The sequence below is a fragment of the Delphinus delphis genome, chromosome 2 (assembly GCF_949987515.2).
Source record: "Delphinus delphis chromosome 2, mDelDel1.2, whole genome shotgun sequence".
Classification (NCBI taxonomy): domain Eukaryota; kingdom Metazoa; phylum Chordata; class Mammalia; order Artiodactyla; family Delphinidae; genus Delphinus; species Delphinus delphis.
The window spans coordinates 104,653,978-104,863,697 of NC_082684.1; the positions used below are offsets into that span (position 1 = coordinate 104,653,978).

Sequence of the window (209,720 nt, forward strand, 5' to 3'; positions counted from 1 at the left end):
CAAGCAGGAGAAATGAGATTTGAACTGACTCTCCTTTCTATAGAAGAGACACCAAAGAACCTGAAGAACAACATATTTGAGCTGGACTTTTGAGAAAAACCTGTATGACAGGCTAGTCAAGATTACCCTCTGTGGTGAGAGAGTAGAATGCAAATGTTCCGTGGCATTGATTGAAGCAAGATCCATTTGCTTTCATATCAGACACTGCTGGAACCAGAACTTGGAGTCTGTCAGGGTTGAAGTGACAGCTGAGACTCAGCTCACAGTTACTTTTACTTTGGCTTATTCCTGAAGCAGAGAAACAGTGCAAGCAATATAAATGAGGCAGCAGGCTCCCTGATGCCTTCCTCTTTTGTATCCAGTGGAGGTGTACCCAAAGTCTGGTGTATCTTGAGAGCCCACACAAAGTGAGATGTCCCCAGGTCCAAAGCATAAAAAACTCTGGGTGTAGTGCTTAGCACCCAGAAACAACTGTGCCTCCATCTGAAGCAATCATTCTGCTACTCAAGAGAAGGCAACGTCATCATAGGCCTTGAAATTCCTGTTGTGTGTGCCAGCATTCGGAGCAGTCTCCCTTTCCCTACACCTATACTGCAAGGCCTAAGAACTTTCCATTTATGTCCACTTGGGTACTTTCCATAGGCAGGCCTGGCCATGGCCTACTACAGACACACAGCACAAAATTATATTCTATTGTAAAAACTGAAGAACGCAATTGGTATCCTTACCCAGAGGGCCACCCTGCTTTCAAGTAGAGGTGTAAGAGTTCATGGATGGTTATGGCCAAAATTTTGTTCGGAAAAGAAGCTGAAATAGAGACAGAAAACAGATAAGTGATTGCCTGAGGTTTGGAGTGGGAAAGGGATTGACAACAAATGAGCATGAAGGATCATTTGGGGGTTATGGAAATACTGTAAAATTGGATTGTGGTGATGGTTGCTCGATAAATTTGCTAAAAATCATGAATTGCACACTCACAATAGGTGAATTTTATGGTATGTAAATTATGTGAGAGAAGGAGGGAAAAAAAAAAAGCAGCTCTGAACCTGCTTGAATATATGGCTAGAATTTCCATGAAGCCCCAGGGTAACTGGCCATAGAGCACAGATGAGAAGATTTTGGCCTAGGAAATGTTAAAGGCAGTAGTTAATAATTAAAATCTCTGTGTCCAAACATCTAACTTTGAGTATCTGCCTTCCTGATGTACCCCTTGGAAAGGTGACCATCGTAATATTAATAATGGCTGTGCAGAAACATCTGGTTCTCTCTCACCCTCATATCTGTTCTCTTTTTCTTCCACGGTAGAGAGAGGGTTTTGAGGCACTGGTCCAGAGTGGGACTGACTTTAGCAGAGTCAAAGTTTAATAGCAAGAGCCTTAATTTTTTCCTTCCAGGAATTCTTTAAAATCTATTTGAATTTTAAAGTAAATTCCCCACAGTAAGTTGTTGCATTTAAAATGTCAGGTTAAGGCTGGCTAGCCACGCAGCCACTGGCTAGGGGCTCTCAGTGCCAGAAATAGTAAAATTTGTTTGAAAATGGTGTCAAAGTAAGAAATGGTACCCTTAGTGGCTCTGCCTTCCCAACAGCCTCTATCCATTTCGGGGGGTGTGTGTGTGTGTGTGTGTGTGTGTGTGTGTGTGTGTGTGTGTGTGTGTGTGTGTGTGTGTGTGTGTGTGTGTGTGTGTGTGTGTGTGTGTGTGTGTGTGTGTGTGTGTGTGTGTGTGTGTGTGTGTGTGTGTGTGTGTGTGTGTGTGTGTGTGTGTGTGTGTGTGTGTGTGTGTGTGTGTGTGTGTGTGTGTGTGTGTGTGTGTGTGTGTGTGTGTGTGTGTGTGTGTGTGTGTGTCTGCCACTTTCTCTCCACCACCACCACCCCCTCCCTTTCCCTCCTGCTTTGACCATCACTTCTTCCCTCACCTATTCAGAATTCTTAAGAGAGGAGGGACAGGAGTCACCAGCTTTAGAAACAAGAACTATGCCCTAGTGCCCTGTGGGGAGTTGGAACAGTAGGAAGGAGCACTTAAGCTTCCTCTACCCTCCCAGAATGATTTTAATTACCTGCAGCTGCGGCATGATCCGGCACCCAGGCCTCAGCTGAAAAATCCAGAAATCAGAGTTGCTCATTATCAAGGATTGGCTATGCTAACCAAGCTTATTTAACTAAGCTACCATACTGGTTTCTCACTAAATCAGATACCAGTTTATTCATTTACGATGAGAAATACACCTTCCCTTTGCATGGGCTACTTCCTTCCCATCAGTGATTCAGGGTGCCCCTTTCCTGGTGTCTGGGTATCCGGGTGCTACTTGGGGCCATGGACTATGGCTTTCCGCCCCTGCATCCCTGGAACACAGTTGGTGCTTGATAAATATTTGCCAAACTGAATTGAATTTTGCCAGGGATTAGATGTGTGTATCTTCAGCCATTTTTAGTCAAACAAAACCTGAAGATATTTTTACCCCACATATTAGCTTAGTCAAATGCTGTTTCTGAGCCACAAGGATCCATGCAAACACTGCATGGCAAGATTTATGAAGTAGCCATTTGTTCAATTTTTTTTTTTCCCCACAGAAATGACTTCATCATAAAGAAAATTCATCTCAGGGGATTTACCTAGCAAGATATCACTCTACTTCATTTTGTGTTTTCTCTTTTCCTTTACATTTGAAATGAATGCTATAAAAGATCCCACTGTGCCACTGATAATAATAGCACACACAACTATAGACTGTCCACTGTGTGTCCCTGAAATAGATTCTTCAGTAGAAAGAACAACAGTGCTGTCATTTACCAAGTTCTATGGGAAGCAAGCATCAGAGCTGAAGACATAAAAAGACTTATGAGTCGGTGGAGTCCAATTTAGCCTTGATGGTAGTGTGAGGCACATTATTAGGTCAATTTTCAGGGAAAATTATATTGTTAGGGAAAGAAGAGTCCTGTCCATTTGTCAGAACCCTGGTTCTATGGTCCTTGGGGAGAGGGACCTCTTCTCAGGCCCCCAAACAGGCTTCCCCTTCTCTTGGGCCCTCTCAAATCCTCTGCTGATGTAGATTCTCCTAAAGGTTCCCAGACCCTCCTGACAGCCCTGTTTTCCCCTTGCCTCAGGCGGGAAGAGTTTCTGGTTTGAGATTGAGGAGGTCTTGCTCAAAACTCTTAGCTGCCACGACATTACTCTCTCTGAGGTCAGTGTGCCCAGGACTCAACCCTTGACCTCTTCTCATTCTCCATGCTTTTCATGTGAATTGTATTTATTCCTATGACTTCCACTGCCACTTATGTGCTGGAGCCTTTGACCCTCAGTTATGGTGTATGGCCCTGACTGTGTTTAGGCATCAGTGTATTCTGTGCATGAGTCCTCTTGCATCCCCCATTGGACTTCCCAGATTCCTTTTCATCAGGCTGCCTGTTCAGTTCAATTCAACAAATATTCATTGCATATGTTTGGCAGGGATCTTCTGTAGTTGTCGAAGATACTGAGGTTCCATTTTATTTAAGTGAAAGTTTCCTCTATTTAATTTGCAGTGTTCTTTTTTTTTTATTATTTTTAAAATTTCATTTATTTTTTGGCTGTGTTGGGTCTTCACTGCTGAGCACGGGCTTTCTCTAGTTGCAGCAAGTGGGGCTACTCTTTGTTGCAGAGTGCATGCTTCTCATTGCAGTGGCTTCTCTTGTTGCAGAGCACGGGCTCTAGACACACGGGCTTCAATAGTTGTGGCTCGCGGGCTCCAGAGCACAGGCTCAGTAGTTGTGGCGCATGGGCTTAGTTGCTCCGCGGCATGTGGGATCTTCCCGGACCAGGGATCGAACCCATGTCCCCTGCATTGGCAGGCGGATTCTTAACCACTGCGCCACCAGGGAAGTCCTGCAGTGTTCTTTATTTTTATTTTTACTATCCAGTAATTGTAGGGATCCCTGAAGTCTGAACTATCAGCTACTGTTCTTCTCTTTCTCTCCCTGCATCCTCCCTAAGATTATTCATTAGTACAGTTTCAACTTCTCAGAGATAATTTTCAAATATGCATATCTGATTCTAAATATCTTACCTGTCTCATTTAGTGCATGCACTTAGATGTCCTTTTGTTTCCTTAAAATAAACATCTGTTGTGGCTTTGGTTCCTGGATATCTAAAGTGCAGAAGTGAATGGAGAGATAATTTAGTAAGTTATGGTGTATCAATTCAATGCAGCTTTAAGCAGCTATTAAAAATGCTTACAAATAACTATGGATAATTTCTGCTTCTCTATGTACTTTCTAACTTCCCCCAATGAGAATCCCTTTCTTTTCCTACAGGAAAGAAGTAAGAGAGGAAACAAGTGAGATGATCAATTATGTCTTACAGGGGAAGGTGGAAGGGCGACAGCAATTTGCTGTCACCTTTGCAGCCACACCTAGCTAATCCCCAAAGATTTCTCAGAACCCCTCAGTTTGGGTTTCTCCTTTCCCTTCCAAGCGCCTGGCTGTGAAAATAGCTGAGGTGATCATCAGCCTTGAACCTCGACCCTTAGTTTGCCTTTCCCCACTTCTGAAAACAAAGTACTTTTTAGACTGAGCTGCCTGAGAAAAGGACATATTTTATTCATATCTGTAACCCTAAAGCACTTACCACAGTGTATGAAGCAGTTTGAAATAGTGGAATACTATACAGCTGTAGAAAGAAGGAGGGACATCTTTTTATTATGTTATAGGACAAAGAAAAGGCCAACTGCAAATCAGCGTGTATAGAATACTGTCATTTGGGTAGAGAAGGGGGGAAAGGAAGTTTTACTCTCTAGAAGGATGTATAAGAAACTGAATGCCTCTGAAAAGGTAACTGTGTGCTGAGGGAAGAAAGGTAGGAGGGAAACTTTTTGCTGCAAACCCTTTTGTACCTTTTGAATTTTAACCCTGTTGAATGTTTTAGTGATAAAAATAAATAAATAAAATTTAAATGAAAAAATATGTTGAATTTATTTGAAATATCCAGAATAGGCAAATCTGCAGAGACTGAAAGCAGATTAGTGGCAGCCAGGGGCTGGGAGGAAGAGGGAATGGGGAGTGACTGCTTAGTTGGGTATGGGCTTTCCTTTTGGAATAATAAAAAATACTCTGGAAGTGAATAGTGGTCCTGGTTGCACAACATTATGAATGTACAAAATGCCCCTGAACTGTACACTTGAAATGGTTAAAATGGTGAATTTTATGTTACAGGAATTTTACCATAATTATATTTATATATATTTTTTAAATGAGTGAATGAATGAATAAAATGCCTATTATATTTATAGATTTATATTAGATGGCCCCTCTGTGCAATGAGATACCTCTGCTTTGTGAAGTTTTTAATGGAAAATTCCAAACTTATACAAAAGTAGAACAGTGTAATGAACCCCACTTACCTACCACTCAGCTTCAACAATTAGCAACTCATGGCAAATCTAACTCCATTTATACCTGAGCGCTTGCCCTCTACACCTACTGGATTATTTTGAAGCAATCTGTAGATATTTCAGTATGCATCTCTAAAAGCTAATGATTTTTTTAACTTACTTACAATCCATTATCAACCTAAAAAATTAAGTTATTCCTTAATATCATCAAAGAGCAGTGTTCACATTTCCCAGATTGCCTCACAAATGTCCTCTTTAGAGCTGACTTTTTGCTTTGTTGTTTTAAAAAGACCAATCTCCTTTTCCCAGAACTGACCTGGTAAGTTCATTCTTAGCCATAATGAGATCTGGAAGAAGTTAGTTTCTTATCTGAAGATGACTGAAGTTGGACTAGATGCTATTAAAGTTCCATTCATAATCAAACATTTTCTAAAGAGTTTCTGACGAAGTCCTTTGCCTGCTGTGGCCCACAGTGCTGTGTGGCAGTAGATGTCAGTCATGAAATGCCAGTGAGATGACTGAAATCCTAATTTGAGAGGCCCCAGTTTAGCACTGGAACTCACCGGCAGGAACCTTTTCATTCTCCCTCTTGGTTATTAGTATCTTAACAATTCCCATCTTTATTTACTAGAGTTCTGCATGACCCTCCTCCCTCTGGAGACTCCTTAGTAAATTTAACTTTTCTACATTGTCCAAACTAGGATCAGAGAGTCAGGGAGTGATGGGGTACTCTAGGGTATCATAGGTTACAGCTAACACTGTCTTAAAAGAAATTGTGAGGTTTGACTCTTTTCTTTCTCCTCCTCCACTTTCTCCTCTTTTTTTGTGTTTATAATGCATTGATTGACCCACACAAGTACATATTTCTATATAACCTGTTTCAAGGTTGATTTGATTTCTTTAAAAATTTTTGTTGGAGTATGGTTGATTTACAATGTTGTGTTAGTTTCAGGTGTACAGCAAAGTGAATCAGTTATACATATACATATATCTACTCTTTTTTAGAATTTTTTCCGATATAGGCCACTACAGAGTATTGAGTAGAGTTCCCTGTGCTATACAGTGGTCCTTATTAGTTATCTATTTTATATATAGTGCTGTGTATATGTCAATCGCAATCTCCCAATTTATCCCTCCCTCCCCTTACCAACTTACCACCATGTTTGTTTTCTATGTAACTCTATTTCTGTTTTGTAGATAAGTGATAAGTGATTTGATTTTTTAATTTGTAAATTAAATTTAATTTAATTTAATAATTTTAATTTTTAAATTTTCCTTTCCCCTTACATTTTACTGAACCCTCCCATTCATCCTGGGCCCATCACCCTGGCCTGTTCCTCCATATTGCCTCCCAGTTGCTCTGAGTTTTAACATAACATCTCTCTTCAGTTTATTCTTATCCGTTCATTCGGCCCTCAGTTCTCCTGTACTCCTAATGCCATGTGTGCCGTACCCTCTAAAGTGACCGCTAGTTTACCTGCTGGAAAATGGAGCCCAGAAGTGGGTTGGAGGACCCACCCTCCTTTGGGAGACAATGCCTCTATTGTTTAACAAAGCACCTCAATGTGGGCCTTTATCTAATCCTCACCAATACCTTCAAAAGGAGGTACCGATCTCACCCATTTTACAGTTGGGGAAACTTGAGGCACAGGGAAGTTAGGCAACATGTCTCAGGTTAATAAGTGGGGGAGCCCAGGTAAAACTCCAGACAGCCTGCTTACTTAACCGCTATGCTCTACCGCTTAACACTAAGAAGTGATTTTTGTGGTTACACAGACCAGTACCTCAGAGGGAGGAGAGATTCACCTGAGATCAAGCAAAGTAGCAACTGCTTCTTTCTTTTTTTTTTTTAATTAATTAATTTATTCTTTGGCTGTGTTGGGTCTTCACTGCTGTGCGCGGGCTTTAGTTGCGGCAAGTGGGGGCTACTCTTCTTTGCAGTGCGTGGGCTTCTCATTGCGGTGGCTTCTCTTGTTGCGGAGCGGGCTTCAGTAGTTGTGGCGCACGGGCTCAGTAGTTTGTGGCTCGAGGGCTCTAGAGTGCAAACTCAGTAGTTGTGGCGCACAGGATCAGTTGCTCCACGGCATGTGGGATCTTTCCAGACCAGGGCTCAAACCCACGTTCCCTACATTGGCAGGAGGATTCTTAACCACTGCACCACCAGGGAAGTCCCAACTGCTTATTTCTTATAGGTCAAGTTGGCTCTGGGTAACAGTACCCTTTATTATTTTTTCTTTTTTTCATTTTTGCGGTACACGGGCCTCCGTGGCATGTGGGATCTTCCCAGAACGGGACACGAACCCGTGACCCCTGCATCGGCAGGCGAACTCCCAACCACTGCGCCACAAGGGAAGCCCTATTATTTTTTCTTAAAAAAATTTTTTTTCTAAATTTTTTTTATTGAAGTATAGTTGTGTTAATTTCAAGTGTATAGCACAGTGATTCAGTTATACATATACATTTTTTTTTCAGATTATTTTCCCTACAGCTTATTACAAAATATTGAGTGTAGTTCCCTCTGCTATACAGTAGGTCCTTGTCGCTTATCTATTTTATATATAGTAGTGTGTATATGTTACTCCCAAACTCCTAATTTATCCCTCCCCACCTCTTTTCCCCTTTAGTAACCATTTCTATATCTGTGGGTCTATTTCTAACAATATCCTTTACTTTAGCATTTCTCAAAAATGTGTCCTTTGGAAAACTACTTAAGGTTTCATTGTTAAATTCATTTAATTTAGGAAATACAGTGCACTGTATTCACTTAGTAGAGTTTCCTGAATCTACATTGACATATTAAAAGTTCTTTAAAAAAAAAAAGAAAGCCACACTCCACAACTAAGGAGTCTGCATACTGCAACTCAAAATCCTGCATGCTGCAACGAAGATCCCACATGCTGCAACTAAGACCCGGCTCAGCCAAATAAATAAATAAATGAATAAATAAATATAAAAAAAAAATCCAAACCAGCAAAGAAACCTATTTCAATTTGTTTAGCCCAGTATTTCCCAAACCTGTGAAATATGGAACCTTTCCCTGCTGCATAACACCTGTTGATATTCCATGGAAACACTGCTTTATGTAACTTTCTGGAGTGACGATAACAAGGAGCTGTTTCAGAAATTGCGTTTTAATTCAAGCCTTACCAGCTTTATTAAGAGGAAGACACTTCTGAGTTTCTAGCCTGTTTTGCCGTAACCCTCTCTGACTCATTGTACGGTGGGGTAGTTGTTGAGAGTGGGGAGGATGTCACATTACAGTTGCACTGTACGTAGGGGGGGCCCACTGGAGCAACCAGAACGTGAATGAGCCTCCCAGGCTTGTATCAGAAGGGCCTCAAGGTGAAATTTCAGCTCAGACGGTGTAGCTGGTATCCAGTGTCTCTGTCTGTAAAAACCGACCTTGGATTTGGTAGATATAAACTTCCCGACTTATTTCCATACAATGACCCAGCTGGGTCTAAAGGTAGGATATGATGTCACCAGCTATCTATAGTCACTCCCTAATTAATACGTGGCCAATGAATACCTGACTCTTTGTTCTAAATTGGGACTACATCTCATTGTCATCCCTCAACTGTGGGGAACCAAGCCAGGGGACAGGGACAGGGCTGCCAGAACTTGGGATCAGCCGAGGTCTTCAGCAGTAGTGATAGAAGTAAGAGGCAGCACGTGGACCTTGCTTGGAGGATGTCGGGGGAGGAAGGGCCAAGTCTGCAGGGGCAGCAGGCCCACGGGAGTCTTGGGGCCCACTGGACCTGCAAGAGTTTGGGAAAGTAGTCTGAGTAGCTTCCGGAAGCAGGAAGTAAGTCTGGCTGGGAGCCTTTACCTACACAGCCCCAGGCAGCTAGGTTGGACCCCCTTTGCTGATGGAACACTCTAGTTCATTCTTTCCCAAATTTGCCTTTCATAAGAATCACTCCAGGGCTTCCCTGGTGGCACAGTGGTTAAGAATCCGCCTGCCAATGCAGGAGTCACGGGTTCGAGCCCTGGTCCGGGAAGATCCCACATGCCGCAGATCAACTAAGCACGTGTGCCACAACTACTGAGCCCGCGTGCTGCAACTACTGAAGCCCACGCGCCTAGAGCCCGTGCTCCGCAACAAGAGGAGCCACTGCAAGAGAAGCCCGCGCACCGCAACGAAAGAGTAGCCCCCGCTCGCCGCAACTAGAGAAAGCCTGCACACAGCAACAAAGACCCAACACAGCCAAAAATAAATAAATTAATAAATAAAATTTATTTAAAAAAATAAAGAATAACTCCAGGCACTTATTAAATATGCAGATTTCCATACCCCACCCCAGAAATACTAAATTGGTCTGTTTAATAAATGCTCTGAGTGATCTATGTGATGAGTTTGGGAAACACTGCTGTAGTTGTTCAAGGGATCTTGCTCAGTAGTAATGGACTCAGTCCATTCCTCAAAGTGCTTTTTTTTTTTTCCTGTTGAGGAGGAACAGAATATGCCACCCCAAAATATGCCACTTTGGCATGAGAATTATTATTATTATTTTTAAATAAATAAATTAATTTATTTTTGCTGTGTTGGGTCTTCGTTTCTGTGCGAGGGCTTTCTCTAGTTGTGGCAAGCGGGGGCCACTCTTCATTGCAGTGCGCGGGCCTCTCACTGTCGCGGCCTTTCTCGTTGCGGAGCACAGGCTCCAAACGTGCAGGCTCAGTAGTTGTGGCTCACAGGCCCAGTTGCTCTGTGGCATGTGGGATCTTCCCAGACCAGGGCTCGAACCCGTATCCCCTGCATTGGCAGGCAGATTCTCAACCACTGCGCCACTAGGGAAGCCCCTTATTTTGAACTGAAGACAATCAAGACCCAACAGACTCAGAAAAAGCTGTTTACCTTCCCTTACCTGACTAAAAGAATTTAAATAGAGGGCATGTACCAGGAAGATAGCTAATACCAAAGTTAACTTTTTATATCAGGAAGACTTATCTGCAAGGCACAGCAAACATCTGCTTACTGAACATCTGCCCCTCTCATCTTCCTGTGATTTGTCTTCCCTTTGAAGCCCCACCCGCTTCTCCTTAGCTCAGGATGGCATGGAAGCCTCAACGGCCTGACTGTCTTTGGGTCTTATATCTTTGGGGCTCCCATACATATGATTGTTTTTCTCCTGTTCATCTGTTGTACGTCAATTTAAATATTAGACCAGCCAAAGAACCTAGAAGGGAAGAAGGGAAAGGCTTTCTGCCCCTACACTGTCAATTAATTTTTTGGCCTGACTTGGGATTCCACAAGGGTCTTGTGTTCTCTCAGAAGAGATGACAAGGATCTTATCCTTCTCATTCTCATCTTCTTCAGGGACTTTGGACTTCTAGCCCCTCTGGCTGAGGCCAGGTCATAAGCCTGTTGTTGGGCCCCAGCTAGAATAAGTTTATATGTTTTCTCCCTTTTCTTGGGTTATCATTCCCCCTCTTGTTTTAATAAGAATTAATTTTAGAAGAGGTGGTTTGGTGGGCTATTGGTGCCCATTTGGTGCCTTTTATATTAAACCTCCTCTTTTATATTATCTCTAATTAGCCAAGAGTATTTTTGGGACACATACTATGTGCAGAACTAGGAATAAAAAGTAAATTAAACATGTCTCTACTTTCTGGGACATGTTTGGATTTGGGATAAAGAAAAAGTGCTGGAGATGGATGGTGGTGATATTTGCACAACAATGTGAATGTACATAATTCCACTGAACTGTACACTTAAAAATTATGGAAATGCTACAATGAGGTATCACCTAACACTGGTCAGAATGGCTATCACCAAAAAGTCTACAAATAATAAATTCCGGAAAGGGTGTGGAGAAAAGGGGACCCTCCTACACTGCTGGTGGGAATGTAAATTGGTGTAGCCACTATGGAAAACAGTATGCACATTCCTTAAAAAACCATAAAAATAGAATTACCATATGATCCAGCAATCCCACTTCTGGGCATATATCCAGAGAAGATGAAAACTCTAATTTGAAAAGATACATGCTCCCCAGTGTTCATAGCAGTACTATTTACAATAGCCAAGACATGGAAGCAACCTAAGTGTTCATTGACAGAGGAATGGATAAAGAAGATGTGGTATATATATATATAATACAATGGAATATTACTCAGCCATAAAAAGAGTGAAATAATGCCATTTGCAGCAGAATGGATGAACCTAGAGATTATCATACTAAGTGATGTAAGTCAGACAAAGACAAATATCATATGATATTGCATATATATGGAATCTAAAAAATAGTACAAATGAACTTATTTACAAAACAAACAGACTCATAGACATAGAAAACAAACTTATGGTTACCAAAGGGGGGGGATAAATCAGGAGTATGGGATTAACAGATACACATTACCATATGTAAAATAGGTAAACAACAAGGATTTACTGTGTAGCACAGGGAGCTATATTCAATATCTTGTAATAACCTATAATGGAAAACAATTTAAAAAAGAATATATATGTGTGTGTGTGTGTGTGTGTGTGTGTGTGTGTGTGTGTGTATCTCACCGAATCACTTTGCTGTACACCTGAAACTAACATAATATTGTAAATCAACTGTACTTCAATAAAAAATTATGAAAATGGTAAATTTTATGTTATGTATGTTTTACCACAATTGAGGGAAAAAACTTTTCAGGCAACAATACACCTTAAAACCAACTGAGGAAGACATTTACAAAGTGATAAACCAGCAAATGTAATGGAGCGCATGAATTTAAAGGGATACTTGAGTAAAGTAGACCAAACACTGAAACAGCCTTTGTGCTAGTTTTGAAGGAGGTAAAGAACCGGTAGATTGGAGAATTATAACAATGAAAGAGATGGCGTGTGCAAGGAGAACAATAGATCAGATCCAATACAAAGCAAGTTTCTAAAGGGGAGGGTCTGTCAGAAAGGCAGCCCTCACACTACTGACCAACCTGGGCTTGGGAAGTGTTTGCTGGAGGAATGAGGTGATAAGGAATCGCAGGGAAAATGGTGAAAGGAGAAGTCTCTGCAGGTGGCTGGTGACTATGAGGGATCAATCAGCCCCTTGCTTTGAGTGAGTAGAGAGGTATTGTCTTGATTCAAAGTGACTTTCTGCTAAGTATTCTGGTATTATTACTGTGAAGTTACTGAAAGGAAACTCCTGGAGACCCCTGAGGGGTGAGCTGTTGGAGAGACGGTTAGAAAGGGCCAGAAAAGGTGTACTCATTTCTGGGCCCACTGCCCGACCATGTATCTCTGCCTGTGCAGGAGCTGGGAAAGAGCTGGAGGTGGGTTTGGGAGCAGAAGCCGGCTCTTACTGGGGAGCCCAGCATGGTCAAGGGATTTGTGGAACAGAGCCAAAAACCTGCTGGGAAGCTGATATGAAAGAGGTGGCTTTCCTAAAAGGTGTTATTTATGAGGAGGACCCCAGATTTGTAGGGGGACCTCACTTAGAACAACTGGCGGATGAGCTGAGCTTTATTGGAGGCAAAGATGCTATGAACCGGAGCCACTGTGGCCTCCCAGATGGGGCTGGGGAAGAGGGTGGGAGTGGGGCTGTGTCTGATAATCTCAGCATGCCATTCGAGGCATCAGGGGCAGGTCTGGCACATAGTAGGCGTTCAGTAAATATTTGCTACATTGAAATGAATTGAAAACCCACTTGTTTCTATTCCGTATTTGCTTTTTGTTTGTCTTCGTTTTGCTCTTAGTTTTCTGGTGAAGAGTTATGACATTTTTTAAAAGAGAAGATATTTGATTCAGCTAAATCCAGCTAAAAGGGGGTGGATCCACATCTAGAACAGAATGGCGCCCCCCGCCCCCTCCGGGGGCGCTGCTAATGGCCACTCTTTCACCCTCACAGGCTCCCTTTCCTCCCCTATGCCTTCCTGCATCCCACCTCTGCTCCCATGACACGCTCTCCCTGTGTTCAGATATTGTCTTGCTAATGGCTCCCAAGTCTCCCATCCCAGCTCTATGCCTGCCGTATCTAACTGCCTACTGGACATCTCCGCTTGCTTGTTCCTCAGTATCCTGCATCTCAGCATGTCCCAAATTGCACTCGTCATCTCTCCTCTCTGATTTGCTGCTGCCCCTCTCCCTCCAGGATTCCATGTATCCTTGAGACATGTCATTATGTGGACAACATCTCGAGTTGGAAACCTCAGTGCCACACATGACTCCACCATTTTCTTCACTCATCCTCAGTCTTGTGTCTACCTCAGACATGACTCTGGAATCTCACCTCACCTGTCCAAGCCTGCCCCATCCCAGCTATTCCAGATACAAACAGGTACCTCTCTGTTCTGCTGCTGGTGTCAATCAGAGGCAATTCATCCATACAGCTCCAGCCCCTCTCAGAGAGATCTAGCAAGCTTTAGAATTGATTCCTTCTGCCCTGTGCTCAAAGGAGGTACAGAACTTCCTTGGCTCCACAGATTGCTTGGGTTTCTTAGTTCCCCTCCGGAGCCCTAAGTCTCAAGAAAGCCTAGCCAACAAGCTAGGGAGAGTGTGTTCCTTTTTGTTCCTACCAGTTCCCGAGCTCCTGGGGCTCTGGGTCTCACATCCACTTCTTTTGGGGGCACTGTGAGGCTTAGAGCAGTGGCTGGCAACCTTGGCTGCACATTGGAACCACCTGGGGAAGATTACTGATGCATGGGTACCCACCAAACCAATTAAATCATTCTCTCTGGAGGTGGGGCCCTGCCACTGGCATTCTGTCACGGCTCTCTAGGTGATTTTAATCCTCAGCCAAGGCTGTGAATGACCGATTTAAAACATCTATTTCCACTCTCTCTGCCTTGGGGTCTCAGAATTACGCCCCCTCTCCAGCTTTGCAGCCTGGCCCTTTCAAGCTTTTCTCCAGGAATAGCAGCTTAACTTGGAATGACTGCTACATCCTTGACTATTTTTCATCCAACAATTCATCCATCTATTCTGTACCTGGCACTGGGAAACAAATATAACCTCATGCTTAGAGTGGGCATCTATTATTTGGGGGCACCATCCTGTGTCCATTTACTTTGATTTTCCCAACCCTTGGTCTTCCTTTGGCTGTCTGTTTCGGTCCTACTCCAGTCCATGGCCTTCTGTGAGAAGCTCACTCCAGGGCTACATACATGTGGCCCAGACTAAGCCAATAAGGGTGTTTCATCCTCTGGCCACAGCGATTGGCTCAGGGATGGGCCCGTGCCCCAAGTCAGGCCAGTCAGGCATAGTGCAACTCAATTCTGGGACTTTGGTTTGGGGATTTGCTCATTTCTTGCTACATATGAATGTGAGACCAGAGCCAAGAAGAGAGCTTGTCTGAGGATGAGCCCAAACAGAGCAAGGAAAACCCAGGGAGGCACCCTGCCCTCGACCGTCTAGTGGAGGAGACTCACCTGTTGACACATCCCAAAGGAGCAGTAAAGGGATAATCAGTGAGTTACCTCAGGGCAGTAGAGCAGCATGACCTGGATGTCCCTGGGGGGCACTAGACTGCCCATAGGGTCATTTCTATTTTTGCCTCTTGTAGTTAAATTCTGTGGGGAGGCAGCCAGTGAGGCCCAGCCTCTCCTCAAAGCCGTTGGGTTGTTTGATGATTGACCCCTCTGCCCAGGAGCTGCAGCTTCCCAGGGCCCTGCGTCGCAGGAGGTCGCTGGTTCCTCCCTCCTCATTCAGGCTCCCATCCCTTATGGGAGGCTGATCAAGACACTTCCTCTTCTTCTGTGGTGACCTAAATCAGAAGGAAATCCAAAAAAGAGGGGATGTATGTATATGTGTGGCTGATTCACTTTGCTGTACAGTAGAAACTAACACAACATTGTAAAGCGATTATACTCCAATAAAAGTTAATTATAAAAAAAAAGACACTTCCTCTCCTTTTCTGGCCTTGGCTGAAACCTCACTTAGATCCTCCTAAAAAATTTCTCTTACCTCCAGCCTTTGCCTCTCTGGACCATTCTCCCTACTGCTGCTAGAGAATATAAGATGCTAATCTGATCACACCAGCCTCCTACTTCAGAATTTTCACTCGCTTCCTGTGGCCCTCAGCATCAAGTCCAAACTCCTTAACATGCCCCTGAGGTCTTTCACAATGTGGTACCAACTTACCTCTCATGCCTGGTCACTTCCTACCACACACTATTGAGCTAAACACGTGGATATTCCCTATCATTCCCTGTATGAATCATACCCTTTAATGCCCCCATACCTTAGCTTATTGGCCTTCTCTCCCATACATCCTTTAAGATCCCGCTGAGATGTCCCCTTTCTGAAGCCTTCCCCAGATGAAGTCAATATCTCATGGGACTTTATTCATACCTTGGTTACATTATATTTTGCTTATTAGGTTGATTGAGGACATAGATTGGTCCTCAATCTATGTCAGAATTGGCGCTAAGTTAAGGTTGAATGAATGAATGAATGCTTTCAGAATCCTCAGAGGCATCTAGGACTGACAGACTTAGGAGAGCCCTGGATGAAAAGAGTAGAGGACAGTTGGGATGTTGGAAGCCATTTAGAGCTCATCTCTCCAACAGCAGGCCCTCAGTCAGATTGGAAACAGAGGGGCTGGGGCTGGCATCTTAATGAGATGGTCCATAGTCTTCTCTGACCCTCAGGTGCCCTTCAGAGAAATCCTGAAGCTATGAAGAGCTTTGGACACAGGTTGGCAAAATGTTACCAGGCAGGAAGTGCATGAGCTGTTTCCATACAGTTTCAGAATCCTCAAACAAATTTAGTTTATTAATTTTCAGTCTTTTTTTTTTTCTTTTCTTTTTGGCCGCACCAAGCAGCATACAGGACTTCCCCGATCAGGGATCAGACCCGCACTCCCTGCAGTGGAAGCACGGAGTCTTAACCACTGGACCACCAGGGAAGTCCCCGCCGCCGACCACCATTGTTAACATCTTACATTACCACGGAACATGTGTCATAAGGAAGGAACCAACACTGGTACATTACTATTAACTAAACTCTAGACTTTATTTGGATTTCACAGATTTTTCTTCTCTCTCTTCCAGGATCTAATACAGTATTTAGTAAATCATCATGTCACCTTAGTCTCCTCTGGTCTGTGACAGTTTCTCAGTCTTTCCTTGCTTATCATGACCTTGACAGTTTGGAGGAGTACTGATCAGGTAGTTTGTAGAATGTCCCTTGATGTGGATTTGTCTGGTGTGTTTATCATGATTAGACTGGGTTATGGGCTTAGGGAGAAAATAACATACAGGTGAAGTATACTTCTCATCACATCCTATCACAGGGTATGTGATACCAACATGGTTTCTCACTGGTGATGTTAACCTCGATCACTTGGTTAAGGTAGTGCCTGCCAGGTTTCTCCACTGTAAAGTTACTGTTTTTCCCTTTCCATTCTCTATTCTTTAGAAGCAAAACATTAGGACATTAAGGCCAGCCTACTCTCAAGGAGGTGGAGGAGGGGAGTGTTAAACGTTACCTCCTGGAGGGACGAGTATCTACACGTATTATTTGAGATTCTTCTGTAGGGAAGATGTGTCTCTTCCCCACTTATTTAATGATTTACATTAGTATGGACTCATATGTATTTATTTTATATTTTGCATTATAATCCTGTACAACGTTATTGATTTTTTTTTTTTACATCTTTATTGGAGTATAATTGCTTTACAGTGGTGTGTTAGTTTCTGCTTTATAACAAAGTGAATCAGTTATACATATACATATGTTCCCATATCTCTTCCCTCTTGAGTCTCCCTCCCTCCCACCCTCCCTATCCCACCCCTCCGGGTGGTCACAAAGCAGCGAGCTGATCTCCCTGTGCTATGCGGCTGCTTCCCACTAGCTATCTACCTTACGTTTGGTAGTGTATATATGTCCATGCCACTCTCTCGCTTTGTCACAGCTTACCCTTCCCCCTCCCCATATCCTCAAGTCCATTCTCTAGTAGGTCTGTGTCTTTATTCCCGTCTTACCCCTAGGTTCTTCATGACATTTTTTTTTCTTAAATTCCATATATATGTGTTAGCATACGGTATTTGTCTTTCTCTTTCTGACTTACTTCACTCATTGATTGTGTTGCTCAAATTGTTCCAGCTTTGGCCATTGGGAGCTCTTTCAGTTAGCTCCTGTATCCCTTCCATGTACCGCCATCCCTTAGCTAGTGGGGAGCAGCCGCATAGCACAGGGAGATCAGCTCGCTGCTTTGTGACCACCCAGAGGGGTGGGATAGGGAGGGTGGGAGGGAGGGAGACGCAAGAGGGAAGAGATATGGGAACATATGTACATGTATAGCTGATTCACTTTGTTATAAAGCAGAAACTAACACACCATTGTAAAGCAATTATACCCCAATAAAGATGTTAAAAAAACCCAAAAACATACTGCCATCCCTTCGGTTTTTTGAGTACCTCCTTACTTTCTGGTACTACAAGATGCTTTATATTGGTCTTGTATTTTCCCTGCCCCAGACTACACTCAGCCATTTCTCCAGGTGCTAACTTTTGAGATACAAGAAGCAGAGATGTGGAATGTTACCCTCCTAGGCACAGAGGGTACACAGTGCTTATCTGCCCGGGGTGCTTGGGAGATTTGCTGGCAATACAGAGGAACGGTACAGGTGGAGCCGCTCCCTGTTTCCGTAGTTTCACAGGTTTGTATAGCTCTCTGGTGAGCCATCCACGGTTATTCCATTGCCCCGGTTAGAGCGCAGAATGTCCCTCAGACCGGCTATTCATGCCGGGCGATCAGATTCTGGAGCCTCTGCTGCCCACACAGAGTGGCAGGAACTCCAGGTCCCTGAGGTTGTGCTGGTCAAGGTCTGGCCTCTCAGACTTCTGGGGACATCTCTGCCCTGCTCATTCCCAACTCTGGGGCTATCCAAATGCCAGTTTTTATTTTCCCAAGGCTGTTGTTTCAAAGTTGGCTTCTACCCCACCTCCTCTCTCTCATGCACGTTCAGTAGGTGTCCTTGCTTCCGTTAGAAAAAGGAGCCCACCAGGCAAGTGTTCCCTCCACCTCTCTCACCTTCCCCTGTGGACCCTTCTCCCCCCTCCAAGGCCAACGCCTCCACCTGGGCCTGGACCCCATCCTCTCCCGGTTTCCCCAGGACCTCCCCTTCCTTCTCACATCTTCAGTCTTGTCCCCGCTCACTGGCTCTTCTTTGCTCAACCTAAAAGGATCCTCAAATCTCTTGCCCTAAAAAGAGTCTCCTCGGCCTCGCCTCAGCCTCCAGCCAGCATGGAATCCCCTTGACTGCAGGCCTCTTGATAGGAGAGACTTCACCACTCATTTCCCTTGACAACTGGGGCCACGAAGACCACGTTGATGGGAGATTTTCCACAGAAAAAGGGTGACTGTATTGGCTTCAATGGAGGGAGGAGGTAGTGATAGGGAAATTAAGTGGCCTCTCTATAGGGAAGATTCCAAGATAGTGGAACACTACTGACAAGAACCGGAAGCTTAGACAAGGCTCTGGGTGTCTGGGAAAGCTCCTGAGAGGCAGGACCCGTCCTAGGCCTGGAGTTGGGGTTGAAGGAGAGGAGGCCACTCCCTACGGGAACAGCAGCCCGAGATTGGAGGAAAAGAGGGGCATCCACTTCCAAATCTTGTCTGATCCACCCTTTTCTCTGCCCGTAGGGAAGCCTTTGCCCAGAGTGACAGCCACTTTAATCATGGAGGATTTAACCTCACCTGGGCTCACACCTCTAGCATTGCCCTGCTTTCCGCTGACTGTGTGAAGCAGCCCAAGTGATTCACCAGCCCCACCTGTTTCACCTCACTACATCTTCCCAAGGTAACTTGGGTGTGCCCTTTCCATCAGTGGAGAGAAAGGAAACTCCCATTCAAGGTTTGGGATACTACTTGGCCCAATGCACTGTGAATCTATCTTCTGGTACTTCTATTCCAGCCGATCCTGCTTCTGCCATTCATCCCCCTTCTGCCGACTTCTCCCTTTGACACTGCCAGAAACCCGTACCCCTAACCAGCTTCACCTGGCCTTTGGAATTCAGCTTGTGATAAGTTTCCTCCAGGACCAAATGCTTATCTAGTCCTGGCTCTAAACAGACTTACCTGTGCTTACAGACCCTGGCCAATTCTGTGTATCTGTGGCCCAACCTATTTGCTAATTCATTCATTCAACAAATATATATATATATATTTGTGTGTGTGTGTGTGTGTGTGTGTGTGTGTGTGTGTGTGTGTGGTACGCGGGCCTCTCACTGTTGTGGCCTCTCCTGTTGTGGAGCACAGGCTCCGGACGCACAGGTTCAGCGGCCATGGCTCACGGGCCTAGCCGCTCCGCGGCATGTGGGATCTTCCCGGACCGGGGCACGAACCCGTGTCCCCTGCATCTGCAGGCGGACTCTCAACCACTGCGCCACCAGGGAAGCCCTCAACAAATATTTATAGAGGACTTTCAGGTACAGTTCGAGGCACTGGAGAGACAATGATGGGCAAAAAGATATGGCTTCATAGAGTGTGCAGATGTGCCTGGGAGACATACTAAATAATTTCACAAATATAAATTACAAACAATAATTTCAATGAAGAAAAAGTACAGGAGTTCACAGTCTTGTCTGGGGCATTAGGTAAAGTGTTCCACAAGGAAGTGACAGTTTAACTGAGATCTGAAAATGAGTAGGAATGGACTAGGCAAAGGGGCTGGGGTGTCAGAGACAAGAGAGGACAAAATCTTCCCAGACTGACAGAATGGCATGGGCTGAAGGGAGGATGGCCAGTTGGCTGGAGTGCAGAAAGCAAGGGGAGAAAATAAGAGGAGAAAAAGCTGGAGAGGGCAATGGGGTTACAATGCGGCAGGGCCTTACAGCCATGTTCAGTATCTTGTCTTCATCCCAAGGACAGTGGGAAGGAAACCACTGGAGCATTTTAAGAAGAGTGGTATGATCTGATTTGTAATTGAGAAAATTACTCACAGGGAGTCGCTAGCCACATGAGAAGACCCTGAGGGTTAGCAGGTAAAGTTGTGGTCCCAGGAGACATGAGGGTAGGGTTGGGGTGTTGGCCCTCCTCTATATGCTTGTTCCTTGACTTTTTTACTGTCCTGAGTAAAAAAATCCTGCCCAGGCTCATGTGGGCAGTATGTTCTCAGCAGAAAATGATCCTGCGAAAGGCCCAGAGGGGGGATGAAGATTAGGTTAGTCCCAGTGTCGGCCTTTAGTAGGGGATCCGGACCTGATACGTGGAAAGGAGATTAAGACTGCACTTCTTTAAGCTCCACTTTTGCCATCTCCATTTCCCTTGCTCTAAGCCAAGTTGATTAAGCCCCCATCCCATCTTTACCCAGGGAAGAGCCCAGAACACTGCTGCGGGTGTAGGATCCTCCTTGCCCTGCTGGCTTCCAGAATTTCATGGTGGGGGTACCCTGAGCCACCCACCTGGCGGTGGGCGGCAAGATAAAAGGGGGCTATAAGGAGGGACATAGCCGTGCCCATCACAGATTCTGAAGACCTTGAGCTCAGATCTGAATGTGTGACCTTGGGCAAATCACTTCCTCTCCTGGGGCCTCGTTCCAGCATCTGCACACTAAGGGTCGCCCCAAGTCCCCTCCAGCTGCGAGCGGGCCTCTGAATCCCCGCCGGCTGGATGCTTGCTCGCGGCACTGCGCCGAGCCCCCGGGTGGGCGTGGGGCGGGGGCGAGCCAATGCCGAATCTCAAAGGTAAGGGGGTGTGCTCAGGAGGGGGGTGGAGACCGCGGGGCGGCGCCGGGAGGACGCAGCACACACGGCCGCGCTCCCAGCCCCTCGGCTGGGCGCCGGCCCCGGGGGCCAAGAGGTTACGTAAGGAGCCGGGCGGCGGGAGCGGGGCGGGGCGGATACCGCCCGAGCACAGCAGCCCAGCCCCCGGCGACCAAGACCCCGCCCGCCCGCCCGCGCCTGGTGTCGGCGGCGGCGGCGGCGGCGGCGGCGGCGGCGGCGGCGGCGGCGGCGGCGGCAGGCGCGCAGCCCCGCGGAATGGAGCGGCGCCGGGGCTGAGCCGGGCGCGCACGGGCTGCCGCATGTGCCGCGCGGGGAGCGGCTGCAGAGCGGGCGGAGAGCGAACACGAGAGGCCCCGTCGGAGCGGCAGCCGGAGCAGCGCCGGAGATGGGGTGAGTGAGACCGCGCCGCGCGCAACCCCAGAGGGGCTGCGGGGCCGCGGCTCGCGTCTCCCGGGCTCGGAGCCCCGAGAGCGAGCGCGCCCCTACACCCCGCGCCGGGACCCTGGAGCCAGCGAGCAGTCGGCTCCTGAGAGCCTGAGGCCGCCTGACTCCGCGCCCTCCGGCCCGGCGCGCGGACACCGGCCAGGGGCACCCCGGCCTGGGCGCGGACTTTCAGCTCCGCGCCCGTGGCCTTTCCCCTCCCAGGCAGCCCGGGCACGGGCGCGGGGGCACCGGGCGGGGACAGGCACCCTGGCCGGCCTCCGTGCTTCGGCCATTCCGTGGTCCCCTCGCTCCGGGCGCGATCAACTCCAGGGCCTGTGTTCTGGAGTCTTAAGAAGCAGTTAGTCTTTCTGCACGATTGGGTTTATTACAAACAAAATGAAAATCGAAGTTTTCCTGGAAAGGGAACACACCAGATAATAATAATCCCCAGTGTAGTAATAGTGGACTTTGAGTCTGCTTTGAGATGACTGAGGATGTGTAGATAAGGCTTCAGTCTTTGAAACAACTGAGTCGATGCTCAGGAGAGAAGTTGAAGTACTCTGTCGAAGTGACTAATGCTTCTGAGTATATAAAGTAATTTAAAAAGCAGAATTGATTTCTCCTTGGCATCTCTCTGAGCAGTAGGCGCTGTGAGTCAGGCAGCCGCTGTGCTAATCACAAAATTAACTCCTTACATCTGCTTACCCGATGTGAGCCCATATTGATGATGTGCTGTGCACACTCAGGGAACGGTTGCTATTCCCATTGTACAGATAAGGAAACTGAGGCCTGAAGTGGTGGGGTGATTTCTCCCAGGTTGGGCAGGCAGCTGATGAGTGTTTGTAGAAGGACGCTGAGCGCATCGGCAGAGGGGAAGCCACAGCCTGACTGTGGGCTTGGGAGTGGGGGGTGGGTAAGTGAGCCAGAGTTCCTGAGTCTCTGTGTCCCCTGCTGCTAAGTTTAGCGGCCTTCAAACAGCTTCTCAAGACCCAAAGACTGCTGCTGGGTGGGTCTAGAGAGCTTGCTCTCCTGTATGGGATTGGTGAGGAGTGGAAAGGGGAAGGATTGTCCTGGTGGCCTGACCCAGCTCTCATGGGTCAGTGGCTTTGTTGCACCTTACTCCTTACTTTACTCCAGGTAAGTTTCTGGAGTAATTCTACCGAGTGAATTTTATCTGTGTGGTCTGTAAAGTGTTTGGAGGAAACAGAGGGAGGTCAAGAGGAATTTTGAGAAGGGCAGTGTGAGAACTCCAGACCAACATGGGCAGGTCAGGGGGGACAGAGAGGGGCCAGGAGATTTGCTTAAGACATTGGTGCGGATCCAGACTTCACACATGCAGAAGGTGTGAGTGATTCTACCAGAGGCAGCCTGGCTGGGAAGCAGTTTTTCTGTAACATTGCCAGTGACCTCTTGGTCAGCGATGAAAGGGCTGCTCTTTGTGCAGTGGGAAGCTTTGAGGCTCTCAGATTTCATACTTTAAAAAAAAAAAGTATGGGAAGAAGGAGTTCGCAGATGTAGGTCTCAAGATGGAAGATAAAAGGGATCTGGGTAATTTTAACACTCTCTCTCCCCCCTCCCCCCAGCCAACACAAAACCAACCCAACACACTTGCATGATCAAAAACAAATATTTAAGTTCTGTGGTTGAGAACAAATAGTTCTGTGGAAATGAAAACGTTTACTCATAAAAGCTTAAAGAAAATGTCAGAAAATAATTTTTGTTTGTAGAGAAGCAGGGAGGAGTAGCTTGGAGATTTTGTTTAAACATTGAATATGCCTTTCATGTAATTTTAACATCATCTGATAAATATCTATTACTCACTTCTTGTAGGTAACGGTTGGTTTGTAACTCCTACCTACTTCTGCCATTTTAATATATCCACCTCTTCTATAATTTATTTGAACGTACAAACCATGGCTGTAAGTTGAGATGGAGCTAAGGGCTGGGTAAGCAGTACAGACAGAGGAGGGTGGAGGGAGCCATTTTAACCGAAAATAGAACCAATGTCATCCTTTCCGAGAGTTGAGTAGGATGGAGGGGGATGAACCAAGAAGGGGCAGCCAGTAGAAAGTCTTGCTGTGATCCTACAGCTTTGCCATGGCTCTACTGTCTAGACATGACCAAGATTTAAGGGAAAAAAACAAAAAAACCCTGAGTTTATCTCTTCCCCACTTAAGATGCTTTTCCTCATTCAGATGTTCACTGCTATTTCCCGCTTCTCTTCTGAGAAGTATTTTGCATTAAGTGTGTGGTTTCCCCAGTAAGTTTGTGTTCTCACTTCCCAAGGAAGCTGCTTCATACCTTCTCCCCTTCTCAGACCTCTCTCTCCTCCGCATGCACACCTTGCATCCCTTTTCATTGACAAAATAGAGCCACAGTCCAAGGAAAAGCCTCATCTTCCTGCCATGCCTACAGTCCCGTGTGCAGCTGCTCCTGTGTTTTCCTTCCCACCTGTTGTTCTACCAGAGGCTCACCCCTCCTGGCGGACCATTCATCCCATCCCCTTTCACCTTGTCAGGGAACATTTCTTGTTCTCTCACCTTCCTCTCTCTCCAGGGTCTTTCCCATCAGTGCACAAACATGTTTTAGTTCAGTGCTGTCCAGTAGAACTTTCCACACTGATGGAAACATTCTGTATCTGCATGGTCCAGTACCGCTGCCACCAGCCACATGTGGCTCTGGGGCACTTGAAATGTGGCTAGTGCGACCGAGGACCTGAATTTTTAATTCAAGTTTAAATAGCCACAAGCGGCTAGTGGCCGCCATATCGGACAGCACAGCTTTAGCATCTCTCGTTTTACATCCCTGTCCTTCTTCTGTTCCGCCTCTTTGCTCCCCTTCACCTGAAAACATCTCAAAAGAGATGTCCAAACCCACTGTCTCCATTCATTTCCTTCACCTACCATTTGTTAGCCCTTCACAGTCTACAGTCTGGCTTCTGTCCCCACCTCTTCACCAGAACTGTTCGGTCACTGATGACCTTGTCATTGTCTTCCTGCCCTTCTCAGCAGCCTTCCTCCACCATGGCCACTCCCTCCTCCTTCCCACCACGCTCTCCTGGGTTTCCCCTTCCCTTCCTGACAGCTCCTCTTCAGTCTCGCTGCTGGTTGCTCCTCTGTCTGACCTCAGTGTGATGGGGTGGGTTGTTTAGGAACTTGTCCTGCTTCCTTCTTGCTGTCAACACTCTCTTCCTAGGTAATGTTATCCTATCCCACCCCCACCCCCCATGGCTTTTTAAAATTTTTTAAGTTTTTAAATTTTTATTTATTTATTTTGCGGTACGCAGGCCTCTCACTGTTGTGGCCTCTCCCGTTGCGGAGCACAGGCTCCGGACGCGCAGGCTCAGCGGCCATGGCCCACGGGCCCAGCCGCTCCGCGGCACGTGAGATCCTTCCGGACCGGGGCGCGAACCCGTGTCCCCTGCATTGGCAGGTGGATTCTTAACCACTGTGCCACCAGAGAAGTCCCCCCATGGCTTTAAATACTCTCTATATGCTGGTGACTCCCATGTTTGTATTTCTAACACAGCCCTTTCTCAGGGCTTCCTGCTCTTGTCCACGCATGGAGCTCTTGATATTCCTTCCAGATCTCTCCTACCCTCTTTCTTCCCCATCCCAGTCCATGGCCCCACCGTCCACCCATTTGCAAGAGTCGTCCTTGATTCTTCTCTCCCTTACCCCTAACATCCAGGCTGTCAGTGGGTCCCAGGGGTTCTACTTCTGGGATATTATCTGGGGTGCATTCTCCTTTCCCTAGAATCATAGCTCCTACTCTAGTCCTGGCCACTGTAGCCTCCTTCCTGGACTAACTTCCTAACAGTCCCCCCAGCTTCCACTCTGGGGTGTCTCCAGTCCATTCTCCACATGGGAGCCCGAGTGATCGGCTTTTCAATCAGGTCACATCACTCTTTTCCTTAAGCATCCTCCAGCCGACAGGCAGCTGGCTTGTGCCCCGCCATCCCAGTCACTCTGGGCATCCCTCACTGCCTTCTGCTAACACTGGCCTCCTTTCTTTTCTTGCCCTGCCTGGGAGGTCTTTGAACTTGCTCTTCCCTCTTCCTGGAATGTTCTTGCCCTGACTCTGCAAATACCTTCCTCCTTCTCATCCTTGGCATTTTGACATCAGGAGCTCCTGCTCAGGGAACTTTCCTGACCACCCCTGTTAAATGCTGACAGTAGCCACACTTTGTTCCCACAATTGCTCACCACAGCACACCTGCTGTCGTTTGAGTTCTACCTCCTTGTTTATCATCTGCCTTCCCCAGTAGCATCCCTAGAGGACAGGGTCTTCTGTTTTTCACCAGTGAATCCCAACAGCTAGCCCAGTGTCTAGCACCTAATAGGTCCCCAATAAATTTTTTGATTGAGTTAATGCTTGAATGTGGTGGGCAGCCTTGCTTGGATTACGGCCTGGAAGCTGTGGATTACCTTTTATATAGCACACTAAATTGAGAGTTGCAAGGGCCAAGAGAGAAAGAAATCACATTTGGATGCAGTTTTCTTTTAATGCTAGAGCAAGCCATTTAGCTTTCATTGTGACTTGGGTTCATTTTCAGGCTGTCGGCTCTCACCCGATCACTGGGGTTGTAAATTACCTTTTTACCCGCCTGCAGAAGGCTAACAGAAAAGCCAGCTTGTCTGCTGTCGTGGCTTGTGGATGATTTTGTCAGTGTTTACAAACAAGATCTACTGTATTTCTGTTTGGCTTCAGTTTACACTCATTTGTTTTGTTCAGCCAAGATTACGTTGCGATGTAACCATCTTGGTTATCTAACACCGTGGGCCTTCTTTTGGTAATCTATACCGATTAGCTTTCTTCTGATGACCATTCCTTCTCCTTTCATTTTCCACTCCCTCTGAATCACACCTAATTACATAGTTCCTACAAATTACAGACTTTTCTTTGGGGTTTGTGTTGACTAAAATAGATAACAGTCTCTCAGATATATTGAGGAAACTTGTCTTCTCTTGGTCCTGTTGTGGGGTGTTTTGTTTTGTTTTGTTTTTTAATTTATTTTGGCTGCGCGGTGCGGCTTTGGGATCTTAGTTCCCCGACCAGGCCCACGACAGTGGAATGCAGAGTCCTAACCCCTGGACCACCAGGGAAGTCCCCTGTTGTGGGTTTTTTAAGCTTTCTGAGGTTCACTCAGTCTCTTCGTCTGTAAGGCAGTTGGAGAGTCTACTGGGGATCCGGGATGAGCAAACCTACTAGTTAGTTCCTGCCCTTGTGGAGTTTTGAGGAAGAGGAGATAAACCACATATACAAGTACCAGCTTTATGTGTGAGTTTCAACAAACTATTGTAATCCATAGGGTGTCAGAGGAACTATCTGGGGAACTTAGGAAAGATGCCCCAGTACACTATGGGGAGATGCTTAGGGAGACCATTAGCATGTAGGATCACCCTCATCATTTAGAAGCCCTTAGCGTCACCCTGAGTGTCAGAGATGGAAAAATACACAGTACTTGGCATGGGGTAGACACTAAGTAAATATGTACTGAACGAATGAGTGAATAGGAATAAATGAAAACTCACTTTGGGTTGACTCTCACTTTGGGAAGATGCCATCATTCTTGTTGGAAACAGTCCTGAAACAACTGGCCTTGAAGGTTTTAGAATGGAATTGAGGGCACGTTTGCTGCCTGTGCACAGTCTCCTGAAGGAGGACCCAGAGCAGAGCAGGTGGTTTGTTTTTGTCTGCTGGACTCAATGATTTGTGTAAATTACTAGGTTTCTTTTCTGTAATGGCTTCTGGGGAACTTAAGAGACAGATGTGCGGTCCCCCTTAGCAAATTTATCAGACCTCATCCTTTACCTTTATTCCTCATTCAGTTGTATGGCCCTGCCCTTGTTTTACCTTCACCCTTTTTCATCTACCGCTTTTTTTTTTTAACAAAATGTAAATAGCTTTGCTTTTTTCTAATTATAAAAATGTTACATGTCCCTACTAAAAAATAACAGCATAAAGGAGGAAGTGAAAATTACTTGTCATCCCACATTGCAGGGATAACCTCCATCAGCAATCGTATGTCTGTCTTTGCAGACTTTTCCATGTATTGGAATATATATGTCTCCGTGTCTAGATCTATGTCTACATAAAACAAGTATATTTTTATCCAGATGGAATCATATCATACATCTGTTTTGTAACATAAGTTTTTCAACTTAAAATACCTTGAATGGACATCTTTCCACACTAATCACTATAAATATACATCATCATTTAAATCCAAAACTACTTCTGATTTGTCATTTTGCTGAATTTTATACATCCTTGCAAACCTGCTTAAGTCCTTTCTAGAACAAGGCAGGGTATAATTTAAAAAATAAAAACGACATTTTGATAATCTTTTAAAGCAGTTGTTTGCTTTAAGTGAATTGCTGAAGGAAAGAAATGGTAGAGGAAACCAGGATCACAATTAACGTTGGGTAATTTGCAGTGACTGTGTAATTTTGAGTGAGTCACTGCTCCTTAGTGAACCTTGGTAAGAACACCAAGGATTCGTCGTTGTTGCTAAGGGTGTTGGTGGACCAGGACCCAGCTGCTCAAACTGTTTCTGCTTGTTTGGAAATATCAGGGCAGAGTAATTCTGCTTTAAGACCTGGAGGAGAAGGCGCTCTACAAGCAGAAAGCACCCGTGCCCACCCCTGAGCACCCCTTCTGCTGCAAAGCCCTTTGTCTGGTGGGCATCAGGCCCCTCCTGCAGAGAGGCTTCCCTTGGCGAGGGGATTGGCAGGGACATACATACAGGAGGGACGGGTACAGTCCCTGCTTCAGTTGTCAGGCAATTAAAGAAAAACACCTGGGTAAATCCTGTGACATGTTACTCAGCCAGCATTGGCGTCTAAAACCTTTGGAGAAAGACTTCCTTTTGGCATATGGAGTGGGGCTCGGAGCTCCTTTTCCCTTTGAAAAGAAAAACTTCCTTCACCTTTGTCAGACGAAAGTGAACAGCAGCCCCCAAACAGATTTACAATGGAGAAAAAGCATTTTTCAGAGTATTTGAACTCTCAGGTGTAACAGGTCCTGACCTTGTGGTCTTGAGGGTTAGACTTTGGTTTTTTTCTAGCATGAAGATACATTAAGCAAAAAGCAGCCTCGAGAGGAATTGAGGCAAAGAGCTTCTTTCTAAATTCGCATGGGTTTGGAGACGCTGGTCCCCAAGCCCCGTGTGTTCTGTGTCTGCACTTCCAGGTATTGCTCACGCAGGCTGCCCCCAAGTCGTATTTATAGGCTTGGAGGCACGCGCTGGCAGCAGGAGCCGGTGTCCTATAGCGGGTGTGCGTTGTGTGGGAACAGTGTCAGGTTGGAAACCTCTGCTGAATGTACGATGAAGCCTCCAGAAGTTCTGCCGCCGGGTGCTGTTAGTCATATGGTATCATTCTGGTAGAATTTATTTAAATTATATTTCAAATTAGCTTGTTAGAATAAAAATACGCGTGTGGGGAACACATTTAGACATTTGTCAACGACTAGAGATTTTTTTTTTCTTTTTAAACAGTTTTATTCACAAGCCTGGTTGATTGTCTTCTTCTTCTTCTTCTTCTTCTGAGGAATTGGGGACCGTGGCGCCCCCTCACCCCATGCAGAAAAGCTTAGGATAAGGCATCGCCACCAGCCAAAGCAGTTAGCTTGAGAGCTGTGCAGTAAGAGACCCTTTGGTACCCAGGTGCCTCCCAGCCGAGTTGAGGCTGAGACCCAGCTACCAGGGGGGCTCTGACGGTCCCTTTTTTGTTGCCTTGTCCTGGGGAGATCTTGGTCCAGATCACCAGTGAGGGGCAGATCTGCCCAGCCAGCCCTTTGTCCTCCTTCCTCCCTTTGTGCTCTGGGGGAAATCTTGTCTGTGGGTTTTGGGGTAGGGGTTGTCCACAGGGATCCAATTAATGAGGAATATTGTAGACCCTGCTGCCCAGGCATTGGATCCCTTTTGGGATTTTTAATTGGGAAAGCTTTTAATTGGGGTTGTTGAGATAAATGGAGAACAGGAGAGTTGTTTGTCCTGGGGGGGCGTGGGGTGATGGAGAAAAGGTCCTCCTGGGGAAGAGGAATGGAGCCTGTTTCGGGAGGCTCCAAAGGGCAGGAAAAGGAGGTCTCGGTGGAGGCGGCATCAAGGCTGATTTCAGGCCATGGGCCTGAGGATGAGCTCTCTAAGCCCTCCGAGCGGACCGAAGATGAAACTGGCTGTCTCGGGCTTCCCTGGTGGTGCAGTGGTTGAGAGTCCGCCTGCCGATGCAGGGGACACGGGTTCGTGCCCCGGTCCGGGAGGATCCCACATGCCGCAGAGCGGCTGGGCCCGTGAGCCATGGCCGCTGAGCCTGCGCGTCCGGAGCCTGTGCTGCCAACGGGAGAGGCCACAACAGTGAGAGGCCCGCGTACCGCAAAAAAACAAGAAAAGAAAAAAACTGGCTGTCTCAGCAAGATGAGTCCATTGTCATGGAAGGCCACCTGTCAGGGGGGCTCAGGGGGGCTCAGTACAGACCCCAGCCCCCCTGGTTGGCTGTGTGAGCTTGGACAAGTCATTTTATCTCTCTAAGCTTCACTGTCTTCAGCTGTTAAAGGACTGAGACGATTAATGAGAAAAATGTGTGTAAAGCACTTAGCACAACGTCTCACACATAAATATTTCATCAGTGGTGGCCAAATTCACCGTGATCATCATGATCATTTCCGTTTTGGGTAGGAGGTTGGCAGGTGTACTCCTCAAGGTACTCCTGAGGTACCTTATGGAGTACATGGTTGGGAATGGTCCATTCTTCATCTTTAATCCTCTTGGGCGCTCCCCTGAGTCCTCAGCTGCTGGCCAGTCCTGAGTACTGCCAAGGTTGGTTCCCTGTCACTGGGTGACCCGGAGAATACGCGGTTTGCCTTCTGAAGCTCTCGTTCGTATCACTGAAGCCTCTCCAGTCGTGCGGGTGGAGGAATGTTACCAGCCAGTGGACACGGAAGGTTAGGAAGCTGACCCACCCATCCCAACAAGAAAGCCAGTCTACCAACCAGTTGCTTTCATGGGGAGGTGCAAGTGTGGACAAAAAACCCAAGGAGCTCTCCCCGTTGTGGGCATCAGACTAGGGATTTGTGTTGCTGGTTAGGGAACCCTTCATTGTATATTCATTCTCTTATTCTTTCAAGGAATCGTGGCCATCTACCTTGTGTCAGGCACTGTTGTAGGTGCTGGGAACAAACACAATGATGACCATTCATGGTCCCATGATGCTTGCAGTCTAGTGGGGAGGTGGACATCAACCAAACATTACCTAGTGGACTAACGTGGGAGGGATATGGGACCAGGGGCCATGTGGACTAGACAGTAGTTGGTTTCAGAGGCTCATATCTCTGATTCCCACCCACTTATATGGATCTGAACTCCTTTGTCATCACCCTTCATCTGTTCATCAGCTCCTGTAGCTTTCTTTTTTATAATTAAAAATTTTTTTTAAATTAATTAATTTTATTTTTGGCTGCATTGGGTCTTTGTAGCTGTGAGTGGGCTTTCTATAGTTGCAGCGAGTGGGGGCTACTCTTCGTTGCAGTGCATGAGCTTCTCATTGCAGTGGCTTCTCTTGTTGCCGAGCACGGGCTCTAGGCACACGGGCTTCAGTAGTTGTGGCTTGCGGGCTCTAGAGCACAGGCTCAGTAGTTGTGGCACACAGGCTTAGTTGCTCTGCGGCGTGTGGGATCTTCCCGACCAGGGCTCGAACCTGTGTCCCCTGCATTTGCAGGCAGATTCTTAACCACTGTGCCACCAGGGAAGCCCATTCTGTAGCTTTCTTGACTCTTTGACCAATGGCCATCCCCTAGCTCTTGAGCACCTTCTCTGGGCCAGGCTCTAGGAGGACAGAGGTTGTTAGAACAGGGTCCCTGCCCTCCTGAGGCAGATGGATGGTGGGCAGCTAATTAGGGCAGTGAGATTAGCCCTTGTATTGAAATATGAACAAGGATGAAATGCTTAACTCTGCAAGAAGTTAGAGAAGGCTTCTTGAAGGAGATGACCTTGGAACTGAGTCTTGAAGGACGAGTAGGAGTTTCCCAGGCAGACAGAAAGGCAGGACAAGGCGAAGCATTTAGATGGAGAGAGCTTCCCATAGGAGGCAGTGGAGTATGGAGATCAAGAACAGAAACCTTGTACTCAGGCCTGGCTTGGCCATTCGCTGGCTGTGTGACTTGGAGCAAGATACTGACCTTCTTTGACCTTCAGTTTCCTCATCTGTGAAATGGAAATGATAATAGTACCAACGTCATAGTGTGGTTGTGAGGATTAAATGAAATACACATTGTGATGTGCGTTAGCTGTTAGTGGTGGGCAGGGAGGTGAGAAAGAATGTGAAGTACATGGTGAGTGTGGAGAAGGGGTCAGGAAGGTATAGACATGAAGGAAAGGCCTTTGCGCCAAGTGGTTGGGACTTCATCCTGTGGGTGGCAGGGAGCCAGTCATGGGTGAGGCTGGAGGTGGGGGGAGCAGTTAGTCTTGGTACCAGAGAATGAGGCCTGACCCCCAGGGCAGTGGCAGGCAGTGGGCTCAGAGCGGAAGAGGTGACTTGGGGTAGGAGGCAGAAGCATGCTGTATCCCATGGAATTGGACTTCAGTCTATACATAATGAGGGAACACTTTCAGTTCTGAAGAGAAGAATGTTACTTGCGTTGGGAAAATTATTCCAGAGATGGTAATGAAGGGTTGCATAGAAAGTTAAGAGATTAGAGGAAAGAGACCTCATAGGAACTAGCCACAGTCAGGCAAGAAATGTTGAGAGCAGAAAGAAGATATGGCACAGACTTATGTAACATAAACCTTGCCCTGTTCTGTTCCAGATCTGAGACGGCTTCTAGGAATGAACATAACACAATAAAACAGAAAAATGTATGTAAGACACCTTGCTGGAGGTGAGAGGTAGAAAGCTTGAACGTCTTTCCTATAGAGTCGCTAAGTTAGGACACAAATTAAACTATTATTTAATGAGAACTTAGTGGGTTGGAGTTACCATGCAGAGTGTGTCTATATAATATCTCATTTAATTCTCACAACAACCCTCACTTTCATAGTTGGAGACACTGGACTTGAGAAATCAGTAATCTGTTCAAGCTCCTAGCCAGGAAGTGGCAGAGTTGGAAACCAAGTTCAAGCCTGTTTGAGAAGCAGAATCCGTGTTCTTGAGATGCACTTTCTGGAGGTCAGAGACGCCCTGAGAGTCAGGTGGGAGGTGGACACACGGCTCTTGATTGTTGGAATGAGAGAAAGGGAGAGGCAGAGCTGCCAGCAGTTCGGATATTTCTAGACGGTATGGCTGAGTGGATGGTGGTGCCATTAACCAAGGTTGGGAACACAAGAGGAGGTGCAGTTTTGGGGAGGGAATTGATGAGGGTTTAGTCTGGGGTGATTATGGTAAATTTCCACTTGTGGTGTGTCATATGGAGTGGCCTCTGTCAGTAGAAATTCAGCCCTAGCACTTAGCAATGCACTTAGCAATTAGGATAGAATCAGAGGTACAGATTTGAGAGCCATCACCTCTGAGATGGATTTGATCAGCCAAGGAGAGAGTGGGTCAAGAAGGTGAAGATGGAACTCTGGGAAAGGATGACAGTTGAAGAGAAGGAAAAGAAGCCAGTGGGTGAGTCTTAGAGGTGATGACATTGGAGGAAGGCTGGAGGAGAGAGGTGTCGCAGAAGCCAGGGAAGAGGAGGCTGAAAAGGGAGGTGTACTCAACAGGAGTGAAGACCTCAGAAAGCTGGGTGGGGACCCAAGGTGCATGCTGCTGAATGCACTGTGAGGGTGGGAGTGTTAGGGCACTGATGGATTTTAAGAGCAGCTTCCGCCAAGTGTGAAGGCAGAAATCCATCTGCAGTGATTTAAGGAGTGAGCATGTGGTAGGGGAATAGAGAAGTCTGGCTGAAGGTGAAGGTGAGTTTGAGGATGAGTCAGGGTAGAAGGAAGGCTGATTTTTATTTCATAATTGAGCATGTTGCAAGTCTGAGGGGGAAGGGAAAGGAGGAGGTTGAAGGCATTAGAGAAAGATGAGAGGCAGTGAGGTTGGAGGCAGGCCGGAACTAGAACAAGAGCTTTCGGCTGGGAGGGTCATCCTTAGAGACCAGGCAAGGTACAGGTATGGAGGCATTTTGAGGCTGTGGTGGAAAGGGGAATGAGGGAGCTGGGTCGACTGGCTTTTTTTTTTTTTTTTTTTAATTTAATTTATTTTGGGCTGTGCTGGGTCTTCGTTGCTGCGCGTGGGCTTTCTCTAGTTGCGGCGAATAGGGGCTACTCTTCGTTGCAGTGCACGGGCTTCTCATTGCGGTGGCTTCTCTTGTTGCAGAGCACGGGCTCTAGGCACGCGGGCTTCAGTAGTGGTGGCATGTGGGCTCAGTAGTTGCTGCACACAGGCCCTAGAGCGTGCGGGCCTCAGTAGTTGCGGCACATGGGCTCAGTAGCTGTGGCGCACGGGCTTAGTTGCTCTGCGGCATGTGGGATCTTACTGGACCAGGGCTCAAACCCATGTCCCCTGCCTTGGCAGGCAGATTCTTAACCACTGTGCCACCAGGGAAGTCCCAACTGGCTTTTCCTTCTCAGTGTGAGCTAAGGAATTGATCTGAGAACCAGGCGGTAGTTTGGGAACAGAGGAAATGGTTTGGTACAGCTGGTTGTTGGGGGTGGGGCAGGGAGTTAGCTGGGGCAAATACAGATTTGTGAGCAACCTGAGGGACTGGTTGGAGATTCAGGAATGTGAGTTTGCAAAGGTGCCAGTTGCCACAGCTAGACTACTTGCCAACATCCAAGCGACCTGGGGGCAGGAGCAGAGGCAAGCAGTCCCAGACCCAGATGATGGGCAGTCAGAGACGGCCACCCTGGTTGGATTCCAGGTGCTTTGCTCTCCGCAGCTGTCGGGGATGCTGCGTAGGAGGAGGGGAGAGCCTGCTTCATCCCCATCAGTCCCCTTTTTGCTTTCGCTTCTCTGAGTAGCCAGTCACTGCTCTGTTGTTAGTAATTCTTCCAGACCATTTCTAAAAAATGCATTAAAGTTCTTGCCAGCATGACCTCTTTGAGTAATGAGATCTGTAAGTTTATTAACCTCTGTGAGAAGTGGATTTCCTTGCTCCAGGGGAGCAGATAATCTCTTGGAGGGAATGAACATTAATGTGGTGACCCACAGGGTCAGCTCGACACCTGAGGGCAGAGGCAGGGTGGGGATGGCTTATCTGTGCCCTCTCCCCCACCATCTGATGTAGGGTGTGTCCCATGGAAGATGGACTGAGTGCTTCTGCACAGCGCTGTCTCCTTGACCTCACTCTGAGTCTTGGAGTGGCCCAAAGCTGAGATGGTAAGAAAAACCAGACCGTAACAAAACCTCATTTCTTTTGATGAGTCTGATTCTCTAAGTATGAGAAGGGGAAGGGAGGGCATGGGAGCACTGAGTCTTACGCAGACAAGAATATCTAGACTGTGGGTCAATTCACAGGGCGCCCAGCTAAGTAGCAATGATTCATGACTTCATCTTCTTTAGTTTGGCGTTTGCAGCCTGCTCTAACCTAGCCTGACCTACCCGTCTTCTGTGTACCTGAATACTTGGCCCATGCCCCTCTATATTGTTTATCACATAAAACATTTGATTATAAGACAATGGGTTTTTTTGTTTGTTTGTGGCATGTTTTGTTTTGTTTTGTTTTGTTTTGTGGCATGCGGGATCTTAGTTCCCTGACCAGGGAATCGCACCTGCGCCCCCTGCATTGGAAGCACAGAGTCTTAACTACTGGACCGCCAGGGAAGTCCCTATAATACAATGTTATATCAACATAATATCATAATCTGCTTCCCCCCAATCCTTGCGAACCAGACCAGCACAGTCCAATAGAAATATGAAGGCCACATATGTAATTTTGCACGTTCTATTGTCCATTTTAAAAAAAGCAAAAGAAACAGGTGAAATAAATTTTAATGTATTTTAAACAAATACATCCAAAATAGTATCATTTTAACACTTAATGATTTAAATCAGACATGGTTCCTCTTATTCCCATGGAATTTACATTCTAGTGAGGGAGACAGATTCCGCCTGTCTCTGCCCCCTCCCAGCCCTCGCCTCCCCCCAACAACACCAACAAAACCTCTTAAAAGCATCCGCAAATAAAGTAACTGCAAGTCATGCTCAGTGCCATGAGAGAGAAGCAAGGGCTGAGACGGACTTTAGAATGTATGTTTATGAGCTGCCTCTGAAGAGGTGACATTTAAGCTGCTACATCACGTGAAGAACAGGAGCAGACCATTCTAGGTGGAGGAGCAGGTGTAAAGACCCAGCGTGGGAAGGAGCTGCCCAGAATGTTTGAGAAATTGAAATCAGACCTGTGGGGCTGGCTGGCAGCAGTGAGGGGAGGGTGCCCAGTCTGAGGCTGGAGAGAAGTAGGAAGGAATGAAGGTGGACGGGACCTCATAGGCTGTGGCATGGACTATGGTGTTTTTTTGTTTGTTTGTTTGTTTTTGCTGTACGCGGGCCTCTCACTGTTGTGGCCTCTCCTGTTGCGGAGCACAGGCTCCCGACGCGCAGGCTCAGCGGCCATGGCTCACGGGCCCGCCCCCCCCGCGGCATGTGGGATCTTCCCGGACCAGGTCACGAACCCGCATCCCCTGCATCGGCAGGCGGACTCTCAACCACTGCGCCACCAGGGAAGCCCTGGACTATGGTTTTTATTTGAGATGTCGTGAGATTGGATAAGACTGAAGGTTTTTTTAAAAATTTATTTTTGGCCGCGCTGCATGGTGTGTGGGATCTTAGTTCCCTGATCAGGGATCGAATCTGCACCCCCTGTATTGGAAGCACGGAATCACAACCACCTTACCGCCAGGGAAGTCCGAGACTGAAGGGTTTTAATAGACCTGCGACACGGCCCTTCCTAATTTTTAAGAAGACTTTTCTGGTGCTCTGTGGAGAATGGAATGAAGAGGATGAGCCCTGAGCCAGAAGAAGTGATCGGGTTCCTGGGTTCCAGTTCAAAGAGGATGCTGGCTGAGCCTAAGGTTGCAGAGGGGAGGGAGTGAAGTGGGCGGATTCCACAGATGGTTTGGAGAACTTTCAGAGGGATTGGATATGGGCTAAGGTTAAGGGAGAGGGAGAACATAAAGAGGACCCATTTGGTTTGGGGGTTAAGCAAACAGTAGGTGTAGGGAGGCCTACAGGAGGAGCAGGTTAGGTGTGGAGTGGGTGAGGCAAGGTCAAGTAACTGCATCATGTTGAGCCAGAGGTTGTGAGTGGAGCTGGGCAGAAGGCAGTGGATTGTACGCAGCTTGGGCTCAGCGGAGGTCACACTGGAGGTAGATTGCGTGAGGCCACGATGGATCGGGAGGGTAGCCAGAGGGGGAGAGGGCTCAGGAACACCCACTGTCGAGGAGCCAGTAGAAGAGGAGGAGCCAGCAAGGAAGACAGAGGAGGAACGCCCGGGGAGGGAGGAGGAACTGGGGCCGTATCTCCAGGAGGAGGGCTTGGGCATCAGTGTCAAGCGCTGCTGAGAAGTGGCCTGGGACTGGGTGCCATGGTGGCCGCTGGTGGCCCTGACCTCAAACCAGTCAGTGACGAGGTGGGGCCGGACACCAGGTGGGCTGGAAGTTGAATGGGAGGCTGGAACAGGGGTTGCGTAGGGGATGCGTGGACCACTTGTTCAAGAAGTTGACTGTTTAGGGAGGAGAGGAATGAGACAACATGAGAGGCTGTGGGTAAAGGGGGAAGGTATTTAAGATAGGAAACTCCAGCATGCACGGATGCTGGCAGGAATGCTGCCCAAGAGAAGCGAGGTGACGGAGGAGCCCAGGCCTTGAGAAGATGACAGGCATGGGGCTCAGGGCATCAGGGGAAGAACTGTCCCTTGGAGTGGGGAGAGGGAGGCACCCTCTCCTGGAAAGGAGGGAAGGAGGCCACAGTGGGAGCTGAAAGAGGCAGGTCTGGGTGGGGTTGAAGATGCATGAGTTCCAGTCCAAGCCTCCTGTTTTCTCCATGATGTTTGAGACAAGGTCATCAGCTCACAGAAAGGGTGGAGGGGCTTCCCTGGTGGCGCAGTGGCTAAGAATCCGCCTGCCAATGCAAGGGATGTGGGTTCGAGCCCTGGTCTGGGAAGATCCCACCTGCCACGGAACAACTAAGCCCGTGCGCCACAGCTACTGAGCCTGCACTCTAGAGCCCACGCCACAACTACTGAAGCCCGCGCGCCTAGAGCCCGTGCTCTGCAACAAGAGAAGCCACTGCAATGAGTAGCCCCTGCTCGCCACAACTAGAGAAAGCCCGTGCGCAGCAACGAAGACCCAACGCAGCCAAAAATAAATAAATAAATAAACAAATTAATTAATTAATTGAAAAAAAAGGGTGGAGGACTGGGTGTGGGAAGTTTGAGAAGAAGAAAAAGGTGTGAAATTGGGAGCAGGTGGTAAGCCTCCCAGAGAAACCCAGGCTTTGTGGGCCATTGCAGAGTGACAGTTTGAGGTCCGAGAACATGCCTTTAAAGTGAAACATGTCCACCCAATTTTGTGATGTTGCCCGGTTGCTTGGATGTGGGCATGGGAAGTGGATGGCAGGACGCATCAGGCTGAGGGGCAGGGTATTCCCATGGGGTTGGGAACAGTGATAGCCTGTGGGAAGGGTATGGGCCATTCAGGGAAGGAAGGGAAGTCACTGAAGGGCATGGGGAAGAAGGCATTGGACTGGCGGAGGTCAAGGGGCTGAGTCCAGGGTGCTGGGGGCTATCCGTGTGGATGGTGGTGGTGACAGGAGGTGGCTGGAAGAAGCAGCTGGGCTTGGAGCTGAAGCCCCCGATCAATGACCGGAAACACCTGGAGGCTGGTGAGGGTGGGGAGGGGAGGCAGGTGGCTGGAATGGTCTCGCCTTCAAGCACTCAGAGAGAGCCACGTGCTGGGGGGGCCACAAGGACACCAGTCGCCCGTCTCCCCTTGTGTTCTGCTTTTGTAGGAGGCGAGAGGAGCAGACTGGCTGTGCGTGGTGTGCGGAGTGCTATCCTCAGGGACCAGCCTAGGGTCAGTTAAGGCATGAAGGTGAAGGGAATATTCTGGCTGGACAGCTGGTGCCCGCTGATTTCAAGGACTTCAGTGAGGCCACAGAGGATTTGAGAGTGTGGGGGGGAGCGAAGGACTGGCTCCGATTTGGGGATGAACAGAGCAGGGAGGACCGAGAGCCTGGATGATGCTGGGTGACTCAGAGGGTGTGGCCTCCTGGCTCTCCCCGAGGTAAAGGGGTGGGAAGTGGGGCACATCTTCCCGAGCATGTGAAAGACTTGGGGATTTTGAGTTGATGGTGAGTTCCACGTGAGTCCGCTCAGGTGGTGTGGTTGTCTCGAAGGCTGGCTAAAACTTTGAAGACCTCAGTCGAAGTATGAAAATAGCTATAATAGAGGCGATGGGTGTGCTTCACTCTGCATCTAGGATGTTGTAGTTGGTTCTGGGTGTCAGAGTTCATCCAATTTAGAAGGGAGAGCAGAGCAGGAGGGGTCTGGACACATGTTTCCTGAGGATGATTTGAAGGAAGTTTTCTTAAAATGAAGTCCCTGTATGCAGTGCAGGGGTCTGTGAACACCCCTCCCCACAAACTGTATGAGCATTGTATATGTGCATGTGCTTTTCTAGGGAGGATGGCCATAGTTTTTTGTGGTCTTTTGCCATAGTTTTTTTTTTTTTTTTGGTACACAGGCCTCTCACTGTTGCGGCCTCTCCTGTTATAGAGCACAGGCTCCGGACGCGCAGGCTCAGCGGCCATGGCTCACGGGCCCAGCCGCTCCGCGGCATGTGGGATCTTCCCGGACCGGGGCACGAACCCGTGTCCCCTGCATCGACAGGCGGACTCTCAACCACTGCGCCACCAGGGAAGCCCTGCCGTAGTTATTTTATCAGATATTCAAAGGGGTCCTTGACTCAAAAAGAGATTAGAACCACTTGTTTAAAGGATTTGGGCATGTTCAGCTTAGAGAGGGGAGAACGTGGGCCAAGAGGTAGGGGGAGGAGAGAGCTGTTTCCATGTAGGTGAGCACTGCCATTTGGAGGAGGGGGATTTGCTCTTGTGGACACGTCTGGGGGAACTCCGGCCAGTGGGAGGGAGACACAGGCAGCCGGGTGGGTGTCTGAGGGAGCCTGAGGGCACCTGTTACAGGTTGGGTATATACACAGGGCAGGGACAGAAGGAGGTGGCCTGCGATGGCTGCAAAAGCTTTGTCCAAACCTTCCTGTTCTGAGGAGCACACAGCTCTGGGCATTGCCAGGTTTTCCTGTCCTCAGGAAGACCGTGTTGTGGGCTGAGCTTCGCTGGGAGAGATGAACCCCCTGCACATGCTCAGGTGTGCGGCTCTGGGGTGCAGAGGCCCCCTGGAAACGTGCCTGCCTTTTTGGAGACAGTGCATTAACTGTCCTTTTAGGGAGTGGGCCCTCCACCCATCCTGGGGCCTCAGGTGACCCCTCTGAGGTGTGGGGACGTGTTCCTTGGGCATTGCCATGGGGTGTGCCTAGCCCCTCCCCATGTCTTATCCGGGGCTGTGAGCCCACCTTTGTGGGCCCTCAGATGCCCACCTAGATGGCCTGTGGCATCTCTTCCAGGATGTGGAGTTGAGTGAGACGAGCACTGAGTTGGACCTGGGGTTGAGCAGCGCTTCCTGTCTTAGGGGGGCCCTGTACCTCCCTGCAACCAGCGTGTTCCCAAGCAATAGTTGGGCTCCTACCTGACTTTGGCACCAACAGAATCTGATCCGCTAAATTTGAAAGTGACTCCCATGGGACAAAACTGATGATTAATCGAGTTTGGCCTTTGTCAGGGCTTCCTCCCTGTTTTTTCTTCTCTGGTTTTTTTTTTTTTTTTTTTTTTTTTTTTTTTTTTGCTGTACGCAGGCCTCTCACTGTTGTGGCCTCTCCCATTGCGGAGCACAGGCTCCGGACGCGCAGGCTCAGCGGCCATGGCTCACGGGCCTAGCCGCTCTGCGGCATGTGGGATCTTCCCGGACCGGGGCACGAACCCGTATCCCCTGCATCAGCAGGCGGACTCTCAATCACTGCGCCACCAGGGAATCCCTGTTTTTTTTTTTTAAAGCAGGCATGTTTCACCAAGGATGGAATATTCTGGAAAATTGGAATTGGAATCCCACAACCTGATTGAAAGCCATATCCCTTACTTCAAGGGAGGGAGCTAAAAAAAAACCCACTCCTTGGCTTCTCCCGTGAATTTTAAATATTCTGAAAGCTTTGCCCACAAAGGAAACAATGCCTCATTCCTTACATAATTAAGTAGAGTACACCAAGCATGGCTGTGTGGCCCAGGCCTGGTCATACTGTACCTCTGGGAGCCTCCCAGGGGGAGAGCTTGGCTGGGTGCCCAAGGAGGTTCTCCTCATAGAGAAAGGGATGCAGCTTCAAACAGCTGCCTTGCAAGCACCCGGCAAAATTGGCACAGCCCTGGAAATGTCACGAAAGCGGTTGAAGGTGTCATGTGATATAATGCAAGTTTTCCCCTGAGAGGCTGCATCCATCAGCTGTTTGTATCAGCCCCGTGAATTCTTAGTTGGTCTTATTTGTCCCTTCACTGCCACGTGACTGCACACGTGAGATGACCGTGTCCTCGGGCCACATCTGCATCCTCCCAACCACTGTAGTATTGGCACTGGTTTCTATATGTACTTGGTGGAGATTTCTGGAGACTCTGCAGGGAAGAGAAGGCTACTTTATCTTCTGGAGGATGACCCTCCCCTCAGGAGCCATGGTGGCATCTCAGAACTGGCCGATTATTTCCCAGCTTTCTTCCTGTTCTGTAATTACACAGGTTCTTTATCTGTGAGGCCACAGAATGGTCTGCTGGACAGACATAGGTCATGCCAGACGGTCATTGTGGTGTCTTACTTGGATTCTGTAGAAGATTGAGTTCTGCCAGGAGGAAGGGAAGTAATATTTGTTGATTATCTATAGGCATTATTTCATTTAAGCTTCATGTTTTATGGATAAGGAAATGAGTTCAGAGAGGTTAAGTTACTTGTTTAACGTCACACAGCCAGGACTCTGAGTGGGCTGGTGGTTATATACGTTGTATTACTCTGAGACTTTTACAGTTCCATGACAAAAACAATCTTTGTTTCAAAAGTACCACTTGAGGTTTAAAAGAAAAGAGATGTGTTTAAGGAAGCTCTTTAGCACACCTTCCAAAGGGCAGGGGTAATAAACAGGTATTTAGTCTGATGTGAACCCATGGCTGTTCATGCAGCTGAGTTTTCTTTTTCTTTCTTTCCTTTTTTTTTTTTAATCCAAAATGTGTTTATTGGGGTGGTTTCCCGTTCATCTTGATTCAGGGTGCTTTTAGTGCTGCCTCTGTCTGAAGGAGCATCCTCCTGTAAGCCTTGCTTTTCCTCCTGTAGGCTGGCAGAGGACAGTAGAGCAGCCAACACACAAAACTGTGCACGGCTAAAGACGGTGGTGATTTTATAGCGTCCTGGGCATTTCACATCCATGAAATAGGAAATGGGGCTCTGCACCAGGCGCTTCTTCTTGTGTTTCCTCTTCTCCTCCTCTGGAGAGGGATGAAGGAGATCCTTTGCAAGAGGTGTGTTCTCGTGGGGAAGTCATCACCACCGGAATGCAGCTGAGTTTTTTACAGATTTTGCCCTGAATCTACCGAACCCATTCCTTTTCTCATCCTTCTCTCTTCCAGTTTCTCTCTGGTCCTTTTTCTCAGATTTCAGTCGAGGTTCTCAGAATGACTTAATTCTTCAGTCTTCTTGAGTTGTAGGTTGCAATCACATCTATTAAGACAATGTTCAGATCACGTAGTAGGCATCTGAGTCCCCAGTAAGTAAACCTGTTAGGCTGGGTCTATGTCGGATGAGTTATGTCGACATTAATCTTGACACAGGGCAGGGTGGTAAGCTCGCCAAAGCCCACGTTGCTCTCACCTGCTTTCTGGCTGTGAATCAGGATCTCGCCCACACTTGCCAGGGGTTCAAGCTTTAGCTGATTGCCTGCATTGTTTGTCTGAAAGATGCACGAGAACTTTTTTCCCCCCAAGTGTCCTGGCAGCTTTGCTGTAGCTGGGCCTCTCCTGGCTGTAATAGAAGGAGCTGCCTGTCAGGAACCGGAGCTGGAAGGTGCTTGAGGGATGTGATTTTCAGGACTGGTTTCCCTGTCAGCACTTTATCTCCACAAATGGGAGTGCTTTTCAAGCCCCTTCATCCTAGGGGAGAGGTCAGACTAAGTCTGAAGTAGTGACATTTGGTTCTGTTTGAGCATCTTACAAAAATTGTGTGGTTTCTTTGTATGTTTTTTTCCTAGAGCAAATCCCTTACCCACGAATGGCTAAACTAACCTAGTGAGTCATGAGTGCAGCTTGAAGGGGAAGTCACAGACTGAAATTATGATCTGAAACCTAGATAGGATCTCGTTAAGTGTCTTTTGCTGGGAGGAAGTTCATGGTTGAGCGTCTTCTAGGTAATCTGTTTTTAGAATGAACTTTTTCAGGTAGCCTCTGAAACTCTTCTTGGTAACAGGTAAAATGAACTTCCCCCACATCCATGGGAGCAAATATTTGCATGGCAGCAGCAGGAAGCACTGTTTATGCTCAGATCTCCGTGCCTATGGGCTTCTGATGCTTCATGCTTGGGTTTATCAGAATCAACAGCTTTATCTAGGTCACCTGTATCCAGGTGGCCGCCAGTGGGAACAGAGCTGCGTCCAAGCAGTCTGGGTGGAAGTTACCCTTGCGAGCAGCGGGTTTAGCCCAGCAATGCAGTTCTTGAATATGAACTTTGCTCCTCCGTTCCCTCAGTTACGTAGTATTTACTGAGTACTTCCAGGGGTGACCTAGACGGATTTGACCTCTGTCCTTGTAGAGCTTACAGTATAGCAGGGGAGATGGAGGTTGAATAATTACAAAAGTAAAAGTCATTCATTCAACAAGTGTTTGTTGAGTATCTCGTCTACCAGGTGCTGCACGTGGTGAACCAGACAAGAATCCCTGCCTTTGTGACACTTACATTTGAACGAGACACACAATAAATCAAACTGTAACAAAGAAGTAAATTTTATGGCATATTAGAGGTGACAAATGCCATGAGCAATAGAGCAGGTAAAGGTGACTGGGAGTAGGAACCGGGCACGGTGGGTGACTGGGTGCCAGTTGCAGAGGGTGGGACGCATGGAATGAAGATTATAGACGGGTTTGGAGATATTGATAAATGACAGGTTTTGACAGGGAGTTGGAGAGGCTGAGGGGGGTTCAAGCAGTTAGGAGGCCAGTTGGAAGGATCATGTATGTGTGGGTCGAAATGACTGAGAATCGGGAGAGAGAGGGCCTGTGATCCTGAAATCATCCAGAAACGAGGGGGAGTGACACGGGGTTGGTGGTTGACAGCAGCAGTGAGGGGTAGAGGATGACAGAGTCTGATGACAAGAGATTGAAGACCTGGGACTTTGAGGGAGGAAAGAAGACGTAGAGAGGAGCCTGGTCATCCAGCTGTGCTCTGCAGGAGAGGTACAGGGTGTCGCGAGGGCAGATGGTAGGGGTGTCTGGCCTGGAAGGGAGAGGCTGGGGAAGGCTTCTGTGATAATTTATAATAAATATATATTTGATCTTCGTCTTGTTCCTGGCACAGAGCTCCTCAAACCCTTGGAATTTCCTGTGAAGAGAGCCTTACAGGTGTCTTGTTATGTTAATGAGGTGACTGGGAAAGCACCTGAGGATGGGGGACCCAACCACATGATTAGAGGGTTGGAACTTTCAGCCACGCTCCCCCACCTCTGGGGAGGGGAGAGGGACTGGAGGTTGAGTCGATCGCCAATGATGTCATCAGTCACGCCTCTGTAACAAAACCTCCATAGAAACCCGAAAGGGCAGGGTTCAGGGAGCTTCCAGGTTCGTGAACACGTGGGCATTTGGGGCGAGTGGCGCTCAGAGAGAGCAGGGACGTTCTGAGTCCTTTTTCTATACCTTGCTCTATGTGTCTCTTCCATCTGGCTGTTCCCGAGTTATATCCTTTCAGAATAAACCAGTGATCTAGTGAGTAAAATGTTTCTCTGAATTCTGTGAACTGCTCTAGCAAATGAATCAAACTGTTGAGACCTTGAATCTGTCGCCAGCTGGTGAGAAGTACAGGTGGTAACTGGACTTGTGATTGACATACGAAGTGGGGGCGGGCAGGGGTCTTGTGGGACTGAACCTGTAACCTGTGGGATCTGACCCTCTCTGCGGGTGGATGGTGTCAGAGACACCCAGCTGGTGTCTCAGACAGTTGCTTGGTGGTGTGGGGGGAAACCCACACATTGAAATTGGGTGTCGGGACTTCCCTGGAGTGGTTAAGACTTCGCCTTGCAGTGCCGAGAATGTGGGTTCCATCCCTGGTTGGGGAGCTAAGATCCCACATGCTGCGTGGCCAAAAAACCAAAACATAAAAAAAAAAAAGAAGAAGTGTTGTAACAAATTCAATAAGGACTTTAAAAAGGGTCCACATAAAAAAAAAAAGAAAGAAATTGAGTGCAGAATCTTAGCTTCCCAGGGGAAGTGCTGTTTGAGAGGGCGGTGGGTGGGTAGATGTGGTCCAGAAGGGTCAATAGGGAGCACGAACTCTGGAATGGTCAGGAGGAGGCCTGCCTCACAGATCAGGGGTGAGTGTGGACAGGAGCTGGAGAGACAAGGGGGTTTCCTGAGTTAGTTGTTTAGGGCTGCAGTGGGAAGAGGCCTGTTTGGGTGACTGGTGGCTGCATAGAGACCCAGGTGGGCCAGATGGACATTGTCTGTGGCCACCCAGGAGGCCAGCTGTTGAAGCACCCGGTGGGCCAGCTGCTGCCTGCTGCCCCATCTTACTGCCTGGTGGGTGGTTCATCAACATGGTCCAGACAGGCCCCAGGGGCACCTCTAGGAGTTGTGAGCCTTTGGCCAGGAACCTGAAGGTTTGGGGGACTCAGGAGGTATTTTCTGGGTTTTCTCCTGACTGTGGAGACTTTGGGAAGGACTGTGCGGTTGCTGCTGGTGAGCAGGATTTGGATTTCTGGATCATTCCTTAAGGCCTGGGATGACAGCCTTGGTAAGAGATGGATAAGGATGAACCTGTTTGCCCAGAGACCCGCTGAGGTCCTCAGGAGGGCTTCTGCCTGAACATGGTGGCAGGGGAGGCAGCCTGGGGAGGAGGGTCAGGGAACACAGGTGTGGGGCCTCCTGGGACAAGTGGGAAGGGAGCCTGAGGGGTGTGTTGGGTTTAGGTGACCCAGGTGACTCCCGCCTGACAACTTTGTGTGCCCTTGGGTGCATTACTTAATCTTTTCCCCCTGTTTTCCTCTGTAAAATGAAGACACAGACACTGATTCTCAAGGTTGTTGGGAAAATGAGGTGAGCTATGTATGTCAGTGCCCAGCACGACGCCAGACACCGACAGGTGATCAATACATGCCAGGACCTCTAGGAAATACCTTTTCCGAGGTACTGCCGAGATCTGGTGAGTGGATCTCAGCATTGCTCTAGGACATGGAAAGGCATTTCCTATTTAAAAACCAGATGCCTTGGGAGAGGCACACGAATTGCGCTGCAAATGTGAGCGTGCGTGGAAACCCGTGAATCTGAGGATGGAAGCTTGATGCAGAGCGCTTGGAGGAGATAAAAAGGAAGTGGGGAGAAGTCTACACACAGGCCATCTGGGCCTTCGGAGGGGACAGGCAGTGTGTCCTTGGTATATGGGAAGGATCACGGGCTGTTCTGGGCACACGTAGGCCCCAACTGTCTGGACACCTGCTAGCTGCCTGGGTCTGCTAAAAGTCGAGTGTCAGACCTTTTCCAAAAGGGAGAAAAACCTGTAGAAGATCCAGTATGATAAATAGCCCCCATCTGATTCATCATAACCAGAGCACAGTGGGATAGGAAAACATGTCATTCTTCTAATAGTCACTTATTTCTGTCTGCTGAAGACCTACCAATGCTGTGTACATTTCCTTCCAAACCTAACGAAGTATAAATGGAACTTGACTGCCTGTTTGCTCGGACCCTTTTGTTCTCTCTCTGCACCCTTCCGTCTCACCCCCTTGTTTTTTTTGTTTTGTTTTTGGGCTGCGCCAGGCGGCCTACAGGATCTTAGCTCCCCGACCAGGATGGACCCTGGGCCACGGCAGTGGGAGTGCCGAATATTAACCCCTGGACTGCCAGGGAATTCTCTCACCACTTTGTTAAGACATGTCTTCTGGGTGCCAGGCTCTGGCTGTGACATGGCACATAAAACGTAGTCCTGGCCCTTAAGCTCACCCCAGTAGAGCTGTGCTTTCAGGCCAGGCAGAGTGCATCGGGAAAGGTCATTTGTGCAGCACCTGGGGTAAAGGGAGGAGTTGCTGGTGGAAGCCGTAAGCTGGGCCTCCAGCTATCCTGTTGCAGCCTGGAGCTGAGAGGGTCAGTATATCTCTGCATGCCTCTGTGTGTGTCTGTGTGCATGCACGTGTGTATGTGTGCTCGTGTGTATGTGTGCCTGGAAGGAAAACATTACCTAGCAGTTCTGCTGTAGAGAGGGGTTCCCACTGCTTCCAAACAAAGGTCTGCTTGTTTGCCCTGTGGAATTTCACAGGGGTCACACCAGCCAGCGACTAGTCCCTCTGGGCCCTCTGTGACTTGGGTTCACTCAAAGCTCTGGCCACAACTTCAAACACTTCCTCTATCAAGGTGCTGCAGGGGCTCTGTAAATGAAGACCTGATTCCTGCCCAAGGGGGCTTACAGTCCAATTTGGGGGGTACAGCACACCTATAGCTACCCAAAGACAAGTCAGAATAATATGAGGGCCACAGAGGAGACACAGAAAGCTGGGCTCCAGAGAGAGAATCCAGTCTGGTGGTGGACCCAGGTGCCCCTGATGGAAGAGGTGACCAAATTGCACTTTGTCTTGAAAGATGGTAGGATCCTGACCAGTGGGGGTGGGCTAAGCGGGGGGTGGCCGTGAGCAAGGGGGTATTCCAGGGGGAAGGCACAGCTCCTCTGAAGGCACAGGTATGGGTGAGAGGAACTTTTGTTTTGTTAATCCTGTGCGTTGGTGCAGGGGTTGATAGGGAAGAGGAGACAAAGGCTGGGTGAGGTCTTGGATTTGGGCTCCGGGGCTGGGGCTGGGGGCTGCCTTCACAGCCCTTGTATGAATAGCTAGACAGAGCAGACGCCCGTGGTTGGTCTGAATGGGGTGCAGTTGACGCTCTGTAGTACAAGGGAATCCAGCACAAAAAGGCTCCCTTTACTCGTGTATCGCTCGTTTGAGGTCCACAAGGGCTGACTTTCTATTGAACGTGGCCTGTCTCAGCTCCTGCGGGGTCAGCATGCACCTGGTGCCATGCGGTTCTGTGGAGCCTCGGGCACGAATTATTTTTGTGCTCCTTCAAATGTCCGTGTTTATTTTTAAACTTGAGCCTTGGTGAGGCAGGGATGTGTCATGCAGGCTTCGCTTTTGAGTGAAAAGGTTCTCTTGGGCTGATGGAACCTGCAAAAGATGTTCCCCATTTAACGCTGTCCCTTCTCTTCATTTCATGTCCCAGTGCCTGTATTCCGGCCTTATAGGGAAGGCCACAGAAGTAGTTTGCTTTTTAAAAAAAAATCCTGGAAAGAGGAAACCTGCATGCAGTCTGCCAGTCTCATAACTCGCACTGGCAGATCTGTGTCAGGAGGGGCAGTGCTCAGACAAGGAGGGTCTGTGTGCGTCGGAGGTGGGTGGGAGGTGACAAGCTGGGATGTGAACCCGAAACCTGCCGTCCCCACTCCCACTTCCCACCAATGGGAGCCCACGGACAAGGGGCTTAGAATAGAACGTCTGTTATCTTTGCGGCATATGCAAGTTATAACTGAAAAGGTAATGAGATTAACTTAGAGTCCAAGATGAAGGATTCAGCGCATGTGCCTCTGTCTACCCTTCCTCCCCAGAACCCATTAAAATGATAATAAAGAGATTATTAAAAGTATAATCCTATGACAGCAAAGTGAATGGGAAGGGATTAGCAGCAGCTGAGAGATTGCAACAAATTTCTGGACGATAGAAAGCAGGTGGAGGCATGGCCACATCAGAAATGTAGCAGAGAAGCCCCAGAGCCCAGTGGGCCCGAGTGGAGCGGGCCAGTCTGCCCTGCCCAAGAACCCCAGAGAGCCTCTCGACTAAGCCTGCAGGTCCATCCCAGGGCAGAAATGAGACGTGGTGCTGAAAGCTGGGACTTTAATGGAAGGTCTCAGGGGAAAATGAGGACAGGTGAACTTCGTTGGCAGAGGCAAGCCTGGGGGTGTGGGTGCTGGCCTTCTAGAACAAAGCCTTCCTTCGTCCGGCGTGGATCTGGGGTCAATGGATGGTGTTTGAAGCCATGGTACCTACTCAGTTAGATTAGCTGGGGAGGGAACGAGGAGTGCTCTCACGCTGAGGAATCAGAGAGAGGAAGAGGCAGCAAAATAAACGTCTAATCAGATAACATGGATGAAAGACAATCAGTAGTAAAGCCAGGCCTTCAAGACACTGAGGGAAAATAATTTTGTAACCATTGGAAAAAATTTTTATATACTGCAGAGTAGACTGAAAAATGTCCCCTATAAATATCAGGCCCTAATCTCTGGAACCTGTAAGTGTTACCTTATAAGGTAAAAAAAAGGGTCTGTGGATGTGATTAAGGGGAGGATCTTGAGATGAGGAGATTATGGCGGATTATCCTGGTGGGCCCTGATGCAATCACACGTGTCCTTATGAGGGAGAGACCTAAGGAGATTTTACTATACACAGATACAGAAGAGAGATGGGGACATGAAGACCTCAGCAGAGAGAGATTTGAAGATGGAGGGAGAGGTCAAGGAATGCAACCCTAGAAGCTAGAAAAGGCCAGGAGTCGGATTCTCCCCTCAAGCCTTTGGAGGGAGCTTGACCTTCCTGACACCTTGGTTTTAGCCCAGTGAAACTGATTTCGGACTTCTGGCCTCCACACTGTGAGAGAATAATCCTGTTGTTTTAAGCCACCCAGCTGGTGGTCATTTGTAGCCCTGGGAAGCAAATACACCCAGCCCAATTCATCCAGTGTCGGGGGGGGGGGGGGGGGAGAGTGGAGGCAGTTACAGGTATGCAAGGACTTAAACGTTTACTTCCCACTCATTCTGAGGGTCTACACCAGCCAAACAAGGGTGAAGCCTATGAAGGAGGCAGTTGGGGGCAGAAAGAGAATTGGTAGCTTCTGGGAGCCTGAAGAAAAGAACTTCCAGACAGACGGCTGTGAGTGGGCCTCAGAAGCACCCAGTCCAAATTAGAACTGGAAGTCGTCAGCTCCAAGAATAATATCTCCAGGACAGAGACTGGAATGGATTCCAGGAAATGCTCAGAATGAACAAGAAGCTGGAAGACCACAAGCGTTATAGGAAGATGGGCTGTGTTTCTTTTCTCAATAGGAAAAAGAAGGCAATAGAAAAATGCCACAGAAAAGAAAAATGACCGCAAGCCTGTTGTGATCCAAATGTGAAACACACTAAGATACCACCCCCACCACCTGCTTTGAACAGTGGGGAGACAGCTGGAGAGGAGAAGCTTCTCTTTGACCTGGATGCTGGGAACTTTTCCCTTTGAGGAGCACTTGGCTCTTGACATTGGAACTGTACAGAAGGAACTAGAATTCCTGGCACATTTCTTGGCTCTGCAGGGAACAATATTTATATAGTCATAATAATGTTCTCTTTTTAAATGGTGATATAGTGCTCTACTGTGGTAATGTATTAACTGAACTCTTCCTGGACATTCCATTTAATTCCTGGTTGACTCTTTGACTTTTTTTTTTGTTGTTGTAACTAAAGCTGGAGTCTGAGGTCAGTTTGACCCATGACACCTCTTAGTGGGGAGAGTTGAAGAACTGAATTGTTAGACTAGTAATGTGTAACCATGCACCTGAGGCGCCCCAGGTGGAAGAGTGGCGGGATTCTGGACAGAGGTGGTTTCGTGGCCCACCTAGACCGTCCCCATTACTGGGCCTTGGTCCTCCTGGATCCTTTCCTGGTGAGCAGCCTGGTGCTGCTTCCCGGAGCAGTGGCCTGTGGGCAGAAGGGGGTGTGGGGTGGGGCAGGCACGCGGCCTTACAGGTGGTGCAAACGGGAGAAACCTGAGCTTGTTTAGATGCCAACAGAAAGGATCCAGAAACAGAGAGAGGCTGTGGTTGTAAGCGAGGCCAGAGTTGCCCAATCTTCTTAACGTCATGGACACACGGAAAATATTTGTACAGCTCATGGGTAAACGGACGAGACTGCTCATGGTCAGAAGTGACCAGCCCGGGCACTCCAGTCGTCCCCGGCTCTGCCGTGCACCCGAGGGTTGAGGAGATCCCCTTGTCAACAAGCTCCTTCCTCCCAACGCCATGACATCTTTGTACAAATGAGAAAAAAGTCACTTCTTTCTCAAGACACCTTCCAGACGCCTGCTTTCTGCCAGGCAGTTGACAGAGTCAGTGTGCAGAGCTTTTATGAGCCACACCGCCATGGATGGATGCCCTCCGAGTTCTGTGCCGTGCAGACTCATGGCTCAGCACACCTGTGGCCCATTTGAGGACGCTGCTAGGAAGAAGGTTAAGGGCCTGAGCTGCAGGGGAGCGGACAGAGGCCAGAGATGTTCCTGCCGTGTGCTGGCATGAGACTCCTCAGGATTCTGCCGTGCTGACAGAGCCGAAGGTGGGAGCACCTGAAATAGGGCTGCAGGGAGGTGAGGTGTGGGCGCCACGTTCAGGAGAGACACCTGGGCTGTAGGCAGACATCTCGGCATCATCACGAGGAGATGGTTCTTGAAGCTGTGGAAGTGAGCGTTTGGAAAAGCTCCATGGAGAAGAACTTGGGAACAAGCAAGTAAGCCCCTGTGGATCACCCAGCACCCCTGCTAAGGTGGGGCCTGATATTCAAGTAGAACATGGAAATGAGCCCCCAGTGGGAGGGGAATCTGAGCACTGTGATGTCCTGTCCCATGGCTTTTGGGCACTGTCCCAACCAGATCGAGGATCCCTGGCAAAGACCTCTGACTGCCATACCTGAGCCCTCAGGTCTGCACCCTTAGGTGCTGGCTTTCTTCACCCAGTACTCACTCGGTGTCACTGCCAGTATGTGCTGTCTGGGACAGCATCTCATTCATCTCTCTGTCCCTAGGGCCAAGTGTTAGATTTTTGAAGGGCTTTTAGGAGTGTAGATAGAGGTCTGGGCCGGGATGCTTGGAGGATGCAGGGCTCCAGCAGCCCTGCCTGCTCTTGGCCCCGGGTGTCCTTGGGAATCCACTGCCCGGGTGTTCTCCACAACTCTTGACTCTGAGCCGCTCCATGGAGTGTAGGGTTCAGTCCTGTAGAGCTCTGGCCTCGCCAGCTGTCCCAGGGACGCTCTCCGGAACTGAAGGAGGCCTGCTTTGGGGCCCCCACACCTGAACTCTTGGGCCAGATGAGCTGTTTACACATTTGCCCTTGACATTGTGGGTAATAATAGAAAGGAATTTTTGCTTCTTTGGGCACATCCGATATAATTTCCACATTACATCGAAGACAAATCATTTGGTTCAGCAAATAGTTTGGACCAACTGTGTGCATGGGACTGCAGCAAATAAAAGGCTGGAGAGAGGTGCATTGTTTCCGCATGTCAGAGTAAACTCACGGTGGCTCTAGAACAAGGGATTTATTTTTATTTACTAGGCTTCCTTCTCTTAAGACATACAGTGTTTCAGCCTCATAATGTTAACCGCTAAACATGTCACTTCTGCCTTACGTGGTGCTGGGACTTGTTGCTGTCCCCACGGGGGCAGGTCCTCTCTGCTTGCGCCTTCCCGTGTGTCTTTGGCGTCATGTGCCATGTCCTTGGGTGCAAAGGAAATGGCTGTCCAGCAGTTCCCACCCAGGGGCCTGGGAGGGTAGGAACCAGCGTCCAGGCTATTTTATTATTTCCCCAAGACAAAGGGCAGTTGTTCTGCTTTAGGCTGCTTGGGCAGGTAACTAACGTACCTTCCTTTTTGGCTGGAATCCTATCAGTTCTTGAGGCCACCTTGGTGAAATCCTGCTGATTAGAAAGCTATTTGGGAGTTATACATGACTTCAGTCATAAAGAAGTGAGAAAAATTATTCTTTCATAAATACTGCCTGGAAGGTCAACATCTTTCAATCAGTGGGGTCCACAGGGAAGATACGAATAATGAATGGCCACTTCTCGGTCAGTAGGTTGGAAACCAGTGGATTAACTGTGAGTCAGAAACAAGCCCAAACAACCACTGAAAACGAGGGTTCTGGCTCTTTCCAGGGCAGTCCGTGGCTTGGAGATATCCAGCCCAGCTCCTGGGCACTTAGAAGGCACCTTGGGTCTCAGTTCTGTTGGTGCCAAGTCCCCATCCAGCTTCTGTCATTTCTGTTCCCTTGCTAGCTAAACTTTTTAAGAAAAAACAGTTTACTGAGGTATAAATGGCATACAAAAAGCTGTACATATTTGATGTACACAACTTAATGAGTTTGGAGATAAGAACACACCTGCGAAACTATCACCACAGTCTATGCCGTAAACAAATCCATTCCCTCCAAAAGCTTCCTCCTGCCCTTCTTGCTTATTATATGTGTGTGTGACATAAGAACACTTAACAGAAGATCTTTGCAAAATGGTAAATATACAGTATAATGTTAACTCTTGGCACCGTGCTTTTTTTTTTTTTCTTTTTTGTTTTTTTTTTTTTTTGGCTGCGTGGCATGGGGGATCTCAGTGTCCTGACCAGGGACTGAACCCGTGGTGGAAGCATGGAGTCTTAACCACTGGACCGCCCGGGAAGTCCCTGTATAAATTTCTTCAGAGCACCTACCCCTCTCCCTCTGTCAACCGTGGTGTTTGGGGTCCTCTCACACCTGTCTTATTTGGTCCAGGTGGTTCTACACTTGACCTCTCGGATGGGAAGCGAGCGACACCGGCCTCTCTCTTGCCCAGACACAATTTCAGGTTGTAGCAAGGCTCACTGTCTTCACCTCACGTGCATTCAATAACCCTCATTTCTCCCTTTGCCAGAGAAAACCCCAGCTCTGTCGTCACCGTTCCCCGGTCTTCCTCATGCACACACAGGTAGCTCCAGAGCTCCCTGGATTCTGAGGCAGAGGCCGTGGTGGTCTTGTTCTGGGGTATTCCCAACGGTCAGCATAGCTCTCCTATGGAGCTGTGGAGTAGATATTTGCTAAGTTAATATATATTTTTATTAGTATGCATATTTATAAGAATGAGATCTTAGTAGGATGCTTTTTTGTAAGCTCTTTTCATTTTAATACTATACGTCCTTAGTAACATCTATAGTCCTAGTATTGGCGAGCTTTTGTTGGAACTCTGGAACCTATGAGTTCTTGTTTGTTTGTTTGTTTTGTTTTCTTCGAAGAAGAGATTTTGAGTGACACTGAAGCCCTTCAAGTCCTAGCTGGTTCTGTTCAGAAGGAAAGGGGACACAGACTGTACTCAGCAACACCTGTTGGCCTCCTTATTCAGTAACTTCTGGATGTAAATCATTGAATGATAATTTAATGAAGTCAAGAATAAATCATGATGGGTAAAGGAAAAAAGAACATCTTTCCATGTTAGTAAGCACTACAAGTTTTAAAGGCTGAGGGGTATGTCTTGCATGGGTATATTACACTTGATTTAAACAATCCCTCACTTTGGGGCATTTAGGTTATTTACAAGGATTGTGTGTGTGTCAGGGGAGGTGTGTGTAATAAACAGCTCTTCAGTGACTGTCCTTTTGCCCTCATACCTTTGCACGTCCTCATTTATTGCCCTTGAATAGGTTCCTAGAAGTGGAGTTGTTCGAAATTGAGTTATTTGTAGGGAGGTGGATGGACCTAGAGTCTGTCATACAGAGTGAAGTAAGTCAGAAAGAGAAGAACAAATACTGTATGCTAACACACATATATGGAATCTAAAAAAAAATGGTTCTGAAGAACCTAGGGGCAGGACAGGAATAAAGATGCAGACGTAGAGAATGGACTTGAGGACCCGGGGAGGGGGGGAGGGTAAGCTGGGACGAAGTGAGAGAGTGGCATGGACATACATACACTACCAAATGTAAAATAGATAGCTAGTGGGAAGCAGCCGCATAGCACAGGGAGATCAGCTCGCTGCTTTGTGACCACCTGGAGGGGTGGGATAGGGAGGGTGGGAGGGAGACACAAGAGGGAGGGGATATGGGGATGTATGTATATGTATAGCTGATTCACTTTGTTATAAAGCAGAAACTAACACACCATTGTAAAACAATTATACTCCAATAAAGAAGTTAAAAAAAAAAAGTGGAGTTGTTGGCTTCAGGAGAACACATTTCTTTTTGGCCGCATGCAGCATGTGGCATCTTAGTTCTCCAACCAGGGATTGAACCCATGCTGCCTGCAGTGGAAGCGCGGAGTCCCAATCACTGGACCTCCAGGGAAGTCCCAGGAGAATGCAGTTTTAATCAATTTATTACTGATTCAATAAATTGCCTCCCAGAGAGCTCTCCTGGTCATACCCAATTAGTAGTGTAAAAGAGACAGATGCGTTCCACTCTAGCAGGCTGGATTTTTTTTTAATCTTTTTTTTTTTTATTGCGGTAAAATGTACACAACATATGATGTACCATCTTTTTTTAAATTTTATTTTTTTTTATTTTGGTTTTTTGGCTATGAGGCGTGTGGGATCTTAGCTCCCCGACCAGGGATTGAACCTGCACGCCCCCGCATTGGAAGGTGAAGTCTTAACCACTGGACCACCAGGGAAGTCCCTGACCATTTTTAAGTGTGCACTTCCCTGGCATTAAGTGCTTTCACATTGTTGTACAATCGTCACTGCCATCCATCTCCAGAGCTTTTTCAGCAGGCAAGTGGTTTTTGTTTTTGTTTTTTTAGTCTTTGCGGTTTGATGCTGAAAAACCTCTCACCGTTTTAGCTCACAGTTCTTTTTTACTGAGAAGGTGCAACTTGCTGTCAAGTGCTGTGGACACTTTTGTGTCTCTGTGCTCTCTGCAGTCTTCAGCATCCTCGGAGCCGCTGGAGGCTCTGGACAGCTCCTTCCTTGAAGCTTTGAGCTCCCGGGCTTGGTGTTGGCCATCTTCCCTGGCTTCCCTCCCGCTTGCCCAGCTTGCCCAGCTTGCCCACCTCTGCTCCACCTGCCCTTTCAATGCACACTGTTTGCAGTTTTCCCTCTGCTGCCTTTGAGCTGTTGTTCTTCAGGGTTGCTCTTCCCTGCCCCGTCCTCCTGAGGCCTGCTCCATCCCAGCACACTCTGCCGCTGTTGTTGGAAAATATACATAACGTAAAGTTTAGCATTAAAAAAAAATTATTTATTTATTTATTTTTGGCCGCGCCACGCAGCTTGTGGGATCTTAGCTCCCTGACCCTCGCCCCCTGTGGTGGAAGCTCGGAGTCTTAACCACTGGGCTGCCAGGGAAATCCCAAAGTTTAGCATTTTAACCACTTCTAAGTGTGTTTGCAATTCAGTCGCAGGTAGAACGTTCACAGTGTCGTGAGCCTGTTACTGCTGCCCCTCTCCAGACCTTCTTCATCGTCCCAAACAGAGGCTCTGTACTTGTTAAGCAGTAACGCCCCATTCTCTCCGGCCCCCAACCCCTGGTAATCATCATTCTACTCTCGGTCTCTATGCATTCGGCTGTTTGATTCATATAAGTGGGATCATATAGTATTTGTCCTTTTGTGTCTGGCTTATTTCATTTAGCAGCATATTTTCAGGGTTGATCTGTGTTGTGGTATATGTCAAAATTTCATTCCTTTTTATGTCTGAATAGTATATTCCATTATATATATGTAACCCATTTTGTTTATCCATTCATCTGCTGGTGGACATTTGGGTTGTTTCTACCTTTCGGCCATTGTGAATAACGCAGCTATGAAGATTAGTGTACGAGTATCTGTTTGAGCCCCGGATTTCAGTTCTTTGGGGGTATATACCTAGAAATGGAATAGCTGGATCATTCGGTAATTCTGTGTTGAACTTTTTGAGGAACTGCCAACTGTTTTCCACAGTCCCAGCACACTTTTTGAATAAACGACCAGAAGAGATGGCACCTGAGGCTCCCCAGGCTGAGGGACTCTGCCATGCAGGGAACCTGGACCTGAGAGTCTAGAGAAAAGGATTCAGGCAGGGGGACTGGGACAAGAACCGTTCCCTAAGGCATGTAGAGCTTGACTGTGTAACCTACCGTCTGCCTGTCGTAGTTTACTCTTCTAAGCAGTGGCTTCTGTAGCTTTTTAAAGAAGGTAGCCTGAGAGAGAGCTGCTGTTGGGCACAGAAGCAAAGACAGTGGCCAAGACAAGGGGGCAGGAAGGCTCTGGGCTGTAGGTAGACTCTCAGTCAGACTCTCAGTCTCTACCAGCAGGCACCATTGTCCGGAAGCAGCCAAGGGGCTTCCAGCTGCACAAGAGAAGTTCTGGAAGGATCCAGAGCTCTCTTCTTGTAGCTCAAGCCTCTGTGAGGTGGTCAGAGTAGCTTGGAAGCAAAGCAAGAACAGTAGACATGCTCTTGAGGCACTGGGGACTTCCATAACCACCTCTCCCCAGCCCGCAGGGATGCTGAGTTTCAACTCTGTCCAGGCCACTCCAGACAAGGGGAGAATGGCAGAGCCCAGGAGAACATCTTCCTAGTCTTTGAGATATGACCTGCCCACAGTCTACAGCTTTGCTTGTATCTCCCAAGGTTGCCTTACCTGAAGACCCTTTGCTTCGGCATTTACCAAACTCCTTCCTTGCCTCTCTCGAAACCTCCGTTTTCTGTGTTTTCAATATTTCTAAACACATTAAAAAAATTCTCCTGTTCATAAGAGACCCTGAAATAGGCAGCCTAGTGTGAGATGGGTTCCTCCCTGGGACAGCAATGACCCAAGTAAGACAGTGGAGGCCCAGAGTGGGCACACATTCTGTCTGTCTACCTAGGGTGTAGGTCACCTTCATCAAGTACACCATTGTCCCGCTAGAGATGTGTTAGGTATCTGTTAGCCTCTACTTCATGCCCACTGGGAGGGCTGTAATAAAAAAGACAGACAATAACGAGTTCTGGAAAGGATGCAGGCACGTTGGAATTCTCAGACAGTGCTGGTGGGTATGCAGAATGGTGTAGCCTCTTTGGAAATAAGCCCGGCAGTTCCTCAGAAAGTTAAGCATAGAGTTACCATATGACTCTTTCACTCTTAGGTATAAACCCGAGAGCCAAGAAAACACATGGCCACATAAATCTAGTACACAGATATTCGTAGCAGCATTATTGATAATAGCCAAAAGGTGGAAACAGTACAAGTGTCCATCGACTAATGAATGGAGAGACAAAATGCAGTATATCCGTACAATGGATTAATATTCAGCCATAGAAAGGAATGAAGTACTGATATATGCTACATGAGGGATGAACCTTGCAAACATGGTGCTCAGTGAAAAAAGCCAGACACAGAAAGCCACATACTGTGATTCCATGTATATGAAATGTCCAGAACAGGCAAACCCATAGAGACAGAAGGTAGATCAGGGGTTGCCTGGGGCTGGAGGTGGGGAGAATGGAGTGACTGCTAATGAGTGTGAATGGGGTTTTGGGGGTGATGAAAATGCTCTGAAATTAAATAGTGGTGATGGCTGTACAATGCTGTAAGTAAACTGAAAACCACTGAACCGTACACTTTCAAAGGGTGAGTTTTATGATATCTGAATTATAGCGCAATGAAAATAATTTTAAAATTATCCATGAAATTTAAATTTCGCCAGTTCTGTATTTGCATATATGTATGTGTGTGTCCGTGTGTGTGTGCGCGTGTACCAAATCTGGTGACTCTATACTTGCCACCTATTTTTGTAGAAAATTGTGTATTATAATACACACATAAAATATCTATTAGCCTGAGAGACCAACTGATAGATAGTGTAAATGAATACATCAGCAGTGCTTTTTTGAGGTATGTCTGCACCTTTGGTTTTGTATTTTACACCTTTTGCAATTGACTTGGCAAGTTACCAGACTCTTCACACCATGCAATTCTAGTTTTACACGAGTGGTTCCTAGGAAAACAAAAAGAACTTTTTCCCCCTGAACCCAAATTCAGAGTGGTAAGCTATATACTTAACCGCAGTTGGTTTCTAGAACTGGTACTAGGATCCCCCTTGCTGCTACCCAGGAACCCAAAAGACAAAAATGAACCACAAAACCAGTTTGCCATAGTTAGTACTAATTTGCCAGTAAAGGAAAAAATAAATCCCAGACTTCTAAATTTTTTAAGCTATAAAATTTTTTTTTTAATTGTGAAAGTGCACAGTTATTCTTTTTGAAGATTCTCTTTTGTTTAATTTGCTGATGATAACAGGGAGAGAGAGCTAGGTCTCTTTGGGCATATTGAGCTGTCTAAGGTGGAAAAGGGGATTGTCTTCCCTGCAGTGATGTCTCACGCGTGTAATTAATATATTATCATAATATTCCTTTAACTGGCTGCTATTACTAACAAAAAAGCACTTTGCAGGACCTCCCTGGTGGTCCAATGGTTAAGACTCGGTGCTTCCAATGCGGGGGGCATGGGTTCAATCCCTGGTCAGGGAACTAAGATCCCACATGCTGTGCAGTGTGGCCAAAACGTTAAAAAAAAAAAAAAAAAGGAAAGAAAGAAAGCACTTTGCATATATTATCACATTTAATCTAAACAGTCCCTTGAGGTGGTTCTGTTAATGTTGAGGGAAGGGACTTGGCCAAGGTTACACAGATGATCAGGTCCTCCTAGGGAGCATGTACTGTTCCACAGTCTGAACTAGTCTCCCCGTTACTCTTTTTTTTTTAATAAATTTATTTATAAGTTTATTTACTATTTATTTTTTGGCTGCATTGGGTCTTGGTTGCTGTGCACGGGCTTTCTCTAGTTGTGGCGAGCGGGGGCTACTCTTCGTTACGGTGCTCGGGCTTCTCATTGCGGTGGCTTCTCTTGTTGCAGAGCACGGGCTCTAGGCATGTGAGCTTCATTAGTTGTGGCTCGCAGGCTCTAGAGCGCAGGCTCAGTAGTTGTGGTGCACGGGCTTAGTTGCTCTGTGGCATGTGGGATCTTCCCGGATCAGGGCTCGAACCCATGTCCTCCGCATTGTCAGGTGGATTCTTAACTACTGTGCCACCAGGGAAGTCCCCGCCGTCCCACCACCACGCCCCCCACTTACTCTCAACAAAGAGAAGCAGCATGATTTTGTGGAGCCTCCCTCCTCTTCTTCAGCTTTGTCTCTGACAGGTAAAAAGAGCCAAGAAAGGAACTAGAATCAAACCCAAACCCTCTTATGTTCCTGACGCGAAATAAGGACTGTTAAGTCGTTTTGGTATATATTTCATATGTCCATCACTTTGTTTTCCTTTCCCGATAGAGGTTGGGCTACATGGTGGCTTCCAATATGATACGAAGCCAACTGGATTTTTGGAAAGCTCTGTCAGCCTGAATGACCCTGAGGACTCTTGAGCTCCCCTGCTCTTTCCTGGCTCCCCTGCTGCTTTCCTGACCCCTGTCCTTCATCTCTAAGGGTGGGTCCTCTTCCTACCCCTGTCCTGGGTGTCCCCCAGCTGGGTTGTCCCTCTCCTCCTCTCTGCCTGTGTACTCACCCTGCGTGGTTTCATCCACCTGTGATTTCTGCTCAGCTGCTGCAGTGGGTTCCCTAGTCTAGTCTTCTAACCTTGAAGAGTCACCCTGAAAAGGGGTCCCATTTGCCTTCTTTTTTTTAAAAAAAAAAATTATTCATTTATTTGGCTGCGCCGGGTCTTAGTTGCGGCACTCGGGATTTTTAGTTGTGGCATGCAGGATCTAGTTCCCTGACCAGGGATCGAACCCAGGCCCCCTGCATTGGCAGCGTGGAATCTTAACCGCTGGACCACCGGGGAAGTCCCCCATTTGCTTTCTAACATCTCTTACAGATGGTCCACAGGCAAGGTCCACTCGTCATGACTCAACGTTTCCTCTCAACTGCCCAAGCCAGAAAACTTGGGTCTTTTTCCCTCTTATCCTTTTCTACACTTGATCTTTAAAAAAACCAGCTTTACTGAGATAAAACTCATGCACCGTACAAGTTTACTTATATAAAATATACAATTCATTGATTTCTTTTTACTATATTCAGAGCTTGTACAATCATCAACACAGTCTAATTTTAGAACATTTTTCCCTCCTCAAGGAAACCCAGAACCTGTTACCAGTCACTCCCCATTCCCCCCATTTTATGTTTACTGTAGATGAATACAAAAGCCCTCAACATTTAAAATTGAGAACATTATTTTTCCAGTCTTATAAGAAAATCATATCTGCTTAATTAGGAATGATGTTGCCAAGTCATACCCTCATCGCAGACGCAGAATAAAGTCTTCTCTATTTTGTTTGCATTGCAGTGTAACAGGAAAATCTATGTGCACAGATGTGTTACAGCAAAAGGAAGAACACAGACTGCTCCTTCGGCAATATTTTGCACTCTGTTGAATTAGCCGTCCCAGGAATTGTTAATCGTTATGACTTGGCCGCTTGCCACCTGACTTTTTAGAAATCATCACTTGGATGTTTTCTGGTTCTTGGCTTTTGGTGTTCCTAGCAGGTGAATCATAAAACTCTGCTTTTTGTTTTAAAACTCCCATTTATCACCATAGATTCAGGTGGAATGACCTTTTTTAGTATAAATGTTCAATAGACCACATATAGAGTAAAATCACAAATGTATGTTGAAATCCTAGGATACCTTCCGTAGATGAAATATCATGCATAGAAGGTGCCTGTTGATTCGGTGGCTGGTTTGTAAGTGCAGGTGACATGCCCATGTGCAACTCAAAAGACGGGCATTGGTGCATCACCTGTGACCCAGCAGTCTTGAGTAGAGAACACAATCTCTTAATGATGATATCCCATAATTATGAGAACAACTACCCAAGTGCATTTAACATTTTTCCTACATATATATTTCTTAGACTGTATTTGGAAGAGAAAATAGCTTTGACATAAATTTTCCACTGAGCACAGTTGGAGACGGTGACCCCCAAGATAAAGACCAATTTCCTTAGTGTGTCTTTCAGAATCCATGGCTATCTGGCTTCAGCCCACCCTCAGGCCTCATCTCTTCTTTTAAACCTATTTATTTATTTAGGCTGCACCGGGTCTTTGTTGCGGCATGCAGGATCTTTCAGTTGCGACATGCAGACTCTTAGTTGCGTCGTGCATGTGGTATCTGGTTCCCCGACCAGGGATCAAACCTGGGACCCCTGCATTGGGAGCATGGAGTCTTAGCCATGGGAATTCCCCAGGCCTCATCTCTTGCCACCCACTCCTGTAGCCACAAATAATACTTGCCAGTCTCTGAATATACCTCTCATGTCTGCAGAGTCATTTTCCCCTCACCTGCTAAACCCAGATTTGCTGGACTCTGGGCCCGGGGTAGAGGGGGACGTTTGGAGGAGGGGGAGGAATTTCTGTGCAGGAGTAGAAGGGTGCTGTTTGAACACGAGATGGTCTTGCAGTGTTGCTGGTGAGTATTATTTTCTTCCTTGATCCCATCCTTGGTCTCATCTTCCCATCATATGTTTACCTATCCTGCATCCTCAGAGAAGCCCCTCACCGACCCCATACAAATACTTGCCTTCCATCACAGATTTGCTTTTCTGAAATTCTGCCTCTCCCCTCCCCGACCACTGGGATCCTCACCCACTGCTCTGGGCCCACCACCCCTTTTGAAGAGTACGGACCCTTTTCCAAAGCACATGGCAATGGACCTCATGGGCCCTCTGGGGCAGCCCTCAGCCTGTGAACCAGTCCCAGAACTTATGCAAACCCACATCACAGGAAACCTGCAGGAGAACGTGGGTTGAGAGCTCCTGAAAAACTGTCAAGCCCTCTATGATAAAGGTAGTGTCATCAAGAAAGCCTGTCAGTGTTCATCAGGGGTACTTTCCTCATTCTGTTCCGTGATGTAAATGTGACCCAAAAAGGGAATCCCTAGTCAGTGGAGTACGAAGATTTGTGACAAATGTGACTTATGTGATATCTCTCACTTATCAGCTCTGTTAATCTGGGCAGTTTTGGGGCAGATGGAAATCACTTCAATAGAATGGGTCTGCTGTGACCCCCTTCAAGGGGCTCAGACCAGACAAGGAGATGGACTTCTGGCTAAGGTCCAGCAGGTGCAGGTTTTCCCCAGGGAGTTGCTGGTCCATTGTTCTAACAGGGTTTATGGAATGGTTTCTGTGTCCCCACTGATGGGTAATACTGCCTACATCATATACTTAATTCCTTGGACTTCTGCTTCTAGATTCTGTCTGTTCCATTAGTCTGTCTATTTCTTTGCTCATAGCTCTTCATTTCATTTGCTGTAACTTTATAATAATACATTTCAATATCTGCCTACATTATGGCTAAACCTCCTCATTGCTCTTCATCTTCAGAATTTTCTTGGCTGTCCTCTCATGTTGAGTTTTCCACATGAATAACCCTGTCTAGCTCTAAAAATAATTTTGTTGATATTTGTATTTTGTTAAATGTATGTATGTATTTAGGGGTAATTGACATCTGCGTATATTACTTTTCTCATTTAAGAACAGGATGTCTTATTTATTAAAGTTTTCTTTTGTATGCCTGAGAAGTTATCTTTACTTTTTCTGTGCAGATCTTGCTTACTTTTTAAATTGATTCCTAGAAATTGTATCTTTTTGGCTGCTACTCTAGATGGGATCTTTTAAAATCTATTATATTGTCTCTCTGGTTGTTTGTATATATAGAAAGGCTATTGATGTTATTTTTTTGTTAGTAATTTTGTACCTAGTCACCTTACTGGATTTCATTATTCCTATTCACTTTTTCAATTGATTTTCTTAGGTGTTCTAGATGTGTGATACTATTATCTGCAAATAATGGTAACTTTATTATGGGGCTTTTGTGTGAAAGTAGAACTACAGTATACTTGTGAGTTTGGTAGATTCTTTGCATGAAAGAATTGTGCTAAACCTTTTGTCCATTATCTCCTTTTTCCCCCAGATCTTTTTCCTAGGCTCAGGGATTTGACCCTGCCAACTAGGGGCCTGTTGAGCATCTAGAATGAGGGCTGACAGCCTGATGAGCCCATGCTTCTGTTCCCTCGTGACAGGTGCTCAGTCCAGGGCCTGCATCCTGAGAGCACAAATTAGACGTCTCAAGATGCTATGGTAGGGGACTTCCCTGGTGGTCCAGTGGCTAAGACTCCGTGGTCCCAATGCAGGGGGCCTGGGTTTGATCCCTGGTCAGGGAACTAGATCCCACATGCCGCAACTAAAAGATCAAGCAGGCTGCAACTAAAGATCCCGCCTGAGGCAGTGAAGGTCCCACGTGCTGCAACTAAGAACTGGCACAGCCAAATAAATAAATATTAAAAAAAAAAAAGAGAGAGAGAGAGAGAAAGATAACTGCCTTGCCCAAGTTTAAAAAAAAAGAAGAAGAAAAGATGCTATGGTAGAACTCAAAGGACTAGTGGGAGCCTTTCTGGCGAGTCAGGGGGCAAGGATATTTTAGCCCCAGTGAAGGGCGTGTGCATGGTCATGTGAAAATGCAGGTGCTTTGGAAGAGCTAGCAGAAAAGCAGCAGAGCCTGTGTGGTGAGGGGACAGGGACAGGTGCTCAGGGGTCTGTGGATCATTCTGATGCACTTGGAGCTGGTCCTGTGGGGCATAGAGCCAGGGAAGGTCTTTGAAGCCGGGTGGGCAGTGCCACGCCCATCGAGCTTGGGGCTGCTCCTTTCTCTTGTGCTGTATGCATGGTGTGTGGAAGGATTCAAGAGTCAAGCCAGGTAAGCTCATTAGGGCATCCTCTGAGACTCTGAAACATGTCTAAATGTCTGTAAGGTAATGTCTGAACGGTTTGTTTTAATTCAAAGCAGGTAGAAGCAGGAATAATAAGAATCATGAGGTTTTACAGGTTCCTGTCAGGAAAAGCCTGGTGAACCTTGCAAGTGAGGGATTATCATAAATTAAACTATCATTTTTATTTTATTTTTTCTGCAAAAAGTAGTCATGCCAGTTCTTTGCAGAATCATTTCACATGGAGCCAGGAATCGTTCAAAGGGGGAGTGGTCTGTCTGCCGAGTGTTTTTCATATTCCAGGCATATGTCTGTTTCACAGTGTCTAATTATTCTTGGGGACAATTACTGTCAGGTTCCAAAATGTGTTCAGTGAGCAACAATTGGTGTTTATTCAGCTCTAAAAAGACTATGCAAGGGAACGGTAGGTTGTTATTGTCTGCCTAAAGAAACGTTTTGCCATCCGGAAACATCTGCTTTCTATTTAAAGCACTGAAGAAGGAATGGGAGTATATTTGAAATATACTCCCTAAGCATCAAACACCAAAGAAAGGAGAATAAAATTGGGTATGAAGGTAATTTCTGTTCTCTGATACACACTCTCTTCAGCTTTTCCCTGCTGGGAAGGAAAGGTGCCCTCTTGGCTTGGAAAGTTCTGCTTCTCTTGAATTTTTCTATTTATACTGATTTGCACACTTCCAGGAACTGACTTCTGTGTCCTAGTTCCAGCTCTTTTAGTTTCTCAGGTAGGGCAAGGTGCTCTTTCAGAGTTGGGGTCTGCTTTTCTGTATTTTGTGGTGAGGTTTGTTCTCTGATTTTGCTCATAAAGATGTAAAGATTTGCTGTCCACGTTGCCTGAAATCACCCTGTGACCTTCAGTTTTCTACGTGGAGAGTGCTGCCCACTCACAGCTCTGTCCAGAGGGTTTTAACCCTCTGAGAACATATACAGTCTGCTTGGGGTGCAGTAAATTTTCTGTGAAGGTCAATATGTTAGTTACCTATCATTGTGTAATCAAGTGCTACAAATTTAGTAGCTTAAAACAAAACACATTTCTGTGTATATCCTGGACAATTGTTGAAGCAAAGAATTAACGGGTTAGAGGGCTGTAGTCTAAATCAAAATATGTGGGTCTGCTCTCATCATTATAACCCCTTTTGGCAATAAAAAAAAAAGGATAAAATATATCTGCATTGCCTTTACCTGGTTTTGAAAGCAGAGTGGTTATGACCTGAAAGGGAATTTATAGGCAATGGGTTTGAGAGCAGGCTGAAGGCCAAGATTTCAGAGACAAAGGTAGGTTACTTCAAGCACTTCTGATAAGTGCCAGTAGATATTTATAAAGTACATCTAGAAAGATATATTCAAAAACTACATAAGTGTTTCCTCTGGAGAGAACTGAAGGCATAGAGACAGGAGAGAGTTGTGCCTTTCACTGTATGCCCTTTGGTGTCATAGAAATTTTGTACCATGTTCACATATTATCTATTGAAAAACTGTTAATTAAAAAAATAGGAGACCTGATTCCTACTCACAGAAAAACAAAAACAAACAAAAAAACACATTTCTGTGAGTCAGAAGTCTGGGAATGGCTTAGCTAGGTCCTCTGCTTCAGGGTCTCTTAGGAGGTGTCATCAAGGTGTCAGCCAGGAGTGGGGTCTCATCTGAAGGCTCGAGTGTGGACAGATAAGCTTCTAAGCAGTTGTTGGCAGAATTTCAGTTCCTCAAGGATATTGGACTAAGGGCCTCCGTTTTTCTCTGGCTGAAGGTCACCCTCTCTGGCTGGAGTTGCTGTGGGATGGTCCTCCCCAACATGGCAACTTGCTTCAGCAAAGCCAGCAAGAGAGTCAGTCAAGGGAGTCTGCTAGCAAGACAGAAGTCACAGTCCTCTGTCACTTGCTCAAAGTGACCTCCTGTCACCTTCACCATATTCTGTTGGTTAAAAGCAAGTCACAGGTCCCACCCATGCTCACAGGGAGGGGATTACACAGGGGATCACAGGAGTCACATCAGAACTGCCTACTACAGACAGGTATTATTTTAGGAAGAGAGTGTAATGGCTAAGGGGGGGTGTTGTCTGTGTCACTTAGAACTGACTTCAAAGCTCAGATCTGCCACTTACTAACTGTGTAACCCAAGGCCAAGGTCCTTGGCCTCTCTGAGCCCCGTTTCCCCGCCTGGATCCCCATAGGATCATTGGGATCTTAAATGAGAGCTCATATGTGAAGCCTGGCAGATGGCAAATACTCAGTAAATATTAGTTGGCTTTAAACTAAATATCAGCTAAATATTAACTGGCTTTTCTTTCCATCCCCCCTCTTTATTTCTTTTTCTTTAAATACCATTCGATTTTTGAATTTTAGAAGAATAAAATAGAACTCTCCAGTGGCCAAGGACTTGGTTATTCACATGGAAATCCCAGTACTGTGGGTAGTTTTCTGGACCCAAAGCTGTGCCAAGCTGGCCTCCAGGTCCCCAGGCCTGGGGATCGCAGGTCTTTGACCTCAGAAGGGCTGTGGCTCTTCCCATAGTGCCCACCCTCGGCATGGGGTCTGTGGGTCTCCCTTCCTGGGTCACTGTGCTGTCTCCACGCTGGAGCAACCACTTCCCCTGCAGAGGCCTGACCACGGGACCAGGGCTGCAGCCACTGAGGGTATGGCCAGCTGAGCCAACCGTGTCTCCCAACGTCCTTGCATTTCTGGTTGGGGTCCCGCCATGGCGTCACTCCATCCCCAGAGCTGAGCGGACAGATTTGGAGATGGGGTCCTTCTTGTCTGCATGCTCACCTTGACCTGAATCATGCCAGGCAGATGACTTGTGGCTTTGGCTTATCCGTGGTCAGAAATCTCTACCAGCTTCTCTCGTCTCCCTGTCCCTCCCCCACCGTCCCTCTCCACCTTGCTTTCCTCACTCCCTCGCTCCTGTAGGCCTCAGGCACACAGAGCACTTTCAGAAGGTCGCTGCTTGACCACCACAGGCTGCTGTCTGTCCTGACCAGAGCACCTCTGCCTCTCCAGCCTTTGCACCCAAAGATCCTGTTCTCTGTCCCTCTGTTGTCCCCTTCACGCTGTGGAAGGATGTCTTGGAGTCGTTTCCATCATTCTGGAGGAGAGATGACAGCTGTAGGGGTGACTTCTTCCATTATTTCTAGAGTGTCTGATAATGTCTAATGTGAGTATCTCCCCAGATTCCTAGAGGATAAAAATCACCTGTAACTCTTGTTAAAAATAGAGCTACCCAGGCCCCATCCCTGGACAGCCAGGTTCCTGCCGGGATAGATTGGGGCCCAGGAATTTGTAATTTTACTAAATGCCCCAGCTAATTCCTCTCAGAGGTTGAGGAAACACTGGTCTAAAGGTCCTAAAACCTAGACCCAGTCCCTCTTCCCCGGTGTGGAGAACACAAGGGAAGAACCGAAAGTCTGGCTTCTTCCCCTGGGAGGGCTCCTGGGTGACCATGGGTCCCTGCCCAGCTCGTAGTGCTCTGTAAAAGAGAGGCAGAGATTTTAGCATAATTCAATTCTTTTTTTTAAATTGAGATATAATTGACATATTAACATTATTTTGTTTCAAGTGCACTACGTAATGATTCAATATTTGTACACATTGCATAATTCGGTTCTTTTAAAAACCTCTTCTGTATTCCTGCCCTTTCAATTGCTCCCTCCTCTTAAATATGCAGAAGAATTCCATGTGAGCAAGTGCTTTCTTTTATGGTGCTGTACTTGGATGATTAGCAAAACATGGTGCCAGGGCTGCAGTAGCACAGCTGGGGGATGCAGATGTCAGGCTTCCCCACGTGGATTGATTAGGAGGGCTGGTATTCGCAGGCACACACGTTCCCCCACGGGCTGGCCCCTCTCGACAACAGATGCAGGAAATTACAGTGAGAATATTCCTTTTGTTTCTACAGCTGTTACCCTGCGGCTGGAAGGGTGTTGATTTAGAATTGAGTGGGTGGGTGAACTTGGTCACTGTTGAGGGAAGACAAAGCGGCTTAGTGATCCACACCCCAGGGGCTCTTGCCCAGCTCCTGGGACCTAGAAGGGAAGCTTCAGGGGGCTAGGAATGCTGGGCTGTGTCCGTCTGGAAGGCTGGATTCTAGAAACAGCTGCACTGAGGTAGCAGGAAGAGCATGCCCTTGGCTTTTATTGATTCAGAGAAATAGTCATGAAAAAGTTTCTGCATTTATCTACATCCACAATTGATGGTTGATGCCAGTATTCATGGTGTTATTCAGTATTCCTTGCATGAGGCTCAAATAAATAGTAATTTGCTTTTCTAGGAAAAAGTTTCTCTCTTTAATGAGCCTTCTCTAGCCAGGATGGGTTGAAAGACAGCTTTACCTAAAACCACTCCATCGAGAGACGGGAACACTTAAAATTCACTTTTCCTTTTGATTTTATTTTTTGTTTCCGCTTGGGTGTCCTCTTATGTCATCTCTTTGACATTATGAGGATTAAAAAATTTTAATTTTTCTGATTTTGATTTAATTTTGTACCTCTAATAAGTGCTTATTAAATCTATAGTATTTTATGAATGATGGGATTATTTTCACATCCTGCTGGCTTCCCCCCACCCATTTTGTCTTATTTTGGACCACTTAAAAGGATTTTCGAGCCAGTTTGCCTGAAGACCCTTTCTTCAAAAATAATTATATTAAAAAAAATTATATTTTGTAATGAGTCTATGATTTATTTTGTGTTACTCTGTGAAGTAGATACCTTAAAATATGAAATGCAGTGAAATCCATTACAATTTTTATCCACCTGCCTTATTAGTGCTTATTGTCAAGATCTAATTAATTCCTCACTCAACAGAAAGAAACATAGATACTGTGCTAATTCGGTTAATAATCGCATGAAGAATTTACAGGCATGTGAGTGAAAAAGCAACAACAATACAGAGGCAAGAATAACAAAAGAGAGAGATTTGATGAACATTACATAAAACCCAAAGATTTATAAGTTGGAAACATAAAACTTTAAGGCTCGGTCAGTTATAAATGAATGCATCATAAAATGCTGCAAATCTGAGAAGTATTTAGTAGAAATATAATATGAAGTCACAAATGGTTTGCAAAATCCTAAAACTGTTGCGTAATCCTCCCCGCTCCCCAGTGAATTTGTTGCAAAATCCTAAAAATGCCAACAGGATGTCAGAAAAAGAATAGGACACTTGACGGAGATGCAAAAACACCGCACCGGGAGTTGCCTTCTTTTTTTTTAAACATCTTTATTGGATTATAATTGCTTTACAATGGTGTGTTAGTTTCTGCTTTATAACAAAGTGAATCAGTTATACATATACATATGTTCCCATATCTCTTCCCTCTTGCGTCTCCCTCCCTCCCACCCTCCCTATCCCACCCCTCTAGGCGGTCACAAACCACCAAGCTGATCTCCCTGTGCTATGCGGCTGCTTCCCACTAGCTATGTGTTTTACATTTGGTAGTGTATATATGTCCATGCCACTCTCTCACTTTGTCACAGCTCACCCTTCCCCCTCCCCATATCCTCAAGTCCATTCTCTAGTAGGTCTGTGTCTTTATTCCTGTCTTACCTCTACGTTCTTCATGACCTTTTTTTTTTTCTTAGATTCCATATATATGTGTTAGCATATGGTATTTGTTTTTCTCTTTCTGACTTACTTCACTCTGTGTGACAGACTCTAGGTCCATCCACCTCACTACAAATAACTCAGTTTCATTTCTTTTTATGACTGAGTAATATTCCATTGTATATATGTGCCACATCTTCTTTATCCATTCATCTGTCAGTAGACACTTAGGTTGCTTCCATGTCCTGGCTATTGTAAATAGAGCTGCAATGAACATTTTGGTACATGACTCTTTTTGAATTATGGTAAAAGGAATCCAAATCGGAAAAGAAGAAGTAAAGCTGTCACTGTTTGCTGATGACATGATACTATACGTAGAGAATCCTAAAGATGCTACCAGAAAACTACTAGAGCTAATCAATGAATTTCGTAAAGTTGCAGGATACAAAATTAATGCACAGAAATCTCTGGCATTCCTATACACTAATGATGAAAAATCTGAAAGTGAAATTAAGAAAACACTCCCATTTACCATTGCAACAAAAAGAAGAAAATATCTAGGAATAAACCTACCTAAGGAGACAAAAGACCTGTATGCAGAAAATTATAAGACACTGATGAAAGAAATTAAAGATGATACAAATGGATGGAGAGATATACCATGTTCTTGGATTGGGAGTTGCCTTTTAAGCAAATTTCTCATTAGGCCAATTGCCCCGCAGCCTCAGGGTGTTGGGTTTCAGTAACTACTCCGCTGGTGTCTCTTTTTTTCTCCTCTCTTCCCTTTTTTTATTTTAATTGTTCTCAGGCTTATGTATCTTTCTCCATAAATGATTAAAATCTTAGGTGGCTTAGTTGTATAATCATAAATTATACATAAAGTTCCATCAACTCATTCGCCCATCTCTCCTCTTGCAGAGAACAGCCCATCTTCACCACCCGAGCCCACGTTTTCCAGATCGACCCCAACACCAAGAAGAACTGGGTGCCTGCGAGCAAGCAGGCCGTCACAGTCTCCTACTTCTACGATGTCACAAGGAACAGCTATCGGATCATCAGTGTGGATGGAGCCAAGGTACCATCTCGCCGGCTCACTTGAAGTCACTTATTTTCATCAAAAGCAATAGGATACATTTGAAAAGTGGGGGGAAAAGGGTGCACCGCAAAACCCGCCACCTTAACAGAGATGTTATTGTTATCATGTCTTTATAATCACAGATCCCGCTTTTTTCTTTTTTCATTTAAAATTATGGCCAATTAAAAAAAATTTCCCTGCTAGCACGCTGTCTTCATAACTAGCATTTTAATGCTACTTTAATAATTCCACCAAGGACCTATAATGTCCTTAATCTCTCCCCTTATGGTTAGCTACTGAAGTGGCTTCCAGTTTTTTACTATTATAGATAATGAGCGTCTTCATGAAACAGATAACCTCATTTGGTCATCATGCCTATTGCTTTTCGGATATTTCCTTAGGATAGATTTATGGAAGTAATGTTATAGGTCAAGATATTAGCGCTTTATGGCTCTTGATGGTTATTACCAAACGGCTTTCCGAAGAGTTCTGTCTTCCAGCATGTATGAGAATGCCAGTTTGTTGCACCCCCGACAGCACTGGGTATTGTAACTAGTCTGGTTTTGGTGTTATTAGGCATGGGAGTTGAATTTTATTCAGTGGTTTTGGAGTATTTCTTGAAATAATTTTTTTCCTGGTGTTTTCATTATTCTGCTGTCTTCCTCAGTATTTTTGCCACATTATGATGGGAGCAGAATAAAGAAGGATTATCAGTAGACGTATCACCAAGTTTACAAAAGAAAAGAAAAGTAGACTTGATGCTTTATAGTTTCTTTTCTGTCTTTAATCTGTGTTCATCCTGATGGACATTTTTACATGGATAATCTGCTCTCACCTGAAATTCAGTGTATCTGAAGCTGAATTCCTCTATTTGCCCTCTAAACCACCTCTCCATTTTCACTTCCCAGTCACTTGTTGCTGGAAGGAAGGAAGGGAGGGAGGGAGGAAGGAAGGAAAGAAAGAAGGAAATGGAAAAGCACAGTCATTCCCTTTTTAGTTGGTAGAATGAATCTGCCTTTGAAGTGTGTCACGTTTATACCTAATGCTTTGTTTCAAGGCCATAACTCTTGTCCTGGTACAGTCTTGCTCAGACTGTTGCAGTAGCCTTCTGACTGGCCTCCTCTCGCCTGCAGTCTGCCCCTAGGTCAGCGTTCCTGGGCAGTTGGGTCAGGGCTGGGTAGAGGAATGGGGCCTGGCTGTGGGCTTCTCCCTCCACAACCCCACAACCACAGAGCAGGAGGCATGGGAAGCCTCCGCTGACCAGGGTTCTGATGAGCGCTCAGGAAGGGTAGAAGTGCCTGGCGCATAGTAGATGGGCACCTTGTGTCTGAGGATTGACTATCTGAGAGATGCCTTTATTATTTCTTTTCTTCTGGGAGACATGGTGATCTGGCGGTTGTATTACCACTCTCCTTCTCTGTGCTTTTGAGCTGGAATCTTCTCACCTCTTGCCAGGATGTTCTGCTAGCAGTGGTGAATCAAGCCGACTTGCTTTCTTTTATCTGTAGATTCTGTGAGTTCATCCGCCATCCCTTGAGATGGGTTTGCACTTCTGTCAGTTGAGTTATCCCAGGACAGAGTGGGCTTAAATACAGATAAAGTGCATTTTATCTGTATTTAAATACAGATAAAATGCACTTCCTTAGAGGAAGCGCTTTAGTCCTATTAGCTGGGCTTTGAGTAATTTGTCAATGTGTCAGCGTTGTACGGGTCTGCAGCTCCTGAAGTCTGTGACAGTGGTGGGGTCCGAGCCAAACGAGCTAGCTCTGAGAAATCAGGTGGGTGGAGGAGGGTGGGCTATCCGCCGGCTGAAGAATAGAGCTAGTTCCGGCTCAGTGCGGGGGATCCATCAAGTTATGGAGTCACTTAAAAAGTGGGAATTGGGAACCTAGGCTGTGGGGTGCCACTGGAATCCAGCAATGGAGCCTGCGGCCCTCTGGCCACGCCTCCTAAGCGCCACACCACCTGGCATTCCAGGAGCCCACCCAGAGTTCCTGCCTTACTAGCGGGGCACAGGCACTGTGACGGGGCCTCGTTCAGCGAAAGGGAGTGTCCTGTGACAGAGCATAAGGCCCAGGGGAGTGGGTAGGGACCAGCCTTAGTGGTTTAGTCCCTGTGCCTGGCACTTGGGGCCGCGGGTGGGTGGCAACTGTCCTGCCCTGAGAACTGGAGCACAGAATACCAGACAGTGGTCCCCAGGCCTCCTCAGCTCAGCTGGACCTTGCCTGGAGCTGCTCAGCAACAATGTGCAAAACCAACAGGCCAGGTCTAGGTCAGATCCTCTGCCTCCAGCTGCTCCACAGGTCAGGTGAGACATGGAGAAGGACCCCCGGATGGTGATTTCCCCAGAGTGGTAGCAGCTCTTGACACTGCCCGGTCTTCTGCGCCTTCCTCCTCCCCACCCACGGCTGAGTTCCTGATCCCCCCAGCCCCAGCTTCTGCCCTGCCCCAATAATCCAGATGGATCTCCTTCCTCCCTAGGGGCTGGAGTAGGGCGCCGCCTGCTGACCTGATGCCAGTGCCGCGCTGTCCCAGGGCCCTTGTTCGCTGCCCCTCTGCATCCCACCCCTGCCTCTGGATCCTCATCCTTGCCTTCCACCACGTTGGGACAACCCCACTTTGTTTTAGGCCTTTGATTCCAAATGTTAAAGGAACTAAGATGACAGATGGTCAGATGCTTTTAGCCTTTGGGGTGGTGTCTTGGCTACACCTCTGACCTTGGGCAGTTCTAGGACCCCCGGTCCTGCCTCTCTCTCCTGGCCTGGCCATGTCACGTCTTCTGCTTGGTGCTTCTGGGCCAGCTGTCCCTCCCAAGGCGGGAGGCTGCTGCGGTCTGGAAGGGAAAGCCTGCTCTGCCCCTCCCAAGTGAAGGAGTAGATGTGCTTCAGGAACAGGTTGCTGGTGTGGAAGGGACTTGGAGGTGGTTGCGAGCAAAGACCACAGTGGACTCAGCCGCTGAGTCAACCGCGGGCAGCCCACAGAGCATGGGCCCCCCGTGAAGGGAGGAGGCGCAGCCAGCAGCTTTAGCAGCTGTCGTTCCACACCGGGCATGGCAAGCTCCTCTGCCCCGTCCGAGCGTTGGTCGTGCTCTACTTGGGGAAGGATGCGGGGAAGCCCTCATCTTCCCCTGAGAGCCTTTGGTGCTGCTCATCGTAGGAAAAATCTGTGTGCAGACCTTTTCTTCCTTCTTCCAAGGAAAGTATTTCATGTGTCAGTCGCAGCTGCTGCTCAAGACATACGTGGGTGGGAATACTGTGGTGCGTAGCTCCAGCATTGCCTGGAGGTTCTGTGGATCCATGTCTGTGGGGGGGGGGGGCTACCAGGAGACTGTGCTCTTCGAGGAACGGGCCTGGCCCATCTTTGGAGACTCAGCATCAAGCTAGAGTGGGCCACGCCATAGACATGGGTGGGTGACGAGGTCAGGCCTGGCCACATCCTCTCCAGGCCTGCAGGAGGTGTGCCGTGTCCGCAGCGGGACAGTGGGCAAGAGTAGGATCACCGCCAAGAGGGAACCAGGACCAAAACCTCAGAATGTCACCCAGGGTCAGCCCTGTGCATGGACAGGTGGGAGCCACATGAGGGGTCTCCCAGCTTCCCAGAGCGCTGATGGGAGCCATCACGTCACCGACAGCCGCAACCAACGGCCGTGTGACTGATGGTGAGTTTTTGTGCGGAACAGCCAACTCCATTTCCAGAGCATTTGTGAATTGAGCCGTCGCAGCACTTGATTTCATTGTGCTGTTGGCACTCTTTACAGACTGAGTTAATCATTGCCATCCTCGTGAGGAATTGCCTGCACCTGTGGACAAGACCTGCCTGGAGCAGGTGCTTCTCCCGGGTGCTCTGGATGGCTCCCCTGCCCTGGGTTCTCAGTTATTTATAGGATCACAGAAGCCTATCTTGGAAGAGACTTTAGAGGTCATCCATTCTACAGATATTTAGCAGCACCCTCTGTGTTCTGCCTAATCACAACGGTTTGGAGGATATAAGCCTCTGAAACTCTGACTTGTTTGGTGTTTTGTCTGGGAATGTGAAATTGCTTTCAAGAACACAGTCAGGGTCCCCTCCTCCACCCATCAGTATAGTTTCCTCTTTTTTTTTTTTGGTCATTGTTTGGTTTTTGTTTTTTGATGTGGACTTTTTTTCTTAACATCTTAATTGGAGTATAATCGCTTTACAATGGTGTGTTAGTTTCTGCTGTATAACAAAGTGAATCAGCTATACATATACATATATCCGCATATATCCTCCCTCTTGCGTCTCCCTCCCACCCTCCCTATCCCACCCCTCTAGGTGGTCCCAAAGCACCCAGCTGGTCTCCCCGTGCTATGCAGCTGCTTCCCACTAGCTATCTATTTTACATTTGTTTGGTGGTGTGTAAATGTCATGCCACTCTCTCACTTCATTGATGTGGACCATTTTTAAAGTCTTTATTGAATTTGTTACAGTATCGTTTCTGTTTTATGTTTTGGTTTCTTGGCCATGAGACACGTGGGATCTTAGCTCCCCAGCCAGGGATAAAACCCACACCCCCTGCATTGGAAGGTGAAGTCCTAACCACTGGACCTCCAGCGAAGTCCTTAGTTTCCCCTTTTGGATAAATACAGAGCACCTTCTGTTAAAGGAGCAGACATATGGAAGGTTCTCAGCACACAGTAGGATTTTCAATGAATGTCGGTTTCTCTTCTTCCCTGACTATGGTTTTAAAAAACAAGAATAAAAGCATCTATTAATACCTTTTCTGGAAGCAGGCAACAAGTCTTTTAATTGCTGTAACATCCTCAGCCTCTTCTGCATTCTGACTTCCATCTCCGTGGATTTGGGGACTTGCCCTGAATAGGAACCAGGGGGCCTGCCTCCAGCTTCCTCTGAAGCCGGAGCTGCACTAGGGACTGGAGGAGCTTAGCTTTTTGCTTCTTCCAGGTACCTCTTGGTTGCATGTGCTCTGTGCATTGTGTGAGAAGTGGGTTCCAGTGATCTGCAGGAACTGAGTCTTTTACTGGGGAGTCTCTTTTTCTTTTTTCTCCATGAACGTTTCAGAGAGAATTCACAATAAAGAGGAAGGGGGTGGGCATAAGGGTCGGGAGCCCATATTAAAGGTTGTGCTTTAAAGCAGCCCCTTCATCCTTCTGAGCTTCACTTTCTAAGGGTGCTCCCCTGTCCCCCCACCCCTCCCCCGGCCTTCCCAAGTCCCCAGGGAGGCACCAGTTCTGGGTCCTGCTGAGTCCGTCTGCTTCATCGAACACCCACGCGTGCCCTTTCTCTCCACACCCAAGGCCTCATTCTTCCTTGTTCCCTCCTGACTGTCCCTTCTGTATGCCTTCACTCCTCAGGCCCTGCCTTCGTGCTTCTAAAGTCATTTTCTACCCAGGCCTCTTCCCTTGAAACTCTGTCCCCTCTTGCTGGGTGACATCCTCCACTCCTGTAACCCCAGAGTCTGCTGAGCCTCCCCCCGCTTACCTGAGGCCAGAAACCACAGGTCCAGCCACTTCCTCTGCCCCCAGCACAGTTTTCCAGTGTCCCCATGCACAGGGCACCGCCTTCCCTTTTCACAAGCTTCTGCTCACACGGGGGATTCGTCTCCCAGACAGCTTTATTATAGCTTTGCATGTTTTTTATTTTTAACTGTTTATCTGTGCCATTTAATGTCTGATAACAAAGCAAATACTCATGTACCCAACACCCAACTGAGGAAGTCTGTCCTTTACTAGTCCTTCAGAAGTCCCTTTCTGGACCTCTCCCTAATAGAGGCACCTGCCGTCCACCCTGCAAGAGGTTACCACTTTCTTGAAATTCGTGTTAAACATTCCCTTGCCTTTCTTTATACTTTTGCCACTTGTGTACATATCCCTAAGCCAGAGGTTGGCAAACTTTTTCTCTAAAGGGCCTGACAGTAATTTTCTTATGAGCTGTACAATCTCTTTCACAGCTCTTCAACTTTTCTTTTGTATCAATAGCAAGGAAATGGCCAGAGGCCAATATGTACATGAATGGGTGAAGCTGTGTACCAATAAAACTTTATTTACAAAAACAGGCAGGATTTGGCCTGAGGGCTATAATTGTTGACCCTTGCCCTAAATATATTATTTAGTTATGCCTGTTTTTGATTTTTACATAAATAGAATCATACGGAGACCTATACTGTATGTCTTCTTTTGTGACTTTTTTTTAACTTAAGTTTTTGTCGTCATCCGTGCTGATACCTATAGCTTTGGTTAACTTTCACTTCTAGGTAGTATTTCGTTGTATGAATAGGACCATAATTTATCCGTTCTGCTGGTGGTGGACATTTATGTTTGCAAACACTGCTACTGTGAACATCCTTGTGCATTTCTCCTTGTGTACCTATGCAAAGGTTTCTCTCGGATATATACTTAGGAGTGGAATTGCTGGGTGGTAGGGAATGTGCATTTTAAACTTTGTCAGAGAAAGCCACATTAGTTTTCAAAGTGATTTTGCCCATATGTGAGAGCACCCATTGCCCCACATCCTCACCCCCACCCTTGGTATCATCAGACATATTTTGAATTTGGTGAGTATATAGTAGTAATGGTAATGCAGTTTCCACATTCCTAGTGACATTGAGCTTGTAGCTTATGTCCGTCAAACTCAACCTACCTCATTCTCTCCAGTCTCACAAGAGCGGGTTCCATTCACCTGACCAGAACTAAGCCTCCCTCAGGTCCCATCTCCTCACCCCCACCCCCAGAATATCCCTCCCATTCACACAACTGCACTGGACACTCAACCGCAGCAGACCCAGAGTAGACAAAAGGTCCTATGTGTCCACTTCCTTTCACTTCTTCTTGCATGCTTGAGGAGGGTGAAAGTCAGAAATGAGTCAGAGCCTCAGAGAGAAACAGGCAATAAGGTGGATTCCAGTGCAAGCGCAGTTAGCCAGAAATGATTTGCGAACCCAAGAGGAACACTCACAGAAGGAATGTGTCCTTAGAAGCTTCGATCTGCCCAACTTCTCAGGAGGACTTGGTGTTGGTGGGCTGAGCCAAGGGTAGCACAGGACAGAGTTTCCATGTTAGTGGGAAGTGAAAGAAGAGGGTCCTGGGATTGACCACTTTTTAATGGCTTGATTGCCCCAGCTGTCCGTCTTGCTGCTTTTTTTTTTTTTTGGTACGCGGGCCTCTCACTGTGTGGCCTCTCCCGTTGCGGAGCACAGGCTCCGGACGCGCAGGCTCAGCGGACACGGCTCACGGGCCCAGCCGCTCCACGGCATGTGGGATCTTCCCGGACCGGGGCACGAACCCGTGTCCCCTGCATCGGCAGGTGGACTCTCAACCACTGTGCCACCAGGGAAGCCCTGCCTCCATTTCTTGATAGTGTCCGGTGACAGCAGGCAGAGCTCTTTACTAACTGTTGCATTCAGTTATCTGAAAAACATTTGATAAAAGTGTCTTAGCTCACACAGTCTTGAGAATTAGAGGAACTAGCACAGGGAGGAAAAGCAACCTGGAGTGCAGTGAAGGCATCAGTGCTTCATAGCTGGGGCAAGAACAGGAGAAGCACGTCATACAGAAGTTCAGAATACAGGACTTTGAGTCAGACAATCTGGGTTTTACCTCTAGGCTTTGCTACTTGCCAACTCAGTTTCTCCTGTGAAGTGAAGGTGGTAGTCATACCTCCTAGGCTTGTTGTAAGGCTTAAGAGCTGATCTAAGTAGTTTTTTAGTCTTCAGTAATTTAGTATTTAGTATTCAGGCTGCCAAGGATTTCTGCCGAGTGAGCTTGTTATTGATACTTTATAACACTGATCAATTGTTTAGTGATTACTTACATGTCTCTACCCTCTTCGTGACTACCTGCAACTTGAAGACCAGGAATCTTGACTCCTTCCTCTTTGTGTCTTTGGTTAGCAGAATACCAGGCATATGGTGAATGTTCAGTGAGTGTTTGTTGAATGAATGAATGTACTGTGTGCTGGATATCATCCTTTTACCTCCACGTTCATCCTCTACTCTTCTTCACCCTGCTCTGGTCCCTGAGGGGCTGACCCGCAGAGGACATAAGTGGGCTTGTGGGGCCTCTGGCTTCTGGTTGGGTTTGGCCAGTGGCGGGAAGTCAGAACGGCAGAGGTGAGGGCATTTGTCCCACTGGCTCCCCCTCTTGTGAGGTCACCATGTGCTGGTGTGTCCCTCAACAGAAGGTCTCCTCTCTCGTTAAGGGAGCCTGTGCTCCATGACTCTCTCCTTCCACATCCCATAGCCTCTTCACCCCCTCATCCTTTAAAGCCAAGGAGAGGTGGCAGCAGCTCGCACCAGGTCCCTGCACTGTCCATACACCCAGCTCACACCTGTCTAATTAGTCTGTAAATTAACCCTCCACAAATTATCCCAATTAGAGTGTACCTTTTCTTTCCCGTGGGGAAGCAGCCAGCCCCCATTGCTCATGGAAATTTTAAATGGTTTGAGCTGGACCCCGGGGGCTCCAGGCACTTAAAAAGGTCGGCAGCGTGGCTCTTCAGAGGATGTGTGACATGGCTGGCCGTTAAGGGCAATCGGATGTGCGACAGCTTTGGGGAAATAAGTAGCAGTTTTGGAAACTGTTCTCTACCTAGGAGAGCCTTTCTCCCACTGATAACCTGTGAGATCTTATTTTAGGCTGACTGTCTGTTTTTAAGTCTCTGCAATTGCCTGTTATCATGGTTGTGTGTATATGACTCAGCGTGGGATGTGCCAGGAGAGGAAGAACTCAGGACCAGCTATAGCAGTGGGGATGCAGGCTTTACCTACTAGCTTTGCCAACAGAGGAGTTTTTAAGGAGTGACTCTGGTGTCTAATTCAGTGTTTAAATGTCGCCTCTTTGGGCTGTTTCGCTGCAGGTGATCATAAACAGCACAATCACACCCAATATGACTTTCACCAAAACATCGCAGAAATTTGGGCAGTGGGCCGACAGCAGAGCCAACACGGTGTTTGGTTTGGGGTTTTCCTCGGAGCAGCAGCTGACAAAGGTAATGTGGTCCTTCCCGCAGCGCCGTGGGTGCCGCGTCCAATGCTCTTCTCATTCAGTAGGTAATTGCTTACTGAGGGATCCCGTGCTGCTTCTACTGGTTGAGCAGATTCCTCTCTGGCCTTCAGTTTTCTCCCCTCTGGCGCTGCAGGGCTGCCAAACCAGATGACCTTTTAGAAACATCAGTTTCCTTGGAAATGGAGATGTTGTTTAGAGAAGGAAAACATCTCTGACAATGCTGCTTCACAGCCTGAGGTGTAGCCTCAGGACGCAGCCTTGCCAGTTGTTCCTTCCCCAGGTGTCCACCCGGCCCCTGCACCCAGGGTGTGTCTGACAGCCATCAGTGTCACTGACTCTGGTTGGAGCCCTCAGAGAGGGGGAGTAAGGTGACTCACGCTCAGTAAGAGTTTTAAAAGGTTTCTGCTCCCAATTTCCAACATGCATGTGGGGGGCGGGAGGGGTACCCCGAAGCACCAAGCACTTCTCAGACCCCAGATGGGTGTCCTGCGATGCAACTCGATTCTGACACTGCCTGCCTGGAGGAATCATCCAATCCCACAGGTGAAGGGCTCAGTCCTGCAGGATCCCCCCAACTTCAGACTTCAGTTGTAAGCCCAGGGTGTCACCTGTGCTTCTGACTAACCAGCTATAGATCAGAGGTTCCAGTGACCCCCTCCTAAGGTTCAATTAATTTGCTAGAGCTGTTTATAGAACTCAGAGAAACATTTTACTTACTAGGTTACCAGTTTATTATAAAGGGGTATAACTCAGGAACAGCTGGGTGGAAGAGACCTAGGGCAAGGTATGGGGAAAGGACGGAGCTTCCACGCCCCTGCTGAAGTCTGCCACTCTCCCCAAATCTCTACATGTTCACCCACCCGGAAGCTCTCCAAACCCATCCTTTTAGGGTTTTATGGAGGCTTTATTAATTAGGCATGATTGATTCCATCACTGACCACTGGTGATTGATTCAGCCTCCAGCCCTCTCCCCTCCCCTCTATTCATGATTGGTTCCCCTGGAAACCAGCCCCCCCATCCTTAGGTCCTTTGCAAACAAAAGTCACCTCATTGACATAAACCCAGTTTTGACAGAAAGGAGCTTGTTATGAATAATAAGATACCCATTTCACCTTTATGGCTCTGAACTCAGAACTGAGGACAAGAGACCAAATACTGTGACAAAAGATGCTTGCATTGCTCTTAGTGCTCAGGAGCTGTGAGCCAGGAACCGTGGAGGAAGACAAGATATATATTTCTTATATGTCACAGGATCATAAGTTCTTAACTTGGAGCCCCCACAACCCTTAAAATGTCACACAGTGTTTTGTGTGTGTGTTGCTTTTTTTCTAGGGAGAGCGTTTATAGCTTTGCTTTGCTTTGCAAGGGGTCTGGGACACGCTCTGTGGATAGTTAAAAAGGTGTTAAGGAGCAGAGCATGACTGACCACAGACTTGGAGAAGCCCAAGGACCGAGGAAACAAACTGACCACCTCTGAGAGGCCTCACCTGGCCGATGGAAGGGGCCAGAAGCTTGTTTTAGGAGAATAGGCTTCCTTTTAGGATGGTGGAGAGTCCTGTGTAGGTGTTGAAAATGCACTGGTTAAAAGCAAGACTGACTAGGGACTTGCCTGGCGGTCCAGTGGTTAGGACTCCGCGCTTCCACTGCAGGGGACCCGGGTTCAATCCCTGGTCGGGGAACTAAGATCCCTCGTGTCTCAATGCAGCCAAAAAAACAAAACAAAAACAAAAAGCAAGACTGCCTAGTTTATGTGACACAAGAACTTCCTGGAAGACTATCAGAGTATCTCAAGGAATCCAAGAGAGAGTTGAAAATCCAGGAAGGGCTGGAGCCAGGCTGGCTTTGGGAATCTTGGCTAAAGGAGTTCTAGACCACTGCCTTGACCGTCCCACTGACTGCTGGGCAGGTGTTTATTGAGCTCCTGCTGTGCCAACACCATGCTGGGCACCAAGGATGCAGAGCTGTGGCCCCGTCCCCAGAGGGCCTTACAGAATTCCAGACGCCTGGGGAATTGACAGAGCTGCTTAGTACAGACTTGGTCGCTTGGGTTCCCTGTGTACACTAAGGACTGTTTTCACAGGGGGATCAGGATGAATCAGGCAGCCACCCTGGCAGGAACTTGCTAAATGCATCTTTCATTTGTCCACTGTGTGTGCATGTGTGTTTGTACACCACATACACACACACGCACGTTTCTAAGGAGGCCTCCAGCCCACAGACCCAGCCACAAACAAGCCCCCTAAGGAAGGGTACCCCACAGTCTGTCCTCCTCTGCATCCCCACCTATGAGGATGCTGTTCCCTAGAAGCCCAAGAAACCCAAAATGGCCTGGTGGCACGCCACACATCCTCTTATGCCACCCACTCCTAGAAGCATCCTTTCCTGGGTACTAGAATCTCCAGATCGCCAGGGCTCAGCAACGTGGGGCAGGAAGCAGGAATCTTAAGGGTAGCTCGCGGGGTATAAACATGGGAGATGTCATCTCCATCCCTGATCCCTCAGTCCCTGGACTGCGGCTCTAAGGAGAAGTCCCACAACTCTGCCAGATGTGGTGTTCTAGCAGGCAGCACAGCAGAGTTCTGGAAGGCCTGCTGCTTCTGCTGATAAGGTTTGTGGGAGGATCAAGAATCCCGTGGCGAGTAGACCTTGCTTCATTTCATTTGCAGAGAAGTTGGTTGGTTGGTTGGAGGTGGTGCTGTGTGGTACAGAAGGCATTAAGTAAGTTTGTGGGTCGGGGGGCCGGGAGGCATGACAGTTCGTAGTATACGTCTGTCCTGGTGAGGGTAAATTACTGTGTGCTCTGGAGGAAGGGCCCAGCGTAATCAGCTTTCCACCAGGGAGCTGGCTGGTCACTTAGGAGTGTGATGCAGAATCAGGGCCTCAGGGTGGGTCACTGCTGTTGGCAGTTGATACTCAACGGGGCCAGAGGTCAGGGTGGCCATGACAGGAGTAGGTATTGTCAAGGCCACGCCACATTCTCTCCCCGGCACCAAGGCCAGTGTGTCCGTAAGCCTTTTGAGCAAGGGCCAGGCTGCCTGGGGAAGAGAATGACTGGGTACCCATAGAGCAGCCTTCCTGCCCCTAGTTCTAAGGATTCTTTTTGCTGGAGGGTGGAGGCTTCAGAAGAGCATTGTCTTGGTCTGTTCAGGCTATTATAACAAAATACCATAGACTGGGTATTTAAACAACAGCCTCGCAAGGTTCTTTTTTTTTTTATAATTAATTTTTATTGGAGTATAGTTGCCTTACAATGTTGTGTTAGTTTCTACTGTACAGCAAAGTGAATCAGCTATACATATACATATATCCCCTCTTTTTTGGATTTCCTTCCCATTTAGGTTACCACAGAGCACTGAGTAGAGTTCCCTGTGCTATACAGTAGGTCCTCACTAGTTATCTATTTTATACATAGTATCAATAGTGTATATATGTCAATCCCAATCTCTCAGTTCCTCCCACCCCCACTTTCCGCCTCAGTATCCTTATATTTGTTCTCTACGTCTGTGCCTTGGTTTCTGCTTTGCATAAAAATGGTATAAGATCATCTATACCATTTTTCCAGATTCCACGTATATGCGTTAATATATGATATTTGTCTTTCTCTTTCTTACTTCACTCTGTATGACAGTCTCTAGGTCCATCCACGTCTCTACAAATGACCCAATTTCATTCCTTTCCATGGCTGAGTAATGTTGCATTGTATATATGTACCACATCTTCTTTATCCATTCCTCTGTTGATGGACATTTAGGTCTCTTCCATGTCCTGGCTATTGTAAATAGTGCTGCAATGAACATTAGGGTGCATGTGTCTTTTTGAATTATGGTTTTCTCCGGGTATATGCCCAGTAGTGGGATTGCTGGGTCATATGGTAGTTCTATTTGTAGTTTTTTAAGGAACCTCCATGCTGTTCTCCATAGTGGCTGTATCAATTTGCATTTCCACCAACAGTGCAAGAGTGTTCCCTTTTCTCCACACCCTCTCCAGCATTTATTGTTTCTAGATTTTTTGATGATGGCCATTGTGACCGGTGTGAGGTGATACGTCACTGTAGTATTGATTTTCATTTCTCTGATAATTAGTGATGTTGAGCATCTTTTCATGTGCCTCTTGGCCATCAGTATGTCTTCTCTGGAGAAATGTCTGTTTACATTTTCTGCCCTTTTTTTTTTTTTTTTTTTTGATATTAAGCTGCATGAGCTGTTTGTATATTTTGGAGATTAATCCTTTGTCAGTTGCTTCGTTTGCAAATATTTTCTCCCATTCTCAGGGTTGTCTTTTTGTCTTGTTTATGGATTCCTTTGCTGTGGACAGCCTCTCATAGTGCTGGAGGCTGGAGTCTGGGATCAGGGAGCTAGCATGGTCAAGTCAGGTGAAGGCGCTCTTCCAAGTTGCAGACTGTCAGCTTTTCATTGTATTTTCACATGATGAAAAGAGGGCAAGAATGCTCTTTGCGGTCTCTTTTTTTTTTTTTTTTGCGGTACGCGGGCCTCTCACTGTTGTGGCCTCTCCCGTTGCGGAGCACAGGCTCCGGACGCGCAGGCTCAGCGGCCATGGCTCACGGGCCCAGCCGCTCCACGGCATGTGGGATCTCCCCAGACCGGGGCACGAATCCGCGTCCCCTGCATCGGCAGCCGGACTCTCAACCACTGCGCCACCAGGGAAACCCTTCGGTCTCTTTTATAAGGGCATTATTCCCAGCCATGAGGGCTCCATCCTTATGACCCAGTCACCTCCCAAAGGCTCCACCTCCTAGCCCATCCCACTGAGGGTTAGGATTGCCACATATGAATTTGAGGGAGACACAGACTTTCAGTCCATTGCAAGCATTCATGGGGAACGTGAATATCTCCAGGCTCTGGTTCGATTTGGGCCCATTGTTGTAGCCATTTCCCAGATCTCTTTGTCACTACCCCTCCAGCTTGATTTCTTCCCAATCCCTCCCATGCAGCTAGGCCCTTTACCATTTCCCCAGGGTTCAGTGTAGACTCCAACTCCAGGTCACCTCTCCTGTGCACACCGGACAATGAGATGTTCCACGTCGTGCCACAGGGAGGATTTCCTTTTTCCATCATCCTCCGGACGACGGGAGGAGCACAAGCAAAATCCTGACACTGTGTGAGGGAAGCTGCAAACGGTTCACTGTTAACAGGGTGCCCAGGTGTTGGGGGTGGGGAAGGCTGATAGAAGCCAGCTGTTGGAAGGCCTTCTGTGTCATGCCAGAGTTTCTGGACTTTATCCTACGGCCTGTGAAAGATTTTAAGCCAAGAAAAAAAATGATCAGATTTTCATTTTAGGTGGATTTTTTTTCTGGCATCAAGACAGATTCGCTTGTGTTAGTCCAGATCAGAGATGATGAGGGCTTGTGTACGAGTTGGAGAGATTTAAGAAATACTGAGGAGCTAAACGGGTGGCACTCGGTGAGCCGACGTGGGAGGCCAAGACTGGGGTGGGGATGGGTGGATGATGTGACGCCATTGTTTGAAATGAGGAAGAGGAATAGGTGCTGTGAGGATCGGAGTGAATTTCTATAAGGTGGAAGCAAGTATGATGGTGAGTTGTTGAAAGAATAATTAAGCAGAGCCTCTGTCTGAAGCGGCTCTTGGGGATTGCCTGCCTTTTCCCTCTGAAGAAGTTCCTGGTGGGGAGAAGAGGGGTGGTGGGAGCCATGCCTCCCCTGCCAAGTGTCTCCTATCCAGACTGATAGGCCTGGAAGCCTCAGACTGCTGGGCAGGGTCAGATGGGGGGCTTCTGTCAGCGACAGGGTCCTGGCTGGGCCCACCTTGGCTCAATGGCCCCTGATCCCACGCAGGGCTGGAGTTCTTCACGGAAGCCTGGGATGGTTTGAGGGTTACGCTCAGCTGCCTGGAACAATTTCTTCCATCTTTGGGGGACTCAAAGTAGCTAGGAAGGATAAAGGGGTAACATATCAATGAAAAGAGTTGAAAGGAGGGAGAACTCAGCACAAAAATGAGAACCAGTTGTTAAAGTTCCATTCTTTGTGCCCCTGAGAACTGAAGAGACCTTGGACTGCACGTGCTTCCAGGTGTGGCCACTCCTAATTTTTCCCAGACGGAAGATGTCCTATCATTAAAGGGGAGCGCCCTGTCTTCCCGAGTTACCCGGCCTCCTCCAGCGGCATTGGAGTCCCGCTTTGCGACTGTGACCTGCCATTGTCACAAAGCCGTACCAAAGAAGCCCTCAGATGTCTCCTTTGTTCAGAATGTTTCAAATCAACTTGTCCCCTTCCCTTTGAAGGGAGCTATTAACCACACACTGATCAATTACCATGATGTGAGGCTGGCACTCTCGACAAGTGGCAATTAGCACAGAGGAACTTGGGCCTAACGGGTTCCCGAGGTGTGTTGCTGAGAGGACAGCTGTGGCTGAATGCTCTCGACTTCACAGAGCAGCCACCCACAGACCTGAAAGGGGAACTGGTCATCAAACCCTATAACTAGGCTAGAAAAAGGGACCCCAGTGTGGGTGTTTTCATTTAAGAACACTTCTCTTTTTACCCCCCAGGAGGAAAATAGATAGATACCTTTGTCTTTACTGCTCCCTTTATAAGGACCACTTCACACCAAAATCCAGAAAGTATTACAGGGACACTTTCTGCTCTTTATATAGGCTTTCCAAAACGACAGGAGCTACATTTTCCCAGAGGTAAGCTGGAACTCTGTCCACCCGCTGAAGAGGGCATAACGCCTCAGCCTACTGAAGAATGTTGAAAAGGGACTTACGTGTTCTGACAAAAGGAAGGGCTTCTGAAGAGATCCAAGGAAGGAGAACCGAGTGTAAGAGTGAACCAGTTGTTAAAGTGTAGATGATTTCTGGCATATGACCTTGAGATGTTTGTCTCCATCTCATTCATTGCAGGCAGAAGGAAACACATTCTGCCACGAAGCGGAGTGATCCAGGGTGGACTTGCTAGTGCCCCGTGATTGGTCCATCTAAACCCTGACCCATACGTGGCATTTGCTTTTGACCCTTTTCAGTTACGTCATTTCAAATTCAAATTTGTGTTCTGATGCTCACTTCATTAACTCAGTGTAGTTGTGAGAGCATTGCTCTATCTCCTACCTTTGTGATTTAAAGGCTAATTGTTCTTTCAGTGGGGGATATTGATCATTCTTTTGATATGTTTTGGTTAGAATGTTTTTGGCTGCAAGTAACAAAGAGGGCTTGTGCTTTTCATACAAAAGAGAAGTCCTAAGGCAGGCAGTTGCCAGCATTAGTACAGTGGCTCCGTGATATCGGGTGTAGGGCTCTGTGTGTTTTGTTTCTTTGACTGTCCTTTTCCTCATGATGATAAAATGGCTTCTTAAGCTCGATCCATCACATCTGCATTCGTGGCAGGAGGGTGGTACCACAACTCTCCCTGTAAACTCCCTTGGCAGATTTCTTTTTGGGATACTGTTATCAGTCTTGGGTCCCTAGGCCACCCTCCCACACCCACCTTCAGGAAAAAAAAATAGAGGCAGACAAATGTCTTACCATGGTCAGCTTAGATCAGTTCTCATTCTCTACCACCTGGGAAATGTCCTGCTCTAGACAAATTGAGATTCTGTTAAGCTAAGGGAAAAGAAGAAATGGATTTTGAATAAGCAAATAGGTAGCGTCTGCCCTAGGGTCTTCAAAGACCCAGGCCAAAAAAGCCCCAAATGAAATAAAACAATAGTCTTTCATTTTCTATCATAATATATGATGATGATGATTTTGATTACAAAATTATTACCACACATTTAAAAACTATAGAAAATGATCCTAATAAGTAAAGACATGAGAATTTGGCTTATATTAAGAAACATTTGTGGTTTGAATGTCCTTTGATCCATGAGTTTTATTTACAGGAATCTATTCTAAGGAAATAATTGTAACTGCATCCAGAGAATTAGCTACAAGAATTTTCCTTGCAGCATCATTTATAATAGCAAAAACAAAAAGACAAAAACACCAGCCTAAGTGTCCAGCCATAGGAAATTAACTAAATAAACTCCAGTATATCCTTCAGGGTGATATTGTGCAGCAATTCAGGTAATGTAATAGACGATCATATAAGTGCATGGAAGTATTATCATATCGTTAATATCAAAAGTAGCTATAAAAGCAGATGTACAATATTCTATTTTTTAACGAATATGTGTAGTGGATGCATGTATACAGATAGGAAAAAATCGAAAGTTTATATGGTTAGTGCTTATCTCTGGGTGATGGGACTATAGATTTTAAAAAGATATTTTTTCCTAAATTATACTTACTAAATGTACAAGCATGTGTGCTTTTTTTATAATAAGGGGGGAAATATGAGAAAGCTTAAGACTTGGAGAGAGGGGCTTTTTCACCAAAGGGCGGTCATCTTGGCACCTCGCTCAGTGAGGACTGCTTTCATTCCAACAGTTGGAGGCTGTGAGTGGAAACCTCCCATCCTTCTCCCAGGGCACCCTGGATTGCTTCCAGTTTTTCATGATTATAGTTAATGCTAGGATTAACATCTTTATATTGAAGGCCTTTTTTTTTCATATTCCCAATCATTTTTGAAGAATAGTTTCCCAAAAGTGATCTCACTAGGTCAGTGGGTAGGAACATTTTTTTCTCGTAAGAAAAATATTTTTCTTACGATACATATTTCCAAATTGCTTCTCGGTGGGGCTGTACCAGTCACAATGCTGCCAGGAATACCTTTGCCAGCACAGGATATTATAATTGTTTTTAGCGTTTGCTAATTCAGCAGGCAAAGAATGGTGCCTCAGTATTTTGCTTTGCATTTCCAGCAAGGCTGAACGATCTTCTCTATAAATTGTTTACTTGTTGTATTTTTTTTTTTTTTTTTTTTTTGCGGTACGCGGGCCTCTCACTGTTGTGGCCTCTCCCTTTGCGGAGCACAGGCTCCGGATGCGCAGGCTCAGCGGCCATGGCTCACGGGCCCAGCTGCTCCGCGGCATGTGGGATCTTCCCGGACCGGGGCACGAACCCGCGTCCCCTGCATCGGCAGGTGGACTCTCAACCACTGCGCCACCAGGGAAGCCCTACTTGTTGTATTTTTTATTCCTGAATTTTGCCATTTATCTATTGGGGTTTTCATATTTTCCTTTTCAATTTGTACAAACCCTTTCTATACTAAAGATAATGGCCCTTTTTCTGTTGTACTGGCCTAGCTATAGATATTTCCCCCAGGCTGTTGTTTCCCTTCTGATTTAGTTTTTTTTTTTTTTTTCTTTTTATATTCAAAAGCTTTGAATTGTTAGGCAGTCAAGTCTGTCACTTTTGTGATTTTCTTTTGTTTCTTACAAGTTTAGAAAATTACCCTCTCACCCCTCAAGCAGAAGTCTGATGAATGTTCAACTCTGCTTGCATCCAGATTAAAAAAAAAAAACTTACCCCTTTAACCCATCGTTGATTTATCATGCTACTGGTCCACCTAAGGATTTAAATTCATTTCCCCTCAGTTTACCAAAATTATCTCAATCATATTTTTGAATAATTTTCTCCATTAATTTATGATTCCTCCTTTGTCATAGCTAATTTTTATATAAATGGTAGTGTCTATTCCCATAATGCCACCTCTTTTTAAATGATTATTTACCTAAAATGATTATTTAGGTAAATGATTATTTACCTAAAAGGTAAAAAAGCTCTACCTGACGTAGAGCTTATCCTACTTCATTACATTTTAAGCTTATTTTCTGATAAAAATTCTTTTGATTCTCACCCATTTGAATATAAAACGAAATCCCCTACAGACTCAGAATTCCTTTGAGGACAGCAACCACGTCTTTCCTGGGTATTTCAGTGTGCCCAGCACAGTCCCTAGCACATAGAGATAACTAGTTAATACTTTTGAATGAACGAATTCACCCTTTTGTGGCATTCTTTTACTAAAGTTCGTGGTATTAAGTCCAGTCAAGGCCAGAGAAGCTGTGCTTCTCTCTGTTGAACTCCTATCGTACACCCAGCAAAGCCCCATCTCTCATCCTCCAGTGATCCGTGTATTAGTATCCACATTTCATAGATAAAGAAACCAAGGTGCAGAGCAGTTCATTTGCCTGCGTTTGAAAGGCTGTTAAGTGTCAGAGTTGGGCATCTTAGCTAAGGTAGCAGTTAAGCAGGTAAATCATAGGGCCCCGGAGTGTCCAGCACTGGCTTCAGATGGCCTGTGTTCAGTCCCAGTGTGAACTTGGCCAGTTTCGAAACCCATCTGTGCCCCATTTGTATACTGACAGTAGTAAGAAGACCTCAGGGTAGCTGTGAGTGCATAGTAAGACTGTACATTCTAACCGAGTGTCTTATCTCATTTCTGGGAGTCGAGAATACATGTCCTTTTTTCCCCTTTTTTGAGATGTTCTAGGCTGTTACTGTTCACAGGCGTGCCTTGGAGATATTGTGAATTTGGTTCCAGACCACCGCAATAAAGCAAATCTTGCAATAAAGCAAGTCACACAAATTTTTTGGCTTCGCAGTGCATGTAAAAGTTATGTTTACACTATACTGTAGTCCATTAAGTGTGCACTAGCATTATGTCTAAAATAACAATGTACATACCTAAATTTAAAAAATACTTTGTGGCTAATGATTGCTAACCATTATCTGAGGCGTCACTGAATTTTAGTAACAGCAAAGATCACTGATGGCAGATCACCATGAAAGTTTGAAACATTGTGAGAATTAGTGACAGAGACACGAAGTGAGCAAATACTGTTGGAAAAATGGTACCGGTAGACTTGCTTGATGCAGGGTTGCCACCAGCCTTCAATTTGTAAAAAACACGGTATCTGTGAAATGTGATAAAGTGAGGTCTGCCTGTGTAGTAGCACTGTCACCTTGAGGTCCTATAAGGATGTGTGTTTTGACGTATATGTGACAGTTGTTCCTTGCCCCTCTTTTGTAACTGAGAAAAAGAACAGCTAAATAGTGAAGCTGAGGAGAGCTGTAAAATCAGAACTTGTTGCCCGGGCCCCTCATTCTGTATCTGCTATTCTAATCCTCAGACCTTGTCTTTGCCTTAAAGGTTCCCATGGCCTGTTTTGGAGTTAAAGCTTTTAGAATTTTCTTTTAAAGAGGAAGTGAGTACAATTCTATTTTAAGGTAAGGGCATCTCTTTGCAAATGGAAAATCCAATCAATAAGTGTTTAGCAACTGCTGTGGACAAGACTCTTGGCATTCTTATAAACACCCGAAAGTAACTGGATGTGTGGATGATTGTGTGGAAATCAGATCTGGGCTCAAGTTCAGGTTTATTATTTACTAACCATGTGACCATGGGCAAATTTTAACCTCTCTAAGACTCCATTTTCTTTTCAGGAAACTATACATAAGAATTCCCATCCTAGGGACTTCCCTGGTGGCACAGTGGTTAAGACTCTGCACTCCCAATGCAGTGTTCGATCCTTGGTCAGGGAACTAGATCCCACATGCGTGCCACAACTAAGAGTGAGCATGCCACAACTAAGGAGCCTGCCTGCTGCAACTAAGGAGCCTGCCTGCCACAACTAAGACCCAGCACAACCAAATAAATAAATAAATAAAATATTAAGAAAAAAAAAAGAATTCCTGTCCTACAGAGGATGGAGAGGAGCAAACAAGAGAATGTGTGTTAAGAAGCCATTAAACTCCTTACCTTGTAGATGTGCCTATGCTGAGGGTCTAGGGGAAGAGGGTACTAAGTAGGCCCACGCAAGACAAAACCGTGGGACACCTGGAGGGGCCACCATGATGGGTGTCAGGGGACAAAGAGAGAAGGGCCCATTGGAACTGAAGGTTTGTGCTCTGGGCTGAGTCTCCAAGAGTTGAGCTGAGGGTCATCCCAGATGTTCAGGGTCAGGTAGGAGGAGACAGACAGAATGGAGGCCCCCAAGCTCCATCCAGAGGCAACTTGTTCTGTCAAAGCCCGGCAGGGCTTTATTTGCTGACTTCTTTGCCACTATCTCCTGCTACCCAAGTCTCGCCCTCTATCTGATACTTACACAGCGTTCACACCCCAGCACCTAACCTAGGGCATGGCCCAGCTCACGGTGAAAATTTTTGTTTGCTGAAGGTGTGAATGGTGCTCAGACCATGTTTGTTGACTGAATAAGCATGACCCTGGCTGATGACATGTCCAATCTAGTTTACAAGCAACTTCGAGTAAGACCCTGAGAGAAAGAGACCCTGACAGGCACAAGGACCGTCTGTAAAGAACAATGCTTTTGGTCTGGGAGCCTGGTGAATTGAGATGCTTGTGGGAGACAGCCAGCCCCACCTTCCTAAGCACAGCATGGGGAGACTCCATCAGCAGGTGTGTCTACTGAGAACCACATGCATTACCGTTTTCTTCAAATCACGTTTGACTTTTAGTTGATAGTGGGGCACAAAAACATTTAATATCATACCTTTTAAAAGTTGCATCTTTTAATGTCTTAATAAGATTGAAAGGCATTTATAGTGCCTGCACAAAATCTCTTCCGGGATAATGTTCATATTCCAAGTGATACTCTATCTAGTTCCTAGGTTGATCCAGTCAGTTAAGCTTAGGAAGCAGAAAGATGGGGCAGAATACTCCCAAGACACTTACCACAGTACCTTCTTAAGTCCTTAGGTTTGGCCTGTACTTTGACATGATTTTTTTTTTCAAGTGGGCGTAGGTGTGCAAATCTAGAACCCAGAGCCTGTTCATTCACTGAACAAACTTATTTGTGCCTGCTCTCTGCCAGGTGTCAGGGGAGGGTGCAAAGAGGAAAAGCGTGGACCCTGCCGTCAAGGAGTTCACGACATGATGTTTTTACTTACGGGGCCCCTAAAAGGGAGGCGGGTGCTCTGTCCATCCTTGCTAGACCTCACGTCTTTTAAGCAACAGGTAATGTGATTTTTCTCTGACAGCTCTAGGTTGGTTAAATGAAGCCCTGTAGCTATGGCTTTATTTACAGGCCTGTGGGAGCAACACAGGCCAGCGTTGCCACACTGACCTTCTCTGCCTCTACTGGGTGCTTGGTGGACCAACGGCTATCACCCGGCAAGGTTTCCCAAAGCAGACCATCGTTGTTGGCTTTGTGAAGCACTCAGAGGGCGGCCTGTGCTCAGAAATAGAGTTCTCAGCAAAAGCCACAGAATTGTTGGTGGCCTTGCCACTTGGCCAGCTGTTTTTCGTTTCTCAGCAACATTTGGCTCTCTCTTGCTGTGTGACGTCAGCATTAGCTATCATAGAATGTTCTCTGTTCAAACAACGTATTGGCTGATTAAAATCAGTTGCCTTGTCAGTGACTATAAAGCAGTGATTGATATGACTGCCCTGGGATTTTAAGAATTTTTTTCTTTTAAGAAAATATTAAAACATTTTTGAAAGCAGAGAGCATAGTATAATGGGCACCCATATGCGCATCACGTAGATTTAACAGTGAACACTGTGCCACATTGCTTCATCTACTTTTATTGCTGCTGAAGTACTTTAAAGTAAATTACAGACATCGAGACATTTCACGCCTAAATACTTCAGTGTTGATCTCTAAAGAATCACATTCCCCCACAACCACAACATCATCAGCACTTCTAACAAAATTAATAATAACTCCTGGACTTCCCTGGTGGCGCAGTGGTTAAGAATCCACCTGCCAATGTGGGGGACACGGGTTGGAGTCCTGGTCCGGGAAGCTCGCACATGCTGCGGAGCAATGAAGCCCGTGCGCCACAACTACTGAGCCTGCGCTCTAGAGCCCGCGAGCCACAACTACCGAGCCTGAGCGCTGTAACTACTGAAGCCTGTGTGCTCTAGGGCCCGCAAGCCACAACTACTGAGCCCATGTGCCACAACTACTGAAGCCCATGTGCCTAGAGCCCGTGCTCCGCAGCAACAGAAGCCATTGCAATGAGAAGCCGGTGCACTGCAATGAAGAGTAGCCCCTGCTCGCCGCAGCTAGAGAAAGCCCGTGTGCAGCAACGAAAACCCAAAGCAGCCATAAATAAATAAATAAATAAAGTAACTCCTTGGTGTCATCTTATCCAGTCCATGCTCACATTTCCCTCCTTGTTGCCCAGAAGTCTTCTACTTGGTCTGTTCAAAAGAGGACTCAGTCCTAGGCTGCACGTTGCATTTTGCTATTTTATATCTTAGGCTTTTAAAATCTAGGACTGGGCTTCCCTGGTGGCACAGTGGTTGAGAGTCCGCGTGCCGATGCAGGGGACACGGGTTCATGCCCTGGTCCGGGAGGATCCCACATGCCGCGGAGCGGCTGGGCCCATGAGCCATGGCCACTGAGCCTGCGCGTCCGGAGCCTGTGCTCTGCAACGGGAGAGGCCACAACAGGGAGAGGCCACAATAGTGTGAAGCCCGCGCACTGAAAAAAAAAAAAAAATCTAGGACTGTTCCTTTTCAACTTTTTGGATGTTTTTGTGTTTCCTGACATTGACTTGTAAGAGTTCTTGGATCTTTCAATAGGGATTATGAAGTTTTTCGTGGATTCCTTTTGCACTATAGCTAAATTTCTTTTGTTGCATTTGTATTAGGCGCTGTTAGCCAGAGGTATGTGTTTTTAATATTTCGCCATCAAATCTAGCTTCAGTATCTTAGAAATTCGTTCAGATCTGACCTTGGCCAATAGTGGGTTTTTTTGGAAAAAGCATTCATTATATTCATTTCTTTTTAATCTCAAATAAAATCCTTCTTCTGGATTTATACAGGACTTATTGGCTTAAAAGGAATGCAAAATAATAAAGGTAGGTTCTGAATATCAGCCATGTGTAAGGTTAAGGAAATCCCTAATAATTCTTCTTCACGTTCAGTTTGCAGAGAAATTCCAGGAGGTGAAAGAAGCTGCCAGACTAGCCAGAGACAAATCTCAGGAGAAAATCGAGACCTCGAGCAATCATTCCCAAGTAAGTAATTTGTCCGTAAGATGAATGACTGTGATCAGTGCTTGAGACTCTGTTCCTTGTCACTTTTGACAAGAAATAAGAAATTTTCGCAGTAGGGCATTTTGAAAACTTTTTCAACTATTAGACTGCTCACAGTGAGATGAATGTGACATGTAAGAGACTCTTGAATTTTTCAGGATGTGGTGATATATTTTGGATGGAAAACGTTTGATGAGATTAGAGTTAATGCATGTCCCTGGTCTGGGATGTCCTCTGGTCACGGTTTAAAAACCAATGTCAATGGTCTTCCCTGGTAGCGCAGTGGTTGAGAGCCCGCCTGCCGATGCAGGGGACACAGGTTCGTGCCCCGATCTGGGAAGATCCCACATGCCGCGGAGCGGCTGGGCCCGTTAGGCATGGCCTCTGAGCCTGCGCGTCTGGAACCTGTGCTCTGCAACGGGAGAGGCCACAACAGTGAGAGGCCCGTGTACCGCAAAAAAAAAAAAAAAAAAAAAAAAGCCAAGGTGAAGTGTTTTCTTTCTGTGTTGGGAGGTGAGGTCTGCATGAAGGATGCTCATGGACAAATGCAGGTACCTGTGCCCATGACAGAGAAAACTTGATCGATGCCAGAGAGTCCTCGTCTGTCTCCCTATTATAACAAAGTCACGTGGGAGGTGGTATTCCAACAGCTCTGGTTTAGCCAACGTAAATGTGGCTTTGCCAGGAACTGAGTTATCTGTCTACTTAAAAGTGTGGTAATTGACTAAAAGGGACCTATTTTAACCTGAAATAAAAATACCTGCCTTCCGGACATCTAGATTAGGGTGTGTAGTGGTAGGTGGAAACCTTGACCTAGTGACAGAGTTATGTGTAGAGAGACAGGGAAAGGGAGACCTGACGAGACATAGGAGCTGGGGTCTGGGATTAGGGATAAGCATGATGTAAATGCAAGGCAGCCAGGGTTCTGCCTGCCTGGGGGTGAGATGCACAGTGGGAGGAACAGAGATGCACTTGGAGGTACTGTGGAGGACCTGGAATTCTTCATTAGTGGATCATTCTTAATTATTTATTGTTGGATAATGGGAAGACATTGGAGATGTTTTATAGCTACCGATCAGGAATTGACATGAAGGTTGCATGCAGGTGGTGAGGAAGTCAGGGAGGAGCTGAGGGCAGGAAGATCGGAGAGGAGGCTGTGGGGTGGAGAATGGCCAGGCCAGGCCAGCCATGGATGGATGTCGGGGCAGCTTGTGGAAAGAGAACAGGAGACATGGGCATCCTGAGCGGTCAAGATCAACACCCTAGACTTGGCCGTCAGCAATAGCTGAAGCTGAATCCTGTAAAAGATGCCCCTACGGATTTATGGAAATGAACGTGTATTAGACTTCAAGTGGGCAGGAACTTTCCTGAATCTTTGTAAATAATCTTTAATGACATCTAAATGATACTGTTAATTTAGTATACTAATTATTGTACTGAGTAATCGCTGAGGATCTGTAAAATTGGGCACTTGAAATGGTCCATAGTCTAAGGACTTTCTCTGTGTTTTTGTTTTTGGAATGCTAAGGTTATTATACAATAAGAGTTACCAAAGATATTTTGTTAACGTTTTGGTGTGTTTCTTCCTAATATAGCTTTGCAGTATATCTTGGTGTTATTCTTTTTAATCTTTTTTTAAAAAACGTATTTGTTATGATCCTTTCCTTGTGTTTTCAAATATCCCTTTTCAAAACTATTTTAATGGCTAGATAGTATTCCAGTGTTTGCATCACAACTTATTCCATTAACCTCCTATAATTTGGGACATCGGTGTTGTTTCTAATTTTTCATTAGTATAAATAACACCATGCTAAGCATTCTTGCACACCTTTTGTGCATTTGATGGTTTCTGCAGGATAAATTCTTGAAGTGGAAGTATTGGGTTAAGGGTAGGACTTTTTTTCTGGTCAACAATTTTTTTTTTTCGATTTTATTTTATTTATTTTTTATACAGTAGGTTCTTGTTAGTTATCCATTCTATACATATTAGTGTATACATGTCAATCCCAATCTCCCAATTCATCCCACCACCACCACCCCCGCCACTGTCCCCCATTGGTGTCCATACGTTTGTTCTCCACATCTGTGTCTCTATTTCTGCCCTGAAAACTGGTTCATCTGTACCGTTGTTCTAGGTTCCATATATATGCATTAATATACAATATTTGTTTTTCTCTTTCTGACTTACTTCACTATGTATGACAGTCTCTAGATCCATCCACGTCTCTACAAATGACCCAATTTCGTTCCTTTTTATGGCTGAGTAATATTCCATTGTATATATGTACCACATCTTCTTTATCCATTCGTCTGTCGATGGGCATTTAGGTTGCTTTCATGACCTGGCTACTGTAAATAGTGCTGCAGTAAACACTGGGTTGCATGTGTCTTTTTGAATTATGGGTTTCTCCGGGTATATGCCCAGTAGTGGGATTGCTGGGTCATATGGTAATTCTATTTTTAGTTTTTTAAGGAACCTCCATACTGTTCTCCATAGTGGCTGTATCAATTTACATTCCCACCAACAGTGCAAGAGGCTTCCCTTTTCTCCACATTTGTCTCCGGCATTTGTTGTTTGTAGCTTTTCTGATTGATTCCCCTTCTAACTGGTGTGAGGTGATACCTCATTGTAGTTTTGATTTGCATTTCTCTAATAATTAGTGACGTTGAGCAGCTTTTCATGTGCTTCATGGCCACTGTATGTCTTCTTTGGAGAAATGTCTATTTAGGTCTTCTGCCCATTTTTTGATTGGGTTGTTTGTTTTTTTAATATTGAGCTGCCTGAGCTGTTTATATATTTTGGAGATTAATCCTTTGTCCATTGATTCGTTTTCAAATATTTTCTCCCATTCTGAGGGTTGTCTTTTTGTCTTGTAGTTTCCTTTGCTTTTCAAAAACTTTTACGTTTCACTAGGTCCCATTTGTTTATTTTTGTTTTTATTTCCATTACTGTAGGAGGTGGATCAAAAAAGATCTTGCTGTGATTTATGTCACAGGGTGTTCTTCCTATGTTTTCCTCTAAGAGTATTATAGTGACTGGTCTTACAGTTAGGTCTTTAATCCATTTGGAGTTTATTTTTGTGTATGGTGTTAGGGAGTGTTCTAATTTCATTCTTTTACATGTGGCTGTCCAGTTTTCCCAGCAAGGGGTAGGACTTTTTTTTTTTTTTTTTTTTTTTTTTTTTGCGGTACGCAGGCCTCTCACTGTTGTGGCCTCTCCTGTTGCGGAGCACAGGCTCCGGACGCACAAGTTCAGCGGCCATGGCTCACGGGCCTAGCCGCTCCACGGCATGTGGGATCTTCCCGGACCGGGGCACAAACCCGTGTCCCCTGCATCGGCAGGCGGACTCTCAACCACTGCACCACCAGAGAAGCCCAGTAGGACGTTTTGAGAGCTTTTGACACACACTGCAAACATCCCTACAGAAATGTACAATTGTGACTCCCACCAGCAGTGAATGAGAGCGTTTTTCCCTCCCGTTCCCTCCCCAACAAAGCTTTGTTGATTTGACAGAAGAAAAATGTACTTTATTGTCTTTTTAAATTTTGTATTTCTTTACTAGTGAGATTAAATTTTTTTGCTTATTAATTCTATGTATTTCTTCTTCTGTAAATGTCAATTGCATATCCTTTCCGCTTTTTTGTGTTCATTTCCAAGAACTTTATTTTTAACATGGCTAGTTTTGAATATGTACAAAACTAGGCAGAACTGGGTAAATGAACCCCCATGGACCCATAGGTCAGCTTTAACAGTTAGGACTCTATGACCAATGGTTTCATCTACACCCACCTCTCCCTCCGTCTTTATTTTAAAGCCAGTCCCAGACATCATTTCATTCATAAATATCTCAGAGCGTCACTCTAAAAGTTGAGGACTCTAGGGGTTTTTTAGTATAGGAATAGTATTAGCGTTTTTGTTTTTAGTATGCATTGAAAATATTTCCCCCACATCGTTGCTTACATTCTGATGTAGTTTATGCACTTTTTTGCGATGTAGAAATTTAGTAATACGTCATTCCCTTCTTGTCTTTCTTTTGCCTTTATTCTTCTTGGAGGCGAAATAAAATCTTTCTAAGATCTTCTCCAAGACCAGATGAGGTTTCACCTCCATGTAGAATGGCTTATTACAGCAAACATTTCAGAATATTCATAACATTGCTAACTAGTCGCAGACACCCATATCTGATTCCTGTTTTTTTTTTTTTTTTCAAATGAGTGTGTTCATCTCTCTGTAGCCCCGGGATTTTTAAGTCATCTCAGCTTCTTATACTTTTTCTCTTAACTCATTCACTGTTTCTTATTATAAAACCCTCCTCCCCCGCTTTCTTTTTCTTTTTTTTTTCTTTTGGCCATGCCCTGCAGCATGTGGGGTCTTTGTTCCCCAACAAGGGATTGAACCTGCGCCCCCGGCATTGGAAGCACGGCGTCTTAACCACTGGACCGCCAGGGAAGTCCCTAAAACTCTCCCCCTCTTTTAATCTGTGGTTTCTGTCCTGTGTTATTTAAGGAGAGCAGGTATCCGGGCTTGTTAGGTTTACCTGTAAAGTTTGAGTGAGAAGGTTCTGCGTAACGGCCCTGTGTGCTGTCTTGTGGGTAAAATGCACAGACTGTCTGGACTCCAAGTGGAGTCTCCACGGATGGTCTTGTTATGAGTCTGTGGACTTGTCAGTCTTTGCTGCGTTCTGGTTGGATGCGTTGGTTCTCCCACACTCATAACCGCACAGTTCCTCATCATGCCTGATTTGCTTCCGCTGTGAGGACAAGCGATAAGGTGTGCAAGTGATTCAGTCTGGCCAGGAATCTGGGTGTGAAACCCCATCTTCCACTCAGGCATCCAGCATCAACGGAACGGACGATGAAAAGGCATCTTCTGCGGGTCCTGCCAACACACACCTCAAGTCTGAGAACAACAAGCTGAAGATCGCTCTGACACAGAGGTGAGCATGTTCAAATCCAGGTGCTGTTGTCTCCCAGGTCAGCACTTCCCTGCAGCCTTTCCCACTGGGCAGGGTTTCAGGAAGTTGGGAAAGGAGACTGGGTCCTGCTCAGAGCGTCCGGTCTTGACTCCTGGCCAAAGGAAGACCAGCTGCCTTCGTGGTTGTTCTCTGTGCACATCAGCATCTATGTGTGTGTGTGAGAAAGAGAGGGGTGTCCCTGTCCTTTTTTTTTTTTTTTTTTTTTTGCCATGCCACGAGACTTGTTAGATCTTAATTCCCCAGCCAAGGATGGAACCTGGGTCCCCTGCAATGGAAGCATGGAGTCCTAACCACTGGACCACCAGGGAAGTCCCTGTCCCAGTGCTTACGTTTCATGTTTTTGGGGGGGTGGCCCGTGCCATGCGGCATAAGGGATCTTAGTTCCCCAACCAGGGGTCAAACCCGTGCCCCCTACATTGGGAGTATGGAGTCTTAACCCCTGGACAACCAGGGAAGTCCCTGTTTTGGTTTTTGAGAAGCCAAATTTATCATTTATTCATATATGATAACACTGAAAAACATTAAAACCTAAGAAACTATCTTGAAAATAAAATAAAATCTCACAAAAATCAGTAGCTTTTCTATATACAAACAAACATCACATAGACTATATATTTGAAGAAGAGATTTCCTTTACAATATGAACTAGAACCATAAAATACATGGGAATAAACTTAAGAAATGTACAGGATCTTTGTGAAGAAAACTCAAATGATTTTGAGGGCCATACATGAAAAATTCAACAAATAGAAAAAGTCTATTGGGAAGTGGTAGGAAGCCTCAATATTTTAAAAAGTATCAATTTCCCTTAAATTGATCTACAAATTTAACACAACCCCCATGACGATATCAACAAGATTTTAACTTTTAATGACTATACTAGCTGTGCTTGTGTTTTCCTTGTTTTTTGTTTGTTTGTTTGTTTGTTTTTTGCGGTACGCGGGCCTCTCACTGTTGTGGCCTCTCCCGTTGCGGAGCACAGGCTCCGAACGTGCAGGCTCAGCGGCCATGGCTCACAGGCCCAGCCGCTCCGCGGCATGTGGGATCCTCCCGGACCGGGGCACGAACCCGTGTCCCCTGCAGCTGCAGGCGGACTCTCAACCACTGTGCCACCAGGGAAGCCCTGTGCTTGTGTTTTCATATCTTGAGAATGTGGCCTGTTTCCCAAAGGCTAGGCTGGGTCTCACGGTGTAAGGCTGGCCCCATGAGCACCTTCAGAACTGCTGTCTTTGGGGGTCATTCTGCTCACCTGGCAGGGGACTCGGCCGGCTTCCCCCAGCCTCTCTGTGGCTGAGAAGCTGCTTTCCTCAGACCTGCCCCGTGTAAGAACTCTATCATATTAATTCCGCCATTTTACAGGTAAGGAAACTGAGTCCCAGGTGGTACAGTGAGTCCTTGCCCAAGGTCACATGGCTGGTAAATCTTCCCAGAGGCACCCGCCTCTGCAACCCAGCCAGCCTGACCAGTGCATGGAGCTTAATTCCTGTGATCTGACAGAAATTAAGGAATTTCAGAAAGAACATAGGACCCGTAGATTCAGCCACTTTCTTTGGACCCTGGGTTTTGTCAGATACGTCAAAGGACAGAACTGTGACCAGCCTCTTTTACTCATCAGGTGATCTTGAAGACTATTTTTGGTTGAGTCATGGTGGGCTGCCTGGATGAAAACATTCCACCCCTAAAAATAAATGTTTTTAAATCCCACTTGAATGGACGAGTGAATTACAGGAATGGGTGTGAAGCCATTTCCCAGAAATCAGCTCAATCATTAACTCTGAAATTAATCACATAATAATATTTTGCTATGTTTTCAGTCTGTGGTGTTTGAAACCAAAAGTATATGTGTTCCAATCACAGTTCTAGGACCTTGAGGTGGATGAAAGATAATGCAGATTATTAAAATACAGTTGTATTTACTTTTTAAAAAATTAAAAGAAAAAAAAAGAAACCTTTAGAGACACAACTCCCCTCAGCCAGGCAGTATTGATTAGAAGCCAAAACCTTTTTTTTTTTTCAGAGTGGTTAAGTCTGAGGTGGTTTTTTTTTTTGTTAATTAATTTTTATTGGAGTTTAGTTGCTTTACAATGTTGTGTTAGTTTCTGCTGTGCAGCAAAGTGAATCAACTATACATATATCTCCTCTTTTTTAGATTTCCTTCCCATTTAGGTCACCATACAGCACTGAGTAGTGTTCCCTGTGCTATACAGCAGGTTTTCATTAGTTATCTATTTTATACATAGTAGTGTATATGTGTCAGTCCCAACCTCCCAATTCATCCCACCCCGCCACCCTCACCCCCTTGATAACCATATGTTTGTTCTCTACGTCTGTGTCTCTATTTCTGCTTTGCAAATAAGTTCCTCTCTACCATTTTTCTAGATTCCACATATAAGCGATATTATGTGATATTTGTTTTTCTCGTTCTGACTTATTTCACTCTGTATGACAGTCTCAAGGTCCATCCTCGTCTCTACAAATGATCCAGTTTTGTTCCTTTTAATGGCTAATATTCCACTGTCTGTATGTACCACATCTTTATCCATTCCTCTGTTGATGGACATCTAGGTTGCTTCCATGTCCTGGCTATTGTAAACAGTGCTGCAGTGAACACGGGTCTCCAAAACAGGAAACAAAAGCAGCGTTGAATGGGACCGGCAACTGAGGGCAACCTGATTCCAGTTTGTTTTTTCAAACTTCACTGATCACAGAGGGTTATCATGTGGTTTGGTGATAATGTGAAGGGGTCCCTCGGACCTGAGGTGACCTAGGGTCGGCCAGGGCTCCCTCACACATCCTGCGGTTGGAACCCCAGTTCTTCTGCCCTCAGGGGACTCCCAGCCCCTGTGTCCTCTGTCCTCAAGTCCTCAGCTCTCAAATCTGGACCCAGACTGTTCGTTTAAACCTGGGGTTGTTGGGCTCCAGAGAGGAAGTGTCAGGAGCTTGTTGAAAGTGTCCGCCGCTTTCATGAGAGTGTCAGAGGGCCCGGGGTCCACCCCAGCACTTCAGAACCTACATCCCTGAGGTTCATTTCAGGAAGGAACGGACATGGGCAGGAGAGAACCGTCCTGCGGCCAGGGGTCAGTAGGGAGCAGACGGGGAAGGGGTCTCTACCACAGTCTGTGGCTTCATTCTTAGTTTCTTTTTTTTTTTAATTGAAGTAGAGTTGATTCACAATGTTGCGTTAATTTCTGCTGTACAGCAAAGTGACTCAGTTATACATATATATATATATATATATAAAATTCTTTTTTATATTCTTTTCCATTATGGTTTATCCCAGGACGTTGAATATAGTTCCATGTACTATACAGTAGGACCTTGTTGTTTATCCATTCTGTATATAATAGGTTGCATCTACTAACCCCAAACTCCCAATCCATCTCTCCCTCAGCCCCTTCCCCCTTGGCAGCCACAAGCCTGTTCTCTTATGTTTGTGAGCCTGTTTCTGCTTCATAGATCAGTTCATTTGTGTCATATTGTAGACTGCACATAAGAGTGATATCATCTGGCATTTGTCTCTGTCTGACTTACTTCACTTAGTATGATAATCTCTCGTTGCATCCATGTTGCTGCAAATGGCATGATTTCATTCTTTTTTTATGGCTGAGTTCATTCTAAGTTACATCTCTTCCTTCTCTGAGAATTCTGTTCTCTTCTAAAGTGATGCCTTGAGAAAGTCACCCAACAAGGCAGCATGTTCCCACTAAAGGGAGGTGCCAGGCCCGCTCAGCACGTGGTTCTCGCTGCCAGGCCACCGGCGGGAGAGGGTGTGGCCCCGAGGCATGGGCTGAGGGGGTGGCCGGGTGCCCCCTCCGCAGGGCAGCCGGGTGGACGGTGCCCACCCTCCCGGTCACCGCCTGGCCCCCGCCCTGCAGCGCCGCCAACGTGAAGAAATGGGAGATCGAGCTGCAGACCCTGCGGGAGAGCAACGCCCGGCTGACCACGGCACTACAGGACTCGTCGGCCAGCGTGGAGCAGTGGAAGAGGCAGTTCTCCCTCTGCCACGACGAGAATGACCGGCTCCGGAACAAGGTGGGGAGGGCCGGGGTGGCTGTGACCTTCCTCTCCCCACTGCCTCCCGCTTGGCCTTCGGTCCCATGTCCCAGGGGCAGGAGGAAGACCCGCTGCTTCTCCCTTTGTCCTCCCCTCCGCCTCCCTGCCTGCCTTAGTGGGAACGCTACTATGTACAGAACTGACTGATTACCTTTCCTGAACCAAGTTTTAAAATTGCAATCGCAAAGGAGAAGAGAAATCAATGGGAGATTGCAGCTTTGTCTCTCGCAAAGATCACCCTCTGATGCGAGCTGTGGGTTGGCCTTTCGTGGGTGGCCTCCCTCTGGCATTTTCTGTGGTTCCGTGATCTTCGGTAGAGAAAAGGGATCCAAAGGGTGAGTGAAGAAAATAGATTCAGGAGATGGTGAGGCGTGATTGCTCAGAAACCCTGCTTCCCTGCAAACTGCTCTTTCTAAAAATGTGAGATAGGCAGCAAGGAAAGGAATACGGCCCTTGATGTGTGAGGTGGGCGGATGCGGACGGGCCTCGTGTGCCTTCTACCCTCCTACCCTGACATGGGGACTTTTCAGTTTTTTTCAGAATTTACCCACGCCCTTCCCTGTAATTAGTCGCTCATGCTCTGCTGTTGGGCTGAGTTGATGCGGTTGTTTTAGGGTTCCCAGGTGAGGTCCTGGGGTTGCTGTGCTGTTTTGCTGGTCAGCACTTTTATCCCACAGTCGGTGAACACAGTCTGCTCCGTAAATGCAGGATTTCAGGGTACGGGTCACATTGAGATTGGTACTCGCTCCCCTTGCCCCCGTTTATAACCCACCCACCCGTTCTGAGTGGAGCCCCTGGAAACCACTCCCCTACTTCATGTCTTACTTCGGAGCAGGTGGCATGTGAAACTGCCTCGTGTCGTTTTTTCATAAAGTGCTGATGGTGAGGGGCGCAGGCCAAGTGCTGACTCCGCACCTTCCCTTCTGAGGCTGGGCTCATCTGCTTGGCAGAGGGATTGATTGCCCTTTGTTTCTTTTTCCAAGGGCAGAGCTGAGTTTCTCACTTCGCGTCTGAGTGTAAGAACCAAAGAGCCGTGCGGGGTCGGGGGGGTGGGGCGTGGAGGAAGTACGTGCAGTGGAACCTACTCCCTGTGCGGAGCGTCAGCTTCCCTGGGCGGGAAGCACTGGGAACTTGATTCCCAGGGCGGGATGTGGACGTTGGTGGGATCTCCGGCAGCTCCTGTGGCTGGAGGTTCAGATCCTGAGGGCTGGTGCAGGTCACCTCTAAGAACTGTCCTCATGTTGACCACCTAGTGCCCTGCACCCTGAGGACTGCCGCTGCCTGCTTGTGGGGAACCCCATCAACACGGTGCTCTTGTGTTACTTGCTGGTTACACCCCTGCCGTCCACTCTGCACCCATGCTTTGGCCCCTGGGAAATGCCCAGTGTCAGAGGTGTCAGGCTTGGGAAGGAGAGAAAGATGCACTCTGGGGATGTACCTCAGCACTTGTCATCTCTCCAGGAAGAGGCCCACGGGCCAGGCCCCTTCTGCGTGCATCAGTGGGGAAAGGTCATCTTGATTTAAAACGTTTGAAATGTCATTGAGCCCCAGTTGGTAGCCACTGTCCCACAGAGTTGCTCGGTTCTCTACCCTGCTCGCTTAACCCCTTGAAAAGCAACAGAATCATTCAGGGCATGATTAAAATGATGTGACAGTCATTCTGCGAAGAAGCAGATAGATTCATGGGACGTCTGGCCCCGACTTGTGACAGATCCTTAAAGCAAACCTAAAGCTACTGTCCTGTGACTGTGAGAGAAAACCAGAGGCCCAGAGCATACTGAAGCCAGGTTTTGTGACTTCTGTGGCTTTGTTGGTGTTAAATGAGGGCATCCTGTGCCTGCAGGAGCAAACAGCCCAGGGGGAGCCCCGTGGAGTTTGTCTGTAGCCACAAGGAAAAATTTATAAGTGGGTTAATTTATGGTTTACTTTAAAAGAGCTGTGGTGATCTTTTGTTTAATGACTACAGTAAACTGGCATCCCTGCTTTAACATGTGATATTCATTAAAGATTGACGAGCTGGAAGAGCAGTGCAGCGAGATAAACAGAGAGAAGGAGAAGAATACCCAGTTGAAGAGAAGAATTGAGGAGCTGGAGTTGGAACTCCGAGAAAAGGAGACGGTGGGTCGTGGGGCTCCGAGCAGTGCTGCTTGGCGTCCCCTGGGCCTTGGCGGGTGATCTCCACCCAAGGACACGGCAGGCAGCTGTGGGGCATGTGACCGGCCCTGGCAGCTGCCCGGATCTCAGCACAGAGACAGAGCCAAAAGCTACACCAGGGCACAGATAGTCCAGGGCAAAGGCCTGACCATTACCCTCCGCAGCCTCCTTGTTGTACTTATTCTATAGTCAGTCGCTCAGGTCCAAGAGGGAGCTGAACATTTGCAAAAGCACTCGGAAACTTTCACAGGTGGTCTTTTATCAGAAGTTGTGTTCTGCCGTCAACTTAATGCAGCGAGAACCCCCTGTCACACAGTCATTTATTTTCTGGGGGACAGGACCGCTAAGTACAGCAAGTCCCCTACCCACGAACGAGTTCCACTCCAAGAGTGCACTTGCCTAAGTCCAGTTTGTTCGTAAGTCCAACAGAGTTAGCCTAGGTATGCAACTAACACAATCGGCTGTATCCTACTGTACTGTAATAGGTTTATCATACTTTTCACACAAATAATACATAAAAAACAAACACAGAAACCAAAGGAAACATTTTTAACCTTGCAGTACAGTACCTTGAAAAGTACAGCAGTACCAGCTACATCACTGCTGCTTCTACGCTTGCTTCCGGACATCCTGGGCATGAAATAAAGACACTGTAGTACTGCACTCTCTACAGTGCTGTACAGTAAAGTACACAAACGCACAACCACTTGTCGAGGATGCACGCACGTGACGGTGTACACCAGACACGTGAACTGACTTACATGACTGGACATGTGGACGCACATTTGCATCTTTGAAAGTTCGCAACTTGAAGGTTCATAGGTAGGGGACTTACTGTATGCAGAGGGTGGAGACCATGGGCAAGTTACCAATCCTCTCTCAGCCTCGGTTTCCCCGTCTACGAAACAGGAATCATACTTCTCTTTTCATGGTGGTGTTCAGCCTTCATGCATTAATTCATGGAACATACTCAGCCTTTAGAATTACCTCGTGTGTTAAGTATAACATCATCGCCATTATTATTTACGCAGACAACACAGGTTCCAAAAGCTGCTTCCATTATTGTATGCACGAGTTGGGGATTTTCAAGAATACATTTGATCTGACTTGCTTTCACATTCTTTTTCCAATTTCTGTCTCCTGTAGGAGTTGACAGACCTCCGAAAACAAAGTGAAATCATACCTCAGCTCATGTCAGAGTGTGAATACGTCTCTGAGAAGTTAGAGGTAAGGGCGGGGAGCACGTCCACCTGGGCTCAGATGAGAAGGCATCCACTGTGTTACCCATTTCTCCGAGGCCTCTCCCTTTCACGCCTGGCTTGGTAAAGAAAAGAGACTTTGTATTCCTAGAAAGCCAGCGTAACTACATGCCAGATGCCAGCTTTCCTCCCGGGTGCAGACTCAGCAGTGTTTGTCTTCTGTTTTCTCCACTTATACGAAGGTGTCCTGTGCATAACCATAGTGTAGGTGACTGTTTCCTGCCCACAGAAGTCCCTACAGAACCACAGAAGGGTGCAAAGCAGGGGACAGAAAGGAGGGCTGAGAGCCTAAGATCCAGGGGCTATTGCACCTCCCCAGCCAGTGACCTTGGACATGACCTTGGACAGCCCCCCCCCAACCCTGCCCCCCAACCCTGCTGGCTTCAGATTTCTGATCCACCTGCTGCATTTCTGAAGGAGCATTTTCAGGTCCTCCTTCACCTCCGAGGTTCTCCTCACTTCGAGAGCTCTTTGTTCAGGTATACAACCTTGGTATTAGTAACTGGTTCTTGTACACCCATTCAAAAATTCTCATTTTATGCCCATAAGATGAAAGCTCTTATTTGGACTCACAGCGGTCCCGCCATTGGGAGCTTCAACGTCTCCATGGCAACACCACGGGACGGACAGAGCACAGACCTACTGTCCCTGCGTCTGGCACGGCCAGTCCTCCCTCGCTGACGGCCAGAGGCTGGCCTGGGGCCAAGGAGACCTCGCCTTCTCAGTGGAACCGGGAGAAACAAGTCACTCTTCCATTTGTGCTATTTCTCACTCTCTCCCAGAATGGAACCCAACGGGGGCCTCTGCTGACCACACTGGGCTTGGGGCTGAAAACCCCATGTGCTGGGATTTCAGGCTTCCTCTGCTGGGCACTTTGTGAAAGCATCACTTAGCACCAGGCTCCCTTGGGCAGGATGCTGAGTTCTGTGTTCTCTGTGGGGGCATCGTATTAAGGCGAGATGCTGGCCGTTGGTACCTCTGCCAGAGAACAGCAGGAAGGAGGGGCACACACCTGATGCCAGGGGGGTGGGGGCAGGACACTTAACACTTCCAGGGAGGCAGGCCCGCCCGAGGGGGACGGACAGTCTGGTTGTCTCAGGTCTCAGCGGGGCTCCTCCCGCTCTGTCCCCAGACCCTTCTTTCTCTCTCGCTTTGCTTCAGGCGGCAGAGAGAGACAATCAGAACCTGGAAGACAAAGTGCGCTCCCTGAAGACGGACATGGAGGAGAGCAAGTACCGCCAGCGCCACCTGAAGGTGGAGCTGAAGAGCTTCTTGGAGGTGCTGGACGGGAAGATCGATGACCTGCACAACTTCCGCCGGGGCCTCTCCAAGCTGGGCGCCGACAACTAGGGCTGCGCGTGAGTCCCCAGGGTGTGTGTGACACAGAGTAGCACTAGGACGTCCTCCCGTTCGCGTGGCTTCTGTAAATGCAGGCGCGGTTTGTCACGTTTCCAAACCAGGGGTGCCGTCCACTCTCTCCTCTCCAGAATAGAAACCTCCCCTTGCTTCTCTGGCCTCGCGAGGTCATGGACAACTGGACGATTCTGACTCAGGAATCCAGAACTAGGTCTACCTTAAACATTTACGCAGTCAGGGCAGGGATGTTTATAACTTTCTTAAGGGCTGTTGCAACCATATGAACTGGAAAAGTATTTTCTAATTCAAGTATGAATACCCTTTCCAACTCCTGTTTTTTTGAGTAGCGTTCAGAGTGTTCGAATGTTCACCAGGCACCAATGTGTGGGGCGTGGTGATAGCAGTTTTCCTCTCAGTATATACAGAGATGCTTTAAAGCAACCACTGAGTAGAGACTTGTCCCAAGAGAGAAAACGCACTTCTGGTGGAGGCGTTTTCTGGCAGGGGAATCGCCTGCATCCACTCCGCCCACTTCCACCCGCCCCCAGTTTGTATGGTTGCGACAATGTTCCTTTTCTTGGTTTTAATTTCTGAGCAGGTTACTGTGCTGTGGGGACAGCATGCAGCGAGGGTGCCTAGCACAGTGCCTGGCACAAAGTAGGTGCTTAATAAATATTTGTTCATTTAAACGTATAAACAGAATTTAGTGTTTTCATCACATCCCCCATCAAGCCCCTGTTGGACAGTCCACCGTCCTGGTGCACTGGGTCATTATCAGGCATGTATGTGACTTTGTGGACAGACTCGTGGGTTGGCTCAGGTGGCCCTGGGGCCAGGAGGGTGGCAGTGGAAGCAGCAGGAGCTGGTCTGAGGCCCCCACCTCCCAGCAGCCCATCCATGGTGCTCTGCCCCTGGGGGCCTCTGACACTGAGATCACCCTTCCTTTCCAGGAGTGAGGCCTGTGGCCTAGGGATTCTAGGACCACTGACTGACCCTGGTATAGGGGCTGCCCAGGGCTTGGGATCTAGGGTGGGATCCTCTGTTGGGTTTAGACAATTGAAAAAGAAATCACACAGGCCCGTGAGGGAAGGAGTGGGCTCAAAGTGGCTGAGCCTTGGCCTTAGAGGAGTTCTGCCCAGGTCTGCCTCCTCCTGTTCCTGCTAAGGAAGGGACCAGAGCCATGGACCTCTTCTCTCTTACTGAGTTTCTCAGTGGGGCCAGTGGACATTTCATTTGCCCCATGCATGGCAAGATGGTCTGAATCCCTGGCCGTCGGCATTTCTAAATCCCTTTGAAGGAGGGGGAGGCTTTGCCGCCCCCTTACCTGCTTTGAGGACCACTAAGAGAACTTCCCCCTCTAGAAGGATTTTCTCACGCATTAGAATTGCTCCCTGCTGAATTGTTCAGATAAACAATAAAATAGCCTGAGGAGGTGGGTAGGGTACACACGGATGTGACCCGGGCCCCAGGGTGACTTTACAAGTCCTGCTGCTCTCTTTCGTGTAGCTGAGACCATCTCCCTGAGCAGGGAGGTCTTCTTTAGGATGGGGAAAGCACCAGGACAGGTAGGGGAGACCCGCAGGCTGAGTGGGGCAGCTCTGGTGGAGTTCACTGGGCTGGTGGCAGATGGAAATGGAAAGCGTGGTCAGCCTTCCTGCTGATTTGTAACTGGGCGCTGCTGGCGCTGCCCTTTCCCTGGAGCTCCAGATGGCTCTCAGGACAGTGGTAGCAGCTCTACTGACCTGGAGATCAGAGAGCTGGGCTGGCCGTGAGTTGGCCTTGTGGCCCAGCAGGGGCTCAAGAGGATTCTTCTCAGGCTAGGCCAGTCCACCTGCCCAGGAGCGGCAGACACTGGGATTCTGAAACCTCCGCTTGGGTCTTCTGATGCCCACCACCCCTGTCTCTGCGGCAGCTTATTCATCCAGAAGGAGCTGTCTTGACTGAGTGGACATGCTCAGGTGACGTATTCATCCGAGGATAGAGTTGTCAAAGCTGCTTGCACATTCCGGGCAGTGACTGGAGAAACTAGTGGCAGCAGTAGAGCCATTACCACGGTGGGCTGCTGTGCCCCTGTGCAGTTGAGACCCATGACCCCCGCTCACCAACCGTGGAAGAGTTTGGTGAGCGCTTGTAGGCAGTAGGTGAGGAGCTGAGAGCCCCACGCTATGTGGCCCCAGCCAGCTTTACACCATCAGCCCCGGAGCTAAGAGCAGTAGGGGCTCCTCTAAAGGAGAAGCTAAGTTGGGCTCAGCAGGGAAAGCACACCTTTACAAAAGCCCTGGACTTTCGGTTCCTTCTGCTTTTCTCTAAAGGTCTTAAGCTTTCTTCATTTACTTTCTTTTAAAAAAAAAAGGCCTGGGGACAACCTAGACAGTCTGTGGAGAGGCTAGCCCTGTCTAACAGCCTCGGGATAGAAGGAGAATGACCTGCTGAATTCATCCCAGTTTCCCTTGAGCCAAGCCCTCATTTGTTAGGACGTCCAGCTCCAGTCTCAGCACTGATGCCCTTTGGTTGCCGTGATCTGAAGCCAAGTACAGGCAGGGCATAACCCTTGTCTCACAAACACCCCAGCCCCGTCGTGCTGCTGGAGGATTTAGAGCTAGGACTGCGTCTTTGTTCCCAAGTGATGTCTCCTGATTTGACATCTCCAAGACTGGCTGCCGGAACCTCAATTAGCTTTTTTTTTTTCCCTCTGCATCTGTGAAACCTGGGGCCTAAAAAAAGCAACGGAAAATTTGGAATCCTTTAACCATAATCATCCTTAAAAATAATTTTCATTCCAAGTAAAGACCCACTGGATGCGTGATACAGTTGAGAGCGGCAAGGGGAGATAAAGTCTTCCTAGTGCCTCGGGAATAGAAAACCACCTGAGTGACAGGCTGGGACAGTGTGGTCAGGCCTTGAAAGAGAGCCAGCGTCCACATGAGACCCAGAACTTGTACACTACCCTCCCTTCCACGCTCCCCTGCATGCCGTCACTTTAGACCTCAGCTGGGTGAGAGAACGGGGCAGAGGTCATTCCCCATTTTGCAGCGGAAGCAGAGACAGGTGACTCACCCTGAGTCACCCAGCTAGTGAGCAGCAGCGCGGGCTGCATCTGGGTCTCCTGAACCCTGGTCCAGTGTCTTTCTACGAGTCATGCTCTCTTCTCCCTTTAGTGACCTTTGGGTGCCAAGAAAAAAAAAACTCTCTTGTGTCCTGATAAGAGCACATTGCAGTTATACTGTTTTAACATATGTCCCCAGCAAATGACAACTTATAAATGAATGAATCAGAATCACATTTACATTCATTACAGCAGTAAGTTCCACTTTTGAATGATTCTGCTTTTGTAGGGATCTTTCCAAGAGATTGTTGGTTAAAATGATGTTGGTGCTTTGAGAGGCCAGAGCGATGAGACACATTTTGAGTTCTTTGTTGATGGCTTTCGTGGAGGCAAAGCAGTTTGTTCAAAACGAGCAGGAGGCCCCCAAATGGCAGAGCAGTAAACAGAGTGATGGCGGGGCAGGTGGGGAGTGGGGGGATTGCCCATCACTGCCCAGCCCCTTCCCAGACAGGAGCCAGCACTGGGGAGGGAGCAGACCAGCCAGTGGTTAGAGCAGGTTGAGTGGCACCTGACGGGCCCCGGGAGGAATGTCCACAGCGGGTAGTTGGTCTTCATCCTGCAGTCTCATCATAGACATCTCTAGACTTGGGCGGCCCACGGGCACAGCCTGGATGGTGGTTGGCTAATGCCTGGCCAGTATTTACTGCATTTGACATAAAACGTCAAATAAAGGGTGCGGGATATAGTGCTACTCAGAGGCGTCACGATCGGCCTGTTGTAAAAGGACTCCTTTTCTATAGGCAAGACTGCTTTTCAATAGAAATCGGGGGCAACTTTGGGTGAGAGCCAAAGCCAACCGCAGGGAGTGCCAGGGACGTCAGGTGTGGCCAGCTGTGCCCTTAGAAGGCAGGCAGCCGGGATGGGACTTAGCAGAGGCGCTTGACAGAGGTTGCCCTTTAAGACAGAGCTGGCCACTGCATTCTGCTCATTGTTGAAAGTGGCCCTTTGTGCCATGTGTCCATCTAAAAGCTATGGGTTCTTTTATTCACTCGAAAGATCACTGGATTTTGAAGCACTGGTGATTTAAACTAGAAGCCTGCAAATCAACATCCATATATATTCTTAAATGACATGCATGGTTTAAAAGAATTCCAATTTCTGCATACATAGTTTCCCCCAAATAAATATATATTCTTGGGATGGTGGGGGTGACGGCATGGAGAGAGAATCCTGTATAGAAATGTGTGTTGTTTTACGTGTCTTTTTCATACACCTATCTCAAGAATATGGGTTTTTCCAGTTCCTCTTTAAATACCAGCCAGGAAGAAGGTGATTATGGTAAGACTTTGGCAGCCAGATGATATGATCTAGTGAACTTTTGGAGTGTGTGTGTCTGTGAGTGTGTGTATGTGTGTGTGTGTGTGTGTGTGTGTGTGTGTGTGTGTATTGGGGGACGAAGCAGCAGGGGGAAGCAGGAGAAACGACAAGGAAGGGTTTTCAATTAAAAAATATATGTATAGCTAAGAGGAGTCTTTAATAATCCTAGCGGTGATGTTATATGTTCTGGAATCCGCCTTTGAGAAGAGCTTGTGGGTCTTTTGTTTTGAGCGGAATTGTACAGTGCCCTACTCTCTTTGACGAATGCAGAGCCTTGTGAAGAGTGCCCCCACCCCCAGGCCACACAGACCCCGGGTGCACCTGCCAGGAGCCCAGAGAAACCACGGTGGAGTCCAGACTGTGGGACATTTTGGCGGATGACTGACAGGTCCAATGATATGCAGCTGTGGGGAATGTGTCACTGTTCTTACCCTATGGACCACTTTTAATATAAAATCCTGACTTTAAATAAATTGTTGTAGCAATGTCTTATGGTGTGACAGACAGTTAGGCACTTCTTGCATCAAAGGTAAGAATTTAACGATTAGCATGAGGTGGATAAATGGACTCTCCCAAGAATACTGTTTTTTTGTTTCTTTTCCATTTTCAAATGCCTTTTTGGTACATAAATAATATATACTTTTCTAAGAAGAAATGAAAAAAATCACCTGTTATTACACCATCTGATTATAACCACTGTTAACATTTTGGTATATATCTTTTCAGACTTCTTTTCTATGCATCTATAGCTGTTTTATTACTTTTTTCATGAGATACAATCATATTATACATATACTGTTTTATAACTTGCTTTTTTCCCTTTTAACACTATATTGTAAATATATTTCTATGTCAGTAAATATGTAACAGCATCATTTTTAACATCTATGTAGGTTGTACCTTGGGTACTTGTTTCCAGTTTTATACTGTTGTACTCAAGGATATGACGGAAATCCTTTCTTCTAACACCTTCATGTACGTTTCAGAATATTTACTTAGGATAACTTGCTAAAATTGGACTTGCTGGCTCAAAAGTGTAATGGGTGCTACAAGCACTGCTCCGTCTCCTCCTCTCCCTCCTGGGCACACAGGAGATGCCACTTACCAGCCCCTATAGTCACTCAGGGTCCTGGTGCTAATGCTGGCCAATAAAGTGTGAGCAGAAGTGACATGTGCAACGTCCAGGCTGAGACTGTGAGATGCCCCCATGCAGGTCTCCAGTCTTTCTGTTGCCTTGCCCCACAGGTGGTGATGTCCCAGTGCTGGAGCCTATGTCAGCTGGAGCCTTTGTCAGCCTGGGTCCCTGAGTGACTGTGTGGAGAGCTCCCCTTCTCCCATCATGACACCCCCCTCCCCACTTGTGTGGATTTGTACTGTGAAGAAAGAATAAACTTTAAGTGTTACACTATTGGGATGTCAGGGTTATTTTGTTACTGCAGCATAACATATCCTGACTAACAAAAAGGTACGCACATGTTGGGGACTTTTAATATATCTTGCCTCAAATTGCCTTCCAGAAAGATGATACCAAATTATGCTCTCACCAGCAATGTGTGAGAATGTCCGATTCCCCTCTTTCACACTGGTGTTCCCATGGGGACTGGGGGGGCTAGTTTTGATATGCATTTTTTTGATGACAGTGTGACCCTCTAACCAACATATTTATTAGACTATATTCTTTTGTCATTTACCTATTCGTCTTCTCTGGCCAATTTTCTCACAAGGTGTTTGTGTGTCTCATTGATTTCTAAGAAGTTTTTTTTTCCCTATAAATATTATTTTTTAAAAGTTGCATGTATTTGGGGCTTCCCTGGTGGCGCAGTGATTAAGAATCCGCCTGCCAATGCAGGGGACACAGGTTCGAGCCCTGGTCTGGGAAGATCCCACATGCTGCGGAGCAGCTAAGCCTGTGCGCCACAACTACTGAAGCCCGCACACCTAGAGCCCGTGCTCCACAACAAGAGAAGCCACCACAATGAGAAGTCTACACACTACAAGGAAGAGTAACCCCTGCTCACCGCAACTAGAGAAAGCCCGCACACAGCAACGAAGACCCAACACAGCCAGAAATAAAAATTTATTTTTAAAAAAGCTCAATATATGGCTTAGATTGAAAAAAATTTTTTTTTAGTCAAATCTATCTTTTCCTTTATGGTTGCTGCCTTTGCTGTCATGCTTTTGAAGATCTTTGCAATTCTGATTCCAAGGTTGTATGAATTTTCACCAGTATTTTATTCTTGTACTTTTATTGTTTTGTTTAAGCAATTAAATCTATGATCCATGTGGAATTTATTTTTTAAATTACCCCAACATCACTTACTGGGAAATCTATCCTCTCTCCACTGATACAAAATCCCATTTTCACTATATATCCAATCCTTATATTTCTTTTTTTTTTTTTTTTTTTTTTTTTTTTTTGCGGTACGCGGGCCTCTAACTGTTGTGGCCTTTCCTGTTGCGGAGCACAGGCTCCGGACGCGCAGGCTCAGCGGCCATGGCTCACGGGCCCAGCCGCTCTTCGGCATGTGGGATCTTCCCAGACCAGGGCATGAACCCATGTCCCCTGCATCGGCAGGCGGACTCTCAACCACTGCGCCACCAGGGAAGCCCCTCTTTTTTTTTTTTTTTTTTTTAAGAAAGCATTTTCTTTTCTTTCTTTTTTTTTAAAATTATTTATTTTATTTATTTTTGGCTGCGTTGCTGCATGCAGGCTTTCTCTAGTTGCGGCGAGCAGGGGCTACTCTTCCTTGCGGTGCACGGGCTTCTCATTGCAGTGGCTTCTCTTGTTGTGGAGCACGGGCTCTAGGCGCACGGGCTTCAGTAGTTGTGGCTCACGGGCTCTAGAGCACAAGCTCAGTAGTTGTGGCGCACGGGCTTAGTTGCTCTGTGGCATGTGGGATCTTCCCAGGCCAGGGCTTGAACCCGTGTCCCCTGCATTGGCAGGAGGATTCTTAACCACTGCGCCACCAGGGAAGCCCTCAATCTTTATATTTCTCTAAGCGTACTTCTGAACTTTCTATTGTGTACATTCTGGCACTGGTACCACATAGTTTGATCATCTCAGATTTAGACTAAATGTCGCCATTAATTAAATGTCTTCAAAAATGTCCTAGTACTTTTTGTATATTGACAGTTCCAAAAGAAATTCGGGATCATTTTGTAGCATTTAGAAGAATTGGAAATTGGATTGTGTAAAATTTATAGGTAACTATAAAGACAATTAACATCTTCATAATATTTAACCTTTCATTTCAGTAAATTTATAAAGTATTATGTTCCTCAGTATATTTTTTCTAGTACAGGTAATTTTTTGTAGTTGTGGTTACTGTGGTAAATAAGCTCTTTTGTCCATTATATTTTCCAACTGCTTATTGTTAGTATAAAGGTACATGACTACTTTTTTTTTAATGAAAATTAAATCCATTGTTTTTTTAATTTAAAATATTAAACAAAAGCTGTGTAAATGGTAGCATTGTGAAAAAACATAATATGGAAACTGAAAGTCCCCCATAATTAAAATCCCTCTGCCCCCAAGATAAACAGTCAACACATAGTCTTCAAATCTTCTTTTCCTAAAGTATGTTTTATCATTTTGACCGTATGATAGAACCCTTCTGCTGCTTGTATTTTTCACTTGGCAATAGATCTTGGACATCTTCCCGTTGGTACCATATCAATCTACCTCATTCTTCTTAACTCTGCATAGAGAGTTCTGTGGTTGTTTACTAGTTTGTTTAACTTGGCAATTGGTTATTTGTTTATTTTGTAGCTAGCCAATTACTGAATTTCCTTTCGTTTTAATAGTTTTGTTGTTGTTATTGTTAATTCTTTTGCCTTTTTCATGTAGTTAATAGTTCTGAGTAGTGATGATAACTTTACCTCCATATTTTTAATAATCTTATTTCACTTCCTTATCACACTGACCAGCACTTTTTGAACAATGGTAAATAACACCTATATAAATTGTGCCGGTATTGTACATTCTTCTTTATATATATTTTTTACTTGGTGAGAATACCTCTAGTGTTCCTCCAAAAGTACAAATTTGACTCTTAGTATGAGATATTCTTAATATTTGAATTTATATATTAAAGTTATGCCCTCCTCTTTCTAGTTTGCTGAAAGTTTTATCAGTAATGGTTGTTGGAATTTTATTAAATGCCTTTTTTTTTCACATCTGTCAAGATGATCAAATGGTTTTTCTTTTTTTTTTTTGCGGTACGCGGGCCTGTGGGATCTTCCCGGATTGGGGCACGAACCCGTGTCCCCTGCATCGGCAGGCGGACTCTCAACCACTGCGCCACCAGGGAAGCCCGGTTTTTCTTTATCATAACTTAATATGAATCATTTAAATAGATTTGCTAATGTCAGACCCTGTCTGCATTTCTAGAAAAATCTGATTTAGTCATGGTATATTATTCTTTCAATATATGTCTCCACTCAATGTTAACAGTGGTTATTTATGATGGGTTGGTTTATGGTAGACTTTTATTTTTTGTTCTTATCTATATTTTCTGATTTTTCTACATGGCTCTCATATTACTTGTATAATAATAGTAAGAGCTTTAAAATAAGAAAATTACTCTGGATTTGGTTTGCTCTTATTATTTTGGAATTTTTCAAAATTTTAGGTGGATAGTTATGTAATTTTTTTTTCTGCTGTCTTTATCAGGTATTGGTGTTGGGTTTGTGTTAACTTCTTAAAAAAAAAAAAGAACTTGGGAAGCTCTATCTCTTTTTTTCTATGCCCTTGAACAGTTTAAATAATATTTAGAATTTTTTGCTCCTTGAAGTTTTTATAACATGTATAAATCTGTCTAAGTCTAGTGCCTTTTTAGGAAATAATTTTTTCAATGTTTTTCCATGCTCATTAGTCTCTTTAAACATTCTTCCTTTTCTGTAAGTTTTTGGCAACTTAAACTTCCAAAGTAATGATTCTGTTAAGATTTTCAAATTTGCTAGCCTAGAGCTGTCGTATTTTCTTTTCTCATTCATAACATTCTGTGTCTGTGCTTTCCCTTTTTATTCTGGGATTTTAAATCTTAATTTACTGTTTTACCATTTTATGATTTTTTTTTGGTTTGTTCTTATTAATTTCCTTCCTTTATTTTATTATTTTTTCACCTTCTCAAGTTGAATGCCATTTTAATTATTTCCTGTTTAATAGTAGATATAGTTACTAGCGCTCATAAGGCTACATGACTTCTTCTGAATATTTCTTTATCCATTTCTGTTAAATTTTTAGCTATGGTGTTCTAAGTTATAAATAACTTGTAATTTCATATTTGACTTTTTTTACTTGAGTTATTTGAAATTAACTTTTACATTTCTAGATAGTTTGATACTTTTTGTTGTTGTTATTAACATTTGTTACAAGTGTTGTCAAAGAGGGTATGGCCTGTACAATTTCTGCATTTTGGACTTTATTGATGTTTTCTTGGGACTTAATAAATTGTTAATTTTAATCAATATTCCCAGGAAACTGGAAAAGAAGATATATTCTTGGAAGGGAACAAAATTAAATCTGTATGTATTAATTTGACCTTATTAATTATAATCTTATGGACCTTTAATTTTTGCTTACCTGATTTGTTAAAGACTAAGGAAAGTGTGTTCAGACTACTATTGTATTTCTGTCTATTTCTCTTGTGTTTCTAACAGTTCTTGCTTTATGTGTTTCCGTGTGACGTTATTTGGCAAATTATCTTTTTATACTTAAGGGAAAAAATATTTTCCTTTAAAGACTTGTCTACCTTTGTGGATTTTACCTGATTTTGTTGTAACAGAGTTGTTTATGTAGAAATACATAGTTCAGTAAAATGTTTGTGTCTGTTTTTAAGTCAACAAAAATCTTTCAGAAGCCCTTTGTGTCTTAAGATATTTTGGAAACTCTGGATCTCCCCAAGGGTAGGTTGATGTTCTCTAGGGTGACTTCCTGAGTCAAAGCAAGGAAGGCAGTATGGGTTAAGGCACGTAAGCCTTTGGAACAGAATTAGGGTTTGGGGTGGTTTGCCAACATTTCCAGTGTCTGCTTCAGGGCAGCCCCGTGCTTGGTATGGTTAGGGGTCACCTGCCCTCCAGCTGGTCACCTTCTGCCTCGATGGGGTCAATATTGAAGCTTTTCTTAACCCAAGAGGCACTTTTCTTCTGCAGGGCTGGCCTTCTGAGCAGAAGGCAGCAGAGGATATATGCTTATGTTCCTGGCTGTTGGGGGAAAAGCTAATCTCGGAGACTCATTTACCGGAAAAGATTTTTCCAGAGCTATTCAAGCAGATTATTCATGGCAAAGTCTGTGCCCGGCAGCGAACCAACTTTTCCCAAACACGTGGAGGAGGTGTGAATCTCAACCCACAGCTCAGGAGTGAAAGATATACCACCTTCTCTGTTTTCCCTTCATTCAAGTAAGTTTCTGTTTTGGGCCCTCGTTCTACCAGGCTCATGCAGTTGGATCTCAGTCAATCCCAGGACTCCCTTTTCTCCAGACGTGAGTTTTCAAAGGCTGAGGGCTTGCATATTCCCAGGGTGGTGGGGGTCAGGGGCTCAATGTCTGTTGAGATGTCCCCTGTTCCTGCCCTCTCACTCCACTACCGCTGTGTCACAAGAATTCCTCACAGGTTCCTGTGCTGCAGAAATCTCCATGAGGCTGTCCGAGGCCCTCTCTCCACGCAGCCATCCCATGTCTGGCAGCAAAGGTTTCGGGTGGAGGGTGATTTAACTTAGAGGGACTGCTAGATAGACCAGTGCGTGTTTGCACAAGAGAGCACGCTAGTGAGCGGAAGTGATTCTGTGGGCACCCATGCCCGCTTGCTTTGCAGGCCCTTGCAGCTCACTTGCAGGGGGCGGGGAGGGGCTCTGGCCCAGATCCCCACATCAACCACCTCCCAGAGGGGCCTCCTTAACACCCATTGGGTCCTAGGCTTCCCTTCTCCGGGGCGCTTGGGAAAGTTGACCTCGCTCTTTCGCAATAATCGTCCCATGAATGAAGCTTTCCTTCCCAATTCTTGTCTTGCTCCTGACTACTCCTTTTCCTTCCCCTCCTCCTCCTGCCCTGTAGTGTTGGGGTCTCCAAGGATCCGGCCTGGGCCACCTTCCTGTGACACTCTCCCCTGGCAGTTCCAAGGCTTCCCCACTCCACCTTGTCCCAGCCTCCTGGAGTCAGTTCTCCTCTGTCCAGTGCTGCCCCCTACCCACCTCCTGATCCCTGACCGTGACACCTCCCCCCTCCAGGTGTTGGCACCATCTGTGTCCTTGCCCTTGCTACCTGCACAATGAGTCACCATATTATGCTTCTTCCTCTGGTTATCCCAGTCTCTTCACTCCATCACTGCTTCTCTCACCAGACAGTCCCTATCCTCTTCCTGATCCCCTCACTCCAGGATCTCCTCCATCGTCTGGTGCCTTTTAGGTAAAGCTGCCAGAGGCCTCTTCCTAAAGCTTGAGTCATCAGGTTCTAGCCCCCTCTCTCCATCCTCCCCCCATGAGGTCACACTAACCGCCTTCCCTGGTCCTGCCCAGGCCTTGCTGGTGCATCCTCTCTGTGCTCTAGTTCTTGCTCTTCCCGCTGCCAGGAATCCTTTCCCGTTTCCAACCCCATTTCTCTTCTTAGACCCAGCTCAAAGGCCTAGGCCCTCCAGATTAAAATCAGCCACTCCAGGGGACTTCTCATGCTTCTTAGAGAGCTCTTTTCACACTTACAGCTTTTTTTTTTTAACATCTTTATTGGAGTATAATTGCTTTATAATGGTATGTTAGTTTCTGCTTTATAACAAAGTGAATCAGCTATACATATACATATGTCCCCGTATCTCCTCCCTCTTGCATCTCCCTCCCACGCTCCCTACGCACGTACAGCTCTTAAATCATTAATTCGTGTATTCATTTAACAAATATTTCTTCAGCACCTTTATGCCCCAGGCCCTGGGAACACAAAGGTGAAAAGACACAGATATTTTCCGCAAATCTATTACGTTCCAGTGGAGCCGTGAGGTGATACATTGCAGGTGCAAATGGAACTCAGCTGATCGAGGATTTGTGAGACTCCCCCTCCAGCAGGGCTCTCACAGGTGTTCAAGAACAGGAGTCAGGGTACATCCTGCTTCTCCAGAGCTGGGGTGACCCTGGGCCACTCTGAAGACTTGGTGAGACATCCAGCTCCAAGGCTTTTCGTCTTGGAAGGAACCTGCAATGACTCTAAGTATGCCTGCCTCACTCTTCCCTTTCACAGCCCCCTCATTTCCTGTCTGACTTGTATATATTCGTGTTTTTCTAAGGATGGTCTGCAGACCAGCTGCTTCAGAGCTATCTTGGGTTTCCCAGAAAAACCTCCTGGATTAGCATTTTTGCAGGCCAGGCCTTGCAGTATGCATTCTAGAAGCTCCTTGTGCTAGACAACAAGATGATGGCTCCCCAAGAGGTCCACATCCTAATCCCCAGAACCTATGAATGTGTTACCTTACCTGCGCGAAGGGACCTTGCAGATGGACCTTCAGATGGGGAGAGTATCCTGGATTATCTGCGGTGGGGGGGGCCCAATCTAATCACATGAGTTCTTAAAAGCAGAGGACCTTTCCTGGCTGGGGTCAGAAAGAGATGGTGATGGAAGAAGAGTCAAAGAGATACCATGTTGCTGGCTTTGAAGATCAATGAAGGGGCCACAAGTCAAGGAATGCAGGCAGCCTCTAGAAACTGGAAAAGCTTCTAGCTTCTCCCCTAGAGCTTCAAAAAGGAACACAGCCTTGCTGACACCTTGATACTAGCCCAGTGAGACCCATGTAGGACTTCGGACCTATGGAACGGTAAGATAATAAATTTGTGTTGTTTTAAGCCCCTATAATTGTGGTAGGTAGTTCTGGCAGCAATAGAAACCCGATACGCTCCTCCCACGAGTTTACATATCTAAGAGTTGAGAAACTCTGCTGTACAGTGAGTCCCCGACATGCAAACGAGTTCCGTTCCGAGAGTGCGTTCCTAAGACCAATTTGTTCGTTAAGTCCGGCAAAGTTAGCCTAGGTACCCAACTAACACAATCGGCTATATTGTACCGTACTGTAATGGGTTTATAATACTTTTCACACAAATAATACATAAAAAACAAACACACACACAAATAGTACTGTACGGTAAAGTACACAAAAGCACAACCACTTGTAGTAGATGCACGCGCATGAAAATGTACGCCAGACGCGTGAACTAACTTACATGATTGGACCTGCGAACGCATGTTCCCATCTTTGAAAGTTTGCAACTTGAAGGTTCGTATGTAGGGGACTTACTGTATAAATTCACTCGGCTACATGGTTTCACATGACGGGTGGTCATTCATCAAAAACCTCTTGATTCTGGCTCCTGCTACTACCTGCTTGATTCCCCAATTCAAATGCGGGAGAGGGAACGAATGAACAAATGAGTCAGTCAGTCTGAGCAGCCCGGCTCATGGTTTTTCACTCCGGGACAAGCCATAGGAGGCTTCCAGTTATGGATTGGCTGTCCTAGCGTCAGCTTTAGCCAGAGGGCCCAACTCAGGCTCTAAAACGTGGCCAAAGTGGGCTGCCCTTGTAGCCAGGGCTGTGGGTTGGGGGAGGCGTTGTGACTGGTGTCCAGGACAAGGGGCAGTGGTCCTAGAGTGGGGGCGGGCCCGGGAAGACTTTGGAGAGGAGGACGCGATGGAGTTGAGACTGAGAAGTGGGTGTGGATTTGCCGGACGGGTGGCAGAGGGCTGGGATGCCCCGGGCGCTGAGGCTTAGGAGAGCAGGGCCATTGGAGGGCAGCCTGCTTGGTATTGCTGGAGTAAAACCTGTGGTGGGGAAGGGGCGGAGGGGCAGCAGCCAGGTTTCTGAGGGGCAGGCTGGAGAGTGGAGCAGGACGTCGAGGGGGGAGGTGGGGATGGATTGACGGCACTTTAGCGGGTGGACTGCACAGGTTTGAAGCTGGACAACAGCAGACAATACTTGACCCTCCCCTCGGCCTGGATCCCCTGAGGCCAGAGTCTGGACTTAAGTCTTGGCTGGAAGAAGGGGGGAAATGGAGAAATGAGGGAGAGAGGATTCCAGAGAAGTTTGTGTGCACGTTAGACTGTTGGGCGAGGGGTTTCAATTGGAGAACTCTCTGGAAAAGGATCTTTTTTTTTTTTGAGTCTTCTCATCTTTGGCAGGCCTTAGAAAGCAAATTCTGAGAATTATCCAAGTCTGAGTAAGCTCACTGGTGTCTCAAAATACTGAAATTACAAGAATTAAAATAAAAATACCAAATTGCATAATAAGCATAAGAAAGTCCAGCAGAGCTCTGATGTTGCCATTTTTAAAAATACCAGATTCTTTCTAGAGAAACTTTTTTGTGCTGAGCTTGGCCTGTCTATGGTGGAGAAAGAGGCCTGGGAGGCTGCCACTTGGCCTGCCGCTGGGATTTGCGACTGAGGCCTGGCAAGTAGCCAGCAGGGACTGTCCCCCGTGCTGCAGCATCGCCCCCCCCCCCCACACACACCGGGAACCTGCAAAAAGGAAAGAGAACAGTGGGAACAGAGGCTAATGCCGGGTCAGGGCACCAAGGCCTGGGCCCCGGGAGCAGAGTGAGGCACCTTCGTGTACAGGAGCTGGAGCTGGGTCTGCATCACTTCAGGTCAGGGAAAGTAGGACACCTGACGGAGCCACGGGTGACCTGGCAGTGGCCACACTGAAGGATCTCCAGCCATGCACGGAGGTCCAGGCTGCAGCTGCTGAAGGACCCAGGCCCCTCCCAGCTATGCCAGCTGAGGCCCCTTGGAGTTAGCTAAGAAGAAACTCTAAGTAGGAAGGGTTTTGGTCTATAACTTTTCTTTGGAAAAGGAGGGTCGATTCATCTTGTTCTTTGTAACCCAGGATTGCCATGGCAAGAGTGAGGGTGATGACATTAGTGGGGATGCTTTGGACAATTTGAGAAATGAGGAGAGTGCCTTGTATGGGTCTCTTCCCCTTTCCTAATTTTAACACAGAGCAAGGAGGAGAAATGATTCCAGCATGAGTGCCTGAGGGAGACAACACTCTTCCTCCACCCTTAGTAGTTGCTTAAATAAATGTTTAACGTTTTGGGGATTTTGTTGTTGTTGTTTTTGGTTGAGTTGGGTCTTCGTTGCTGCGCGAGGGCTTTCTCTAGTTCAGGCGAGCAGGGGCTACTGTTCGTTGCGGTGCGCGGGCTTCTCACTGCAGTGGCTCGTCTTGTTGCAGAGCACGGGCTCTAGGCGCGCGGGCTTCAGTAGTTGCAGCTCACGGGCTCAGTTAATTGTGGCACGCAGGCCCTAGGGTGCGCGGGCTTCAGTAGTTGTGGTTCGTGGGCTCTAGAGCGCAGGCTCAGTAGTTGTGATGCACGGGCTTAGTTGCTCCGTGGCATGTGGGATCTTCCTGGCCCAGGGCTCGAACCCGTGTCCCCTGCGTTGGCAGGCGGATTCTTAACTGCTGTGCCACCAGGGAAGTCCCGTTTAATGTTTTCAGTAAGATTTCAGCTAAACCCAGCCAAGGGAGGGATGGCTGTGTTAAGATATTACGTTTCATTTCCTCATGAGTGACACTGATGCATTATAAATAGTTCTTTATTATGAGTTTATATACTGCCTGATACATGAAATACATTTCCTTTAAAATAATTCCTGCTTATAAGCAACTTATTCGGATTATTGTTAAGATAATGTTCACATTCAAACCTTTCAATCCCAAGAAACCACTACACACACTCGGGAGGAACGGTCAGTAGTGCTGTTTACCATAGCAGTGTAAACGTTTTTCAGAATAAGGGAATGATTCTAGATTATCCGTGGTGAACAATAACTACCATTTTCTTATGCCAGCAGTGCTCACCGTGCATTCTTAGATGCGTGAAAGGCACCACGTCTCTCCTTCCTTCCCTGACTTTAGGAGCTGCAGCGTTAAATAAAGCTGCAACGTCACACACCCAGCCCTGCTGATCTTTCGGGGTGTTATGTGGCCAGTCTACCAGCACCCCATGCACATGCTTTTCCAGAACGAGCCTTGGGCCTTGGCAAAGAGGCTAACGGTCCCACTCGCCGGGGTTCTGCTCATCACGATCGTCCTCCTCCGAGTCAGCAGATACTCTCTTGATTCTCTGGAGCGCCGCCTTGATGCTCCTCTCCAGGTCGCTGGTGGGTTTATTGCTGGGGCTCGGGCCAAGGTCAGGGTGAACTTTCTTCAGTTTGACCCCTTGCCTTATGGCAGCCAGAATGTGCTCATTGACTGAGGCACGGGGAGGGGACAAAGTGGGCGCTTGCGCCTTCTGGAGAGGGGCCCTGTCATGCCTTAAGGAGGCCAGCACTTCATCCATCGACCCTGAAATTGAGTAAACAGAGCAAGGAGTCACGAAATCATACCCTTTCTCCCTGAGATGCCGAGACATTTTTGTACTCGTTAACAGGGTTACGTCACCCATCAGTTAATGCGACGACGTAAACAAATCATCATCATTCCACTAAACAAATGCTTCGATTATCTGCTAGAGAGGTCGACCGTCAGCTCCCTTTCTGAATCCAGGATAGTCTAATTGCTAATATTTTACCTTGACCACTTATTTTCCAGTACTTCTTCAAATCCATAGCAACTCCCAGGCACAGTCAAAAGTCAACATACCTTCTGTTTCTCAAGACACAGGTGTTATCATCCTTTTGTGTAACCCTGAAGATAGTTATGAATTCCTGGGGTATTAAAGTAATCCAACCCAATGTGCATTGACAGCTCTAAAATTGTATCTCCTCCATTTCCCTTCCCACTTAAGAATTTTTTTTAACGTACCCCACTGTATTTCTCCAACTTCAGTCTCGGAAATTAGTCAGTGATGACTCGTGCTGTGATAATGAGGCGAGTAGGTTTCTACACATGAAAAGGCTTAAAGCAAAACTTTAATCAGTAGCTCAATGAACCCAGAGGGGGTGGCACTGGCACATTTCTCTGTATATAGTGTGTTTAATTCCACCTACATTACCCTGACGTAACCTACGTGCTCTACTTTTGAGGGTGTGAAATGCTGTCAAAACACAGATTAGATCAGAGTTTCAAGGCCTTGGTGAAGAGAAGCTATTTTTCACTCTGGCACCTTGAGACCCCTGCGGGGGTAAAATCTTTTACCACCTGCTGGAGACTGGGGCATGACTGTAGCCACTCATCTAGGGACCTTCTATATGAGACTTCAAGGTGAACAGTCATTTCTAGTTCAGAATTGAAAGGCCATGCCGTGGCTAACAAGACACTTTGGATTTTAACCTATAACTTGTTATTACATTTCCCTTCTAGGAGTAATAAGACAAAGTTTCACCATCGAGGGCATTTTATTATTCTTTCCAGTGAACTGAGGCAGTGTGTGTGAGCTGATCAGGGCTTCCTACACTGTGGGCTACACCAGGCCGGAAACAGCGCTCCCCCCCACAAAGCCCTGCCACGTCCCATCTCTCGTCTAGGCCCAGGCACGTGAGCTCTCGCTTTCATTTACACGATGTTGCCACAGACCCCATGGAAATGGGCCTCCGGTCTCTACCTAAGAGCGTGCACATTTTCCTTTGTACCCGGCTCCAGGTGCAAAGAAACCTTGAACTCAGAATAACCAGAATCCGCATTAACCAGAACCACAGTTTGGAACTGTTCTGTTTGTATAATTCACATCACCTAGCACAGTCCCCTTGTATGCTCTAGGCATAGGTACTCAGGCATAATCTGTACAACAAATGTACACAGCATTTTGGTAGAATTTAAACACAGACACAAACACATTCCAGAGCGGTGGGCTCTGAGTCTGGGCAGATTTCAGCCCGTCTCCTCCATAGTCAATGTCTAAATCATAATTAGAATAATGAGCAGAACGATAGCCCTCATTAGACAGAAATAGTCAAGTGTATTCACTGTGCTATACTTGCAAATGCAAAAAAGTGGTCTACTATTTTTCTGACCGCTTCATTTTAGAAAGATTTCCCGCCGCATTTATCAAACTCAGATTTAGGCTATGCTAACTTTGCAATAAAAGAGTGATAAGGCAAAAAAATACTGAAATATTTTAAGATTGTAGAGAGTTCTAAAAAAGATTTTGATTTGAAGATGAAGGCTCCTAAAGCTAGAACGCTCCAACCACCTAACCACCCCTGGTGAGCAGGGACGCTTCGGCAGATTACCTGGGCAGCTAAGACTGTCTGAGGAACCACACGGGCTCTCAGCGGGCGATTCACACACTAGAGGAAGTGGCTGATCATCTTTCGCTGAAGTCCTGAAGTGTAAATTCCGATGATTTGCAGATTGAGAAGAAAAGGGCGGAGCAGGGAGGGGCGGTGGTGGTGGTGGTGGTGGTGGCGGTGGTGGTGGCGGAGGTGGCAGCAGTGACAACTCCTCACTTGATCTGCAGTGTGTATGGGCACCAACTGGAACAAAAGTCTGAACAGGGATGTTTCTAGCACAGTCTTCATGCTCAGGGGTTCTCACGTTACTAACTTCGGCTAAGGGAGCGCTTCTGGTTTTCCTAGAGGACGGATGGATCACCGCCGTCATCTGAGAAGTCGGCGGGGACGTCTGCCGGGGAGGTCCACTCGGCAGGTGTGCAGCCACAGGGTGCGAGCGAGAGCTCTTTAGGACAGAGCGACCTGGACATCTCTGAAAATGAAAAACTGCCGTGAGAAACTTGCTACAGACGCAAACCGTCAAAATGCTGAAGCTTTCTGTAAGTGAACACTGAAGCATTTCTGTGCGTGGATTATTCTAATTCACAGAGAGGCTCCTTCTCACCATGTACCGCCACCCTTGCTACTAAATCTATTAAGGAATAAGCATTTATATCCTTTCATAGAATACTTTCTCTGTAATAAAGATATGAAAGGATATATACAGATGAAAACATTCATCGTATCTTTAGTATGAAAAATCAGAAACTTAGTATCAACGATAGCTGGAAAAAATTATGGTGAATTTAAAGTATTAGGCAGCCATGAAAAATCATAAGTAGTGCAAAGTCCAAAACATCCTTAAAAAATGCAGATGATCTGGTGTTAAATGTATAACCAGGTAAAAAACAGAGGTATGAAAAATACCAGCAGGGTGGACCTCAAAGTGACAGTTAAAACAGGAATTATGGATGTTTCTCTAATTTTTATGTTTAGAGCAAATTTTATAATTTAAAAATGTGAATTAAAGAAGTTCTGATGAACGCATATATGTGAAATCTAGACAAATGGCATAGTTGACTTTATTTGCAAAGCAGAAATAGAGACACAGACAAAGCAGAAATAGAGAACAAATGTATGGATGCCCAAGGGGAAAGGTATCTTGTTGGTATCACACAGTGCACCTTCAGTACCTCATCCCAGAATTATGTCTGGGAGTGGGTGGTATTCTCTTTTGGGTCATTATGAAGGTGTGTGTTGCAGGTGTGTGATGAGAACAGGTTTATATTCTACATTCAACGAATTTAATGTTACTTTAAAGTAAGTATTTACTTTTTTTTTTAAAACCTATTCACTTTTAATAGGGCGCAAAATTATACTTACATCACAATGTTTCCTTGACCAAATTTTAAAGACTTCTTTATTACAAATGAGGAAACAGCTAAATCTAAGGGCAATTTAACTATTTTCAGTTTTCCCTGCCAGCTGACACCATGGTGAGCAGAGTCACACCACCTGGTCAGGGGGCAGAGCAGGAACCCTAGTGTGCGGCAAGGTCAAAAACATCATGATATTTCTAATATTTTTGATTTTTATTTATAGACTACAAATAATGGCATTTGGGAAACATTTTATGTCCCAAATTTCTGTTCCTAATACTTTATACTTTTCTCCTAGGATGGGTGATCTTCGTTTATTTCTCCAGACGATGCAGGCGAAGTGATTATTTCTAGAACTCACCTCTTTAAATGCTCTCAATCGTTGGAGTGTTTTTTGGCGCTCTTGGTTTATCCATTCTTTTTTCTTTTGCTCCTCCTCTTTTTTCTGGTCTCTTTTCTGTATTTAAACAAACACATACTTGTAAACTTCTCAGAAGTTCTGAGAAAGAGAGGGACTGTCACCTGACCTTATTGCCTCCTCTGGCCCCCACGTCTGCCCCCCACGCTGCAGGGCCAGACAGCGCTGTCCCCTCACGATCAAGGCTGACGGGGCAGCGGAGCTCCACTTTGCACAAACTTAAGCCCGTGTGTCATGTTATGCAAATATAAAACATTTTTCTTCAACCACTCACCCTCTGAACGCTATGATGCTGATGAAAATATTTTATGCTTTCTTCAGCCTGCTGCAATCTGAGTCGATGATTTTCTTTGCATTGATCCTGGGGGAATAATATAATTTCATAGATCTGTTTTTCACTTGGTTATAAATTGAACGCCACATGGTTTTTAATATTACCATGGGCTATAGCATAAAAGGTTAAAAGAAAAAAGCACTGCATTGGGGCTGCAGTATAAAGCATTTATTAATAGGAGTTATGGTGTGGCTCATTGCTTCTGCCTTCTCCTCAGTCACGTGATACGGGGCAGTGGGCTGCTTATGGGAATCCCTCCTTCCTGGTAGGAGGGCCACGGCTGGGATTTAGTGCTTTGAGAGATGGAAAAGCAAATCCTCCAAACAAGTGGAAATGAGAGGACATACAGGCAGTCCCACATTCCTAAGTGGGATGTGTCCTAAGGATCTGTTTCAATGCAATTATTTTAAACACATTTCCCCATAATGTTCTAAGTGATATCTCCAAATATACCTACGTAACACATCCAACCTACAATACCTGAAAAATTATATTAAGAACTACATCTCAATTATGCTTAGCCATTCTTAGTATGTTACCTTTTTATGTAATCACGGAGTGTTTAAAAATTAAGAAAAAAATCACTCACCGCATATAAGGATTGAAATGAGCTGAATATTATCTGACTGATATTTTATAATCAACAGTTCACAATAAAATTAATTTTAGCATTTATTATAGCTGATTAGAAGTTTCTACCTATTGTGGTTTTTAAAATACCTGTGTAAGTAATAGGCATTCAATAAATAGTTGTTGAAAGACTTAATTAAAATCTAAAGATGATGGCAAAAGCTTAAATCCAAAAGGAAAAAGAATCTTAAGAAAAACATTTTAAATGTATTTTAATTGTATCCACTGATAGCTACATAAACACACACAAAATTAATCATTGATAAAAAGCCTTATTTTCAATACCTCTTTATCTTTCATAAAAGAAGAAACCCTTAGAAGGGGTAAGAAAAGAAAGCTGCCCTGGGCACTCCTACCTTTCTGTTCCTGAGACGGGCTCTTCTGGCACAGATCCTGCCCCGTTTAGATTCCAGCTGCTGGCACTGCCGGCTGAGTTCCTTCACCTCCAGATTCTTATCATCCTGCAGCCCCATTACATGATCCATGACTTTAAGTTCCTCTGGATTTTCACATGGATCATAATAGATAACTTCATCCTGTTTATCTAGAAACATATTAATGATTTCTTAAAAATATGTCTTATTATTAAAAATAATGCATACTTTTTCTAATGTAAGGAAAGTTAAATATCCTTGTAATTATGATTAACATTTATGTATATGTATATCTATGTGTACACACATACACACACACACAACTTATATAGCTACACATATCAATAAACAGAATTCTTAGAGAAACTTTTCCATGTGATGGAAATATAATTTTAATGGCAACACAGTATTCTCAAATTTAAGCACTCTCTGTTGTTAGAATATTCCAGTGTTCTATTATTATCAATTTCACTGTGATGAACATCTGAATATAAATCTTTGTGTACATTTTTTATTACTTCCTTAGCAGATGAATATTTAAGGCTCTTGATGACTCTTGTCAAATCACCCTCCTCCAGAAAGGCAACTTACATTCCACCAGCAGTATATCATTAAGGTGCCTTAATGATATTTAATCTTAATTACATATTGATTTTTTTAAAAATACATGCTAACTGTAACAAATTCAAGCCCTACAGAAGTACACAAAATAAAAAGTGAAATTTCCCTCTTCCTTCACCAACTCTTTGGCATCTTATTCCCAGAGGAAAACATGGACAGTTTGGCATGCATCCTTCCAGATTAACTTTTTTCTAATAGAAGTTTTTCCTAAATATGTAAAATGCTTATAACGTGAAGCTACTGTAAAGTTTTTTGAATATCTAGGATTAAATTAAATGTTCAGGATCTATATGAAGAAAATAACTAAACTTGGAGGAACTTTAGGGAAAAAAAGACTTAAGTAAATGGAGAGACATACCATGTTCTTGGATGGGAAGATTCAAAATTGAAAAGATGACAATTCTCCCCAAATTATCTCTAATGTTAAGTGCAATCCCAATAAAAATTCCGAGTTTTTGGGGTTTTTTTGTTTTGAACTTGCCAAAATGATTCTAAAGTTCATCTGGAAGAATAAAGGAGTGAGAGAAGTCAGAAAATTTTTGGAAAAGTAGAGTAATGAGGGAAGTACTTGCTTTACCTGATACTAAAATGTACCTCCAAGGTACAATAATAGAAACAGCATGGTACTGGCACCAGAAGCCACTCACAAATCAGTGAAAGAAAATAACAATTCATAAATAGATCAAAACAAATATGATAATTCTGGATATGAGACAGGTAAAACTCAAAGCAAAGCAACAGGGGAAAATGTTTTTAAAAACTAGGGATTGGGACTGCTAACAATTTGGGGGGAAAAGTTAGATTCCTACCCCACATCAAAATAAATTTCACCTGATTAAAGAGCCAAATGTTTTTAAAAACAAAATCATAAGAATACTGAAATAAAACATAAGTAAATACTGATATAATTTTGGGATAAGGAGGTATAACACCAAAGCAGAAGACTGATAGAGGTGACTTCATAATAATTAAATATTCCTACAAGGCAAGAAAAAGCAAATGACAGAGAAATTATTTGCAACATATGACAGATAATAGAATAACATCTCTAATATAGAAAGGGAATGTTCCAAAGAAAAATGGTCAAAGGCCATGAATAGGCCATGAATAAATGAAATACAAATGGCCAGTAAACATACAAAATTGCGTTCAACATCACTTGTGATTAAATAAATGAAAATTAGAAGATGCCATTTTTTGCTCTCAAGTAGGTGAGAATTTAAATGAATAAGTATGGGGAAAAAGCTATTTTATAATCAGCTGATGGGAGCATCATTTTGTACAACCTGTCTAGAGGGCCATTATGTAGAATGAAATTTAGAAATTTAGAAAATAATAGAGGTGCAGAAAAATGCATATCAAATGATTCTTGTAGTTTTTTTTTAACAAGTATGTGTCAAAATGTAAAACATGCATTGTCCTTGACCTGATTCCATCTTTAGAAATTTATTCCAAGGAAATAATCTGTTGTATACACAAAGACATGTGTAAAGGAAGGTTCTTCACTACAATGCTGTTCACAACAGTGAAAAACTGGAAATCCCTGCATGTCTATACAATGGAATACTATGCAGCCATTAAAATTTTTGATGGTTTTATTACTTACTGAAATGGAAGAATGATTATTATGTATTAAGTGAAAAAGAGGTTACTGAACAGGATACATAGTTCTGGTTTAAGAAATTGAAAGATTTATAAACATCAGCATACAAAAAAGGCTACAAAGCTATAGAGCCTAAGTATCTCTAAACGATTTAACTGGGGTAATAATAGTTTCCCTTTGTTTTGCTGTGTGTTTACCAATGAATATATTATTTGAATAATAAAGTACTAAAGGGAAACTTTGTTAGAAAATTTCAGATATATTAGACAATATACAATAATTGATAATATGATCTGTATTTCCTTGAATGTGTAATTTAAGCATATATACATTTAAATATATGTTTTACCTTTTATAAGTCTTTTAATAGAGTCCAACTGTGTAACAAGCAGTATTTCTTCATATTTTAATATCTCAAATTTAACCTCGTATAGTTCTAACTGAACTTCATAATATTGTATTTCTAATTCGTCTACAACATTTATTTTTTTTTCTTGTTCTGGAAGATCTTCTATCTTGTTTTCATGAAAAAAATAAGAGCAAGTTAAAATAATTAGTACATTAAAGGCAAACTTTACAAGCATTCAAGTTATTTTCTATTCCTTGCTCAATATCAAATATAAAAAAAGCAAATAGAGAAGAAACACTTTTCCATTTCATTTAATGGGATAAAAATGCCTTCTTCAATGTTTGTCACAAATACTTTATCTCATCCCTGAAATATATGAAAACATTTAGGTTTTGAGAAAAATAAACGGCAATGAGGTATTTACAAATGTTTTCTGCTTTAAAGTCATAATGTTACAGGAAAAAAATTAAGTGACTATGCTTCTAGGATAAAGCACCTCTTTGATTATTCTAAAATTGTGCTGAAAACACGGCTTGATTGATTTTAAACTACTGAGTACTTGATTGATTTTAAAGTACTACATCAGTACTGAGTTTGATGTTATCGTCAAGTGAATCCTACAATATAATATTTCACAAACAGGGACCTCCTTGGTGGCGCAGTGGTTAAGAATACGCCTGCCAGTGCAGGGGACACAGGCTCGATCCCTGGTCCAGGAAGATCCCACATGCCGTGGAGCATAAGCCGATGCCCCACAATTACTGAGCCTGCGCTCTAGAGCCTGTGAGCCACAACTACTGAGCCCACATGCCTAGAGCTTGTGCTCCGCAACAAGAGAAGCCACCGCAATGAGAAGCCAGCGCACCGCAAGGAAGAGTAGCCCCCGCTCACCACCACTAGAAAAAGCCTGCACGCACCAATGAAGACCCAACAAAGCCAAAAACAAATAAATAAACAATTTAAAAAAATAATATTTCACAAACATTTTGACCAAAGGGAAACTTCACGGCCAACCTTCCACAGTCTGCAAATTCTTATCTACTGGAAGATGGTGTTGGAATAAGCAAAGAAAGGAAGCTCTTTCACAATGCCTGGAAAGAAAGATTCTACCTAAAATAAAAGTATATTTTTAAAAGAAAGTTTCACTTATCTTTGTCTCACCTTTCCCTGAATTTCAGCTCTTTTGTGACTGAAACACAACTCTTTGGCTCTCATGAGTTGCAGAGTCTCCCGAGCTAACATCAGCTTGAGTTTTTCTAACCTGGGAGTTGCTGTGGCCCAGGCAGCCTGGCCAAATCTCTTCTCATCCTGTGCCATTTGTTTCTGCATTCCTGTTGTATTGTAATTAATAAAATAAAACATAATTACAACTCATTAAAAACAGAAAAATTTATCCTGAACTAATTCTTTGTTTATTGCCTCCCATGTTACCTGCAAAACATCCCTTTTAAAAGAAAAATTCTTGGATTTTAGTGAATTTTTATTGTCATAAAAATAATGCATGGTTATTGGTATAAAATTTTAGATAACGTCATTTAAAAAAAGAAAATAATAAATCATGAATCTCACTTACTTAAAGCAATTGCTTCTTATATTTTGGTGCATATACTTCTAGACTATTTCTATGTTTAGCTAGACAGACAGGAAGATATAGTTTGACCAAAACAAACAAACAAAAAACCCCCCCACAGGATCATCATTCTGCTTTATATCTTTTTTATTTCACTTAATATATCAGGGAACTCTTGCTATTCATAAAAATAGTTATAGAGAATCATGCTTACTGCTACATGGCATTCCATTTTATAAATGTACTACAGTTCAACAAACTGACAGACAATAAGTTGTTGCTATTTGGGTCTACTATCAACAATGATTTAAGATCAAAGTCCTTCACCCAGCCCACAAGATCATATGGTCTCATCCCTGCCTGTCTTGCTGGCATTATCTCATACCACATTCTCCATTCAGGCATACCTCAGAGATAATGCAGGTTCAGTTCCAGACCACCACAATAAAGCGAATATCACAATAAAGTGATTCACATGAATTTCTTGGTTTCCCATTGCGTATAAAAGTTATGTTTACACTGTACTGTGGTTTATTAAGTGTACAGTAGCATTATGTCTAAAAAAACAATGTATACTTGAGGCAGGAGATAGACGGGCCCCAGACTACACAGTTTCTCCCCTGTGGACAGAAACTCTGTAATAGCAGAAACTCCATAAAAGCAGGATAATGGGGACTTCCCTGGTGGCACAGTGGTTAAGAATCCACCTGCCAATGCAGGGGACACAGGTTCGATTCCTGGTCCAAGAAGATCCCACATGCCACGGAGCAACTAAGCCCGTGCGCCACAACTACTAAACCCGTGTGCCACAACTACTGAAGCCCACATGCCTAGAGCCCATGCTCCGCAACAAGAAAAGCCACTGCAATGAGAAGCCTGTGCACCACAACTAAGAGTAGCCCCCGTTCGCTGCAACTAGAGAAAGCTCGTGCATAGCAACAAAGGCCCAACGCAGCCAAAAATTAAAAAATTTTTTGAAAAAAAAGCAGGATGATGGAGGAGTCTGGGCCCTTACCAGATAAGAGATAAAAGACCACATATTCCTCATTCTCAAAGTCAAGGAGAACTTCCTGACTACACATGCACAGAAAGGCTCCTTGGAGGTCAAAAAGGGAGGGGGCGCCACCTCACAGTAAGTGATGTCAACCTACCCTAGGCCTCTAGAATCCATCTTGGCTAAGAGATGCGCACACACACGGGAGGATCCTGAGATATACCAAATACAGACTCAGAACCAGGCAAAGCAAGATGATTGGTCAAAGGAAGAAATGCCCCGTAAAAGTGATTCAGACTACCACGAGGGTGCGACTCTCTCTGAGCCCACCCGTGTGTCTATCCACAGTCACTGTCCTCTTTTTCCTTCTAATAAACACTTTACTTGCTTCACTACTTTCTGTCTCTATGCTGAAATTCATTTCTACACAGCTGACAAGGCCAGGGCTTTGTCACTGGCCACTGGTCCCTGGTGGTCTTGTGGCTAGGATTCAGCGTCCTCACTGCCACGGCCTGATCTCAATCTCTGGCCGGGGAACCGAAATCCTGCGTCAAGCTGCTGCAGGCTGAGGCCATCTGAGATCACATACATACCTTAATTTAAAAATACTTTATTACTAAAATATGCTAACCATCATCTAAGCCTTCAGTGAGTTGTAATCTTTTTGGAATAATAACATCAAAGATCACTAATCACAGATCACCATAAAAAATATAATAATAATGAAAAAGTTTGAGATATTAGGAGAATTACCAAAACGTGACAGAGACATGAAGTGAGCAACTGCTGTTGGGAAAACAGCACTTGCTATTTTACAACAGACTTGCTCAGTGCAGGACTGTCACAGACCTTCAATCTGTACAAACGTAACATCTGTGAAGTGCAGTAAAGTGCGGTGCAGTGAAGTGAGCTATGACATGAGGTGTGCCTGGACTGTGCTCCAGCCCATGGCTTCCTCACACTTGGCATACTTCCCAAGTTCCTCAGACTTGTCAAGCTCCCAAAAACCAGAGGGCCTTTGCAAATGCTACCCCTGCCTGGAACACTCTTCCCTCACTGTTTTGCTTTCTCCACTTCCATTCACCCTTCAGATATCAGGGCAAGTGCCACTTCTCAGAGGCCTTCATTGGCCACTCTGATTGGGCCTAATTTCTCTCTCCTAAGCTCTCAGAGCCCCATGTTTCTCTTCTTCATGTGGCTTGTTGCCAATGCCATTTTCCATGTGTTTGAATGAATATATAATTAATATAATTAAGGTTTTTCTCCCTTCACCTGACTGTACAGTGGCTGTTTACGCTTTTCCTTATATTGAATCCCCAGTACCTAAAAAATACAGAACCTGGTGCTTAAGAGGCACTCAAATGTTCTCCGAATAAAATGAAAATTACATGTATCTTAGTATAGCATTTTAAATTATTACCTGCTAATGCTTCTACTGTTTTTTCAAAATAATTCACTGTAATATCTTGAATCGAGACTATAGCTTCTTCAGCCCGTCTGGTCCATTCTTGGGCTTCCTTCTGCAGGGCAACTATCCTTTTAGGACCCAGACCATCCTCATCCAAGGACTTCTATAGAAAGAAGGGAAAGTTGTATTCGTAAAAGGGAATAGTAACGTAGAGCCATTAGGAAATCGAAAGGAAATTGGTCACACGGATTATTTCAGCTACTTTTATTACTACTACATAGTCAATTAAACTTCACTCATTCATCAGTTCCTTACTGAGTATGAATAAGGCTCTAAGTGGTGCATCCTTTGGATGACAAAGGGATACTCTGAAGTATAAAGGGAAAAAACCCTACTTTTACTTTGTATTACTCAAATAACTTTTTCTGTAAGGGAATGCTGTCAAGTTATGTTTCTCTATTAATAATGATGCTCGATTGTTTGAATGAGATCTGTATTGTTAAGCACTCAGCAAAAGCCTGGTACATGACACTCAAGTGTTAGCTGTTGCCGTGGTTTCTTTTAGGGATATGGCAGGAAGCTTTTCAATAGTGAGATTCTTTTCTGAAGGGCAAAAGTAATACAGTAACCTAAAACATGAATGATCGTAACATATACTACGTCATCTAGTATCCAATTCTTCTACCAAGCATAATTTAGTGACATAAGAAATATACCCAGGTTAGCCATCAGGGAAATGTAAATTAAAACCACAATGAGATACCACTTCACATCTACTAGGATGGTTATAATCAAAAAGACAGACAATAACAAGTGTTGACGATGATGTGGTCAAATCGGAACCCTCATTTACTGCTGGTAGGAGTGTAAAATGGTGCATTTATGGAAAATAGTCTGGCAGTTCTTCAAAAGGTTAAACAGAGTTTACTGTAGGGTCCAGCATATCCATATATCCAAGAAAAATGAATACATATGTCCACATAGAAACCTGTACACAAATATTCATAGCAACATTCATAATAGCCCAAAAGTGGAAAGTTACAAATGTCCATCAATTGCTAAATGGATATGTAAATGTGCTATGTGCATATAATGAACATTATTTGGCAATGAAAAAAATGAAGTTCTAATACACACTACAACATGGATGGAACTTGAAAACCTGATGCTACATGAAAGGAGCCAGACACAAATCATTCCATACGATATGAAATGTCAAGAACAGGGAGATTTAGAGGCAGAAAGCAGATGGGTGGTTGCCTGGAGTTGGGGGGGAATGGGGAATGCATATGGAGTTTCTTTTCAGGGAGATGAAAATGTTCTGGAATTAGTGCTGGTGGTTGCAAAACTCTGAATATACTAAAAACCACTGAATTGTACACTTTAAATAGGTGAATTATATGGTCTGTGAATTATATCTCAGTACAGCTGTTATTTAGAGAAAGAAAAGATATACACAGGAAGTAAAGACAATCCAAATAATAGATTTGCAAAATAATGAACAGAACAACTTTCTCCACAGGTTAGGCTGGCATGAGTTTCATCTAAACATGATACCATTTTTATGGTAGCCCGGCAGTGGCCATGAGTGCATGTGTGGAAGGATGGCCCAGTGCAGGGGGCAGAGATCAAGAGATCTCTGCTGTCTTCTGATTCCAGCTGGTTTAGAACCAGAGAAAGCTACTGAACCTCCCCACCCACCTTGGTTCCAGATTCATTTATAACACTGGAATGATAATGCTTATTCTAACTAGTGTTCCATGGCTCAATGAAATAAGAGGAATGACAGCATTTACTAAAGTTTAATTTACTGAATTACAATCCAGGGCCTTGCTATTTAAATTTTCATCCTATTTCTCAGAAGTCTGCATGTGTCCTTAGAGGCTGAAAATAAGCTAAAGTAAATAAGCAACACATCAAAAACAAGTCATCACTTCCCTGGTGGCACAGTGGTTAAGAATCCACCTGCCAAGTGCAGGGGACACAGGTTCGATCCCTGGTCCAGGAAGATCCCACATGCCACGGAGCAACCAAGCCCATGCGCCACAACTACTGAGCCTGCACTCTAGAGCTCACGAGCCACAACTACTGAGCCCATGCGCCACAACTACTGAAGGCCGCATGCCTACAGCCGGTGCTCCGCAATAAGAGAAGCCATCGCAATAAGAAGCCCGCACACCGCAATGAAGAGTAGCCCCCGCTCGCTGCAACTACAGAAAGCCTGTGTGCAGCAATGAAGACCCAATGCAGCCAAAAAATTAAAATTAAAATTAAAAAAAAAGTCATCAGCAAAGAAAGTGTGTAACCCTTGAAAATCTGCAGAAATCTTAATGTATTAAGACGACCGATGTAAAATGTCTTCATCTGAAATCAATTTAAAAAATAATAAATTCAATATATCTACAATATAACTAAATATAGAGTAAACCCGAAGTGGAAACACAGATTGAATCTTAAATGCAACTGAAGAAATAGTATACGATAAAGAATAAATCTCATAAAGTAAAAATATAAAGAAAACGTACCAAAATAGCAAGCTTACATGAAGTTGCAAGTTCTCGCATATCCCTGAATGGCTGCAGTAAATACTGGAAGAACATGGTTGCAGCAGTAACTAATTCCTGGTATGCTTCATCTTCCTCTCGATACACTTTCATTAATGCTACCATGGTGTTGGCTTTTTCATGCCCTTGAAGCACCTAGAAGGCAAAATGTAAATAAAGCTCACGTGTGGACAGTATTTATAAGATCATACCAAACCAACAAAGCTAAAGAAACCTGAATGTTCTAAACTTTAATGCGTCAATTTAAAATACTGATTAAGGGCTTCCCTGGTGGCGCAGTGGTTGAGAGTCCGCCTGCCGATGCAGGGGACGTGGGTTCGTGTCCCGGTCCGGAGGATCCCACATGCCGCGGAGCGGCTGGGCCCGTGAGCCATGGCCACTGAGCCTGCGCGTCCAGAGCCTGTGCTCCACAACGGGAGAGGCCACAGCAGTGAGAGGCCCGCGTACCGCAAAAAAAAAAAAAAAAAAAATACTGATTAAACATGAAAATGCTATTGTTCTCCAACCAAAGTGCCCAGTAAGAATGGTTAAATAAATCATGGTATATCCACAGTAGATTATTATTACTATAATCAATCATTCAGCACTGTGCTTTTGAAGACTGTTTAGTAACTGGGGACTTACCAGGGAAGCCCTGGGGACTTTTATAATAATAAGTGGGAGGTGGAGGAGGATGCAGAGTTGAAAATTTTATCTTAACTATGTTTCCTCTAAGTACTCAGAGAAAAGGACCAGAAAAAGGCATCAAATAGGGGGTAGACCGAGGATATATTTCATCACTTTTCCGACCATAAAGGTTTTGTGAGGATGTACTCCTTTTTTAAAAGCTCATAAGGACACAGAAATGCCTCCAAGTACTTCTCCAGCATGCCAACTCTCTTAATTCCCCCAGGTTAATATTGCCACCAAACCCCCAGCAGATTCAGTTAGCATAACAAATGTGGCTCTAGCCTCTGCAGAGTGCTTCTTCTGAGGCAGGACAGAAAATAAACTGAGCATTTATAATCTAGATAAACTCATTTGGTAAGAAATTACCTTACCCCCCAGGAGAAGAGAAATAAAATCAAGTAATAGTATAGACTTTTTTTCCCCAGTCAATAACCTTAAATTCTTCTATTTCCTTCCCTCCACTTAAGGATAAAGTGATCTATGTTCAGCTGACATTTTATCCAGGTGATAATAATAGGATTAAAAAAAGTTTCCCTGAAAAATATTAAAACACACAAGAAAGTAAACTTAAGACAACTGATACTTTTCAGTCTTATTGCTTAGACTATTCAGAATTCAAACCATTCAGCTTCACTTTATATACACTAGCAATATTGGCAACTGGTCTAATTCTAGAATCAATTGCTTTCCTGTTCTAAATATGAGCTGAGTATTAAGATGATCACATACACTTCCATGGATGCAGTATATTTTATATTTAAGCCCTCCTCTGCCCACCTGTTACACGTAAACAGGTGAACCACACAAGTGTCAACAGCTAGCCTAACAGTATGAACTATACTGGTGCCATAGTACCTCTGAATGAACTTCAACTTGGGTAACGTATAACTTTTACAATAGTAACATATGTTAGTTTAAGGAAAAACCACTTCTGTCAGAAACTGGTGTCTAAAAAATAAAAGTCTGTCTGATTCAAAATGATAAAGTTGGGCTTCCCTGGTGGTAAGAATCTGCCTGCCAATGCAGGGGACACAGGTTCGAGCCCTGGTCCTGGAAGATCCCACATGCCACGGAGCAACCAAGCCCGTGTGCCACAACTACTGAGCCTGTGCTCTAGAGCCCGCAAGCCACAACTCCTGAAGCCTGGGCCCCTAGAGCCTGTGCTCTGCAACGAGAGGCCACTGCAGTGAGAAGCCCTCGCACCGCTGCAAAGAGCGGCCCCGGCTCGCGGTAACTAGAGAAAGCCCGCGTGCAGCAACAAAGACACAACACAGTCAAAAATAAATTTAAAAAAGATAAAGTTGACTGGCCTGAAGCTGCTCTGTGGTTTCCTCACATTAAAAGTGAAATTAGGGGCTTCCCTGGTGGCGCAGTGGTTGAGAGTCCGCCTGCCGATGCAGGGAACAAGGGTTCGTGCCCCGGTCCGGGAGGATCCCACATGCCGGCGAGCGGATAGGCCCGTGAGCCATGGCCGCTGAGGCTGCGCATCCGGAGCCTGCGCTCCGCAACGAGAGAGGCCACAGCAGTGAGAGGCCCGCGTACCGCAAAAAAAAAAAAAAAAAAAAAGTTCATTCTATATTTAGCTTGAGAGGATATAATTAAGATTTTGAAATGTGGCTGGATTGTTCTCTTACACCTCCCCCTCCTCCAATGAAGGCAGAGAAAAATCATTCAGATTAAGTACAGCGTATAATGAGAAAAAGGCGAGCAAGAGGCATGTCAGGGTGTGGGATAGAGCACTAAATCTTGACTCAGGAGAGTCAGCTGGTTGTGGATATATGAGCCATATTTTTCTCTTAAACCCTTTGGTGAATTTGTGAATCCCCTTCAGTTCTGTAAGCTTACCACTCAAAAAATGAATTGTTCCATCTCGCTAATTACCTCTTTCAAGCTTAAAATTGCACTCACGTTGCTGCTGTTCCACACTGATGAAGACAGCTCACATCCTGTCGGCTGTCCACTTGACCGAGTCTTTATCACCTAAAAAACCTGTGTCCTAGAAGCACCTTCATCCTCTAAAACATTTTGTCTCCATTATCGGTCTTCCCTCATACACAGAACCTGTCAGTGTTTACCTTCAGTCTGTGTTGTCATTTCCTACACGGATGGGATATTTCTAGTTTTGCTTTCAGTATTCTCTGGCACTTCCTGTCAAAACAGCCAGCTCCACCAGCATCTTCAGGGGAAAGGTTTAAGGGCCTACCCTGGCTCCTAACTGCGATTAAACTTTGATTTAACTTAGTCCTCTCGCTATAGGCCCCACGGGGCTTCCGCGGAATTCCCCTTGATGCTCCCCGACAGGTGAAGAGCACCTGCGAGGCTGCTAGCCCTTCCGCGCATCACGCTGTTAACCTGCTCCTTCCCCGCGCTGGTCTGCGGAAGGACCCCCCCCTCTCGCACTCGTCCCAACCTGGAAAAGGGCCCGAGGCTCAACCGAGAGGCAGAAGGACCGGGCGACGGCCCGGCGGGCGCGTACCTGGCGCAGCCGCGCCCCCGCCTCGTCCCGCCGCGCGCGCAGGACCCGCTCCCGGAACTCGCGCAGGCTCTCGCAGTCGGCCGCGCATCCCTCGGCGGGGAAGAGCGCGTCGCGCACCGCGGCGCCGCCGCAGGCGTCGGCCGCCTGGCCCAGGTAGCGCTCCAGCTGCCCGCACAGCTCCTGCAGCGCCGCCTCGCCGAGGTCCGTGCGCGCCGGCCATACCAGCGTCCACAGCCCGAGCCCCAGGCCCCAGGCCCCGCCACCGCCCGCGTCCAGTTCCGGCGGCAGCCGCGGGAAGCAGCGCTCCAGCGGCGGCCACAGCGCCGCCAGCTGCTGGTGCGCGCCGCGGAGCCCGGCGGCCGAGAGCAGGCCTGCCCAGCTGGGCGGGGGCGCGGCGGCCTCAGACACGGGCTCGGACACCAGCTCGGGCCCGGGCTGGCTCCCCTTACGCCGCCGCCGCTGCGCCGTGCGGTCGTGACAAGTCACAGCGAACTTGCCCTCCACGTCGTTCCAGGCCACGAGGAAGCGCAGCTGGTGCCGCTCGGGCTCGGCGAAGAGGTCCTCGCGGACAGGCACCCAGCCCTCCAAGCTGTCGGGTTGCTCGTCCTCCATGACCGCCGGCGGTCAGCGCCCGGAGAGCTCGGCTCGCCGGAGCCTGGTCTCCCTGCACCCCCAGCCACTGGACTGTCCGGACCGCGTCATTTTTCGCTGAACTGAAATCGGCGTCAGCACCCCAGCTGCCGCAACCCTCGGCACTTTTGATTGGCTGCCCGCGGCCTGTGAGGCTTCCAGCACGCTTCCGGGATTGGTTGGGTGATAGAAGGGAGGGTTCGCGACAACCAATGAAAAGGTCAGAAGGTCGCCGCTCCGAATCAATCAATGTCGCAACCTCGTCTGGAGCCCGGAATGATCACTCTTGCCTCACCTTTTCCACCTGTGTACACACTGACGTTGAAAAAAATATTTGTTAAATGAACGAGTTATTGTCTTAGCCTCCTACACTAAACTGTGAACCTCTTGAGAACGCAAACCCAGCTAGCTGACTTGGTCTTCTGTTACTGGGTAGAAGCCACAAGCTTATTGGTATCAATTCAACAAGCTTTTATGGAATGTTTGCTGTGTGCCTGTTTTAGGAGGCTAGGCGCGGAGGGGGCATACAAAAAACGTACAGTCCCTCCGCCTTCAAAGCATCCCAGCTCCCAACCAACATGTTTAAATATAATCGGTGTTCTAACACGTCATTTTAGAGATAAGGAAACTGAGACCCAGAAAAGAAACGTTTCTTAAGATACACAGACATGTTTATGTATGACTGATTCACTTTGTTATAAAGCAGAAACTAACACACCATTGTAAAGCAATTATACCCCAATAAAGATGTTAAAAAAAAAAAAAGATACACAGACACTTAGGCAATTAGACACTTCAGACCACCTGGCTATTGAAGACCTGTTTACGGAGATCAGGAGGTGTAGTTTGCAGGTAGGGATGGAGTGTGGGTTGGAGCTGAACCTGTTCATACAACAGGGTATAAGACAGCACAGGGCTCTACCCAGGAAATGTACAGTGTAGACAGAAATACAGTACATGTCAGCTCCCGTCCTGTGAGAGCATTGCTAGAGGGGTAGTGGGGTTGGAGGACCGAGGGGGAGGAGCGAGAAGTCCAGGGAGCGGGGAAGGAACCCTTCATCAAAACACGGTTTGTGAGGGCTTGATTCAGGAACTAGTGAAAGGGCTTTTGAAGTTTTTGAGCTGGGAACGCCAGGAATCAGATTTGTACTTGCTATTATTGCCCAAGGTAAAACAACAACAACCCCCCTCGCCCCCCCCAAAAGAAAAAAACCAGGGCCAGGCTGAAGCTTTGGTTAGGGGCATCTCTACCCCCCCCCCCCCGCAAGATAATCCCAAGGCATCTAGCAGCCTCTGTGGAATGTAGCTTGAAGGTCTAAAGGTTCCTCTATCTGAAGGTCCCTCCCTTTAATGTCGAGGAGAGGTGGGGCTATGGGTTCTTGGATTCCCAATAGCTACTCTGGCTGTCACCCAGTCCTCCTGGAGAGATAACCTTCTAGCTGAAGTGATTTATTTTTCCTCAAACTGTTTTTTAATATATCATTTTATCTAATATGATTTCTTATAATTCTTTAATAGTCTATTTTAATATCTTTGAATATTCTTTACAGTATGTCTTTACTGGTTTTGTTTTATAATCTTATTTCTATTAGTCTTTCTAAATTATTTGCTTTTTCAAAATGAAAATAGCAGACTTTCTAATTATAAAAGAAAATTTTATTTCTTGTGAAAGGGGAATAAATGTATATATTCTTAGAAAAAATGTGGAAAAGTATACACCAAACCTAATAATTGTTGTTACCAGGATGCATGACTGGTTTACATTTACTTTATGGTTCTTTTGTAGTATTTGCTTTTTTCTCAGCCAAGTATTACATATTATTTTACAATAAAAAATAATTTTAAAAAGTAATAAAAGGTATATATAATTATTATAAAATGGACGAATCAAAGCTATAAATAAAATAACTCAAAAAAGATAAACCCTGCTTTCATTTTGTGTGTGTGTGTATATATATATGTGTGTATATATATATAATTATATTGTAATAATATTTTGCATACTCTTCCTACTTACAAATATATTGTGGACATTTTCCACATTAAAAATATAGGCATTGGGGCTTCCTTGGTGGCGCAGTGGTTGAGAGTCCGCCTGCCGATGCAGGGGACACGGGTTCGCGCCCTGGTCCGGGAGGATCCCACATGCCGTGGAGCGGCTGGGCCCGTGAGCCATGGCCGCTGAGCCTGCGCGTCCGGAGCCTGTGCTCCACAACGGGAGAGGCCACAGCAGTGAGAGGCCCGTGTACCGCAAAAAAAAAAAAAAAAAAAAAAAAAAAAAAAAGGCCTTGGGCTTCCCTGGTGGCACAGTGGTTGAGATTCCGCCTGCCAATACAGGGGGCACGGGTTCCAGCCCTGGGCTGGGAAGATCCCACATGCTGCGGAGCAACTAAGCCTGTGCGCCACAACTACTGATCCTGCGCTCTACAGCCCGCGAGCCACAATTACTGAAGCCTGCGTGCCACAATTACTGAAGCCTGTGTGCCACAACTACTGAAGCCCACGTGTCTAGAGCCCATGCTCTGCAACAAGAGAAGCCACTGCAATGAGAAGCCCGTGCACCACAACAAAGAGTAGCCCCCACTCACCACAACTAGAGAAAGCCTGCGCACAGCAACGAAGACCCAACGCAGCCAAAAATAAATTAATTAATTAATTAAAAAAGGTATCTACATCATTATTTTTAATACTTGCCAAAACTGAGTTGACAGTGTTGTGATTTATTTAAAGAATTCTATATTGGTAGGAATAGATTAATTTCAATTTTCTGCCAATATAGATAATGCTGTGGTGAACATTCTTGTACATATATCTTTGCATAATTTATTCTTTCAAATTGTTTGCTTTTGATATTTTATTTGGCTTCCAATATTTTTATTGTATAGATAACTGGCAGTAACAGTGTTTTAAAAATGAAATTTTGATTAAGGTTTCAAAAAGCAATAGATGTAAAATTCTGAGATCAAATCACCACATGCAAACTTTTCAAGGAAATGGTCCAGAACCCAATTCATGCCCTCCACCAGTGGAAGAAAATAAAAAGGGATCAGAGTGAAGAAAAGAGGGTATTTGAGAGGGAGACTGGTGGAGCGATTTTTCTGGAGAGAGCTATTGTTGGACTGGATGGGGAGAGTTGGAAGCCCCACCCTCTATCCCCAAGCCCAGTGTGGGGTCTTCAAAGGGCCCCTTCAGGTAGCTCGCTGTATTTCCTGCAAGTGGGCCAATGGTGGCCTGAGGAGAAAAGATTGGCTGCTTTGGTGGCAGAGCCAGGGGGAGTGGCTGCATTGGAATTGTCTGCACCCCAGAGTTTGCCAGGACCAAGGATGGAGCCTACATCCCAATATCCAGATGTGGGCCAGCAGGACGACAGAGCCAGCAAGGAGTCACCTAGATCCTGCCTGAGAGAACCAGCTGCATGGGTCAGGAGACCTCATTTGAGAAATCTTGGAGGTGGCCCACCAGGGCCTGGAGGAGGAGTGCAAGGGACCCCCTGGAATAGAGGGGTTCTCAGCCTGGTCGTGGGAACTCCAGGGGAAAGGGCTTATCATGGTAAACCCTAGAGATATACAAAAGCTCAGAGAGACAGAGAGTGCTCTAAGCACCTGCCTGCCCCAGAGAGCCAGAAGCTAGCACCCACCCTCTGTGGCACCAACTCAGATAGGAGCTGTCTTATCACCTTAGCGCCTCCTGCCCCTGGCAAACAAACCAGCAGCTAAGGGAGGAGGTGTGGGAACAAGAGGCCGACCTCATCCCCTCCTTTCCCAGGGCAGACTTCCAGTTACAGAGGCCTCAGCTGGGGAGGGGAGAAGATTTTGATGCTGGCTAAACTAAGTTTGACTTTTTTAAAAATTTATTTATTTATTTATTTTCAGCTGCGTTGGGTCTTTGTTGCTGTGCGTGCGCACTTTCTCTAGTTGCGGTGAGCAGGGGCTACTCTTTGTTGCGGTGCACGGGCTTCTCATTGCAGTGGCTTCTCTTGTTGCAGAGCATGGGCTCTAGGCACGCAGGCTTCAGTAGCTGTGGTGCATGGGCCCAGTTGCTCCGCGGCATGTGGGATCTTCCTGGACCAGGGCTGGAACCCGTGTCCCCTGCATTGGCAGGCGGATTCTTAACCGCTGCACTACCAGGGAAGTCCTCTAAGTTTGACTTTTTAATTAACGTATTGGACTGTACATTCCCTTACTGAATGGAGACTATGCCTTCAAGCGACCCCAGGACTCTGTGTTACCTAAGAGGGAGCAGAAAGTCACGGGTGTGCTCGATTTTTATCCAGAGAGGGGAATAAATGAGTAAACGTTCAAGGAATAGTGGGAGAAAAAAAAATAAGTTGCATTTGACTACCTTCAGATTTGTGCTTATTCAAAAGACTCTGGGAAAAGCCCCTCAGGCCAGGTGGAAGGTGCACAGCCTGGGGACTCTCAGAAGTCCTCCTTCTCTGCGTGGCCTGCAGCCACCCCCCTGCCCTTGCTGTGACAGCCCCCAGCCCTCTATTCATGACCATACATCAGGCCCTCGGTGGAGCCACCGGACTCCAATCCCCACAGTAAATGAAGTAACTCAGGGGACAGCATGTAACCTCTCCTGGTGACACTTGAGCAGTCAGCAGTGGGCAGGTCTATATTTGGGCTTTCACTCATGAAAGGCCTGTTGCTATTTGCAGCCGGAGCCAGCTCGTGTTACCCTTGCCTTTGCTGCCCCACTTGTAGAAGCCTGGGCTAAAACAGGCAGGGGTAGCCCGCGGGGCACGCAGAGGTCACAGGGAGGGAAAGCCTGCTGAGCACGGATGCAGTTTTCTAGCAGTTATCCAGAGCCTCCGAGTTAAAAGAAGAATTTATGGATCCTTAAATTAACAGGCAAGTTTTTGGATAGGCATTCTTCAAATGCAAATTGTATATTAGAAGCTCAGTAACTTAGTACCAGAGTGTCAATGCAGTATCTTTCCTTTAGGTGGGAAGAGATATCATCTTAAATGACAGATGTGTACATTGCAATAAACAGTGCGAACATTTCCTGTGCCTTCTTGGAGCAAGGATTCAAGAATGTGGTGTTGGTATGGGACGTGAAAGCCTCAGATGCAGATAGAGAGAGGCTGGTGATTCTTGCAGTGTGTCTTTAGGGTATTTTTAGTACAGGGGTCCATTTGTTAGAACAGTTTGGAACCCTAAATGTTGATACCATTTGGCTATGGTATCGGGTTGATAAATACCTTTTATTTGAATCTGCGTGTGCATGCTGACAAATGATAATTTTATGCTTTGATTCAAATACTGAAAAACAGCTTTGTAATCAGTTTTCATCTGTTATGCATACCCCCTCCTCCTACAGAAAGTTTTCAGGTGTGGGCTGTGCTGATTTGAGCCATCTTGCAAAACTATACAGCTAACACTTTAAAGCAAGTTTCTTTAGCTGTGGCTGAGAAATTGCCAGGGGCTACATTGGTGAGCTTCTAAAATTGTAAGCAAAATTATGTTTGTGCCCTCATGGGCTCACTTTTGGGGAGAGAATTCACAGCTTTCAGTAGATTCTCAGGGATATCCATGACCCATAAAAGGTTAAAAAACTTTTTGGGAGGTGACTTTTCTAATTAAGCACAGGAACACACCTCCCATATAAGACTTAGGCAAAAGTCTTTTTTTTTTTTTGAAACTGTGGATCAATTGCATAGAGTAGAAGCTACCCAGCTAATATATTCGTTATAGACTTGATTTATTACATTTCTCTAAGCCTTGGCTTTACACTTATAAAATGAAAATTTATTGTTAATATTCCTTTCTCCCCCAATTGTGAACATTTTGTTAAGACATGGAAAGAGCCTGGATGTTGAGGGGAAAAGGGAGTGTCAACCGTGGGGTATGTTGCAATACTCCTCCTTTGCTACCCAGGTCCCAGACCAGTTTGTGTTGGTTTATTCACAGGGCAGATGCTGGCGTGGAAGAATTTGTTCTTATTAGCATCTGTGCTCAGTGGTTTCCAGTCTTCTTGCCTGTTTAACACTTTGATTTAGTGTCTCACATTCCAGCAACAGGCTGAAAGAGTTTCTCAGGATGATTTATTGCTAACACAGAATTCTGGTTTTCTCCCTTTTGGAAGCACATGGAAATATAAGTGTTATTTTTGGCTGGGCTGCTCCTCAGCCCATAGGTGGTATGGTTTTGTGGGAAAATGGGTCCAGATGCAACTCTTTCCCTGCCTGGGTTGAGTCCAGCACTCAGAACGGCACTGGATACTGAGTAGCCCCAGATCAATCCTTGTTAAATGACATCAGCCACAGTGAGCCATTTTTCCTCACAGGGACTCAGTTTTGCCATCGTAGAGTCAGGAAATTGAGTTATATGCTTTCCAAGGGACCCTCCATCCTTAGAATTCACATCTCTGCCCAGGTTCCTTGGAAGCTCTTGCTGTAAGAAGGGGTGATCTCAGAGCCAGTGCCCGTGTCTGGATGTGAGGCTGCTCTGCTTTGGTGCCTTCTCCCATTTTCAGCTGTCTTCAAGGGACAGAATGATCCCACTGTGGCCACAGGTGATTCTACACTGCTCTGGTCGCTGTGGGTTTTCCCTTTCTGACCCCAGCCCTCCCCCTCCATGAGTGACCAGGTGGGAGACTTCTAACCTAGCCCAGGTGGGAGACGCTGAGGTCCTAGTAATAAGAACAATAATAGTAACAGTAACAACAATAACAGCAGCTAACATCTATTGAAGACTTACTTTGAGCCATGTACTGTGCTGAGCACTGTACACACGTTATTTCCTCTGAATGCCAACTTTATGAGGTAGAAACTATTAATAAACCCATTACACGGACTCATGAAAGTAAGGCCTAGAGAGAGGATTTTCCCAGGGTTACAAGGCTAGGAAGTAGCAGAGACAATGCAAACACAGGACTTTCTGAATCCAGACCAAGGTGACCTCAAGGAGAGGTAAGGGGAGCGGGTAAAGGGATGTTACCTGGAGATTGAGGAGACAGAACCAGAATCAGAGTTAATTGGACATTAGTTAGATTTCAGGATGTCAAGGATGAGCTCCCGGTCTCTGATTTGGGTGCTGATGGGAGTGGGTTACTAATGGCTATTAGGAACGCAGTGGTCCTCCCCATGGTGGATGGGCGGGGAGCTCTCAGCAGGAAGAACAGCCTGAGCCAGGGCCTTGTGTGGGACTTACATGAAAGGATACTGAGAGAGGTCAGAAGGAACAGCAATGTCCACTGGAGAAGGCCAGGCTGTGTGGGGAGGTAGAGCTAGGATATGAGGGGTGGGGGATAACTTCCCTGATACCCAGGGGAGTTGGGACTTGCCAGCAGTGGAGCCCTCAGAATGCAGGACGTGTAGACTTTCCACATCCTCCTGGGCAAAGCAGCGTGGTGCTGTGCTTACACTAGGCAGGGACTCTCCTGAGGAGAGCCATGGGGTGCACAGCCAGTGGACCATAGAGACAAAATGGTTTCAAGGAGGATTCCTGCCTACAAGGTGACACTCAGGTGTGATACTGGAGCCACAGAGGGAAACTGTGTGATTTTGGTCCATGTGACCGGAGCCTGTGCTTTAAGAGGGGGAGGTATCCTGGGGTCCCAGGACAGAGGCAAGTGGTGTCTCTGAGAAGCTGTGCACCAGCCCAGATGGGTCAATCACTTATTCACTTGTCCGGGGCCTCCTTTCCACCAGGAATCATGTCTTGTTCATTGGACCCCCAGCATCCAGCAGTCCTGTTCTCTCTCTTTTTTTTAAAAAAAGATTTATTTTATTATTTACTTAATTTATTTTTGGCTGCATCAGCTCTTAGGTGCGGCACACAGGATCTTTGTTGAGGCATGCAGGATCTTTTCTCTCTCTAGTTGTGGCACGTGGGCTCCAGAGCATGTGGGCTCTGTAGTTTGCTGCATGCGGGCTCCCTAGTTGAGGCGTGCAAGCTCCGTAGTTGTGGAGTGTGGGCTTAGTTGCTCCGCGGCGTGTGGGATCTTTGTTCCCTGACCAGGGATCAAACCCGCATCCCCTGCATTGGAAGGTGGCTTCTTTACCATTGGACCACCAGGGAAGTTCCAGTCCTGTTCTCTTGAATCCACCTGAATCCACACTCCTCCAGGCCCATGAACAGTCAGGGCCGGTGTCAAGGATGATGCCCAGCGCCACAGCCTCTGAACATGGTGGGGTCACCTGTGATCTCTGTGTGAGTGCAAACTCCCAGGTCACTCCGTGTTGCCCCACAGCGTGCTGGGGCAGGACTTCTGAGACTCTGGCCTGACCAGGTGGGACCTGTAACACCCCTGGAGCAGAGAGAGCAGCCAGGAGCTAGGAGTGAATACAGAAGTGCTCTTAAGCTCGGAAGACCTGCTGCTGCTGCAGGCCTGTAAGAAGCCCCTGGAAGTGTGACCCTCTCATCCTCTCAGCTTCTATTTCCAGATCTAATTGCCCTCCATCTCATTCCCCTCCCCTGCCCCCATGATGTTGTACTAGAGCTCAAAGCAAATGTTCGTGGTGAGACACTACTTCTATGCAATGGGGTTCTTCTTCCCCCACCCCCAGCTTTATTGAGAGATAGTTGACATATAACTTTAAGTAAGATTAAGGTATACATGTGATGATGTGATGCACATATTTATTGCAAAATAATTACCACAATAAGGTTAGTTACAGCTTCCATCACCTCACATAATTACCTTTCTTTTATGTGTGTGGTGAGAACGTTTAAGATCTACTCTCTTAATAAACAAATGGGACCTGATGAAACTTAAAAGCTTTTGCACAGCAAAGGAAACCATAAACAAGATGAAAAGACACCCCTCAGAATGGGAGAAAATATTTGCAAATGAAGCAACTGACAAAGGATTAATCTCCAAAATTTACAAGCAGCTCATGCAGCTCAATATCAAAAAAACAACCCAATCCAAAAATGGGCAGAGGACCTAAATAGACATTTCTCCAAAGAACATATACAGATTGCCAACAAACACATGAAAGGATGCTCAACATCACTAATCATTAGAGAAATGCAAATCAAAACTACAATGAGGCATCACCTCACACCAGTCAGAATGGCCATCATCAAAAAATCTACAAACAATAAATGCTGGAGAGGGTGTGGAGAAAAGGGAACCCTCTTGCACTGTTGGTGGGAATGTAAATTGATACAGCTACTATGGAGAACAGTATGGAGGTTCCTTAAAAAACTAAAAATAGAACTACCATACGACCCAGCAATCCCACTACTGGGCGTATACCCTGAGAAAACCATAATTCAAAAAGAGTCATGTACCACAATATTCACTGCAGCTCTATTTACAATAGTCAGGACATGGAAGCAACCTAAGTGTCCATCGACAGATGAATGGATAAAGAAGATGTGGCACATATATACAATGGAATATTACTCAGCCATAAAAAGAAATGAAATTGAGTTATTTGTAGTGAGGTGGATGGACCTAGAGTCTGTCATACAGAGTGAAGTAAGTCAGAAAGAGAAAAACAAATACCGTATGCTTACACATATTTATGGAATCTAAAAAAAAAAAAAGGTTCTGAAGAACCTAGGGGCAGGACAAGAATAAAGACACAGATTTAGAGAATGGACTTGAGGACACAGGGAGGGGGAAGGGTAAGCTGGGACAAAGTGAGAGAGTGGCATGGGCATATATACACTACCAAATGTAAAACAGATAGCTAGTGGGAAGCAGCCGCATAGCACAGGGAGATCAGCTCAGTGCTTTGTGACCACCTAGAGGGGTGGGATAGGGAGGGTGGGAGGGAGACGCAAGAGGGAGGAGATATGGGGATATATGTATATGTATAGCTGATTCACTTTGTTATAAAGCAGAAACTAATACACCATTGTAAAGCAATTATATTATATCACAGAAAAAGCATACAGTAAGTGCTCAATATGTAGTAGCTACTATTAATATTGTGTTTACTGCTACTATTATTGTTTCTTTCTAGATTTTGTGTACCTCCATTAAAATAGTGGGCCTCATAGTCTATACATAATGAGTACTCTGTTTATTTTACTTAGTATCATACAGTAAGTCTTTTTCCAAGCTATCATTTGCTCTCCCTAATATTTTAAAGGCTACATTATATTCTACAGGGTGTACATTTCCTATTTTACTTAACCATTCTCCTAATCATTAGCGCTTTACAATTTTTTTGGCTATTATAAAAAAAGGTTTTGGTGGACATTTTTACATAGAAATAATTTTTTCCACTGTATTTTTTTTTCTTTGCGGTACGCGGCCCTCTCACTGCTGTGGCCTCTCCCGTTGCGGAGCACAGGCTCCGGACGCGCAGGCTCAGCGGCCATGGCTCACGGGCCCAGCCGCTCTGCGGCATGTGGGATCTTCCCGGACCGGGGCACGAACCCGTGTCCCACTGTGCCACCAGGGAAGCCCAGCATTTTTAAGGCTCTTGATCCATGCTGTCACACTTGTTTTCCAGAAAGGTGGGGCCGTGCATATTCTAACCAACAACATGTAAGAGTACTCACTTCACTGGACCCTTACCCAGCCTTGGGTATCAAAAGGCAAAATGGCATCGACTTATTTGTTCTCTGCTACTCATAAGGATGAACTATTTTCCAAATGTTTTTGTACAGGTAATATTATATACAAAAGAAATTATTTTGTAAATTCTCATTGCTCAGTAACCTACTGAGATTTTTCTTTCCAATTAATTCATATAATTTGTTTAATAATAATTGCCTGAAACACTTGCTATTATTTTGCCTTTTGAGATTTTTAGGTTTTTTCAGGTCATTTGTTAGGTTTTTAGGTTTTCTCAGGTCATTTGTTAGTCAAATCAATTTATGTGTTCATTTTTTTTTCATAATTTCTCCTGTCTCTTTTAAGCTTAGGAAACCCATCCTCCTGTAGAAAGCAAACCTTTCTTTACAGATTGTTTAAAGTGAAACTACAACTGAGCTGCTCAGATGATTTTTTTGTTTTAAATTGTGAATAAGTTGAGCCCAATCTAATGACCATCTACTGCAACGACCTTCTCATAAATGGGGTTTTGTGTTCTAGGATCCAGTGTATCCACTAAGAACTGTCCAGGAAGAATCCTGCTTGTGCAGAAGTGCTGCCCAGAGCTACAATGGAGGGGGAGGCGGGAGAAGCACCAGGGCTGGGCAGGCCCGCTGCTTCCAAGGACTTCCACTTTCGTCACATGGATCTGTATGACTCTGAAGACAGACTGCAGATCTTCCCAGAAGAAGACACTCAGATGAGAAGAGAAGTAGTTCAAGCCGAAATGACCAATGAGCCAAGACAGCCCATGCAAGGGAAGGCTCAGAGAGACCTTGGAGAGGAAGTGGATGAACTTGTCCATCTATATGGACTTGAAGATGATCACGAATTAGGGGATGAGTTTATTGACAAAAGCAGGTCCAGAATAGAGGTTTCAGAGTATGCTCCTTATATGATTATGGGGAGAGAGCCACTGAGGGAGCAGAGAGATTGGAGGCTTAGTGGCGAGGCTGCGAAGGCTGAGGACCTGGGCTTCGGGGCATGGGGCTCGGCAGGCCACTGCCGGGACTTGCGGGAAGCCTATCGGTACACCCACGGCCACGCCAGTGAGGAGTATGAGTGCTACGTTATCCCAGAGGAGGAGGACGAGGAAGAAGCTGCCGATGTCTTCTGTGTCACTTGCAAAACTCCAGTAAGAGCGTCGGGGAAGGTTCTTGTTGAGCACAAGGAGCATGAGGTGACCCCGCTCGGTAAAGCACTGGAAAGTGCCAAGGTAAATAGATCGCCCTAGTCCTCCTTTCTCTGGATATTGCATTTGAATCTCAAGTATGTAGGCAGGGAATAAATCTAAAATGCCTTCTCCAAAAGAGAGAGAGAGAGAAAACATAGCATTAATGTCTTCTTGGGATCCTTTGTTTGATAGGATGAAATTCACAAAAACATGTACAAATTGGAAAAGCAGATTATTGAGATGGAAAATTTTGCAAGTCACTTGGAGGAGGTTTTCATCACGGTGGAGGTAAGAGCACGCTTGATGACCCAGTCAGATACACATTGCTTCCATCAGCTGTGTCTGGTATGAGTTAAGGAATCTGTTCTCTTGGAACATATGGTGTCAGTACTGCTCCTCTTCCCTCACCCCTCTTTCTGCCCTCCCGTAGCACAGTGGGCATGCAGCTGTGGAAATGATTACCTGGCAGCATTCCCTACTGAACTATTAGCTCTCATGGGCTGGGTCTTCGGTGTCTTTATAGCTCCGGTCCTACTACAAGGTGGGACTCTTTCATGGGCCAGCCTGATAAGGCATTGCAAGACACCCATCCTGTCATTGATAAGTGTTCCTTGGCTGTTACCTATTTCTCACAAGATCAATAAGTTTCTGTGCCTGTCACCAAACATGTCACGGTCCCCTGGGTGTGCCTAGTAGGTGTGAAGTCCACTGCTGTGATACCAGCATGCAACCTAGCCATCCAGATGAGGTAGCCCAGACATAAGGACCAGAGGACTTCCTGTGTCCCCTCTCTTCATGTGGATGCTCTCCTTCTATTAATGCAGCCTCAGATTGTATCAACAGGAGCAACTCATAGGAATGAACTAAGCCCTGGGCCCCCTTCCCGTGAAGCTAGACTTTCCTCCCCACCCCCAGTCTTAAAAGGGAGGGCAGCTATTCCACTAATTCTCTATGGAAGGCACAGAGAAGGGACAAGAAGCCCTTCCACATCTAAGCATAGGGTGGTGGGTGGTAGGAGGGCAAGTATACAACAGCCAGGACAGAACTCCCTACCCTCTGTACTGCCAGCTCACTCTCAGATCAGAGCAGCTTCACCCTCAGTGAGGACTCTAAGCTCTTCCTTTTACACTCAACACTGGTGGGGGTCACCTACTGCTTTTCCCTCTCTTCCACCATTCTGAGCAAGTCTTAGAATGTGTACACAGTAGGTGCTCAGTAAATACTCCCTGAATGATTGATAAGAGCCTCTTCTTTGGAAATGTCTCTGTTATCTAATAAGGATGGTATAAATCAGAACCCGCAGAGCTCTCCTGGGCTTCCAATCTACTTTACGGGGACCAGGGTTTGATATGCTTTAATTAATGTTTCTTACCCACCGCGTTCCAGGATTGAGTACTGGCACAACCCTCTCTCTGCCTTCCTGCCTTTTCTCATCTATTAGGCAGCACCACCCGGCTTGTTCCCCTTCCCCTGCACCTTTTTCTTAGTTGATATGAGAATCTGGGTGATCCTGACGTTTGTATAGTCCAAGCATCAGGGAGTGGAGGTGAGTGTTACGAGATGTTGAGAGCTCAGGAGGGAAAGATACGTGGGATTCTCCCAAGGCAGACATCTCCATGTTAAGGTCCAAAGTTCCAGTGGCAGGCTGACTCATCACTGGCAATCTTCCTGGTCGGTTGTCATGGTGATGGGAGGTGGCTAAAACAGAAGTGGCTGGGGTATGGGGAAGAGGACTGCAAAATGCAGCCAGCAGAGAAAGCAGTAATTCTTGTTAAGATTATTGCTGGGGTTCTAGCTGGAGACTCCTGGTCCTAGCTACCCTTTTGTCCACCTCAGCACCCTGACAAGCGATGTTAAGACAACAGGGAGGGACTAAAACATCTCTGGATAGATACATTTTCATGCCCCAAATAACTCTGTAGTCAACATACATGCAGTGAAATGATGGCTGAGATCAACTATATCTTGCAGGAGAATTTTGGAAGACAAGAAAAAAACTTTGAGTCACATTACAATGAGATCTTGGAAACACTTGCTCAAAAATACGAAGAAAAAATACAAGCTCTAGGGGAGAAAAAGAAAGAGAAGCTGGAAGCCTTGTATGGACAGCTGGTCAGCTGTGGAGAAAATCTTGAAACCTGCAAAGAACTGATGGAAACAATAGAGGAGATGTGTCATGAAGAGAAAGTTGATTTCATTAAGGTCAGTAATGAAGTGAAATAATGAACTGCAATGACAATTATGATTAGAGTAGGTTAGATTGTCCCCTCTCTGCCTGGAGATGTTGGAACTAACTTTCACGGTCAGCATCCATTTGATTCCACTGGATGTATCACCATGATGATACATCCTTCGTCTCTCTGCATAGCTTCGCCATGAGTGGCTAAGCAGGCTCATGCACCCCTGACCCTTCCCTCCACCATTGCTTGGCTAACACCAGAGTCTTTGTTCCTCTGTCCTGGTTACCCAGAGATCTGTGCCCTCATCGTGAAATGGGGCAAAAACAGTGCTCTGAGGGGACTTCCCCGGCAGTCCAGTGGTTAAGACTCCGCCTCCCAATGCAGGGGGCACGGGTTCGATCCCTGGTTGGGAAACTAAGATCCCACATGCCGCAGCCAAAAATTAAAACAAACAAAAACAAAACAAACAAAAAACAGTGCTCTGAAACTTTTCTGGCCATCTCAGACAGCCTCCTGGAGGTCTGGGGAGAAAGATCTCCAGGCTAAAAAGGCACCTCCTGTTTCCCAGTTACAAGTGCAGCCATTATACATCTCACTTCATAAGCTCAGACATGCAAAAAAAAAAAAAAAAAAAATCCATCTCTTGATACCCTTGAAATCCACTTCAGTTTGACCCCAAGTCCCCATGTAGCCAGACTGTGGGAATTTCAAGCTCAGAGCTGGGGTCTCCTTTCTTTACAAGGTCCCACAGGAATATGGGGCAGCAGTGGGGTCCAGTATGTGAGGGAGGGGCCCTCAGCCTCCAGAGCTTCCTAGTTACCAAATACAGCCTTTACATTGGCCATGCCACAGGGGTCCCTCCAAGCCCAACAGTGCCTCCTTCCTGCCGTGCTTGGGGTAGCCAGGGAGCCGTGACCCAAGCTGGACAGCAGGTGGGCAGACACCATCAGAGCCCTCAGTACTACTCAGACCTTTTGAACCAATGGTTCCTCAATATCACTGTAGCTTAGTGACATAATCCAGAATGTGGAGAAAGTGATATATATGAAGACGTTTTCTCTGTTATTTATGATGGTGAGAAATTGGAAACAACCAAAATGTCCAACAGTAGAGTGAACGATGGAGTTTCTATTCAATGAACTGTTACACAGTCTTTCAAATTGATGATCCAGAAGACCATCTGTAACCTGGAAAGTGCTCACATAATGTTAATGGGAAGAAACTATACAGGTGTTATAAGAGTCATTTTTCTTAGGGCTTGGGACATGGCTGATTTTTCTCTTTTACTCATTTCCAAGTTTTAACATGTTTATATTATTATATAGTTTGAAAAAGAAATTTATTTCCAAATTCAATTCAATATTTTTTCTCTTTCTCCTTTTTAGGATGCTGTGGCTATGGCTGACAGGTAATACTTTTGTTCTGACATGTATTTTCTTTTTCTGTTCCTTTTACCTCTAGATATCCAACTAGATATCAGTTCCACTTGGTTATATGCTCCCAGTTTCAGCTTTTGTGTCTGCCCCTACGAGTAAATAGCACTGGCTTTGGAAGGACAGTATGGGATCACAAGGACCCTCTAGTACCAAATCTTAGAATCTCAGAGCTGGAAGGGAGCATATGATGAGGCCTAGCCTGCAAGCCCAGGGTCAGATTTCCTCTCTGAGCCCCTCCTTTCAGCAGGAGGAACAGAGATCATCCCCAGCATCCCCCAGCTGGGCCAGGGCCCAGACCGTGTGCTGCGGAAAGCATGCACGTTATAGAGTCAGACTGGAGTTTAGATCCTGCTACCCCCATGACCTTGGGCAAGTCCAACCAGTCTAGGACCCACCTTCCTTACCTACAAACAGGGATAGCTTTATGGGAATAAAATCAGACAATGTCTGTAAAGCAACACGAACACTGAAGCTTAATAATATAAGGGTTAAGAGCATGAGTTTTGGCAAAAGACAGACATGGTTACAAATTGTGCCTCTGCTACTTACAAACCCTGTGACGGCCAGGAGCATGCGCAGGAGACCCAGAGCCCCGGTCCATGGTCATTGACTTGAGGGCACTTGACCACGTGGAGAGGGAGCCCCAGAGGGGCTGTATGTCTTTGGGGCCTGGGGTGATGTGGGGTGGGAACTCCCAGGTCAGCATCGGAGGATCTTCCAGATGGTGTGGATCTGGGGCTCATAGGTGGACATCCTCCCGCCCCCTACCCTCTGACATGACCCCACCCCTTCTCCTCTCCTCAAAGGTGTAAACCAACCTGCCCATCCCCATGGGTGACCTCGTTGGTCAGTCACTGAAGCGGATGCCAGCAGGCAGCCCGCAGCATGTTAAAATAAGGAAATAAAAGTTCATCCAAGAGGCCCTCGTTGCTTATCACTAGTGACCCCCGAGGAGAATGCCCCTCCATTCTCGTTAGTGTGTCTTTTTATACTCACAGACTTGGAAAATTCCTGAAAACAAAAACAGATGTGGAAATCTCGGCGCAGCCTGAATTTGAAGACCAGACCTTGGACTTCTCTGATGTGGAGGAGCTTATGGGCGCCATTAACACCATCCCAGGTGCATATCTCACTTGTGTGCATACTTCACACCAGTTTCCCTGAGCTTTGAGTTAGAAACTTTGATGGCTAAAAAAAAATCATAAAGGTTTAGAAACAGGCATTTTCCCCCCACCAGCTGCATAAGCTTCATGGTTTTGTCTTTATGACTTGTAAGGGTGAAAACAGAGGCTGACCTTCCTGGGGTAAATACCCACCCTCACTCTCCAGGGTGCCAACATCTGGCCCCAGAAACTCTAATTTACTCCAAGCAAGTACCCCAAATTTTATTTCCTCGACTGTTGTATTTATGTTCCTCCCAGGTGGCTGTTTTTAGCATAGGGTTAAGAGATGGGCTTTGGAATCCTATGGAGCTGGTGAGAATCCCAGCCCTGCTACTTCCTAGCTGTGTGACCCTGGACAACTTACCTAACCTCTCTGAGCCTTGGTTTCCTTGTCTGTAAAATGGACATAATCATGACTCATGGGGACATGGTAGGAAATAAATAAGGTAATGTATGTACAGCATGTCACATGGTGCCAGGTAGCTCTTAAAAATCTTATTGTGATAACTTATTTTTAAGAATGATACTACAATTTAGCTTTTACTGATTGCTCACCTTTCCTTTCTCACCAACACCCAGCACCATTCTGAACAATGTTTTGTATATCATTTTTGTTTTTCCTTTATACAGATTTTTAAAAAATAAAAATGGAATTGTTTTGTAATCTGCTTTCTTTTTTTAGCAAAACAATTGTGACGAATATTTTCTCGCACAGATAAATTCTTCTACAACATCACTCTGATGGCTATATATCTTAATCTGTTTACTTAATCCTCAACTGTTGGATGCCGAGACGTTTCTAGGTTTTTCACCATTATAAACCATACTGCAATGAATGTCCTTAATTATAAATCTTGGAGGCCATTCTTAGACTTACTGGGTCAAGGGGAGATTTCACTGAGCTATGACGTCCTTTGGATGGTCTAGGGATGGTGTTGCCCAAGTAATCAGGCCCAGTCTTTTGGAAGGAAAGGCACTATCGTCCAAGTCAGCACTTGAGAAACATGGAGATTTTTCCTCATCCTCCTGTGTCTAGGTCCCATGCAGACCATCACCCTCCTGCTTCCATCTGGAGCCATCCCTCTTCTTACTGCATCCCCTGATGGGGCTGTTCTCTGCAGGGTATAGAAGGCATCTTCTGTGCATCCTGAACTCCATCACGTGGGGATACATGTTCTTTCTCTTCTCACCTTTGTCATGTTAGGGTCCTCCAGCCCCTAACCAGCAAGGAAAGGCTGAGTTCATTCCTTTAAGTTTTACCTGGACTGAACAGTTTCAGAATTTGAAAATAAGGATGTTCTTGAAAGCTTGGGATGGAGGGAGGTGCTGCCATTGGAGAATTATGGAAGAAAAACAAGGAGTGTTTCTTGCTTGTGGGTGAGCCTGTGTGGGGCTGGGGGAGGCAGAAATATTAACCTACAGAGAAGAAAATAATTAACTCAGTAGATGGACTCTAAAGGAGTTGGTTCTGAAAGGCACAATTTGGCCAAACCCAATCTTCTCTCATCATAATGAAGGAGACAGTTGTTGGATGGGTCCCCCAGAAAAAGCAAGGCATCCCTGTTAAGGCTTCTTTCACTCCTCTGTTCACTCCAGGGCTGAGGGCAGTAGTGCTGTGGTCCTGGCTGTCCTGCCTCTTTGGATGGCGTGGAAGGGTCAGAGGACCCATCCTTAGGTCAGGACTTACAAACCATACCCCAGCCTGAATTGCTGTCACCAACCCCACCTCCTCTAGCTTGTGTGGATTGGTCAAAGCAGGAACGGACATACCGGTTGCTTCAGGCTCACGGTTGGGGGGTTTGGCCTTCCCATCCCTGTCCACTCTGGGCTGCCTCTTCCATCTCCAAAGCCCAAGGATGCATTGAGGGATTGGTTGTCCTGTAAAAGGGGCCATTCCCAATTCATACCTCTACTTAAGGCTCCTCCTTTGTTTTGTTTTTCTCTGTTTTCCTTTTCTAGCTCCTTCTGCTCCAGTGATAAACCCACAGGCCCCCAACTCAGCCACAGGTTCCTCAGTCCGAGTGTGCTGGAGCTTATACTCCGATGACACCGTGGAGAGCTATCAGCTATCCTACTGGCCAGTGCAGGACAGCTCACCTGGGAAGGACCGAGCAGGTGAGGCTCTGTCAGGAACAGAACCATGCTCCAGAACAGTTAAGGCCTCTCAGAGGCCAGGGCCCTGCCTTCCTGGAGGTTGGGAAGGTAGAGATGGGATGAACCTGCACACCTGGCTCCTTGGAGCTGGCATGATCTGGGAACTACACAGAGGATGGGATGCAGGCAGGTGAGCATGGCAGAAAGAAATAGGAAGGCAAGTTGGGGCCTGACTGGGGAGGATCACAAGGCAGGCTAAGGTATATGGACTGTATCTACCGCCGTCGGGTCAGAGTTGTCCTTGGGATAAGTCTCTGGCTGCACTGTGTGCAAGAGGGGTGGGGACACCCCTCCTTGAAGAGGCCCAGCTGGATTGGCTGGGTTCTAGCAGGTCCTGGCATGTGAGCGCGGGCTGGGCTCTCCTCAGAGCAACCCTGTGTTGGGAGAATCTGGAGGGTTAGTCTGCAGACCCCCATGGGGGCTGAGGGGGGTTCTGCAGCCTGGGAGGGCTGCTCCTGATCTGATCCACATTCCCAGATGGAGCCAGCTGCTGCGAATGGCCCCCAGCCTCCACTGTGGGCAGCTCTTGGCCCATTCTCTTCCCAGGGAAATGGAGCTGGCAGGCCTGGGGTTAGGGCTGAGATACCTGCCTACCCCTCATAATAGATAAGCCAGTCTCCTATTGAGAAGGGAGAGTCAAGAGAGCAGAGGAGGGGACTTCCCTGGCGGTCCAGTGGTTAAGACTCCATGCTCCCAACACAGGGGGGCATGGGTTCGATCCCTGGTCAGGGAACTAAGATCCCACAAGCCGCATGGTGCAGCCAAAAAAAAAAAAAAAAAAAAAGAGAGAGAGCAGAGGAGCCCCAGCTGAGCATCTGAAGGAATCAGGGATTAGGGCCAGCCTGGGAGGGCCTGTTCTGTGTGCATGGGGTCAGAGTGAGATTGCTGGAAAGGGATTTAGAGATCTCCATTTTATGGATGAGGAATCTGGGACCTAGAGAAATGAGCTGTCTGTGGGGACACCGTGAGTTACGGCAGAACCAGGATGAGAATCAAGTCCGCAGGCTCCCTGCCCAGAGCTCTTCTCCTTGTACCGGGTCGTGCAGGTGGAGGGTTCTATGTGCCGAAGGGGAGGATGGTTTATCTGCCCAGGGATTTGGAAGGAAGGGGAATCCTTGAGAAAAGTAAGTTTAAGCAATGATGAGGGAGAGTGAGGGTGGTCAGAATAAGGACTAAAGAGGGCGTTGCGGCGGGGGGGGGGGGGGGGGCGAGGGAAGGGGAGATTTGAAAAGGGAGATTGTGGACCAAAAAGTCAGATCTGATCGATCAGTCAGTTTTTGCCACAAATCAACCCTGTTGGTACCCTCTGCAGAAGAGGCCATTGTGTTGGGGCTTTGTCCTGGGGATCAATAAAGATCTTTAATGGATCACTTTGTTATAAAGGAACTGATATCAGAGAGTGGATTAATGACTTATTACTGCCTTTCAAGAGTCTGGGGATGTTTGGACGTGTATCAGTTAGCTTTTGCTGTGTAACAACACCCCCAAACACACACATGTACACAACACATTGGCTAAAAATGACAAATATTTACATTCATTCATTTGTTGGGAGGGGCAGAACAGGGGTAGGAAATTCAGAGGTACAAACTACTATGTATAAAATAAATAAGCTACAAGGCTATATTGTACAGCACAGGGAATATATCCAACATTTTATAATAACTTTAACTGGAGTATGATCTATAAAAGTATTGAATCATTATGTTGTACACCTGAAACTAACATTGTAAATCAAAGGTACTTCAATTTTTAAAATGACATTTATCCAAGAGTTTGCATGCCACAACTAAGAAGCCCGTGTGCCACAGTGAAGATCCTGTGTGCTGCAGCTAAGACCTGGCGCAGCCAAAATAAATAAATAAAATTTAAAAATAAAATAAAATGGCATTTATGATTTATTATAATTCTCTGAATTGGCTGGACAGTTCTTCTGGTCTGGGTCAGCTTGGTAGGGCTGGATGGGCTAGGATGGCCTTGCTTATATGTCTAGGGCCTCAGCTGCAACGGCTGAGGCCTCTGTCCATGTGATCTCATCCTCCAGGAGGCTGGCTGAAGGTTGTTCCCATGGAAGTGGAAGCATTCCTGGCAGGAAGAAGACAAGGCCTCTGTGCACCAGCACCTCCCAAATCTCTGTTTGTACCATGTTTGCTATAGTCCCATTGGCCAAAGCAAGTCACATGGTTAAGCCCAGCTTCAAGGCATAGTGGGAAAGACCAGACCTCTCAATGGAAGGATCAGCCGAGTCACGCTGCCGAGGGGCATGCATACACAGATGGGAGGAATTGGTGGCCAGTTCTGTATCCATTACAGGGGAAATAGATTACAGCGCAATGAACTTGGAGCCAGTTGGCCTATTTTAAGGTTGAATACTTGTCTTTATTTTTTCCCCAGAGTTTACGATGACGGTCAAAGAAACATATTGCTCAGTGACAAACCTTGTGCCAAATACCCAGTATGAATTTTTGGTCACAGCTCAGAACAGGGCTGGCCTCAGCCCCGCCAGTGAGTGTGCAGTGTACATGACAGGTAAGGAGGCCATTTGTTTCTGTAGCAGGACCTTCACTGAAGGGGACACAAGAGTCACAGCTTCCTTGACGTGGCAGGGCTCTTGATTTCACTTGGAAGGGCAGGAATACCTTTGCATTTTTTTCTTTCATTTAATACACCAAATTTATATGCCTGATTTGGCAGGGACATTTTCTCACAGTTGGTCTCAAAATATCAAAAAGTACTGCTCTTGGACACAGTACCATTTGAACCTTGCAACCATCCTCCATTCCAGGAACATCTGAAAGGGATTCCCTGGTGTCTCAGTCCATTTGGGCTGTTATAACAGAATCCTACAGATTGGGTGGCTCATAAACAACAGAAATTTATTTCTCATGGGTCTGGAGGCTGGGAAGTCCAAGATCAAGGTGCCAGCAGATTCAGTGTCTGGTGAGGACCCTTCCTGGTTCAGAGTCAACTGTCTTTTTTGCTGTGTCCTCGCATGGCAGAGAGGGGCAAGGGAGCTCATTGGGTTTTCTTGTATAACAAACCCCTTTGACCCTCATGACCTAATCACTTCTCAAAGACTCCAGATACCATCACATTGGGGAATAGGTTTCAACATATGAATTTGGATGGGGACACAAATGTTCAGTCTATAGCTTTCTATTGCACTGAATCTCTTGTAGGAAGAGAGTGCTTGCAATGTCTGCCCATGCTCTGGACCACAGGGCTGGATGTGAACAGGTTTGTTCATCTCTCCCTTTCCCCTGCATTTAGCGCCTTGTCCCCCCATTATGAAAAGCAAAGAGATAAGGAGCTGTGAAGAGGCTGCGCTGATCTGCTGGGAGTCTGGGAACCTGAATCCTGTGGACTCATACACGGTGGAGTTGACCCAGGCAGAAGTGCCGGGAGCCTCGGGCGTAACTGAGTGAGTCATGAGGGGCGTTGGCTGGGCACGAGAGGCCTTGACACAGAGACACAGCTTAGGAAATGTGTGGAGTCTGGAGAGAAGGTCAGAATTTGTGACACACAGGAACCTTAATTCTGTGAGAAATAGCTGGAATGCTACCATTGAAGGTGAATGATGGATGAGTGAATAAATGGTAAACCTCAGGTTTGCTTTCTTAGCACAGCCAAGGTTTACCATCATTCATTCAACAAGTATTGAGCGCATAGGTGGTGCCTGGGCGTTGGTGAACCAGACAGACAAATTCCCCACCCTTCCAGAGCTAACAGTCGAGTGGGGGGAAATAAACCAAAACCAAGAAAACAAATGCTTAAAATACACAGTGCTATGAAGGGAAAAGAAACTCAATGAAATAGGGAATGCGGTGGAGGTGGGGGCTTACTTTGGAAGAGTAGACGTCTGAACTGAGACCTGATGCGTGGGAAGGGTTGAGGCCTGAGACAGTGGATGGAGGCAGCACCTGGCCCCTGGGCAGGCGTGAGCTTCCTGTACTGGAGGAACCAAGAGACCCACCTGGCTGGAATTTAAGAAGTAGAGAGGACTGTGAGAGGCAGAAGTAAAAGAGATTAGATTTCAATGTACAAAGAACATCATGTCCATGGTAGAAGGCTGCCTGGAGGCTCACATTCCCCTTTGGTTGGCAGAGATCTGGAGGGGTTCACAGATAAACGAAGGCTGTACTCAGTGACCACAATGGCCTGCAGATCCTACGAATCTACAGCTGTGTACAGTGGAGGAAACATGGATGTACCTCTGGGTTACAACCAGGCAGTGCAGAAGCTTGTGGAAGGGGAATGAACCAGGCAGCCCGGTACCAGCCACCAAGTCCCAGGGGCTGCCCTGTTGTGTACCTACCCAGCTCTGGAGAAATGGAAGAGAGGGGTTTGGTGTCAACAGATTCTTCCATGCTAAATCCAGGGTTTGGGCCGTGGCCATCTATCCCACCCACCCATTTGCCCCAGGTAGAATCCATATGTCCACAAGAACATCAGGGCTGCTGACCTTGGCTGCTGATCTACTTCTGGGGATCCTCAGAAGCAGGGCAGTGAGTCCAGTGGTCTGGCCACCTGAATGGTTTGGATTTCCTTTGCAACTTGTGCTGATACTTTAAGGGCACCTGATACCTGGGACCAGCCCATTATGATTGGGGTCATCAGAAGGCTGGTCAGTGACCTAGGTGATCTGGGATGGTGCTGACTCTCCTAGTATAAACCTAATCATGGCATCCTGTTGCTCTGGAGAAAAGACAAAATTCCTTCACAGGCTCTGGCCCCTTCCTGTCTCTCCAGGTTAACCACACCAGCTCTCCCTCCCTCTCTGGCCCCAACCACATTGGTCATATTTTAGTTCCTCCTACTTTCCATGCTTCTTCCTGCCACAGGACCTTTGCACATGCTTCTTCTATGTAGGAGACTCTTCTACTCTCTTTTTATCCAATTACCTCCTCGTCATTCTTCAGAGTTCAGCTCAAAAGTCACCTCTCCCCTACTATACCTTCTATAGTACACTGTCAACTTGTCATGGTTACCATCTTATGTTTCTTCCAGTGATGGCTTGAGAAATGCCTCTCTTCTAGACTGTAAGTTCTATGAGGGCAGAGACTACATTAATTTTCCCTAAGGCCTCCCTATACAGTCTCTGAAACCTAAGGTGTTTAGTTAATACTTATTGAATGAAGGGACTTCCCTCGTGGCGCAGTGGTTAAGACTCTGCACTCCCAATGCAGGGGCCAGGGTTCGACCCCTGGTCAGGGAACTAGATCCCACTTGCATGCTGCAATTCAGAGTTTGCATGCCACAACTAAGGAGACCTTGAGCCGCAACTAAGGAGCCAGTGAGTTGCAACTAAGGAGCCCGCCTGCCGCAACTAAGACCCAGAGTAACCAAATAAATAAATAAAATAAAAAATACTTATGGAATGAATATGTAAAAGTGCCCCTCTGCCCAGAGCTGTAGCCTCAGAGTGACCTGGACATCCCGGCCTCGCCAGGTGTGGGTGTTGTATCTGTAAATGGGCATCACCCTGAAGGCTTCTCTTTCCTACTGAACTGAAATGGGGTTGGCAGCTGCAGGAGTACAGACAGTGGCAACCATGGGCTTGTAATCCTGTATTGTACCACTTACATAAATTGGATTATTCCCAGTAGGTAGCTGCCCTCAAAGAGGTTAATAGCAGTGGGCTTCTGTGGGCCTTTCAGCTCTAGCCAGATCATTTGTTCATAAACGCAGACTGAGAGCCTGCTAGGGGCCCAGCGCTGTGCTTATGTAAGTGGTACTTGACCCCTGCCCTCAGAGAGGTTGTGGCCCTACCAGACAGACTGAGACACATTGGATTCAACTGCATGCATGCCCCTGCCATGCAGCGCTAGACAAGGTGCCTGGGACACGGGGTGGGGAGCTTGGAGGGGAGAGAGCCACAGACAGAAGGAATACAAAGAAATGAGGAAAGTGGACCTGAGTGGGAGGGAGCATTGAGGGGGTCAACACTCCTGCCTGCACCGCTGCTGGAGGGCAGAGAACAGGGGTGGTGGCGGGGGGAATTAAAAATCCCTGCTTTGAAAGGGAGGCCTGGTGCTTGGGCCTGGCTGCCCCGGCCCCAGGGTGACTTCAGCTGCCTCCTTGCCCAGGTCTGTTGTGGGCATTCCCACCTGCGAGTGCCTGGTGCAGCTACAGCCCCGGCAGAGCTACACCATCTACGTGCGAGCCCTCAACGTGGGGGGCCCCAGCGCAAGGAGCGAGCCTGCTACAGTCCACACCACAGGTCTGTGACCCCCGCCGCGTACTCTCTGGGCCCAAAGTGACCCCCTTGTAGCAGACCCAGGGCTGCTATGACTTCATTGTTAAATCGATAAATGTTCACTGATATGAACACATGGCAAATCAGGCTGGGAAGGGGCTCAGGGGTGATCAAAGCCCTGGGGTCCCATTTTACAGAAGGGGAGACCGAAGGCCCAAGTCATACAGCAATGGGGTGGCTGAGCAAGCATTAGAACTCAGGGTTTTTCTCCATGACCTTCAGGTGGACTAGAGGCTTGTCACACTGGACCTGGGTGGCCCAGAAAGCACATTTCACACAGGCTGAACACCACCCCTGGGACATGGTCTTTATGAAATTCCCAGGAAGAGCCATGGGCCATGGATTATCTCCCTGCTATCGGCCCAAACATCTCCTTACCCACAGGCCCAACGTAGCTCTGGATGCCTTAGTGGGTGCCCACATCCACGCCAAGCTCCCACCCCCTGCCCGCACTTGCCATCAGCACGTCATGGAATCGTCACATCTCATGTTCAAGTCCTGAGTCAGCAGAGATATCACTAGAAACATTCCATGCATCTCCTGCTATCCCAGCACTGCCACGGCTCTGGGTTCTAAGCTTTGCTAAGGTATGCTAAAGCCAGGTGGCTCTTCCCACACCTCACAGAGCAAGCCCAGCTCAGGCCAGCTGCAGACTGGGTGACAGGCAGGTGAGAAGCAGAAGGAGGGAGCCTGGGCCCAGGGCTCAGGGGACATCGTTCCTTTGGCTGGGATCTTTCACTGAGGGATGTAGGGTCATTTTGTCCTCATTTCCAATACCAGGAGGAAAGGTATGCGATTAGTCCCCACTTATGTTCCTTCCACAGAAATGCGAAAAACAAGTTACGTGGCTGCCGAAGGCGGTAGGGGTTAGGGCTGGGATTGGGACTCAGGTTTTTCTTTTATATTGTGATGGAACTTTCCTTTGGTTGATTGGCATTTCTACTTTCTTGTGCTGACTTGGTGTTTTGAAATGTCAAACTCTGGCTGTTTCGATAAAAGAGAACAGAGCAAAAGGTACAGTCAGCCCTTGGTTATTATTGTCTCTGAATTCCTTTGTTCAAATAATTTGTTAAGAGTGTACTTACAAAAAACTTGAATAAACATGAATCGGCAAAAGACATATCTATTCGTTCAAAAAACGATCCTTGGGCTTCCCTGGTGGCGCAGTGGTTGAGAGTCTGCCTGCCGATGCAGGGGACATGGGTTCATGCCCCGGTCCGGGAAGATCCCACATGCCGCGGAGTGGCTGGGCCCGCGAGCCATGGCCGCTGAGCCTGCGCATCCAGAGCCTGTGCTCCGCAACGGGAGAGGCCACAGCAGTAAGAGGCCCGTGTACCAGAAAAAAAAAAACAAAAAAAAACGATCCTTGTTTGGGCCTAGAGAGCAGGCAGTAAGGGCCATGCCTGTCAGCTGCAAGGTGGGAACCTGCCTCCCCCTGGTCCGTCCGCTCAGATAGCAAATGAAATTTCCAGGAGCATCGAATTGTGGAAATAAATGTGGACAGCTTGGGGCTTCCCTGGTGGTGCAGTGGTTAAGAATCTGCCCGCCAATGCAGGGGACACAGGTTCGATCCCTGATCTGGGAAGATCCCACATGCCACGGAGCAACTAAGCCCGTGCACCACAACTACTGAACATGCGCTCTAGAGCCGATGAGCCACAACTACTGAAGCCCGCGCGCCTAGACCCTGTGCTCTGTAACAAGACAAGCCACCGCAATGAGAAGCCCGCGCACCACAATGAAGAGTAGCCCCCGCTTGTTGCAACTAGAGAAAGCCCGTGCACAGCAACCAAGACCCAACGCAGCCAAAAAAGAAAAAAAAAAAGTGAACAGCTTGATGGCGAGGCCTGAAGTAGAATTTGAAGCAATGAACATGACAGAATGGGAACTGAGGAGCTTGACTAAGAGACAATGATGGAGAATGAGTTACTATGTCCCTAAACAAAGGATTAAAAAAAAAACTAATTTCTTATTAAACCCATTCGGTACCTTTTTTTTTTTGATGTGCTTTGTTTTAACCATGACTTGGAGAGGGTTACAATCTCCTTCCTTCTCCCCAGCTGCCCTAATTGAAAGTTGAATGTGGAATTCTGCTAACCTTTGTCAAATTGATCGTTAAGAATTTCCTCAATTGCTATTCCTCTTGGCAAGTAGGTTAGAAATTCCTGTTCACCAGCAAGTATTTACAGCCTCCTATTTAAGGGCGCAGCCACTGGAATCAGAGGGGCTTGGGGTTCGAATTTGAGTTCTGTCATCTGCCAGCTGACTTCTCAACCACCCTGCACCTCAGTTTTCTTCTCTACAAGATGGAAATACTAACCCCTGGGTACTCATAAGGAGTGAATGAGATAAGAGTTACTGCTTAGCTCAGTACTAGACTCACAGTAACCCCCAACACATGTTAACCGCCACCATTATTAGCATGAGGGTCACTACCACGCAAAGTCCGGGCTCACGTGTATCGTGCAGGAAGCTGAGTCGGCCATGCGTGGTGAAGCCTCGGCCCGCACGGAGCGCAAAGTGGAGAAAGCAGAGGAGTGACTGGCTGTTGGGGGGGGTGTGTGTCTGTGTGCTTCCTCCCCTCGCAGGCAGCTACTTTCGCCTGAACGAGCACACCTGCCATCCCTGGCTGACCGTTTCTGAAGATGGGCTTACAGTGGTACGAAGTGAGAGGAAAGCCTCCGCCAGGGAGCCACTCCCCAGCGACACCCGCTTTACTAGGTACTGTATCAGCCCCTCACCCACCTGAACAGTCTGTGAACCAGCCTAATACATGCTGTTATTCGGGTAAAGTTGGATTATGACACATGCAGCCTTGAAGGGGGCTTCAGGCTCACTCCAAGAAATGAGTGAGGGGGAGGGGATGGTGGGGAGCGGAGGCTGGGGAGAGGGGAGTAGGGGGTCTGGCTGGTGCCAGCAGAGGAGACGTGTTGTGACCTCTGAGGTGGAGTCCTGGGCTCCCAGGGCTGGAGGGTCACACCGTCAGGCCGTGAGAGAGCAGCAAGGACCCAGGTCCCCCAGTGCTTGGCCCAGAGCTCTCTCTCCCACACTGTGATACTATCTAACAAAAGCCCTGGTGAAAAACCAGCCCAAAGCTGGTGGAGGGAATGGTGGTCGTGCTAGTGCACGACCTGAGAGAGGGCCGTCCATCAAAGATGCGCCTTGTCTGTCTGGATCTGCGCTATCTCCAGAGCTTAGTACTCAAGATCAAAATGATGTATTTGTAACTCATTTCTTTCCAAATGCTTAAAGAAAACTTAAAATAGGGGGCAAGGGACTTCCCTGGCGGTCCAGTGGTTAAGACTTCACTTTACAATGCAGGGGGTGCGTGTTCGATCCCTGATTGGGGAGCTAAGATCCCACATGCCTCGTGACCAAAACAAAACCAAAAGAAATAAAGAAAACAGAAAAAATATTGTAACAAATTCAATATAGACTCTAAAAATGGTCCACGTCAAAAAAAAAAATCTAAAAAAAAAAACGGGCAAATATGCCCTACTGAAATAGAAAAATCACAGCGATAGATGAAAAAAAAAAGAACACAGCTTAACTTCAAGGGCTAATTTCTGTTTCCAAGATTAAACATTAAACACAGCTCTTAGCTTCCTGGTAATCAGGATTAAAAGAATTCTCAGTGGGTTGGTCTTAGAGTCAGGAGGATCTTAAAAGGAAGGAAAGGACTCTCTTAGGGGGGCCAGAGGGGCCACCGATGGAAAACTGCATCCAGCCTCCCTGCCTGGGTCCTGGACTGTCCTGCAGCCGACACTTCCTCTGACACTCGCTCCCTGCTGGCCTTCTTACTGCATGTGTGTTACATACCTACTATATGTAAGTGTTAGCGTGTGACAGCAGAACAGCACACAGTACAGTGGAACACAACTTTACCCTTTCCTGCCTCTGTCCACTCAACCCAGGGTTGGGGGGCACAGAGAGGATTAAGAAGCAATAAAGTCCTTACCTGCGTTAAAAAAACAGAATGCAACTGATCAAATCTTAAAGAGCTTATTGGCTTTTTTTCAATAATTCATGAGTTGGGCAGCCTCTAATCTACAGCATTTCTATGGTGGGTCTCCTTCATATGTGGTCCTCTGAAAACACACACCTTTGACCAGGCCACTGCTACTTCACTCTTTGTGTGGATTATAAGACAGCTCTCTGGGTAGACACAGCCTCAAGCATCTTCAGCTTCAACCCTTTGGTGTTGCACTAAAAGTTGCAAAACCAGTTTTTGGCCATGTCTTTTGAAAGTCCTGTGTAGGTGGTCCAGCACCTCATATTGTAATATGGGAGTACTTACCACCTACTGTTCCGGTCTTGGCTTTTGGGGTTCCAGCCAAGCTGAGTTACAGTCCCATGTTAATATCCTGTTACCAGTACGTCTGTTGACCCATGAAACAATGTGCTGTGTGCTGGGGGTAAAGAGACAAAGATAGTCCCTGGGCCTCCCTACTGGCACAGTGGTTAGGAATCCGCCTGCTAATGCAGGAGACACGGGTTCGTGTCCCGGTCCGGGAAGATCCCACATGCCACGGAGCGGCTAGGCCCGTGAGCCATGGCCACTGAGCCTGCGCGTCCGGAGCCTGTGCTCTGTAATGGGAGAGGCCACAACAGTGAGAGGCCCGCGTACAGCAAAAAAAAAAAAAAAAAAAAAAAAAGAAGTGTGAACTGGGGAGGGAGGGGGAGAGGCAGATGGGGAACAAGGAGACCAGAAGCAAGTGCTGGCCAGCTCGTGAACCTCAAGCATACGGTTCCATCGACCGTGCTGTGTTCTGTTAGGTTTCAGTCCCTTTCTTTTTTGTTTTTTTTTGCCACGCCTTGTGGCATGTGGAATCTTAGTTCTCCAGTCAGGTACCGAACCCACACCCCCTGCAGTGGAAGCGCAGAGTCTTAACCTCTGGACCACCAGGGAAGTCCTCAATCCAAGAATCTTTCTTCATGAACAAGTGAACCAAACCTTTTTGTTACTATAAAAGTCCAATCACTGTAAAAAGCAAACAGAACCTTTTCTATTGGCTTGTCTCCTCCTCACCTATAACCAGCAGTATAATAATCCTCTTCTAATCTTCAGCATCAGTCAAGTGAGCTTTGATAGTTAGGGCCGTGCTGCTTTACAAGTGGGTGTTCAAACACCTGCCTCCATGCTTCTAGACCACCTACTGACTGACCCCAGCAGCTGGTGTCACTCACCTGCACAGCCAGGCTTGGGTCACCCCAAATCACAGATGCTTCTACTTTCTAAAACCAGGTGTGTTGCTGTCATGGGAAACCTAATTCCAGTCCGAGGGCGCCATTACTGGGAGGTGGAGGTGGACGAGTGTTTGGATTACACGGTGGGTGTGGCCTTTGAAGATGTCCCTAAACAGGAAGACCTGGGAGCAAACCGCCTCTCCTGGTGCATGAGGCACACATTTGCATCATCAAGGTAAGGTGAAATCTGGATACCCAAGATTAAAAGGTGCTTTGAAAAGAACAGAGCGAGAGGTTTCCACTAGTAGTAACTAAGGCCCACGTTATGTTTTCTAAAATATGCTAAGATATTTCAGGACTCATTTCCAGCCCCCTTCCCTAAAGTCCAGATGTAAAGAGAAAGCAGCTCTGGGTACTTCCAATAAAATAGCTAAAATTCATGGAGTACTTATTCTACGCTAAGCACTGTTCTACACTCTTACACATACTATCTGGTTTACTTCCCACAATTGTATTATCCCATTTTAAAGATAAGAAAGCTATGCCCCACAGCAGTTCAATAATCCAACCAGCATGGATTCAGAGCTTGGATTCAAACCCAGGCAGTCTGGCTCCAAAGACAGCATTCTTCACCACTAAGTGATTGGTTTTGCATTTATGTTCAACTTCATTGTTACTAAATGAATAGTTTGATTTGAAGCCCCAATTCCATCTTTTTTAGTAGATGTGGGCAGAGGCTTAATGGTTATGGTTAATTCCGGTTTGCTTCTGTCGCTAAGCATTCTATCCTCTACTGGAGTAGTTCCATAAAGCTGGGAAAATCCATGAGGCCCAGGCCAGTAGACATTTTGGACTTAGAAGGCCATGGGTGCAACCACTCTCCATCTCAAAAACTGCAAAAATTTTTACTACACCAGTTTCCCAGTACCATGGGTACTATGGGGCCTCTGATCCTCGACTTGCTGAATCCTATTAATGTTTCATCCAATGTTTTGTGCCCAGGAGCCTCCATCGTGGTTAGTTAAATGTTGTCATGCCTAAGCAAAGGTGAGAAGAGCAACTCTCCTCCTGTAAGATATTAAGACTAAAATCAGCTCTGCTAAACCTCAGACCCAGCTTGAGGAATGAAAGAAATCCCGTTCACTGAGCCACATACTGTTTTTGGATATTCTGCCTGAAGTAAGACTAAAAAAATCAGTCTCCTCTCCTAGTCGGTTAAGAACAAGGGGCAGGGAACAACTGAAGGCGCATACAGGATGAGGAGGAGTCTGTGTGGAGTGGGAGAGGTGAGGCTAAAAGACAGAAGGGTGGGAACACAAGACAGAGTGAAAAAGGAAGGGCGAAACGCCCCGTGCTAGAGCAGAAGTTTGTAGTCCCACCTTGGAAAGATGTCCGGGGAAGGGGGGGTGGGTGGTGGTATTTGTGTGTGTCTCTTAACAGTGGAGGACTCGTGTTTTTTGGTTCATAGTCTTAGACTCTATTGGTGGTGAGAGGGAAAGTAGAGGGAAGGGCTCATTCAGTTTCTGTTGACTGCTCAGTTAAGAAAAAAACAAGATGAACTGGGATGGAAAGAGGCTGGTTTGTTCCGACACATCTGGATCATATTCTAAGCGTTCACCCCAGCCATGTGGACCAGCATGCTGGCACACAGAACCTCAAACATCCATAGGGGGCAGAGCTAGGAAATTCCTGTGGCCGCCTTTGGTTTCAGCCATTTTCAAAGCACAAAGAAGTACCCTCCCTTCATGAGAGGGTGCTGGTGCTATACAATACTGAGTGGTGACAGGCCCCCAGGTGCCCCCCTTAGTTTGAAAGTTTAGGAAAGGGATGGCTCAGGGTACTTGTGCACAGATTATACCAAAAGCCCCAATTTATTACATGAAAGATCATGAGGTTTCCTGTTTCAAATGTCTTTATTACAAGGGATTTACACATCTCAACCTTGAAACCCACATTTTTAAACGTATTTCTATACAAATTTTGATGCATTATGAGTTTATGATACTGTATGTTAAGTTTCTGCAGTTAAGTGGCTGCTCAAAAACAGAGTTTTGAAATATAAGTTTCTTAGGACACGTTTTAGAAAAGAGATACATAGTTTGAGAAATGGCCTGTTACTTTGATAGTCGTTTAATAAAAGAAAATGATATAATTATAGGAGTATTTGAAAATTGAAAATGTTCTGTAAACAGCCCATCTACAGAATTTCTGAAGCTTTGTTATATCAACGTTTAATCTTTAGGCATAAGTATGAATTTCTACACAACAAGATGACTCCAGATATAAGGATAACAGTTTCCCCAAGGAAGATTGGAATTCTATTAGACTATGAAAATTCAAAACTGTCATTTTTCAACGTGGACATTTCTCAGCATCTGTACACGTTCAGTTGTCAGCTTCACCTATTTGTGCATCCCTGTTTTTCTTTGGAAAAGCCTGGATGTCTAAAGATACACAATGGCATTTCAATGCCAAAGCGCGTCACTTTCTATTAGACCCTTCGGATGCCCAGCTTACTGTCTCTTTTCTGTACCTACCCCTCTCCCAGCCACTCACGCCTCAGCTGCCTGAACTTGGCATTCAAGCACCATGCACCCAGCTCATCATTTATGGTTCATGTTGTTTATCTGCCAGACTGTTGTGGGGGCATTCATTTCACCTGACTTGGATCCTGTGTGCTGCCACCTGTGTGATGCTAGGTTAGTCAGTTCTGGCTGTAAAATGACGGCTCAGACTAAATGAACTCAAAGGTCTCTCAGGTTGTCAAACTGTATTGGTCTATCTGTGTATATGCAAAGTATCTGAGTCCCCAAGGCCTACAGAGCTTGGGGGAGAAGGAGGGAAGTGATACATAAGTGTTAGTGGCTCCAGGCGCCCCAGCACTTATGACATTTCATTAGTCAGCCAAGAACAGGCGTAAGAAGGCAGGAGGCCACCCACAAAGAGAACCAGGGTAGCCACGTGCCGTGCTCAGCAGCCTTCTCCTCTCCTGTTTTCCCAGTAGTCAGTGGCACTCCGGTGAGGTTTCTCCCACCGAACACTGTTTCTAAAAACCTCCTCCTCTACTTCATGGTACTTACCCTCTTTAATTTTGAAATGACCTTTGTAACACCTAATTCCATGAAGGCAGGACAGTATCTGTCTTGTTCATCACTCAATCCCCAAGGGCTAACACGTGCACACCAAATACTTGTTTCATCCAGCCACTGCTCTTCGGCCTCTCACTGCTCTCCATGTGAGGGCTGGCAGGGCTTGTTCAAACTATAGCAGAAGACCTATGGCAGGAGAGGGACAAACCTGAGGGGGGGGCAGTATGAAGGAAGAGAGGGGCAACTGTGGCTAGATGGCAAGACTGGTAAAAATGCAACATTACCTACTACTACATGCTTCCTGGTGTCACACAGCAGCCTACACATAAATAATAATAAATGTGTTGCTTTCACTATGCGCACGTTTGGGGTAGGGGGGCTAAGGTCTGGTAAAAAGTAGACAACAGTTGCAACTGATTCTAGGAACTGTCCTATAATGTAAGGAGAACCAGATTTGAAATCAGAAGACCCGAGTTTGATTGCTATTTTGTAGCGACTCTGCGACCACTGAAAAGTCACATTGTCTCCCTGAGCTCTGTTTCTCTTTAAACAAAGAGAAAAATAATATTTGTCTTCTAGGATGGGAGATTTAATGACAAACATGAGAATGCATCACAGTGTATGACATATAGCAAATGCACAACAATCTTTTAAGAGAAAACATCAGTCCACCAAGTGCAAAGCTGGGCCCTGGTAGGAGAGGTGGTCTCTAGCCAGCACCTTTGGGCATCCTGCCTCACTGGTCTCATGCCATTTTGTGACCTCGATGCCCAGCTCCCTTGGCTGCATTTCTGGTTCTCCAGTTCAAGTTTCCAGTTGCCACTTAAAGGTCTGCACACATAGCATTTTCATGCTTACCAGTCAAGATGCAGAGTAAATGACTCCACCTGTAAAGCAATTCTCAGGGACAATTTAGTATTGTGCCCTGTAGATGCTTCTCTAAACATATATGCCCCTGATCTCATCACTTAAAGTTTTATGTTAACTGAAAAATCTTACACTTTAAAGATTTTCACTTTCATGTTTCCCAGTACACTCAAAGTCTGACACAAGGAGCACCTCGTCTCCTATCTCAAAACTCTGCCTATTGGTATAAACAGAAGTTCAGATTCTTGAATTCACAACTCAACTTGAAAATCTTAAAGCTCGTTACAAACACACACACACACCCCTCTGCCCTACCAACCTGGATCACTACCCTTATATAAGGAAGATACAACCAAAGCAAGCACAGAGATGGTTCAAGTTACAAACAATTAAAATATATGTGTGTATTATCAAAAATGTTATCAGCTACTAAAAAAGAAACTACTGAGTAGGAAGTAGGACATCACAGATAAAGTTTGAATTCAGGATTCTAATAGGCTTTATTTCACATGTAATATAACATGGATAAAAACTAGGCATCTATAAGGTTCTAATAAAATTTTATTTGATCAAGAAAAAAATGGTGTAGAAATAGCTTTGATTTTTTAAATCCACTTAATCTAAATAAGGCAGATGACCAACTTCAAGCATCACAATTATTCAGCATAAAGAACCTTTCTTTAAACATGTTTCTCATCTTCCACAAGAAAAAAAAAGTCTAGAAAAAAACCAAAACAAAACTTTTGTTTTTTGTAACATATTCTAGTTCCTTAAAATGCCAAGAACAATCTGCTGGAACTAAATTTCAATAAGGGGCAGGATTTACCTCAAGGCCATGTTCACCTGCAACCTGCTGATAAATCTGTTAAAAAACAAAACAGAAAAAGATTTTTTTAAAAAAATCAGACCATTGTAGCCACAATCCCTCATACTGGGCAAAAGATACCAAAATCTGTTGTTTTCTTAGCTTTACCTATATCACTTTATAACTCTTGAGCAAGTTATTAACATAATCTTTGGCTTCCCCACCTTAACAAAGGGGAAAGAGAATATGTAAAACCACCACAGAATCCTGGTGTAAAGTAACACGGGTTTAATAATTCAAAGTACTCAGAATTTAAGGCACCTTTATTAGATGAGATTGTAAAGCTGGTTAGAGACTTGGGATACAAAATGACACTGGTTTCTGGTAAAATTAAATTGCCTTTTATTTGGAAAAGTGTATGTTTAATAACTGACTTCCTGCTGATTCAAACAATATGCAATCACTTGTACACATGCAATAAAGTAATTTCTGAAGCATGTGCTTGGTCCTCAATTTGCTCTTCTCATCCTCCAAAATGTGTTAAAATCTTACGTGGCTCACACAGTAGCAGCTGCCCCCAGCACAATTCACCATGATGTGGCATTCTGTAAATGAGACTAGGCTGGTCTCTATCCAAGGTTTAGCTACCAGAAGACTTCCTGGGTCTTCCCTGGTGGCACAGTGGTTAAGAATCCGCCTGCCAATGCAGGGGACATGGGTTCGACCCCTGGTCTGGGAAGATCCCACGTGCCGCGGAGCAACTGAGCCCGTGCGCAACTACTGAGCCCGCGTGCCATCATTACTGAAGCTTGCACACCTAGAGCCCGTGCTCCTCAACAAGAGAACCCACCGCAATGAGAAGCCCATGCACCACAACAAAGAGTAGCCCTCACTCGCCGCAACTAGAGAAAGCCTACATGCAGCAATGAAGACTCAACACAGCCAGAAGTTAATTAAAAAAAAAAAAAAAAAAAAGACTTCCTGGACCCTATGAAGACTGTACTACAGGAAAGGTCCTCTCCTCCACTTTCCTAACCAACTTCTCCAACTTCTAGTCACCTTCCTATCAATTAGAGTAAGATTCTCATGGGTTCACTATGTCTTTCTTCACCCTGACTCATCTATAAATTCACTACTCCTATTTTCTATAGTAAGACAATAGAAAGTGTATAACTGCTGTTGGTAGATAAGTAGGTCTTGAATTCAGTTTGCAAACAAGACCTGTTCTATCTACCTTTTCATTTAGGAGGCTAAAAGCAGAGTCAGCTTGACTTCAAGGACTCTAATTTCTTAGTCTCCAGAAGAACATGACAAGTCCAGCTTTTAAAACACTGTCCTCTAGCATGTCAAGATATTGAGGGAATGGTAATCTATTACTTTTATAACTTCAACCTTTAAGAGATTTGAACTCTTGCATATGCTTGCTTCATGGCAACCGACGCTTAATGAATCTAAATGCAAGGTAACAGTTTGTGGGCTTCCCTGGTGGCACAGTGGTTGAGAATCCGCCGGTCAATGAAAGGACACGGGTTTGAGCCCTGGTCCGGGAAAATCCCACATTCCATGGAGCAACTAAGCCCGTGCGCCACAACTACTGAGCCTGCGCTCTAGAGCCCGTGAGCCACAACTACTAAGACTGTGTGCCTAGAGCCCATGCTCCGCAACAAGAGAAGCCACCACAATGAGAAGCCCGCGCACCGCAACAAAAGGTAGCCCCCTGCTCGCCACAGCTGGAGAAAGCCCGCGCGCAGCGAAGACCCAACACAGCCAAAAAAAAAAAAAAAAAAAGATAACAGTTTGTGATTTGCAAAGATTGCACCCAGTCAACATCTTTTCTGTCAGTTAGGAAGTCTCCCGGAAGGAGCGTAACCATGAGTTGGGCACAGCTATGCCCCAAGTTAGTAAAATGTCCCAAATATTTTAGAAATGCTACTGAACAGGGGCTAGTTCATGTCTTTCTACTTCAGGGCTTGTTTTCTGCTATTCCCCAATCCCAGAAAAAAATTAAGCCCAACTAATTAATTGCTTTTTCTTCATTTTTCCCACACATTGATAGATTCAGGTTTTTCTGCTCTATTTCCACCTCACTCAAATCCTGGTAGAATTAAACTATCATTTATTTGAGTTATGCAAATTCAACTAAACAGTTTGCAGCTGATTAAAACAACATGCAGTCATTCAGACATAACCGGTAAAAATGTTTTTATACAATGAACTTGGATTCTAACCTTGCTGTCTCCCCTGTGCTCATTCCTAAGCCTAAATGTGGGTCTCTTCTTTGAAAGCAGCTTACGACATGTCCTTATATTCAAATAGACTGTACTGGAGACAAGAATATAATCCACTCACTGGGAAAGAATCCAACCAACATAGCTGAGATTTCCCAGCTATGCATTTAAACAAAGCAGGAACTTACTTTTTACAAATGGATTTACTGAGTACACACATCACTTCTTGGTAAAGCCATCCTATTATTCGGCCACACAGAAAGATTTCTACCCTCTGACTTCCCTTTATATCCCAAATACCCATCCAATTAAGGGGGAGGGGGCAGTGAGAGAGAAGGAAAACAAGAGAAGCACGATCCAAAAATAAGGAAAGAGCTCTGGAAAAGACACTTGATAGTGTCTTTTGTACAATTTATAAACCAGCCACAGATTCCTGGGAATCTGGAATGAACACCACCCCCACCCCCAGCTCCTGGCCCACCCAAGTAATGCCTGTATAAAAGTTACTTCTTAGAAGCACTGCTTAATTCCTCCCTCTCCCAGGCTAAGTTCCACATACTCACCTCCTTCAGAATACTTAAGCGGCTATAGTGCCACCATGACCTGTGTCTACTCCGCTTGACAGTAAGCAAATCAAAGGCAGGAACTGTGCCTTCATAATCTCTGAATGATCAGAACATGGAAACAACAGTGTTCTGCTTTCAAAGAGCTTATATATCTGAAAAGAAAAGGAGACATCAAATTGTCTTCCAAATTAAAAGAAAAGCCTCTTTATTAGAAAGTAGCTTTCAAATCTGTGTGTACTGGTGGGAGCAGGGGGAGTACTTCTCAACCTTTCTTCTGTTCCAATACACCTGAGGGATCTAATACATAATCCCATTAGTTAGCAGTGAGCCATGGTGACTTCTAATATGGGCAGAGTGGGAGGGGCTTAGAAGAATCTAGGGGGTGGGGAAGATGTGTGTGGCCTAGAAAGCTCCTCCCCATGACTGCAAGAGCTCTTTGACACATTTAATATTATAGTTTTGACTACTCTTAATTAAGAGAGCCCAAAGGTCTACAATATGTTTACTTAAAATGCTCTGAAACGTAAATTTGGTTCATATCCTCTGGAGGCTGGTGAGTGGAAGCTACCCCCTCGGCCCTGAGCTTGACAGATGTTCTGATATCACAGCACAACAGGACTCTGGCTCTCTGCTGGTCTTAGAATCTAAGACTTTGATGGAGGAAGTTATATGCCGTTGAGGTAATGAAAAATTTAGGGACTTACAAAGATCACAGGCGATTCCTTCTCAAATGCTGTGTCCTTTTTTTTTTTTTTAATACTTTTTTTTTTTTTGGCTATGCAGCACGGCCTGTGAGATCTTAGTTCCCCGACCAGGGATCAAACCCGTGCCCCCTGCAGTGGAAGCATGGAGCCCTAACCACTGGACAGCCAGGAAATTCCTTTAAGTGTCTTTAAAAAACCATTTTATGGGAAAGATGTCCTCACAAGTAATACAAAGTAACAATTACAGTAGCTCAATGCCAAACAACAGCTCCACTCCCTGAGACAACCTTGGCCAAATTTATGTAATACCCGCAGGGTGAAAAATCAGAAGGAGGCACTCCTCATTACTGAAATCTCATCCTTTCCTAAAAAGTTGATGGCTGGCTAGAATTTTCAGGTGGGAGCCTATGTTTCACTCCTTTAAAGCAGAAAAATATGTTCCCAGCCCTTCAGAGAACTTCAAGCCAATTTCCCCAAAATAACCACATGTAACTGTCAAAGATTTCTGCAAAAGAGAAGGTGTTTTAAACACCAATTACCTACTTATGTAATAACTATGAACTCAGTATAATTCCAGTAGAAATTATAGAAATATAAGACTGTCCCTGTTATTCCTTTTTTTTTCCAGTACGCGGGCCTCTCACTGTTGTGGCCTCTCCCGTTGCGGAGCACAGGCTCCCGACGCACAGGCTCAGCGGCCATGGCTCACGGGCCTAGCCGCTCCGCGGCATGTGGGATCTTCCCGGACCGGGGCACGAACTCGTGTCCCCTGCATCGGCAGTTGGACTCTCAACCACTGCGCCACCAGGGAAGCCCCTTGTTATTCCATTTTTAAGGTGATACTTCTGCTTATGTCACAATCACTTGCTACAGCAATCATCTAAAATTTTTTTGAAACATTTGTATAGAGCAGTTATTCTTAAAAGTCTGGTCCCTGTGAGGGCCCCTGAGATCCTTTCACTCTAACAACAGAATGTGTGCTTATATATTCTTGTGTTTAAAGACACCTCTCAGTTTTTAATTTCTAATACCATAAATACTGATATATATATAACACACATAAATGAGAGCTCTTTGGAATCCTCAATAATTTGTAAGGGAGTCCCAAGAGCAAAAAGTTTGAAAATAATTTATATAGAGTAACAGTGGGTCCCTCACAATGAACATCTAGTTGAATGAGTTTCTCAGTGGAAAGACTTCCCCTGTGTGATGCTAACAGTTTTCAATATTTGCTAATGTTCAGGTTGTTTTCTAGACCTCTTAGGCTTTCCCACGTTCCTACAAGACATTTCCACCTAATAATATGGAAAAGATGAGAGAGAACGCACAATACTTTTAAAGAGCACGAGCACTAAGTGCAGTATTACTTATGCAGACAGCTGAGGTGTGACTGCAATGCCCTCTACAGCATCTGCCCTGGACTTGCGGGCAACTTACGAGTTCTTTATAGCTAGTTTCTGATTCAGACAGTGTTTTGAGTAAACACTTCCACAGATTGTTACAGTAAATATTCATAGTGAGAACTCAAATAGTTAGTGATAAGTCTTCCAAGGTGAGCATATACCTATGAACACCAGGCCTTTCTGTGTAAAGGTATGTAAGAGGTACGCAAAGTTTCATCTTCACGTTTTGTTACTACACATACGTTCCTGAATAGGAAATGATAGATGCATCTACATCTATAGAGTATCTAAAATGTAAATAAATGACAGTTCTAACTCCTGACACATAGTGACTTCGCCTTTGATGGATTCATACTGCACCTAAATGTACACCACCACCCTCTTCACTCCTGCTCACTTCCCCCCAAAAAGACTTGTTCAGCAATCCAAAGAGATGGTATGGTGTGGAGGAAAGAATTCTGGGTTGGAAATGAAGAAATGTCACTTCTAGTCCCATCTCTATCACTAACAACCTGTGTTACTTTCAGCCTGTCTCCTCTCAAAGACTGAGCTTCAATTTAAGATGAAAGGAGGGGGGACTTCCCTGGTGGTGCAGTGGTTGGGAATCAGCCTGTCGGTGCGGTGGACGCGGGTTCGAGCCCTGGTCCGGGAAGACCCCACATGCCGCGGGGCAGCTGGGCCCGTGCGCCACAGCTACTGAGCCTGCTCTCCGGAGCCTGTGAGCCACAACTACTGAGGCCCGCGGGCCTGGAGCCGATGCTCCGCAGCGAGAGGCCGCTGCACTGAGTAGCCCACGCACCGCAGGGAGGAGTGGCCCCCGCTCGCGCAACTAGAGAGAGCTCGTGCACAGCAGGAAGGACCTAATGCAGCCAAAAACAAACAAACAAACAAATAAATAAATAAAAGATGAAAGAACGGGTATGGTTCTACCTCTAATACCAAGTGACTTTGCTGGCCGATTCAGGAAGCTTAAAAATTACCAACTGTGAGTGTACTTTTTCAAATTAATGCAACAGGCGCTGCTGCCTCAAGCAGGAATCATCGATTACGAAAGTCTGGGTTTGTATAGACCTTCACGTTGCATACCTTCCTCAACACAGGATAGCGCCCATGGGAAATTTCACCTACTGAATTTTTTTCTTAAACTGCATTCTGAGTGTGGATTTCTCCCTTTCACATCTATCCCCACGACAGCTCCGTGAGCTACGAAGCTCGTTTTTCAGACGAGGTCCAGAAAGCGGAGGACGATGACTTAGTCATGAGACCTAGGTCGCCGGTAGCGCTGACACGGCGACAGATACACCGACCCCTCACCTCTACTCCGGTTCCCCTCCGCGTCTCCTGAAGCCCGACACTCCAGCCAGCCTGCCTACAAGGACGCTGTTGTCATCCGCCTCGCCGGGTGGCCGGAGATCGGCCTTACTTTACGTGCCAGAAGACGCCTGCTCTCCGGTGTCCGATCTCGGCGGCAACTCCTTTCTTCTTCCGGCGGAAAAGAGCTCTTTCCGCTTTCCGGGGCGCCGGGAGGAAGTCCCGCCCCACGCAGTAGCGTGGGGTGGTGCGTCGGGTCGAGGCGCCGTGCGCAGGCGCGGAGAGAACTAAGTGGTTGACGCTTTCTGGGAGGGATGTCGTACGCCCGGTAGGGTGGTCTAGAGCAGCTAGGGACGCGGGTTGGGGGAGGGGTGTGTTTGTTGCTGGGTCCACGGCCAGAGAGGCCTGGGAGTCGTTCAGTGGGGCTTGAGAGAGCGGGTTGGAGACTCCATCTATTCAGAAAACAACCCACTTCTCCCACGGGGATCCTCCGGGGAATCGAGGCCCACTACCCCCCACAACTGCCCGTGTTTCTGGCCTTGCTCCACTTGCCCCTTGCTGTATTTAGTTTCTTACTGTCTTTCGTTTATCTGTGTAGCCCCGTATCTTGCCGCATTAATGGCTACCATTTGCTGAACGTTGGCTGTGCATCTCACAGCAGTAGCTCATAAGCGCCTGGTAATTCTTGATTAGTAGGACTGTTGAAGCTCACTCATTCCTTTACCACCGCCGGGATTGAGCGCCTACGTAGTCCTGGGCTGGTCTATGGATATGGCAGTCTTTGGGTTGGGAAGGTAAATTAGAAATTAAAATTGCTGTTGTCTTAGTTTCCTAGGGCTGTCATAACGGAGTGACACCCATTGGGTGCCTTAAAACAACAGGTATTTATTTTCTCACAGTTCTGGAGGCTGGAAGTCCGAAATAAAGGTGTCAGCAGAATCATGTTTCCTCTGAGACTAGGTAAAACCCTTCCTTGCCCCTTCTTAGTTGCTGGTGCTGTCCAGCAATCCTTGGTGTTCTTTGGCTTGTACCTGCCTTCCTCCAGTCTCTTAACTCTTTTCTCATGTTGTGGTCTGTGTCTCATCTCTTAAAAGAACACTAGTCCCGTTGGATAAAGGGCCCATCCTACTCCAGTATGACCTGATCTTAACTAACTACATCTACAATGACACTACTTCCAGATAAAGTCACATTCTAAGCTCCAGGAAGGACATGAATGGGGTGGGGGTGGGGGGAATGTGACACTGTACAACCCAGTATAGCTGTCAAAGAGCTTAAGAAGTAGGCAAGCCAAACGCTGACGATAAATAGCTGTAGTACAGTGAATTCAAATATAATTTCATTGGATCTGAGAACTTTTCATGGACATTTGGTCTATCCCCTTGATAGGTGGGTATGATTTGGATGTGCCATCATAGACCATCATAGACAGCATGCTAGGCAGACAGACATCACAGACAAGCACAGGTTGGAATGTAAAAAGAAGTTAGGTTAAAGCAGGAGGGATCTTGAATACAGGCTGGAGTTTGGAGTCTGTTTTGTATACAAAATGAATAAATTGAGTGCAGGGGAGTTGTGATTTGAAGATTAATTAGCAGCTTGGGCCAGACTTACTTTGTGTTACTTATTCCAGTTTAAGAAGTCGTATACCCTATCCTCTGAGCATATCCTGTGCTTTTTCATCCTGGTGTCCCTGATCATGCTGTCCTTTATTCCTGGAATGCTACTTTCAAGCTGCATGATTTTTGCTTGTTGATTTTTTTTTGTCATGGAAATTGTGGTATGAAATGAGGTGGGGGAGGAGAGTTGTTCAACTTTAAAAAATTTTTTTTAATTGAAGTATCGTTGACTTACAATGTTCTGTTAGTTTCAGGTGTACAGCAAAGTGATTAATATATATATTCATGTATTCTTTTTCAGATTCTTTTCCACTGTAGGTTATTACAAGATACTGAATATAGTTCTCTGTGCTATACAGTAGGTTCTTGTTGTTCACCTATTTTATATATAGTAGCAGTGTGTATGTTAATCCCAACCTCCTAATGTATCCTTCCCCCCCCTTTCCCCTTTGGTAATCATAAATTTGTTTTCTATGTCTGTGTCTATTTCTCTTTTGTAAATAAGTTCATTTGTATCAGTTTTTTAGATTCCACATATAAGTGATATCATATAATATTTGTCTTTCTCTGTCAGACTGACTTCACTTAGTATGATAATCTCTAAGTCTATCCATGTTGCTGCCACACATGACGTTATTTCATTCTTTTTTATGGCTGAGTAATATTCCATAGGTATATATGTGTCTGTTTGTGTGTGTGTGTGTGTGTGTATATATATATATATATATATATATATATATATATGCCACATCTTCTTTATCCATTCATCTGTCAACGGGCATTTAGGTTGCTTCCATGTCTTGGCTATTATAAATAGTGCTGCTGTGAACATTGGGGTGCATGTATCTTTTAGAATCGGAGTTTTTGACTTTTCCAGATATATGCCCAGGAGTGGGATTGCTGGATCATATGGTAACTCTATTTTTAGTTTTTTAAGGAACCTCCAGACTGTTCTCCATAGTGGCTGCACCAATTTACATTCCCACCAACAGTATAGGAGGGTTCCCTTTTCTCCACATCCTCTCCAGCATTTATGATTTGTAGACTTTTTGATGATGGCCATTCTGACCTATGTGAAGTGATACCTCACTGTAGTTCAACTTATTTTGTATTGTTAGCATCCCCCTGATAGAAAAACCTGATAAATACAGCACAAGGGGAAGAAAAAAAAATACTAGAGACCAAACTCACATAGATACAAAGCTCTAAAGTAAAATATTAGCAAATTCAATCTTGCACTTCATTTGGAACAAGAAAGCACTTATGAAATGATTTAATATTAGAAAATCTGGGACTTTCCTGGTGGTCCAGTGGTTAAGACTCTGCCTTCCAATGCAGGAGGCATGGGTTTGATCCCTGGTCGGGGAACTAAGATCCCACATGCTGCGGGGTGCAGCCAAAAACTGAAAACAACAAGAAAAAGAAAGAAAAGAAAATCTGTTGCTATAAATCATTTGTATGGTTTAGAGGTTTAAAAACTGTATGATCATCTCAACTGATAAAATGTTTTCTGAAAAAATTCAGTATCTACTTAAAACACTTTCAGCAAAATTGGAATGGATAAATAACAGTTGATAAAAGGCACCATAAATCTATAGTAAATATTGTACAGAGCGATGAAACATTAGAGAAATTCCCATTGAAGTCAGGGAAAAATGGATACCCACTTTCACTGCTAATTTCAGCATGGTGTTAGATTTTCTAGCCAACGCAACAAAACAAGAAAAAGATAAAAAAGATTAGGAAAGGAAGAAGCAAAAATATTATTTTCAGATGATGTGATTTTCTCTCTAGAAAATGCAGGAGAATGAAATGACAAACTGTTAGAACTAATTAAATGGTTCAGCAAAGTGGCTAAATCAACATATAAAAACTTAAAATTTTCTTACATACCAGTAATAAAATAGAAAAAAAGGAACCTATCAGAATACACTGAGCAAAAGATGTACAAGAATTTTATGGGAAATATGAAATATTATTGAAAGACATGAAAAACCTAAGTAAATGGAGATTTTCATGTTCCAGGATGAGAAAATTCAGTGTATTAAAGATAAAAGTTTATGACAAAAATTTTTGAAACAGTGCCTATCAAAATACTGATAGGCTCTTCAAATAACTTTATTTGGTCAAAGTATATTATTCTTTTGATACACTCCTAAGTGTCATTTATTGATATTTTATTTAGAATATATCTCATTAGTGAGATTGGTATGTAGGTTTTTTTGGTACTATGTTAATTGTATGTTGGTATTTAAAATTATATGAGATCCCTTAAAATAAATTAGGGAGCATTTTACATTTTTCTATGGTCTGAAATAATTTAAGTAACTTTAGAATTATCTGCTCTTTTAAGACTGAATAGAGAACTTGGTTGTGAAACTATGTTACATGAAGCATTATATGTGAATTTTAAACAAGGTGTCTACTCTCTTCTATGATAATTGAGTTATTCATCTTTTCTACGTTTTCTGGATCAATTATAATTTGCTTGGAAGTCATCCATTTCCAGAAGGTTTTTCAAATTAGTTGTCATTGTGTTAGACATAGAATTCTCTTATGATTTAAAAAATCTGTTCTGCACATGTGGTTGTTTACTTTTCTCATTCCTAACCTTACATAATTTTGCTTTCTTTTTTTCTAAGTCAGGCTCACAAGGGATTTGTCTATTTTGTTGAACTTGTCAAAGAACCAGCTTTGGAGTTTGTTTTTCTGCTGTTCTATTTTTCAGTTTTAGTTTTTGTGATAATTCTTCATCCTACTCTCTTTTGTTGTTCTTTTCTAACTTCTAAATATGGATCTAAGATTATTTTTTTCTAAGTGCCTCCATTTTTAATCTTTTGTTTTTTGTTTTTGTTGTTTTTTATATGTATTTATTTATTTTGGCTGCTCTGGGTCTTAGTTGTGGCATGCTGACTCTTAGTTGTGTCACGCATGTGGGATCTAGTTCCCTGACCAGGGCTTGAACCCGGGCCCCCTGCGTTGGGAGCGTAGAGTCTTACCCATTGGACCACCAGGGAAGTCCCTTTAATCTTTTGTTTTTAATGAAGACATCTTAAGGCCATAAATGTGCCTCTGAATACAGCTTGTGTTGTGTTCTATAGCTTTTAGTTTAAAGTATTCTCTTTTTCATTCCTCTTTACATATGTTGTAATTTTCTCTTTGATCCAAGGTTTATCCAGGACTTGGTATCATTAAAAAAAATTTTTTTTCAATCATCTTTTTATTTTTTCTAGTTTTATTATGATCAGAGAATTAGGTTCTGTACTTTTTAAATTAAGATTTTCTTCTTTGTCAAGAACATAGTCAACGTTTACATATTCCATGGACATTTAAAATATGCATATTTTCTACTTATATTTGGAAAATTCTGTGTTTCTATTACATCAGGTGTACTGGTTTTAGTATTCAAATTTATTGATTGCAGAATTCAATTCTCTGACGTATTTCCTAGATCAGTCTAATTCTAAAAGAGGTGTGATTGAAAATTTCAACTTAAATGTATCTTAAACTAGTTTTTCTTGCATTTCCAAAAGGTAGGTTTATGTATTCAATTGCTATGTCTTTGGTTTGTACAGGACTATGGCTACTCTATCCTTTTTGTAAATTGTGCCTTTTATAAATTAATTTTTATCCTATTTAGTGCTTTCAATTTATATCTAACCAATATACCCTTATCTGAGGTTAATGTTACTGTTCCTTCTTGCTTCTCTTTACCTCTGTCTGATTTCTCATGGCTTACCTCTTTATTTTCAGTCTTTCATTTTACTTTGTTTCATTTCTAGTAAAAAAAAAAAATTATAGATATAACAAATGAGCAATTTGAATTTTCTTTTTCACCTAGAGAGTTGAGCTGCCATGCAGAAGCCAGCTATTGTGATGAGCAGATCATCAGATCCATGGTGGCTTAGAGCTGGGATACTTTTCTGTTGCAAAAAAAAATTTATATTAAGATAAACAGTAGTTTACAGTTTAGCTTGTGATATCACTATTGTAAAATATCATTAAGTACAAAAAATAGCCTAGAAATATAGCCATCAAAATCTTGACAACAGACCTCTCAGGCTGCTCAGTAATAAAAAACACACGCACTATTGTTAGGATTATTTACATGCTATATGGAATTGACCAAGGACCAAAAGCCTGTCATCTCCTTAGCTAGAAACAGTGTACCAATGCTCACAACCCCCTCCCCTTTATCTCAATACATTTGGTAGCTTGATGCTATAAAAAAAACACCCAGCTAGCTCCTTTTAGATATATTTCTGAAAGGAAAAGGGGAGATCAAGAAATGTCTCAAGTAGAACAGCCAAATCAAACAGAATTGCTAACCAGTCAGGACTTCCTTGTGACTCCAACAGCTGCACATGTGTGCCCTCTAGTGCTAGGTAAATGAGCAGGACTGCAGGAGCATAGATGCTCCTGATAAAGTGACTGGACATCTTTTTCTTCTTCTTCTTGAGTGGCTGTTGCCCACTGTGAACTCTCACAGTAAACTAATCAGCCCCCTGCATTCTATTCCTTTGCAATTGTCCACATAAATGGACACATCTAGACTCACTCACAGATGCTATGACCCCTGAAGACAAAAATCTGGCTTTTTAAAAAAAAACTCTGTACCCTCCATATCACTTAGCTTTGAAAAGCCATCACCCAGACATTGTTGCTGAATTTGAAAGGACAGAGAGTTATATGAAGAAAACTTGTTGAAAGTCCTGAAAAACAAAAAGGAAGGCTTAAATGATGGAAAGGTGCATCAAGGCCTTGAACATGAGGATTCAATACTATAAAGATGTGATTTCTCCTGAAGATACTGCAATATTTTTTCTATCAATTACTTTCATTTTATCAGTTACTCTCATTATGCTCATATCAATTTTCCAGGAGAACATTTCATACTTTCCCCTGTCTCTTCAGAACTCTCCCCACCTCCTTGATTTCTTATTGATAATATAGAAGCAATCAGGAGATAACTCCACACTCTCAGTCCTCCCTCTGCCCCCATTTGCCTACCTTCCCAAATCTGTCCCATATAATCTCTCCCGTTAGTATGGATCTGTCTGGGCTCTTATTTACACCCAGTCCCTCCATCTGCGAACTAGATTCCGTCTCCTCTCAACCACTCAAGGAGACTGTGATCCTGCCATTATTCCTCTCTTCTCTGAATTGTCCACTTTTCCCTTTCTACTGGATGATTCCTGTTAGTTTACAGATAGATTATAATAACTGCTGTCATTTACAAAGATATCCCTCCTTGACCCAATATCCTATTGCAGCCCCTACTCCATTTCTCTGCTTTCATTTACAGCAATAACTCCTTGAAATTATAGTTCATTGTCTTTATTTTCTCATCTTCTATTGTCTTTAACCCCCTCCCATCTGATTTTCATCCCCACCATAGCAAACCATTCTTGTTATGCCTCCCATAATCTCTTTTTTTTGTTGTTTTTTAATTATTTATTTATTTTTGGCTGCATTGGGTCTTCGTTGCTGCGCACGGGCTTTCTCTAGTTGCAGCGAGCGGGGCTACTCTTCATTGCGGTGCACGGGTTTCTTATTGCGGTGGCTTCTCTTGTTGCGGAGCACAGGCTCTAGGCGCACAGACTTCAGTAGTTGTAGCACACGGGCTCAGTAGTTGTGGTGCACGAGCTTAGTTGCTCCACGGCGTATGGGATCTTCCCAGACCAGGGCTTGAACACGTGTCCCCTGCATTGACAGGCAGATTCTTAACCACTGTGCCACCAGGGAAGTCCGGCTCCCATAATCTCTTAATCTTGACATTGAAAAGTGTCACAGACAATTCATGGTCTTCATCTTATTCCTTTTCCCAGCAGCATTTGAAACAGCTAATCTCTCTCCCACTTCCTGACATTCTCTTCAGTTGTTCCCAGGGCACCACACTCTCCTCGTTTTTCTCCTACCTTGCTGGCTGCCCTTTCTCAGTTTCCTTTGCTTAATTCTCCTCCTCCTTTTCCTCCCAACCCTTAATCTTAGAATACCCCAGGGTACAGTCCTTTTTCCTTTCTACACTGACATTCCAGTTGGTTTCCTCCCATGTAATGACTTTAATCGTCTCTATTTTAGTGCACCTCAAATTAACTCTTTAGTCTTGGCAGTTCCCTAGAACTCTACACTCATACATCCAGACATTAACCTCACTTCTCCGATTGATGGTTTTTTTAAAAAAATATTTATTTAGTCTTAGTTGCGGCTCGTGGGCTCCTTAGTTGCGGCAGGCGGGCTCCTTAGTTGCAGCAGGCAGGCTTCTTAGTTGCGGCTCGAGGGCTCCTTAGTTGCAGCACATGGACTCCTTAGTTGTGGCATGCGAACTCTTAGTTGCGGCATGCATGTGGGATCTAGTTCCCTGACCAGGGATTGAACCTGGGCCCCCTGCATTGGGGAGTGTGGAGTCCTAACCACTGCACCACCAGGGAAGTCCCTCTGATTGATGTTTAATACATATCTCAAGCTTATCAGGTCTAAAATTAAACTCTTGACTTCCACCACTCTCAAACCTGCTCTTCCCATAGTATTCGTCGTCTTATGATACCAGCATTCACCCAGTCACTCAGGCCAGAAACTTTGGAGTCATCTTTGATGCTTCTTTTTCAGACACATTCTACATCAAACCTATCAGCAAATGAGTTCTACTTTAAAATATATATACTGAATCTGATCACTTTTTTCCCCCAATATAATTACTAACCTAGTCCTAGCTACCAACATCTTTGCCTGGATTGCTGGCTGAGCATCCTAACTGGACTCTCTGTTTCTACCCTCATCTCTCTCTACCACACAGAAACCAGAAAAATCCTATTGAATCACCAGTCACTCTCCTGTCCCAAACTGCCCAGTGACTATTCATCACACTTTAAAATAAAATCCTGTGTCCCTACCATGGGCTTCAAGGCCCAATGAGATCTCTGCCCCAGTCTGCTTCTCCAACTCATCTCCTACTACTGTCCCCTTTGCTCTCACCACTTCAGCCATTCTAGCTTTCTTATTCCTCAAATATGCCAACTGTGTTCCTACCTCAGTGACTTTGTACTTGCTATTCTCTCTGCCTGGAACTACCACCCCCTAAAATGTATGTGTGACTTGCCCCTCACTTCATTCTGAGGTAGGGTTACCAGATACAATACAGGATGCTCAGTTACATTTGAATTTCAGATAAACAATAATTACTTAGTATGTATGTTTTGAATATTTGTTATCTGAAGTTCAAATCTCACTGGGTGTCTTGTATTTTTATTTGTTAAATCTGCCTTTTCTGGAGCTTTTATTGTTTTAGTTCATGGAAGGGGCTACCCATTCCTGGCACCTCCCTCAGTCTCAGCTTTCCCACTGGCACAAGCCTGTGCCTCAGGTGTTAAAACACAATCCCTAAGGCATATATTTGGTTCAGTTACTTTGTGGATCACAGGGCTTCAATTCTCATTGTTGTAGCCTCTTTATTTAGGGCACCTGAATATTCTCTCTGAGCAGGACCTTATGGGGCTTTCCCCCATAAGGGGGGACAGACAGCACCCCCCCCATTATTCCAGCTGCCTCTTGTTTGTAGAAAAACTTTAGCCTCCTACACCTTCCCCAAGTTCCAAAAAATAAATTTAATCAGAGAAGTGAGAAAATGCAGAAACAAAAGAAAACAGTCAAGCAAGACATAATAATAATAGTTTAGCCATTAAACCAAGTCAAGGACCTTTAGTTCTTCCTCAAGGTCTATAGATAATATTCTGAGCCAAATCCTTTGAGTTGTTTTGCAAATACTGAAACCCCCACCAGGTGGAAGAAGTTAACTGTATGCTGAACGCAAGCACATAGACCCCAGACCGGTTGGAACCAGAAGGTTGATGATGTTGACTCCCAATTACCTCACCATCAACCAATCAGAAGAATGTCCACAATTGATCACGCACCCCGCAACCCCCCTCCCTCACCCTGTCTTTAAAAACCTGAACCCCCCCTCCCTCACCCTGTCTTTAAAAACCTGAGAGTCCCCTGCAACGGCAGGCGGACTCTCAACCACTGCGCCACCAGGGAAGCCCCCACATGTTTTAATAAATATTTATTTACATTTATATAAAATAGAAGCAGTCGGGATATATATATATATTGGAAGCAATCAGGATAGAGAGGGAGAGAGAGAGAACCAACTCTCTCTATACTTGAAGCCTTCTGCTTTCAGGCTGAACTATGTGTTTAGTTTTGGGTTTGTTTTTTTTTTACTATATTACTTTTTTAAAAAAATTATTTATTTATTTTTGGCTGCGCTGGGTCTTCGTTGCTAAGCGCGGGCTTTCTCTAGTTGCGGTGAGTGGGGGGCTACTCTTCCTTGCGTGCAGGCTTCTCATTGCAGTGGCTTCTCTTGTTGCAGAGCACAGGCTCTAGGTGCGCAGGCTTCAGTAGTTGTGGCATGCGGGCTCTAGAGCACAGGCTCAGTAGTTGTGGCACACGGGCTTAGTTGTTTCACGGCATGTGGGATCTTCCAGGACCAGGGCTCGAACCCGTGTACCCTGCGTTGGCAGGTGGATTCTTAACCACTGTGCCACCAGGGAAGCCCTGTTTTTTGTTTTTAAAAAAAAACCTGCCTCACCTCACCTGGACAGTAATAATGCTGCAGTGAACATTGGGGAACATATATCTTTTCTAATTAGTGTTTTCTTTTTCTTCAGATAAATACCCTGCTAGATCATATGGTAGTTCTATTTTTAGTTTTTTGAGGAACCTCCATACTGTTCTCCATAGTGGCTGCACTAATTTACATTCCCACCAACAGCGCATGAGGGTTCCCTTTTCTCCACATCCTCTTCTGCATAACCTTGTTAAGATTACATATACTGATTAATGACACCGAGGTCTAAATGTACAGGCAGCCCCTCACATCATGTTTATGGTTTCACAGTTTACTTTGGCAAAAACAGTTTAGCATATAGCTGGAACTGTATTCTAAGGAGTCACAAGGAAATTTGCGTGGAGTCATGGATTTTCCAATGGTAAAGATTATGTTCCTTCTTTATATATTTCAGGTGTCCTGGGAAAGAACTTTGTAATGATGAAATAAAATCCATATATTACGGCAAGATGAGAATAATTTAAACATAAAATTTTTCTTTGCCCATTTGGGCATCCTCTCTTCCCTTTAGTGTGTGTTATGCATCTACATTAACCAGACCTCCTTAGGAGATAACATTCCTCCTTAATCTTGCAAGGGGTCACAATTACCCATGACCCACTGCTCACTTTATATGTGTACATCTGGATTGTGTAAACTGTAAATTATACATCATTTGATGTATAACCCCCTTTGTCTCAAAAACTTATATAACTGTGCTTTGACCTCTAACAGGTGGACGAGTCCTCAGAGATTTCTCAAAGACTCTCAGGTTATAATCTTCAAGTTGACTGGAATAAAATTTTCCATTTCTTTCTTAGTACACCTCCCTTTCTTCCTCCTCTGTAACTCCTAGAATTTCGGAGTCGTGAAAGAAACCTTAGCATCAAGGTCGAAAGTCTTGCTTTACAGATAGCAAAACAGAAAAGCAGAGTGTTGTTATCTCTACTGTCTTACCTGCGTGAGCTTCGTGGAAACTCCCATCATTCGTCATCTGTACAGTTTAGTCAGTGTTTGGACTCTGATTTCTCTCAATGCTAAGCTGAATCTGAGAGCAAGAGCGACACCTTGACGAGAAGAGGAGGTGATAACAGGTTTCCCGTGTGACGAATACAGAGGACAACTCCTGGATGCTTGGTGTGTGATGGTTTTTAAATCAATTCGACACCTGTGTGAACATAAGGGCGTTAGGGAGACAAGAGAAAGGAGACCCACTTTGACAGCAGGTGCTGCCAGTACACTGGAAAAGCATTCTTGGGTGAATCACTTAAATGCGTGATGTTAAAGAAAGGGATGTACAATTCTCGGCAAGTGCCTCCTCCTGCCTCACCTCACCTGGAGAGTAATAATGCTGCAGTGAACGTTGGGGAACATATATCTTTTCTAATTAGTGTTTTCTTTTTCTTCAGATAAATACCCCGCTAGATCATATGGTAGTTCTATTTTTAGTTTTTTTGAGGAACCTCCATACTGTTCTCCATAGTGGCTGCACTAATTTACATTCCCACCAACAGTGCATGAGGGTTCCCTTTTCTCCACATCCTCGCCAACACTTGTCTCTTGTCTTTTTGATAACAGCCATTCTAGCAGGCATGAGGTGGTATCTCACTGTGGTCTTGATTTGCATTTCCATGGAGATTCGCGATGTTGAGCATCTTTTCTTGTGTCTGTTGGACATCTGTATGTCGTCTTTGGAAAAATGTCTATTCAGGTCCTCTGCCCACTTTTTTTTTTTTTTTTTTAAACATCTTTATTGGGGTATAATTGCTTTACAATGGTGTGTTAGTTTCTGCTTTATAACAAAGTGAATCAGTCATACATAATCTGCCCACTTTTTAATCAGGTTTTTTTGATTTTTTGATTTGATGTGTATGAGTTCTTTGTATATTTTGGATATTAACCCCTTATCAGATATATCATTTGCAAATATCTTCTCCCATTCTATTGATTTAATTTCAGCACTAATTTTAACTTTCAGGAGGTTTTGTCCTCTGTTACTCTTTCATAACATCCTGTTACTGTTTTAAGGGTGCAGTTTTCTCACTCCGTGTGTGTCTATGTGCATGTGTGTGCGCATATGCATGCATGTTCTCTCCTGTTCCCTGAATTGCTGTTTTCAGTCTTTATATTGGAAGCTTCTTCAGCTGTCTGGGGGAATCTTGACTGTGCATACTTAAGAATGAGCTAGCTATGAGCTCTCTGTACTTCGGTGAGATGTGTCATTGGGCCAAGATGATGGAACAGGAATGCTGACATTCTGAATGGAAGAAGGCAGGGTATTTTCTATGGAGCCATCAAATTTATTTAGTGAATAATGTTTCATTGTTACCATTAACAATGGTAAAATCTGAGAGGTAATATCCAAAATTATATGTTTTTATTTCTTTAGACATCTCTGTATTTTCTGAATTTTTAACAATTAGTGTGTTTTTAATAACCAGAATATATATAAATCTATTTTTGAAGTGATGACTATCTGTATACATAAAATTTTGTGTATGTCTTGACTTCTCTAAGCCAAGTGCCCATATTTAAATTATTTGTTCAGGAGAATACATTATTTGAAGTTTTAAATCCATATTTTCAAATTTTCTCTCCAGAAAGAATGCAAATATATATTTACCAGCAGTATTTGACAGTACTAGTTTCCTAGACCCTATTGGAGCTAAGGAATGATAGGTCTCCACTCATTTTTTCCTTGTTAGCCAATTAGATAGGTTATCACTTCTGGTGCTTTCTACAAGGCACACCTCATATGAATAGCACTCAAGGAGTTAACCTTTTCAAACTGTTATTTGTACTCTCTCCAAAGTTTTTCTTTGCTTTTAACTCTTTTTATGTCAACTTTTTTTTTTTTTTGGTCTGTCTGGTTTATTTTCTTATGAGTAGTTATCAAAAGAACCACTTAAATGTTTGGAGCCCTTCTTTTCTGAGTCCATAAAAATCTGACAACTAAAACAAATTCCTGAATTCATCAGATTTCAAAATGATTTTTCCTCTGGTTGAGTCAGTATAGGGAGGGAATTAGGCGTTCAGGACTTCAAGCCAGACTGCCTGAGCTCAAATCCTAGCTGTACAACAACATCTATAACCTTAGTCTAGTTAATGAACTAGACTCATTTCCCTCATCTATGTAATAAGAACTATGTGAAACTATCCATATAAGCATGTGATACAGTGCTGGTACATAAAAAACTCTTATGTTTATTACTATCATTGTGACAATTATAAGAAGGAATACTCCTGGATAGGTATAATGCTATGGACTGAATTGTGCCCCCCCTCCGATTTATATATGAAGCCGTAACCCTCAATATGATGGTATTTGGAGGTGGGGTCATTGGGAGATAATTAGGTTTAGATGAGATCATGAAAGTGGGGCCCTCATGATGGGATTAGTGCCCTTATAAGAAGAGAAACCAAAGAGTTCTCCCCCCACCCCCCTAATGTTATGAAATAGCAAGACGACAGTCATCTAAAAGCCAGAAAGAGAGCCCTCAGCAGGCCTCCACTGTGTTGGCACCCTGATCTCAGACTTCTAGTCTTAAATACTGAAAGAAAAAACTGTCAAGCTAGAATTCTTTACCAATTCTATACCTTCTTTCAAAACAAAAGGTATACCAATTCTATACCCTCTTTCAAAAGCAAAAGTGAAGTAAAAACTTTCTCAGACCTATTAAAGCTAAAAGAATTCAGCAGCAGCAGACCCTCCCTACAAGAAATATTAAAGGAAGCCATTCAGGCAGGAGGAAAATAGCACCAGATGGAAACCTAGATCTACTCAAAGAAATGAAGCCCATCAGCAATGATAATTACATGGATGGGTATATGTTTTCTCAAACAGAACAACCTGTTCCTAGGAAGAGCTATTCTGTTCTTATGACACTACATAACTGAAACAAAGAAAGAGTTAAGATACTATGTTTTTCCAGTTTCTGCTTGGAATTAGATATGGATCATTCCCTCCTGTGTTATAACTCCCTTGACTGAGCAAAAACATCTGGAAAGTCATTTCTGTGACTTTAGCCAACAGTTTGTTAGTCATTATCCATTTCTTCACTAACCTGGAGTGTACATAGCAGTAGGAGGCAGATTGTTTTCTTAATTTGTTTTCAATGTTTCACCTCATTTGTTACTGTCGTTATGAAATGAACAAATTCTCTCTTCACTCTGAGATACAAAATTTAAAACTTTGGTTCACCAAAAGTTTTAAAAATAAAGGTGAATTTGTGAATTGTATAAGTATCAGAATTAAAAGCAAAATTTTCTGCTTAAACTACCACTTAGGAGAAAATAAATTGTGTACGTGTACTATAAGCTCCTTTATTGATCCTAGGTTTGTCTTTTTGAGATTTTCATAGGCTTCTCCATTTCAGGCTCACATATGGCTTTACTGCTTACTTTCCAAACTTCAGTTTGGTCGTTTCTCACCTATATGTGTCTTCATTGTATGTTTGAAACATTGAATGTTTCATTTATGGTTACATACAGATAGAAACTCATTATCTTTTGAAGAAACCAATTTATGGCAATAATCTGTGATAAAACACTATCTTAGAGGAATAGTGGTTCTTATTTGTTACAGCCTGTTTGTTGGTTGGGCAACCAATCAATTTAGCATTCCACTGCAGGCAGGAACCAGCTGTGGGGTGGGGAGAGTAACATAATCAAGAGCAAGGGATAAACAGGTCCACTATGCTTTTCCTAGGCTGTGGGAAGGGTCAGTTGGTGAAACACCACCATCTTGTCTGGACACTATGAGAGAAGTCCCACCTGGCCACTGGGGAAGATAGGTGATAGACAAGATAGACAAGAAAGACATTGGTGATGATTTTCCTGATGTGAAGACCTCTAAATGTATTCCCTCAGGATGACCCTGAATAAAGATGAGAGAAGGAGCTTTATCTGTAATAAAACATTCTCTCAATAGCCTATCAGCCAAACAAACTGCAGGTCCTCCGTATTTACTCCTGGGGTCCAACTGTCAGAACATCAGGAGTCTGGTCTTGATTGTGCCTTTTGAACCTTGAAAAAGACCACTTAAAATCATTCTGTCTATAATGCTTACCTGTACTTGTTTTGAGAGCATCAAATAAATTGTTAGAGCATTTTGAAAGAGTATAAAGTGAACACGAATAAAGAACTAGGGTGGAAGAAACCTTAACTCTCAACCTACTTCAGTTAGGAAAGGAGATTTGAAAGGATGCCTGGGGACAACCCAATTAAAAGGATTCTCAAGTATCAGTTACCTCGATCTCTTTTTATGTCCCCAGCTTTTTTTTTTTTTTTTTTTTTTTTTTTTGCAGTACGCAGGCCTCTCACTGTTGTGGCCTCTCCCGTTGTGGAGCACAGGCTCCGGACGTGCAGGCTCAGCGGCCATGGCTCACGGGCCCAGCCGCTCCGCGGCATGTGGGATCTTCCCGGACTTGGGCACGAACCCGTGTCCCCTGCATCGGCAGGCGGACTCTTAACCACTGCGCCACCAGGGAAGCCCTATGTCCCCAACTTTTTATTCTGCCTGCTACCACCTTAGTTCACATTCATCTCTTAATTATTCTTGTGCTCTCACCCAGCCACCCCAAAAAACCTGCTTACCCTGTCTCCGTTATCCTTCACACTGACCACTAGTTATTCTCTAAAACTTACCTAATTACAAAATTCCTATGGCTTAGAAACCTTCAGTAGCTCCTCAGGGGACTACAGGATGGATCAAATTCTTTCCACAGTATATGAGGTCTCTTGCAATCTACTTTTCAGGTTTTTTTTTTTTTTCTTGGGCTACGTTGGGTCCTCGTTGCCGCGCGCAGGCTTTCTCTAGTTGTGGCGAGTGGGAGCTACTCTTCATTGCGGTGCGCGGGCCTCTCATTGGCGGTGGCTTTTCTTGTTGCAGAGCACGGGCTCTAGAGCGCAGGCTCAATAGTTGTGGCGAACGGGCTTAGTTGCCCCGCAGCATATGGGATCTTCTCGGACCAGGGCTCGAACCTGTGTTCCCTGCATTGGCAGGCTATTCTTAACCACTGTGCCACCAGGGAAGCCCCTTCAGGGTTGTTTTAAACATTAAGTTTATATAATGTCTGACACATAGAATTCAATATATCTGGGTGAAATAATAACAACAACAGTAGCTGTAGGCTAAAAATTCATTGAAACATTTCCTAGACTGAGGAATATACTAGGTTTCAGTATCTAAAAGAAAATATCTACAGAGAAAGACCATTCTTATAAACCCGAGAAACCACTCTCTTGAAGGCAACCTTGGTGAATGGAGCAGTAGTCAAGACACATCTTTCACTTTGTTTCCTTCCCTTTTCTCCATGAAGTGCTGATACAGTCCCAGACTGTAACCTCCAAGGGAGGTTGGACCATGCCTTTTATTTGTTTTGCCTTCTACTTCTTTTTCTTCTCCTACTGTACTAGTGAAGGAAACCAGACTATGTCACCTCAAAACATGCCACTTTAGTATATTGATGATTTTGAAGAAATAGTAGGTGTAAGAAGGACACTCTGACCCTCCTTTTCTTTCTGAAAGCAGGAGCTAAAACTCCCATGTGAAAAGTACTTACCCTGTACCAGAAGGAAGGAAGACATTCTTGTCATCAGAGATGGGGAATCTGGGGCTGAGAAATCTATACAAACAAACCTTATTAAACTAACCCTTATCTTCCTAGTTACATCTTGAATGGAAAAATTTGCTTTCCTCCTGTGTGATTCTCCTTTACTCTCACACTAGTACCACAGTCACAAAACTTCTGACAACAGACTGTGTGGGATTTTGCCCACAACAAGCAATTCTTTGAAACCAGCTGGGTATCCTACAAATTAACTCAATTCTGACACTATCTAACTGGAGATAGCTTCAAGATCCCACAGGTTAAGGGCTTAGTCCCACAAGACTGCCCCCATGTTAGATGCCAACCTCAAGTACTAGGTCCCCAGGTTACCTACAACTTCTGTCTGACTTGGCTATAAATTGGAGCCTCCCACGATCTCCCCTGTCTCCACTTTGGGTTCACTTAGTTTTTAGAATGGCTCATAAAACTCAGGAAGACAGTTTACTTAATACTGTAAAAAATTAATAAACAGAAGGGGGAGCTCTCATGCCCTGTAATGGTAGCTGAGCCCAACAGGAAGAAAGCTGGCTCTTCTTTCCTGGCAAGGACTCAGCCAGTGAAAAGCCATGGACTCTGTTTACTATAGCCTTCCCAACTTCCTTTTTCTCCCTCCCAATAAAAGCATCCTCCTTCCCTTGCCTTTTGAGAACGTTCATGTGGCTCTCCCAGGATTGCAGACCTTGAATTGAAGTTCTCTGCGGATACTAAATAAACCCATCTTTGCCTGGGAAATATCTGTCAGTCTATTTGTTTCAACACCGTTTGTTATAAAAGGATATGATAAAAGATACAGATGAACATCCAGATGAAAAAGATGCATAGGGCAAGGTATATGGGAAGGGGTTTGGAGCTTCCATGCCATCTCTGGGCATGCCACTCTCTCAGCACCTCCATGTGTTCACCAACCTGTAAGCTCTCTGAACTGTATACTTTGAGGATTTTTAGGGAGGCTTCATCATGTAAGTATGATGTATCACTAACTCCATTTCCAGCCCCTCTCCCCCCTCTGGAGAATGGGAAGTGAGGCTGAAAATTTCAAGCTTCTAATCATGGCTTGATCTTTCTGGTAACCAGCCTCCATCCAGGAGCCCACCCAGAGTCACCTCAGAACAAAAGACACTGCCAGCACCCAAGAAATCCCAAGACATTTAGGAACTGGAGCCAAAGACCAAGTATTAGAACAAAAGATGCTCCTAGTGCTCTTATCACATAGGAAATTACAAGGGTTTTAGGAGTTCTGTGCCAGGAACCAGGGGCAGAGATCAATTTATGTATTTACTATTATATCAGACTTCTTCATCATTTACTATCCTGAGCTCAAACCCCTTTGTCTTATCAATTTTTCACAAATTTATTGTTTCTTTGTCTAAAAGGTGTAAAAGCTTCCTGCTCTGGTCACTTCTTTGGGTTTTCATTCTCTTGTGAAGGCTCCCATGTACATGTAAAGATTTAATAAAATGTGCACACTTTTCTCCTGTTAATCTGTCCTATGTCCGTTTAATTCTTAGGCCCAGCCAGGGACCCTAAAAGGGTAGAGAATTTTTTCTTCCCCTATACTAGATAATACCTTCAGTACAATGTTGAATAGAAACAGTAATAGCAGACGTCTTTGTCTTGTTCTAATTTTGAAAGCCAGCTGTATTAATTTCTGAAGGCTGCTATAACAAAGTACCACAAACTGGGTGGCTTAAACAATAGAAATTTATTGCCACACAGTTTTGGAGGCTGGAAGTCTGAGACCAAGGTATCAGCAGGGTTGGTTCCTTCTGAAACTGTGAGAGGAAATCTGTCCCATGCCTCTTCCCTAGCTTCTGGTGGTTTACTGGCAATCTTGGTGTTCCTAGCATTGTAGACACATCACCTTAGTCTCTGCCTTCATGTTCAGAGAGCATTCTTTCTGTGTCTGTATCTGCCTCTGTGTCCAAATTTCCTCTTTTTATAAGGACACCAGTTATATTGGATTAGGACTCACCCTGATGACCTATTTATTATTATTATTATTATTTTTAAAATTTGGAACGCTTCACGAATTTGCGTGTCATCCTTGCGCAGGGGCCATGCTAATCTTCTCTGTATTGTTCCAATTTTAGTACATGTGCTGCCGAAGCGAGCACTGATGACCTATTATTAATTTAACTAATTACATCTGCAATGACCCTCTTTAAATAAGGTCACATTCTGAAATACTGGTTAGGACTTCATCATATGAATTTTTGTGGGACACAATTCAACCTATAACAGAAGCTCTAACATTTTACCATTAAATATATTTGCCATGATAACCTTTATTAAGTAAGTTCTCTTCCATTCCCAATTTGCTAAAGGTTTTGATCGTAAGCAGACGTTAAACTTTGTTCAATGTTTTTACATAATTAACAAGATTTAATATATGGCTTTTATTCTTTAATCTAGTAATGCAATGATTTATACTGATAGATTTCCTAATATTAACCCATGCCTGAATTTTGAGAATAAACCCAACTTGGTCATAATTTTTAATACATTTCTTGATTCAGTTTGCTAATGTTTTAGAAGATAGCTTTTCACATCTGTGTTCATAGGAAAGATTGACCCATAAGGTTTTGTTTGTTTGTTTGTTTGGTTTTTTGGTACGGTCTTTGTCTGCTTTATATATTGTTACAATAGCCTCATAAAATGAAGTGGGGACTGTGACAGATATTACTAGTTGTTTCAGTTTGGAGTGATAAAGTTCTGGAGATGAATGGTGATAATTGTTGCACAGCAGTGTAAATATACTAAATGACACAGAACTATACACTTAAAAATGGTTAAAGTGGTAAATGTTACATTATGTATAATTTACCCCCCCACACACATACACACAAAACCAAACCCACAGCTAACATCATACTTAATGATGAAAGACTAAAAATCTCTCTAAGATCAGGAACAGGACAAGGATGTATGATCTTGCGAACTCTATTTAACATAGTACTGGAGGTTCAGGCCAGGGCAGTTAGGAAAGAAAAATAAATAAAAAGCGTCTAGGTTGGAAAAGAAAAAGTAAAACTGTCCCATTTAAATGTAATGTGATCTTATATTTAGAAAATACTAAAGAATATCCACAAAAAACTAAATAGAGCTAATAAACAAGTTCAGCAAAGTTGCAGGATACAAGATCAATACACAAAAATCAGTTGTATTTCTATACGTTAACAATGAACAATCTTAGAATGAAATTCAAGAAACAATTCCATTTATAATAGTATCAAAAATAATACATAGGATTCATTTTATACAGGGAAGTGCAAGAATTGTATACTGAAAACCACAACACATTGTTGAAAGAAATTAAGAATTAAATAACTGGAAAGATATCCAATGTTCATGGATTGGAAAATTTAATATTAAGATGGTAGTTCTCCCTAAACCGATCTACAAGTTCAACACAATCCCTATCAAAATCCCAACTACCTTTTAAAAAAGAAAAGAAAAGCTGATCCTAATATTCATATGGAATTGTAAAGGACCTTAAATAACCAAAACAATCTTATATAAGAAGAATAAAATTGAAGGATTCACATTTCCCAGTTTCAAACCTACTATAAATCTACCACATTTAAGACAATGTGGTACTAGCATAAGACATAGGTCAATGGAATAGAATTGAGAGTCCAGAAATCAAACCATACAGCTATGGTCAATTGATTTTCAATAAGTCTAAGATCATTCAGTGGGAAAAAGACTACTTTCACAAATGGTGCTAGGATGACTGGATATCCACACGCAAAAGAATGCAGTTGGACCTCTACCTCATACCATAAACAAGAATTAGCACAAAGTGAATAAGAGGCCTAAATGCAAAAGCTAAAACTAAAAACTCTTAGAAGAATACATAGATATAAATCTTTGTGACCTTGTATTAGGCAATAGTTTCTTAGATAAGACACCAAAAACACAAGCAACAAAAGAAAAAATTAGATGAACTACATCAAAGCAAAAAACTTGTGTGTATCAATGGATACTATCAAAAGAGTGAAAAGACAATCCACAGAATGGGAGAAAATATTTGTAAACCATATATTTGATAAAGGTCTAGTATCCATAATATACAAAGAATTCTAAAACTTAATAATAAAAACACAACCTAATTAAAAATGCACAAAGGTATTGAAGACATTTGTCCAAAGAAGATATACAAATGGCCAATAAGCACATGAAAAATGCTCACCATCATTAGTCATTAGAGAAATGCAAATCAAAACCACAATGAGATACCACTTTACACCTCTTAGGATGACTGTAATCAAAAAGACAACAAGTGTTGGGAAGAATGTGGAGAAACTGGAACAGTGCTGATAGGAATGTAAAATGGTGCATTTGCTTTGGAAAGCAGCTGGATAGTTCTTCAAAAAGTTAAACATGGAATTACCATATGACCCAGCAAGTCCACTCCTAGGTATATACCCAAGAGTAGTGAAAAGGTAAGTTCAAATAAAAGCCGGTACATGAATGTTTATAGAAGCATTATTCATAATATTCAAACAGTGGGAACAACCCAAATGTCCATCAACTGATGAATGGATAAACGAAACATGGTATATTCAAACAATGGAATATTATTTGACCATAAAAATAAATGAAGTACTGATATATACTACAATATGGATGAATCTTGAAAACATTATGCTAAGTGAAAGAAGCCAGACACAAAAGGCCACAGAATGTATAATTTCATTTATATGAAATGTCCAGGCTAGGCAAATCCAGAGACAAAAAGATCAGTGGTTACTAGGAGCTGGGGGAAGGTAGAGAGGAGAATGAGGAGTGACTGCTCGGTGGATATGGGATGTTTTTGGGGGGTGATGAAAATGTTCTGGAATTAGATAGTGGTGATGGTTGCACAAGCTTATGAACATACTAAAAACCATTGAACTGTACACTTTTAAATGGTGAATTTTATTGTATGTGAATTCTATCTCAATAAAAAAGGTACAAGACTTGAACAAACACTTCACCAGAGGGATTATACAGAAAACAAGTAAGCACATGAAAATATGTTCAACATATTAAGGAAATGCAAATTAAAACTATTGTGACCAGAGAAGCCCAAGGAGATATTATATATATGTAATATTTAATTGGTAATATGTAATTTGGTATTTAGGATGGATGGATGTAATGGCATCTAGCACGGAATCCTGGAACAGAAAAAGGACCTCAGCAAAAAAAAGTAAGGAAATCTGAATAAAGGATGGACTTTGGTTAATAATAATATATCAATATTGGTTCATTAATTGTTCCATGTGGGTCATACTAATATGAGATGTTAAAAGGCTTAGTTTTTTGGGATGGTATAACTGTTCTATGTTGATTGTGATGAATCTACTAGTGTGTTAAAATTCATATAAATGTACAACAAAAATAGCCAATTCTTCCTTCCTTCCTTCCTTCCTTCCTTCCTTCCTTCTTCCTTCCTTCCTTTCTTTTTAGCTGCATTGGGTCTTCATTGCTGCTTGCGGTCTTTAGTTGCAGAGAGAGGGGGCTACTCTTCGTTGTGGTATGCAGGCTTCTCATTGCGGTGGCTTCTCTTGTTGTGGAGCATGGGCTGTAGTTGCGTGGGCTCTAGTTGTGGCCCACGGGCTTAGTTGCTCTGCGTCATATGGGATCTTCCCGGACCAGGGATTGAACCTGTGTCCCCTGCATTGGCAGGCGGATTCTTAACCACTGTGCCACCAGGGAGTGGGGCTACTCTTTGTTGTGGTGTGCAGGCTTCTCACTGCGGTGGCTTCTCTTGTTGCGCAGCATGGGCTCTAGATGCACGGGCTTCAGTAGTTGTGGCACGTGAGCTCAGTAGTTGTGGCTCGTGGGCTCAGTAGTTGTGGCTCGCGGGCTCTAGAGTGCAGGCTCAGTAGTTGTGGCAATGGGCTTGGTTGCTCTGCGGCATGTGGGATCTTCCTGGACCAGGGATCAAACCCATGTCCCCTGCATTGGCAGGCGGATTCTTAACCACTGCACCACCAGGGAAGTCCCTAAATGTTAATTTAAAAGAAAAAATTAAAAATTATTTGGAGCAATCAAGAGCCAACAGAACCTGGCGATTTGACCCTGGAGTGAAGAGAACCACACTGGATGAGCTCTGTCTTTCCAAAGCTTTCCCCTTAGGGCCCTCCCCCATCTGTACAGTGTGGTGTGGCTAAACCTCATGCAGAAAGCCACAGACCTTCTTGGCTTAAGACATCAGTGGATAAATTTCAGGGTGGAGCAGCTGGAAACTGAGGGGGGAATACCCCAGAAAGGAGGTATCTACAGAGAGGGGATCCCCTAAACCTGCACATAAAATTCCTACAAGGGACTTCCCTGGTGGCACAGTGGTTAAGAATCCACCAGCCAATGCAGGGGACACGGGTTTGATCCCTGATCCAGGAAGATCCCACATGCCACGGAGCAACTAAGCCTGTGTGCCACAACTACTGAAGCCCGTGTGCCTAGAGCCCATGTTCTGCAACAAGAGAAGCCACCGCAGTGAGAAGCATGCGTACCACAACAAAGAGTAGCCCCCGCTCACCACAACTAGAGAAAGCCTGCACACAGCAACGAAGACCAAACACAGCCAAAAATAAATAAATAAAATAAATAAATTTATTTTTTAAAAAATCCCACAAATCCTTGGATAACTCCTTACTGCACATCCACTGGGTGAGACTCCAAGGAGCCTAGTGGGAAACAGCAGCTGAAAGGGAGATATTTCTGCTGCTGTGTACTGCAAGGGAGACAAAATTTGTAGTTTGATTTCCACAAATTTAAAGGGGCTTGGTAAATGCCTTTAGGCTGCCCACTGAAATTCCATAGGGGCTATGCCTTAGAAGACTATGGAGCAGGACTAAGGAATTCACCCTAATAATAATGGTGAAACTTAAACAGACTCGCCGTAACAAAGGGGTGAACCAGAACTCCACAAGCTTCAGGTCAAGTTCAAGCTATTAATTTGACTGCTTGCTAATACAAAAATCAATGTTCTTCAGGAGAAGATAAAAGAATCCATAATCTGTACAATGTATCATCTCCAACGTCCATTATACAAATTTTAAAAATCCTAGACATGCAAAAAAGGAAAATGTAGCTCAACATCATTAGAAAAGTCAGACAATGACAGTAGATACCTACACCACCCAAATGTTGGGGGGGAGAAAAAAACCTTTAAGCATTTATTATAAATATCTACAAAAAACTTTATGCAAAAGATAATCATAACAAATAAATAGATGGAGAATCTTAAGAAAAAAGAAAATTATATTTAAAAATAGAAATTCTAAAACTGAAAATAAGTAAACAAATAAATGACTGATTTTGGGACTTCCCTGGTGGCACAGTGGTTAAGAATCCACCTGCCAATGCAGGGGACATGGGTTCAAGCCCTGGTCCGGGAAGATCCCATATGCCACGGAGCAACTGAGCCCGTGCGCCACAGCTAAGCCTGCGCTCTAGAGCCTGCGAGCCACAACTACTGAGCCTGCATGCCACAACTACTGAAGCCCGCACGCCTAGAGTCTGTGCCCGGCAACAAGAGAAGCTACCGCAATGAGAAGCCCGCACACCACAATGAAGAGTAGCCCCCGCTCGCCGCAACTAGAGAAAGCCTGCCCACAGCAACAAAGACCCAATGCAGCCAAAAATAAATAAATAAATAAATAAATAAATAAATAAATTTATTTTAAAAAAAAAAGACTGATTTTAACAGCAAGTTGAAGTTGTCAGAAGAAAGGGTCAGTGAAAGTAAAGAAATACCAGGAGACATCTCAGTCAAAAGACGAGAATAAAGACTGAAAAAAAAATGACATATCAAACAATATTAAGGTGATGGTATTAACTGGAGTTAGAGAATGAGAGGAGAGAGAAACCAAGGCAGAAAAATGTGAAGAAATAATGGCAAAAATCCCCGAATTTGGTAAAGACAAAAATGTATATATTCAAAATTCTCAGGGCACCACAATGAGATATAACTGAAGACAACCACTCCTAGGTACGTCATAGTCAAACTGCTGAAAACAAATATAAAATCTGAATAGTGAAGATAAACAATACATGACATACTGGAGAACGATAATTTGAGTTATCTTTGATTTTTCACCTGGAATTGTGAAGGTCAGATGACAGTGGAGGAAAATCTTTAAACTGCTGAAAGAAAAAGATTGTCAATATAGAATTTTACATCCAATAGGATGAATGAAGTTGAAATAAAGTTATTTTCAGATAAAAGAATTCATCTAAGAGAATTCATCCACCAGCAGATCTGCACCACAAGAAATGCTGGAAGAAATTCTTTCGGCTAAAGGGGAATGATATCAGGGAAAATCTTAGACCTTCATGAATGAATGAAGGGATCAGAAATGGTAAATATCTGGGTAAATATGAAAGACTCTTTTCTTCCTACTTTGTTTAAAATGAAGGACAGTTTAAAGCAAAAATTATGACATCATCTTGTGGAGTTTCTAATGTGTGTAGATATGATCCATACAACAAAGCATAAAGGATAGGGCAAGGATTGTCGTAAATGGGCCTATTTGGTTATGAGACTTCTACACTTTATGTGACATCGTACAATACCATCACTAAGTAGATTGTGAAAACTTAAGTACATAGTTACATTGCAGTACTAGAGAAGCTACTAAAATATAGACAAAGAGGTACAGCTGTCAATATGTAAAATGAAGTTCTTTTTTTTTTAATTGGGTGAAATTCTTTAAAAAAAAAATTGAATATGCCCAAAGAAGACAGGAAAGGAGAAGAAAGGAACAAAAGTCAGAAGGGAAAAAAACAAATAGTAGCTCAAAATCCAACCGTATCAATTATTATATTAAATATCTATGGAACAACAAATGGTTCAATTTAA

At 45.2% G+C, this 209,720-nt stretch overlaps 3 protein-coding genes, 3 long non-coding RNA genes, 2 other non-coding genes and 1 pseudogene across 17 annotated transcripts; 4 read left to right on the top strand and 5 right to left on the bottom strand.

The window, feature by feature from the left end:
* Positions 1–21,186: 21,186 nt before the first annotated feature.
* On the top strand, positions 21,187–114,685 carry HOMER2 (homer scaffold protein 2). 5 transcript variants are annotated; one of them, XM_060005353.1, is made up of 10 exons: positions 50,677–51,238; positions 70,647–70,803; positions 79,636–79,767; positions 94,536–94,628; positions 99,477–99,583; positions 103,498–103,654; positions 105,683–105,793; positions 106,976–107,056; positions 108,250–108,446; positions 113,138–114,685. In XM_060005353.1, exons 1-9 carry the CDS (start codon positions 51,171–51,173, stop codon positions 108,436–108,438), a joined length of 1,095 nt encoding a protein of 364 aa, XP_059861336.1. In that variant the 5' UTR covers positions 50,677–51,170; the 3' UTR covers positions 108,439–108,446; positions 113,138–114,685. The 5 variants fall into 5 exon arrangements, with proteins under 5 accessions (XP_059861337.1, XP_059861338.1, XP_059861336.1 ...); XM_060005354.2 differs by lacking the exons at positions 50,677–51,238; positions 113,138–114,685 and adding an exon at positions 21,187–21,412 and having other exon boundaries at positions 108,250–113,130; XM_060005350.1 differs by lacking the exon at positions 113,138–114,685 and having other exon boundaries at positions 50,679–51,238; positions 108,250–113,130.
* On the bottom strand, positions 41,748–42,279 carry LOC132419722 (small ribosomal subunit protein eS27-like; annotated as a pseudogene).
* A 5,869-nt stretch (positions 114,686–120,554) lies between the features above and the next one.
* On the top strand, positions 120,555–134,014 carry LOC138413997 (uncharacterized). 2 transcript variants are annotated; one of them, XR_011246375.1, is made up of 5 exons: positions 120,555–121,662; positions 124,750–124,994; positions 126,187–126,305; positions 127,350–127,543; positions 133,334–134,014. It is a non-coding gene; the product is annotated as an uncharacterized lncRNA (long non-coding RNA). The 2 variants fall into 2 exon arrangements; XR_011246374.1 differs by lacking the exon at positions 120,555–121,662 and having other exon boundaries at positions 124,868–124,987.
* Positions 124,410–143,837, bottom strand: WHAMM (WASP homolog associated with actin, golgi membranes and microtubules). 2 transcript variants are annotated; one of them, XM_060005357.1, is made up of 10 exons: positions 142,373–143,825; positions 139,189–139,362; positions 136,676–136,826; positions 133,853–134,022; positions 132,692–132,857; positions 130,101–130,288; positions 129,055–129,141; positions 128,724–128,819; positions 127,005–127,476; positions 124,410–125,178 (listed from the first exon to the last, which is right to left on the bottom strand). In XM_060005357.1, the coding sequence occupies exons 1-10, from the start codon at positions 142,982–142,984 to the stop codon at positions 124,883–124,885; spliced, it is 2,412 nt and encodes an 803-aa protein (XP_059861340.1). In that variant the 5' UTR covers positions 142,985–143,825; the 3' UTR covers positions 124,410–124,882. The 2 variants fall into 2 exon arrangements, with proteins under 2 accessions (XP_059861340.1, XP_059861341.1); XM_060005358.1 differs by lacking the exons at positions 124,410–125,178; positions 127,005–127,476; positions 128,724–128,819; positions 129,055–129,141; positions 130,101–130,288 and adding an exon at positions 130,309–131,241 and having other exon boundaries at positions 142,373–143,837.
* Positions 143,838–153,776: 9,939 nt separating this feature from the next.
* Positions 153,777–176,869, top strand: FSD2 (fibronectin type III and SPRY domain containing 2). Its single transcript, XM_060005360.1, has 11 exons — positions 153,777–154,721; positions 154,872–154,967; positions 156,651–156,881; positions 158,245–158,267; positions 159,294–159,415; positions 161,418–161,573; positions 164,883–165,033; positions 167,699–167,832; positions 170,457–170,589; positions 173,114–173,290; positions 175,298–176,869. The coding sequence occupies exons 1-11, from the start codon at positions 154,077–154,079 to the stop codon at positions 175,548–175,550; spliced, it is 2,121 nt and encodes a 706-aa protein (XP_059861343.1). The 5' UTR covers positions 153,777–154,076; the 3' UTR covers positions 175,551–176,869.
* Positions 159,196–184,194, bottom strand: LOC132420699 (uncharacterized). Of its 3 annotated transcripts, XR_009518415.1 has the most exons (5): positions 184,032–184,194; positions 177,838–177,873; positions 165,455–165,589; positions 161,229–161,336; positions 159,196–160,874 (listed from the first exon to the last, which is right to left on the bottom strand). It is a non-coding gene; the product is annotated as an uncharacterized lncRNA (long non-coding RNA). The 3 variants fall into 3 exon arrangements; XR_009518414.1 differs by lacking the exon at positions 161,229–161,336 and having other exon boundaries at positions 159,198–160,874; XR_009518413.1 differs by lacking the exons at positions 159,196–160,874; positions 161,229–161,336 and adding an exon at positions 163,160–163,697.
* Positions 178,991–179,117, bottom strand: LOC132421455 (small Cajal body-specific RNA 15). The gene has a single exon (XR_009518702.1). It is a non-coding gene; the product is annotated as a small Cajal body-specific RNA 15 (non-coding RNA).
* A 98-nt stretch (positions 184,195–184,292) lies between the features above and the next one.
* On the top strand, positions 184,293–205,869 carry LOC132419723 (uncharacterized). 2 transcript variants are annotated; one of them, XR_009518231.1, is made up of 4 exons: positions 184,293–184,356; positions 184,928–184,988; positions 185,949–186,005; positions 205,820–205,869. It is a non-coding gene; the product is annotated as an uncharacterized lncRNA (long non-coding RNA). The 2 variants fall into 2 exon arrangements; XR_009518230.1 differs by lacking the exon at positions 205,820–205,869 and having other exon boundaries at positions 185,949–186,087.
* LOC132421492 (U6 spliceosomal RNA) lies at positions 202,874–202,980 on the bottom strand. The gene has a single exon (XR_009518736.1). It is a non-coding gene; the product is annotated as a U6 spliceosomal RNA (small nuclear RNA).
* Positions 205,870–209,720: the final 3,851 nt, after the last annotated feature.

Excerpts from the sequence above, each read along its gene's own strand:
- FSD2 (XM_060005360.1), top strand. The coding sequence starts at position 154,077 with ATGGAGGGGGAGGCGGGAGAAGCACCAGGGCTGGGCAGGCCCGCTGCT. Across the intron at positions 159,416-161,417 it reads CGCCATTAACACCATCCCAG|CTCCTTCTGCTCCAGTGATA; the intron begins GTGCATATCTCA and ends TTCCTTTTCTAG. Across the intron at positions 170,590-173,113 it reads AGCGACACCCGCTTTACTAG|GTGTGTTGCTGTCATGGGAA; the intron begins GTACTGTATCAG and ends TTCTAAAACCAG.
- WHAMM (XM_060005357.1), bottom strand. The coding sequence starts at position 142,984 with ATGGAGGACGAGCAACCCGACAGCTTGGAGGGCTGGGTGCCTGTCCGC. Across the intron at positions 134,023-136,675 it reads AACAGTAGAAGCATTAGCAG|GAATGCAGAAACAAATGGCA; the intron begins GTAATAATTTAA and ends ACAATACAACAG. Across the intron at positions 125,179-127,004 it reads AGACAGTCTTAGCTGCCCAG|GGTCGATGGATGAAGTGCTG; the intron begins GTAATCTGCCGA and ends ACTCAATTTCAG.
- HOMER2 (XM_060005353.1), top strand. The coding sequence starts at position 51,171 with ATGGTTCTTGAAGCTGTGGAAGTGAGCGTTTGGAAAAGCTCCATGGAG. Across the intron at positions 51,239-70,646 it reads AAGAACTTGGGAACAAGCAA|AGAACAGCCCATCTTCACCA; the intron begins GTAAGCCCCTGT and ends CTCCTCTTGCAG. Across the intron at positions 103,655-105,682 it reads ATGACCGGCTCCGGAACAAG|ATTGACGAGCTGGAAGAGCA; the intron begins GTGGGGAGGGCC and ends TATTCATTAAAG.